The sequence below is a fragment of the Poeciliopsis prolifica genome, unplaced genomic scaffold, assembly GCF_027474105.1.
Source record: "Poeciliopsis prolifica strain line A6 unplaced genomic scaffold, Auburn_PproV2 SCAFFOLD011, whole genome shotgun sequence".
In the NCBI taxonomy this organism is placed as follows: Eukaryota; Metazoa; Chordata; class Actinopteri; order Cyprinodontiformes; family Poeciliidae; genus Poeciliopsis; species Poeciliopsis prolifica.
In genome coordinates, this window is record NW_026562386.1 from 1747575 (window position 1) to 2035932 (window position 288358).

At 39.3% G+C, this 288358-nt stretch overlaps 1 protein-coding gene and 1 long non-coding RNA gene across 4 annotated transcripts; one reads left to right on the forward strand and one right to left on the reverse strand.

Moving 5' to 3' along the window:
• Nucleotides 1-13771: 13771 nt before the first annotated feature.
• On the reverse strand, nt 13772-236175 carry zfhx3b (zinc finger homeobox 3b). 3 transcript variants are annotated; one of them, XM_055036977.1, is made up of 14 exons: nt 235771-236175; nt 218724-218758; nt 191770-191840; nt 164185-164526; nt 102541-105054; nt 101798-102377; nt 98613-99106; nt 73284-73515; nt 40846-40953; nt 30022-30158; nt 29306-29506; nt 26716-26839; nt 20802-26312; nt 13772-20404 (listed from the first exon to the last, which is right to left on the reverse strand). In XM_055036977.1, the coding sequence occupies exons 5-14, from the start codon at nt 105016-105018 to the stop codon at nt 18681-18683; spliced, it is 11589 nt and encodes a 3862-aa protein (XP_054892952.1). In that variant the 5' UTR covers nt 105019-105054; nt 164185-164526; nt 191770-191840; nt 218724-218758; nt 235771-236175; the 3' UTR covers nt 13772-18680. The 3 variants fall into 3 exon arrangements, with proteins under 3 accessions (XP_054892952.1, XP_054892951.1, XP_054892953.1); XM_055036976.1 differs by lacking the exons at nt 164185-164526; nt 191770-191840; nt 218724-218758; nt 235771-236175 and adding an exon at nt 149993-150772; XM_055036978.1 differs by lacking the exons at nt 98613-99106; nt 101798-102377; nt 102541-105054; ... (2 more) ...; nt 218724-218758; nt 235771-236175 and adding an exon at nt 84762-85179.
• LOC129364389 (uncharacterized) lies at nt 147473-161860 on the forward strand. Its single transcript, XR_008606433.1, has 3 exons — nt 147473-149738; nt 160200-160226; nt 160319-161860. It is a non-coding gene; the product is annotated as an uncharacterized LOC129364389 (long non-coding RNA).
• Nucleotides 236176-288358: the final 52183 nt, after the last annotated feature.

Sequence of the window (288358 nt, forward strand, 5' to 3'; positions counted from 1 at the left end):
TATCTCTGTTTCCCTGTGAGGACTATCTTCTGCTGCAGCACATTAATGCCACTATCAGCTACTATATCACCAGTCAAAGTGACAAATGGCAGACAAGCACCTCTCAAATATTCAGAGAGGGTGGGGAAGTGCAAGGGGGTAGTAATAGGAGACAGTGTTTTTCTCAGTTTGGCACGCTAACTGTAAAATTTGCTGAGTGTGATGCTTAGAGAAAAGTGGGGGGGAAAAAATCAAAACAAAGCATACTATTTGTCTGTATGTTGGAATATGTGCATGACTTTAGGTTCAGGATAAATTTTTGTTTTATTGTCCCTTTTCTGCACCCCAACCCCCTCCAAAGACAACCCCTTTGCCCCCCATCATTCGGACAGCTGGAAACAGAATTCATCAGAATTCATCCGATTCGTTCTGCTGCTTTTCTCTCTCCCAACTGCCCAATCCCCCTCCCGACCACACCTCCCACCACTCCCTAGTCTCCCTCACCATCGTAATAGGATCTGCAGGAATCATTCAAAGGCTAGATATAATTTACTGCTTGCCTTGCACAATACCCCCACCCTCTCTCACCCGCTTTCTCAATCGCACAAGGTGCCCTGCGGATGAACTAATCATACTTGAAATATTATTTCTGCTTCTTATTCCTCCATTTTATGAACAGCTCCTTTTTATAGGGCAACGGATTTAACCCCTTACTGGTCACACTCCCACCAGTCCATGAAAGCAAGTAGGGGGTGGGTGAGAACCCTCTTCATAACGTTCACATTATTATTATTTTCAGTGTGTGTGTGTTTCTTTATTTTGCATTTGAGCTTTGGTTTCTTACAATTTATGAAACAGGATCAGAGAGGAGCTTCACAATAAAAAAAAATGTTTGAACAAGTCACTTGTCTTCATTCACATTTTTATATGCATTACAGCGAGCATTAATGTTAACAGTTTTGACAGCACATATATATACAAAACACTGAATGAAAGCCTACAAAAATATTTCTGTTTCATAAGTCTAGGCACCCAATGAAACACTTTTTGGGGTGTCTTGAACTATTTTTCCACCAAAAAAGTGCAGATGTACATTTAAAGCAGCAAACACTTTTTTTAAGGATAAAACATTGCTTGTTTTTGGTCTTGCATTCATTTATTATTATCCTTTGTTTGAGGAGACATCTTTACAGTGATAACAGCAAAATCTTTCGAAAGAATATGGTGAAAGACAACATCTTTCATCATGTTTTAGACAGATTGTGGTCCATGTCTACAGAAATTCTCTTCTCTGTTGGTAATTCAGAAAATAAACTTTGTACTGGAGGCATACACATACTAATCCTTGCAACAGAGAGAGAGAGAGTCTGATTTTTGGATAAAGGGAGGAGAGTGAATACACAAAGCAAGAAATGCACATGCAGAGACCTACCAAGGGGAGCGATCAGCTGTTCACTTTTAGTTAGAGAGCACATTTACTTTCAATTGATTTCCAATGCTTTGGTCAATTTCCTGCCACTTTTCATTGCAGGTACTTGTGATCTCAGTTAAGCTACTTGTGGGAAAGTGGTAAAAGTTCAAAACAGTAACCCAGTGGCACAAGGTCTTGTGTTTCAAATGTACTGTATTTATTATTTTAACATTTTCTTTATTATTGCCATGAACTATCTAAAAGCACATGTGCAGTAAACTGATCAGTCAATATACAGATCTCTAAAAAAAATGTTTAAATAATGTATAGTTTCTTTTTATATTCCTTTTGCCTATTTATTTATGAGTTGGAGTTTCTTTTGTGACTTTCCTCTGTGCACACAACTCACAGGTTTGATCAGTATTCCATTTGTTTTTCCACAATCTTTTCTGTCTGCTACTGCCTGTGTTTAATGCAAATACTCATTCACCTAGTTTTTATTTTGGTATTTTTTTTATGTTGCTTTCCATCAGAGTATTGCAAGATGAATATTCGGTTTGGAATAGCACAGCTCCAAACAAAGAGTCCCCCCAGCACATCTGCTTGCAAGGAAGGTAGAGCCTTAACACCTGGAAGTAATAAAAGAGCCACAGTGAGAGAGAAAATAAGGTAGGATTATTGTTCTGTGTGAGGAAGAGATTATGTTCAGAGAAAAGACACGGGAGGCATGCGGCTACATTTTCACCTTGAACAACAGGGCTAAAAAACAGCCTCTGATTAAAACTGAAATGAGGGAAAAAGAAACATCTGAAAGTGAAGCACGCTTTCATGCCGAGACAACAAGTATCAAGCTTTATACTAAATGAAAATAAAATGAACTGGAATATTCCCAAGCATCTGTAGAACTGCTACGGAGCTACAATGTCATTATCTTAGCATGGCTTTAAAGTGAGCAAACAGAGAGACAGAAAGGGAGCTACAGAGTATTAGCCCAGTTGTGATGACGCTCATTTGTTTCTTTATTCCAGTTTCTTTTCTCTGTTTTGAAGCTGCTGTTTATTTGTCTGCCTTTTTTTCTCAATGGTGGGGAAAATGAGAATACCAAGATGTATTATTTTTCATCAGCACTACCACAGTTAAATTATTTTGAGAAAGAAATTTGTTACGAAAGATTTAAAAATGAGCACTTCCCATTCTATTTTTCGAAGCAAAGGCTGTAAATTGTACATTTCCAGTCATTTGCAAAGACATCGGACACATCGAGCAGATGGAATACCTGACAGGTAATTACTCTGTGGCATCCACATGCTTTCTCTTGCAGACCAACATCAAAGTACTTTGATTTGCAGAGCATACAAAGAGAACAATGAATGTGTCTCTCCCCAGCTGTATGACCTGACAATGATTCTGCACAAAGTCCAACCGGCCTGTAGCACGAACTGAAATCCAAATGATGCAGACACACAAAAGCAATTCCAACCGAGGGAAGAGAGAAAGCTCTCCGGCAGTCTCTCTCTTTCTCATCGCTCTCCGTCATGTTGACTGGAATGACATTAGATGCCAGCACTTGTTTGTGCTCTAATGACAAGTAAGAGGGGATGGTTGTCTCCATGGCAACGACTAAGGCTCAATATATCATACCTCATTACAGTAGTCAAGCGGGGACATTTGGTCAAAAATTAATATATCAAAGGAAGGAGAGAGGGAAAGAGTACATTGTGGGAAGATTGCCCGGCATTTGTTATATGAATCTGATAAGTGAAGTGTTTTAAATGGTGGCCTTATTACATTCACTCTGCAGCAGTCGGCGGCAGTTTGAAACGGCTGTTCTGTGACCTTGGCTCAATACGTTAAGAGTGTCATGTTCCTTCGAAGAAGATGGTAAGACTGATAAAAAGGCAAACCGGAGGATAGCCCGGGTTTGCATGAGTTTGTGTTGAAGCTTTGGATGTGCTTCAGGCAGTGTGATGCAGACTAATTGCCCGATGACTCACAACTGGAGGAATTGTGGAGTAACAAACTGCTCAGACAATGTTACGCTGACTTCTGTTACTGTGTGGGTGGTGCTACATAAAGAAACCAGTATGAAGCAGAAAATGAGGAGGAGAGATGACAAAAGCATTAAATGTGACACTTATTAGAAATCTCTCTTTTTTGTAGTCAAGATCAGTCAAGCCAAGTTTGAGTGAACAATTTTTAAAACATAAATGATAAATAAAAAGAGTTATAAAATAATTGCAACTCTAATAAAAAAGTTAGGTTTTATCCATTCAATGAATCTCATTTCACCAGTTGATATTAATTTCCCCCTCCCTCGGTCATCACCTTGTTATGGTGGAGGGTTTCAGTGTCCCAGAGATCCAGGATCTAAGTTATCAGGGGATTCATGCCCCGAATAGAGTCGCCCTTCGCAAACAGACCCTCGGTGAAGGATCAGACAAAATGCAGCCCAGTAGTGTATGATGGAGATAATGTGCTGAACACTGTAACTTGAGTCAGTGATGTCCCACTGACCTCCTCAATCCCATCAGGATGTCTTCCAGTGAGGAAGTGGAGTCTGGGGACTTTAGTTTGGGCTCTACAATCTCTTGTGCTGAAGGTTTCAGGGGTTCTGGAGAGGATGGGCCACCAGATAGTCAAACTTCAGGTTCAGGAGGAAACAGAGTTGCTTTCGTCGTAGTCATAAAAAGATTGTACCAGCTCTACACCTGCAGTAAGACCTGGAAGGTGCAAGAGAGTTCGTCCAACCAGTCTAAAGTGTTTTATGGGCCTGGAGAAGGCCATGTATCTTTGTGAGCCCTGAGGGCAAATCTTCAGGAGTGTGGAGTACCAGGCCCCTTGGTTTGGACTGTTAGGTCCCTACATGACCGGTTATTGTGCTTGGCCCACATTTCTGGCAGTAAATCTGGCTTTTTTCTGGTTAGAGTTGCACTCCACCAAGGTGTCACAGATTCCAATTGTAACCCTTCTATACAGAATTTCTAAGGGGGAGTAAAGGTGTTATGGGGATCCGTTTAGTTGACTCAGGATCAGGTTTCTACTTTTTGCAAATTATGTGGACCTGTTTGCTTCACCAGATCATGATCTCCAACATTTGCTGTAGCAGTTTGCAGTCAAGTCTGAAGCAGCTGGGATGATCAGTACCTCCAAATCCAAGATGGACTTGACCTGGAAAAGCGTAAAATGCTTTCTACTGGGAGGAGACTTAGAGAAAAACCCAGGACATGCTGGAGGGAATAAACCTTGGCATTCCACTGGAGGAGCTGACCCAAGTGAGTGGAGAGAGGGACGTTTGGGCCTCTCAAATTGCTTCCACAACCCAACACAGGATAAGTGGGTGGGTGAATAGGTGGATGGAAAGATGCATATATGAAAACTCTAAAAAGCTATGTAGCTCAGCTCAGAAAAGGAGTTTAGCCAATTTCATTAGGTGGCTGAAGATGATGTGGTCAGTTAACTTAGCAGAAAGTAAAAAAAGGCTCAAAGTTGGAGAACCCAAGATTGAAGGCCAAACAGGATATATATTTTTCGCTAACCTTCTCAGCTAAATAAAAATGACATTTCACACTTCTGAAAAATGATATATCATCACAAATAAAATATGTTACCATAGATTTGAATGATAAAAAAGCAGATGATTGTAAGAGATATGCACATTTTTATCATGGCATAAGATTTTTTGACCTTGTAAGACGGCCAAGACGCACCATAAAAACCGAACTGAGAGATGAAAATCTAAACTGAAGTAAATAAAAAGTTAGGTTTTAGCCAGATGCTTGACCTCATCTTTTTAAAAAACAGTTTTTGCCAGACGTTTCGAATTACTTTATTGGTGTGTATATTAAATGTGAAATGTAATATATTGTCTGTCTTATTATTTATAATTTTACAGTATGTAGTTTTTTGGCACTTTCATAGGTTTAATCAGAAAATAAATATAATTTTATGTTTATTTGTGTTCAAGCTGAATGATTTTTATTTTCAAGTTTACAGTTCTATCATTTGATAGTTTTTATGTGGACATATATTTGATGTTTCCTCAATAACATATTACTTTTGTTTTAGTTGTCAAATAGTTAATACTTTTAGGTGTAACATTTTTTGTCGTAGTTGTGGATTGCTGTGCCTAATTGTTTCTTGACTAGGAAAAGGAAAACCTGATTAATCAATTCTAGTTTTGACAAATTTTTACTGTTTTGATCATTTCTCTCTTTTTGAGATAAATGAGGGTAAGTAAGCAAATAAAAGAACTTCTCCTTAACTCATAAATGTTATTCATAAAGCACAAGCAAGACTTGTCAGGTCTTAGCTGCCATTCTGTAGAAAAAGGAGCTTTTGTTTAAATCTCGCAACCTTTTGTGCATGCTCTCAAACTTTTAAATGTAATACTCTTTATATGAGAGCGTGCACAAAAGGTGCACTGAATTCCAGCACAACAGAATATGACATATAATTCCTTCTGCTTCATATTGTAAGGTCCTGACTTTGGATGCTTGCTCATATAATGACTGTCTGCCTCTTCTTTCTTTGTGGGTGATTCAGTCATTTAAAAGGAAGTCTCTTTAGGGGCATTTTAGATTTAATTATGAACTAATCCAAAGAAGATAATGCATGCTGATGAGAGTATTTCCACTTATATGTAAGTAATGTTTTATAGTTATCCTTTGAAAAGCTGCTGTGTGGAAGGTGCTAATGAAGACCTATATTAACTTCTCTCTATTTCGCCATTCAACACTCAGGTAACAGGTCAACAGTTTGTTGACCTCCTGTCAAGAACAGTAGGGTGAACTATTTCTCCCGCAAGATCTGTGGCAATCTTTCCTCTGATCGGGGCTTCATGTGAAGAGTTAATTTGTGATGTTAAATTCCATGTTGGATTCAGTTAGCTGCTTGCTAATTAGATTGTAATTACAGATGAGCATAGCAAGCCTGTCTGGTCCCATTAGAAACACTTTTGTTGCTGATCCGCCTTGACCTTTTGCTAACATTTTCAATACTTTAAATTAACGGTTAACACAAGAGGTAAATGTTCAAACATATTAAAACTACCATGTTTATGGCTGACACAGGCACAAAATTAAAGAAATATGTCGTCCCAGTATCTTTTGTTATTTATGAATAAAACAGTTTTGATGCATTAATGAAATGGAGTGTTGCCTGATGACAGTGTTTACTTCCATGGACATTATTAAACATTTACAGAATATTTATGTTTCAAGTCTCAAACCAAAAAGAGGATTAGGGTCTAATTAATTTCCAGCAGGGGTAGTTTTTCCTCCCTCTCACTGAGAGGAGCTCTCATACTGACTGAGCGGTGTCTCCTGCATCCACAGCACACCTGGTCTCCATTATCTCTCCATTTCACAGGCTTGCACCCCCTAACAGGGCAGCCTGGGAATGGCTCTGGTTCTTTCATCTTCCCATCATTATAGCAGCCGGCCCAGGGTCAGGGCCCAGTCTGACAGGCATTCCAGGCTCAGTACTGCATTTGTTTGAGGTTTGAAAAAAAAAACCCAAAAAACCCAAAGGAAATATTAAGAGCGAGTTTCAAAACAATTATTGTATTAAGAATTCCTCATAGATTTGATGTTTTCCCCATAGCAGTGCAAAATCTGATGCTGCATCTTAAGGCGGTGCCTCTCACTTCCTTTACCGCATCACCTTACCCATGACTTAAGCAAAAGCCTGATTTGTGGTACAAATGTCACCACGGCTCAATGAAACATGCACGGACGCGCAAGGAATGGGGGGAAATCAAACAATACAAAAACAGTGTTTACAAGTGTTGTGGTGAAATCATGCCGGGTATCAGCTTTATTTTGCTTGTTTTATTACTCTTAAACCTTTTCCACAGAGGGACATTTGAAGCCAGATCAAGGAGGAGGCAAATTCCTTCCCCTATGCTGTTTAGCCGTTTAAAACACTTCACAGACCCCTTCAAAAAATCTGCGAAACACATTTACACCACCTGATGGTTCAGGATGGACATGGTCCACCCATTATCATTTTGCATATGAGAACAAAATGAGGTGTGATAATTGATCTCTCATGTACTTCAGCTCAGCCTCTCACGATACCATCAGCATAGCTTTGTTTCAAGGGAAAACACTTTGAGGCAGCTCTCACCAAAGCCTTTCTTAATGCATCATCACTTTGAGGTTACAGAAATGACAAGATGAGAAGCACTTTGAAGTGAAGTAAAATTATCCCTATTTTCTGCTCCCACAAATGATTTATTAAGGGGTAAGAAAGAGAAGGGGGTGAGGAAAGGCAAAAGGGCAGATGAAGGATGGAGAAGGACAAACACATTCCCAGCACATATTCTCTTCATTATGAGTAAGGGGGGAGCCGATCATTCAATTACTGACTGCCGTCACAGGCTGATATCCCTGCCTGTCAGGGCCCATTCCGGCTCAGTTTCCAGGGCCCATTCCGGCTCAGTTTCGAACAGAGTTCTTCTGATGTACTTCATTTCCTATTAAACAGAACCAGAAGGCACTGTGAAAGTGGCGACACCTGATCCTGTGTTCAGGAGATGGGAGAGCCTTGACAAGGTTCAGAATCTGCCCAGGCACCTTCCTCATCTTCCAGAGCATGGATCCCACCTGGCTGCAAAACATGGGAAGAGGACCTCTAGCCGTTGAACGCAGCCCTCAGTCTTCAGATTGTGCCATTTCTCATTGTATAAATATGATGTGAAGGTATTTGAAATCTTTTCTCATTTCTGAACTTGAGGACAGAATTAAAATAAAAACAATCTAGATTTAAACTTATTTGGTGTGTAAGAGGAATTATTTGGAATGAAATAAAGTTTCAAATTTGCAGTCGCAAATTTTAATTCTAGCCTCAAGTTTAGAAATGTGAAAAGATTTCAAATATCTCATAGATCATATACGTAGAATTAGTTTGACCTGTCTTTAAGACAACAGCTCATTTTTTTCTTTGACACTGATAGGAAATTAAAAAATGCTACAAGGCACAAAAAAGATGGGAGGGTGGAAAATAGGGATGAGGTGTAGTTGTATCAAAGATTATGTACCTTGCAGACTGCGGTGAAATTCCCATTTTTCATGGTTGACTTTGGTAAGTCTCCAGACTGCCTGTTAGGGTTTAACCTTTGACAGTGGCTTTGCACAAGTTATTCATGTGCAAAGCAGTCCTGATTAGTAAGGTATTTTATTGGCTTAGTCACCAATCCACCTTGCAGACCCACAGTATTTACTGTTTACATGATAACATTTATACTACCTACGGACAGTTTTTAGCTACGTTCACAGTGCAGGTCTTGATTCTCAATTCAGATTTTCTGCTGGGAAATTTAGTTTTTGCTAAAAAACAATTACTTTAGCTGAAAAACAGTTTTTTTTTGCATGGTCGTTAATACTGCTGAATGATACAACTGAACTTCTGTTGTGAATAGTTTAAGCTCTCATATGCTTAATCCGACATTGAACAGTCATGTCTTGTCGTTGCAGGACATTTTCTTCAGACCCTGCATATATGTGTTGCTCCCTGACATATGAACACATACTGGCAGAAAACATGGTCGAGAAAAATGTGTATAAATCTAATGGTTAAATAAAGAAAATAACATTTACAGAGCATGAAAAAGCCATTTTCCAATACTTGTAGGAATTTTGTGATGAATCACACAAATATACATAATTCCTTACAATATCTAAGCCGCTCCTCAATAGTATTCATGTTGTCTACGGATGCAAAAACAGGACAGTGAAAGCGGACTAGATTAAGAAAAATGTCAACATTGCTGACTGAAAACATTTCAGTATAATACACAATCACCAGCATGAAAGAAACTTTGCAATTCCAAAGCAACACTCGTGCACATATGAACTTAAATGCCACGCAAAGCAAAGTTAACATAAGTAATAATGAATGTTTCTGAATATGAATTGACTTTAAAGTTATTTAAAGCTGACATTATTGTTACAAGATCATGACAAAATGAAGAAAGATAATAAAAAGAAAAAAGAACATTCAACTAACAGCAATGGCCTTTTTTAGAACACTGATTGCAGCTTCTGTAGAGAAACCTGTTTGGACGCGTAGTGAGAAACAAGAATGAGGATATTGTGTCATTAAATGCAATTTAATGACAGATTACTTTAATAATTTAAAATTAAAAAAAATTCACCCATTGTTTACATGTGAACTTATGGTATCTGCTTCTTCTGGTGCATAATTATGATGCATGTTTTTATGTGTATCATAGGCTCAGTTGCATCATTATGTAAAAAGAACAAACACTTGTATAAGAAAAAGACAGCTTTTTCTACTTAATGAAAATGTATTAAGGAAAACGCCAAAGAAAATATATACATTTCTTAACAAAACAGATGGCAGAGATGTTGAAAAAAATTGGACACGCATCTGGTTTAGCACCACATATCAAAGTAGCACAAATCTGATTTTTTTGGGGGGGTGAGAGGTTAAATAACCTCTGTTCAGACTGCTGTAAAAAAGTCGGATGAGTCGCATTTGGTCAAAAAAACCCAAAACAAAATAAAAAGAGTCATATTTGGGTTGCATGTCTAAAACTTCCCCCTCCCTAATTCTTCAGCATGATGTATGATTTAAATATGACATTTGAATTAGTGCTAGTGGTTTTCTTAAAGGTCTCATTAACAGAGGAATTGCCCTTTCTTAATTATAATGAAGACTGGATGTTCTTTAGAAAATGTGTGGTGGTTTTCAGGTCTGCAAAGCCTTTGCTCCTTGTTTTCTTCCTTTATTGTGCCAAATGCAAATCCCAACAATTCCTGTTTAAGACAAGGCCCCAACAGCTTCAAAATCTTTTTGTTGAGATATTTCTACAATTTGCCCCCTGCAGTAACTGAAAGTTGATACTGAGCAAATCTGGGAAAGGCCAGAAGCTACTATTCCTGCAAAGTAAAAAGTTAAACTTCTGCATTGTAAAACCTCAAAACCAGACATATATAATACAATTAGTCTATGATATAATATGATAAGATAAAAGTTGCATTCCCAGCTTTAAAGTTTTGTTTTTATTAATTAGTTTTGAATAAAAAGGTACTGCATATGAGGGAGACAATACTTTTTATAGGCCCTGCAACATTTTGAAAGATTGTGGTCAATACTGTGTAATGATGAGGAAAAACTGAGAACTTTATTGATTATGCTGTTTAAAAACCTATAAACTGAACCGAAACAGTTTGAATAAAAACATTATACCAGGTAAAATCCTAAATTCCTTTGATTGCAAAAAAATTAATATTAAAAAGTGAGCTCCATGTGGGTAATCTGCGAGAGAATATATATGTTTAGGCCAAAAACATTTCCTACCAGCTGTTAACACGAACCGTCAATCTTGGGAAGAATTGTGTCTTTTAAATGTATAAAGTCACTCTACAGTAGATTTTTTTGTATTATCTGATCATAGACCATTTTTTCCTTAGTTCTTAAAAGAAATTCCTCTGACCTAATGTCTTAGTTTATCTGAATTACATGAGTTTTGAGATTTTGTATGGAAACAGAATTCATTAGAAATTAAGTACTATAAACTGAACTCACTACAGAAATGTTCAAGAGAAATGGGAGGCAACTAAGCTAAATAAAATAAAAATAAAAATCCATCTAATGAAAGGAGTTTGTGCTTACCATTTGTTAATTTTAATTAATAGGGGGAAAAGGCAATCAAAGGAAAACATAAGGAATAGGTGAATTACAGTAGCTTTATCGTGTACTGTCAAATATTTACTTGTGGAAGAAGGTGTATGGCAAAAGGAAGCTATAAGCAGCACCTTTGGCTGTAATGGCTAAGTTAGTGATGTGCATTGAGAATAGTAATTAAATAGGGGGGCAACAATTGGCAAGGTGGACCCTGTACCTTGAGGCTTGGGGAAAATGGGCTTCAGACCTCACATTGCCGAGGGCCTCTGTTAAACGCAGGCGTTAACCCAATTTCACACTGTGTGACTGAGCCTGGCCTGTTGCGGTGAAGCCTCCAAGTGTGAGTGCCATCTGGTCCAGGCCTGTGAAGGAAATGGCCTTGCCTTTCACACTGATCGGATTAGGGTGTTTTAATTCATTCGGGATGTGCCCTTGCGTGTTAATTGGCTCAACATGGCCAGTGAATCTTGCCTGTTGCTTGCAACAAGATGTTCATTTCTTTCTGCAATCTTAAAGTGAAATGTTTATGTTTTTTTTAATACCCTTGCAAATTGGTGGTATTTTAACAAACAATAGGAGACCATAGCAATCCAACTATATTGTAGTTTAATCAACTTATGAGTAGTTAGAAATATTAAAATAATGAAAAATAAATAAATAAAAACCCCAAAAGATTCAAAATAAAGAACTCAAGCAACTGTGCCTTTTTGTTCCTTAAGCAACTGGACATTTTTAAGTAGCTACATATTATGAAAAGCTTTAATAAAGTGATAATAGGTGTGTGGTTTCTTCAAGATCAACACTTAAAGGATGTGAAAGAATATCAAAAAGCATCTCATTTTAGGATGTTTCACCAAGCATGGCTGTTAGTGGTTCTGATTACATTAGCAACACACTGCCGCTTTTTGTTAAGAAGTTCACAGTTGTTTCTTAACATGTACGTATTAGGCTGGCCCACTAATAATTCTTACAGCTGGTGTTAATGTCACACATTTGCTGAAAGCATTTCAGGTGATGAAGGGATCTAACAAGATCGCACTACATATTAATGAAAATAACTCAAATTCATTATACTTAAAACAGTGAAACTTAATATGCACAAAAAGCCATTTCTTCAAGTTAAGAGTAACAGAAGCTAAGGCTGACCACTTACATATCAGCATCAGTCCTTTCAAACAAGCAGCAACAGACAGATCCTAATTTTGTTTCATCTAAATCCACATTTAATCAAGCACTGTTCAGCAACATGTGAACATTTTTCATTGCTTTAGTAAGTGTGAATGACAATATTTCATTTTGAGGGACGTTCTTTGAAATCCAGATTTTGTAAACCAAAGTTCTGCCACAATATCCAATTTCAACTTTACAGCTCAATGTTTACAGGCTTGGCCCTAAAATGAATGTGTCTCTCGAATTTAGACACTGTTTGTTCAAGCTTTTGACCTTGTTGTTTTTCACAACACAAATATAAATCAGCAGGGTGAAAAAACATCTGTTAAAGTTTTATACTCTTAGACAAAGAGAAGTGTGTGAAAACATATTTCTTTGTATTTTGCATCAGGTGCTGAAAATGCTCCTCCATGCATATAAAATGTTGCAAGATGTCGTAATCTTTCCATTGACTGTGCAGAGTTATGTAGGCAGAGGTTGTAATCTTTTTTTCAATAGGAGTCAAGAGTAGCAGATTTTTTTTGTTCACTTTATTTGTTTTGGTGTAAGTATCTCAAAACATTATGCTGTTAAGTTTGGAGGGAACATTAAAGGAAAGTCTGAATAAACACTAACACAGTCAGTATTTGTCACGTCTTCTGCTGCCAAAGCAGTACCACTTGTCTTCTATTTCTTTCGGTTCTGGTTCTAGCTCAAATGCCACAAAAATCCATGTTACACAGACAGACATCCAGCAAGCTGCAAGGACATCCTGCAAGTATAAACAATCTGTTAAACTCAAAACGAACATCAAATAGGAAGGGATAAAGAGCCAATTTGACATGGACTCACTAGATAGAAAACTTTCTTCTATTCTGTGCTTGGCTACAAGTTGTTATTCAGTGAATTTTCTTACAATCACTTCATTCTGTCTTAATATAATAAACGACAAGGGCCAGCAATCATTCTCAGGCCATTCAGGTAAGATTTGAAGTCATAAAGGACAGGATTAAATAATTTCAATAGTGCTGATCCTCTGGGAGACCCATAATTTTCATTTACATGAGCACATGTTGATTAAAATTAATAAATGCAAATGAGCCAAAATGATTAAGTTAGTACTCATGACCTAATGATATTTTGGTTTGATTTATTTTATAAAAAGCCTTCATTGTCCAGCAACGGGGAAATACAAATAATTTTGTGAAACCCAGAATTTTGGATAACGGGACGAGTAAATCATTATAAATCTGAATTATAATTCCTTTCTTTTGTTTGCTTATCAAAAGAAAGGCATAAAATATCCCAAGTACATTGGGTTGATATGTTTTAAAATTTCTGATAGTGATTTCACATTTGAATAAGTAAAATTTGTCAGTATGTTTTTAAAATCTGTATCTGTATTTACCAGATACAGGGTCAGACCTGAACATGTTTTTGAATTGTTCAGGTCTTTGTACAAAATTATTCTCAGGCCTTAACTGCACCTTGAACTAAACATCTGATGGTTGAAAAGTTAAAACACGCATACCTCACTGGAAGTTTTCCACTCTCGCGACACTCAAAAATGAGTCCAAACAGTGCAGTTTATGCTCATACTTTTTTAATGTATCACAATGAGCAAGAAACATACTTGATGAAATATTTTCAAAGGAGTATATTCAATTACCATCTACAATCAACTTAACTAGGACAACAAGGTTTTGTGACAAAAGTTTCTTTAAAAGTCTGAAGTTCCATGTATGTATGTTAGTTTCCATGTAATTTGGTACAGTCTGGAAATCTTCATATAATTACAGTAACAAAAAAAAAAAAGAAAAAAAAACTAACAAGACTACAGTATAGAAAAGACATCAAGAACAACATTTTTGGTTTAACTTGCTCTTTTTTGTACATTGCAAGGCTGTTTTTTTCTACCCTCAGATGGGCTTCCTGGAGCCACAGAGCCATGCTTATGAGGCTCAAAGGAGGAGTAATTAAAGGAAAGAAAAACTAAAAGCATAAAAAAACATTGTGGCACCAGAAGTCACAAAAAGAACAGAGCGCTCCAGGTTACAGTTCATCTTTGAAGCTGGAGCAAATGGTTGTTTGGTTGTTAGTTTGGTTGGTAATTTTGGTTATTATGCTTTTTTTTAGTGTCTGCCTCTAAGAAAGACAGCTCTGAGAACTCGTCCCCTCTCTATGTTAATAATTTCCCTATTTAGATTATGTAACCAACACAGAGAGGGGTGAGTCGCCGTTTGACTGGAGAGCTGTACTTGTCAGCCAGAGACAAGCACAAGAAAATTAAACGGGTGGCAACATGAAGAGGAAGAAATGAAGCAAGCATCTCTGTCCATTCTGTCCTGAAATCTGAAAAATGTCCATCAAAGAGCAGAAGCTGAGGCAGAGCTAGAGAAAGAAAGGACAGATGGAGGGTTGGGGTGGGGGAGGTTAGAGGCAGCTGGAGCCACTTAAAGTTCAGTTTCATTTAAAGACTTCCCTCTGTGTCACACAAGTCCATTGGTTCCAGAGTCCATTCCCATTATAGAGATGTCAGTAATCAAATAAAGAGGTGGGTTTTTAAAGCTGTTTTGAGCCTGCCTTTGGCTCTCGTGCCCAGTTTTGGTGTGCCCGCAGCCTCTCGTGTCCTCCTAACGAGGTCTCCAAAGCTTCCCAGAGTCCATTTTATTCATTTTCATTCTTTCTTCATCTCAAAGACTAAAAACAGAGAAAAAAAAGTCTTTAAATATATCTATATCTGTATACAGGTACATGTTTCACAGTGGGCAAAAAAAAAGACCTCTACAGCAAAATCTTGTCTTTGTCTTTCTCTTGTAAGTGTCCATTAAATGTATCCCAATGTGTAACGCGCATAAAATTTATTGTAGCCACTATAAAATATGCACTTGTATGGGGCAGAAATTGTCGCTTTTTTTTTGTCACAACTGCATAAAAGCTTTGGCCACATTAACATATTCAATCAATGTTAAAAACTGCTCAGTGCTTCGGTTTCATCGTTCTCGTTAAGAGCTATTATGTTTCAGTTTGATTTGTTAAGAATTTTATCACAATCCAGCTTTGTGGTTCTGTTTATTTGGTGTGTAACACATGAAAAAATAAAAAAGGCAAACAAGAAAAAAAGTTGAATTGATGCTGGCTCTTCTGAAATACACACAGATACACACAGGCACACAAAACACACCCATACTGGCATCAGTCTATTGTGGAGACCTCAACTTTGTGGTCCACAAGAGAGCCCACGATTACACTTTGAGTAAACAGAGAACAAACAATGACATTGAAACAGTGAATATAAAGAACATTGTCACACCATAAAGTGGCCAGGTCATTTTAGTTTGTTTATCTTAATTTCAGCAATTCAAATTAAAGCTAGTGTTAATTTATGATTAAAAGTAATATACAGAAATAAAAGCAAATTGCAAACAAAAGAAAATAATATATATTTAACAATCTTTAAAAAATAAAATATGAAAACAAAACATAGTTGAAACAGTAAAATGGATAACTTAAGGTACTCATTAACAGTATTCCAAGGAACTGGATTTGAGAATTTTCAAGCTTGAAGACTAGAGCTACTGACATAAACAGCACAGCAAGGTATTAACACCAAGTCACATTTTTCTGCCAGAAGTAGCACGTTTTTAAACATTTTAGAGATTGTGCCTTGTATTCATTAGGGTTAATATTGACCACAAGTTTTTTACTCAAAAAATTTAAAGACACCTTGGTTTCGGTTTAGAAAATCTTGTGTTTCACATCATTAAATGAGAAGATGCGGGCACCTATACCAACCATTTCCTTTCCAGCAAAATTAATTAGATGACTTCTTTGGATATGAGAGCATCCGAAGTGTTTGAAATCAAGGGACATATTCAATAAAATGAAATAAACTTCCAACTCTTCAGCAGAAATAATGCTTTGGACTGAAGATGCCCCTAAAAACCTGTGATCTAAGAGTGGAAGTGGTACCCTGCACAAACATGAAACAAGTCACTATTAGACCTCCTGGGAAAGGGTGACAAGACCTCAGCAAAAAGCCATTGATTCCCTCTGAGATTAGGGGGAGGTTGAATGGCAATAATGTAGAAAAAAAAATCAAAAGATGAGACACATCAGTACCAGATGTATTATATACATTTTTTGGTAACCACTGTTACTTGCTTAACAAGTAAGCAACAACCTTGATTGGATGGAGGGATTTTCAGCCATGTTCCATGCCAGCACAAAATGACATACAGAGGTCACTGTGTTCAGCAACCAACTATGCAAAAAATATACACAACAGTTTACAGTCATTTTAAAAAATGAGAGAAAATAGATTGTGAAAATAAAAACAATCAAATGAAATTAGATTGATCAGTCCTTGCTTAAGAAAAATCCATAGTGATATTTGGAATGCACTGTTCTTTACAAACGTTATAGATCATTGGCTTTAAACATTGGTCTGTTCAAAAAGAAACTCCGCAAAATGTCCTTTGGAACAAATATTCACAGTCTTCAAAGTTCCGTTTTTGCAACAAGAAAAAAAAAAAGTGTTGCAGAGGCAAGAAATTGGTTTATTGTTTGTTTTAGTTAAAGCTTAGCCAAAAGCAAAATGAGCATGCATCTAGGTATTAATTTTTTTCATTTTTGTTTTTTCAAAAATCTACATTAGCAGCAAAACGTATGTCCTTGAAGACCAGACCTTATACATTTTCTTTAAAAAAATGGACATTTAAATGTGACAAAAGTCAAACAAAAATCAATAACCTCTATCTTACAAACTGCAATGGCTCTGTAACGGTGCTACTCCACAATGCAAGGACAAGGGCCCTTTTTGGTTTTTGGTTATTTACGTAAAAAAGCTACCCGCTTGCTTGCGAACAAGCAGAAATGGCAACTTGGATACGTACTCCTTTAACTTTTAAAACTTTGTGTTCTTTCCTCAAAAAACAGCAACAAATTCTCAAGTATAAAGAAGCCTCTTTTCTCATCTTTATGCACCAATGGTGAAAGTGTTTAGTCTTTGGATTTTCTTTTGTCTTAAAGCGTGAGAATTATTAGTAGTAATCTTTTTTTCATTTATGAAAACAAAATTGACAAAACAAAACAAAAAAAAAAGAACAATGTAGCCACTCAACATGAAGAACAATGTACCTGCTTTGTAGTATACATGACTACAAACACAGGGCAGAAGAGAAAATAAGTGCGAAGAAAGAAACAAGAAGAATGACAATTAGGAGTCTGACAAGTGCACAAAGTTAACACAAAAATTAAATTAAAAATAAATCTCTCAGTATTTCACCCAGGATCATTTGGTTTGAACAATACCAACCACATCACAAAATTAAATAAATTTTGATCCTAAAGAGGATCCTGCCTTGTCAAGAGGGGCATTTGGGAGAATGTTTCACAAGAGTTTGATAAGACAGAAACAATGTTTAGATAAATTATCTCTCATTAACCTAGACTATTGGAATGACCAAGTCAACATCAAATGAAGTGTCTTAAAATTAGACAATACAAAAGTTAAATGTACACAAAGTTTTTTCCCCAACCTACCATACTGTTGAAATTCATTTCCAATGCAACAATCTACTTAACACCAAAAATGCTCATATCTATCATAAATACAGAAGGTTTTATTTATTTGTTTATTTTTTTTATCAAAAGTCTTTTCAAATTGCCCGTTACTATGTCTGCAATGCTTATCTGGATTTCATGGGAATTCCTCACTTCATGAGGATTTTAAAATTAGAAATATTAATCATCAATCCTTTAAAATGCCCAGAAGAAATGCCTTGTTAAATTAAATTTAACATAAAACTTTGTTAGAAATCAAGTTAAAGAAGGAAAAAAAATCATCTCATTGGAAAAAAAAAAAAAAGTAAAACGTGAGTCTCTGTAACAGAAAAAAAAACATCTTTGAGCTGTTGACCTGAGAATAAAATAGACATTACATTATTCTTTTACTTTTGCAAGCCATTGGTATCTGAATGCTTAAGTAGCAAGAAAACTGAACTGAACAGACTATTCTCCCATACAGTACATACTGGCTTTTAGTGACTGTGCTCTTACGTAGAAAGTATTGGGTTACTTACTTGCATTCCTTAAAAAAGGGCTATTGGGCCATTTGCCAACTTTGAGGCAGTCCATTGCCATACAGTACAGCATTTTTCCACTATTACATAAAATATAACTGCTATGATCTTTGATCTTTCTTGTCCTCACACCTTAGTATGCCTGGATTTCAGTTGGGTTAAACATAACAAAAATGAACAAATAAAAAAAATAAAAACCAGCATGTTGATATGGGAAAACAATCCACTAACATTTAATTTTTGGTTACAAGCTTTGGAATTGCAATTAGTCTTTACACATCTTTTTCTGAAACTGGTTTGTATACTTTTAATGTATTTTTAACATTGCTGCTTTTTATGATTTTTTGTGTTTTTTTGTCATTTTCTTTGTATTTTTTTTTAAATATTGTCCATCACTGAAAGCTCTTTTACAATCTGATGGAGTCTGTTCCTACACTAGCCAGGTTACTACTACAACTATTACTGTCTTTGACATAGGTAGGCTGTTGCGGCTCCTCTGTTGCCCTGGCCTGCCTATCTGCTGACTTCTGACTGCTGTCAGAGTCAGACTCGTCGGTAAAGACGTCTGTTGGTATCGAGGTCTGAACTCCTGAGGTGCTCAATGAACTTGAGGTAACCGTTGAGGGTGAGGACACTGGAGGAAAAGAGGAGGAGGGACTAGCACTGGGCTTTCCAGCTGAAGCTCTGGAGAAGGGGACCTGGGGCCAGGGTTTGCCGACAGCTGTGGTATTGAGTTGGGCCTTAGAGGAAGAGCACAGGGAAGTGGAGACAGCAGAGGATGGCATGGTGGCTGATGTTGTTGGCAAGGGAGATGGGCTGCTGATGGGATGAGTGGCAGACTGCGAGGTAGATGCGGTGTTAGGACTGGGGAAGCAGGCTGAAGAGTGAGGTAATAAACTAGTAGCGTGCTCTTTGGCATTTCTGACTGATCGCTTGATTGTTCTGTGTTTGTGCAATGCCGATTCCAGGTGTTGACTGAGTGCTTTCTCTCCATCCAACGTAGTGTCACAAGCCAAGCAGTCATAGAGACTTTCGCCCCCTACACCTACGCCACTGGGGACACGCAGCAACACCTCTTGCAGATTTGCCACAGATTGACCAAAGAAACAGTTAGATTTAATGTGGGTAATAGCCGCTTCTTCCTTGGTGAAAACAGCTTGACACTTGCGACAGGCAAGTTTACTCTGCACCTTGGGGACAATGTACTGGTCTAGATGAAGGTCCATAGCGTTGTCATCTATCTCGTTCTGCTCAGAAGATACTTTGTTATGGGAGGAAGAGGACATGGGGGATTCACTTTGGGGGTTGCTCTTTTGCTCCTCTGTTTTGACTGAATCTTTGGCAGCCTCTTTGCGATCCCCTAAGTTTTGAGTAGGAGCTGCAGTTTGGCTTGCCTTGGGTTGCTGGATCTGTTGAAGCTGCCGCTGCTGCTGCTGTAGTGCCTCTTGTAAGCTTTGCTGATATTGCTGGTAATGCTGCAATAGTGATCCTGGAGAAAGACCCATGAGTGCTTGGGACAATGCTGGGTTATATGGAAAAAGACTTTCCATACCATACATTGGTTGCAGATAGCCCCCCTGGAGAGCCCCAGGGATCTGTGGGGTGTAATAAGGGGAAAAGCCTGGCATAAAATAAGGTAAAAACTGGTTTGTAAGGAGAGCTGTGGGGTCTGATGCTAAAGCGGCCTGCAGAGCTTGAAGCTGGGCAGGATCTACCACATACTCCATACCAGGTGTTGGCATGGAGGTGGCAGGAACAGCTGTGTCTGGTTTCTCCTTCTTGGCACTTGCAGCAGAAGTGGAAGGGGCTGGAGTGCTTCCAGTTGAAGATGGAGTTGAGGGTTTTTCTGTCTTTTCCTTGGGTTTATCCTTCTCCTTCTCTCTTAAACTTTCAACATCACGTTCCTTGTGGGGTCTAGGTCGTAAGCCTGATGCGGTCGTGGAGGAAGTGGAGCTCGATGTGGGCGTAGGGCTTGAGTGAGAAGCAGATGTGTTGGTCTGGGCAGGGCTCGATGCTGCAAGAGATGCTGAAGAGGGAGGTTTATTAGGCAATCCAGAAGTGGGCAGGCTTGGTGAGGGAACACTGGCACCCGTCATATTCAGGAGGTTTGAGGGTTTTGGAGGAGTTAAAGCTGAAAGTTTGTCAGAAAAAACAAGAAATGTTAAACCCACAAAAAAGTAGCATTAACAGTTGCAATGAGGAAAAAAACAAGTTATTTTATCTTGTACATGTAGAAGAATAAAAAAGATTGCTGATATATGAATGGCAATGGCTCATTTAATTTTTATAAATGAAAATCAGTCAAGTTAGCTAATTTCTTGTAATGAGAGTGTAAACCTCTTCAGCATATCAAGAATATTAAAAGATCAATATATAAAAGATGACACTAAGTACAGTGTGCAAATTCATGCAACTGATAGAAGGGCAAGAGAAATTTAATATTACTTCAAGATGTCTATTATTAATTTCAAGTTTCTTTGTATAGCATGTAAAGTCTGGTATTAAGTCAGTTTGAAACAATGACGTACCTGAATTAGATGAGTTAAAGCTGGATAGAGAAGGGCTACCAACCCCTGGCAAAAGTACAGGTGGGATGCCTTGCAGATTTGGGTAGGCTGACTGGAGATTCAGAGCCTGCATAGCAGGGTTATCAAACATCCCCTGCTGCTGCATGGCCTGCTGTTGTGCCAGACCCAAAACTTCATTGGCCTTCTTAATGCGATCCATCTCTTGCTGGGCCATGAGCTGGCGAACAGTAGCTGGGTCAAAATATTCTTTTTCTTTATCAATCTGGCTCCCAATGGTATCTTTCACCTTGGATATGTGTTGTTGAGAGAATATATGATCACGAACAGAAAGGCGAGCACTGTACTTAACGGCACACAATGTGCATTCAGTCTTTGGCCCCTCGTAAGATGTCTGGTTTATTCCAAAGTGCTTAGCCATGTTCAGTTTAGCCTTTTTCTCCTTGGCACGGGCATTTTGAAACCACACTTGAACCACTCTCTTTGGAAGTCCAATTTCATTGCCAAGTACCTCACACTCCAGCATAGTGGGTGTTCTGTAGTCATTAAAGCAGGACTTCAACACTTTCAGCTGGAGGTTCGTCATTTGGGTCCGGAAACGCTTTTGGCCTGGTCTGTCTCCACTGTCAATGCTCCTGGTACCTGAGGCTCCAGGGCTTGGTGAGCAGGGGTCAGCCAGGCTGGATGTCTCACTGTGGTCAATCATATTTTCATTTTCATAGTCCTTAGCATAAAAGCTTGTTGCAGGGCTTACTAACCCTGATGACATTTGATCATCATTTTCGAGCATAGTGGATGTACCTCCAGACTTGGATAGGTAATCACCACTGTTTTGGCTGGGTTTTGCATCAGCACTGTCATTATCTGCATTGGCCTCATCCCCTGTAGTCGTGTCTGTGATTGCCGTGTTCACAGATGAACAGTCGTCATTATCCAGTTTGTTTTGATCAAAGTTAAGGTTCACAGAGGACATTGTTGCACCCTCAAAGTCTTCCATTCCTTCAACTTTGATGGATGAAGGGCTCAGCAGACCCCTGGGAGACAGATCCATGCTTTTATTTACTGGAGACATAGAGGAGCTTTGTCCATCACTGTTCACTGTGGAGGCCAGTTGGGAGTAGCCTGACGTATCCAAAACATCCATTTTAATTTGCATACTCTCCTGCTCAGGTAACAAACCAGTGAGAGTTAAATTGTATCCAGCACGTTTGGCTTCATGCCAGTGACGAGATCTGATGTGTGCCTCAAGGGCTGTTTTTGCCTTGAATAGAGCTCGGCAAAACGGGCACCTACGATGAGCTTGAGCTGGCCCTACAGCCCTGAACTGGCCTTTTCTCTCTCTTGCTCTGGTATTCTGGAACCAAACTTGCACAACTCTCTTTTTTAATCCCACCTCATGAGCAATGTGATCAAGCATTTTACGAGTGGGGTTTGAGTCTAATAAATACTTCTGATAAAGGATCTCTAGTTGCTCAGGTGTAATGGTGGTTCTGAGCCGCTTGTCTCTCTGTGGTTCCTCTCCACTATTTGCACTGTCATTCTCTCCAGGGCTAGTACTAGCCTTTTCTTCAAGCTTTCTTTTCAGGGAGTTCATAGTGGAGGTTGGAGTGGACGGAGAGGTGGCAGAACTGCTGGGTATCTGAGGCATTGCACCGGAGAGAAGTTGGGTTGCTAGTAGGGGATTGGTGGGATCAAATAGCATAAAGGGCATGTCAATTGGGCGATCAAGGAATTGAGGATGAATGAACTGATTTTGCACAGAGAGAAAATGCAATTGCTGGTGTTCTTGCCAGTGCTCAAAGGATGGAAAGCCAATCTTGCACTGCTCACACTGGTATGGAATCATCTGCTGTGCCAGCTGCTGTGTAACAGAGGATAGGTGTGGATTGAGGCCCAAGTGGGAGCTCTGTGAGGATGCCTGGGTTGTCTGAGAAGATGATGGGCCACACTGCTGCTGTTGCTGAGACAATGATGAATGCTTAACAGCCTTAGAGACATGCATCTTTTCCTCTCTCTGAGATCTAGTATGTTGGGGCTCAGACTGGTTTTGGAGTATGATTTCTTGCTTTATAGAAGTTTGAGTATCTCGTGGATCACTAGAAATTTCTGGCAGCTGTTTGGTATTTTCATCATAGGGGTTTGAAATGGTTGCTGGTGATGCTTCCTCTTTCTCAGCCGATGAGAGTTGTGAAAATGCTGACGTTGATGGAGGAAGAGGGCAAAGACTTGAAGAGGAGGGCATTGGTGTGTGACAGGACGACCCAGAGGGAGTATAGCTGTCATGGGAAAAATCCAACGAATCCTCATTTTGGCTGTCATACTGCCCGTCCTCATCTTCATCTTTATAACACAGCTTTTTTTGGTGTTTTATCAGGTCAAAGATACGCTGGAAAACCAGACTGCATTTCTTGCACTGGTAGTTTAGATTTGATGTACGAATATATCGGTCATTTGACAGTTCTCGCCTTTCTCCCTCTTTGGCTCCATCACCCTGGTTTTCATAATTCTTTCTTGCCTTTTGTCGAGCATTTTGGAACCACACAACAATAACACGAGTGGGAAGGCTCAAAAGGTTGGAGAGTTGTTCAAATTCATCATCTTTCGGATAAGCATTTGCATCAAAGAAGTCTTGTAGGACTCTTAGCTGGTAGTCAGTAAACCGGGTCCTAGATGATCTCTTACTTCCATAGAGTTCATGTTTCTGAGGTTCAGGGGAAGGAGGTTTGGAATCAATCTTTGTTTCTTCTAGTGTTGTTGTTGGAGGATTATTGAAATTGTAAGGAGAGTCCTTGTTGCGCTGACGTTCTTTAAAGAGTGTATTTCTGAACCAGTGCTTTATCACTTTTTGTGGCAGCCCAGACTTATCTGCCATTTCTTTAATTTGTTCTTCATTTGGTGAGTTGTTTATATCAAAGTACTGTCGCAGGACTCTAAGCTGGTCATCAGTGATGCGAGTCCGAGGCCTCTTGTTCTGTTGCTGTAACATTGCAGGTGTAAGCTGTTGTTGATAGAGTTGGGCCAAGTCCGATGCCAAGCTTGGCTCGACAGAAGGTAACTGAGGAGGCAACTGAGTGGGCAGGGACTGCAGAGACATGGGCTGCATCATAAGTGGAGAGAACAAGGGTAAATCCATTGGCATAGGTATCTGTGTCATTGGAACTGGGGGTTGTGGAGGAGGTACAGTGGGAGGAGTGAGTGAGGCTGCAGAGACTGGAATATTTGGTGTTGGAGCTCTTTGGGGAGGTGGTGGAGGTGGAGGTGGAGGAGGAGGCGGGGCAGGAGCAGGACTAGCTTCTGGTGTCGGAGGTCTTAGTGGATAGAGTTTATCGTAATGCTCCCTGTATTCCTTGGCAAATCTCTCCAAGGATCTGAAAGGAAAAAAAGCCTGGTGGATATGCTCCTGGTGACTCTTAAGAATCAGTATGTTTGAAAACAGCTTGCCACAGGCTTCGCATTCCAGTTTCTCTAATCCCTCAATGGGATCTACAACCTTCATTATTCCACTTGAACCTGTAGGTCCACTTGACTTTTTCTGAGCTTTCTGTTTATTTTCATTGTATTGAATAACTAATTCAAATCCAAAGTTTTCCAGCAAGGCTTTAGTTGCATTTCCTCGAGCATCTGAAGCAATCCTAGGTGGAAGCATGCCAGAATCTTGGTTAATGTTTAGTGAAATGTTCTGAATGTCCTTTTTTTCTTTTGGTTTGCTTTCAGTGGAATCTTTGCTTATACTGTCCTCACTTTTCTCAGTTACATCTTTCTCTTTTTGTATTTCTTTCTCTTTTTCATCTTTTGAGGAGGAATGTTTCTGCTTTTTTTCAGCCTGCTGGAGAAGAGACGCACTCTGCTGTAGCAAAGCCATCTGCCCTTGAACCTGTGAGTGAGCTTGCTGTTGCTGCTGCTGTTGCTGTTGATGCTGCTGCTGTTGGTGCTGCTGTTGTAGATGATGATGCATTAATTGCTGTTGCAAGCAACTCTGCTGGGCCTGCTGGGCTGAGTTTTTTAAATCTTCTTGCAGGGTAGAAGCTGCAGATCCTGCTAGGCCGAGAACAGAGTTGCTGATGTTGATATCTGGGTTAAGTTGAAATTCTGCTCCAGGGATGTAGAAAGGGAACAGTAATTGCTGCTGCTGCAGAGGCAGAAGTGCATCAGTTGTCACTGGGAAGTGCTGCAGAAGTGCTGGATTGAATAGCTGTGATTGTAAAAGTGCAGCCTGCTGCTGAAGCTCCTGCTGAAGCTGGGCTTGAGCCTGAGCTTGAGCCAATTGCTGTTGTTGCTGAAGCTGCTGTTGTTGTTGCCCTCTTGCAGAGAGAAGCTCACTAAATTTAGACTTTTTTACTTCATGGTTCTCAGATGATGAAGAATGACAGCTTGCTGAAGAATTTCCCAAACTTTCAATGCCATGAGTCTGATTCATGTGATTTCCTCCATGAATACTTTGAGCTGCCTGAGATCCAGAAGAACTGTGGTTTGCTGAGCTAGGAGTAGAGTTATTAGCTGGGCTTGGACTAGTTGTTGATGTGCTCATGCTGGACCCTCCGCTAATTAGACCAGTTGTACTTGCAGAACTAGTGATCCCTCCAGCTGCTTCAAGTTTGGCTGCCCTGGCTTTGGTCTGGTGTAGAACAGAGCGCATGTGGATTTCGAGAGTTGAACTCTGGCTATATGCCACATTGCAAGTGCTGCACTTAAATGGCTTATTATCAGGACTGCTGGTTGGCTCTGGTTGACCAGTAGTGGATTCCTGAAGAGCTCTTTTCACCTTGTGTAGGTGGGAGACAGAGTTATAATGAACTAACAGAATGTTCTTCTGTGTAAAAGACTCTTTGCATACAGTACACTTGAATGGACGAGATGGGTCCAAAAATTTCTCCATTGTAAAGTTGGGGCCCTTTCTGAACGGTAGTGCTCGTTTGGGTTCGGATCCAGAATCCTCCTGTAGTGAGCCAGAATCACTACCTGTTGGACTTTGTTTCTCGTCAGGGTCACTGTCATCTCCTTCTTTGTCGTCTTCTCCCAGGCTTCCATGCTCCTCATTAAGAGCCAGATCCCCCATTGCCATGATATCTCCATTCATCAATAATCCTCCATAAAGTTGCTGGATATCAGCTTCACTCAGTTCCAAATGGCTGGTTTCTAAGTGCTTCTTCAAGGCTTGTAGAGTTCTGAAGCTCCGCTGACAAAGGCAGCACATAGTAGCTGCTCTGATCACATGGTACTGTGAATGAAGCTGCAGTTTCTCCACAGTCTTGAAGGCCAAACTGCACTGGTTACATCTATACTTATAGACATGGCGATCAGAAACCGGTAACTGGGGCCTTTTGTTGTGAACTTCGTTGAAGTGCACTTGGAGAGAGTTGGAGGATTTAAATACTTGACTGCAGCCTTTCTTCCAGCACAGAAAACCAGTGGCATCTTCCTTTTCTGACTGCTGATCCTCAGAAGGTGACTTGCGAGATTCAGCTATGTCTGTGGTGAGGGATATCCCTTTCTCTGGATCAGCATCTGTGGCATCTGTAAATAAATCAACAAAGAATTACTTTTTACAGTTATTTTCCAATTAAGTTTAGAAATGGAGAAAAATACTTTTATTGTGCATCCACAAGCAGGAATGTGTACAAAAAGATCAACCTTTAGATTAATTACAAGGTGTTAAAATACCAATCATTCATCCAGTTATGCTGTGAGTGAGAGCCACAGAATAAAAACGTATTTAATATGCTGAGTGAGGGAAAAACTGTAGTGCCTCCTAATTTTCTGATGCTCTCTTTATGACTTGATATTTTTTGTATTTTACAATTGCCAAACACTTATCAAGGTAAATAAAGATATGACTTAAGAACCCTATGGTTAGTATTACAGAAAAGATGCATATTATGAAATTTAAAGGTAATATTTCAAATACTGAGATACTAACCAGTCTGCTTTTTTGTGTCCTCAGAGATGGAGTTGGCTGCAGCAAGAGGGGTGCTCTGGGACTCTTTGTCTGGACTAGGCACTGGTATGAACATGCTTGCTGGTAGAACCTCAGTGGCTGTCACCTGTAGACACAAAACACAAAAGAATTAAAGTGTTAACAATCATACTTAGTGACTATGTATGGTTAGAATTTGGTTTAAAAAGTCAAATGGCCAGATAAAAAACAAACCCAGCAGAATCACATTCAAAGAGAAAACATCATCAGATCTTCATTATTTTTTCAGAGCTATATAAATATTTTGAAGACACCTCTAGGAAATGAACAAATATTTGTCATCACTGCTGTGAAAACAGAAAATGAGTGACATTTTCTGCAGTCGAAAAAAGCTCCAAAAATCTATAAACAGAAATATGTTTAAAACAATGTGTGGCTGGAGCTGGTGTCTGAGAGCATAATCTGTGCCAAGTATGAAAATGCATTATTTTAAACCATTGTTTTTCTTCCTTCTATGTGTCTGAGTGAAATGAAGAGGGTGACTGCACATAGAGGGTGATGATATATCAGCGTTTTAACTTTTTGAGTATATTTTCAAAATGTCAGTATCTGCCCATTTAATAAAAATAAATTTTTGATTTAATGTTTAAATCCTAAAACTTTTAAAATGTACATGTATGAAATCAAAACACCAATAAATCTTGCAAAAAAAAAAAAAAGACAAATATTTGCTTTATAGAAAAAAACCTGCCACTTTCTAAACAATGGCTTCATTAAACAGTTAGGTGAAAGAGTTGATCACAAGGTCACTTTTAATTCAGACTGCCTAATTGGCAGACATAGTTTAAAATGGCTATCATCCAGTCAGACTCAGAATTAATGAAGCACAATTATTTTCATCGCCCCTAACTAATGCAAAAAGAAAATGAGACCTGGAATGAAGGCGAGCAGACTAAATAAGTCAATGTATTTTAAATATAAGAGAGACACACAAGAAAAATGTTTTTAAAAAGATGGAAGTGCAAAGACAACAAATGAATTAAGGGAGAGTAAATGCATCAGTATGCACACTTGGAAAGTAATAAAAGTCACCTATCTCAGAATTAATTAGGGTATTCTGAGAAGACACGCGAAAGGGATGAAGTATATTTCCATCGGCATTCACCAGCTGTAAAAAGGTTCAGGCTTTAATGTGTGTTATATTACCTCTGTTCTGTCTCCCCTTGTAGTGTTTCAGTACATTACTAGTGCTATAAAAGAAATAAATATTGCTATCTACCATACTAATGTGCATGTCATTTACTTTCTAGATGGGGGATGAAAATGGCTAGGAAGCAGACAGAGAAATGTTTTATAGTGTGATTGTTCAGCGTGTTATTTAGCCTCTGAGCATGGAAGACAACAAAGATGTGCTGTTTGATTGAGAAACAAATTGGGAATTTTTGATTGATTATTCAACCTTGATGTTTTGTCTTGAGAAAACAAGAGCAAAAATAATATAAATTGAGAGTCCCTGATTTCACATCACAAAAAATAACAAATTTGATATTTTATTTACTTTGAAAGTGATTCTGTAATTTACTACTGAATAGGTAGCAAATAATATCAAAATTTTTTGTTTAGTTGTTAATTATTTATTTGTTGATCTGTCACAAATATTACAATAATAATCAAAGCCATTCCCCAGAGACTAATGAATTAGTTGTTGAGAAAATAAACAAGGAATAGCTAACAATGTATTAATCCAAAGTTTAAAACCTAAAGAGATCTGCAGGGGCAGCTACAGTAGTCTTGTTTACCCCATTAAACTTTAATATACTTTATTAAAACAGCTCTGTGCAATGTATGGTGTTTAAATGCAATAATGAATAACTAGATGAAATCAGCTTCAGCCAAGTGCCTTCAGAAGTCACCAATTTTGGTAAATGATGTCCGCCTGCAAGTAACTAACTTTATAATCATATTAATACAAATGTTATGTGAAGGTCTCAGAGGTTTGTTAGAGAACACGACGAAAACCATGGCAGGTCAGGGATGGAAGTGTGGAAAGCTTAAAGCAGGATAATGTTATATAAATATATACAAAGTTTTGAATTCTAATTTCAAAATTTCAAAATAGTGTGGCACAACAAAACTAGCAACCTTAAACTTCAAATAGCCTAAATTGAAGTTTATGGTTTTAACATAAAAGATGTTCAAGGATCATACTTTTTGTAAGATGATATATTTTATAATATAGTATATTATTTGCTTTACTTAAACACTTGTATTGAGGTTTAAGCATCTTGGTTTTTACAAAGTTTTAGTTTAATTAGTTCCTTCCATACACTGGCTCAGAAAACTACAGCCCATCTTTATCATGAGATACTAGGATATAGTGCAATAGTGAAAAGAAATGCCTGCTTGGTGCAGATTAAAACAAATAATGTTCTCTTTGAGGCGCTCACATTAGATGTTTGAAGGCACAGAGGAGTACAACAAAACAATAATCACAGAAATGCACTCATCAAACTGGTTATCTAAACCCTCTCAATGTTCCCAGGCCTTCTACATCCAGTCACATTCAAAGTATATGTCATAACTCAGGACTTACTGTGGCTATTAGCTTGTCAACACAGTCGGGTGCAACACTGTGGAGGTGTGTGAGGTGGAACTGCAGGTGGATCTTATTGTTGAGCATGTCCTGGCACAGTGGGCAGCGTAACATTGGCTGAACAGAGTGCTGTGTCATCACGTGCATTCTGAGGCGATTCAGGTCCGAGTTGGTGAATTTGCAGTAGGGGCACTGGTACATCTGGAGGTGGTGGCAGAGACAGAAGAACCACAAGGTTAACATGGTGAAACCAGGATGCTTGTCTGAATAGAAGCTCTATGTCAGGGGAAAGAGTAGAGGCACTCCCCTCTAACAGCAGACCGCTCTGATCACACCCACACATGTGGAAAAGCTAGCAGCGCCGAGTCTTGGCAGTTGGGACCCACTTGAAAGTGGTCTCATCTGTCAAATACTATATTGATTTTCCAGCTTATGTACAATTAGCAGTGCTGGCCTAGCATATTTGCTGAATTAATTTTGAGTAGATCTAAAAGAAGTAAATGTGCATAACATAAAAAAGCTCAGCACTGAGAATTACTTGTAGAGGTTCATGTTGAACTGATTCCCAAGCTTGAGACTTTTAATGATGTCTCGGTAATTAATGACGAGATCACCTTTAGCTAGATGCCCTCAATTAAAAAAAAGTAGACTTTTTAAAAACATCATAGGCTGTCTGTATATTAAAAAATAAAAATCAGTGTTTTTTTAATCCCGACCTGCTCCGCAGTTCCCTTTTCAGCCGTCCTGGGACGCTTCACGGAAAGCGGGCTGTCAGAGATCTCCGAGCGGGAAGAGGGCCTTTTGGAGGGAAGAGGAGAATCCGACTGGTGCCGTTCCAAGTGGCCAGACGCACCTGAAAATATTCCAATAGAAACAAACATATAAACAAAAGGACTAAGAGGGAACAACAGATGTGTTAGGACAATTTGAGAACCTGGCAGCTTGGTACCAGATCAATAACAGTGAGAATAAAGAGCCTCTGGATGTCTTTCTCAGATGTGATTTAAGTGCATTTAATGGGAATTGGGCAGGAAAAATACTATCAATAACAGTTATGGAATACACTAGCAAGGCCAACTGATGGGCCATTTGAGTCTTGAGTTGTGGTATCAAAACAACACCATAGCACAAGATTTTAGTTTCACATCATTACAAAATGTCACACCATATGAGATTCTTTGATTTTTACCAATAGATGTTCTAATATTTTTGCCAGAAAGGCATAGATCTCTGTCAACATCTATGCACCAAGATGCGACTTGCCTCTGTGTACATTTGTTTGATATTTTGTCATATGGAAAATTGCTGCACAATAATTGCTGCTTTTATCTCTTACATAAAGGCAGCACTATATCCAGAGCTTGGCTTCATTCGCCTGATACATTTTACTGCAAGACGTGAAGTGGTCCAATTTGATTTCTTAGGCTAAAAACTTGTACCTCTTTTAGCATTAAATATAGATATGCTAGAAATACTAGGAACATTAATATGGCACAATCTTTTTTGTTTTGAATGTTTCTAATACATTTATTCACAATATTTATTCCATAACATCTGAATACAATTGCATCATATAGTGAGTGGCGGCTTGAAAAATCATGTTTTACTAGAACTCAAGTGTATAACTAAAGGTTATGAACTGAAAAGAAATAAATGAAAGAAACAAATGTTTTGTGCTTGTACTAGTACATCTCAAATAAACAAGATGCAGCTAAAAAGTAATATATTTCATGCCAGTCATCGCAAAAAATTAAACTCATTATCTATCTCTTGTAATGTTGACCATTATGGCTTACAGATAATAAAATCCCAAAATTTAATTTTTCAGAAAGCCAGAATACTGTGCAAAAGTTTCTTAATGGGAATTGATGGTGTCATATTTTAATCAGCTAATTAACTCAAAACACCTGTAAATGTTCCCTGAGCCATTAAACAGTCTCTCACTCTGGGTCAGTAGACCACACAATCACTGGGAAAAAAGATGACTTGACAAACATCCAGGAGAGAGTCATCGACACCCTTCACAGGGAGGTTATGTCATGAAAGGTCACTGCTGAAGAAGCTGATCTGTATCCTAGCATATTAACAGCAAATTGAGTAGAAAAAAGAAGTGTGGTGAGAAAAGGTGCACCAGCAGCAGGAAGAACTGCAGCCTCAAGAGGATTGTCAAGAGAAATCCATTCCAGAAGAACCAACACACACAGACACATACAAGACATGGGCTACAAGTGTCACATTCCATGTGTCAAGCTAAACCGGTGACGACATCAGAGGGATCTTACATCGGCAAAGGAACTGGGGTGTTATGAAATGGGTCAGTGTTCTTTTTCTAAATTAAAGCAATTTCCGCATTTCATTTGGAAATTAAATTTACAGGGTCTGGAGGAAGAGTGGCACAAAATCCATGTTGCTAGAAGGTTTTTGGCACCATATCATCTGGTGTTGGTCCATAATACTTTCTGAAGTCTACTGTCAATGTTGCCGTCTGCCAGGAAATTCTGGAGAACTCATGCTCACCTCTGATTACAAGCTGTATGAAGATGCTGATTTTATTTTCCAGCAAGACTTGGCACCTGCCCACACTTCCACAGTTACTAAAAGCTGGAGAGTTTGCTGGTCTTGATTGACCAGCAAACTCTCCTGACCTGAACTCCATAGAAGATCTATGAGCTGTTGTTAAAAGAATGATGAGAGACACCAGACCCAACAGGGCAGAAGACCTGAAGGCAGCTATAAGCCCAGCAATCTGGGCTTCTATTGCACCTACACAGTGCAATGATCGCCTCTATGCTATTGCATACTGAGGTGGAGATTCTTGTGATATCAAACAGCATCAAACAAACAACATCAAAATGTTTTGATGACAGTGTCTTATTCAGATCATAGAGGCTTGACTAACAGCTGAGGTTTGTTTCATAAAATATATGTAAAAGGTGTCATGAAGCCAATCTTTAATAATCAAAGAAAGAAAAGTTTCATACAAAGATGCTGAAACTTTTTAATGTACGTTTAAGGCTCAAACAAAACACACAACAGCTCTAGATCAGTCATATCCAAGCATATTCACCAACAACTTTTTGCAAGGAAATAGTGATACTTCAGTGAATGTCAGGTCTGTCTCAAGTGTCTCACTGGCTCACACATCAATTCAGATTGCATACACATTTAAATGGAAACAATGCTGCAATAACCAAAATAATGTTTTTCTTTTTTTATTCTTTCTCTTTCCAAATGAGACCTTGCAAGCCACTTTAAAATCCTCCACTTAAAAAAACAGAAAAGGATAACCAACAGTTCCCACTGTAGAGGTGTAACTTCAGTGGAACAGCTAAGCAAAAGCTTTTCAGTGTTAACTGAAAAGCTAAAGCCACAGAGAATCTGTGAAGGGAAACTGCAGCAGTAGCTCCAGTGGAAAGTGTTTATTGTGAAACTTAAGGAGTTGTCTCACAGACCTCTAACAGCCCTATAAAGAGTTAAATTTGGCCTGATTGGTACAGTTCTTAAGGGGCAAATTGAGAACAGAGGCCGCTTGTAAGGGAGGGGTGGTATGGCAATGGGGGGGTCAGGTTAAACAGGGCTGACCACACTCCTACTCCAGACATTAAAATGTCAGCTCCAATCAGGATGAGGGCAGTTGAGGTGATTACCCAGTGGGAGACCTGGCTTAGGACAGAGGAGTCTGTAAGATCTCCCAGAAACACTGAGATCAGCCATGGAGACCCTATTAGGGTGCAGTCACACTCAATCCTATTAAACACATCCACCAATAAACAAAGGAAATGTTAAACAAAAAGAACCTCCCATTCGTTGACATTAACCTTTCAGTCATGGCACTGTGCTCACCAATTCATCCTCCAACTCTGCCTCCACTCTTTTTCTGCCTAAAGTCCTCTTGCTTGATAAAGAATATTTGCCATCTCTAGTCCTGTTTTAGAGAACTTTTAGGTTTAGGATCTCCATTCCAGTTTAGGCAAATTGTTTTGCACAGGCAAATTTTATATGGATCTGAAGATCATGCTATGTAAAAAAAAATAAAATGTTTTTGAGTATGCAATCTGAACAGAGCCGTTTCCTCTCTCCTTCAGTGGCTCATTATTTCAACAAGCAGCTCCTTGACTATAATTAACATCAACACCCACAAAGTAAGGAAGGATGCTTTCACTCCTTGCGATATAAAAAAGATTAAAAGAGAAGCAAATATAGAAACTGATAAATTATTAATGTGTATATTTATGTTTTTAGTGAGGACTGAGCTGGTAACTTCAGGAAGGAAAAATCATAAATGTACAGCTACAAATACAGTAGGGAAAGTATCAAACCTCCTCTCAGTCTCATGATTAAGAGAATAAGCATAACAATTATGCTTCCAGAGCTGCTCAATTAGCACCAGGGGCGCAACAAGTGGCTGTTTTTATTCTGAAAGCTGCTAAAACCCGTGTTTTCTGGATGAGGTGCTTCATGCTTAAGTGTAGGTGAGAGGGAAGGCGTGTAAGGTGAGGAGCTGCACAGGCCTTTCTCTGGTGCAGGCTCTGTCATGGCTAATTAGGACTTCATAAATCTGATCCATTGCTTCTCTAAGAAACAGTGCAACACTATCATCAGCAGCCCATGACTAACATATAACTACTGTTTCCATAGTTTTTTCTTGTCATGGGAAAAAAAAAAAAAAAAAAAAACAAATTCTGAAACACTGCAAAACCTAGAACTGAAATTAAATCAAAAATAATTTTAGTATAGTTTTATTCCTTTATTTATGTCCAAAAATGATGCAAGAGTTGGCTCAAAAACTATGACTAAAACTGTGCAAAGGACAGTGATTACCACAAGCAGGATTGAAAGCAGGCCCAAGTTGGACATGCTTTAAATATCAACTGCTGATAAGAAGTCATATTTTCTGGTAATAAAGAACAAAAATAACATTTTCATTTTGTTTACTTAGATACTTTTATCTATAGTGTCTGATGAAAGGACCAATTTTACAATCAGAAAACGTGGCAAGTCGATTAAAAGATAAATTCATTTAAAAGGAAGAAAGGCTAACAAAAATGTTTAAAGAAAGAAGATGAAGGACTCTTAATTTTTTCTCTGATTTCACTAATGAATTGCTGAGTAATATTTATTAGGAGCTTATATGAATCTACAAGAAATTTACCTGAAAACTCAGCCTTGCAAATCCTGTACAGTCAACAAAAAAGTCAACGTGCATTATACCTTAATGTTTGTCACACATTGTTTTTTAATGTCTTTTTTTGCACCTTCACTAGACAGAGAGCTCAACTGCAATAAACATCTTATGTCAAATGCAAAGGATGGCTATTGTGTGAAAGCACCAGCAGGGCACACAGAGCAGGGGAAAAGAAAAAAATAAAAAGGCAAGCCAATAAGGTGATTATTAATTCATGCCCCTTTTCCGTAAACCAAAGGCTTTTCTGCTATCGAGTCCCGTAAGTGAATTGGTCTTTGGCACCTTGTCTCTCTTTCGTAGCTGGACTGTATTAGTCAAGCAGCAAAGGGGGCTGCCAGCGTTCTGCGCCGGTCTCTGGAGCAAATCCTTGCTGCCTTGTTGTGCTTTCAAGTGGAAAAAAGATGGCTGCTGGACAGAGTGACTGACACAGCAGAGGCTGGATTAACCACAATAGGTCATCTACCATTGAAATCTTCCATGAGTGCAAAATCACATCTGCTCCTAACGTACGTCTTTTTGACAGGTTATCCATATTGTAGAAATAAAAATAAACAGCATACCAAGTGGTATTAAATGGAAAAAGGTGGCTGGTGTTTTGAATAGCATCCCTAGTAGCTGAGATAAGGTGGCTGTCTTCTCTGCAGCTTCTTTTGCTTGATTACAATTTCATGCCCTGGTAGGTTCAGGCCTATGTTGCTAACATCCTAAAAGATCACACATCCTGTCCATGCCATGTTGTAGAGTGAAAGTTTAACCTGTTCATGTTGAGATTCCAGGATGCTCTGAGAGGCATTCCTACTGAAACCTTTCACCTTCAACGCACCGAGACCCTGCGACGCCCTTCGGCTTCCCGCGCCGCGTGAAATCCTCACCTCTATTCCCATGGCGAGTTGGCTATTAATAAGGAGATGATTCAACTCCCACAGTGCTACAAGTCATTTTCTGTCTTTGCTATGTTAACAATATTGCCTTTTCTCTCCACTCCCCCCACCACACACACACACTTCTAACCGGGTTTTTAATCTGCGGCCTGAGTCGGAGCCCAAAGCAATAAAGGGCAGTGCTCCATTTCGTCTTTTATTTCTGTGGTAATTACTATGCAGCAAGACCCAACAGAGCAGATTTCAACTGGGGATGTGGAAGCAAAAATGCACACATTTTTATTTTGCAAAGAGGAAAAAACTGAAATCTGTAAGTTATGAGGAGGTTAAAATGTTCAGAAATGGAGAGAATTTTTAGGAGCCTACACATTCTTATATTGTATAATAGAAGGAGAAGTGCTTTGCCTTAGCAGCTCTGAATGTTATAAACCCTGTGGAAGACTCATAAACCCGAGCTTTCAGGGAGGTGGCTAACAAACAAGGACAATTTATGGCCTATTATCTTCAAAGACAAAAGGAATTATAATTTAAGGGATGACAAACACTGGAAGGACGTGACATGATTATGATTATGTACTCTACCTGTTTTGTTATTTCTACCAATAACAAAACACCACAGTACTGAATGACCCACAAGTTAAAGTGGCCATTCTAAACATGAGTAATTGAATTATAACTGAATTGAGTTGTGCAATTTCAACTTCAACGGTGCTCAAATAAAATCTGCATATATGCAATTATAGGTGGAGAACAATTCAAATCATTTGATCTGTGTGTTTCTGGATATGCCCAGCCAAAAGGCTAGCATCACAAAACAGAGCTGAATGAAAGAAAAAAAAAATGAGCGGGCTGCAATGCCACAGTATTGCATCTAGGGGATGCTAATCATCAGCTTCATTATCCAGATTACATGCAGCCGCCACAACGTGTAAAGCACATCTGCTTCTCCTACCCACAGAACACCTGAATGTGCACATGTGCTCGCTGAAGCACATCGACCCAAACAGCAGGTGGATATGGAGCCAGAAGCGCACTCCGATATTTACACACAGACGTGCACACACACGCACTCAGGCTGTGTATTGTAACCACGTGCACTGCAGCTGCTCAGTCTTCAATCACACAGCCATTCAATGTTAGTGTTGAGATTTAGATGAAGATAATTTGGAGGTTCTTTCTGGATACATCTGTGTGATTTCAAAAAAAAGGAAGAAAAGTAAACCAAAGACTGCAGAAATACAAACAGCTTAAAGAATCTGTTTGGGGATGTACATCATTGACACTCTTGTATGATCTTTGTGAAAGAACACAAACAAAACAAAACGGTAAATTCAGTGTTTTGAATAACATTCTGATTCTGATTCCAATTTCTCTGAATGAGATGTGGTTAGAGTTTGCACGATAAATTCTGATGAATTCAGCAAAGGACATAAATATTTATGTACAGGTTGTGTAAATACTGTATACTCCAGCCAAGGGCAGACTGAATTAGAACTTGTGTGTCACATTTAATTGGTGCAAGACATAACTGTGTCAAAACACATCTACACAATATCCCTAATAGCTTAAGAGTAAAAAAAAAAAACTAAATATGCAAGATAGAAAATAAATTCTCCAGCTTTTGTGTATGAAGGTGCAAAATGACATTAATTTTAATTAGGCAGATAAAAATATTTTAAATTGTCTTAAAACTGTGCATTGTTTTACAAATTGCCCTGTACAAATAATAAACAAATCTGTTTATTTATTATTCGGCCCATGTTAACCATTTGGAACCATTTATTTTAGCCTACTTATAAGTTTGTCTGTTCCCTGAGGTGTTATAGTTCACAGAGTGTGGATGACCCACACACAAATATAATTTTTCACCCTTTGCCTCCACCACCTTGTTCTAGCTTGTGTAAATTGAATATAGGGGAAGGCACAAGGAGGAATTATTTATCAACTTCCACTAAAGCCCAGAACTGAGACGGTATACTTTTTAGAGAAGCTATATTCGTCCTTTTCTTAATGCAACTCCTCATCTCTGCCATACCGTTTAGTAAAAATCTTCGCCATACCGTTTATGCTAAATATCTTATATCACACCGTGTCCAAGCCTCTAGGTGTATTAACAATTTCCATTTTATCCCCCCCTTCTATCATTTCAAACTCTCATCACCTTCTTCTCTAACCCACACTGACTTTCAGCCTGCCTCACTTCCAGCTGCATTCTTATGGATTCATGCAAGTGCTGCAGAAATACATCATCTGGTTTAATAAAGGTAAGGATCCTGATCGCATGCCTTAATCCGAAGATTCTCCACTAGGAGAGGAACAGGCAAGGAGAAAAATGGGAGTGTTATCAATTTATACATATTTCATGCATGTCATTTAAGATGACCCTTCAGAGGCAGCTAAAGCTAGCATTCACATGCCATTTCAAATTACTTTTTAATTTACATTTTTTTCTATCTGAGTCTGAATGCAATTATGATTATTTAAAAGTTGCACAACATATAGTGTTTTTTAAGACATCATGTCCCTGCAACAAATAAAAAGATAATGAAGGCATCTTTCAAGAGATGACAGGCCAAATACATATGCATTTTACAAAGACTTCTGATGTACCTCTAAATGATTTTAATGAATACTGAGGAGCTGTGCAACAAGAAAGAGAAAATAAGATTGACAGTGGCTTTAAAAAAGGAGGAAGCTTCCCCCCCTTGTGTTCACTAATGCTGTCTATCTGACAGTGGCTGTCATTTGTAAAGGGAACAATGTTGCGCTCTGTTCCAACAGCAACATGACAACGATGAGAAGAACTTCACTCATTCTAATGATGAATTTTAGAAAGATCTCTGAGTCGGACATTAGGTTACTGATCACCTTTTCTGACTGATAACAGATCAGCAGTGTTGTAACATCCTATGCCACATTAACTGATAATCAACAGCTGAAAGAAGTGCTCCTCTGCTCACCAAATGCATTGCGAGGCGTTGCTCCAACAAGACAGGTTTTCTGCATTTCCTTCGGAATTGGTATTGTATTTCTAAATATGCAGGAAGTATAAAAGAAAAGAGCCCTTCCTATTAAACTCCAGCTGTCTATTTTTCCCAACACAGCCTTGAACCCACCACACCATCATACCCACCCACCTTCCTTTCCACTGACATCAAACAGAACCTCAGACCTGGTTCCCTAACGCAATGCTATTTTTAACTAAGCGTTTCTAATAAGCTGCGGGGAAGCTGTAAATTTTTCATATGCAAGCACATATTTCTTTTGTGAAAACACAGAAACACTCTTATTTGCTGATTAGTGACTGACAGAGGAGGAAAGGAACTGAATATGCTTGTATCAAATTGCATGCCTTTCAAAAAGGAGGAATCCTAATGCAAGGAGTCGTCTTCCTGTGCACCACAGGTATGAGTGAATTATTAATCGGCCAGCTCATTTTAATGCTTTTTAAAGTGCTTTATTTTGATGTGCTAAAACATACTTTTAGCCATATTCAGTCAGGCATGCATATCATTATTTCTTCCATCAAAGAGGAGTGTCGCCCTTTCAAAGAGCACAAACAACTCAGCCTCATTTAAAATAGAAGTTCAAATATCAAAGATGTTTTACAAAGGCAAGGCTTCAAACACTGTGATGAAGTTTTTTTTTTTTAATCTGTACTTTATAAAAACTTTGGCATGCAAAAGGTGCAGATTATTTTGCAGCTTTTAACCTGACTCGTGTAAATCAAAACACCTCACAGTAAGACAAGGGAAGATAGATGCCAGAAGTTAGACAAGTGAAGAGCATCTATCTAGGCCTGACACTGTTCAGAGTCATTAAAATCAAGCACCCTTCCTATGGTATATGAGACATCTAAATTCACAGCTTTGTTTTTGGTATTAGAGCCATTGAGATTTAGCAGAGCTCCAAAAAGAGAACTGCAACAAGGTTATATTTTCCTGTCTTAACAAAAAAGACAACAAAGAAAAGCAAGGCAATCAGTAAATAAATGAACCTTTTTGAGCTTGATGCACTTCAATGCACTTTGATGCTCTGATGCACATGCATGGTACGTAATGGGAAAGAACCTCATTTTGAACTGAAGTGAACTTGCTTCTCATTTATTGGAGTTTCATTGTTTTCATGCCTCTGTCAATTTGTAGAAAAACATTTTTTTTCTATTATTTTTAATACTTGCTTCAAACAATATTACAGCTACATTCAGTTTGCTAACATTTGTTTTAGCATATTAAGTCATGACAAAATATGTGTCTAAAGCTGCAGACACGTTTAAAAGACTGCATTGTCTCAGTGGAGAATCATAACAACTATGAGCTAAAAAACAAAAAAACTTGAAATGTTATTTTTAGTTTCTATAATAGAAGTGATAATAAAAAGCATTTAAAATGTCATCTCTCTCAGAGCGTCATAAGCACAAGTAATAAATAAATAAAATATACTCATTAACAAATAGGCTTTATTAACACACGATTCACATTAGATTGTACCATTAAATTATATATATATTAATTGCATTTAATCACAGTTTATAATATTTGATGCTCTTAGGGAATCAGCAGTGGAAAAAAATAATTCTGCAGACATACCCGTCCAAACAATAATGTCAGAATGTAGGCCTTTGGGGGTTTGCAAGGATCATCAATTTCTATATTCTAATAGCAGTGAACAACAAAACAATTGTCCATCCCTAATGGTAACATAATATTGGGACTCCATTACATGTTCTAGTTACTTAAAGACTTCTTGCAAGTATGCCAAAGCTTTCACATCCATGCACTGTTTGATTAAATTTGAAATTATGTAAATATCATCATGCAATTAAGTTCTCGGAAAGTCTGTGTGTGCATTTCAACAAACAGATTTAAAGTGGATTGTTTAAAACTAATAATAGAACTCCTTAAAACATGTCATGCGGTTTCTGAATGTGTTTAACATTCGAAGAATGAAAAGCAGCAAGCTTAATCAGAAATTCAGACCAGAAACCCCTCCCCTCAACCTGAGCTCAGGCCCCTGCTAAAGAGACCTCCACCCGCTCCCCACACACACGCATACACACAACATAATAGATAAACATAGAAATATAGGTATTAAAAAATATCCTATGCATTCAGTATTGCTAGTGTCCAACTCTGTGTGCGGCAAAGCTGAGAATGAGGATCACATGGGACTCTGCACACAGGCCCTGTTCATCTATTGAGCAAAAACAAAACAAGAGTCACATGGTACCTCAACTTATCACATAGATTGACTGCTTACCCTATCTGTATTGTTCCTAGTGAAATTTGTAGTGTGCAGTGTTGTTTATTTGAATAGCATACTATTAAAACAGCCTGTGAAGTTTTTATTTTAATTTATTAAAGTAAGTTTAATTTAGTTAGACAAAAGGTCAATCGTTTACATCTCTCAGGAGTTGCAGCCATGCAGCTGTGTATAGTGCTCCCAGAAATAAAATGTATTAATGTTGGCCTTACCTGTCCCTTTGGTGAGCTCCTTCTCCCCCCCACTTTCTCTGTCTTTGGTTTGGTCCTCCTGATCTGTGGTGGTCTCACTAGCAGCCTCCACATCCTCGCTCAGCTCTCCTGAAGGGGGAGGGAGACCGGAATATGTAAATCACCACACCATCAGAATTGGTGGAAGCACTTAAAGGGACGGCAGCAATTTTTTTTTTTTCTATAGGAGCTCACAACAATTACATTTGCTGACACATAGTTGCAAGGCTAGCAGACAAAGAGGACAGAATCTGCTTTCTATTGCTGCAGTATCTGATAACACTAATATTTAGTCAGACTTGAATTATTAAATCAGAGTTGAATCATGAGGGAAGAGGAAAACAAATATTGATTCATAGAGGAAAGAAGGTTTTTTTTTAATTCTTATTTAGAATGGATACAAAACTGCAAAAGTAAAAGAAGACATGTGTTCCAGTAGTAGATGGAAAAATAACTGCACCCTTCAAGAAATAGACATTTTATCACACACCATTCTCTCACACACATTTCACTGTCCCCTGCTGCAATCTACTAAATTACTAACCAATACCAATAACCCAGTTTCTCTTCTGTTATTCTACTATTAAAAAATCATAAATATTTAAAACTTTCAATGTATTTTTATGCCAAGTCAAAGTCAGAAATCCCCTGTAACCATCTTAAAAGCATTAGCTCAATATATCAGGGCCATTTAGGAGCGTCAAAGTCCCAACAATGGATATCCAATAACTCCATTTGTAAGTAACACACAGAGGAAAAGATAGCAAAAACAGATAATAAAAAGCGCATCAATCATGTTTATTTCCCTCCAGTGCCCTGTGAACATCCCCTCTGCCTGTTAAGTTTGTTTAAAAGTAGAGAGACTTGCATGCAACAGCATTGATTTGACAACAGTAAACTAGGCCGCAGTCGATAGGCTTTATCAGTTATTACACAAGTCAGCTAATTCTCAGCAAATGTACTTAAATGCTCTTTTGAAAATGCTTTCATGCCTCGGTCTCTACTCTATGAGCTATTGATATATTGACAAAAGTACAACAGCTACTGAAATATCCTGGTCAAGTATTCAGCCCTGCAGTCATTGCGCATCTAGTTTGAGCTCACTGCAGGAATACCATGAGCCAAAACCGCTTTTATGACATTACACTGTCCCCCATCACTCCCTGTTAATTCTCTCAATTAGTGAATGCTTCTGCTCATCAACAAACCTCATTATTAAGGTCAGGGTCATAACTGAGATACATCCTAAAACAAAAAAGAAACAAGCAAAAATCCACCGCAAATCTTCAGTTGCATAAAAATTAATAGTTACAAGAAAATTACTGAAATAAGATACATAACTTTTCACACAACTGTTTCATTGCTTAAAGAGGCTACGCTGTAACAAATGCCAATAGCAAAAAAACAATACAATAATTGAACGGGAAACACCTTTTTTATTCCCAGCCACAAACTAGCAAGCACTTCCTGCTTGTCAATGTAGTTGTTGTAGGAAACAGCTGTCTGAGAGGAGTCAAAAGTGTAAGGATTCTGGCAATTCATTGTTTAAATAAACATTTTAAAGGCGAGGCCAACACCAAGAAACAAAATAGTTAAGTAATTTTTAAAAATTCTTTAAATGTAAAAAATTTTTTAATTTTATCTAGAACATTCCGGGCTGCTCAAAGGAACACCAAATGTTCTCTAAAAGAGTCCAAATCTTCTGCAGGGTTGTTTAATCCCATCTACCTCATGTCTGCATAAATCTCCACGGCTGCTTGAGAATTAGGATGCTCTGCAGCTGCATAGGTGCTTAGATTACAAAATAATCCCCAGGTAAATTTTTTTTAACCTTTAAAAATGGGGCAATGTGTCAATTCCTGCTATGTGACACATGTAGTGAGACTAATTCTCCACCCACACATCAATACTTACTTTGTTCTCAAACATTACCATGATAGGCAGCCTACATTTTAAAGCTATTTAGCTTCCGTGTACCCGCCCCCAAAATCGAGCACAAACACGATTCCTGCACATATGTGTACACATATGTTTCTCCCCCATCATGTTTTTATTTTGCTTTATCGAGATGTTTAATCAACATGCATGACAATTTGAGCCTGCACAACACAGAGCCCCATACATAATTTATACAGAAATGCAGACGTATGACTCCAGCAGCGCTTTCACATCTCTAAGCGGCAAATGGTTTTGCCCATTTCTTGTCTCATCTACAACCGCATTACAGAATGATTAAAGCTAGGTCGACTTTAATTAATGAAAGGTCACGAGTGGCCTAAGAGTAGGATGCAAATGGAAGAGACACTAAAACTGCAGCTGCAGATTAACTCTGGAAATAGATTAGGAGAAACACTCAAAGCTATGGCAGTGGGCCATTTCTAACCCAAATCTGAAAGATGTAAAGGACAATAGCCTGAAGGTTGTCTTCTAATTAATTGTCTTCATTAACCATTCTAATACAATGATATGAAACAGTTCCATTAATCTAATCATGCAAACTGAATAAGCCTATTGCCGACACAAAGATTAAACTCATCTGTTCTGAGCATATAAATTTCAGCCCTCCTCTGCCAGTCACTCAGTGGGGACAGTTCATGGGCTCTCTGTCCCAGCGTCTCCCAGACAGACACACACACACACACGCTCGCTCACGCACCCATTCACACACACGCACACACATCATTCAGGCGCTTTGCAGCCTTTCCCCATGAGTTTTTCATCCTCGCCTGTGACTGCAAAGGCCTACTCAAACCCATAGGTGTCACTCTATACAAGCTGGGAGAGAGCAACTTGCTCGCACACATTAATGAGGTGTGGGGGGAAGGGGCCGAACAGCATCAGACAGAAACACATGGGGAAAGGAAAATGGGAAGAAATATGTGGAGATGACAAAAGCAGATGCCATGCAAAAGCTGTCCGGTGAAGATGAGACACTGAAAATGGAAAGATTACCTTCAGATGAGAGAGAGCAGTCTTCCTTTTCCCCCGAAGAGCAGTGATTACACTAATGCTAATCAGACTGACAAGCACAAACGGCCTAATAAATAATTGATGGTAACCACTGCACTTTCCAGTATTCCTTCCCAGACTGTAGAGAAGAGCAGCAGCAAGTAATAATAGTCACTCTGGATATCTTTCACTGGGTCAGGCTCCTCCTCCGTCCGCGGCCTCAGCTGAATATACCGCTATGATGGTAACTGCCTTTTAAAAGTGCGGAACTGCAGTCCCACCTGAAAACGGCTCCTGTGGTTCTCAAACTATTTTCTGCTGCATATTCAGTTCTCAGACAACAACACTAATGCCTGCTGCCGTTTGACATGCATGTGCCCTGGGTCACCCCTGTGAGGGATGAGTTGAACTTCTTCCTCTGCCGGGCGCCTGAGTTCTTGGAAGGAAGGTTGTGTTCTGCCTCCTTCTGGCTGTGGCTCTGTCCCTAAGTCCTCATTACTCTCATTATCATTATCAAAGCCGCTGTCATCAGTTTTAGCCAGGTGTCACAGGGTTGTACAGTAAATCAGATAGGTGTGCGCCCCCCCATGCTTTATCCCAGGGTGGACAGCTTCCTTTTCCATAGCGCTGTTCTGTCGGATAAAAAGCAATCTTATTTCACACTTCACAGACTCCATCTTTCTCCCCTACTTCGTCTTTTAAGCATCCCCCTCTGTCTCCCCCCACACCCAGTGCTCCCCTTCCATGTATTAAAGTTGGCCTGACTCTGGACTAGAGGGCGCAAAATGAAAGTGACAGGAGGGTACCATGGGACAATGAGACATAGGACCCATGCTGAGAGCCTTCATGCATTGTCCGCTCCTCATATCAGCACCTCTGCACTCCGTACACAGGACACTCCTCCCTCTTCTAAAGCAAAATAAACAGCAAAACCCTTCTAACTTTTAATACCCCCACCTTCACTGACACTGTTAGAAGCTCTCTCCTCAAGTCTTCATGAGGTACAACTCATTAAACCTCAACTGAGAAAAACATGTCCAAAAACAAAGACGAAATATGTGTTCCTAATGAACATCTAATAAACTGTAGGGTGATATTATCAGAAACTATAATTGCCACTTGCATTACTTATGCCGAAATCAAACTAAATTAAGAATGGACAGACTGAATATATACATGTATATTTGAAATGGCTGTCAAAACACTCAAACTTATATGTAGAAAAACTGAAATTTAAGCAATGATACTTCCATCAAATTAAAACATCCTGTGTGGTAATATCTCAGAAAATGAATGCACCGAATGTCAGGGAGTTTGGCTCATGCAAAATGAATGTCTATTTTGTCTCTGTGCTCCACTCACTTATGCCCTCGCTCCCTGCTCTCCCACACAGTACCACGGTTTTTGAAAGGAACGACGAGTAAGGCTACTTCGGTGCTGCTGGTCAGAGTTACGTGTTAGATTCCTGACCTGTCTATGGGGGGACTCACTGGTCTCTCCCTGCTGGCCCTGCTCTGACCTCAGGATCCAAATGTGAATGAATACTTTGTATCTCCAATGGGCTGAGGGCAGGAGGAACGAAAAGGCTGCAAGAGCAGCGGAGGAGAAGGTGCAGCGGGTGGAGGAGGGGTAAAGAGTTAGGGCAGCTAATAAGGAAAAAAAAAAACTTTATAGAGCAAGTTAATCACAGACAGCTTTAAGAGCTGCAATGGAAGCGTGTCAGTAACCCCTCCTTATTTGAGCCATTGCATTATCTTTGGTACATTCACATCACACCAGCCTATAGGTCCTCATTCTGATTCCCCTTACATCTCAAAGTCAATATTGTTCCGTGTTATGGGAGATAAAAAAGATTTAAAAATTACTGTCATTGCAGCTCATTTAACCATTTTCTATGCTCTTGGTACTTATTCAATTAAAAATATTTTCCCTAATGTGTTACCTCTTGGGAAACTAATTAGAAATACTTATTTCAGTAATGACATGTTTAGAAACATTACAAATAAAGTAAAGTGTGCTGCTCCAATTCTTTTGTCTTTGTGTTTTACTCGGGTGATAAAGGAGAGGAGGATCTAGGTTAATGTGGCTGTAGATGGGGACTGAGCATGCAAGGACTGCTCACTCTTCAGCTCCATCTGATACACACAACACACACATGCACACACAACCCTGACTTTGTTAAATGCCTAAGATGATGGCTGCAAACTAACACATATTACATCCACAAAGGAAGATGCAGGCTGTACTTTTCCCTTTTCCCTGATAAAATGGCAGGCTGAAAGCCGGGATAAGGGGCAAAAGCATCATTGGGCAATACTCTTTTATCTAGTCTGCCTGAGGGACATTGTCCTGCACAAAGAGTCACTCTGCCTCTTTAGTTACTCGGTACAGCAAGCCATCCCCCTCTTCCCCTTATTCTGCACCCCCCCTCTCACCATGCATTTATGCTTATCGTCTTCCACTTCTGCCTGCTTTTAAATCAACCTCTTTTTGTTAATGTGCCTTTTTTTCTCCATTTTCCTCGAGCTCAAACTACAATCCCCTTACTTTGTTTGTGACTATTCAAAGGAGTCAAGCAGTTCATGGGCAGGGGGATAGATGGAAAAAAAAAAAAAGGCATCACCGCTGTCATGAAGGGCAATCACATCAACTCTGAAATATTCACCAGTGGCTTGGAAAATGCGATGGTACAGTTATGACAGGCGAACACTCTAGCCCCCGTCGCCCCCACCCAACTCCCGACTCAGCCCCCATCACGCCGGCCCCTCTCTCCATCAGGGCGGAAGCACGGTGGACATTCTGAATATGTATAACCCGGAAAATTTATTGATTTTTCATTTGGCGAAGAAGGACACAAAAATCACATAACCTGAAACTGTCACAGCTCTTCTGTTCATAGCTCATCTCTCCTGATGTTTGGCTTTTGCCACAAAATCTCTTTAATTACCAGGTATAGTAAGCTTCAGAGCCTTTCTCCACAGAGACGCTGCCACATACAGCCTGCTGGGCTTAACAAGACAGCCCACATCTATTATATATGACATACACCCAGCAGCTTTTGTTTCATATCTAACTAATAAGTACATTGAATGCGACTATATCCAGTTTCTTTCTTTCTTTTTTTTTAACCATACAAAAATATAGTGCAAAAAGCTTTCTTGAGGAAAGCCTTGAAAATAACAAAATGCAGCGCGACACATTAAAAAGGCCTTTTCAAATGAAAAGATAATCCTGAATGGTCCGAGCACTTATTTCATGGGCTTTTCTGAAGCCCCACTGCTTAACATGAATTTCTCCCATTGATCCAAGTTTTTTCAGGTAGCAGGCAGGTCCCCCTATGTTTCACTGAGTGTGCACACTTGTGTATATCTGTGTCCATTAACAGGTACTTATCTGTTTATCTCTCCTTTTAGGCACTGCAGACCAGTACAGTGAACTGTCTGAAAAAGATCTCTGTCTGTCGATTTATCGAATGTACCATTTGCATATCTTTGTAGTGCTTCCATCTGCCTGTGGACCGTTCTGTGGTGGTATTAGCTCAGAAAATCAATGTTGCCATGGCGGGATGTATGCAGCCCCTACCTCTGCACGTGCTTAGAGTCCAGCTTGTAGCTCCCACATGAGTCCTGCTGGTACAAGACCCCACACCCCACTCCTTTCAGTTCTTCAAAATCTTTGCAAACTTAAAGTCCACAAACATATTTCTCAGCTTGCCTCCCAAGAGTAGGCGGGTTTGCCATCCTCCTCTGTGGTCATATTGCCTCCCCGTTTCCATCCAAAGCCCTGAGCTTGACCGTCTGTTTGTTTATGAAAGCGTACACAGAGATAAAACAGAATCCAACAAGGTTATGAATACCAATTTTGCTAATCAATTTTATTTCAAATCTAAAATGTAGGGTAGCATTGATGCGTGTTTGCTCTCAAAGGTCGAGCGGCTTGCTGAGTTCAGATGTTTTATGTTAGTAGAAAGGAAAGGTGGAGAAAGGTGTGATGTGTTTCATTTTATTTATTCAGTTATTACACTTATTTCTGTTTGTTACATCATGCCGCTATACATTTATGGATGGAGAAAGCACTAAGGATACCTTAGTGTTGATATAAATTTTTCTTGCAGAGACTGTAGTGGATGTGGAGGGAAACTTTTCTTCTCAGTTGCAACTGGCTGGTTACTCATAGCTAATTGCTAAAGAAATTCAATGATTACACTGCAGAGGCACTTTAAAACATCCTGAGAGAGCAACCACATATTGGGCAAAGGAAAAAAAAAAGCTAACTCCACCTCCATCTATTCAATTTCTAACACAAATCAAACATAGGGAGCTTTCTTTTACCATTTGTCTTTCTTTCTGCCCCTCTTTGCATAGACCATCCATTACTTTCACATGAAATATGAAAAGGCAATATCCTCTCTGTGTTTGTACTGAAGCGTAATGCGATTGTGTTGTCATTTATAGGAAATAATCACAAACCTCTCTTTCATTTTCCAGTTCAAATAACCATGAAAAATTAGCCTTCAATGTCAGGGAGGACAACAAAGGGATGCACACAGACTATTGCTCCACCACTGCGCTTGACATTTCGCCTTAATAGGAAAACGGCTGGTTGTTTCTATCTTTCTTTTCCACTCCAATCTTTTTCTTCAGCTAACCTATATATTTTTTTACCTAATTAAAAAGTTCTGCACTCAGATCTTTGCAAATCTTTGCTACGTCTTTATTCACCATGGCGGGTCGGTGTGCAAGAGGAACAAAAAATTGGAAGGTTAGAAAACTCTGGTCCTTTGCACAGAGTGCCCCCTGCTCATTAGCACCCCTTCCCCTGTCTGTTAATGGCCAGTGCAGAGGAGAGATGACGTTAGACAGCCACTAAGGGGCCCAGGTCGCTGTGACTACTGTCCAGCAGCCTGATAAATAAATAATTCAAGAGCTATCAGACTCTCTGGCAGCAGAGCAATCCCAAAAACACACACTCAGGACACGGCTTGTAAAGGCCTTCCTAACTGATCAGCATTTAGCCCTTACAAACGATGTACAACTAGATATATATGCAAGATCCAAAACAATTAGCCTGAGCTATCATCTGAGGATCCTTTTAATTCAGAAAATCTTCATTTTCACTCTCAGCAACAAAGTAATAGTAACTATCTTGTATGCCGCTATCAATAAGTGTGTAACAGGCAGACTGCCCTTTGATTTAAATAAACACAAAATGATGAGCCATTCATCAGTGTATTTATAAAAATGCAATTAAACTAATTGAATTGAAGAAAATATCACAATCCAAAAAGACTGATAAAAGAGAAATCAAAGCTTCAAACTGGTATACTTGTGAAGTTAAAGGAACACTGATCATGCATCAATCAGGCTTAACCTTGTGATCACTTAGTGATTAATGAGGGCCATGATCTGATGGTCACAAAAGGTAAAAAACTGTCAATCTTGTAGGAGGTTTCCAGTCGGATGGCACCAGGATGTACTTATGAGAAGAAGCCAATCCAGTGCAGGCAAAGCGATGCCTTGGAAAATGTTCTGCTAGTTAACCTTGATTCCTGTCATTCTTACAGCAGTTCATTTTAAAATAGCACCAACCTGAGCATTGCTTAAGACCTTCAACACCTTTTGATAGAGAATATTCAGTTATGACTTTGGGCTCATTAAGCAGAATAATGTCTCCAGCCACAAGAGAGGAATGCTTCAAGAATGACTTGAGAAGTACAACAGCATATAATGTCAATGTGGCCTCCAAATTCCCCAGATCTCAATCCAATCAAGCATCTATAGGCTGCATAAGCAAATCCAATCCACCTCACGATTTACAGGAGTTAAAAAAATTCTGCTGCTAACATCCTGGTGCCACATACCACAGGGCACCTTCAAGGGTCCAAGGGAATCTATGCCCCACTGGGTCAGGGCTATTTTGGACCAATTATTCGTCAACTGTTTATGATGTTACATATGATGTTACATTGGTGCATAAGTTCATCACAATTAAACGTCCACTGAGATACAATATATTATCCTTGATCCTTTGGCAAAGGTTTAGGGCAGGTGAAAAAACAACAACATGTTATTAGAAGAAGTAAGTGACCCAGGCACAATTACTTTCATGTAATTGTGCCTGGGTCACTTACTTCTTTAATTATACAAAGATCTTTAAGTTTTATTTGCAAAGCTTAGGGTACAATTAGAGGCTGGAGTGTTAGACAGTAGGATAGTAGGTTGAGCTACGTTCCTACCCTTATTAATGGTCATGAACTTTGGGTCATGACCAAAAGAACGAGATCGCAGATACAAGCGGCAGAAATGGGTTCCCTCCGTAGGGTGGCTGGGCTCTCCCTTGGAGATAGGGTGAGAAGCTCAGTCATCCAGGAGGGACTCAAAGTAGAGCCGCTGCTCCTTCATGTCGAGAGGAGCCAGTTGAAGTGGCTGGAGCATCTGGTCAGGATGTCTCCTGGACGCCCCCTGGTGAGGTATTTCGGGCACGTCCCATCGGGACGAGGCCCCGGGGAAGACCAAGGACACGCTGGAGGGACTATGTCTCTCGGCTGGCCTGGGAACGCCTTGGGATTCCCCCGGAAGAGCTGGAAGAAGTAGCTGAGTAGAGGGAAGTCTGGGCCTCCCTTCTGAAGCTGCTACTCCAATGACCCGACCCCAGATAAGCAGATGAAAATGGATGGATGGAGTGTTAGACATGAAGATGCTGGAATGCAGTGCGTAATAAAAAGAGTAATTTGAATGTAAACAATAAGCACAGATTACATGACTTTCTTTGTAACTGCTGTTGACTATTGCTGATTATTAGTGGATGAATTAACCTATATGAAAATGCTATAAAGTTTAAATAGGTGTAATTGAATGCAAGAATATTTTTGCTTTGCTGTAAGACTGAGAAAGTGAGCTGAAACCTCCTACAGGGAAGGAACTGTGCTGCCCGCTGTGCTGCTCTCCAGAGAAGGAGCCTTGGAGTGATTACAGTCAAAAATTGCTACTCAGTTAACTTTGGCTCAGCCACAAGAGAGGAAGATAAGACAAGAAAGAGAGAAGGAGAGAAAGAGAGACAGAAGGGAAGGAAGGAAAGAAAAAACTAAGTAAGGAAGAAAGCAAGGAAGGGGAAAAGGAAGGAAGGACAGGAAGAAAGGAGGAAAGAACAAAGAAAGAAAAGAAAGATGACATCACACAGACCATCTTTTAGAAATTAAAAAAAGAAACAAAGTGACTTGTTGTGTCTCATATTGCTCATGTATCTTTTACCCAGTACTAAAAGAGAAAAACCTCAACTCTCCAGTGACAATCACTGAGGTCAAATGATTTTTTTTTTCTTTTTGGATTTTAAGGCTGTCTGATGTCCAAAAGCTTTAATACACCCTTACCTTGACAAAAAAAAAGTTTTAAAAAATACAGCTGAGAACAGCTCTGCAGGGGAGGAGATATTAGAGAGACAGTTCTCATGTCCTTGGATTCTGAAGTAGAGGCCAATTAAATGGCTTTGCAGCATCCAATTTGTGCTGAGTGAACAGGTATGAATGTTGGGGTGGGGGCTTCGTGGCAGCGGGCATAAAGAGGACAGAGCAGAACACACTCTCAAAAAGGTGCCAGCTAACTCTACTGTCAGTGGATTTCTGAGCCTTGCATATTCACAGGACATTAGGATGATACAACACATTATTTAATGTAACTTCAACTTTCACACAGAGCCATTGGTGTTTTGAGCATCATAAGTACTCACAGGACACCAGCTCTTCCAGTACAGCCTCTCCTCTGTTTAATGCTGACTGAGCACAGACTTATGGAAATAAGTGGGTCTGGGTGGTGAGGTTCATACACTCTCAGAGGCATGGTCAGGGAATTAACAGTCTCTCCCCTACAGAGTCTTGGCCTCCTGCTAAATTGGTACCATGTTTTACCGCATCTTGCATTTTTATTGTATATGCATGTTGTTGTTAGTGTTGCTGTTATAGTTATTTTTAATATAATAGGAGCTCTTATTGTCTTTGCTGCGGAAGACTCTTTTCACTCATTAGCCAAAAGTTTGAGAGCCGGGATGAGAGCCCAATAAGGTGCAAATTTAATTATTTATCTCGCTGGTTGGCGTTTTGTTGCAACTATGAGGCCTAAAGGCAGGGCCTCTAACTAGCAAAGGGCTGTCTCTGGAGAACTGCTGGAGTAAACAACTGGGAAAATGTTATGCCAGGGGTGTCAGTTACCAGGAGAAAGCAAACACTAATCACTAAACTAATCATTAAAACACCCTGCCTACGATAATATAGCTCTCTGTGGATTTGTGGTTCCTCCCCTGTGTACTGATCCAACATCCTAACGCTCTATCATGCCCTCAGCCTCTGTCCTGGCTCTTGCTCATGAATAGGCACCAATACAGATCCCTCCTCTTCATTCAGCCATGGTTTCTGTTGGCTCAAGCCAGGACCAGTGGCCTCTTGAGAAGGCTGTGATGAGAATTCATTTCTACCCATTATGTGCTCTTGTCCACTGCCTGAGTTCATCAGTTCTGTGCAACCAAGTCAATGAAAGGGTCTGTAATGAAGCAATCAGATGCAGCCTGGTTTTCTGGGCCCAACACTCCATTCTTAGCTACCAGACCCCATCTCCCAGTGCAGAGCATGGGGCTGGGCTGGAGGGGGGCTGGGCTCCAGCAAAGGAAGAGTGGACTCAAACTGCACATACATTAATTCAAAACCTTATCTTTCATAGACTGGAGGATAAGCTGCTCTAAAATGTGTTTCACACCAGGTCTTCTAGTTTCTGCGGCTTCAGAGAATCAGTTTGTGAAAGATCCGTTAGTTCATTGAAGCTAACCCTGTAAGTGAGGAATGGTTGGGTCGCACTGTGTAATGTGCAGCTGGCAGGACCTGTTATTTCTTCTACTTATACTTTTTTGGATCACTTGGAAGTGCCTGCCTTCACTTCTTCAATTTTTCTAAACTCCTCTAACAAGAGGAGTTTCAATTTAATCTGTGTTAAATCCCAATTTGTGACTCAAAGTACTAGCACATTTTAAAAATTAGGATTGTGTGTGAAAGAGCAGCATTTCTTGCCAGTCGTCTCAGAAAGGGAAATAGACATTTTTTGCACAAAGTAAAATATTTCAAGCTTTTAATTTTTACCATTTTAGCTTGCAGATAATACCCCCACCCCCTGGAAAAAACTTCAATTTCTTGGAAAATTTCAATATCACATTAGACCAACTTTTCAGACTTCTGAAAAGTATCTACATTTATATTCACTTAGGACTTGACTGGGCCTCCTCTTGTATAAATCGCCGCATCAATGTGCCATGGCATGGAGGTGATCAGCCTGTAGCTTTTCCATTAGGAAAATAAAATCAGTATCTACATACAGCTTGTCAGCAGAGGCAATGGAATTTGCTTGACAATCCTTTCAAGGCTGCAGTTCTCCTTGTTGTTGTTGCTGCACTTTTTTCTACCACACTTCTTCCTTCCACTCAATGTTCTGTTTAGGGACTGCTTGGATATAGAACTCTGAACAGCCAGCTTCTTCAGCAATGACCTTTTGTGGCTTACCCTCCTTGTGAAGGGTGTCGATGACCGTTATCTTGACATCTGTCAAGTCAGCTTTCTTCCTCATGATTGTGCAGCCAACAGACTCAGAGTGAGAGATCATTCAAAGGCTCAAGAAACTTAGGAAGTGTTTTGAGTTAATTAGTTGATGAGGATGTGACACCATGAGTTTCCAATGAAGACTTTTTCACAGTATTCTAATTTTCTGAGACACTGAATTTTGGGTTTTCATTGGTCAAGCCGTAGTCCTCAAAATGACAAGAAACAAAGGCTTGGACTATATGATTCTTTAGAATATATGAGTTTCACTTTCTGAGATGACTGGCAAAAAATATTGCACTTTTGTACAATATTCAGTTTGTTTGGATAGACTAGTATGTAGGTATCTTCAAGGTTTGTTTTCATCAGGGTTCAGCAACAGGGCAGCAACCCCAAATACACAACATACACAATAAAGTTTGGCAACACCAAATATGCTCAAACATCACTGTGGTATTTCAAGAATGTGCTAGATTATCCTTCTCTACATTCTTCCATTGAAGTTTACTTCTTCATTCACTTTCCTAGCTTTAGCCAAAGGACCCCACAGCTGGATTCTACCTGACAAGAACTCCTTAACAAGCAGCAGTCATTAACCTCAGGAGCAGCCAGCTGCCATGTGATGTAGTGCTCTCGGCTTGCTGCAGAAGGGCCCTATTGATCCCAGACATACTTGGTGCCTTCCTGGATGTTTATAATCAATATGCAAATGGCCGGCTGCATTGATTCGATATTAATTTTCAATTAGGGAATTCTCGTGGGGTCCTTAGGGGTCAATACAGAACCATTCAAAGGGAAGGCTTGAGCAAGTTGCAGGCATTGACGTTCCTCCACCCAAGACAACTTACTTACTGTTTATTTAGCCTGCCCTGCTGTAAGTCCCGATTAAGTCTTCTGATAATGGCCAGAGAGACAGATGGACCTTTCTGCACTTCTGCAACACCCATTAGATAAACTGGATTTTGGTCTGAAGGGCTTGTCCAAACTAATAAGTCATCATTTCACACATTGTGTAGTTTCCTGTTCTGTTAAATCAGTGGAGGCAGGGACAGTATACAAACAAACAAACCTTTCCATAGTTTTATAAGACTTTCACCACTAAGAGATAAATTGATGAGCACATGTTTATGAGAAAGCATACAACAAATTATACATCTGAGGACTCCTCATCAAGTCATTTAGAGCGTGAAAATAGGTGCGGGAAAACAGCAAACATCAGGTCTTTTTTTTATTGACTTGTCTTTAACTAGTTTCCAAAGTCCGGTCACCAGCAGAGCAAAAATTGCCACACTTGTAGCACTGTTTGACCAAGCTGATGGATCAAGCTATGAAATCCAAATTGTATTTTATCTATGTCATGTAAATGAAATGAGCAAACACAATGAGGGTGACTAAGGTTTTTTGCTATCTGACAGCAGGGTGGCATTTGAAACTTTGCTCATCAGCTGAAAGTATCAGATAATGTCAAAGAAAACTAGAAAACTTTGTAGCCTGACATAAAGAAGAGGATCCAACCACAACTGCATAATTTCAGCTTCAAATTTTAAAGACACATTTGAGATGAATGGGATTTGGTCAGGTAATGAGTTTGACTGATTTTATTATTGCATCACTAAATCAGTAGAACAGTTAGTGTTACTTTAACACATTGTTAAGGAGGCCTCCATTCAGAAAACAATTCTCATTTGGCTGATAACCTTCAGCATTGTTTAACATTTTGCTTTAAACGCTGTGAACACTCTGGGAAACATTACAGCTTTACAGCCATGCTAACTCAGAGCAGACTAAGGAGTGAGCATGTGAAAATTGCTAAGAGTGTAACAGAGATAACCTGGTTGGACTATTTGCTGGGCTCTCCTGAAGATGCACCGCCTGAGGTAATTGGTTTAGGGATAACATTAATTACCACATTCCTCATTAATGGATGAAGCCTTTATTGGTTCCATTGATCAGCTGGACCTGTTAGCCATCATCCTTAGCAATGGTGGATGTAACAAGCTTACATATTGGCATATCAATTAATGCAATCAATTCCTGTCTAGCAGTTACAATGCATCCTACCCGCTTCTCTTTTACCATACCCACTTACCATGTCAACTAGCTTCCCTCTATCCTGGGGTCTAAAATACAGGTTTAAGTCAAGTTTTTTTGGGAAAAAAATATTTATTGGAATTGTTTCATACAACCAATGATTAAAACTTAATGTAAAGTTTATGTTCAAAAAAATTTAACTTTAATTAGTGGAAATGATCAATCCCAGATGAAGAAAAGGAAATCAGCTTGTTATGTGACTTATAACGGGTTAAAATGAAAATATATGAACATTGCCTCCATGGATTCAGTTGTCCCGACGTACAAGTCTTTGACTTCAAGACAAGTCTTAAGGTGAAAGCCGACTATTTTTCTAAGATCAGTGTGCCTTTTAAGAAGGCGCAGATTACAACTTGGAATCCTTCCTCAGTCATCCATGCTCAAAAAGGGGTGACAGACTTCAAACACTAGACTGTGGTTGCCTGGTATAACGTGGTGAAGTGGGTAGAACATCAGCAATGAATGAGGGAGTCGGGTGAGATAACTGAAAGCACACCATGACAAAGTGGAGGGATTTACCGTTGGGCCCGCAGCACTTCATTTGCCTAATAACAGATCATTCTATAAGAAAGTGGCTGCTCGGAGGGGGGATATCAACCAACGAGGATGTCTCACTCGCAGAAATCCTATTTGAAGACAACACCTTCTGAGCGCTCATCCTCCTCCACGCCTAAGACGATCCACGCGCATGACAGGGCCCATTAATATGACGCCCATGTAACCTTGCTCTTTCTGCCTCTCTTCTCCAACAGGAACAAAACCGATAGCCAGGGAGGAGGGGCATTATGTTATGACTGAGCATGTAACAGGAGGGGTGGTGTTCATTTTAAAAAGATGTCTTAAATATCCTCCTCTAAGACACCTCAAAACTAGGAGAAGAAGAAGATGAAGAAGAAGAAAAAAAGAGTTCTTCATTTATCAATGTCATTTACCAATATCCCATTAACGGAGATGTTTTAGGCAGGTTTTCAGTTCACTTTCGTCTTAGTTGCGTTTCCTTAGCTCCAAAACAACCTGCATTGCGCTCTGCATAAACACTGCACACAGGCCGCACGCATAGGCCCCTTAAACCCACTAGGGAAATGCTACAGATTCATTCTTATGTGTCTGCAAGACAAGTAAATATAGATATAGGGAAGATGATGACAAAGAGCTATTATCTGCAACTACGCCCACTGAGCTGTAACACAAACATATTCCATGATTATTTCTTTAAATACACCATGTGGAAAAAAAGAAAATCTGCCTGTGGAGTTCACTGGGAGCAGCGCAGAGAAAACAGATTCCAGTGGGGGGGGCAGATGAACAGGCAGTCAGACGGACAGCTCTTACTTACTCTGTGTGGGACCTCCTGTATGCCCCTGTCCCCCGAGCGGCACACAAGTGGGCTGAGCAATTAACAATTTCATGCTGATTGCCTGAAGCGTGTTTTGCTATGCCATAAAGATAATAGCATGAAGGGTGTAGCGGCAGGCCCCCCAATCCCTCTCCTCCGGTGTTCCTCTATTGCTTCCATCTCTCAATTCTCTCCTGTGTAATTCACATGTTGAAATGGCGCACTGCCTGCTTGCTTTACTAAAGACCGTCTCCCTGCTTAGAGGGCGCGTTTAAGAAAAAAATATATAAAGATGACTCCCTGAAGAGTAAACAGAGATGATTATTAAAGGGAAGGAGAAACTAGAGTCTTGGTCTCCCACTGGCTTCTTGATTTGAAAGTCTAATTTGGCAAGAGCACACAACAGGCGAGCAGGTATACAAAACAAACCGGTTCCATTTTGAAGCAGGCTCGCCTTGGATTCTGGTGACAGCCGTCTTCTTCTTTCTCAACCTCAACATGGCATGACAGCAATCCACTTTGACCATGGAGCTTACCACTGTGCAACAGGAATATCTGTGCACCAGCCAGTAAACCTGTGACTCGTGTTCAGAACAGACAATATCAAAGAGTCTCAGAGGAGGGAAAGAACATGAGACATAAGTAGTTGTCGGAAGCAGAAGTGATTTTGACTCTGAACAGAAATACAGGCTGCATCTTAAGTAGCCTAAGGCCTTAAGAAAATGTAGGCTTTGTAATAATGAACAATAGTGGATCTCAGTGACTTTTAGGTTCTTGTTTTTTATGTGCTCCAAAGAAATGAACACAATATTTTAAGAATAATTCCTCTGAATTAAATAGGATGGGTATTTAAAGACTAGCTTTTTAGATCATTTGGCCATTGGAAAGGACAGGAAGGTTCAGCTGTGTTTTAAAAATGCCCATCCATTCAGTGTAATATAGACACTTTGGTTTCTTTCCTTCAGAGACGTTATATACACTCATGAATCTAGAAGCATTATAGAAAATATCTAGAGGGGGAAAATAAAAATAATAATAATAAAAAATTAAACATCTTGGTAAATAACAGCATTAAGTGTACTCTTCTCTGGAAGCCACATTATTGACAAACTACCTCAGGGATTAAAGCTGTCATGATTTAGAAAAATACCCTAAAGACATGAGGGGTAGTTGCAGACAAAAGGTTGTAGCAGCAGTCCCTTCTGCCCCTCTGGCCTGTCCTCATTGACCCCCACCTCCTCACCTCCCAGGCTTCTGGTTGGCTTTCCACCCCCTGGTTGAGTGTGAAAGTCCAGCTGGCACATTGACAGTCTCTGCACCTCAAATGAACAAACTGGCGCTGCATTAAAGCCCCCATATTGTTTATAATGAGCGCCTTCCAAATGTGCATTCTGAAGGAGCAAACACACAGACTCACTCGCCTACCACACAATAAGAAGAAACATGTTTTTGTGTTCATTTATAAGACATAATGTCACCCCCAACACCCACCTCCACACAACAACACACATGCACAGACTTATAAATTGCAGTCACATCCCCCTACTAGAAGGGGATGATAATTGCGGACGGCCAATAAATTACTGCTGCCTCCACATCAATTATAAGCATCACGTCTGGCAATGAGGAAAATGAGATCTTGTGACAAATTTCATGAGGCTTGGCTGCCCAGCAGCCTTTCTTAACATGCTACAGATAGCAATCCCTTATCTAGCCCCTGTAATGGGGAGCTACGGATAGAGAGATGGAGCTGCAGCCATTTAATTAAAAAGCTTGGGGTAGGGGGTGGAGAGGTGTAATTCATCGAAAAAGCACAGGAAGGAGACAAAGCCTTTGTCTGCAATACATATTTTGCTCAGCATTGTTGTTCATCACTAACAAAGTTTGGATAACCTCTGAAAAAAACTTAATATTTTCTCAGTCCTTGTGTACATTTCTTACTATTTTTTCCCATTTTAATATTTCTCATGGGCTTTTTTTTGTTTGTTTGTTTTTGTTTTTACTTCTTTTTAGAAACGGATGACTGCAGTGCACAGACAATGGCATTGAATGAAATGGCCCCTGCACCTAATTGTATTCCCACCTGGGAAAGGCAGACAAGGGCGGAGGTTTCAGGAGCACAGCAATGAGGATTTATGGCAGAAGGGGAGACGGCAAAATAAAACACCGAAAGGGATGGCCCTTAAATCTCATTCCCAGTGCAATATTCATTGTAGTTGCAATCGGGTGTGCTGATAGAGCGCCAGGGAAAAAAAATGGCCGCATGTGTTCAAATTATGGCTGTACTCTCTACTAATATTTAACATCATTAGAAAATCATTAGAAAACCATCATAAAACCTGGGATTATGACCAGAGCATTAAACACAATGATTATTCAGTGTGTTCCTTCCCCGCTTCGCCTTGGAAATGAGATTTGTGCCGCAATGGCAATGTAGGGGAAACGTATGAATATTTTTCATAATTACGGTAACATTTGAAAAACATTGGCTTGCGTGAATTACTATACCATTATAAAGTCATGTTTGTCTGCCCAAAAGCAAAGCTTTCAATGAGGCTTTGCATGGGATATCATTAAAGCAGTTGCACAGGGGGCTTGGTAATACCAATATATTAGCAACATTTAACCTTCCAAAACTTATGCAGTTAGATGGCAGCAGATGCTTGAAAACAGTGCTCGAGGAATATTTACGGGGTTTTTATGATTTACATATTTTAGTTTTTTTTATGTTTATCACTACGATGTGATCGCAGTTTTGAAGGTGGTGGATGTTGAAAGACATGCTGCATTCACAGCAGGGAAGAAACTTCAAATAATAGATGTAATTTTTAAGATAAACATCTGAAAAGTGGAAGAAATATTACATTTAGGCTTTTAATGCAGCAAACAGGAGTTTACATATCTTTGACCGCATGCTGAGGAAAAAAGAGACCCGATACAGTTGAGTCTTTAGTTTTTGGGATTTCTCGGCAGCCCCATTATCAACAGCAGCCATCAGCACAAAGATAAAAGATCCTAATGGAGCTGGCCCTAGTAGAGATGAAAGGTGCAGAGATGGCACACTGTTATGAATCTCTAATGCAGCCTATGTTTCGAAGGTAATGACTGCCTCTCGGGCCTCTTACACAGGCATACCTGCTTAGGGCACAGACAATAAAGGTTGCCTCTTTCTTATCGGTGAGTTGTAACACAGAGGAGCCTTTCCCTCTGAGGAACTGTGCAAAAATCCACTCTGGAATATTTTTCAGTTAAACACATTTCTGGGTGTACTCTAATTTATCTAAGGAATTGGTTCAAAACAGAAACTGAATTAGTCTACAAATGCATACACCTGATTGAATGAATAACAGCCGTCAGGAGTACACCTTGAAATGGCAGATGGCAGTATTGACTGAACATGCAATCCTTTTAATCCCAGAGCCTTTTCTAAACACTAAACGCTAAACTGCGCTCATTTTACTTCAAGTGAAGCCCATAAACATATTCTTTTTGGGTCAGCATGAGCAGGAGGCTAATGTAAGAGCAATCTCTTGTCAAGCTTTTCAGACTAATTGAACTGACACTTATGAGAACCAATCTTTTTTTAAATGCATTACTTGGCAGATATTCTGGCTTTTGTCCCTTCAAAGTTTGCCAGGAGGAAAAAAAAAACATGCCCTTTGAACAACACAGAGAGGTGAAAATACATGGTGAGAGGAGTCTTTTCTCCAGTCTCTTTCACAGAACCTAATGGATTGTGAGCACTTAATGCATTAATCAATCAATATCTCTCACTGTACATCAGTAGCGTGACTAAGTTATGAATGACCTTTGCAACAAGAAAAGGACACTTAAATGCACACAAGATTGCTCCTTGGTTAGTGACTTGGGCCCGGTTTTACCATGCATGATTACACTTTCGTAAGTTACAGAGCTGTTAACACTCAATACACCAAGGTGTGTTGTTATATTTTGTTGAACAAAAATGTGCTAGTGATAGACCGTAATTTAGAGGCATCTTTAGAAATATGCTTCCTTTCCTTTTATATACGAATCTATCCAGTTCTATACTCAGCAGCTGCTTTATTATGTACGCATCATTACTACCAAGTAGGTTTTCTTTTTACAGCTACCTTAGTCCTTCGTGGCATCCACATAGAAAATCTGCACATCCAAGATATGATTCTCCAGTTCCTATTCATCCCAAAGAGGCTCTTCTGGACTGAGATATGGTTTCATGTTTAAGAAACCAGATTGAGATGATTTGAGCCTTGTGACATGGTATATTATCTAGCTGGAATTAGCCATCAGAAGATGGAAACCCTGTGGTTATAGAAGGGTGAAGTGGTCAGCAGCAATGCTCAGATAGGTTGTGCCATTTTAATTATGATCACTTGGTACTAATGGGCCAAAGAAAATATTCCCTATAGCATAACACCACCTTTTCCAGCCTGAGCTGTTTATACCAGCCTAGATGGATCCATGCTTTACATCAAATTTTAACCCTATCATATGACTGCTGCCACTGAAATCCAGACCCATAGGACCAGCAGCATCGATTATTGAGAAATATTGGGAAGCCGAATTGCAGTTTTCTGTTCTTTGCTGATACAAGTGGTAGTCAGTCTGATGTAGAGCAGTGGCTCGTCTGTTTCAAGTTTCCATGTTGGTGCTGACTTCCTCTCATGTGATGGGCTAATTGTCTTGACAGGCAGTTGAGCAGGCGTACCTAACAAAGTTGCTGGTGAGAGTATAGCTACATCTTCCATCATAGAAGACCTACAAATTCTACTTTGTGAACTATTATCTAGTACTAAGAGATGGCTTGATTACTTGTGAAGAAATTATCATGGAGGGTGAGTGCTTCTCTTTGTTGAATGGCTCATATAATTCAAATATGGCTCCTATCTTCAGATAGGAAAAAAAAGTAAAACACAATAAGAAAGGATAAATTGTTGTTAAGAAGTGACTTATACCTCAATACTTACACATGTCAAGTACGTTTTAATAATGCACCAATTTGGAGGGTTGTTAAATTATTAGTGATTTCAATTTATGGCTATTTTGCCTGAAAGGTGGAGCGACATGACAAAAAACAAAAAAAGAATGATATTCTACTTTCTACCTTCTGAAAAGCTTACCATAAAAAACAATCTAAGTAAATATCTAAATCATTAGAAATGTAAATGATTCCTCTCACTACCTAGAAAAAAAAATCGAATAGAATGAACTGTGGAGGTTAACGATGATGGCAAAGGAAGTAATGGAGGTATAGGTGGATTATGATAAAGTGGAGGAGAAGGGGGGTAAGTTTTTTGCCCTGTCCTGACTCTGAGTACCAGAGCATGGAGGTGAAGCGAGACAAAGTGGAACGGACAGGAACTGACTGCAGAGTCAGAAAAAAAAGAAGATCCCAGAACAAGAGCACAAACTGCTGCTATTGTGGCCAATGAACAAAGGCCTTAAAAAGTGACTGCATAGGGCCCTTAAACAAAGACGCTATTGCCATTCACTCTCCCTCGTCTAATTAGATTCTTTTGGCCAGTTTAACATGACAAAAACCGGCCCATTTTTCTTAATTCTGGCTGCAGTCCTGGCCCCTGTATCACCTTTAATCGAGTAAAGCCTCAGACTGCAGGCTCGTATGTTAGACTGACAGCGACTTGTGACATGGATTCAGACACATTCGCTGTGTTCTCTGTTCAACATTTCACACATAAATATGTGCCCCATCTCAGCTTTCCCAACTGCTTGAAATATTCACCATATGCATGATAAGGGCTCATTTCCCAAGAAACCCTCACTCAGCCAGGAGCTGCTTTGCAGGTTTTACTAACTTGGATTAGAAAGACAATATCTTCAAGAATACTTTTAATATTTTCAAGATTTCACATCACATTGCAAATGAAACTTTAAGCTTTTTTTTCTGATGCAAGCAAAACTCTGTTTTCAACCGTTAACAAAAAAACAAGGTCTTCTTTTTTCAAACAGTCACTAAATGTTAACAAAATTGATTCAGAGAAGAAAAATGTAGGTAAAAGCAAAAACTATTCATCCTGCAGCTCTATAGTTCTTGTACTTTAGATGGTTTTTGGTATCACAACGGTCTTCTATTAGTTACAAAAAAAACATGATGAATTATTCATCAACCAAAGACTATTTAGCATAGGAAAATAAAACTAAAAGCGAAAATATTTTCCTTGTCCTTATTTTATCAGACAATAATGATTAGTAAATCTAGAATAATTATGGGGCTCAGCATAATTTTAGTATAACAATTTTTATTATTTTTTTAAACTACTTGATTTAAGCACATTCTAATAATAAAAAAGGCCTCCTTCCATAACAGTAACTGTGCGGCCGAATTTACTTGATGCATCCTGCTGCATGCTTACTGGGCAGCAGGTATGAAGGCTGACATTTGCTTGCTTTTTAGATTATGGATCAATGCATCTTAATGCTTCAAATGAATAAATACACAGAGAACAGTTAAAAGCAATGCGTACGTCAACTGCAAATTGAAGAATGAGAACCTTTTCTATTCTAAGGTCCTTATGTTTTGTCTGTGATGTCAACAGAAAGAAATCCTTTCCAACTATAAAAAGTTGGGAAGGATTTCCAACCTTTTATAGTTGGAACTTTTTATAGTTGTTCATAGTTGATTCTTTGTTCCAACTATGAACAAAGAATCACTTTGCTGAATATCCTGTGTTGCTTCTCATAACAGAGAAATCTACAAAGCTAAATGTGAGTAAATTATGTACATGTTTTTTAATAATCATGTCTACATGGAAAGTTTATTTCTTGAAAAAAAAATCTCTTCTGACAATACATACAAAATAAAAAAATTGTTTGAGACAGACTAATATTTGTTTGGTTGAAACATTTTCATTACCCTCAAATTCTTTCTGAAGTCCAGATGTGCACTTAGAGTGCAAATGACAGGCTTCATTTACCTGCCCAGATTAAATCTCATTAATCCCAAATGCTTATCCAAGACATTCTGTGTCTCTGAGCTTAAAGCTCAGACGAACACAAACAATGATATCTGGCGGACCAACAGGAACACGGATAATGTCCCATCTGAGTCTTGGATCATCTTTTGAAAAGCAGGCAGTTACATCTTCTGTGTTGTTGAAATCATGAACAAATCTTTAGAAAACTTTGCTTTAATTGAATAATTAATGTCTGCTAAGTCTTAGATCTGAAAGTGCTGTGTGATCAGTGGCATCCTCCTGTGGCGTCACAACCGAGCTTGGTGCGAAACTGTTTGTTTGCTGCCAACATCCAGCTGAGGGGAGAGCCAGGCAGCTGGGGTGTAAGAGGAAACTAGTCAAATCCAGAATAATTTTCAGTATCCATCTGTGGAAAGTTCCCTCTAATGTCACACACACCAACACACTGCAGAGCTGTCCTCCCACTCACATTATCCTTTTTGTGTTTTTCACCAAACTCATCCATTTCTCTTCATCCATCCTCCTCTCACCCTCCTCAGGTGGTGTGTAGTGTGCTGTCAAGCACTGCATGAATCAATGACTGGTGCTCACGCCCACAGGTAAAGGTTAGAGAGGTTCACTATTGAATTATTTCTGCACTTCTCTCATTGCTGCCATCTGCCTGGCTGCTTTTAGTTGATGTGGTTGAGGCACTGGAGGGGACTCTTTGCTAATGCATCGGAAACATGGATGTGTGTGCGTGTCTGCGTGTGTGTTATTGCTGTTTAAATGTTTTTTGGACAGTAATGATGTTTTCTTCGCATGTAACTAGCATAACATAAAACTGCAAATTAAGCAGCTGTTCACAAACACCCTTCTGTAGGCTCAGTTCTCTCCTCGTGTCCATCTATCAGACAGCAGATAATGATTTGCAACATATGTGCTGTTAGCAAGTCTTTGTTTCATCTGCCTTTATTCTAATGGAGCCTTCGGAGTTGAGGCCAGATAGGGCATCCTTCACTCCGCTTTTGTTTTGCTGTCAGCAAAGCTGATCATCTCTGCTGGACCCCAAGCTGAACAGATCATGCCCTTTGATCCACCAGTTATCTCTGGGGGGCAAAAACAGCCTTATTAAAAAATGGCTAAATAAAACTTTTCTGCCTAGGCTCAATACTTCCCAAACTTTCCCCCCGTTTCCACCCTGATGTTGCCTATGGTCAAATTGAGCTGCCTAATTCTGACAGCAAGCAGCATTGTTAAACCCAATACCAAAACACTGAAACAAATGAAGCAATACAAGTGTATAACAATTTATTGGTCGTATTTCCTAGACTACCTGGCATACACTTTCGCTACAATCAATATCACAGATGAGAAAGGGCTGGACGTACAGTGATAATGTGAGCCTTAGGGGAAAGTTCAAGTAAAGATTATGTAGGAAACCTTTAAAAGATAAAATATTACAACTACTACACAGGGACAAACAAGAGAGGGAGAATCTGTAGTTTACTGCAAACATAACTGATCATTTTTGCCAGCGTAGAGAGTGCAAAAGTCTTGAGTCATTCCTCATTTCTTTTCACTTTTTTCCATATTAATAATGCTGCTTTTTATGATTTTGAATATTTTACACAAAACATTTTTCTAATTTCATGGCATGAACTGGTGTTATTTGAACACCTAACAAACAACCAAGCACAGAACTCATTTGAAATTATATCTTTAAAGATTTTGTTCACGGAAGCTTGTCCGTCTCAATCTGTTCATTTTGTTTGTTTCTTTCTTCAGTTAAATCAGAAAATCTATAAAAATAGCACATATTTGTACTTCACTATTAACTTGGTGATTCTAAAAGAACTACTGTGCCTTTGAAAAATATAAAATTTCCATGCATTAAAAACACAATGTTAATGTGTCTCAGAGGAATACTATATGATAAAAACAAAGTAGCTCATAACTGTGGAGTGAAAGATAAAGAATGCAATGTTTTTAAACTTTATTACAAACAAAATAGGAAATGTATGGCATCAGTTTGCACGCGGGCCCCTTAAATCTGATCCCTCTGAATAAAATCCATATCTTATGTTCTATTATTTTAGAAATAAGTTAGCACAACAGTATCGCTACCAAATCATGGCCTTCCACCTAAATTGACATTCAAACCTTTTAATAGAGCATAATTATTTGTATATAAAACTATTCATCTACTAAAATAGACTTCATGGAAGAGCAGCAAGAAGAATGCCACTGTTAAAAGACAACCATGACATGATCTACTAAAATGAGCCCAAAATGTATTTTTTTGGCCAAGACGTAAACAATGTGTTTGGTGGGATAATAACCCTGCATATCACTCTGAGCACAACATCCTCACTGTGACACATGGTTGTCCCATCATTATGCTATGAGGATGCTTTTTTTATGCAGCACAAAGAAGCTGCTCAGAGATAAAAATAGATAATGATATATATGCAAGAAAACCTGTTAGAGGTTCAGAAGATTTGAGAGTTGGGCTGAGGTTCCCCTTCCAACAACAGGGCAAAAACCCAGACCTTTATTGTGAAGCAAACAACAATTCAATGTAAACTCTAATATATTGCAGAAATAGGATGCAGAAAACATCGGAGAATTGGTAAATCATGGATTTGTTCTAACAGATCTAAGGTTTTAAAGCAATGTAATATTATATATATATATATTTCATATCTTTATACATATGTTTCTTCTATTTCACAAGGCTACTTTGTCTTGGTCTATTACATAAAATGGTAGCAAGAGTGTTTGTACTGTGAATTAAAGCATTTAAAAAATCAACTGTTGCAGCATATGGTATAGCATACACTTACAATATATGAGGTAACAATTATTGCCCTCCTAACAGTGCTTTGTGATGTGATTATTGCACACTCTGGTATTGTGTCCAAGGTATATGCCCAACATATTGTGCAGCCTTTCTCTAAGGTATTGTTTTTTTTCTTTTTTAATTGTGTTTTATTTTATCCATAATTTTGACCTCTTCTTTTGTCCTCCACGTGTCAACATTCCTCTTGTTTTTACGAACTCAACACAAATATGGTTGAGGTCAGGCACACGTTCAAGATAGAGAAAGAAAAATCTTCAGAAAAGTTAAACAATGATTTAGACTACAAAAATAACAAGATACTCTTGCATAAAAATTTAAAAACGTATATGTTTTTATTCAAAATAAGTCATGTTTATCAAGCCATTGTTTATATGACATTAACATACTTATATGTGAATTATAACTGCTTGGTGCATAAAAATAATTACATACGTAAATACGAAACTTTCATCTGAAGGCTGGAAATCTGTTTCTTCTTCATCTCATCTACCTGTGACAGAGACATGACCGCTGCTATAATTAAACCCATCACAACCATTATGTCTCTGGCACCTAATCTATTCCCTCCTCCGCTGTCTGTCTGTAACCACAGACTTCCCGCCTCAGCCCTGACTGACAGACCCTGTGGAGGCTGTGGTCACTCTGAGTGACTGACATGAGGGGCAGCGAGGCTACTGCATTACCCCCATCTCCTCCCTGCGAGCTCCTCCGGATCATTCAATCCAGCACCTCACACCACTGATCGCCACCTCTGCTCCAGTATCCAGCAGCAAAGCCTCTGGATCCCGAAAATAGAACTCATTAACACGTTTAGTAAGTACAAATGAGATGACAGTCTCCTGATGGACTGTCTGTCTTTTGGATCAGCTTTCAAAGAGAGCGTGCAGTAATGACAAGAGAGGGGGAAACCAATATTATAATGTGCTTTCGGCCTCCTCTAAAAATGGTCTCGATGACAGGGAGAGCCTCCTGCAGCCACACATGGCCTGAATTTCAGTGCGGACACCTAGGTGTGTGCCTCGTTTATGGGCATGCGAGTTTTCAAAGTAAAATCTGGTGCATACTTACACCCACGTGACATAACTGACAGTGAAAGAAGTTACACGCAGGCCAGAAAACATACAGAGCACAAACTCAGAGGTCCTGCCATGGGTACAGCTCTCTCTGTCAGTTTAGCAAACTGACAGAGTTTCTCTGTCACTTCACAAATATCCTGTCTTTGTATGTTTATGATATTGGTCATCTTCTGGTCATCTGGCAGGGAGTAAAGTCCAACAAAATGGCAATAAAAATCTGAACAAAATACATTCCTGTGCACAGCTGGAGTGGTGGCTTTTAGGTCAATTTGCCATAACAAGAGGGGCACAGGAAGGATTTTATATCAAGCCAGTGATAGAGGAGGCAGGAGACTTCAGTGTGGTAGTTTTAGCAGAGGGGTCACATAAATGCTAAAATCCTACACTGGAAAATCTATAAAGCCATCATTTTGGCTTTTTAATAAATGTCTAGTCTTCTGTAATATTTTCAAAATGAAAAGTAATGTATTTATGAATTTCCTGGCACGTTATGCAGACAGCAAACAATTTCCTATGCTGCCTTGATGCCCTTCGGACAGGGATTAGAAGGCAGGCGACTGACAGAGGTCTGAGTGAGCTGTGGGCCCTCTGGGGCCCTGCTCATCCAGGCCTGCACAGCCCTCATCCTCATATCCACTCTGCATCAGTTGGGCAATAACAGTCTTTATTAAAAGCGCATTGCAGCAGTGTCTGCCCATACAACTTACTTTCAGATTGCCCATAATGTGGCATTGTAGAAAAGGGTCTGGTGGTTGGGGGCTACAATATCCTGTTTCTGGAAAGGTTTGCTTTGCATTTTAACAAGCATGAATAAAGAAAGACATTCCAGAAACGGCTACCGTCTGTTTCACTCTTGCCTGTGGGGAGCAAAAGCTCAGACTCTGGATGTTGCATGCCATCCAAGCGTGGCCTGGCTCACCTCTGATTGTACCTGAATTTCAAAGTTGTAGCATGGCCAGAGGTCACAGATTGTATGAGAGGAGGACAGAAGAAAAAAAAAATCATGTTTGATCTGGTGCAAAAACAACCAGAAGCAGAAGATGAAAGAGTAGGATAATCAGTATATTAGATCTTGTAAGTCAATTAACTACCATTAAAAAAACCAAATTTATCATCTATACTTTTATGTTATTTCCCACATTCATCAGTTTTTTTGTCTTTAGGGAATATTTTAACTATTTATTGTCTGCTATAAAAATAGGATAAAGTTCATAAATTATACCAAAATACGTTAGTATCACTTTTGGCACACACAACAGTTTTCCATAAAAAAGCATTATCCATATTATACACTATCTGACACTGTATAAGGATTCATATTTAAACTAATACACTTTTAGAACATATTTTTATGAAAAAAGCCTTCTTAAAAGTAATGTGTAGCCTCTTGGACTTGGATGGTCAAATCTTAGTCTAGCATTCAATGGGCACAGTTTTTGAGCTAATTTACAGCTTATTTAAAGAAAAAAAAGATCTCAGAAATCAGCTTTCTTAGTCATAAAATGTTACGCATGAAATGAAAAAGGCAGTTATGTTTGCAGGCATGTAGACAGACTCTGAAAGTAGTAAACGAAGGGATTTTCACTTCAATTAAAGGTATTACCTAACAGTATGTGTAACAAAAGGAAGAACAACACCTCCAAAAACAATTGTTTTTTTTAAAACACTCAAGTATTTACGTTTACTCAGACAAGACACAATGACTTGTGGCTCCCCAGGTGGCCCCAGCCCTGTTTCTCTCCTTTCCAGCCTCTGTGGCTCGCAGACAGGGATTTCCTTCTGCGAAGAGAGCCAAGCCGTCACAGCCCAGCGATCAAGGGCCTGCCATCTGTGACTGAGGCAGATTTACAGCAGCAGCTAATCCTCACTGTCAGCCACGTTTGTTCTCCATCTCTGCCTCCTTCATACACTTGCATAAAAATGCACATTTATACACACACACACCAGAAAAATACTAATATTTCACCATCTTCAAATACTCTGCGCCCCTGCTTTTGTCTCCTTGTCTATTTCATAGGCAGACAAAAACCAAGCATCACTTTTCAGTTTACTTTGCCCTTTTTACAGTCATGCTCTCATTCTGCTCTATGCTAAAAAAATAATGGTATTTGATTAGGTGCTAAGAAACCCCAATGTGTCACAGAGCTATAACCCCTGGGAGTATCATTCAAATGAAATAGAGTCATTATAGGTGGGAGTGTGCCGATAGTTCTCAAATGTAAGCTACCCAAACATGTTTTTCCACCTGGACTTGCATCCATTTTTATTCTGAGTGTCCATATGACTTTCTATGTAGAGCCGGGAAAGATGACATTAGCACCGGTTGCCTCGCTCTTTTTTGTCACTGAAGATCTAAACGCACGACACATTTTGCTCTTGGGCTCCAGAAGCACCTTTCATCTCCCGTGAATGTGCACGTCGCCATCTTCTCTGAATATCTGTTCATATCGAGCCACTTTTTCGTAAAACTGAAGATTAGTGCGGGTGTCTAATCTTCAGTGTCAAACACGAGGTTTACTCAGTGACCTTTGCACACATGGCAGATGTGTGGGGCTGAGATCCCTTGGAGACATCCTTTGTTTCCCCACAGATAAAGGGTTAAAGAAGACAAATGAAGGTGGGGCCACAGAGGAACATGCCTAAGCAGCACATTTATAGTATAAGCAAGAATGAAAACAATGCGGGGACTTTTGTGCATGTATACTCTAAATAAAAATAAAACTTCTGCTGTCCTTGCCTTCTTTGGACTTTATGCTCAGTGGAGATATTAGGCTCCAAATTCCTGCTGCCCATATTTGCTGCATCCTCATGAGAAGCCGCGATATGGAAAGAAATATTCTACACGTAGTGCTCAGTGATGTGGTTCAGAATTATGCCTTAGTTGTTAAAAAAAAGTAAGAGATTTTCTACCTTCAGTCAATATTTGCAACATGTGTTTGATGTTTATTTTTATTTTATTTTGTAGGATATGGGAGGAAGTGAGATATAAACTTAACACCTAAACCAGCAGAGAAAGAGTTCCTAGATCAAGCCAGAAATTAATAAGACACAAATAGATTACTCAAAAATTCTTGATCAGCTCAGAAACCAGTCAATGTTCAATCACTGTAGCAAATATCTCAAAAATACAAAAGACAGAAGTGTAAAATAAGTGACAGAGAGGGAATAATGAAGCACTGCTCAAAAGAAGGAAATGCTCTGGCTCAGACTAGAGGATGCTGCTTTAAGGCAAACTACACAGCTGTGGCTATCCAGAAGAAAGTACGAAGTAAGCACTTTTGGATATTACAGTTGAAGACTGTTACTGTGGTAATTTAAATCAAAATAAGTATGTTTCCACCGTGTAAACAAACAGGGATATTGCTAAATAATTGACTCCAGTAAATAATACTGGGTCACAGTCATTGATATTGAATTTGATTATGGTTTTAGAAAGCAGAAGAGTAAAAAAATACCCCAACTGTACTGTTAAAAGTTTTTCCTATGTTGTAAATAATACGTATCTGCATGCACCAAACATTGACCCTTTAAAAGTTTTTATTCTGGGAAATTGTATTAATTTACTTATTTAATTTCAATAAAATCTATTTCCAAACTAACAGTTTGCAATTACAAAATTCAAGTTTGGATGAGTGGTCCAAATTTAGGTGAGAAATGCAAATTCACTAAAATCTTATTGTTATAAGAGGATATGAACAGTTAGTAAAGCTTTATAATACAAAAGCAAGACAATTGAATTTTAATCTCATTATGGTAATTTTACTAACACTGCTTATGGAAGTTCAAGTCTGAGATACTACTAAAAATATGACTACAGCAATTTGCACTGATCTTGGACATGCTTAGACGAAATATTTCTGACAAAAACTGAACATTTCACTAAAAAGTGAAATGTTTGACTGGATCAGAAATAGATATTCTGCCCCAAAATGATGGAGTGCCCATGCCCTGCCAATAGGTGGCAACAATACCAACTTAAACTCACAAATGAAAGCATATAAAAGAACAAAGGAAGTGATTTATCCAAAACAGAACACACTGCGTTTTCAGGCAGTAACACCTTCAGCACCTGATTGCTGTGTGTTAATAGGGTCAACAAAAAGTTAACCAGATAGAAAAACATGAGAAGCAACTTTTTGAGTCTATGCAGAATCTTGAAACTCAAAATCTATTAAAAAATAAATAATATTCACTTTGGGATGTTACTTTTGATACCATTCTAGTTATTGTCACTGAAAGTCCAGCTGGCATGAGAAAATTCAGTACAAAGTATGAAGGAAACATTTAGTCAATGATGCATCTAAGCAAGTGTGTACTCCGTCAAATAATTAAACACTACAGTAAAGCTGTAGGTCTTATAAAGAAAAGGACAGGTTTTACAATTAATTTTGTCCTTGAGTTTTCAAACTGCATGGTTGACCTATAAACACTGACAGGGAAAAGGTTCCAGTGGTCTGTTTTAGTAAGTGAGGCTTCTTGTAATTCGATGAGGTTCTGAAGGGCTGTAAGCATTTGTACATGTGTAATGCACACTGCCTGACTCAAGGCTTGAATTCCTAATTTGGATATAGATATGACCATCTAAGACGTAAAAGTAAAAAAAAAGAGAGAGAAAAGGACGACGTAAATCGCCTATCATTTACTAAAAACAATTTGCAAACAGCACAACTCTTCTCTCTATCCTGAAAACACAAAAAAAAATATGCCTACCCCCATCCCTTTTAACCTAAATGCCCCTTCCTCTTGCCTTTGCATGTTCGCCTGTCCACTGTACTGTAGTCATTAACATATTTGGAGTGCAGTGAGCAGAAAGCTTAATTGTCCCTAATTGCTCAGCTAAATATGTTCTCTAATGATTTGCTTCAGATCTGTGACTGCCTTTTGCGCAATTTCCCAGCCGCTGGCTTCATTATCCCTGCCTCCTTGGAACAAAGCGTCTTCACAGGCTGGCCCTTTTTTTCACCCACATAACACAGACAGTGAGTATGTGTGCGAGGGAAGTAAATGGTTCCTTCTTGGAGGGACACACAATAGAGGCCCTTTGTCAAGACACAGAACTTAAACTGATTAGAAAACCAAATCTCTACTAAGAAAGCGTGTTAATTGACCACAGCTCACTCCTCCTAATCAGTCCGTAATAAATGGACAGTGGAGTCACTTTGTTTTAGCCAAGCTACAGTTGAGGCAGTGTCTGTTTTTGGTGTTCTTGTTTAGAAAGCCACTGCTGTTGTTCAGCGTGTCCTTCTCCATACATAATGTTCTATCTTAATGTGTCTCTAATGGCTAAAAAGGACAGCTTCCATTAACAGGGAGTTGTGCCTTGGCAGGAATATTTTGTTGTAAATTATATTTGCAGCTAAAAATTGAATGAAAAAAAGTTATGCATATGTTGCTTGTTTTTGTCATTTAGTTCAATCAGGGTAAAAAGGCCGTCCAAAGGTAGGAATATTCAAATAAACAAAAAAGTAACATGAAAATCGAAAGGTGTAGGTGCACACATCAGATAGGACAAATGAAGCATCTTAACTGAGCCACTTGATGACAGTTCTTGAATAAAGCTGCAAACGAATAAAAGAAAGAAATTTATGCGTAAAAAACCAAAAGGTCATGTCCTGACCTGTGTCTGAAGATGGGCATTTGCGGATGGTGAAAATGGAGCTAAGGTCCTCGTCCTCCTCCGGCAGGCCCTTCTGCAAGCGCTGCAGCTTCCTGAGGCTCTCGCTGCGTTGGTGCTTCATGGAGCGCACATGTTGGATGAGGTTGAGTTTGGCCTTGGTCGAGTAGTTGCACAGCACACAGTGGTAGTAGCAGGCATCTCCCTCCACCGCATTTTCGTGCTGCTGCAGGTGCTGAGGGAGAAAAGAAGAACGGCGGAGCAAAAGGGAGGAAGAGAGAGACGAGAAAGAGAGAGAAGAAAGAAGTTATTGTGGATGGCAGATAGCTGGCCCGGCACCACCGACTCACTTTCACTCACACTGCTGGCAAATGAACAAATCAATTCCCAATCACGGGCCCGTTGTTTAACATCCAGACCTCTTTCACTTCAAGACAACTGTTTGGACTGCACACTTGTCTGAGTGAGTGTCTGTTTCATGGGCTAACAGGACAGGAAAAGCCGGGGAGGCACGCAAATCTCAGGGGGCCTAAGGGTGGGCAGGAGTGGCATCAGCCATCCTTCAGAAGCCGTGGGTCCGCAGCCTCACAGACGGAAGGAAGCATTGATCCCCTTCACTCAACAGAAGCTTCCAGTCTCTGGAAAAGGAAACTCCAAACATCTGCCTGTTTCACGCATGGGATACTAAATATTGATCATGGCGAGTTAAATTCTCGCTCTCATAGAGAAACAGAGGCAAAGTCGGCTTGTGGTGAGGCAGGAGGGGGGACTGAGTGCAATCTGAGGGAAAACAGAACATTCCCCAACAGGAGGACAATCTTCGCAAAACAAAAAAATCGGCATCAGTATTGACCCCGACACTTAACAGCATGCCCTGTCCGGCCTCCAGCCTGTCCCTCTGTAGAGTCACAACATGCATAACACCCCATAGTGACACCGTGCCACCACAACCACTCGTCACAACCCCAAGCCCCAATCTAATTACCTCCTGCATGACTCAATCAATGATGCAAGGCCAACACAATATGACTTGGCCTGGTGTGAGCAGTGGAGTTATTGACCATTATCCTAAAGCATCACACTGATGCATGTATGCAATAAAAGTCCCTCACTCTGTATGTGTCATGCCTGTCATTTGTCATACTCATATGAAACTGGGATGTCTTGCTGTGGATTTCTGTGGATAAAATCAATGTCAGACCATAAGTTTTCCTCTTTTCTGTTTAATTTTCTTGATTTCTCTGTATGTAGTGTGAACCATTTTGATAGGCGAAAATATCTTTAACGTCATCATGTTCTAATTAATTTTGGATGATTTGAAAAGTAAAAGTTTTTAAACTCTATAATGTTCTAAATAGATGCCTTATTACCATGAGCTTATTTGCTAAAAGAGTAAAAAAATATGTCAATCTATTTTTCTGGGACAAATTAAGACAAAGACTGGTCAACCTCAAATGCCATTAAGATGAGTTTCTCTTAATGTTCAGTGTTTTAAGGGAATGGTTAAACAAACAAATCATTAATAGAAATGAAAGAAAAATCGAACAGGACATGAAAGCATCACAACTTTAAAACCAACTAAAATGGTTTGTGGAAAAATAAGCCTGGGTAAGATTAATCTGAGAGAACAAATCGACTGCTTTAGCTGACTGCTGAGTATTTTTCCTCCACACCTCCAGAATATAATCCTTTAACTTTATTTGCCCTAAATGTTCACCTGCATGATCAGAATATGGTTCTACTTATGAAAAGGAAATTGAGCTACCCTCTCCTGAACTAGATGGCCCGTTCCGTTGGCTGTAAAATGTAAAAGCAATGGAAATATCACACATTTAACTGCATTACCTTCAAATCAGGTGTTGACAGCCTGGTACAGAAAAAAGTCATAACAGTATTATGCCTCCCTAAAATGCTCTTGTCCTTTTCTCCTAATGTTTAATTTTCTGGCAATATTGTAATGTTGCCATGGGGTTTTCTGAGCTATTGTGTTTCATTCTTTTTGGTTTCACATTTCTCACTTCTACACCTAAAATGTGCATTAAGACACCGCTTCCAGGAAAAGGAATAGGAGATTTTTTTCCTCTTTGTGAGCCCCACAGCTCAGTGTAATAGAGTTATTAGGTGATTGTAAAAAGCTCTGTGTGCTCTCCTTTCTCGCCTCGTTTTAAGCCATCCATGATGTCATGAATAGGTGTTGCTGGATACTGTGGGGGCCCTGCTCCTTCTCCTTCTTTATGCGCTCCACACAAATATTGCATCAGAAATAAGGTAGAGGGAAATATGAGACAGATTCAGTTATAGATGACAGCAAATCAGTCAAATTGCTTTTAGTCACAGCAGATGTCTTGAATTAAAAAGGGCTGCTGCCGCAAATGACTCAAGGCTCCAAACATCTACGAGAAGACAAGTTTTAAAAAATGACAGCACCTGACTGCAACTTCAAAGCCAGTCTCATGAGGAAGGGGGGAAAAAATCCTGGGAGTTTTATAGTTCCCCATAAAAAGCACAAGGTTTATATAGGAGTGAACTCGAGACCGCCTGCCCCGCAATCGACCATAATTCACTATAAACCTGACTGGTCAGGGAGATGGTCTCAGTGGGGCCAAAAGCAGCCTGCCCTGCTGCTTGTAGCTCTGTCTACTATCTCAAATGATTACACCTGTAAACCAACACTTTCACCATCTCTGCATTGGCCGTGACCTGCAGCAGTCTGGGGCATTTCAGCGTCAGTGAAACAGGAAGGGAATCATGCGTAATGAAGAGCGAGGTGGTCTCTGCTCATTTAGCATTCAGGGCCTAAGTCTTAGACATAATTGTGTATTGCATAAGAGAGTAGCACAGAGACAGCCAGCAGCCCTCTGATCATCACGCTCACAAGCTTTCTCTGATTCTCAGTGGATTCCTTGAATTATCCATGCAAGATTCCTGGGATCACATCTAAAAGCACAAATATATATTGGATATTCTCTCAGGCCAGCTCCAGGTCTCACTCAGACATCCACACTTAGAATGTGAAACATAGTAATGCATGAGACGGGGCTTGTGTCTGTTTCCTATGAACCTTCAATGAAGTCCCCGGTTGATAAATCACCTCCAACTCGAGAGGAGAAATTTGGCAGCTTAATGAAAAAGTCATGTTGGCCTAGGAGGACTTGTGCTGCCTGACTCTGGGGTCTCTTACTGCCCTATCAGGGCCCCAACTGGAGGGGTGCTGCGGTGCTTTGGGGTGGGGGGTGTGGGCACTTGATTGCCTCGGTTGCAGTGATTTCAGTAGCACTTACCGCATTTAAGTAGTGGGTGCAGCTGAGGGATTTTAATGTAAGACTGGCTGTAAAGCAACAAAAGCTAGACATACTAAAAGCATAATGATACTATATGTGTAAAACAAAACATGATCGCAACGATACGTTGATTGGTGACAATTATTATTAAGCAAAATTTTATTTATGTTAACAGAGAGGGACAGAACTCCACATATTAGTCCATCAACAAGAATCTTAAAATATTAAACTACTATTTACAAAAGTGTATTTCCATTAACTTTTGTCAAATCATAATCATGACTTGGAGTGTTGTGGTAATTTTAGGTGACAAACTAAAGGAAGAAGTGCACAGTGATAAATTGGAGGGAAAATTATTAATGTTTTTCAACATTATTTTTTTCTGAAATGAAAAGCGTGGCACGTGTTTGTATCCACCCACCTGAGACAATATTTCATAGAAACACCTTCTGCTAAAACTACAGTTTTAAATCTATTGTAGTTTGTGTATTTAGGCACATCTAAAGGTTATCCTTAATCCTTTTTTTAAACAGCATAATCTCAGTCAGACTGCATAATTTGTCTGTGAGTATCAATGTTATTCTCATTTTAGTTATTTCTAGTCCTCTAAATTTCCTGTTCCTACTGAAGAATAACATCCACACATCATGATGCTTCCACTCCCATGCTTCACAGTGCGAGTCTGTGTCAACAGTGATGTATGGTTTCAGTTTCCGATGGGAAGGGAAACTCTGCATAAGGAACAAAAAGGTAATTCTTGGTCTGACCACAACAGATTCCAGAACCAAAACAGCTGCATTTACACTGAGATAAGTTGACTACATTAGATTCTTATTACGAGGTACAAGATCAAAGCAGACTGAATACAAATGAATGCTCCAACTTTGAGGCTTCTTGTTGCATTATTTCTCCCTTTCTTTGCACATCAGAATTATGTACTACTTTTAGTAGTCTATTAAATAAACTCCCAGTAAAGTACTGGCATTTGTACAGTACTTGTAACAAAAAGTTCAAGGGGTGTCAATATTTTTCCAAGGCACTGTAGGTGTTCATAGTGTGAGAAGGTCCGGTTCTCAGCTTTATTTTATCTCCATGGTCTAAAATTGCAATCGAGGCATTTTAAACCTCTCTCCCTGATGACGGCCCTCATCTCTCATTGTGGAGGCTGAAGCAGTGCTCTGTGCTTTTTCAGGTAAAGAGGGACAGGGGCGGTGTGGGTACCACCCCATCCTCTCTCTCACAACTCCATGCTGCTCCTTGCCCTCTGAGTGGGCATACACATGCCTGTATCAGTTACGACACCCACCCAGGGCACGGCATACATCTGCATTTCCAGCCACTTAAATGCAAAGTAAAAGTGCACCTTTAACACAGAATAGTGTGGTTGCTGGGAGAGTCCAGCTAATACAAGATTAAGGGGGTATTACTGGAAGGGTGGAAGGGAGAAAGAAAGCCGGTAATTTCAAAGAATGGCTCCCAAAGGAGCCGGTAATATAGCACGTGCCTGCAACAAACACATGCAAAAGTATAGACAAAAAGAGCATCAGGACTGTTCACACACAGTCACACAAAAACACACTCACAGTCACATGCCATTATGATCATAGCCTAATTTCCACCATTAAATGTGGCAGTGCTGTTAATACAAAATTAATGCATTAAAACAGATTACTATCTGTGAGCTAAATAGCTATCAATTCCAAGAGAGCTGCCAAATTCCCAGTGAGAGCCAGCGAGTATCTGCTTGGATATTGCTTTGTAATTGTCTCCCTGATTCTCAGCACTAAAAGCTCTCCTCTGACTGTGTGTGTATGTGTGGGCACATGCATACGGGCATTTTATGAGAGGCATACATGGTTTAGAAAGCTACAATTCACACCTGACGCTGTGCAAAGTACTGTAACAGGGCAGGCATGAGAAAATTATATTATTGAAATCACAGAGGTACGAATCAGATTTTGACTTCCTGTTGGAATAAGTCATACAGCACCTTTTGTTATGTGACCACAGTGAGGTCATAGCGGTAGTTATAAAGTATGACATAACTGTTATTCTCTATGAAGGAAGACAAGGCAGAGCGTTCTGCAATGTTGAAAACAAGAAGCAGAAGAAAATATGCCTTGTCGGTATGACCAAATAGATAGAGAGCTGAGAATAGTTTAATCAAAAGAAATACCTAGAAAGTTAGTCAGCCAATTTATGTATGTGCGTGCGTGTGTGGGCGTGTGTGCGCGTGTGCATGTGTGAGTAAGTCCATTCACAGAAATCCACTGGGATCTTGATTATCATAGCTTGTGCACCGGGATTCCCCTGGAACACAAGCTGGTTATTTAGCAAAGCAGTGACTAGAAGCAGTGAGTTCTTGCAGTCTTGGCTGGTGATGTTCTGTCTGCCAGCAGCACGAACAACAGCTTAAACCACAAAGGCCCCCACTGGGTGCCAAGTACATTGGCTGCTTTGAATTAGGCACAGCGAGTTACAACACGCCTAAAAGTTAGGTTGTGGCTTAAGGAGACTGTGTATTCCAGGCATAAACTGCATACCTACCGCTTCCTGAACCTCATCCCCACCCGTGTCCTTTCGTTCCCTTTGCTCTTTAATCCCAGCCACCCCTCCACTGCATCCTGTCCCTGTGTCTCAAAGCCCATAATGTGCTATGTTGCTTCCTTTACTACAGAAATGATCCATCACTACCGGTGGATAAAAACAGCCTGTATATTTGTCTCCTGGAGTGGATACAGAAACGGAACGGACCTCTGTGGCCTTAGGAAAATTAGAAAGGTAAAGATGGATAACTCTAGATGTCCAAGGAGAGAATTACTTAACATTAAGCATAGAAACAAAGTCCTTTTTAGAGGGGTGGTCATGGACACACTTAAAGACAGCACAGCTATTGGTGCTCCACACCCTCCACTCTTACTTACTTTTACATTAAATAAAGCAATAATTATTGAATTCCATTTGAATGAGTAAGATGCTGCAAAGTAAACAATGGGAACATAATTGCAGATGGAAGGCAATCAATGTAGCCAGTCATTTGGGCCACGTTGATTGTGTAGGTTCAAGCATATGTGCTCCGCGTGTCCAAGTGTGTGCGAACATTTGTGCAGCCACTGCAAGTCTAAGGTGAGCTAAGGGGAGTGTGTGCTGTGACAAGGAGCTGAGTAATACACTCTCCTACATGCACACACAAAATAAGAGTTGGGTAATCCCTCCTTCAATTATGACCCAGGCCTCTAAACAATAGCTCTCAATCAGCTGATCAATGTGTCCACATAATTCATGTGCAGCTCGCTGTTTTTGAAAGGCTGAGGAGAGGGAGGATAAGCAAGCAGGCGGTTGAGAGATCAATGCCCTGTGTAGTGATAACGAGCCTGGGTCTATGCCCACAGGAGCCCCACACTGGCGCCTAGGGTCTCTCTCATTAAGAACATTTGGATAAGCATGGCTCTACATACATAATGTACACTTTTAATCATAGCTGGATAAACACATTTCTCCCGTCTAATGAGCAGGGACCAGCTTTTGTGACATATAGAAATGACTCCAAAACAGGCAGGAAATAATGTTGTTTTTTTTTTATTATTATTATTTATGCATTTTTTTTTTTATTTTTATTTTTTTTAATAAGAAAGAAGAGAGTGAAACAAATTAACAGCAAGCTGCTGGCCTCTTCTTTCAGTAGCTAATTAACAGTTTAACCTCCTGGAGTTTTTATGAAATCCATGCTGGGAGGAGCCTGCCATAACTGCAGTACAACCAGATTACCTGCAGGTGGAGAAAGCAGGGTGGAGTCATGGGGTACCACATCTACTGCTACAAGCACTTTCTGACATGTGTAGTGTCAAGGTGCCACCTGAAAACCAGGTGAGGCAAATTGTAATGAGCTCCATTTTTGGACAGCAGAGTCAATTACTCCCTATGCACACAAAAGAAAGATATTTTACGATACTGGAGCAGATAGTAATGTTGACATATTGAGATACCATAATATATAACTTCTTTCTTTTAGAGTTAGAGCTTTGACTTGAGGAAATTTTCTTTGACTATTATTGGATTGCCAGAAGCATCCATCCAGGCCTTGCCAGTTCATTTTGGGGGATTGCAACATGTCCCCTCGGCAAATTTGATTTACAGTCCCTCCAGCATGTTCTAGGTCTACCTCAGAGTCTCTGCCTTTTTGGGGCGTGCCTGGAAAACCCTCAAAGAAAGGAGCCCAAGAGGCATCCTGGTAAAATGCACAAGCCAGTGCAACTGACTCCTTTCTAATCAAACCTCTCCCTGGAGAGCTGCTCTCCATTTTAAAAACATAGAAATCTAATGTAATTTCTATGTTTGAAACCAAGTCTTCTTTCAGTCATGATACATATGTCATGACCACACAACATAGTCAAACCAATATTTCAGGATTTTTTTTCCTCAAGCCAACTCCATCCTAACTTCCCTCATAACTAAGACAATCAGATGGTTCAATTTGTCAAATTAAGGTTGAGATTTAAGAAACACTCAAGAGTTTATTAATGCACCAAAGTGAAATAATCACTTTATACACTTTTTAATTTTCTTAAGAAGAAAAAAAACTACTTCAAAATCCTCAAGCACAAACATGACACCTCAGAGCCCTAACTCTGAGGTTTTCTTTTTCTTTTTTTAAGTTACAAACAAGAGAGCTATCAAACAGACATTTCCATTATCTAAATATATGCTACTCTTAGACAAATATAAGGAATTGGGCCAAGACATCCAAGTTCTGGGAATACAATAACTTGACATAGCCTCAAGAGAAATGTATTATTTGCAAAACAATACATTTGTATTGCAAATGCAGTTAGTCAATACAGAATTAAAATGAACAGGAAGGCCATCAGTTTTCATCTGCATGCATAACTTCCTTGAAATCTAGAGGATTGTCAGGTTGCAACAAAAGCATAACACCAGTATTTAGAGCTGTTTGGAGAGGTTAATGACTGTGTTTATTAACAACTGTAGCTAAGCTAAACTTTTAGTAGAATATGAGTTATTAGTCACTTCCTCGGAATACAGTAGATGCAGCACCTTTCTAAGGCGCTTCATATGTGAGAAGTACAAAACTTGTTAGATGGAAATGAAGAATGACAGAGAGTTTGGTGATAGTTTTAAGAAAAAGAAACAGAGACGGGGAATCATGGGTTGGCAGGGTGTTGGATTAAGATACAAGCAAACACCACTTGTAATGACTAATGCAGTCAGCGAGAATTAAATTCAGAGCAGGAACTTTACCCAAACACAATTAGTCCTTGAGAACAAACATCACACACTGCAGTGAATGCAGATCCACATGCCAACATCCTGTGAGAGTTGCCAGTTGAAATCATGGACTGGAGGGGTGAATCTGGACATGCCTGACTTGGACATTCAGTGAGTCACTATTGCAGCTACCTGTTTCTTTCTTAAGGCCTACTGAATGTTTCCACAGCAGTAGGGGAGACTGAAAAACCCTCTAAACAGCAGCTGCACCCACATTCTTCCTCGTGATCCTTTTGTCATTAGCCAATCTCCTGTTCTACCTTTCATACAGACAAAACAGTGGAGTGGAGAGAAGACACAGAATCTAGTCTCCTCAGGCTTGTGTTATCTCGCTCTCACCCCTGGCGTTCTCAGTTTGGTATTGTAAATATTTCATTAACACATAATTGGTTGCAGCTTCAGGCTATGCAATAAGGCTGTGATAGCTGTAACACTGTATGTTTTCTGACTATCCCGTATCCTTTCTTATGTAAAATTCATAGAAATATGTTTTGAGGAGAGGAGGGTGGTGCGAGATTTCATGTGGGGGAAATGTTTCGTTTTTCATGCACTGCCCTCGCACAGCCTTACTAGAGACACCAGCTAATTAAGAACAGTGATGATGTGCTCAGCCTGTGTCAATATTTAACCCAGCCGTACGCAGCTATCTTTATTAGCAGCACTACACTGACAAAAGGAGCAATGTGCCCTTTGAGAGGTCTTCTTCTTAAAATGAAAATTAATGAGTGGGGTTGAGTGGAGGTGAGTATACAAAGCAGGTGAATATGTGGGTTCCTCATCATGGTACGAAAAGTACCTTGATGGAGGGTTCATCAAGCAGCTCAAAAAGTAAACACCCACCATTTCACCTATTAACTCCTTCCTACTTTTAACTAGGAAGATGCAAACTAAATGAGTGGTTCCTTTCATTCAGCAAAACATTTGGGAATCAGTCTTTTAATGTCCTTGTTTTGATTCCTAAAGTCTTGAAACCATTATAAATTAACTAGAAGAATCCAAACTCCAACTGGGGAAAAAAAAAAAAAAAAACTTTTCAGATTGATAATAGCATTCACAATAAATCCATATGCTGTGCTGAAAATACTCTTTGTATGAACATGCACAGGTGTGTCAGTAATGAACATTGCTTTAATAACACAGATTTCTTACAGAGTCTGTGCTTGGCCTATTCATTAGCTGAAAAAAATCACTTTACATAGAAAATAAACACAAAAGTTCTTATTGATCAGAATGATCAATTAAGCATCAATAACCTAAACCCTCATCATTCCAAGTGCTTTATACTTGCTGCTAAGATATAGTTGTCATAACTAAAAATCGAACACAAACCAGGCTAATTGGACGAGTCATATTGCTTTGGCCAGGCAGGCAAAAAGCTTTTTAAGCCCCAGAAAGTGTTGATGAACAGTCAGCTGAAGCTTCCTAAAATAACTCCAAATGCCATTAGGAAGTGTCATCACAGAGGTCATTCTGGTGGCTTCATCAAATATAGAGCATATAAAGGCAAAACAAGAGATTTCTCTGTCTCTCTCTTTCTCCTTTTTATAATTTTTATTTTTATTTTTAACACAATCTGCACTAACAAAAGAGATGTTTTTCAGAGTGGTCAAAGAGTTTATGACTACTTTGTAAAGTTGTGGTTCTCGTTGGTGACACTTGGCCACAGTGTCACCAACGTTACACTTTTTCTGTGCCCTTAGTGGTACTCAAAAGAAGTTTGGTATAGATTATTATGATGCAAATATGACCAATGTTTCTTCTTCATCAGAAATTTTAGAAAATATACACAGAGTATATTAAGAATAACCTTTTTGTGGTGGGCAACAGCAAAACAAGATGGGGTGTTGGTGGCACTGTTTGCTCTTTTTACTTTGTTCAAAGTTTAAACTTGATTCCTTGTAAGGGACTTAGTCATATTTAAAGTGATTTTTTTTTTAAATCAGTGATTTGTTGATGAGTTTTGAAAAAAGAAATGTGCTGATTTCCAGATTTTCTGTGTATTTTTCAAACAACTAACTTAAAACTAACTTCAATGTACAATCAATTCCAAGCACACTTCTTTAACTATTTAGCTCATCAAGCAGCTGCAGTAATTGTTTATTTTTTCTCTTTTATGAATTAATATTACAACCTGTCCATACCTTATGTAGTCCATACTACAGTTTTGAAACACTTCTCAATAGTATGGTACCTGCCATAAACATTAGAGATTCTGTGTTATAACACAAAGATGTACAGCTGGCAGAGAAGTTAATTCATAGACTGGCATTGCACCCAAGCTTCCCCGCAGCTGCCACACCATATACTCTGCTCAATCGTGCAAGAAATTTAAAACTATACATCAAAGACTACCACTTTTCCTCTTCCTGTTTATTGATTAGGCAGAACTCTTGTTCAGTAATTGTGCAGTAAATCAAGCATGGTGAGCACTAATCTCAACCCCGGGAGGAAAGTGTTAAAGGTAAAACCTGCTGAAAAGTGCATAATTAAGGTGCTGTGTTTAGTCAGGAGAGAGGACATACTCCTCCTTCTCACATTTCTTGCTCAGCGCCTGCCTGCACAACCAGCGGCAGCCGGGAGAGGGGTTGGCAGAGGAGCAACGGGAAGTGTATACAGTTTCCAACCACCTCTCGCTCCCTCCCTCACTCTTTCAATCCTTCTCTCTCTCAATGCATTCCCAACCAAAGTGCCGGGGGCGCCATGCTTGTAAAGAAACCACAGCCTTTTGAGTGCCTCTTGTATTTACAAACGGAGGCATGTTGGAATCAAAGGCATTACCACATGACATAACACATTAAACAGTTGGCAGATTGAGAATTTATATACTGCACAGATAGTGAGTGAGGTAAACAGGAAAAAGAGCCGTTGTTGGATAAGTTTAACTAGCTATACGTGGTGTGAGAGACAAACTTACCCAAACCAGAGTACAGAAAAGGAGTCAGCTGCAGAAGCTCCCTTCTTTCCCTTGCTTTGCCTCCCTTCCTAACACACAGCTCAGGCTGTACTCCAGGTGGAGACAGCTATCACTTTCCCATTAACTTCCTGTTCCTCATATCTCTCCGCCCCCTTTTTCTCTCCAGCATCTCCCTCCCAGCCGCTTAACTTTCTTTCTGTGCCATTTTTCAGTAATAAGCCGTGCCTCTTCCCCTCATCTTCAGAAATACTAAACCCTGCGGAGAGAAATTTCCCCGTTTCACATCAAACCTCTATCTTTCTCCCTGAACAGCTTCCTTGTGTTGCTGTTCTGCCTAATTTCGCCTAAGTTTTTAATTCTCCATCATCAGCAGGGATCTAAAAATAAATGATGAATGGAATAAAATATTTTATAGTCTTACCTCTTATCTGTTCTTACAGGGGTAATAATAAAGTAGTTAATCCTCTAGATCCGACTCAATTTGATTAATCAGCACATGCGGACAATCAAATAAATGATTAATATTCCCCGGTCATGTGGTTGGACAGTTACCCCTGAAACCATCAGTAATAATTCAGTAACCCTTCCCAGACCACAGGCTGCAGCTAGTCAGCCTCACTCAGCATCAGCCCTCTGATGTTCAGCAGGACTTTGAACTCACCGCACAGAAGCTCAGACACACCATGGGGGGAAAACTTTCTGCAGTCTAACGCCCTCCTACAATGCCTGCCTACCTGATCGGAATTACCCACTATAGAGACGGCACAGAGGACGGAGTTTAGCTAACAGCTGGTAAATATAGATGTATAAAGCTCTGGTGCAGAGAATCTTAACAGGAAACACCAATTCAGATCATCTACTGTTCCACAAATCAACAAGTTAAGAACATATAAGTGAAGAACAACAGAAAATAATAGTAGAACAAGATAAACCACCTAACAAAAAGTAATGAAGCTGAATTCTTGCCACAGCATCGTCATATACGTCTTATACATAAGACAATGTATAAGACGTGTTATACATCGTCTTATTGGCTTTTACATCTGCCTCTGAGAAAAGTTTTTAATCAGGTAAGCAAAACAGAACAACTTTTGCCATCTCATATTTGCATAAAGCTGAATAATGAAGCTGTGTACTGAGATGGAATGGGATCTGTAGAACTAGCGATTTGGGAAGAGATGAATGCGTCATTATTTTTTCTGTTCATGTTTGCATATGAAGCTATGTAAAGCCTGTTTATACCAGACATATGCAGATTGTCACAGCCAAACCAGAGCTGTCTCTTTTCTCCTCACAAAATCCCCTTTTTCACAGTTGCTCTTACAAATGTACCTTCAATAAAGGAATTCTCTAGATTGATCTATTTTGTAATAGAGGCAAAGTAATGCCAAAGCAATTTTCAGGTCAATGAGTAATGTTGGGACTTATGTGTAAGACTCTTAAAGGGTAAAAGAAACTATCAACCAACTTGACCCTTTAAGTGGATATTTCCACCAACCAGTTCCAGTCATAACTCATATGACTGGAACTGAATTACCTGAATTAACTTGTTTAACACCAGTTAATTCAGGATCTACCAATGCAAGTGTAGGCATTAATAATTTGGTTTAATTACCACTGCCAATATTGAACTGGGTCAGACAAAGGGGAGTTGGGTGGGCAGCGCCAACATCCACTCAAAATATCACCACCACCAAGCTTAAATCACATAATAGCTTTACTTTTTTGACTGCATAATTTTTTAAAAAGCGTATTTAAAACACAGAGCTTTAAGATTAATAAAACGTCAGATTACCTCATGAAAAACATAAAATCATTATTGTTATTATGATCTCACCTGTATCTTTATCCTTCATCCACAAACATCATTTTAAACTCAGTTCTCGAAAACTATCAGACTTTTAATATTGTCACATGCAAATCCTGTTGGTAATCTCCCATTTCCATCAGAGCTGACGCTGATATCAGATCAGCTACTCATGGCACTCATAAACTCTGCTTGTTTGTAACAGAGCTAATTCTGTCAGCATCTGTTTGTAGGGTTACTGAAATAAATTATGACGTTTGTTTTATATTTTGACGACTCAGTAAGGAGGCTTATGGTCCAAAAACCAGCTGTGCAGTGGCACAGCTGGCTTTCAGATCATTTCAGTTCTTGAGATCTTCTGCATATTTTATCTCTTTTGTCCCTCTGTTTTATCTCTTTTGTCTCTCGTGATATCGCAGGGTGGCATAAAATCTTTTTAAAAAGTAATACAGTGGAATGAGGTTTACGGTGTCAGTGAGATGTGGCTCCGACTTGGTTATATGGTCGTAGAAAACAAAACTAGTTCATTTTACCAGAAAAGAAGAATCTTACTCTGTTATTATCCCTGTTTCTCAGTTCTTGCAAAGACACACTGTAACCCGTTGCTTTGGCCTGTGTAGATATGAGCACATTGTGCAAATAGCTGAAAACCCCTCGTTTTAGATATAGGCGTTAGAGTTCACTTTGATCTCTTCTCTCGCTCTGCTGTTTATAAATTGGTTACACAAATATTTATGAGCAGAATGAAGAAAATGGCTGGTCTGGTTTGTGTCTCTCTGCCTCCCTCTCCACCCTCCCCCCATGTGGCCGATGATGAGGCCACCGCAGACGCAGAGCGAGCACATAGGCCCCAGGCCACATCCATCATATCTGCTCCGTCTCTGGATATTGTGCGACCCCAGAGAGGGCCGACCAAACCAAAACCAAGAAAGAGAAAAAAGACAATCCATTTGCTATGAATAAAAAAAAATAAACAATTAAAGATGGAAAACATCACTCATCAGTGGTCTCGTTTATGGGAAATTGTAAATTATTATTGACGGCGTGAGAGCATACTGCACAAGCCAAAAGGTGTGCATGTAAAAGGAATTGTGCTTGGAACTAATGTAATATTTCTCAGTAACAAAATTCAATAAATTAATACCACAGTGTTCAATACAAACAGCCTCTGCCTCTTCTTTAGCTCACCTGTCCATTTCTGCCAACGACACGTACACAATGGAGCAGGCTCCAAGCTTCTGGATCTATATTCTTTAATTGCTCCCCCTGCCCTGACCTCTGATCCAGATCACTCTGATATACAGCATCTCTATTAAACTGGGAAGTAGGAAAATATTCTTCTAATGACCCTCTGCTCTGGCAATAGTACTGAAAATGGCAAAGAGAAAAAAAAATCAATCTTCTTCTTTCCTTTTTGCCCTTCACTGGCTCTATTAGTTCCTTTTTTATCTAAAGGTTGACTTCAAAAACGTGGACAGAGATTGACCAGAGCGAAGCACACATTCCTATTCCGATGAGGCACTGGACTTTCCTGAGATAAATTTTGATAATAAAAATCGTAAAAAAAAACTATGGCTGTAAAGAAAGTTCTTTTGCACAGCATCTTGACTGTCCTTCAACCACACATTCTGTGCTGATCCGATACTTTAGAAAGCGAGGTTGACTTTATCTGAGCTGTGCACAATGTTGATCATGCAATCTAGACAAAAGATAATTCAGAGATAACATAGTTTAAGCAAAAAAGAAGATACAAACCGGCCCAAAGCCAGAGAAGGCAAGCCTGGATGCATCTGTTCGTGCACGTGTTCACTGTACAGTAAAGGCTGATGAAGTGCGCGTGTGTGTCCATGGGCAGAGGTTGGGCGCGGGTGTTGGGACGGGGTGGTAGTGCTGGACTGGCTTGTCGATCGATGCAGTGATTGGCAGTTAATGGCTTTCCCTGTTCTGCCTTGGTAACCCCGGCCTGATGGCTGTTGGGTCTGATCAGAAATGGCAGATGGTGTTTGATTTTCGTATATAAACCTCTGACTTTGGGGAGATGGCTTCATCATGTTTAATGATTTAAAAGTTAAGTTGAATACTGGGAATACTCCAACGCTGGATCTCTCATTTAAAAAAAGCCCTAACCTCCCTTCCAGATGGAAGGGCTAATCTCTTTCAACTATGTGCACTGATTGTGGCGGTTTTGATGCCATAAGCCACTCTGTTTTCCTGTGATAAATTATCAAAACAGGGCCCACAACAAATGATTTGATCCATCTTCTATTATCCAGTCACAGGTGTCATCTACAACTTAAATCTGCAGCTCAGTCACAGTTCTAACCTAACAATTTAAAAAGAAAAGTAAGAACGCTTGACATAAAAAAAAAATCAGTCCAAAAGACCAAAAGACTTATTGCAAGTTTATCCTAAAAATTTGAGATAAACAAGTCAGGTTTGACAGCAAAAACTAAAATCAGCAAATTAGGCTATAAATGGAGGAAAATTAGAAGAAAATCTATGCTGATCTGGAAGACAAGATGACAGAGGAGTATAAATATCGGATATGATTCTTCAGTAATTTACTATTCTAATTAATCTTCTTTTTAAAAATTCTTGAGTCTTTAAGATTGAAGCCTAATTATTGTCTAATAACTGGCATTTCAATAATAACATTTTGACATTTTATTATAGTTAAATATTTATTATTTCTGTGAAACTTTCCAGATTTCCCATCAAAAACATTTTCTTGTAGGTTTGATCATTAAAATGGATGCATACTAGTTTGGTGAAGTCTTTGTCAATGCGTGTGGGTGTGTGTGAGAGAGATGGAGAGATATTCAGAAAGAGATATTTTGGCCCCACTGGAATAGGGAAATTAATACATTTTCACTTCTGAAACATAAACAAATAATACAATATTTTGCTTTACACAACTTAATAAGATTCCCTCTCCCTTATGGCTTTCTGCATGCAAATTAAACACTGATCATTTGAATAATCATTTGCATTCCAGATCTCACAATTTCATGTCCAAACTTTAACAGCTCCCAGAGTTCTCATTTCATCTGCAGCTGCACAGGCTGTCCTTATGGCTCAGATTAGTTTAACATGATTTATTTCAAGGAAGGATAACTTAGGGAAATTCCTAGTTTGTGAGAGAAACTGTCCACCTAAATGTGAAATCCAAATTTAATTTATTAGGCATTCATTTTAAGGGAAAACTGTCAAGTGAATCTGGTGACATTGCTAAAAAATAATAATAAAAAAAGCAGTTTATGGGTCATGGAGAAAATGGATGTTGAAGTGTGATATAGGACAGCGTCTTAAATGTCCACTGGAGATCCTCATGAAGGAGGAGATAGAAATAGGACTTAATAAATGACAAATGTTCAAAACGGCTAGAACTTGCAGAACAAAGGACTGTGAAACAGTGTCACAGCATTATACTGAGGCTCGCCACAAAAATGAAGCAAGCTGAGGTTAAGGTGAGTATAGATGAGAGATGATATGCTTGGGAGGGGCTTACAGGCAGGGTAGTTAATCTCTCTTTTTTCTTCAAACACCACTGAGTCTATTCTGGGCATCAGGGTGTCATAAAGGAATGTTCGAACCATAAAGTATCTCTGCTCCTGAGAAGCTAAAGAACATTCTTGTCGCCAACATTTAAGGACATCTTTCAGTCTCACCTCTCACCGTCCACTATCCTTCACCTTACTTGAGAAATAAATCAGTTAAAGTCTAGATGAAATTGTTGCTAAAGTTAACATTTGCAAGTATTCATCTAATTAAAATTTACTTCATCTTTGGGGAGACCAAGCATTAGCTTTAGCACCATAACAATAAGTCTGTCTTTTGTCTTCACCACACATTAACTTTCACAATCCTGTATTGTTCTTTTCATATAATATACATTTTGTTAAATGTATTATATTCTTTGCAAAGTCTTTTGTTTCCATATTCTAGTTTATCCATCTTTTGTATTCAGGAATAAAAGGCATAATGAGAAAACAAGGTGGGAAACAATTTTTCCAGAGCTCCTAATAAAAACCGCATGACACCCTGGCCTGCACCGCTTAATTACAAAAGGATGAAATCTTTTCTTCTCCATCTGGAAAAAACATTGTCTGCATAACACCGGGAGATTTACAACTCCCTCACTGGACTCCAGCACACAGCAATTAGGCAAAACATGGATGGACAACCAGAGCCATGAAATTCAGGAAGAGATGGCTATTCAATTTTCAAAGAAGAGCCAGAGGCTCCAAGATTTCAAATAAAAATTCTTGACTGTGACACTCTTTTAAGGGTCAGACTTTGGTCATGTTGACACAAAGGAAAAAAGGAATTTGCGTTACATTCAATAGCCCTTCACATCATCATCATCCTCTCACACAAGGTCTAAAACCCATTGGTGGGAAAAAAAAGATACATAGATTTCAGCTCCATTAGCTACAGAAACTTTTGTGAATAGAAGTGGAGCGAGAAAAGTTCAGGAAAGTGAAAAAAGCAGGGGAACATATCTATCCATATCTAAGATTTATCCCTCCCATGACTCTACCCAAAATGCCAAACCCAGAGAGAATGGGTCCCCATGTACTCATTCCTGCAGCCAAGACTTCCTCCTCTATTCATCTGTCTCTTTAACTGAACTTCCCTTTATGTACAGCTCTACTGAACACAGTCCTTAGAACTGAGTAGTTTTGTGGCTCTGACCACTCTGAGGCCATTAATCTGGTGGCTAAGCCACTGATGTATTGATGGCACACAGCCGGCAGGCTTGTCTGCCTCACTTTCTCCATCCCTGCAGCTTAGGAGCTAAATACATTCAGAGGAACCTCCACCTAGCCTCATCATTGCCGCATTTACCTGCCAATTGCTTGTGTTAACTTCTGAGTCAGCACCTTCTGGCAGACGACAGGAGCTTCAGCCATCCTGTGATAACTAAGCAATAAAATAATGCATCTTTTTTTACACATGCTTTACCTTTACACAATTTCTAAGTTTAGTTTAAGGTACATAGTAGAGGTCTCCTACACATTTTATATACTCTTTCAGTCAATTTGCCAAAGTTTATTCTGAAAATTTACATTTAAGTCACCTTAAATATATTTGTACGATTGTCTTTTCTTACATGTATAATGCAAATATTGAACAAGGATGAAATTAACTTGACTTCAAAATAACTTGTTCTCAGCATTTTTATTATGAGCTGTTTTAAAAAAAAGTGCATGCAAGTTGAACTCGTCAAATCAGCTTTTGTCATTGTTCATAAAATGCAGATTCCTAAAAGGAGTATCTGTCATTTGAACTTTGTTCTATTTCTTAAAATGGAAAGAAACCAAACTGTGATTCGCGTCTCCAACTATTTTAATCTAAGAAAATCTCAATAAAAGTTGTCTGGGTGCTAAATTTGAATAACTACAAAATAAAATAGTGATGGACAAAAAGTTAATCTCAAGATAGGGAAATTAATAATAATAATAGTAATAATAATAATAATAAATAATAATCATTGTAATACATTTGATTTATAAAGCCCTCTAGATCTCCAATTGAAATCTCAAAAATACATCTGAACTCATCTAAGTATTGATCCATGAATCTTCCAGAAATTGTAATTATTTAGTATCTACAGTTTTTGGCTGAGCCCAAATGACAACAACAAGGGGAAAAAAATACAGTTTATTTCATTTTAAAGTAATTCATTAAATGACACTTTGTGTACTGCAGTTTGCCAACAAATCTATAAACTCAAGTAAGACTCGGATGTCGCATTGAACACAACATGGACACGATCTCCCAGGGAATAGAAATGGGGATTTTGTGGAAATTTTGCCTAGAGGAGACTGACTGAAACGTGTAACGTCTGTACAGCATAGACTCAGGTAAAGCTATTGTACAAGATTAGAAACAGAGAGCTTCCAGTAAGTGCAGGGAAAAGTTTCTCCAAAACAAAACTTAATTCTGTGGTTTGTCATAAGAACAACACTGCAGAGTAGATAGCACTATCCATTTTCTTGTTGGAAGACAGACTTGTTGATTTAATTAAAAAGAAGAAAAAAAAAACTTTGGTAAAAAAAAGTGTTTAAATAGCAGTTTTCTTCAACGAGCAGACAACTGTTTCTGAGAACTGATAGCAACACAGCATGGAGACATCAGTTTCTAAACGCACAAAATCCCTGTTTGATGCTTTGAAAGAAGAGACACATATTCCGCTGTATGTGGGACTGCCATCACAGCAGTCAGTCTGCTGTGAGGAGCTAAACACTGCTGTAATCAGATGCATCCGTACCGCTCAGATCAGAGCATAGTGACAATGATCGGAAGTTTTTAATCCTAGACACATCAGACTACTCATCTGTCTTCTTTCAGACATGTTTCCCATGGTAAATTGTTTTTTTCTTGCACCTTTGCACGCTGACGCTTTCATTCGCTGAAACAATTGTGAAGATACGAGCCACAGAAATATTTACTAAGGAAAAATATTAGTTTTCCAGAAGACATGAATTAGAGAAAGACGCTTTTATGTAAACCTAAGAGGAATATGGTGGGATTCACAAACTGCATTTCTACATCATGCATCACTGCTGATGTTGATAAAACTATCCACATTTAGTGGCGCTTATCTCTGTCTTGATCAGCGATGATCTCAGTCGCACCAGTTAATATAACATTGTTTCCTATTCCTTTCCTTTCCTAAACACCAATCACCCCTTTCTGCTGATCGCACTCCGATAGCAGGATCACCAGATTTCTAACACGTTAGCAGAGAGCAGAGTACTCTGGCACATTTCCCCAAAGAAAGCAAAACAAAATTACAATAAGTTTAAACTATTATAGTTTTTTAGGAGAACTGCTAAAATAATAGAAGCTTCATGGGAAAACAACAGATTTCTGTGCGCGTCTTGTTTATTTTTGTTCACTATCAATGTGTTAGTCTCAGGAATAACCTCTGTTCGGCTTTTGTGTGTACAATTAACGCAACCAGCAGCAACAGCTGTGTTACGGGTCAATCCCTGACCCCCTCCTTGGCCTTCCTGAGGAGGGGAAGCTTAAAAGGTTGTAAACTTCCTCTGCACCTCGCCAAACACAAAGCCCTACCAGTCCTCTTTTACTTTTCCCTCTTCAAAATACCTTGATTTCAAGATGTATGCCAGTCTTTTCTTGTTAAAAAGTCTGAGCCTGTTTTGAGTGAGGATGCTGGCATTCAATCCCCTGTAAGCAACTTCTGACACCCAACACAAGGAACCTCGTGTTATGAGCTGTACAAGTAAACAATAAGGCTTGTTGTAGGTGTGCTGTGTTTACAAATCTGTCTTTGCTTTGAATGATTAAAACTATACATTTTATGATTCCTGTTAAATTTTAGATCGGTTGTGAGTCTGTGCCTGTCCGTCTCTTTGTGTACGTTCACACGCTTGTGCATGTGAAAGAAGAGAATGGGCTGTCTCCCAGGATGTGCAGCTCACGCTTTATTAGAGCAGTAGTACCAGTAAATCAGAGCGCAGCTCTTCCTGGAACAGCTACAACCTTTCCCACTGAGCACTATTACTGAACAATCATAGGCTAGCCATGATAATTAGCAAAGTATCTATCCGTCGAACTCTCCTGTAAACCCCCTCCATCGCCACCACCACCCCCACTTTCTTCTCCCTGTCCATCCATCCTCCTTCTACCAATCATCTTGCATGAATTCTGAGTGATTAAGACCAGGCTCTCCTGGGAGTTCACTCAGGACAGTCGCTTATCTGCCACAATTTTTTCCTGTGATGTTTGACAGAGTAACATCTACTTCAACTCCACAGGTACATCTAAATAAATTTAAATATCACTGACCGCTGATTTATTTTATTGATTCAATCCAAAAAGTGATACTCTTATATCAGAAGGATTTATTCTGATTCCTATGATTATGTCTTGCTGCTAAGAAAAAACAAAAATCTGGTTTCTTAGAACAATATTATTACAGCAGTAAATTTGTAATAATACTTATACAAATTTAGGTAAGGCCAGTTTTCTGGCACCTTGTTTATTTTCTTTTCACCTTTATTTATACAGTTAAATTTCACCAGGTCTTATTTCAAGGGCGATGTGTTTTAGACTTAACACAAGTAACGTGACAGTGTAGCTCTTATGTTGGATAAGCCTGTGCCTCTTGAAGATTCGACTCCAGATGCAGTCTGTGGCCTATGAGTCACCCTGAATGTTTTGAATGGGCTTTGCAGCACAATCCATTCAGGCCTATGGTAATCCCCATCTTTTACACACCTTTTTCTGAAAATAGTTTTTCTTCCACTCAACTTTTAGTATGCTTTGATCATGTTCACTGTCATCATTGCAAGATCAGAGAGAAAATAGTAAGTAGAAAAGTTTTGGAGGAAACCAAAAAAAAAAAAAAAAAAAAAAAAATCACAAATAAGTCATAGCAGCTTAGACGATATCACTATGCCTAATTAAATTTTTAAATCATGAAGAGTCTCTCTTTTCAAACTATCCCTTGTTTTAGGGATTTAAACTTTGAAAACAACAAAAGAGTCTGTTTTTTATTTCTTGTGTTTTTCAAACTTACATAACTGGTATTATAAAAGGATTTGGAGTCAATCTCATCACTCATGATCATTAAAATGTGAGATAATCAAGCCTCTCGTTCCACAGTTTGTTGAGAAGGATAATCAAGGAAACACTTAATGCATGTAACAACTAATCCTTTCATTTATGTTAAACCCTTCACTCCTCAATTATCATTTATAGGGATTATTTGACTTTGCAGAAGACTGACATGTCTTTATATTTCATTTGCTCCATTTCAGTCATAACATGAGATAAAACAACTGCAGACAACTTAGAAAACTGATATGTCTGTTGATGGACAGATCATAGAATGAAAACTGACTTTTTGAGGGGATAAACACTAGTTTTTGAACGAGCGTGTATGGCAAACAGAGGAAGTAGAAAACATTTTACAGTTAGGTGTGCTCAATAGAGCAGGACCAAGATACAGGAAGGGATGTCGGGACGTTCTCAGTTTAAGATTCCATGTTTGATAGTGACGGCACTTTCTCCCCATCTTTCCGTAGCCAACTGGCATCTGGAGTGGATTTTGTGCTAGCAGACACCAAGGAACATGATTACATTCGGCTAACTGTGCTCTAAACTGATTATGCATGTGCCAAGCTAATGGACTACATTTGCAAGAGGAAAAATAACATCCAATCAATCTCAATTACTGCCGATTGCACCGGCCCCCGAGACAAGGAAGGTAGCCAGCAAACCCCACCTCCCCCCATGTTCTCCCCTTTCTTCCAACCCCTCAATGCAAGCTGAGGCCTATAGCTAGGCCTGGTGAGGCCCCATCCGCTCCCGCTTGTTAGAACAACCAGGTTGTGAAAAAGGATTAGCCTGTCATTGCCACATATTATCATAAGGGATTATCCCTACACATGTAAAATATTATGTAAATGTCCAGCTGTAAAGCAGGTTTTTTTTAAGGATCAACGTCAAAGCTAAGCTACAAATATATTTTATTTGCGTTGTGCAAACTGTAAAGGATCATCTGAGGTTATCCGCACGGCAACATAACATGGGTTTGAATTCAGGAGTGACCATTCTAGATTGATTCCCATCCCATCAAATCTCTTTGGGGAAAATAAGAAGGCAAAAGAAAGCTTCAGATCTCATGGCTCAGTAGACAGAACACGGTTCTCACAAAGAGTGTATTTAATTTGAGGGACACCGTTTAGAAGCAGACAGAATCAGCCCGTGCTGTGTGGTGGTCCGGTGGTCAGGATAAGTTGCTGGATCATTCTGTGGCCTCCTAAAACATTCCGATACATGGGGTGGTGGGGGTGATATTTTTAGAAAGCCCTAATATGGGCCACATACCACAGACTCTGAAATTATCCCATCTAACTTAGCTCTCAGTTTAAACCTTCCTTTTTAATTCCAGTAATTACAGGCTCCAATTTATATGGCACTGCACACACAAAGGCCTAGTTTAATGCAAACCAGTTTGATTTGGGTGAAGTGTCCCGAGCATGTCCCACATCTTACAGCATGTTTATGCTGAGTTGATGATTTATTTTATCCCTGTTTTGATTTTCTCTTTTTTCATCCATGAACAAACTAAGAGGCCTTTGCAGGCATTGGTGGGCAAGGCAGATTTTTGCCTGTCAGTATCTCAACCAGAACTGTAAATCTAAAGGAGTAAGAAAACTGTGCAGCTGAAAAAACCTCACAACCATGTATTTGTCACATTGGTCAGTCATAAACTACTGTAATGAATCCTGTCGACTTGTGCTCATCTTTGTTTCTGAGTTGTGTAGGGGATGAGGCAGAGCTTACAAGAACTAACATTTTCTCTGGTTTATGGATCAGGTGATTTCTGGACAAATGCACACAGTCTTAGTTGGAAAACCAATTGGTTTTAAGAAATATGGAGCCATCTTAAGAGGCTTAAGTAAAAAAAAAATCATCCCTGGATGTGTTGTACATATTTAATCCCTCACAGCCTGAACTCTTGTGTGACATGTATTTCCTCACCTAAAAACCTTGTGTGAAGAAATATAGTAAAAGACAAGACCACACAATGTCTTTAGATCATTAGGGTCATAGCAAAGATATAGCTAGAAGACAATAAGAAATGCCCTGTTCTGCAGGAACAATGTTCTCCTCTGTAAAAGTGTGAGGATGAGCGAAAACATGCTCAAATCTGTCAGCTTGGATCCACGGTCACACATGCATAATAATTTTGCCCCTAAAGTTTAAATAACTACACAGTTTTAGAGGAATGTAAATTATCCTAGAAATAGACCCAAAAAAATTACAATCTTTGAATGAAATGTGTGTTGCCTAACAAAAATGACAACCCAAAAACATCCCTGGGCTCCTGTAAAAGATGCAATTGAAGCACTCGATTTCACCTGCCTTTTTATTCATTCTTACTGTTATTTCAGTCCAAAAACCCTTTGTCAAAAACATGTTTGTCATGCCACAGAGTCTAGGAGATCATTTGTCATGCTACTAGGCTTTTAAATTGATTAGATTTTTAAGCTCAGTTTTTTTGTGTGTAATTAAAAGCCCATGCTCAAGGTAGCAAGTATGTCTTTCTTTCTCTCATCTTTAGATATTTCTTACAACAGATAAGATGCCACAAGTGCAAAGGAATGCAGGAATTGAAATAAAATCCCAGTCTGTCATTAATCCAAACTAGTTAATGACAATAAGGAACTTCCTAAACATATATTCTATAGAAAGATGGAAAAAGATGGTGCATTCCTTGAGCATGTTGCCGAAGTTGACACCACATATGTGTTCCCAGTGCTTGTGTGTCTTGTGCATATGTGCAACTACGCCAGTTTGGGTTAAGCGCAGACTAGCCAAAGCCGCAGACATACAGGATAGGCACCTAAGTGGAATCAGGCCTGTTAGATTTATGGCCATTTGTTCGGAGAGTGTTCATCCACTGGCTATTATGGAATGATTAGAGGAGAAGGTGAAGCTCCAAGTCCAGCAAAAATCAATACGGCTGTCGAGAACAATTCAGCCCTTCCCGCTCAGAGGAGTATTAGCACCAAACCTCTGTCTCCTAACACTTCTTCATTCGTCTACCAAGTGATTTAGTCCTAAGCTTCCAAGTCAGCTTGTCCTGCCATGTTCTTCTCAGGGCACTAGTGGGCCCGGCTTCTGTATGACAGCTACACAACAAAGATGCTATTCATGCCTCCAGAGAACAGCTGGCGGTAATGTCGGCAACACAAGAACATTTATTAAGTCTTGCTGAGGCAGATCAAGTTAGCATGGAGATTATTGAATAAGCGTTTTACCCTTTCTGCAAAACTCTATGATGTTCTGACTTCTCAAAAAGACAATAAAAACCGCTATGTATAACAGGACAATCATACTTTTCCCAGACATTTTTAAACTTATAACAAGTACATTTTGCAGGACACATACAGATTACAAAATTGACCAATGTATAAATTTAAAAAATCAACTGACAAACTAAGAAGAAAAGAAAAGGGTGAGTGGCATGTGTGATTAAAAACAACTTAAGAACCACTGACCTTGTACAGTTTGAGGCTGGCCTCATGGCGTGAATTGACAGTGTGCATCCTCAGCTTCTCCAGGCTGTTAGTGTAGTAGTCACAGGCATTGCACTTTAGGTGCACTGGATTGCCTATTGCCACACACTTCAGGCGCCATTCATTGCCTTTGCCCCCTTCTTTGATGTGGGCAACAAGCTGGTACTTCTGCACATGCTTATCTGTTTTGCAATGCAGCTGGAAGTTGGCTTTAAGCTGAGTTGAGTAGTGGCACAACTTGCACTGATGAGAGTCTCCCACCACGGCACGCCACTCCTCCTCTGGCAGGCTGCGTTCGGCACCCATATGCATGCCTAGCACATCCAGGTTGTCAGTGGTGAAGCGATTGCACACAGCACACTGAAAGAGCTTGAGGGAGGGATCTGTGGTCTGTGATAGACTTTCTCCAAGAGTCATCAGTTCCTCAGACACCAGCTGCCCACCGCCAAGACGCACATCCACTGGGATTTCCCCACCTATAGGAAAAAGCAAAAAGAAAATGAAGGAGAGTGCAGCTCGAGTGTTAAACTGATCCTTAACACATTGGGAACATTGCAGTAGCGTTTATCTACACTGTAAAAAACAAATCTTTTTTATTTTCACTATTTGACATTATAACATGTGATTTGTGTTTTTTTCATGTGTTGCTTCATTATATAACTTTCTTTCCCTATGATGTCATCTAGTTTGTCAAGAGCAGAAGTCTCAAAATGTTCAAGACAAAACACTTTAATTTTACGACAAGACACATCTTTGACAATAAGGTTTTAGGCCCTGACTGTTTTGACAAACTTTAATCTGTCATGGACAAAGGAGTAAGAAAAAACCTGCCCTCTTTCTGAATGATCTGATGGCCGAACATTTCAATGAAGTTTATGTTAGCATGTCACAGTTGGAATTGATGAACATGCCACTTTCTGAGATCTGGATTGACTGACAGCGTCATATCAATTGTACCCAGAGATGAAACAGAACTGGAGGTCTTCAGGTCTCATCCTGATATATCTTTGCTGATTTCTTTAGATTTTCCAAAGAGAAGACACAAAGAAAAAAAACCAAACCATGACCTCATCATCTCAGTTTTCACAAACAGTTTAAAGGCATAGTAATTTTAGTGCATGTGGATTTATGGCTTTGAAGAAAGTAGTAAAACATCCTCGATAATGTTATGTGTGTCATGTATTTAGCTAATAGGAAATTAGTGGTACTCTGACCTGACCCAAAACAGGAAATCTCAGGAAAACAAAAGGTTTATGTGTGTGTTTTTATAGCCCTCATGTAAACACCTTGTGTCAATTATATAATTAAATGTTACAATTTAAACAATATGCAAGGTTTTTTTTGTTTAGTTTTTTTCATTATCTTAACAAAATGAATGTGTTTAGTCCCAGTGTTAGGATAAGTGCCCTGCCACCAATAATATAAATCATGCCCCAACTTTAAAAACAAATGATTATAAAATCCAAATCCAGTTTATCTTGAAAGCATGTTAAATTAATTAAAAAAAACAGAAAGTTTGCCAAACACTGCTGTTCAAAACTAAAATTTGAAACACATTAAAACACTTACATAAAATAGAAAAGAGGGAATAAAAAGCATGTCAACTCACAATGTGCCAAAAATAAATTAGGTAAGAGGTGACACTTTTGCCTTTATTTGCTGTTCTTTAATCTTCAGTGCCCAGACTGAGCATGCAGGCCTGACCTATCCTGGCTTTACACTAAATTAATACCAGCAGCTCCTTTTTATTTATTGCTGCAAAAGGCAGGCTGTTACCTGGGCTTTTATAGCAAAGAGAGAGAGACCTTTGAGAAGTCCTCTGAAATCATTTGCAGACCCAGTCATTGCTGCTTATACTCACTAACAGATGCACCGACATGCTGAAACAGTATGCTAGTACTGTTCTGCATCTCATGCCTTCCTCTCCTTTGTGACTTTATGCTTCATACCTAGATGGATTTATTGAGTTACTATAGATATGGACCCTGCATCAGTGAATTTGGTTGTAGATCATTTGTTCAATGTATTGATTGAAAGTTTTGCAATTATTTCCATACAATATTTTACTATTTTTATAAAAGCAGAAAGAAATACACACTATGTCAACCAATCTGCTTTTATGTACCAATAGGTTTTTACAAATTATAGATAATCTTTTAACCAGTAGTTTTAAATAAATGTCTGCTGGAGTAGAGCTGCGCTTTTTAGCGTAGATTCTACCACAAGCTATCACTCTCCCAATCGTATTAATTCTGAAAATCATTTTCTCATACCATGATTTTAGTACAAGTGAGTATTGGGACTGAGTACAGCTTTTAGTGTTATGCTCAAAACTAAAAATCTTCAGCAATGCAAAGACAGAGCAAGAAACAATAAATACCATCCATTTCTGGTCTGATATACCATTAGATAATACATTCAAATAATATTAAAGTAGAGTAGTTTGTTCATAGATTTATCTAAAATTCCAAAATTTAGATTATTTGAACTCCTATTCAGAGGAGTTTGAGTGACCTGTCAGCTTCCTTCCCTGCTTCCCAGTACTATCGGTAAGATTCTAACAACTTGGATATACTTCACACAGCACCTTAAAAAACAGAAAGATCCATTTTAAAGGACGATGGGGGAGGGAACTAAATTAATGGAACTATTGTATCAGCTTGTGTGGAAGCAAGGGTAATGGTCAGAAATCCTGCGGGACCCAATGGTAGTAGAACACAGACACTGCAGGAACAGAAAGTAATAGTTTGAAATCCACCAGGAGGAAGCAAAACTGGGATTAAAGAAAAGTCCTGTGCAGAGGCAGTGTATGAGGCATTAACTCACCAAGAATATGAAAGGTAGAAGAATCAATTATTTTTAGAGTCTAAATATATATCAAATGTATCATATGATACATATTTTGCTTTACATTAAATGGTCATATGTACCAAAATGGTATTTATGAATGGTAGAAACACAATTTAAAGCATAATTAACCAACATTTACAATTATCAGTCCTGTATATCTAGCTGAGAAGGCGGGGACATATGGTCTGTATTTCTCCTAATTTTGCCAAGATGTTTTCCCACAACATGTGTACAACAATTAATGGAAATAAAATTTTGTTTTGAGTGTTGGAAACTAAGTCTGTTTTTAAAATCTAGAGAGGCAAGATGTGACTCACCGAGTGCAGGCGCCAAGGTAGCCATGCTGGGATCCAGATGAAAACTCCCCATCAGGAACTGGGCTTCCGGTCCAGCTGGATCTATCTTAAGGCCTGGTGGAAGGCTCATGTTCTGGGTCAGGTAATATTGGTAAAGCTCAGCCTCAGATGGTGAGGGCATGGCTCCTAAGCCAAGTCGCCCATGCTGCATCTGAGTCACATTTTGTTGAAGAAGCATCATGTTGTGCATGTGCTTTTCACTGGTCATGTGGATGCGTAGATTCCGCGCAACGTTGGTTTCATAGTCACAAACTTCACACCGCCAGGTAGGTTTGCTCTTCGGCTTTGTTGGTGAGGGGGCTCCACATGGCACAGACATGTGAGTGGACGACTGCGTTGGATGATGGTGTGGAGTATGATGGCTGCTGGCCTGGGTCACTGAAGGTACAGCCACCACTCCACCTGGGGTATGTCCAAAGACCTGCTCCTGTGCAGAGCCAATGGTGCCTCCATTCTGCAGTGTCTGCATGTTGTTTAAGTGCTTATCCGATTGCATGTGGATACTTAAGTTGCCCTTTGTCGTAGTGGAATAGTTACACACCTGAAGAAGAAATAATATTTTCTCTTTAAGTGTAATAATGCTATAGAGATATAATTCTTGGCTAAAATTGTACATTATTTTAATTTATCCATCTAAATTAACAAAACTAAAAAGCATATGCAACTCTTTAAAAGGAGCATTAGCACCTTTTCTGTGTTCTTACCTCACACCGGAAGGGCTTGTATCCACAGGTATAACTTTCACCACGAGCCAAACGAGGGTGACTCTGACCGCTGCTGCAATACACACAGGAGCCTCCAGAGTCTGGGTGTTTCTCTTTCATATGGGCCTCCAATGTCTGCTGGTACTTATAATGCCAATTGCATTTGGGACACTTTAGTGTCTTGCATGAGTTGCGTGAATGCATCATAGTCATATGACCCCCTAAAGAACGTGATGACCCCAGAACGGTATCACATTTGGGACACTCTACTCCGCTTCCTCCACTCCCACCTGGGCCATGGTTCTGTGAACACTCCCCCATCCCTGTGATGTCACAAGAACCCCCTGGGAGAGAGAGGGAGTGAACATGAGATGACGAGTGGAGGTGATGATGATGGTGGTGTATATGGTGATGATGCAGAAGGGCTCCATTTTCATCCTCTCCTTCTGCTGGGCAATCATTTGGTTCTGGAGCTGTGGCACTATCTCGATTGGCACTTTCATCAGCAGCAGCAATGGTGGACAGAGGTGAGGAAGAAGTGCCAGCAGGGTCATCCTCGCTCCTTCTGACGGCAGCTGCCGCTATTGCCATGGGAACTGTTTGTCCCTGGCAGTTAAAGCTCAGAGGGAGCTCTGATGTCCTCCCTCCACCATCTGCAGCTGAAGCCTCTTCCTTGACAGAGGAGGAAATGGAAGCAAGGGCTTTGCTGTTGAGCGTGGAACTGACTGCAGAGGTGCAGGCAGAAGGCTGGAGAGTGCTACTAGGCAATAATAAAGGAGATTTGGAATTGCTTTGGTTTGAGACAGCTGGTTCCCCCACCTCACTCCCACCGCTGCTACTGTTACCACCACAGGCCACTGCAGTGCTTTCTGCCTCCACCTCATCTTCCTCTTCCCCTAACAATAGTTCATCCTCTTCTTCTGAGCCCCCCAACTGGTTGGATAGCTGCACATTGCTTTCATGTCCCTCAGTTCTCACATCTTCTCCCTTGTATGCCAACTCTTTCTCCACAGGCTCCTCTATTCTCCCTCCCTGTTTGGGCAGGGCACTGGAGTCTTTGGCAGAGCCAGGAGAAGAGGTAAGAGTGGATGCTTTGGAAACACTTAGTCCACCTATAGAAAGGACTGAACCAAGTGGTGTTTGTTGCTGCTGCTGTTGTAGAAGGCCAGAGTCAGAGTCTTTGTTCAGGAGGGTCTCACTGCCCCCACTGCTGTTTCCAGGCTCCAAATGAACACCACTAAATGTACCATAGAAGCTCTGTCCAGAGTTAATGGGTAGCAAGGTAGGTGGCAGAGGACTGCTCCTATTTTTTGGTTCCAGGAAGCTAATAAGGGGCTCCTTGTCCTTCCCAATGCCCTGGATGATGGCAGAGGCATGCTTGTCCCCTAACAGCTGCCGTTCATCTTCACACAGTGTCATGCGGTGATCATGGACAGCATGAGTGGCAAAGGAACGAGCATAGCCAAAGGACAACTTGCAGAGAAAACACATTAGAATGGGCTTACCCTTTCCATAAAGGGCTAGTCCATCAAATTTGGAAAAATCCACATTGTTGGGAACATCTTTGGATACGCAGGACTTCTTGGCAGACCCATCGCTGTTCAGGTAATCCTTGTTGCTTTTGTGCCGTACATCGAAGACACGAAAACTGTGCAGGACAGGGCTGAGACCTGTCATTGATGAGGTATTGGGAAATCCTTGGTCCGAGTTACCAAACCACTTCCCAAAAGATGATGCTATGTGGAAAGTGTTGATGATCTGTGGGTAAACTGAGGATGAAACCCCAGCTGGTTCTCCCAGTTTTCCCCCACTTGTGACAGAGTTTGTAGGAAGCAGGCCAGGTACCATACTTCCACTACTTTGGATCAATTGACTGAGGCTCTCCACAATGTATGCTGAGCCGTCTGGCTGGTAGACTATCTCTCCAGTCAAGTTTTCCACATCACTACTCTCCTCTTCCTCTTCCTCTTCTCCTTCTTCACTCCCACTCTCAGGTGGTCCCTGCTGTTGCGTGGGCTGATGTCGCAAAAGAGTGGGCATACCTCCTACTCCTGAAGTTATTGGCACTCCAGGAAAGGGCTGAAGACTTGGAAAACAGCTGTCAATCTCCATTTCATCCAAGTCCTCCGATTCTTCCTCTTCACAACTCACTCCCTCCTGTACCACTTCTTCAAGACCCTCTCTCCTGGAATGCAGCTGGCCAATGGCAGAGCTATCACGGTGAGCCTGGGGTAAACTCTGTTTTGGCTGCGGCTGCTGTGACTGTAGGTCTCTCACCCCGTCATGAGGGGCAATGGAGTTCAGGGGCTGAGAAGGATACGACCCCGAGAGGGACAGGGTATCCAGAGAAGGGGCCTGGTTGGTGCAAGTGACCTGTGAGCTTGAGTGATCGTTCCAGGGCTGTGGTGGTTGCTGCTGTTGGGAGGAGCTGAGCCCATCCTCTGTCCCAGAAACCACGGGAGACTCACAGCTGTCCATGCTGATGCCTACATGAGGCGTTCATCGCATCTAGGCCTGCAAAGACACATATAAGAGGTTAATAAATTGTATATATGGAACACAATTACATGTCAAAGCTAGAAAATGTTCATATTTTAAGCAAAATTATTGTCTCAATTGAAAAGACAAACAAATATAGAAATATAAAATATATGCATAGAACCCGTAAAAGAAAAGAATATCAAAAGCATGGCAAATTAAACAAGAGCCAAAACTCTGAGATATAATTGGAAAGCTGACACCCTACTCATTACGCTAGATTAGGCACTTAAACACAATACCTGAGACAAGCACTAATAAGCCATCCACGATTCATCTTCCTGCCATATCACAAAAGCACCATCTTTTATCTTCACCTTCCAAACAACACCCTTAATCTTATATTCTGCAAATCCTACATCCGTTTTTAATTAACTTGCAGTCAGACTAACTTAATAGATCAAATAGATTTCTTGTGAGATAATTAGACACCGAGAAGCCACCCATCAGCACATCACGCATTTACATAACTTGTAGGAAAGGTGAAAATGTGTTGTTTAAAAAATTGTTAGCAGTATTACAGTTATTACTCCAATTGGAGTTGCAGTGAAAAAAGATAAATATAAATCATGTGTATTATTGGGATAGGAATGCCTAAACTAACAGCAGCAATAAAAGGCTGGATTTTTTTTGGAGCTCAAAATACATAAGATGGGTTGGAACTTCACTGCAGCTGTGTTTAGATCTTGCATCCAATAACCTCTGAGCTTAGCCTGGTTTCAAACACTCCAGCCATCATCCGCCTCTGAAATAATAAATGGGAGCTGAGCTTTCGGGAGCTGGCCATGCCCCGAGCATCTGAGAGGCCCAACACAGGCTGCAATTTAGAGCGCAGAAGAGATAAAATGATAACACAAGATACTGCTGAGCTAATAATTTTATTAAAGGGATGCAGCCAACATTGATTAAAGGGGGCAATCGGGCTGAAGCCAATAACTCTGGGCTGCCCTTTAACCCACCAGTGCTGAATATTACATGAGTAAAGTTTCCCGGCACCAAGCTCACTGCCATGTCTTGGTTGATTAGCAAATTCAGTGCTTGCACTTGATTTATTTACTTATTTACTTAGAGATGCAAATTTCAGCTGTGATCAGAATAAAGTCTACCCCCACAGCCTAACACATTAACCACTGAGCAAGAGGAGAGATTGATAATGTCTGTCTGCCTATTCATGAATGTCTGATGAAAAGTACCCCTTGTGCAAAGTACCTCTTCAACCTATAATCTCTCCCACTACAAAAATAATGCGCAGCTATTTTAAAGATGTTAATTTGTGCAAAGGCTTTATTATTAACTGTAAGAGACCAGAAACTAAACAATATTAAGCAACATAAAATATAATTCAAGTAAGACATAATACAGGAAGGGCAGTGGAAACTAAAATAAACAGAGAAAGTTAACTAAAAAAAATGTTGGAAATGTGCACACATTTATCAAAGGATGTGCAAGCTGTTAGATTTTTAATGCTGAATGAAGTAAGCCTTAACTTTGAGCTAGTTTGCATATAATTTGATGAGATATTGAAGATGGTAGACTTGCTGGCTTATTAACAAGATTGCTTTATACAACCAGACATGATTTAAAGATGGCTGCCATATTGAGTGAGGGGATACTAGCCCTACTGGTCTGTATTTATTATCTGCTCCATTAATAAGAGGCTATGAGCTCAACGGCCATTTCACACAAATGGACAGACGGCTGAGGAGTGGAAGAAGAAAAAAAAAAAGAAAAGCCACTTCAGGCCGAGTGATTCTTCAAGCTAAAAGCAAGAGGATAAATTGTGCAAAATTAAGTGGGAAAAGGACAGAAATGAGAGTTGTCTGAAAGAAATGTCTCACAGGAAAATATTCCCACATCAAAAAGGGGAATATTTCATGCTTTATTTTTATTACTTATTTGCCCATTCCTTCATGTTCCAGTTGTAGCTACGAAGGGGAAGTTTGCACAAATGCACGATTAGCAGTTGAGAATGCTGCTTAACAATGACCTGCTTTTGGCCTTGATGAGTGTGAACAAGCTGAGTACAGTGTGGGCTACTATACTGAGAGTATGTAGCCCTCAGTTCCCATTACATATCTAAGATACCACAAGCAATTAGCAGTAGTCAGGGTAACACAATGACTCTTGATCAGAGGTGAAGCTCTGAGCTAGCTTGGTGTGCCCACTGCTTACAGAAAACAGGATTGCCCTTTAAAATCAAGATGGTGTAATTCAATAACCTACAGTGGTTACAGATGAGCAATGGGATTGTCTGGAGTCGGAAAGTCGCAGATGGGCCCAACTGATATAAAACTGTTTGTCTCTTGGATGTCTGCCTGGCTCAGTGACACCTGTTTAAAGCAGGAAAAGCTTTAATCTCTGGGAGGCACTAAACAAGTACAGGAGACAGACACAGAGACGCAGTCGAAGGAGAGGGGAAGTGGAGGAGGCTGGAGTCTCTGAGTGCTGACTATGTTAATAACCACAAATCAAAATGAAGGAGGAGCCCGCTGAAGGTGACTACAACCAAGCATTATTATGGACAGATATGCAGTATCATGTCATATCCAGAAATAAAACAATTATTTTTGCATGCTGGCAGCACAACAAGTGATGAAACCATGGCCCCTGCAGCCTAGGTTGCATTGTAGTTCTAAATGTGGGCCCACTAAGTTCACAATAAGCAGGCTGTGTGCAGCCAAAACAAGCTTTAGTTGACAATATGAGATAATCGCAAGGAAGAAAAGGCTGGATTCCTAAGCTGATATAAAAGAGAGTGTGCCAGACAGTAGAAATCACCCTCTAGTGCCACCTTCCTTCAAAGACACTTGCCAGAATTGTTTTGCTTTCTTCTTCTCATGAAAAAAAGACATTATTCCACAACTTCTGAGTAATAACAGGAAAAGCTTTAATCTCTTTTAAATAAGCTTCTGATCTTATGAGCAACGCCACAATTTGGATGTCATTTGGTTGTTTTTATTAGTTAGATCTAAGTTACAGGTCTTTTCATTTGGCGTGATTTACCATGCAGGGTAAGAATTTAAGGCCAAGGAACCATTTGATTATAAGTACGGCTGATGACTTGCTTTGAAGCCTTGTTAGTGCCTCTAGAGTACCACTGTTTTCAAGGGGGTCCTGAGAGAATAAGCTCTCACACAAGCTGCAAAAATTATAGGTAGGACAGAGACCAAAACTTCTATCCGAATATACGTCAGCAATGAGAGACCTCCTGTTTGAAACGGAAAAGACAGAGCTACTTAATATGCCTCAAGGACCACTAACGATACAGCAGATCTGATTCTCAATTGTTCCTCAGTGATGTAGCTTGTCTGTGTCTAGTCTCTGAGCCATCACAGAGCCAGGCCAGCCACCGCAGGGTAAGGGGCGCTTATTGAAAAATCAATGGCGTGAACGCTAAGCAAGTTACAGGAAGATGTGGGAAGGAAGGATTCTTATTGATAAAGCAGGGGAAGGCTTTTGATGTTGCACCAGGGACATGCTCATTGACGAGGGAACTATTGTAGTCCTCGGGCAGGGAGAAGCCTGGGTTTATCTCCCAGGTTTGTTCCACTTAATCACCAATAAAGGCATGCATTCACTTTAACGTTAGTTTAGTGAATCCTTGCTTCCTCAACATTTCACTCTAACAATGAGGGAAATGTAAATGTGTTGCACTCGAATTTATGTGTCCTGCCAAAATTATTTCCTGAATCAACTCATTAAGAAAGAAATCTTAATAACTCGCCAGAATAATGTTAAAAAAAAAAAGAAATAAATGTATCCATGAACTGAATAATTGCAACATTCAAATAGGAAAAAATGTCAAACAGGCAAATATTTTACTAAAAAGATGCCAGTAAAAAAGAGAATACCTCCCAGTATTTTACTATCACCAAATAACTTTGAGTAACTTTAGTAGGCCCAAATTTTTTTTTTAAATTACAAAACATGACTAAAATATGTTCTTGTTCTCTTTTTTCCCAAAATTGCAATTGTGACAACTGCTCATCTAGTGTTGTTAATTGTGAATTGTAAATGTTCAGCCTTTTCTTCCACTAATGCAGACATAAGGATGCTCTAACTGCAGGAGGTAAAAAGTCACCTCAGGTCGATGGCACTCAGCCTGTAAACAGGGCTTCCCGTAAAATCAATGATGTTCAGTGGGAGCTATCAGTCTGTGAAACAGAAATAGCTAGCGCTGTGTCGAGCTAGCGCTGTGTCGAGTCTGAGGCATGGAGGAACAGTCATGTGTGTTTACAGCAGAGACTGTATGTGCAGGAGACTCTTCCCTGGCATGTCTGGGAAAATTTCTCAAGTGCGTCTGAATCAAGGCATGTAGTTCACCGTTATGCTTGTTGGTAGCTGTTGGTTGTCATACAAAATATAAAGTATGACAAAAATAGTTAACACAGTCTAACCAGACAAAATGTACTTCAACATCTCTCAATTTTTGTAGAAATTAAAACAAAAAAAACTTGTTGCATAAAATCAGTGGACCTGAAGCATAATGTGAAAAATTATTTTTATCCTTTACACAACTCTATTGCAATACTGCAAATGGAAAAGAAAACAAATGGAAAAAGTTACCAAAGAGACCAACGCAGTAAAATCAGAGTTGATCAAGGTGGTGGGATTCAGTGATAGAGACAGATTTGAAAAGACTGATACTGCATCAGAGTTCGTCCAGTTTCCCAAGGTGTGATGGAAACAGCGCACTAGTGTAATTAGAAGTAGTTAATTAGCTGAGGGTTAATTACTGGGTTCTGCAGAGTGATGGTGAAAGACCTGATGGGGTGGCAAAGCAAAGAGAGAAGCTGTGAATGCACAGCAGGAAGCTCCCAGTCTCCCACCAATTAGCAAACAGGGAGAGGGGGTTGCAGTGTTCTGGTGCACTTCAAGAACAAATATGAAAACTGCTCATACAGGAAAAAAGGATATACTCTTTCTTATGAATTCTTATGACTGTCTAGGGTAAAAATGTCAGTAAATCCCAGCAAAACTTTCCATTTTTTAACACTTATGCATTTGAAAAAGTCAGAAAAACTTGCAAGGAAATTCTACAATGGCAACTTCTTATGACTTTTCATTCATAAAGATTGCACTGTTATTTTTCTCCTGTGTCTCTTGTGGTTTGCTTAGAAACCTTTGTAATTTATAAGTGCATAAATTATCCTTGAAATTACGATATTGATGTAAAATCAGAGAAGGGCTATTGGGCACAAACTAATGTTCACCCCCAGGCAACCCCATGCGCATTGCACTGGTTGACATCCACACACAGTGGGGAGGCTGTAAAATTGCAAGATAGAGTGGGAGAGATTTTCAAATACTCATCAGATTGGTTAGATACACATCCTCCATTTCGGCTCAATTTTAGACCAACAGACATGGGTGTTGAGTGATTTGAAACGGTTTGACATGGAGCCTCACATCCTTTAGCACGGACCTCTGACTTTCTCACAGAGCGGAATCCAGTAAGGCTGAGGGGAAAGTCGTGCTCTGTGCCTTTATGCCTTTATCTTTCAGGATCCAATCTTTAATTCTTTGGGATTCTTCTGAATTTAGAAAAGTGAAAAACTTCTAAAAACGACATGTGTACGACTGGGCTTCTGTGTGTCTGCAAATAAAAAGGAAAGAAAGATGTAAGATTAGATTAAGATACGGCGCTAGACACAAAGCCGGGAAGCCAAAGATACATGTCCAATGAAAGGTCACGGACAAGGGGAAAATGTGCTGATCAAATTCTTGGAGACCCAGGTCGTTCATTTCTACTAATTATCAGATCAGCTGCTATTTATAAATGTGGGAAGCAGACGTTTTCTCTGGAGAGGATGGAAGTGAAATCTGCAAACTACAGTGCTTTCAGGGGCCCGTGTTTGCACTGAGTTAATTTCTTTCTTTTATTTTTTGGAGTTGATACCGAGGAAGGGTTGGGGATTCTGTGGATATTGTTTTAGACCATGGACAGAATACTGTGCACAGAAGCAGCTGATCAAGTTCAAATAATCCACCATCCTATTTTCAGAGGTAGGAAACTTGTTTGAGTCACTATTAGAAAACACAAAATTGAGAACAACCGATTAAGAGCAACCACATTTACAACCATACAGGAGCACATACACACTGTTCGGCAGCGCATCAGCTTAGGCAAGGCAACCACAAACACAGTTGTTAAGATGATCAATACCATTGAAATATTAAACCTTAAGAAGCCACAATATTGATTCAGAGCCTAGTGATAAAATGGTTTATTATCACAATTGTAAGGCTTTATGTAAATGTTTTAGAGGGTCTTTCATGCTGCCCATCCGCTGTGGCTACATCTGAATTCCAGCACCACACAGACATCTCACTGCTCTCCTTCACTGCCTTGCCACCCCAAAAAACTTCAGACTGTGGTGAACAGGAAAACAGCATTACCATTGCCTCTACATTTATTATGAATTGATGAAACAGTTTAGCATACAGAGTAGAAAACAACAAAAAGGGAAACAGAGGAACCCTTCAAACCCCCTACCATGAACCAAGGAACAATCTCAGCCTTCTGAAATGTTTCTAAAGAATTACAAAGAGCCCTTTACATTAACTGCGAGCGTACAGAGAGAGAACATGGACTGTTTGTGAAAATCATGCCCCGACAGATAGAATGGGGACATGGATGACATGTCTATAATGCTAAGCGTTACTGTGCAATCTGGAAAACAAATACCTTAGTAATGACCCAGTCCTGCACCTGGAAAAACACAGGCTTCACAGGCACCTGGAATTAGGCAAATATCCACTCATGGGGTTTGTTAAAGGGGCAGAAACAAAAGCGTAACAATTTGTTTTTTTGAACAAAGACATGCAAAGTGATCGGGAAAAGTAAACATGCAATTTCTGTGAGAACTCAAAATATAGATAAAATAAAACCGCATCTGCTGTGTGACATAAACGTCAGCATTTAGCAGGCTAAGCTGGCACACACTGCAAGACTATGAGGAGTGAGTTAGATCAGACAGAAAGTCAGAGAGTTAGGGGCAGTGTTCGGTTAAGTGTGTAAACCTGAGTAGAGTGATAAGATCCCTTTTAGAAGGCATGTGAAGGCCAAATGACCAGGAAACCTGAGTAATGTGGGTGAAAGCGTTTTGGAGTGAGAGCAGCGAGGAGGGAAGTCATGCAGTGTTATGTGTGGAAAATGGAAACTCACTATCTCTTTTACGCACCTCTTACTGAGGAGCAGCGCAGTCCTATCCACATAAGCTTGTGTGGGCATATACCATATCATGTGAGTGAGCACATATCCAGACACACAGACACCAATGACACACATGCACATAAAGCATGGATTAGAGTGTCCCAGTGAAACCATTCTGTGGAAATTATTTTGCTGCAGAAAAAATACATGAAAGTCTAATTCTAGAGTAGGATATCCTGGATAAATAATTAGAGGGTTGCTTTAAAGACCTTGTTCAGCTAAACCGTTCAATCTTCACTTCACATTTGCTAAAGTCATTAATGACAAAGACTTAAAAAGGAAAAGCAAAACTCTTTCTGCTACACAGATTCTTTTTTTGTAATATCAAGGCTGGTCCAAATTCCCCTCTGCCTAGAAGAGGCCCTTATCCTGGGAAAGGACTGCTCCTGTTTCAAACAATAAACCTCGGTGGGAAATGTTTGCCTCTGCCTCCTTCCTCTCCTCAACTTAAAAATGTCCATCCTATGAACGATTATTTATCTTATGTAAGAGAAATTACATATCGTGACTGCAAATGGATAAAACATACAGGAGAAATATGATACAAAATTAACTTTGACAATGCCTGGCAAAAGTATTCATACCCTTTAAGTTTATTTGCATGTTGTCACAATACAAAGTTTTAATGAATTGTTGTGGGGTTTTATGGAGACACCACCACAAAGTAGTTTGTATGTGTTGCTAGATAATTAATATGAGCTTTGCACATCTCATTTCTTTGCAAAATAGTTCAAACTCAGTTTGATGAGATGGTGAAGATCTATTAAAGATCATTTTTAAGTCTCGACAAGTTCTCAACTGGATTTAGGTCTGCCACTACTGTGTTTCATTGTCGCCCAGGAAAATATATACCCTTAGTTTTTTTTCTCGGGTAACAGGGCAATAAGGGTAATAACAATACTGTGTAAAAATAAAAAAGTTGAAAAATATTTGACACTTTACAATCTATTATGGTTAACTAAATAAAATCCTTAAATTCTGTGAGGATAACATGACACAAAGGCGAAAAATATATAAATACACATACAATAGACAAAACTAAAGTCTGCTCAAAAGTTATTGGCTGACGAGAGCTACTGACTTCTCGAAGAAAGCCATTGTTGTATTAAACAGGAATACATTTCCTGTGTGAGTGCTCTAATTAAGCCACTTCATTCATTGTCTACTCAAAACAATCACACAAAACTTAATCATACAAAACTTAGTCAGTTTAGTATGATTAATACAAAACTGTTGCAGAACTCAGGGACACAATTCTGCACAACAGCATAAACTCTGAATTGAAAATTTGTGAATATGTTTTAATGTTTAACAAGAAAAGACAAGATGCTATTGCATAAGACATGCCTGATCTTTATACCAGTGGTTTTGTAAACTGTACACATCAAATCAGCTTTTGACGCAATCGTCATCCTAAAAGGAGGACAGGGCTTGCTTTAGAGTTAGCAAGGAAGGATTCCAAGGCAAACTTTGGAAGGTAAATCAAATTCCTTCAGAGCAAAGCTGGGATGAGGAACAGTCAACAGTGGAAAGGGGAGGGAAAACAAAGGAAAAACAACTTGTTAAGTGTATAACAAGGTGGCCTGGAGGGCAATGCTGAAAGACACCTCAGCACTTGACTCTGAAGTGTGTAAGAAACATCAAACAGGATTTCTGTAGCAAAGCTGAGCACTGACAAAACAGACCATAGTGCACAGATACCCTTGTGTAAAGAGAAGCACTGCTGCTGTCAGGAACACACAGGAAAATGTGATTAAAAGACTGCACTTTTCACTTTATCACGCCTATGTGTTCATAAACACTAAATCTGAGGCACTGGGAGAGCTGAAGCTGTTGTCAAATTTCACAACAGAAAAAGGTTACTTGTAATGAAAATGAAGGTGAGGACAGTTAATGCATTCCAGGCAAACTGCATCTCTCGCTATGGTTACAAGGTGCCTGAGTCTGTGCTGCAAGCAGACATTAAGTTCTGGTGAGGATGGGCCTTGCATTAATCTTTGGCACAAAGGCATTTTACACTCACACATACACACACAAAAGAAAAATAAAAACAAAAAATAAAATATGACATTTTTTAAAGGGAATACAACACAGCGCCAAACAAGAGCAAGGGAGAAGCAAAATCCAAAGGGGATATTTTAAGAGTTGTGGAGTGTGTTGATAAGTTCCTTTTCTTCCTCTCCTCTCCCAGCTGGGTCTGAGTGTTGTGACAGTGGCGTGGAGCTATATTTGAGGAAGACCAGCCTGCTGTCCCACCATCTCTGCTGCGCACACACTGTAGCCCTTGTTCGTCTGCTTTAATGAAAAGGCCACATGCCTCCTCTCATCCTCGAGTTGCTTACACGCCGTAACACCTGGTAGATATAAATCAGCCCTAGTGAGCTGTATTTGGGAAGTGAGGCATTAAGCATGACATAGGCTGTCAAAGTTCACATCGCGCCGACCGCAACATTGGGTTGAACCGCTCCGAAACAGACCCGAGACCAGGGAGCAGGCCTACCATCAGCCTCTTATCTTGTGCCTCGCAGCTCTGCATGACATGGCTGACACATCTGGGCCCCAGCTGGGAAGCCTGCTGAACAAACTATAGTCAAACCAAGGCTAAGCTGCAGAGCACAGAAGCCCCAGTCTTCCATAGTTTTCATGGTAAAACTCTTATGTTGAAGGATCAAACATAGCCTCCTTTTAAATTTGTATTGTTTACTGACATTTGACTGCATGCTTTCTTGTTAGTGAACTGTGAGGGGGCTGTGGGTGTTATTGCACTATTTTCAAGAGGTGTACCTTCTATTTCTGAGCAGGGAGATAAAAGCATCTGAGAATCTGAGTGTTGTGTCTATGCAGTCTGTGTGTGTATGTGAATGGAATTTCAGTCACGTGAGCCAAGGGTCTGAGGGTCAATTGCTGCAAGAGAACCCACACATTCCTCAGAGGACAGGCACACATCTTTTTGTGCCTGGGCACTATGAAGTTTCCGTCAACTTGAATGCATGTATGTGTGAGCAAATCCAGCACAAACCTTCCATAACGTCTTCAGCGTACTCTCCAGAATTAGATATTTGGCACAAGAAAAGTTATTTAGTCATTTTGTTTCGGGGCAAAAGGCGTGGTTTGAAAAAATAAAACCAGAGACAAGACTGAACTGAGGGACAGTACAAATGACTACATTCAAACAAACCTACAGTATTATTACACCGACTACAACCTGCAATATTATTGTTTACACTGCTGAGTAATTAGCCCAAGGATCATAGTGCTCCAGCCAGCAATAGCGGGTTTCTCATAGAGGCACAAGCAAGTGTGTTACCGCACAACTACTCCATATCGTTTCAGCCTACACTTCAGGGTATTGCACCAAATAGCAGCAAAAAAAGAAAAGTGGCACGATGAAATGGGTCCTAGCATGGAAATGTTCTGACTAGATAGACAGAATGAAGAGGCTAAAGATTTCCCAGAGTGTCTGCACATTCACAGAGATTACAAAATGGTTTAGAGACCAAGAAGCAAAAATAAGTCATCATTGGAACACACAAAGCAGAAAACACATTAATATCAGTGTACATATCAGTAAGATAAAGTAATAAATGACGTGTTTTCCTATCTGAGAATTAAAGAAGCCAGTCTTACTGGGCATCCTGCAGACTTTGGGAGACATTTGTTTAAAGAATTAATTATATAACTGCTGTGACTTTAAAGACCATCGTGACCACTAAGACAAACAAAATCTAACACCATGAGGAGATACAATACTGGAAGGCAGAGAAAGTTGTAAGATCACAAATCACAAGTGCATGAAAAATGTATTTATACTCCTGAAACTTTTTCACATCTTGTCTCATTACAGTCACAAACTTTAATATACTGTAATAGGATTTTATGACATATACCAACCCAAAGTAGGTTATGAGTGAAGTGGAAAAAAATTAAATAGTATTTTCACATTTTTACACGGTAAAAACTAGAAATGTATGGTGTGTATTTGCATTCAGCTCCTGGAATTCTGATAAGGAAAAAAAATCCAACAGCATTACCTAATCACTGAAAATAGTCCAGTGAAATTTAACAGGTAATGTAATTTCTGTAAAAATGAGCAAATAGAATCATGAAGACAAGTCTAAAAGATTTAACAAGACATTATTTTAAAATCCCGTTGCTTTCTGATCACATAAACCATACACCATCACTACGTCACTCCCTCAAACTGCGAAGCTATCTTTCCCTGTATAAAAGTCGTCTTTAGGCCTATAACTAAAGTCAAGCCAAAAACATAATAGAGTTGGACTGACTTCTCCACTCTCGCCATATTGGTCCTTTGAAAAATTACATGGCAAAAAGATGCCTTAATCCCACCGTAAGTGTTTTTGTGAAAGGGGTTTTAAAGGGCCTACTCAAAGTTCAGACCTTGATCCAATTGAGAATTTGTGCCAAGAGTTGAAAATGAACATCAATAGATGTTCTGTAACCAAACTGACTGAGATTAAGTTATTTTGTCAAGAAAAAAGACATACATATTATGCTTTAGACATACAAAGCTGGCAATGTATTGACTAAGAGGGGCTGAATACCAACTTTACATACTTTTAATGTTAATAAATAATAAACGTGTTTGTCACGTCACATAAAATGCGCTACTTTGTGTTGATCCATCAAGTCTGTGGGTTATCAAATAACAAAATGCAGAACACATTGAGGCGATATGAGTTTTTATAAGGCTCTGTTTGCTAGAGTGCTGTTTATAAGTTGTTGTTCTTCGCATCAGCCAACTAAGACATGGGAAATGAGGAACAAGAGTGAGGATTCAGAGTTTTGTACATGAGACACATGACACAAAGTACCAGAATAGAAACTGGGTATAAAAATGAAAGAACAATATGGGGGGGAAAAAAACCAACAAAAAAACATTCATTCATGTGAGCATGAGCAAACTTGCTTGTCCACATTTTGTGCTCACCTCCTTTAACATACACACGAAAAAAAAACATGTCAGCAAGGAGGTGAGAATTACACCAGGGCTAACTGGCTCACCCTGAAAGTTCAAGTTGAGTGCTACTACAAATTACAAGCTGACAGCTATAACTGTCCCTGGAATGTGTTCCTTACAATGCATGTGCATGTTGGAGTTTGCAAAGGCAAATGCCGCCAGACAGCTGTTGGGGATGAGGTATTTACATGTCACAATTATATCTTCAACACACACACAAACACACGCATGCAGACATAGCCCAGTAACATAAGAACAGTGTAATTTTACTCAAACTGTGCTGAACACCAAGTTGCTTAGATTAGTCATGTCCTGCATAATAAGATTCTCTGCCCCGTGTCAAAGACATGCCCCTATTTTTGATCTGTGAGAATTATAGGGACAGTGTAAGACAATAGGAAGACAAAATGGTTCATAACCTGTAATTGGGGAGAAGTAATTGGAATGGACAGGCAGATGCCAGGTGCGTCTGCTTGAGGTGGGGCAGTGCTGTGCCCTTTTGCCCGGTTACAGGGGTGTGTGTTTTGGGTTTCAGGGGACTGCACAGAGATTATTTGCAGAGGGGAAGCAATGTTTTAACAGCAAAGCATCCTCAAAAAATACATTTTAGGCGTGACATGGGCCTATTAGTTTCGCAAAAACCACATAAAAGCCAATGACCTGAAATCTGAAAACAGGACAACCACACCCAGCGTGAAAAGAAAAATACATATAGAGAGGAAAGCATGTATTAAACTTGTCAATTATAGTCCTGTTGATATAAATTCACACCAGCAGTGGGTAATAAGAAAAGCCATTCACACATACAAATAAATTATGAAAAGATAAAAAAAAAAAACATACAAGTTTTTATAATAATAACAAATACGGTGGAAGAAAACGTTCTTCTATTTCATTTTCTTACACTATTTCCTTATTTTGTCTCAATAATCTGCACCAAACCTTAAACAGACACTTCAACGTACATTTTCATCACCAGTGGAGTCTTTCTCATGGAGCATGCACACAGTCTATGGCAGTTAAATGCATTGCTTATTGTCTTTATGGAAGAACAGTACTTGCTGTCCTTTGAAATCTCCTTGTGAATGGTCCAGCTCTCTTTAAATTGTTCCAATTACTTTTTGACTCCTTTTGGCGAAACCTTGCAAGAAGCAGCTAGTTGAAGCAGATTTATGATGTCATGATATGCTATCCATTTCCAGAATAAGACCTCCATTACTTTAAGAAGTTTAGAAATTTGTAAACCAATCCTATAAGCAGATTTAACAGCAAGAAATTTGAGGTTTTGAAAGAGGTTTTTGTTTTTACTGATCATGGCATTCTCCTTGTATGATACTCTGGCAATGAGAAAACTTTATTATAAACCATAACTTAGGACCAAACGGACAAATAAAACTTGGCACTGATAAGGAGTAGAGTTGTTTTCTAAATACTACCAGGTTTCAGCTGGTTTAGTGCCTTTTTTGGCCTTTTCTTCATCTGCTCAATACTGATTCCATGTCTCATTCAACTTTATTACATATCACCTGATTGATTGAGTTTTGTGTGGATTACTTGTTACCATATGAATTTCATGTAAATATCCATTAATAAAATATATTTATAAAAGGGCAAAAATGGACAATCACATTAGGTTTTCCACTGTACATCTAATCTACACAAAGTCTCAAGCAAATACACACATGGTGCTACAACTTCATGTTCAATGGTAATTCTGTACTATAAGAAATCTGCAGCTCAACATTTTCTCATGGTTCATGTGGTGGGTCAATATGATCAATGTGTTCATGGTCCACCAAACCAATAACACACCTCTCCCAATCAATGTAATGGGGGCTGAGTGTTAATTGGGACAGAGTTAAAGAAAGGTGGGTGATGGAGCTCAAGTGCTTTTTGCCGAAGCATCAGAAATGCTGCGATGAAGGCTGCGTAATATCAACATGACCGCTTGCTGAATTGATTGGTTAAAATCTTTTTAAGCAACAACCAGGACCAGAGAAACATGTGTGCAAATACACCCTTTGACAAAGAATGTTTTTAGCAGAACATTTGTTTGTCCAGGCAATCTCCCTGTTATTATCAGTTATTATTGAGCAGTTGTGTAAGTGCAGTCATGTGTTCCCCTTTTTGAGGAGGTAATCAAGGCATTCTCATAAGCGACACTCCCTACATTTTCTGCAATATCTAATCTTTTGGTTTAAGGTTGTATGTTCTACATTAATTATGAGCAACAGAAAATCATCCTAAAAAAAAAAAGAGCCAAAAGCAAATATTTACTCCTTGAAAAGTACTGCAAGTAATGTGGTAAGAAAGTTCCCTTGACAATGATCTCAGTCATGCACAGAGATTTTCACAATAGAGAAGCAAGCTTCACATCCTACTTGAAACAGGGCGTTAAGATCCACTTCAAAGACTGAGCAGATCAACTCAGCAGCAAAGCCTCCAATTTATATGGCGGGAAGGGGGAAAATGCTAAAAATTGCAATGAGAATTAAAGTGGGAAGTTGTTCTTGTAGTTGTTCAGTGATGCATCATGCATTGTTAAAAATAAGTCTGCCACAGTCAAACATTCGCACATCCTTTCCACACCATGCACCTTTTGATGGTAATCTGGGGGAACTTCAACTGAAGAAACGAACAAATTAAACAAGAGCAACACAAGAACAGAGACAGCAAGGAAGGAGGTGGAAGGCGAGGCATTTCAGAGTCAACTGTTTACCCAGCTTACTAAGTGTATGCTTGTTTATTTCTGGTGAAAAGCTGCAGCTGACAACTAGAAAAAGCATGTAAAGCACAGGAAAAACCTGCCTGACAGATATTCTGTCTGTCAGCTAAATGGAAGTAGGAAATGATGGTAGAGGAAACAGCCTCCACTAGAGTAAAGGCTGCTTCCCCTGTGTTGCCTGTTGTCTCACCCTGTTCATGCAGGGCATGAGGTTCATCTGAATGGCATCCAGCCCAGAAAGCAGCTGCACCACAAAAGGCACAACTAAATTCCAATATCGCTCTGAAGGTTTGGAAAGCAGACAATCAATAAAAACAATTTAATTTGGACTTTTTATTATGAATATTACAATACATCTTTTACAATTCTGTGCTATAATTCAGTTTACTGTGACTTTTACCAATTTACCAAGAGATGAAAAAACAAATATTAGGTAGCAACAGATGGTTTTCCAAGGGTTATGGTACGATGTGGTTAAGATTCACACTGTTTTGCTTTGCTCTCTCCTGCTTGCTCACACAACTAGCCAAGTTGTGTCAGAAGAAGGTTTAATATGAGAATACAAAAAAAAAAAAAAACAAGATATCCCCAATGAGACCCTACCTTTGGTCCAACCTTCAAGCCTCTAAATTACCTGTGATGACACAAAGGTGGCAGGAGAGCAGTGGGCCCATTTCAACTGTGTACTGAGGCCAGTTCATGAACGGGTCAAGACCTCCCCATTAGGAAGCGGGTCAAAGCCACATAACTCTTTAGCTAAGGTGAGGGTCGGTGTTATGGTCTGTCCAGTCAGGGTCAATCTGAGGTTTCTGGCCGGTGAGGTTCATGGCAATACAATAAAGTAATCAATCTGGCTCCTGGACCCTGGTCAATAATATACTCCCAGATTCTGCAGGGTCACCACCTGTTCCCTGTCCTCTCCTTGGACTGTCCTGGCCTATTGAACTTGCAAAGGCTCAAATTGCACTGTTCCAAGGGAAACTGAAAGTCCATGACAGAAAAACCATAAATGTCAAATCCCAGTTTGTTACATGATATTTATACCAATTGGAAAAACTAAGGAATAATAATGAAGTGGTCAAATATGCTTTTCTCTGCTAATGACTGCTAACTCTACATCTGACTCTGAATAGCAAATGACATCACATGGTGCAACTTTTCATACAGCATCCGTTGTCAGCGTTTTAAAAAGCATATGAAGTTTCCCCTGTATGGATGGCATAAATTTTTGAAGTGATGCAGATATATGTTCTATACATCTACTCACAAATTAAAATGTTTATTGGTGCCTAAGAGGATAGTACTTTCTCCATAATTGTGTTGAGCTTTTTTGTGACAAACATCATATGAATTGTTTTCCCCTCCCCTCTCTGTGTTTCTCTCTTGCCTTCTCGTGCTTGCTATGAATGGAGGTAGACAGTCTGCTTGGTGACAAGTAGGATGAGGTAGTGATTAATTCTTGGCTGGCCTCCCTCTCAGCTTAAAGGCAGGTATAAGGTTTCCAGCAACTCCAGCTAGCCTTTCAGATTCAGCTAAGGGTCAGAGTTTCAAGCAGGTTAACTAACATCGTCTTCTTTCCCTTGTCACCTTTATCAGTTTATCAGCTTCCTAGGAGCTTCAACAAATTCCAGTAAAACTAATTCTTAGGTCTCACTCTGCTTCCTGGCTGGCAGGTACTGCACTCTGTCTCAAAGACGAACATAAAACTTAAATGATGAGATCAAAAATTACATCTAACAAGCTAATGAAACAACACAGACTTGTTGCCAAACCTCTTCTCCATCGCTGACTGCTTCCTTTTCTATTCTCCGCTCTATTTTCCCTTCATCTCAACAGCATGTCATGTCATTAGGCAGTATAATCAGCATCTTATTTGCATGCATCTCCTTTATTTTATTGATTGCTACTCATTCGTTAAGATTCAGGGTATATAATTAATGACCAACCCCCTGGTGCCACACCCTGGGGACTGCTAATTCCAGTGCATGCAAAAGGATTTCAGCATAGGGTACACAAGTGGGCTTGTCACACATTGGGCACTGGGCCAGTGTCAGTCGTAGTCCCCTCCCTGCCTCCGGCTGTCCTTGGTCCCAGCCAGCTTCTTTAACAAGGAGAGCTTTCCTGGGCCACGTTAACTAAAAGGACAATTATCCAGAGAACAATGATGCTTTTCACAGGGCTGTTGTCATTAATGCAGTGGATCTGGTTACAGCAGCCAGCTCTGGCTAATTAATGAATGCTGTCTGTTGACTCTCATTGCTTCTTAATTAAGTAAGATTCATTTCAAAATGGGGTGGAAATATCATTTTTGAAAGGAGGGTATAGCTTTGACTTTGTTTCCTGTTCAGTTTTGGTTGTAAAACAAGAAAAGGGGATGAAAGATGAGAACCACCAGGGTGTATGCCACAAATTAAATCTGCAAGACAATGTCTTTTCAGAGATGACTGACTGACAGATACATTGAATACTGTAGGAAAAGTTGCTTTCCACAAAGACAGCTGACTCTTTCTTTCCAAGGAGCGTGATGACCTTTTATAAGAATGAGGGCTGTTAGTCACAAGTAGCTCTGCGCTTACTGACAGCAAGACGAGTATTGAATGAGGGATGTTTATGTATGCATATATTTGTGTGATAGCAAGAAAGAAAAAGATGGATTAAGTCACTGAACAGAAATTTTTGAGATCATTGATGGTAAATATGTTCAGAGGTTAAGGTGAAATTTTTACCAATTAAATTGCGTTATGTGTCACCAAGCTAGCTTCTTTCTGCTGGCTGCAGTCCTTTAAACACTTTATGAAATGCATGATTGGTATGGGATTCCACAATATTAATACTTTGCAACCTCAATATTCAAGCAGTCTTTCTCTAAAAGCTGACATCGTTTGACTTCACCTGATGATGCAAATATAAACAAATGTTATTAGTCCCAGATAAGAAAGGGAGTGTTTTAAAGTGGACAGAGTGAGTTATAAAAAAAATCACCTAAAGACTTGTCACTTTAGTCAACAACAGACAAGCATGAATGAAGTCCCCTACATGTTTAAATAGTTAATAAAGTTGAACTTTACAAACTATCAACTGGAAAGTTGCTACAAAGTTCATTTCACAGTCTTTAATAAATATGGACCAAATTTGGCCATTTCTTCTTTAAAATCTAAATAGCCGTCAAATTTAAATGAATACATATATTTATTAAAGCACAGTTTGATAATTATTGCATTATTATTATATTTGTAAAAACACACAAACTTACTGCTTTTTTGCCATTTGGACCACCTTAAAATTAGGCAAACATAAAAAAACAGCATATGGAATAGTCAAAACTTTACTGAAACAATATGCACTAAGTATGTAATTTATGAAACACTATGCTTGTGAAGACAATAAAAGAAAAGTGATTCCTTCTGTTTTTAACAGTATTGCTAAAAAGTCATCACATCTCATTTTGATAAAACTAGCACTATGCACAAAGTAGCTCCATAAGCTGGATGTGTCGTCACATGGATGGTGATCACAAATCGCAAGCTTCCAAGTTTGTACTTTCCTGTATTCAAAGGGTGTGTGGCAGCTTAGAGAGAACCAAATATGTAAACAGAGTCACACATAAGTGCGTGAATCTGGTTTGGCAACTATATATGCCCTTACTTGTTGGTACTATGAAGAAGGTTACAGCTGTCGATTGTGATTAAAATGTAAACAAAGGAAGAGTTCGGAGAAAGGGCGAATGTGTGCGCTCGACGGCTGATCAACTCCACACCCTCCCAAACAAAAGCTGCTGTTCATCACATAACGCTTATAACAACAAAAAAAAATACACACAGATATATATATATATATATATATATATATATATATATATATATATATATATATATATATATATATATATATATATATATATATGAATTCCTCCTGTATGGCCTCAGCCAGAACGCTCTTCCCATCAACAGCAGTGCTGCTTCTTCTTCCAATTAACCTGCTTTTGGTCTCTTAGCATGAAAAATGTACTGTTTTAAGTAATCCTTGTTTGTCTTCACCATAATTGATTGGGTAATCCTGGTTTAACATGCACTAAAGCCAGTGCTTAAGAAACTATTAGAAGCTTAAAGAGGCAGGATCCGTCTAAAGTTGCCTGCTAGATCTGCATTTGTGTGCCAAAAGGTTGGAGTTATTTGCTTGCCCCTTGTTTTGTGACCCACTTTACATCCATTGTTGTCCTCCGTTTGTTTTAATGTTCAACATGCTTCTTTATTTGCTCTTAAGGTCATGTGCCAAGGCTGCACCAAGGTTTATCCGCTGATCTTCATTGGTAAATCTCCTGGCCTTCTTCCATTAACCTGGTGACACAGTTCTGGAGGTGTTCAGACCAGCTTCACCCACAGCACAGCCCAACTTCACAGATGGAGTGCCAAAAAGTCACCTTGACATAACACATGCCAACTAAAATCCCCATCAACGTCACACTTCTGTCACAAATCAACACAAAACTATCTGCATCAAGAAAGGATATGCTAAGGTACTGGAGCAAGAGAGAGGCAGACTTACTAAGCATGGGGTCATAATACAATCTAAGTGGCCTTAGGATCAAGCAGCAAGTGTGAACGTTGGTGCGCACACATGGCAATCTGACAAGGGGAAGGCTAATTCCTGCTCCTCCTCCTGCTCTGGCTGCTGTGGTTTGTACATGACGCATAAGAAGGTAGGGAGGTCTTTCTTTTTCTCTGTGTCTCACACACACACGCATCGTGGAAAGAAGAGAAGGAGAATAATCCCCACCAAGACCTCTGCCCTAATGGGGCCCACTACTGTAATTACAAGGCACAGATTTCAGATCAGGCACTTAAGTAGCCAGTGAAGAGTGCCCAGAAAACAAAAAGCTCTGTAATTATCGTCTGCCTCGTCTCTCCACAGCGCAACTGCAGTTACCTGTCACGCAGCTGTTTTGTCAAGAGTTCGTTGTTTCTTGGATTCTCCCTAATCCATAGCTGGAAGCAGCCCTGGCTGTGCGCCTGTCTGTGCAAGATGCACATTTCGACTCACAAGGGCGAGTGACGACATGGCACAAAAAGATAGCAGAAACCTGAGTCCTCAAAGCCCCACAAGTCATGAATGCATTTTTTTACAAGAGGAGAGAGGGAAAAAAGGAGGGGGAGTGTTCAGTTTGCTTGAGACAAAAGAGCCATTGTGCAATGAAACTTTATATACATATTAGAAACTGGAAACCCTTAGACTCTGCAAGTAGGATTCTTGTAACTGTGAACGAGATAACATTACCCACCATTCTATCGTTATGTCCACAGAAAAAGAAAGAAAGAGCCTACCCTGTTTTCTGCGAGGATCCTATTTTGTGCAATGGGTTCCTGTTTTTTTTTTTTTCTCTGTTTTTTGCAGGGTCATCTAATATCAGTGATAAGAGAGCTGCGGTCTCCAGGCAGTTTTGTGGCCCATTAAGTAACACATTCCCCAGGAGGAGCAGGGCATGAGGCACAACTTGTCGACAGAGATTTGGACTCTGCATTCTCTTACTTTGCAGTCACCATCTGCCCAGCCTCTCAGGTGTAACACAAGGAATTTTATGCCCATTCCTATATTTGCTTAACCTGCTTCAAGCTGGAATGCATTCTGTGCATACTTTCAACACAACTTAACCTGATAAGAATATATATATTTTTTTATCCATTTCAACTTAAGACACTGTTCCTTTTTTACCCAGAAAAGTTTAGAAAAAGACTAACATGTCGACATGTATTTATTTTTTCACTAAAAGCCAGAGCCTGTAATGGAAAAACAAACAAAAACAAAACTGATCCCTATCTCTGCAAACATACACACAACTGAGATCAGGTAAGTAGTACATAATATGCAAACCTAAATGAAATTCAAAAGTTATAACAACTGACAAATAATATGCAATTTAGGCTACAAAGCCTAAATTGTGTGATTCACAATACAAAAACATTGCACTGAATAATGTTTAGCCCACAAGAGTAATTTCATTACTGAAATTAGGCATGGGCTTTTCCACAAGTACAAGAGTAGATGAGGCAGATTAACAGAACAACCCAGTATTGTTTAATTTTTCGTTTTATAGTATCTTGTCTTATATGTTGTTTTTCCATTATGTGAATCAAAGCCTTAGACATTAGCCTCTAGAAAATATTTCCCAGTTTAACAAGTTAAACTAAAACGCTGGGAATCAAAGACATTTTAAAATTACTTAGAGTAGAACATGCAAGGTGTCAGTAGACACTTCCAAGTACCACTTGGTATATCACAAGGACTTTGTAGGTTTGCTGTAGTTAGTATGTTTATTTGAAGGATTGAATGTAATTGTGCATTTAGTTTTTGAAGGATAAATTTCCCAGTTACAAGTTGGAAAAATAGAAAGAAACTCCCCCGAATTCTAAACTTCAAGTGGAAGAGTGAAAGGTTTCTCAGCCACCGCAAACTTCTAAATCCAATACTGCTTCAGCTTTTTTAAAAACAAGGTCAAAGCTGCAGTATTAACCAGCTTATTTTAACACTGTATGGTTTGTATCTCACACAGTATCATAAAACATCTCTTGGTGAATACATACAGAAAATGGAAAGAAATACACTCTCTTTAGCTATTGCCAAGAGTAGCTACTGCAGTCGTTACCATATCCTGTAGGTTTGCTGACCTAAAAGTTGGGTTTGGTGCTGTGCTCAGATTCCTGCTCTGACTTTAGTAGTAAATAAACTACATTATGATTGTGTTCTCAATTCACGTTTCTTCCACAATTTATACTGGGAGTTCTCAAAATGTTTTCACTGGACTAATAACGTTCTAATGAAGTAAATATCAGTCCATTAGGACAAGTCCTTTGTTGTCTTATATTAAGCTTTGTATTTACCTTGTACATAGACGATTGATACAAAAACAATTCCGACTATAATTAAAAGCAACCCATGTACTTTCAGTGGTGCTTGTAGCATGGATTTTGAACCATGTTTTGATGGTATTGTTTGGATCTTTGTCAACAACAAATCACACAAACCTTTAGTCAGAGACAGACAGAGTGACTTAAACTGTGATACTTTAGATTTCAACTCTGGCTCACTTTTTACATCATAAAAACATATTGTAGAGTGTTTGGACAGGCGACAACTTCCATTTTTACAAGTTCTATTAATACAGTCTTGATGTGGATGATTCATTGTGAACTGGAACATTTTTCCACAGATACATACCACAAAAAAAAATATGAAGCAACACACACTTATCTGTTTCAAAACTTTAGTGTACCCAGCTGAACTTGTCGTTTCTTTAAACCTTCAGTGTGTTTTTGTTGTGGGTGCCAGGAAAAAGTACCGTAAAAAGAACATTGTTGAATAGAGAACTAAGCACCACTTTATCCTTTAGGGGCCTCAGTGGTTTTGCATGAAATTAGATTAGGTGACGTCCAGTCAAATGATGCAACTGGCGCCAAATCCAGTGACCCTTTGTTGCAGCCCTTTGCCATGAAAAGACCGTATCAAAGTGTGGAAGTCACAAAGGTACAGGGGACTCGATACCAACAGTGCCTCTGTCTTATCTCTTACTTTATGCTAAGGCAGGACTTGCTTCACAGAGACTGTTCTGGTTGAACTCAAGTAAGTATCAAGCCTGGTTTGTTGTGGTTATCTCAGGCCCAGCAAGACTAAAGAGAAAACAGGGTCCTAAGTTAGTTTTAATAGGCACATTATTTCTACCCCTGACACCCGCACAGCCTCCAATCTCAGCCACTGGCTGTTTGAAGTTGGTAACAGCTGTAGTGGTTCCAGCCTTTATTTAGAGGTCAGCAAGCTGACTTCAGTTAAAAGGAGAAAGGGACTAAAGGGTTGAGAGAGAAAGAAAGAAGGCAGTAGGAGGAGAAAGAAAGAACAGAGCGCGAGTGAGAGGTGAAAGGAGGAGTTAAAAAAAGAAAGAGTTACTAGTGTGGCGAGGGATTAGCTGAGGGAGAGGTTAAAAGTTTGTGGAGCTGCATCTGGCCTCCTGCCTGCTCTGTTGTTTATTGCCGCCGGCGTGAAGATCTGGTGCCAACATTAACCGCACCTGAACCACACTACGGCACACACAAACACATAAACACACACACAGGGACAAAACAGGAAGAGGCTTGCATGTGCACTGCTTGCACTTTACACAAGTGCTTTGGCAATATTTAACAGTGTACCAGCTTTTTTGAAAATATACTTTCTACATCAGACTGTGTGCAATTGTTTGTGTGTGAGTGCATGTAAGTGTACACGTGCTCCACTAGCTGATGCCTCGTCATGTCTTCTCACATGTCGATCCTCTGTTAGTTTTATTCACTTCCCATCCTTGTGCTGTGTCAATATGGATGGCTGCCAACCTCATCTCAGCTAATTCTTCCTGAGTCACTTAAAACCTTGCTTGACAATGTTCCACCTCTGCTAAAAACTTCCACATGCTCAACAAACACAAGAAAGAAAATCCTCATTTTAGGAGTGCTGTGTGCCATCATCTTGTAATCCAACACAGACTGGAACAGAAACGTGCATGGGGGTCATTGTGAGCTGAAATTATGCACAATGATGCCACCCACAACAAACCCATAAGACAGACCCTTCTCTGTTCGACTTCTCTCTTTCACTGGAATTTCCCATAATATAGTGCCAGTTTACATATTACAGCACGTGTAATAAAGACGTGCACGTGCATGTGCACACACACACACACACAAAAAAGTGCAGTACAGAAAGAGCTCTGAGGTGTAAAGATTTTTCAGAGTTGATTACACGTTAGTCCTTATTCCCCTGGCACTATTGACAAGGCTGGCAGCCAGTAAGACCGGAAAACCAGGACTGATATTGTTCTACTCTCCACTTTATCTTCTCTCTGCTGAACTCAGTCCTTGTCTTCTAAACTTCAGGCCTGGAATGTTGCAGCAGGTCATGTTCACAAGCACATCAAAAGCGATTAGGTGCAAGCCCCAAGGATTAAGATGAGTGTGTAGACCTTCACATCTTAGGCTAACCTCTCCAAAGCACTCGGCTTCCTCCTGCCACAACAGTATCCAAGTTCATTTTGGCCTGACACAGGCCCCTCCTTTGCTTGTGGAAGTAATACCAGATTACAGAGCAACTGTTGTTAAATGTTGATATAATGTGTTTTTCTTGTTCTTTCCCCCTCTCTCACTGTTTGCACAGCTGTTCTCTAACAGCGGGTCATCTCACGGTTCTTCTCTTGTATGGCTTACTTTGGGCAAAACTGACATATCACTTCAGTTTAATACGCTTGGACAACATAGATGACTGTGAGAGGAAACAGTTTTGATAAAAGAAAGTGTGGAATTTACGTTATACATGCGTGTCTGGCAGACATTAACTTATGAGGTTAACTTATTTTCTTCCAAAATAGTGCTTTGAGAGTTAACTTATCGCTCTGACTCAGGTATACAGGACAAGTCTAGACTGGCAACTTAGAACACAGCAAAGAGATTTCCACACCACAAAAATGGTGATATTTCACTGAAGCAAGAAGGTCTAACCAAACAAAGTGAGAATAGAAAAAAATGCCTTCTTGACAGCATTTTTTGTCTTTGTTGAATCAAAGGAGGAGATGATAAAAGAAACACCCAACAAAACAACCATTCATAAAAATAAAAAATAAAAAAATACCACACTTGGGTGCATATGGCGAACAAGGGAGGGGAACAGACTGAGGAATGGGTTTATGGGTCAGTTAGTGAACAAAGCAAAAGGTAGATTTACACAGCATTTTAACAGAAGCCTGTGCTCTATCTGTCTTACTCCCCGCCCCACCTTCCCTCTCTCTTTATGTGTACATGTGAGGAACCAGCAGGCTGGAAGCTCTCCCAGGACCCAGATGCGCTCTGTCAACACCGAGATTCCAGAGAGGAAGCAGGGCTTTACAGCAGCAAGCAGCGCACACACACAGCCAGAACCTGCAAAGACCGGGAGCCAGGAGAGAACAACCTGCTCCATGTAAACACAGACCTCCCTGTCCTCTGCCTGAGCCACTGGTTCTGCTTCCTCACCCTGAATGGAGCAAGCTGCAGCAGCAGCAGCGTAATCCTGGTGGTGGTGTAGTGAGCCACAAAGTTCCTCCTGCCTTGCTGGGCCCCTTCTCTGCCTGCCACCGTCAAGAGGTAAATAGCTATTGGCTGCTCAATAAGTGGCTTCAGTGTGTTGGAGTAAGGGGCCTTTTTTCCTCCACACTCTCCCAGACTTGACAAGCATGTATTGACAGAGCAGTTACACACTAACCCATTGGGGGAAATCCTCCACATTGTGCCCCAGGCAGCTGATAAATGGAACTCATACAGTACCTGTAAGCATGATCTCCAAGGCGTGGGCCTGGAAAGGTGCATTTTCGCATACAAGCAGCTCAATATTACAATACTAATGCAGACACGTAAGGAAAATGGGGGTTTTAAGACACATAATGTGATAACCAATAGGATGGAGGGAAATGGGAAAGAAGTAAAAGCATCACGCCAAAGAATATTAATGATTCAAACTAATATTCTGGTACAATGTTTCAGCAAAAATAATTAATGAAAACTATAAATAGAATCCATTATGTGCAATGTGTTACGGTTGCCTAAATACTGGCAGTATAAGTTTGGAGATTTCTGTTTCAAATGAATATGAGGATCACGTGGACAACAAGAGTCACTACTGTCTATTAGAGAAGCCTGGTCAGACAGGTGGCGTCTGCACTGAAGCCACCAACATCGAGGTGGTGCCAAGTCCCCTCCTTCCCTTCAACTCCCTTTCATGTTCGACCCGCTGCTGATAAATAGCTATGGGTGCAGCACTTGCTTTCACTTTGTGATATGATGTCAGTAACCTTCATTGATCTGTTGGAGGGTAGGCACGCCTTATCGCTGCCTCTCCCCTTGTGATATACTGTGATCCAGGACCCTGACTGCTTTTTAATACACTGCACTTTAGGTAACCATGTCGCAGGCTAACCACCTCAGCGACTAACACCTGAGGCCATATTTTACAGCAGCACTGAGATGGCCATACAGATTATGAAGAAACTAACTCTGGAGGAGCTTGCCAGCCAAACGAGAACATTGGCTAAAGTAGAAAAGCAGAGTTGTGAGGAATTTTCTGGTTTTATTATATATAATGGTAGCCCTTTATGGGCCAGGAAGAGTATATAGAAGAGAGTACGACTGAGAAGTCGTACTCTAAAAAAGATATCTTGTAAAATAGAGTATGATATTTCTCATCAACGAGATCAACCCATTGCATTTGCCCCTAAATCTTTACAATCCTCTCTTACTTCCAGTTGGATCCTTTCAATCCTGTGGCTTTGTTCAAGGAACTACCTGTGCTGTGTTTTTAAGTCTAATCAAGCACCTCTGTCAGAACATAGAGCATGTGTGTTGACAGAGCACAAGAATCTATGCAGGATTGAATTAGTGCTGACAGATACGTCCTCCCACCAGATTTATATATGTACCTACTCAGAGACAACGACTGAGCTGATTGGCAGGAGTTTTATCCACATTAATTGAACTTTTTAGCAAACAAAATAACAAAAAAGTTGCCATGTATCATACTGGGCAATGACCAGTTTGGTATAGGGTGGACTACAATTACAAAATCCAGGCAGTGATTATCGAAATTAAGAAAAAAAATGTGTGCAAGTGCAAAGTCATTCATATCTAAGTAATTTATCCTATATAATTAATACACACAGAAGCACAGTCCAGCCGACAAAAACACCCATGTATACAGATTGGAGAAGGCTGCAGATAAAGAAGACTGGGCGACTAGCAAGAGAATTATCCCAACTATTGATTTTAGCTGTTGGGTATTACAGAAGGAAACAGCGGGTTTATCAGGCCAAGATCCCTCTGCACTTTTACTAACTAAACGAGTATTTTCCGGGCTTATCAGGCAAAAAGCCTATTACTGATGTTCTCAGCCTCCCCCACAAGCAGACAAAGGGAGATGTTGGCCACTATTATGTAGCCATTGCATGGGTTGGATTATGTCACACTTTTTTAGACCTGCTATACTTATTCAGCCAATCACAAAACCAGAAAGATGTTAACATAGTCTCCTTTAACATGACACCCCTCAGGGGTATTGCACACTTTATTATATTTATGTATATTTACAGTTATCTGCTAATGGACTTGTGACCTCCTCAACAATCTGCTCTCCATCTTGCTCTTCCACTATCTCTCTGTATCTTTCTCTGGGTCAATGTCATTTTTATGGCTTCTGTATATGAGAAATATAGGCAGATATAATGGAAAGTGCTATAATCCCTGAGTGGAGCCTAATTCTGGCTTTAACCACAAAGCATAAAAAGTATATGTTTTAATTAGGGACTGCAAAGATACCTCTAATGATGTCTAATCTTTGTTCTAGAAATACAGGCTGCTCTGTATCTGCTTGTGTGAATTGAAACTTCACTTGTTGTTTTAATCTGAAATTATCCTCAGACATTTTGAATGAATACAGATTTCCAGATATTAATAATGAACAAGAACTGAGACAGAAAATCTCACCTCAGCAATTACTGTGGAAATCCATAAACTGATCAATGCACAATCCCAAGGATTGTCTTAATACATATAAAATATGGACAATGCTATATGCTTGTACGAATGTCCGTGAATGTGTTGTGCTGTAAAACGATCTCAAGGAGATGAGATTATAATTGAAAAAAAATAAAACACAAGGTTTCATGATTTGCATTTCCTATCACAGATAAAGAGTGGGCAGAAAAAAGGTTATTGACAAACTGCAAAACAGAACAAAGTCATAAAGAAATGAAACAACATCCTACTGGATCAACCTAATTAAAAATAAATTGAAACTACTATGTTGCTTAAACTACCAGGAAAAACATTTATCTAGTGAGTGTGAACAAAGTTGTTATGGTCCATTCTAAAGGGGATTTCATGAGGTAAACCACCGGCTTTACTGGTGAGGAGTGGCACTCATTGTATCATTTGAGGAGGATGGAGATCCAAGTTCAAACTTGGCATCATCAAAGGGGAGGTGCTTAACTTCCAACTGGCCTGCCTTTATGTCTCCAAGTCAGCCCTGTAATTTGCTTGGAGCTGAGATAAATCTTATCTCAGAGACCTGATTAAGTTTTTAATTTACACACCAATCAATAGCCCAGGTCTATTGGCAATGTGTCTAAAACTCTATTTACCAAAGGATTCCCTGCTATCAATTGATCAAGGACCCGGCAGTCATAAATTATGGGAACATGTGTGTATGTGTGAGCAAGAGAGAGCGGGAGACACATAAGAAAACGAGAAAGTACGGGAAGAGGGAGAAATTGAAGGAGGCTGAACATATTTACTGATTTTTAGAGAATAATGCAGAGATAAGCTGCTAACACCTGGCAGCACGTGACCTGGGAGCAAGACACGCTAAGAAAAGTCACTTTAAGCTGCTTTTAAAGGTCTCCCCAAACATCATCCAATGACAAGAAGCTGAGTGACTTTCCAAAGATTCCCATCCAGTGTGGCCACGCTAAATATCTGGACAAGTGAGACAGATACCCCAGCATTTCCGGCCCTTCCTGCATGAGTGCCATTAGCTGTTCACAGAGTCTCCTTTCCCAACAGAATAGTAAAAGAAGAATTTGCAGGATCTGGGATCCACAAACAGAGCGACGGCATAACAGCTCTCATGCCGTGGTCCATAGAATCCTTCCTGGAAAAAGATCTGTCTTTATTTCATCCAGGACCAGAGGTTTCATGTTGATTCATGCAGTCTGAAGTTTAAGATTTAACTTGTCAGAGCTGCAAAGGTGTGATTCTGTTAGGACAAGACGGCACTTCATTTTTACAAACAGTTAGAGGGGACAGACAGAGTACAGCCCCTCTCTTCTATTCCCATATAAAGGAAGTGAAGGGGAGGAAAAGAAGGGCAAGCGTTATCACCGTGGAGAAAGTGTCGTCATGGCGGTTCTGCTCTGACCCTGCTGACTCGCCAATTCCTTTACATGAGATCATTTCGGACAGCTGACCTCAATATCACTGAGCTCTGAGGATGAAACAGATACAGTGGAACTTCTTAGTCCCTGTGCCCTGCTGCCAAAATATTAGCAGGATGCACATTTACAGTTTTTTTCCCCCCGCACAAACATTAACAGGAATTAAAGGAATTCCCAGAATAAAGTGAGCCCTTCAACTTCCTCCCCCATGGTAATACTCAATATAAATTAAAAAAAAAAAAAAAAAACTATTTTTATAGTCGCGAACAGGACAGGCAAACTGCCATAGTACATTTCCGGCTTGTACTTAAAATTACAACATACAATCATAATGCAAAAAAACAATTTTGTAACAAATGTTTAGGCGGAAGTTCTGCACTACTTTATCATTAGTGGAAAAGCTGTCTGGTAAAATCAGGCATAAACATGTGTCAGAATTACATGTAATTATAGTTGGAAAAACTTCCGCATGAGAGTATGAATCACCTCTGCAGCTGGCTGGCGTGGCAGGAGAAAAAACAGTACCCTGCTATCCTCACCTTCAAAACTGCAGAGGGGGAGGGGTGCAAGCCACGGGAGACGTGCTGTCTAAAGACAGACAGTCTCATACGAAGTCAGAGCGGCCGGCTTGCTGGTCCTCTGTTGGATTATCTAAAGAGCCACCGACGGATATGTGTAATCAGCCCCATCCCCATGTTTCTCTCTCACTCTCTGCCTCTCTGGCTAATGTCTCCGCCTGATTCGATTGAGGCAATTAGGCAGTAATCTATAGAGCTAGGGAGTGATGGAAACATTTCCCACTGTCCTCCTCATGTTTCTCAGAGCTGCTATAATTAGCTAACTTTGTTTCTCATTAAACATCAAAGGAGTATTTACATACCCAGATCCAATTTGGCTCTATGGAGCCCAGCCCATTTAAACCATTGTGAAATCCTGAAACATGTCTTTAGACATAGCAATGAGGGAGCTGCAATTTACCATTAATTCAATCAAAGACATGTTTAAACAAGAAAGGCACAACGGATCTTGAGGGTACAAGATTCGTTGTGCGAAGTAAAGTCAAAAAGGCAAATTTGTGTTCAGAAAACAGCTTGGATAAGTTTAAAAGAGTGGGTTGTTGGAGAAATATCAACTTTATAAACGGCCTGTTAAATTTAATTTGTATTCACCCAGCTGCTTTATAGAAATGTATACATTCATTGTTCTAACCTCAACTGAGAGGGTCTGTTTGAAGGAGTATACAAGATACAATGAAATATGACACAATGTAACTTCTCAACATCCATCCCTGCAACTCAAACCTAATGACTTCTGACAATAGATGAGACACATTGTGGTGTGCTGGACATACGTACAATGTGCATGCGGTGAATGGACATTGAATATCCAGACTTTTTCCTGCTTTGCAATGCTAGATTTTCAAACTTCCTAAGACAAGATCCCTCAGAATGACTTAACTCATAATATCCACGTATAAATATGCAAATTAGCCCCACCTCTGACTTCATGGTTGTCAAGGCACCAGCCACTTAAACATACTCCATCTTTGACGTGACAAATATAAGAAAGATTTGCACCATATGAGCTACTGATATATTGCTAATATTAAACAAACAGCTTTCCCCAGCCACATTAGATCCTACTCCGCAAGACTATGAGACTGGTTCCCTAACTGTGTTTTATGATCAAAATTTAGACCGTCTTAATTTATGCCTTCTAATATTGTTCCCACGGTTCCTGTTTCAAGAGCATAAACCAAGGGATAGACAGCACATTTTGTTCATAAGTAAAAAGGTGAAACCCCTAAAAGTTTGATGTCTTTGTATCTTAGCCAGTTATTAGCATGGTTGCCTCCTAGCAAGGACGTCCCAATGAAACAGACTTGAGTTTGCGTGTTCTCCCCATGCATGCTTGGGTTTTCTCCAGCTATTCTGGCTCCAACTCAAAGTTCAAAAGCATGAATGTAATTTTGACTGCTCATTTTAAATTGCTGGTAGCTATGAGTGGTTGTTTGTCCTGTGTGTCACTCACTGGTCACTGGAGATAGGCTCCAACACACCCATGACCCTGCAAAAAGTGAGCAGATACTGGTAACCTCATACAAACAGATGCCCACATTGAGCACACATAAACAGAAAGGCAGACAAGGTAATGGGGAACCCAGGTAATTCAAAGGATTCTGTAAGTGGAAATACAGATGCCATATTTCTCTCAGACATAAAAGGCAACGTGAGGTGTGGATTATGCCCCCAGAACAATGTTGTTACTTATTAAGGAACTTAAATCTCACAGAGCAACTCAACATCACATTTGAACATAAATTTCATAGTTTAATAAGAGGGTGATCCAAATGCTTTTACATATTTAAACATGTTTGCTGGTCTTCTCGATGCTTTCTCATTTAGTTTTTTATTGTAACTTAGTTACTAAATCAGATCCTTTTTCAAAGAAATAACTTAATTTTATAGCTAATTACTTTTTAAAGTAATTTATCCAATGCTGCCAAATCAGTCTTTAAGTGAAATATAGACCTGTCCCAGATGTTGACAAGATACTGTATTGTTATGGCAGAATGAGTACATAGGCAACACTATGAAAAAACTAGCCAGTTTTGAAAAAAACAAAACAACAAAAAATAAATTAGCTGGATTCCAGCTCGACACAATTTTACTTTGTCAGTTGTACTTTAGCAGTAATTCATGCTTCCAAACACAGACACCATCTCAGTAAAAAATCTATTTTTAGCCATTACCTGGTAAAGATCTGGTAATGTTCTTTGCCAGGTAACTTTTAAAAGTTATTTTAACTTTTTTAAATAAGTTAAAAAGTTAACTTATTTTAACTTTTTAACTTATTTACCTGATCAGATCTACCTGATCTGATCAGGTAGATCAGATCCGATCTACTTGTGGTTCCCTCTCATGATGTCTGACAAAATCAAAATGTTCAAACCCATGCATTGTGTAATAAAATCAAATTTCCTGCAGCTATGATTTAACCCTCAAAGGAAGCAATGAAAAAAGTGTAGATGAGCACAGTGATTATTAGAGGAATGCACAAGTAAACAGCAGTATGAGGGGCAGGGCTGCATGTAGAAGACCAGATGGACTAGCAGGGGGGCTTTTCCTGGGAAAAAGCTGTGCAAGCCCCCTCCTCTTCTGTTCCCCTCTGCTCCTGAGTGCAGGACTGCAGCTAGCCTGGCCTGAGCAGCAGAGGGTTAACTGCAATGCCTGGTAGCAGGCATGAAAAAAAGTGAAACAATAAAATAATGGCAGTGAGTGAATGCTCAAAGGCAGGGGGCACAGTGGGTGTGGGAGTGAGGGGGTCTCAGCATAGGCTGCTGCAGATGTTGCTGGGCTTCTGGGGGTCACACAATCATGCGTATAAGCATTTCTGATAGAGGGAGCTTGGATTAGGGAGCTGAATGCCTTTCTCAAGTCTGTCAGAGTTTGAACATCCCGGCGAAGCCAAGAAGAGGCAAAGAAATCCCAGAAATGTGGAAAAGGGGAAATGTGCTGAGGAAAGGTGAGAACATAAGTGTAGAAGAAGAAAGACAAACTAAAAGAGCAACCACAATGCAGAAGTTAAAAGAGGGGATGAAAAGGCAAACAATGAGTAAAACTGACAAACAAACAGCAAGGAGAAAGGAAGCAAATAATAATGTAGTAGATATGCAAGAGGAGTATGTTTGAAATGAACATTTCTATTTGTAGCGGAATGAGTGAATGAGTAAAGACAAAACAGCGTGCATTCTTCTTTGTATGTCTGCGTGAGAGAGAGAGAGAAAGAAAGACATAGAGAGTGAGAGACACAGAGAGAGATGAAACAAAAGCTTTTCAGAGTGGATGTATGCTGTTCTGTCCCTTTTTTCCCAGGACAGAGGTCTGGAGAGGCCTCATATTTCTAGCTGCTGTCAGGCTAGGGTGAGAGGCAGAGGCAGAAAGGGGCAGCTGTTTTCTAGAAGGTAGCCCTTCCCCACACATGGCCTTTGATCCACTTTGGTTTCTTTGGTCAAACAATCTCCCATCCCCCTATCTCATATTTATAAGTATATATAGGAATGTATTTATGTGGAAGCCCAAGTCAAACGAAAGTATACTTAGCACGGAAAGGCACACGAGTGGTGGCAAAACGTGGAACCAACTCTGAAACTTAGGTGGTAAACCAAACTGAGAAGAAACACGAAACCAGAGCTTTGTTCTCTTCCCCTCTCTTTGTTTTAGACAAGACAAATAATTTCTCAGGAATGCAGCTGGGCTGGTATCTGCTGCTATGTTTTCAACAGTTTTTAGAGCATAATGGGGAATAAAGAAACCATTGTAAAACAGGAGCTCTTATTATGCTTAGCTCTTCTCCAACAACTACTTTCCTAAAGTAATGAAGGCGTTAAAATAAATATCTGCAGTTAATCTATTTTATTTTGATGGGAAAAGACTGAAAAGCAAAAATGCGGGGGCAAATAAGAAAATGCACAAGTGGTTCAAAAACAGCCCAAATTTGGTAGTTTTATACCCAAACAGATTGATTATAAAACCAGACTTTTGCTGTCCTTTTCAAATAGCAGCCTAAATCAGAAAGTTCTGCTTGCCTGAATACTGACAAACTTAATCACCGATTCAACAAACAAAAGTCTTACAGAAATGTCAAAATGTTTTGTTCCAAAATGTGATCTACTTTCATCTTCGACCTCTTGATTCAGTACAAGCATAAAACAAATCCACACTTTTAATTCCCCTTTATTTCAAACTCTTATTGCATGCAGTCATATCATCACACTGGTTCCAGCAGAAAGGATTAATAGCTAAAAAGGTCCCAGCTCATCAGTTTTCTGACTCGACAAACAAAAAAATTAGTGGAAAATAAACAAACACACCAGTCACAATAATAGCAAACACAAATTTTCATATGTGACAGTTGAAGCAGGTGAACCTTTGTCCCCCATCCAGCGACTATCCGTCACTCTACAAGTTAATATTTGCTTCTGCCTGCTCATAAATTTGCATCGCATTAGAACCTGACCTAAATGCATTTTTTATCACCCAAAGTAATTAGCCGAGCATTAGTTGTAAGCGAGAGTGAGAGGACTGTGAGGTTGAAGCCTGCCTAAATGGGTGGTGGCCAGCCCAAAGCTGTCGGCAGGATGGCTACGGAGTGAAGCGGAGCTCGGCCACCAGATAAAAGAGGAAGTAAACATGGCCAGAGTGCTGCCTCTTTAATCTGCTACATTAACTCCAGCACTACAAGGGGAGGAGCCAGCAAGCAGGCAAACAGCACAGCCACATAAAAGGGGAGTGTCAATGAGGGGGTAATAAGGAAAGACAATGAGTAAACAAGCAGGGGAAGTCCAGGCCTGGTGTGTTAGAAACTCCCTGCTTCTCAGTGCCTGGCACGCACAAAGACCCCGCTGTAATTAGCCATCCCAATAGGTTGTTTAGCATTTGCATATAAATACCCTCACAGGCAAACGCTAAACACGCTGACACAAGCCATGCCAAAAACAGACGTTCGCCACACCTCTACCCCTCCAGGAGGTCTCAGGGGTCCACTTATGCAGGGGATGCCCCCTCCCTCCGCCCTGTGCTTGTACCCACTACAGGCAAGCTGGCATCTATTTAAAAAAGAAGAAGAAAAAAAAGGCACACCATAGTGCAGCAGCTCAGTTCTTGTTTCTAGAGGGATTGTGAAACACTGCAGCCAGGCTTCCTGTTGAATGCCCACATACCCATCTGTCATGTGAAAGTGCATTTTCCCCAGACCACACGGTGCAACGAGACAGTGCAGCTGGCAGTTTGTTGTTTTATATGTTTGTGTTAAAAAGTAAGCGGAATATGATAAAGGACTCCTGATGATTTGAAAATCTTCAGCTAAACATCTGTGCATGTGTGCATAATGAGCAAAGCTAGGGGTCTGTGAGAAATAAAAGTTGGGTCTTGATCAGGATCAAAACATAAGGGCTTGTTTAATTGCACCCTGCCAGGTGGAAAACAGGAGAAGATCAAGATGATGGCTGCAACCAGTAACCAATTAACTCCTGTTTTCAGATGTGTGCATTTCAGGATTCATCAACCTCCTCCTGCCTGTTGTTTTCATGAGTGAAACGTGAGAAAACTTAAAGAAAGGAAGGAAGTGATGAGACTGGTGCCTGCCCTCCCCCTGCCCTGACCACCCCCTCCTTCTTTTCTCTCCCTCCCTACAAAACCCAGATTCTCTCCAGTGTAAACAAAGACTGTGTAATCCACACACTCGTCCTGCTCCTGGCACCGCTAGGAGTGAGAAAGCGTAGGTCTACTGCAGCATACGAGGGCTGCTTCCTGTGTTAATCCTCAGCACAGAGAGCAACTTTACCAGACCTGTTTGCATGCAGTAAGGTCTCTCTGAGCTCTGGTTTTGGCACAGGAAGACCACAGAACGAAGAGCTATCGTTTTTATGCCATCGACCACAAAGCTAAACACTCAATTCTCACCTGCCCTGTTGCCTGTTGTTCCCTATCAGGGCATGATCCAACATGAGGAAACACCTGGATGAATCAAAAAAGCAAACTGTAATAGGAGCCTTTATTTTTTACCCCTCCTCCTATAAAAAGCTTGTCTGACAAACAAGGACAACTAAATTGAGAAAACAGAATATGGTTCAAATAAAACTTTTTGCATTTACTCTGCTGGTTCTGAGCCACCTACAATGGTTCAGGGGGGGAGGGGGAGAAAAAAAGTGCTTCATGAGCAGATGTGCAATGATAGCAGAGAGGAAGGAAAAAGCAGGGCATATCTGGTCAAAAGATTGGCACTTAGCACGCGAAGAGAGGAGAGAAACTGTTGAAACAGCCAGTATCCGCTTTGAGCCTCGCTCTTACTTCAGGTTGACTTCCTATGTGTGGTCAGCGTGCGTATTGTTTTATCGCTTCACTTGACAATACATATACAGCACTTGTTACCACCTGTGTAAAACTGAAATGTCAAACGTTGAGCTTTGCTGGAAAATGTCGTCTTTAATTAAACCGAAACTGAGCCACAGCAGACTTGTGGCCATGCAGCAGGTGATGAGGTGATACAGGGGATGCTTTACACCCAAGCCACCATAATAAATGTGGATAACGCTTTCTTAGGCATCTATTAGACTCCCCGTTCAGCAGAAGGATGAGAAAAAAAAATAATAACAGTGTGGGCTAGCCGAGGGATTCCATCCTCATTCATTAAACAGTAGGGGGAAAATGAACGCCATGGTGACCAGACAAGGCAGATGACGTCACAAAGCCGAGGTCACCAGTCTGTTGCGACCGTCTAGCCCCCAGTCGGCCCCTTGGGATCTCCCTCACCCCCCACTTCAGCCTATTGGTCCAAGCTAAGCTCTGTGGTCCTGGATATCAGAATGAAAACAGTCAAAGAGTGCGGGGTGTCAGAAATTTATTCATTCATTTTAATGAAACATCAGCTATGGAATGAATTACAGCCACTGGATAAATATATACATCTAATTTTTAAATCGATGTATTTTTGTGAGGAGAAGATGAGAGGATGCCTCATCCTCCTCCTTGGGCTACATACACAAATAGCTGTGTTTTTGTGTTGCTGCATGGGAACCTTCTGCTCTCTAATCAATTTATTATGAGGAACTGAAGTCCTCATGTTTGTTCATTTAACACAGAGAAAATGAAAAACAACATTTGTTTCTGGTACGGTGGGATCCAGCTTGAGAACCAGGCATGTTCTGTGAGGGAAAGGAAACGCAAGAGAGAATAGGGGGAGAGACTGAAGCACAAACGGAGGAAAAAAGACCCCCACCCACTCCCTCTCGGTATAAACATAAAGGTGTAATATAATGTGGCTTTGAGGAAATATGGCTTTAATTGCAGCAGGGCGTAACATTTAATACGGCCTGTATGACACCTGGCAAAAATGGTTTACGCTCCGGACGGTGCCAATTATAATTCAGCCAATGAGAAATCTTTCATAAATCCACCAACATGCTCACTGCAAGCACTAGATGCTTATTTGACAAGATGAGATGGGGCGGGATGGCGACAGGCGCACATGCAGTATATCTTCTTTTTAATTACAATGTCTGCAGAGGTGGAACTCTGCTATAAACAATCATCTGTGCAATCAGACGCAAAAGCACTAACATTTAGCCTTATAGCAGTTTGTTCTAAAACTGAAAAACTGGATTATTTGGAGAACGTTGGTCTCACTGGTCCAATGGTAATCTTAATTATTCTTTTTTAAATACTCACATAGACCAATAGCTTAAAGCTGGGGTGTATAAATCTGCAAATCATCTATCTTTTATTTGCCGGACATAGCAGTGGGACATCCTCATTCAGTTTTATAATGCCGATCTGGTGGTGGTGTCGGTCAGATCAGTGCAGATATTTACAGGCATTCATGAGAGCCAGAAACACTCCACTGAATATATATACAAGATTATCAGCACTCTGCTGAATTTAATCATAGAAATATTAAATATGTGCATTTTTCACAGGTGTTATTTAAAAATGTAGCCTTTTTTTTTTTCTCCCCCAAGACTGCAGGTGCTAACAGAACCATCGCATCTATCTTCTAATACAACCTGGTATAATCTTCTCTTATTATGTGCATTCTGTGTTTGCTACAAAAGCAAATAAAATGAACTAAAACGCTGTTCAGATGTGTGCACGTCTCAAAAAGGATGAGCCTATTCTCACGCGGACTAGCCTTGCATGAGTAATAACTACGTATAATAGCGAACACAAGGATGTACAGTATATATAGGCATGCAGCGCATACACATTGCACAGTGATGCAGGAAAAGAGAAGAAATAAAGAAGCAGAAGCTGAAAGAGAGCACACTTCAGAGGACTATGGAGGCTGCAGCACTTAGAGGCCATTTTATTGCTTTGCTGTGGTCAAGTGAGGTGCACCGAGCTCAATTCCACCACAACAATGGCAAAGAGGGCCGCAGAGACAAAAGAGGGCTATCCTTGCTTCTTAACCCCTTCACTACTGGCAGATCAGTGGCCTACGACACTGAGCCAACAGCATCAGATGCCTCAGGGGAAGATAGAGGAGCGACAGCCAGATCCTGCACAATCTGCCTTGTTACAGCAGCTCCAAAGTGCACATAACTACGACTAGTTAGATTTATTTATTTATTTACTTTACAAAATTAAAATATATATTTAACAAAACTCCTAAGATAATCTATAAATATTTGGTAGAGGTCAGTTTGTTTTTGTGGCCACCCAGAGACAGTGACTGAACCTCAGCTTCATACCAAAGCACATCACAGCCTTCTTCTCCTCATCTCTCCATACATGCCCCTCCCAGTCTCCTTTTCTCTCCTCAAACAGGGAACTACACATTTGCAAGTGAATTAATTTTTTTGTTAAGATTTTTGTGCGTGTGTTTAAGAAAAAAAAATGGGAAAGAGGGTGTGTGAGAGGGAGAAGGAGTGCTCCTGCCATCGCCCTTTTCTTTTCTTCTTTCTATAATCCTGGGGAGGATAAGCTGTGAGGTACACAGAGAGGAAGTGCCACAGACCTGCTGGGGTCCAGCACATCCCAGCAGTGCATTCCTGCAGCCGTGGCTTATCAGACACACGGGGACTGGAAAAACTGAAGCAATTCCAACCAAAATTGCTTAGGCAAGTTTAGATTCGTAAATGTGAAGTCAAAAACTGAACTCTGGCCTGGATTTTGCAAAACACACAAAACAAAATGATAACCCACCCAACATGAAATAATACAATCTATTTGTCTATCTGCCTCATTGAAAATAATAAGCACCCACAGGTTGTGACAGAACAGTTATATAAATACTGCAAGTAAGATATTGTTATTACTACTTTTAATAATTTTTGGAACAGTCAAAATCTAATTGTAAATGCACACACATGCACACAAACCATGACGTTGCAACACTGAGTGACCCGCCAAAATATAATAGAGGTTATCTAAAAAACATGAGGAATCTGACTGCAATGGCCCATCTTCTTCAAAACATATCTTATTTCTTACAGGTTTACAAAGGTTTATAAAGTAAGTCAAATTTTTGTCTCACGTATGAAAAATACTGTTTTTCTCAAAATATAAAAATCCAAATTATTATTATTATTTTAATTCATAAAGCAACAGATAATACGAAGCATGAAAGCAAGAGCAATGCAGCTGTGGCAGTGTCAATTTGTTAAAGCTGTCACTCTCTCAAACAGCCGTGCGCGCGCTCGCACACACTTACATTTGGGTTACACAATGGAGATTTCACAGACACAGATAAACAATGCAAGGGCAGTTATCACTCCACAGAGCACAGTAACACAGAGGAAGAGGAAGAGCATGACAAAGAAACAGGGGGAGGACAAAAAAGATGGCGTGTGTGTCGTCAGAGTCACAGGCCAGAGGGGCCCGCACATTGTTCCGCGGCTCGGCGTAGGGAGAAAGAGGCGACCTGGGCAGCCTCTGTCTAAGCGTCCTCCATGTTTTATGCATTCTGTCCTTTGTGATGATAAGCACCAGCGCAGAGGGTGGAATGTTGGCCTCCAGGGTCCAAAAAGAAGGGTGGGCTTATGAGGAGCAGCATGGGGGCAGAGGGTGGGAGGTGGCCGGGATGCAGCTCCGTTTTAATTTTGCAGCCCTCAGAGCTTTTGCTGTCATCTCTGCCTGACCGGCAAACTGGCATATGCAGCTTCCGCAGACACATCTCTGAGCACGAGAGCTAACCGCTGCTCCTGCTGCTTCAAACAGGATAGAGTCAGCACACTGCTCTACCACAACACACACACACTCACACACACCTTGAGAACGCTGCCAGTCATGGATGGACTTGCATCACACAGGAATTTGACTCACAGTCAATAAAGCAAAACAGAAAAAAAACAAACAAAACAAAAAACAGAGTTCGTAACACTTCTAACAGAACTGTCTAAGAAGCTTGATTTGCAACCATACTAATAAATCTACTCCAGAAGTAACATTCAACTCAAGGACACAAGAGCATATTATAATGCGTTTTCTCTCAATGCAACAGCTTTAATTTATTGTTAGAAAAGAAATAGAATTTTATTTTTTAAATAAATATTTCACACATTGTTCAACCCCATTCTGTCACCTCGACAGTATCCACGAGTGAAGGGTGGAAAAAAAAGAAAGCATTTTTTTGCTTTTAAGCTTCACCTATTTTTCACATTACGACTAGTAGACAATCAGAATGTGGTTGCTGCATGACACCTAAATTCAGCTTTTTCCTGTAAGCTTGCCAAAATACTGATTAAAACCACAACAATGCCATGAGAAGACCTTGACATAGCACACTTAAAAGAAAACTGATTTATTTACAATGTCGGCATACAAATAAATCCGGACGTTGCTGCTGCACAGATACACACGCGTGTGCGCTTGCGCACGCAAGCTGTGACACATGTGGATGTTCTCAGTCATAAATCTTGTCTACCACAATGATTTAACCAAGATTGTTAACACGATAACATGTTGTGAAAGAGCAAACCACAAGAAACCCCGCCAACTTCACTTCAGAAAGATAAAAGACAGTCGACAGTGAGGAGGAATTAAAAAAAAAAGAGGCAAACTCTAAAGGAAACATGGAGGAGGGAATTTTAGAGACAAGCAGAGGACAGGGGGCTCTCTGCCGATGAAGAGGACACTCTGGATTGCTGGGATTAAGGATGAGGTGGAGGATTCATTCACACTGTAAGCATGCCTACATAAACACACCTGACCATCGCATCCATCCCACTCACAGTGTTGAGCCGGGCCCACCGGCACAACCCCGCCCCCGAGCAGCTTGAACCCCGTTCTGACAGCCGTGACGAGTATTTGCCGGACTCAGATGCAGCATGACTGGAAGAGTCGGTCGTATTGAAAAGCATACATCAGATGAAAAGCCCATCATCTGTGTCTGTCAGTCGCACTCATCTAAACATCCATACGGCTAATGGTGGAGAAAAGACGCCTGCTCTGGCTTTTGGGTTTCAGAGAATACGCACTCGACACAATTAGAGGCATTTTATGATGCTGTGTCTCGGAAGAGGGGAACTAATTGGAAACGACCTGCAATTTATTTGGATATTGGAAATAAATAAGAAAACAAAATGGGAAATTAAAACAATTGTGTTAATGAATAAGAAAACACACACACTCTTTACTTCTCCTCTTTGTGCATACATATCTACATGCAGTTCTCACTGCTTCTTTGCTGAATATTCCACGTATGCTCCCAGCCAGCTCCTCACCCAAAGAGGGCTCCCTCCGACCGAAGACGTGGTACCGATTTCCCACCTCCTCGAACACGAAGAGGTGGGAGTCGAGGAAGGAGAAATATGCAGAGATGCCGAGAATGAGATAGGAAGAACGAGGCGCACTGATGTGTGTGTGTAGGTGTGTGTGTGTGTGTGTGTCTGTGTGTGTGTGTGTGTGTGTGGGTGTGTGTGTGGACGCGAAGGGGTTATGACAGCCAGAGGCGCTGTCTCTCCTTTCTCTGTGTTACCCCCCCTCCAGCTCTCCTCTGTCTCACGCCAAACCAAAAAGCAAGCCAATCCGTGACGACTGCGGCTCCCCCCTTTATCTCATTTACCCAACTGCTGGACGCTCTGTTCCCACTCAGACAGTTAAATGGCATCTGAATTTTCTAAATATGCCTCGCATCAAATGTTGCTACAGACGTGGGTCAAATGCAAACGGTGGACAATGCCGAATCAATAGGCACTGACGTTTCAACACAACAACCACGTTCCTCTCCCCACGAAAAGCAGCTACAACACCTCACATCTGCACTTTAACGCAAGTACTAAATGCAGAAGAGCTGCAAACAAAGCTCCTCTCGTCTTTTAAGTAAAAATGACTAATGTCACATGCACTTTTTTCTGCTTCTTCAAAAAATGTGAGCTACATGGACGTATGTAAAAAAAAAAAAGAATAAATAATTAAAACATGCAACGACAAAATTAACCAAAATGGAGGGAAGCATGAACGAGAAGTAATTTCATTCCCCCCTCAGATTAAAATGCACCAGAACGTTGCTAAATTGCATTTAAATAAAATTTGACTATAACAAATAAAAGACTGACAAGTGAACTTTAAAAAACAAACTTATTTTGGACATTTTTTTTTCAAATGCCTCTTTGAGAACCATCACTGTCTAATTGGAATTCAGTGAAAATAATTCAGAGCTAAGGATTCTGGAACTGCTGCCACCAACACCAAACAGAACACATGGATGCATTTTGTGAAAAGAGAGTACATGGAAAAAAATAAAGCCCATGACATTTCCACACCTTTTCCTGGAACTGTTATAATTAAACATAAATATGAGAATGTGGCAAGACAGGAAAAAAAAAAAAAAAAACAGGCAGGTGCAATGACAGTAAACATTTTCTGCTGTCTTTGTTTTGTAACAGAGGAGGGAGAGAAGAAGGAGGAAGATGGGGAGGAGGAGGAGGAGAGGAGTGCTATCCTGTCAAACAGTGCAGGAAGGGAGATTATTGGTGGTTTGTCTTTTTTTGTTTTTTGTTTTTTTTTTTTGGGGGGGGGGGGGTGAAGCAGCATTCCTGTCCTACGGAGCATCTATAAGTTTCTGATCGTGGCAATCTGAAGTTCCCACTGCAGGCAAATGAAGATGTAATGAAAAAGCCAGTGTCAGAAAATCCAAAGAAGGCAGAACCAAATTCTGAAAAGTCATTTTCTCTTATTTCTTAAGAGAGCCAGAATTTTGCTTCCCTCTTACTCCTTTTTCCTGTATGAAAAGCAGGGATCTATTTACCTGACCTCTTCCTCCATGGCCCATGGCTATCTGACCTCTCTGCTCTCCCACCCTAACAGCCCTCCCCACCTCTTCATTTGTAGATGGAGTTTCTCTCCCAGCTTGGTGATTAATTTTTATCAAAGCCGGCACCATTTCTGATTCTTTCGTCAATAAATAAATCCGTAATCCCACAGATGCTGACAATAGTGAACCCCCTTTGTCATTTGATTTCTACTTGCTCTGAAAAATAAAAATAATAATAATAATAAAAAATACAAACGCCCCACCAACAACTCAGATCAGCCTTTTTCTCCCAGCCAGACCCAACTCTCTCCCCATTATCCTCTTGGCTGTTTGCGAGGGGGTTTCCTCTCTTTCTTTTTTATCTCTGTACTCACTCTATGACCCCTGTCCCCCTGTTTCTTGCTGTCTGACCTAACCCCCCACCCCCACATCCACACCCCTTGCACTCCCCGCAAACACACTCACAACTGCCACCCCACCACCACCACCTCACTCCCCTCAGCCTTCAGCTTTTACCCCAACAGTACAGATATCCTACCACTGTCTCTGTTCATGCAAGAAAAGAAAAAAAAAAAGGTTTCCTTTTTTACTTGTTTTTCTCTGGAATGGAAAAAAAAGAATAATCATCGTTCTACTTTTTTTTTTCATCTGACTGTACTTTGAACCCTCCTTTCCGAAAGCAATGTTTTTATATTACGTTTATGCCAATTTTTGCATTTTAATTACTTATTTTTTTTTTTATTATTGTGTGAGGTTATTGTCAAAAAAAGGCCTCTTTCCCACTGCAGCCAGTTTTTTTCCCCTATTGCATTTGTTCTGATTTTGCGTATTTTGGTGTTTTATTCTATTTTGATTTTCATTGTTATTATTTTTTTTTTTTTACATAAACTGATGCTGTAACTAAAAGCGACCCGCGGATGCAGCTTGGACCGCCATCTAAAGTTCCCGATGGTTACTTTGCATTAATCCTGACATCCTAAGATCAGATGTATAGGGCAGTATTGCGTTTTCTCTTCACGAGAAAGAAATATTCCCTTGAAAGTCAGAGTCGGTAGCCGAGTGTAGTTCGAGGCAGCAGAGCCAGCCTCCCTGTCTCTTCCCTGAACCCACATGTCTGATCCCCTCGTCACGCAGCTCCCACTCGCAGCCTGTCCGTGTGCGGGGTCCTGCTGATCCGCTCTTGTCACGCAGGAGACCCGGTGCTCCGTTTTTTTTTTTTTTTTCCTCTCAACCCCATCAACAGCACCGACACCACATTCAACTCAACGCCGAGCCCCCCAGATGCACGCACGCACACGCGCGCGCGTACGCACGCACACACACGCTTGTCAATCGATCTGCATGTGACTTCGTCAGTGAATGAGCGAGAATCCAGTGAAAAACATCACCGAAAGGAGGCAAACAGCTGTTGTAAAATAATAAAAAAAAAAGGGGGCTAAAACACGGAGAAAGTGTTTGAGGGGGAAAAAGTGTGCCGCTGACGGAGCTGAGGCTGGGCGGAGGGATTGCACATTTCACACAAGAGACGTTGTCGGAGAAGAACAAAACTGTCCTCAACCAGAAGAGGATTTTATTAGAAATCGACGGTGGCGAAACTCTCTGGATGTGGAAGGTGTCAAATCTGGTCAGAAAAACAGAGCAGAAAGCGAGAGAAGCTTCCCCCCCCACCCCCTGCTTTCCCGGACGCCCACGGACCCACAGGCTGGACTTGGAGCTCCTTCCCTGGGCTGCGCTCATGTGGAGCTGCCGCTGCCCCTCGTCCGCTCTGCACAGCTCTCTCCCACCCCACCACCACCACCTCCTTGTTGCATTTGTGCTCTAAAACACGTCTCTTAACAACCATTAGCCTTCCATGCCCATTTCCCCGATCCCAGCGCAGAAAACAAAAACACGAATCTGTTTTTAAAACCGTGTTTTTCTACGATCAACTGCTCTGGAGTGGATCGCTGTCTTGCCCGTTTCTTATCTTCCATTCATGAGAGGAGGAGAGGACGGACCGCTCGTGTAAACACAGGTAACGATACGAATGATTGAGAGAGAAAAAAAAAGAAAAAAAAGAGGAGATCGAGAATAAAAGCAAAGTATCTTGCATGAAAATGAACTTGTGATCGCCGGTCATCGCTCGAAAAGCGAGAATATAGCCGGGTCCGCCAGACGGTAAACCCCACGAACAGACAGAGTGGCTCAGATAAGTCACACAGCGAAGAGAATAGGATCGTGGAAACAAGAGAGGGGGAAAAAAGAGATAAACGCAAAGTTGAAACTTACAATTTCTCGCTGCCGCTTTGTGATCCTCGCTTTTTAATCCAGTATTGAGACGATTTAGCTAAAGATCCCATCAAGGCAGTCTCCTTTTGGTCAGTTTGCGCTTAGGGTGGCAAAAGAAAGATCATTGTTGTTGCGGAGTGTAAAAAAAACCGAAGTAGGTAGGCTACTATTAGTTGTTAAAGGCGATATAAAAATAATTTGGATGCAAAGCAGGCGATGAGTCTTGTGTTAGAGGGAGCGAGGAAGAGGTGAAAGTGAGATCTGATGATTGAAAAGAAAAAACTCTTTGGATCTTTATTCCTGCTAATTAGTTTCCTGCAAAAAATGGCTGTGATTAATTCAGTGCGCATGTGCTTCATTACACAGGCACGAAGGGAAGGGCTAATTAGCCGCCTTCTGGATCAATAAGATTCAGCAAAGGAGAGAGGCTCCGGAGAGAGAGCGAGGGAGGGAGGGAGATAGAGGAGGGAGGGAGGGATGGATAGATACAAGTAGGAAAAAAAAGAGGAAAGTAATGATCAGGAATTGAAAATATGGAATTACGAACAGCGGAAAGTAAGAGTTTGATTAGACGGAAGACAGTGAAAGTTAATGCGGGAGCGGGCAGCCTCAGCGGGCGAACACCGACGGCACTGGCGCACGTTTTTCCACCGCTTTCACCCCCCCAACTTCACTTAAAAAAAAGCGTTTTTGTTTTTGCTTTTTTCTTTTTTAAACTAAATATAATATATGCAGTTTCAGCACAAAAGCGACTCCGCTTTATTTTACTCCAACCATTTAGACGAACCGGCGTGCATTTTAGCCGCTTCAAAAGTGGAGCCAGGGCTGCGTTTCTGACGAGTTCTGCGATCGCTTTGACAACTTATTAAAAATCATAACTTTGACTTTCTGACGGGAGCGAAACGGAAGCGACGAAACGCCCGGCAATCTGTGCCACACGCAGCCACATTAAATGACCGATTATAAGCAAATAAAGTAAAAACTTTTTTTTTCTTTTTTTTTTGCGACAATAGAAGCTTGTTTAAAGCGCTTCCTTTACGCAGAACTGTACAGTAGCAGCAACACATGAGCTGGCACGGCGCAAGGGCTGCTGTTGTAATCTGCAAAGACCAGAGCTTATCGTAAATACAGTGGCACCTGCATATTATCACAGCTAACTGTGTATTTGGACCGGTGAATATATATTTTACGCATTAAGAGTAAATACCGCAGTTCGGGAGCAGAAAATTAATATGAAGTTGTCCTGATGGCGCAGCTTCGGTGTTTTGACTTTGATAAAGTTCACGTAGTTCAACTTGGGTGATTCAGTGGGAAAATGTCTAAATATATATATATATATATAGGCCTACATATATTTTTTTTCTTCTTATGCTCAGAACAAGAGGTTATAATAAAGAACAAGAAACACAACTCAGACCAAAGAGTGCCTTTAATTATTAGACGTTAAGTTATAGGTTTTATTGATTTTGAACTATAAAATGCTAAGATCCGAGCTCCTATCGTATTTGTTAAAATAATAAAATTCTGCCTTTAAAATGAAGAATTAGATACATTTTTAAAGGGATGATGAAAGCGTCTATGATTTACCTTTTACTACCAGCTCACGATACACGCGGGTTTTTGTTGCTTCCCAACACACTTCAATAAAGAAAATATCTCACAGATCTGACGGAATAGAGCACAACTTGGAATATTTGCGTTCATTCAAAAAGTGGAAAAAATAAAATGAAACAAAAAATCACCAGAGCTGCTTGCTTTTGTACAGTATGTCTGCAACTTCAGCTCGTCTCAGAAATACCTGCTTAGGCTTCAGTGCATTTTTTTTTTTCATACACGTGTTCATGTTTCAAATCAAAATTAAGAAGATGCGCATAGAAATATTTGCAAAATATGAATAGATTTGTTCTTACCAAGCACACCAGTGAAAGAAAGACTTGTGAGTGTAGGTGTGATGAACCAGCATGCCATTGTGACATCTCTTACCAAACTTGTGGGAACACGTTGTCAATACGTGTGGGTTCACGTAAATAACAATAATAAATGTGAAACAAAAAAAAAATAAAAATATGCGTGACTCAGACTGATCAGGACGTCTCTTGAGGTTCTGGCTGTATGGTTTTGATATTTCTATAGAAGAGTGTTAGTGTCCACATTATCACTCTGATATCTCATTATAAGGAGATCAGAACTTTAGCAAACTGAACTTGTTTTTTCTCGCAAAATAAGGTTCCCCCCCCCCATACCCAGATGGATATTGTAGTGGGAAAAAACAAACAAAGAAAAAAAAAAAAAAACACTTGACTTTCTCATTGCACTTTTTATCAGGATTTTTTTGTTGGTTGTTTGAGAAGGTGGACAACCCCTGTCTGTCTCATTTCTGCAGACAGACTTTCTGTGCAAACAGCTCTCTGTGCTGAGCCCAAGTTACTGCGAACACAGGCAGCAGCTTTCACAGAACGCCTTCTGCTGATTGAAACAATACGGATTTGTTGGTCCACGACGTCAACGTGCTAAATTCCGATGCAGAGTTAATAGATAAAAGAAATACATTGTCGTATCGAGACCATTGCCTGAGAACGAACCTGAAAACTCGCACTGTTTAAGAAATCCTAACTGGATTAAGAAAAATACCTGATGTGTGTGAGTGTGTATAGGTGTGTGTGTGTGTGTGTGTGTGTGTGTGTGTGTGTGTGTGTGTGTGTGTGTGTGTGTGTGTGTGTGTGTGTGTGTGTGTGTGTGTGTGTGTGTGTGTGTGTGTGTGTGTGTGTGTGTGTGGTGTGTGTGTGCGTGTGCGTGTGTGTGTGTGTGTGTGCTTGTGCTTCATATTTGTGCTGGATAGATATTCTTTCCGGTGTGTTTTTATTTTAAGGCTGCACCGGTTGAAGACCTCCGTGATGTTCTGCTTGAGAAGGACGGCTGATGAAATAAATAGACTATATTTTATGTTCTCCAAGGCCCTTTGACTTAAAGGTTAGAGAGGTTATGAAACCCCCTACCCTCCCGGGATGCGGCGTTTCTACAGATCCAATAGCATATATTCCTTTGAAGAGACTCAAACTTCTTACATTGTAGCCTATATGGTAAGGACCCTACACCCCCCTCCCCCATCCACCCTCTACTCCACCTTTTTCCATCACACTCTCCCTTTTTCCCTCACCCTTCCTCCCTCACTGTCCTCTCCTCTCTCTCTCTCCCTGCTGCTAAAATACATGGTTGTGCTGTAACGCGGCATTTCCTCGGCAGTCCACAAGCAGCGACAGCCACTGATACCTGTTTTTAACCAATGCAGAATCTGCAGTATAGAATACCCCCCCCCCCGACCCCCTCACACACACACCTCCTCAGAAATAAAACTAAATAAATAAATCGCTCAAACTGTTTGCATTTTTTTTTATTCTCCTCCCAATCGCTGCATGTGTGAGAGGCAGACTGCAGGAATCTCGAGGATTGGCGACGCATCTGCTCTCTCGGGAAGAAGGAGATTGTAAAAATGAATAGGTCGAAAATAGCGAGCTAGAGGAGTTAAAGGGGGCTACCAGATAATAAAAGAGTCTGGTGTAATTTGAGGCTTGCATGGAGGCAGCTTTCAGCCAGTCGCTCGCTCAAAGCCCTGCAACAATGCCAACTTCAGTTTACAAATTAATGCAAAGGCCTGATTGACATTACTCCATCAGTGGCCATATTGAGCACGGTGCGGGCTAAATCAAAAAAGGGAGCTGCCAGACGGAGGCCTTCATGCTTTTAGGGCCTATGCTTGAGTGAAAAGAGAAGAGGGAGTGTGTGTGTGTGTGTGTGTGGAGGGGGGAGGCTGACAGGGTCTGGGGCTTTTGTGTTGCCAGCATTCAATTGCGCCTCTCAGTGGGAAGGATAACTGTCCACGTGCCAGCCTCAATAGGCATGCATCGATGAGTGGCATTGCAAATTCAACGCAACCTGTGGCTATGACAGCCCGTGGATGTGACAAAGAAAGCCAGAGTGGCTTGAAATGCAAAGTGCTACGTGGATGCGAGGGCGCGTGGAAGTGGTTGACCATCACCAGAGCTGCCAGAAACAAAAACAGCGCATTCAGACGGAGGGCCAAGCCCCATATAATCGCTCCTTGAAGAGATGGTGGGGGGAGACGGAGGGGACTGTCGCAAGCAAGACGCACGTGCACGAGTTGTCAGAAACATTTATTTTAATGTTTTCAAATTGAATTACAAGTTATTCCCTGCAGCGCGCGCACGCGCAGGCGGGCGCGCGTGAGAATGCACGAGCGCACGCAATGCCAGACAAAGCACAAAAGGAAACAGAGGAAATGAGCAGGGTTGAAAGTATTTAAAGATAAAAGCTGTGTTCGAGAAAAAGTCATATAACTTTATAAAGAGATAACGACTAATATATTTCGAAGGATTTGGGGGGATTTAAGATGTTCATAGGCTGTAATATTAACGACTGCACGGTGTGAGTTGTATGTTGAGGCTGTGGTAAACAGAGATGAAAAGGGCATCACAGTTTCTTTAGAATACACTGTGAGCGAGATTATGCTCTGAAAATATTTAAATTGGGAGAGAATGAGTACTCTGTGCCTGATTTTAAAAACAATATATAGGCCTATATATTTTATTATTATTTTTGGTGGGTTGAAGAAAACATTGATAAGCATGTTACATTCAGTAGAGCTAATAACAGACACTCGCTTTTGCGTCTCTTGGAGATGCAGGAAAAAGGCGTCGCGCATTATTCTATTTCAATAAAGTTAGTGCGCACTTTCACTACAGCATCTTCAAGCACACGCAGCTCTTATTTCCATGCTGATTTGATTCATCCTACGTTTATATATATATAGTTTTCTATCGTATAAAGCAGTTAAGACAGCACCGTTTACCCCCACATCACACATGGGAGCATGGCGTCCGGCTCTGCCTGTGTCTGGGGTGGATAGGGCAGCACAGCCAGGTGCAATGGGAGCGCCCTCTTATGTTCAGCCTGACCACTGGGATCAAGCAGAGCATCAACTGTTTCACAGCAAGTCAGGCGCCTGCGGACCAACTGGTCTCTGCCAGAGCGCAGCTTTTACCTTTACCTACCAACACTGTGCTGCGGCTCAAGCCGCATCCAAAAGGGTCTCACGTTATCTGAAACGCCAATCAGGTTATCTGATAACAGAAGTCAAAGAGGCGATCGTTTTTGCGACGTTCAATGCTGTTTAAATTCAAATTTATTCAAAGAGGTGTGTAGAAGTTTCTGAAACTATTCTAAAGAGCATGTTTTAGAGGAGGAATGAGGTGTGGCAAGGGTCCAGCTTCGATTCAACATGAACTTAAACGAGATAAGTGGGACTGAACTGCAAACAAGACAGCAGCCAATCCAGAAACTAAAAAAATAATAATATGATTAGTATTAATAATAAAAATAAAACAATTAGGTTTGTCATTATTTTATTTTTTTATGAACAAACTTTTGAGGTATAAATAAAATGTAGGCCCTACGTCAGGTGATGCAACGTCCAGCATCATGTTTCTAAGCCGGTTCCTTGTGAACAGGGGAGATGTCGCTTTAACAAACCTGAGTTTTTATTATTTAAAGGTATTTATTCAGTGTTATTCTCTCATATGTCCCTTTATATCCATAGATATATATTTTATTCTTTTTTGATCTTCACGTTGTGCTCAGGTGGGTGGTTTGCTGAAAACCTTTCTGAGAGGACACAGTGTTGTGAATTTTTACATTTGGCTAAATGCTGCTTTTTCTGTTATAATACTTGTTGTCCGTACTATTCTGAATGTTCTTATCAGACCCTTTCAATCATTTGTTAATTTTTGATTTTGTTACAAATGCACAAATGTTTTTTTTTTCTTTTGTGTGTGTGTGTTTTTTTTTTTTTTGTCTTCTACTGTTTATATTTTCCTTAGCTGTTTGAATTATAATTTGTTTACCTGTTTCGTATCTGTGAATAATGTACTTTGGTTTCCTATAATGACTTCATCTGTTCCCAGTTTATTCAGATGCACTTTGATGCTGATGCTGCCTTTGCTAAATATTGTTGAAATAAAATCTTCATATTAAATTTTTTTTTTTTTAATTGACACATCGTCTGACCGATTGCTTCATTTCTGGACAATTTTGATATAGAAATGTTAAGTTCGTAGAGTGCAAGCAAAACAGCACATCAGAGGCAAACCCAACACCAGCTCAGCGAAGTAAAAAAAATCCCAGTGCGGCTGGTGTTTCTGATTTTTGAGTTTGGAGCAGAATAAATGTGGACCGGCCGTCTGGTCAGTCTGCTTCATTTACATGAGAAACAAGAAGCCATATCAATTCTCCTCTCTCATGCATTTACTCGCCCTGTCAGGACTACCTTATTAAAGATCCTATGCATTATTCAAAAAACACATTTAACATTTTTTTCCCTTCGGAAATAGATCTGTTAAACCTTAATTCTCCTGTCAATATTTAGAAAACATCGCAGATGTTTTTGCTGTCTTTAGCTGATTATGCAGATCGTTCCATCCTGATCACAGCGATTTACACCATTGAACATTAAAAACACGTAAAGATTGCGACAAAGCAGCGGACACAACTGTCTGTCTGTCTCCCCCTGTCTGTCTGAATCCATCCTCTCTCTCCCCCAATGTGTGTGAGAGTGTGTGCGTGTGTGTGGGTGTGCATGAGCATGGTAAGCTCAGTGCGTGTGTGTGACTGCATGGTGAAAGTATTTTAAAGGTCTATAATAATAATAATAATAATAATAATAATAATAATAATAATAATAATAATAATAATAATAATTGAATAATTAAACATTGACAAATCCAAATATAAAAGCAAAAATACGACAAACTTAAATTTTGAAAAAACCTCGGCACCCATGCTTTCTCGATTTTTTACCACATTTTTTAATGATATTGTATTTGTTTAAAAAAAAAAAAACTGAAAAATCGACAGACATGACGAAAATGAGAAATGTTACAAATATGTACTTTTAAAAGGTCGATGTCATTTTTACGTGCATGTTCATTAAGTAACGTCAGACATTTTTGGGTGATAATTGTGCACATTTTTCTACCTATTTTAAATGCATTAGATTGCAGGTAACAGACTGATTTTAGCATCTTGAAAGTGTTGAAGATCAAATTCCAAAAACTCAAATATAAAATAAATATGTGTAAATAAAAAGACACAAGCAAAGCTCGTCTTGAAGATGTCTTTTTTTCCCTTCATTTTTTTTGACAGTTTATCAGCGTCCAATGTTAAGCTTCTTCTCAATAAAAGTTATGTTGAAATTATTTTTAAGCAGAAGTAACTGAGATAAAAAAAAGAAGTGGAAAATGAAGGAGAGAGCTTCAAATAATGCTCGTTTCAGGTCGGTGATACGGTGAATAATGGAGAAATCCTCGAAGCTGCTGTCACAGTCTCCGGGTGAGACCCATGGGGTTTTACGCGCTTTAGAGCGGCTCACTGAAACAGAGGGATCCCAAATCAGAGCCAGATGAACACTTCAGGCAGCAGCCATGCACCCGCTGATGGTAAACCCATCCAAACAGGACGAGGGGGAGAATCGCAGACCTCTGCGAGGCCAAGCCTCTCGAAATGCCACTTCGTGCTCGCTGAATATGCACGGAAACGTAATAAACTTGCAGACCTGATATTCCCGATGTCAAGAAGAGCACACACGCAGAAAAAGAAAAGAAAACAAAGGAGAAAGAATGAAAAGGGGGGGAAAGGCGACGAGATGAAAGATGACAGGTAGAAGCGACACAGAAGGCAAGTACAGATCTAAGATTTTCCCCTGAGGTCAAATCCAAATCCCAGCCATGATGTATGGATGATGTCATCTGTCTTGTTTGGACCAAACAACAATGAATGCTGTTTATTTTATTATTATTATTATTTTTTTGCTTGTTTGTTTTGTTTTTTGTTGTTTTTAAATAACTATTAATAATTTATTAAACAAAATAACAAATGACATATGCAGAGGAAGGAAATCATTTTGAATGGAATTTGGAAAAAGAAAAAGAAAACAACGCCCAAATCCGATTGTCAGAAAATAGATAATTATAATAAAATAATAATTTCAAATAATGAGGAATACTAAACCAATCAAGACAGTGAGATGATCCAGAATAAGGATGAGCTCAGTAGCTTCAAATACTATCTAATTTCGGGATTCTGTTTGCCTGCACATCAGATTTCACTCACTGGGTTTCTTTGCTAAAAAAGGAAACAAAGGAAATACAGACATTACAATTCCTTGTTGTAAAACAGTCCACAGCAGCTCATTTGAAGCTTTGTGGGATCAAACCTTCAGACAGCGTGGGAGCCCACCTCCCCACTTATGTGACTGTAACCGAGGTACGTTTAACCTCTGTAAGCTCTCAAACTCTAAACTTTGTTCAGGTTGCCGGTAAGCTCCACTGATATTTGCTGTGTGTGGCAAGCTGTGGAAGGGTGGAGGTCACAGAGCTTTGCTTGTCCATCAACTGTTTTGGCCTTTGAACTTGAAATACCTCAGTAGAGGTGAGACCCCCCCACACACACACATACCCCCTCAGTGTTCCTGCAACCAATAAAACCAAGTGCCTGGTAGAGCTGTTTCCTTTTTAAGGTGTTAGCTTGTAAAGAAGGTTAACAGTACAGGTGTTTACTTTTGCATGACAGGTACACCACCGAAGGTTGAGCGAAGATCATAAAATCAAGAGGTCTGCAGCACTCCATAAAATGCTAACTTTCATGCTAGAGTTGGTTATAAACACTGAGACATAAACAGAGAGTGAATTCAAACCTCATAAGATCAGTTCTTAAATAGAAACATATCCTAAGAGGCCTCACATATTAGAAATAGCTGTAAGGAAGCCTGCTATCACATCTAACATGTCATAGAAGTTTGCAATGCAGATGACCTTGAAGTAATAGAAAAAAAAATTCTTAATTTGATTTTTTATTTTATTTTGCATCTGTTGTGTTTAAAATGTGATTATTATTCTTATTATTGTCTTTTTTTCTGACCATAAAAGAGTCCATAGCAACAGCTATTTGGTTACTTCAACACATGCAGACAAATTATGACATTGGTGTGGATTACACCATGTTAGATAGACAAAAAGCTAAATATGGCCACATCAACACTTTGATAATAAATAAACCAAAACTCAACCATCTAAACAAGCCATTTTTTTCTGTTTATAACAGAAAAAACATGTCAACATAAAAAACTGCTTTTCTGATCCAAAAGGTCACACCTGTCCCCGGGTCAGATGACCAGTAGTGACTTCATATTCTCTTTCACATCTGACAGGAGTACATGTGTGCACAGAATCACACATTTCTTCACTTCCTGAAAGCTCAGTTTACATACACATCTTGAACCTGTTTTATAACTCCAATAATTTCATGCAGGACTATTGGAAGCCTGTACATCATGTATTTGAGGAGATTCTTTTAGGCAGGTACTTATGGAGACTTTTTGACATTTTAGCAAAATGGTACCTTTTAAAAGTGTTGAAAAGCTTTTAATTTTATACTTATTATAGGTTTCAACCATAGACTTAAATATATTTCACTAGGATTTTATTTGATAAACCAACATAAGCTGGCGCATAATTGTGAAATGAAAGAAACATTTTACACGGAAGTCTAAGAAAAAATATGAAAAAATAAGAATCTTATAAGTACAGAATGTGATTAGTGTTCTACACTTTGTAGAACCTTGTTTCTGATTCATTCCAGACTCAGATCTTTTAGATGATAGTTTCTGCCCAACTGTTTTTATTGCCAGTCAGCTCAGTCTCAGTCAGATTTGATGGAGAGTCTATGAAGATCAATTTTCAAGCTTTGTTATTAATTCTTAACTGGATTTCAGTATGGAGTTTGACTTAATGTATTAATGAAAAATGTATGCATCGGATCATAACTCTGTTGTAAGGTGACATCCCAGTTTCAAGTCTTTTACAGTGCCTGACATGGTTTCTTATAGGATTACTCTTCTTTAAGCTTCATCCATTATCCCATCTCCTTTGACCACCTTCCTAGTCTATGCTAAAGATCATCCCCACTGCCAAAGCCACGTTTCACTGTGGTCTGAGCTTGGGTGATGCACAGGGCTAGCTTTATGCCAATCATAACCTTTTTGCATGTAAGACAAAGTTTGATTTGCGTCTGCTCTGACCAAACAACCTTCATTTACATTTGTTTTTTTTTCTCCAACATGACTTGTGGACATTTTCAGCAATGGGATTTGTCTCGCCACTCAAAGGTCAGTTTTATGCTGTAGACTAGTAACAATCCTTTTTACAGCCTCAAACTTTCTTCCTGAGACACCACTGACTATTGTCTCCTTTTACATAGGTTCAGGTGGATTGCCATGTCTTGGTAGGTTGTACATGCTCTTATCATTTTGAGATGATGAGTTGACCAATGTTTGATCAATGTTTATAGTCTAGGTTATTGTTTTATAAGCTAACCCTATTTTCTTAGATATGTCATGTGTTTGCTGGTCTGTTTTCTCTTACTAATACTCCTGAAAAACTTCTAAGACTTTCACAGTACAACTGCAACTATACTGACTTTAAATGGTTTATTACATGAAGTCCTAATAAAATACACTGAGGTTTATTATTGTAATGCAAAAAATTATAAACAGTTTAAGGAATAAAAATGCTTTTGACAGGCATGACTTTTTCCTGATGTTGGTTTTGTTTAGTGTCTAAAATGTCTAGTTTTTGTCAGGAACAAAATACTCAGAAATATCCAACCTGAAATCTTCAGGTTGGCGTATTTTAGGGGTGTTTTTGTTTAGCTGAAAGAAGTGATTAACAGAAAATAATAATTATGCCAGTGTTTTTCTTTGATGAATAAAACAATCCTGACTGAAATTTGACGGTACTATTCATGAAAAATATTGTATGAAAAGTGATATTGTATTGTCAGAGAGGCTTCATTAACAATCCTAAATGTATTACTTTTAGTGTTTCAGCCCACATCAATTCACAAAGACAGATTGGAGAACAAATCCAAATAATCTTGTATATATATATTTTTTTGAGCTACCACAAAGTGCCTGAGCTATACTGATGATGTGGAGTTATGAGCCACATTCTGGCAGGTTTTGAGCATTTTGAACATTCATGTGAGTTACAACAACTGTATCAACCTGCATTTATTCCACCTTTTGATGTCAAGCTTCTTACTATCTGCAAATACAAGTCTCCAAGAGGGAAGGCCAAGGGAAACAGGAAACAGCTTTTTACAGGTCCTGTTTAGAAATGCAAATGTATAGTAAGGGCACCACTGTCCAATTACATATATCTTTCATGTATAAAATCATGCATGCCTTTTTTTTTCTGCTCGGAGAAGGCTCGCACAAGGGGAGAAACCCTGGCTGCAGAAGAACAGTGAAAATAAGGTCGAGTGTCGGAGCCCTGGAGCCCTCCTTCAGCACGCAGGAGAGGCGGGAGGGATGATGCTTCCCCCCAGATGGAAATCCTTTTTTCTCCTGAATTCGGCTTTATTATCATTCCCCTCCTTGGAAGGCAGCTGATCTGTTTGAGCTTAATTCAGATTTTATTAAAATTATTTCCAGATTGTGACAGTGACAATTTCTGCATTAACAAATATATTTTTTATTTTTGTATGTTTTCATATAAGCAACCTTCACATGCTTTCATAATAAAATAAAACACAGACTTTTCTTTATTTGCGTGTCCTTATTCTCATTGTCAAAACAAGTGTGTTTAGATCCTTAAATCCAAGTGACTCATCTCCTGCTGGTTTTGCCATATTTTCTTCCTTTGTTAAAATATTCTTCCTTGATTTCATGAACCAATTTTTCTTATTATCAGACATAATTTCAAGTGAAGAACAATCTCCTCTTTGTGTCATTGATAAACAGTTTTACCTTTTGAATGAAAGATATCTGATATCGTTTGAGTCAAAGTCACTGCAGAGAAATGAAAAAATGTTTTCAAAAACAAAATTATTTGGTACAGTGCCAATAACTTGGATCCAGGACTTGAATGTCAACAGAGAGACATATTGGCAAACTAAAATGAGAAGTTAGGGGTCTATGCATTAGAAAATTTAAATTTTTTATATCTAACTCACAAACGTACCAAAAACTCTTTCAATAAACATGCAATGCGAGCTTGTGGTCACAATTTAACTGCAAAAAATCCACTTTGGATTTTCTAAGATTTTAAACATTTAAATTTGACAGCATATGCACTTCTTTCAGGATGAGAACATGAAAGTGCATAGTTTGTTTTGTTTATTTTGAGGTCATTTTGAAGCTGATTTGGATAAGTTCAGATTATTTTTCAAGAGGTCCATAGTGCGCAACACATAAGGCTTTGCAGACAGCTTTTCATTTCACATGAACTACATGTAACTGCATATATTAGTTACATGTCGGCATGTGGATGTTAACTGTCTCCTCTCAATCAAGTAATATTTATGGAAAATGTGCAAAAAAAGGCATGTATTTTAAGAAATAAATCTGAACAGCAGGATGCTACACTGGTAAAGAGATAAGCAAAGTAGTGGTTGGTTAATGTGGCTTAATGTCTGGTTTGCAGAGAAACTGCTAAAATGATCTCACAGATTCTGTCATAACATGAACAAACAAAGATGCTTCAAGAAGGTTGTTGTTGAATTTTGCCTCATTTCATGGCTTTCTTTCTTTTCTTTCTTCTCCCTTTTTCCCCAAACAATTCTATATTTTAAGTATTGCTAACAGACAGAAAATATCACGCATCTGACTCAGAACAGTTTGGTCCACACAGCACTATGACAAATTTAGAGAAATGGATGAACAAACTCAGCCTTCCCGTCTCACACACACGCAAACATATTATATCGTCTGTATGTCTATTGTAATGGATGTATAGATTTACACACACAGAAGCATCCCAATAAATTCAAATGTCATTGAAAGATTGACTTGAGACTTGCTGAAAATATTATTACATAAGATCAATAAGAAATAAGTGTTTTTCCATTGAAATGTCAACTGAAAAGTATGTCTATGCATTGTACAATACAGACTCTAAGATACATGGTCAGGGTTGCTTTTTGAAGAATTACTACATAAATGCAGCTTTACATGGAGACTCTCAATCTGTGACTCAGCTGAGGTGTTAAGGAAGCCCAGGTAGCTTTAAGAAACAATGGCTTAATAAAACACAACGGGCCGACTAGGCAGAAGACATGGGTCACCAAATCATCACTGACTAGTGAAATTCACACTGGACCTCAAGCAGTGCATCAGTCCAAATCTCACTCTTTCTCCAGACCCTAACACCTTGTTTATAAATGAAAATATAAATTTGAATCAATCTGAAATGCTAATTTGAGATTAGTGAGAAACAGCCCTGTCCTTTTTCCTCCTTACTTATATTTCCAGGCACTAACACAGTCTCTAGTTAACATGTGATCAAACACAAGGCATGTGACAAGTTAGACATTGAGCTTGAGTACCTTTCCCTTTCACATTTTTCCTTCCATCCAACTTTCTATTTGCTTGCTTGGATAAAGTCATCTCCAGTCGCAGTGACCTTTCATGGCTTGTGGTTCTTGTGGAGACTGTGAGTGGTTTTCATTAGCTGTAGCCAATTATCAAGCTCAACAGAAACAAAATTATTCCTCTGCAGACTTCAAACTCTTCATAATATTTTTGCTCAAACTTCACTGTAAAAGAGTTTTGTTTCAAATCAGCTGTTTGGGAGATGTAGAGAGCTATTAGTGAGATTTTCAACATTCCTATGAACTGCCTCAATGTTTACACATCCACAGCATGATTGTGAGGTTAATTTGATGGCGATAAAATATGTGATAGAAAACCTGTGAAAACCGTGGCTCTGTTCTGTCGTCATAGATATGTGTGACTGAAGCTGAGAAGATGATTAATGCAAAAGTGACTGCATAAAGCAATGCTTCCCTTAACATATTGCTGAAGCTAATAAAGTTGCCATTATGAGTCCTAAGCTACCAACCTGAAGTGTGCATGCATGGAAGGAAATTTCTACATATTCAAAACCTCTAATCCAAGAGCAACAAACAGAAAACAGGGCATGTAAATGGGATATTTCTCAGCCAGATATTGCTTCACACCAAATGCAAAAACAAACTAACCATCTGGGGAGCAAGTTCAAAGAGCATACAATGTTAGAGACCTCAGTTACAGGTCTGTATAAGCAGTGGGGTCTTTACAGCCTTACCTGATAGAGGTTTTTGGTCTGAGTGTCCCCTCTTTGACTGGGTCTCCAACTCGGGTGATTGTTTGAAGTCAGCATGCAGAAAGGTCACGCCCTCCTGGTCTCAGCACGCTTCTTGTGGACATGGACAGGCAACCACTATTACTAATATTGTGATGGTTCTTCTTTGTATGCAGAAAATTAATGAAAAGTGTAAAGCTATTGATTCGGTGCCTGGGCACCTGAAGTTGTTTTGGTGAGATACTCCTAGAATTCCAGGTATTTCCAGGGTTTTCCAAAGCTATGTGGTTTGGGATTTAGGGACTCCCAGGTCACACGAACAGCATATCAAGATGACACCATCGCCTAGAGTAAGAAGAGAAGAGAAAGAAAAACTGGACTTAGGAAGATTTTTCAAAACACTTGGAAAACATTACAACAAAGGAAAACAAAAGTTCCACGGCAGTCTGCTGTAAGCCCTGCAGTTTCTGTGCCTCATCCCGGAAATATGAGCACATAATAAATGTCTTTCAGAGGAGGCAAACCAGAGCAGTATGATTTCCATCAAGACTTCAAAATTAATCATCTGTTTTCAGAGTCAACAAAATTAATCTATAATTATTTGTATGCTACCACTGCTGGACAGCCTCGCATGATTTCAAGATTATATTTAATAGCAAATGAACTGCTGTGAGTAATTTCTTTTCTCATACCACTGAAGACTTTTCAGATGAAAAATGAAAAGAAGATTTGCAGAGAAACTTAATTTCCCTGTAACTGGAACAAGTCGTATTCCTGTAATAGCATATATAATTGCCTGTTCTGCAGAGGATCTCCAGCACATGACAACAAAGTCTCATAAACAATACTTATTTATTCAACTGTCAATTCCAGCAATAATAGTAAAAAAAAAGCGTCTTAAAAAAAAGGCTTTGAATTCCACGAGGGCCTGGTTTGTGAAGCTGGGTAAATATGCTTGTCATCTGTTCCAATAGTTCCACAGTGACAGAGTTAGTTTGGGAATACGGCTGGGATCGGCAGACAGCTTGTGATAACTGAATTGCTCTTTTGAAGCTACATCCATTTGGAAGCACTGTGCAATGGTTTTTACCTCTGTGGTTAAGCTGGAGTTGAAGCCTGTGTTTAATTGTTCCCATGAGTTCTTAGTGTGGCGCTGATAAGGAGCTCTGGGAGCAACATTTAAAACTGCAGCTGAAAAATAACTTGAGTGTCTCTGGCTGCAGGTCTGAGTGACGACAGAGTATCCACAAAGCGAAGACAAAGTTAGATCGGTGAAAAGGGGAGAAAAACAACAGGCCGACAGCAGCAGAGGTCGAGTGTGACTGTAAGCTACACTGAGCTGAAATGTTTCATTTGTTTTTTGTTCGTTTTTTTTTTTTTTTTCCTGACTTCAGCTTCTTAGAATCCGCTTGAAATATCAATTCCAATAATGTTTCTTTCAAGCTATTTTAAATAAGAGGGGGGCATAGTGTCTCTCTTGCTAATCAATAACTAAATTATTTTTATGACACTGTTTTGTCAGCAGTTACAGCAGAAGAAGAACAGCACAGTTAATTTGTCATCCCTGCCTTCGTGTCTCTCGTGCTCCATCCAAGGCCACGACTTCCAGGGTTTGTCGGGTTAGACCTGTGGGAGTGTGTGTGTCGGATCAATAGCCCACCCACAGCAGAGCCGCGGGCGATCCCTGACCTGGGGTATTGATTAGGCTTGGCTCAGCTGCCAATAGCAATGTGCTGGATGTGACACTGGGCTAAAACAGGAGCTGAGGAAGGGGGATTCTGAATTGCCAGTGGCAGCCCCACAGCACACCGCAGATAAAAGTCAATTCCACTTAACCAAATCACTGACAACTAAATAGTTAGATACAAGAATGCACAGAGTGTGTGATGGCAGCAGCTGGGTGGCTTTGGGGATTTCCCTTTTCCATGACCTGTATCGAAAGAGCACAAATGGCCAGAAGAGGCGCATGTTTGTTTGTCTTTCAATGTGGTGACAGCTCCGTCTCTTGGTTACACCTGACTCAACTATACATTGATTCCTGTAGACTGAGCATTCATCAGGTGTTTAGCATTGACTGATGTTCACTGATATTTAAGGAATCTGTAGCACTTCATCAGAAAGGCAAAAAAAAAAAAAAAAACTCATTGTGGCAGCTCAGCTTTTCTAAATGAACAAAACATGAAACTTTTAAAAGCAGCTATTAGTTATGATTTTTGCTGCGGAGTTTTTCTGTGTAAAGCAGCTCCGTTGCAATTGTCAGACTCCTTTCGATCCATTTTGCTCCCAGTCATTACGAGCCAATATTAGAGTAGTTTACATGTCACTTTACCGGTACTTTGCCTCATGAATGTAATTCTGTGGCTAGTGATTCTGCGTGCATTCAGCACGTATCTATGACTCCATATCTCTCCTGGTAATTGCTGAGTGACAGAAAGGCAATACTGACCACTTCATTATAAGACAGCTAGACTAACTGGACAGTGGCCTATTGGCTCTGGGTCACTCAGGCCAGACTGACCTTATCTGCCCAGGTCGTCAGGGGTCAGTCACCCAGGAAGTGTTAGGACTTTACTAAGGTTACCGTAAGTGGCATACGAGGTCAACTGACCCGGGCGAATTGTTCCTATCAGGTATTGATTGCAGTTTGTCTGCTTCAGCCGAGGTTAGACTAATCTCCCAACACCAGGGTCTCAGGGGCAAAGACTTCAGGGTAAAGTTAAGCATTGGAACTAACAGCAGTGATAGTGCAGCTTGTGGATACAAGTGAACATAAGAGGGTCCACCAGAGGAGCTGTGGGGATTTGGGATTTGGGAAGAGAGAGATATAGCAGCAAGACAGAGACAGTGATTGTTCATTCTTAAAAAAAATGTTGTACATGGGCCGTCAAACTTTGAGGAGGGCAGTTTTTTTCCACAGCAAACTGAACAGATTTGTACCACTCACTACTCTGTAAAGTCTTATCTTCATTTTTTTAATTTTTATTTTATTTTGACATAATAGCTACTCCTTGCAGCAGCTTACAGGACATAAACCACACATTTTATTCTGGCAAATCTATACTAATGCAAAACTGCCAGAAAATCAAACCCTCAACTTAAAAACCAGAGCAGACCGGGACCACTTACTCCATCTAAAAATCACAATGAACACGACAAAAAGGAAGATGACACAATAGAACAGCATTGCACTGAGGCATGACTCATCCTATTTTCTGAGGAATATTTAAATAGGGATCAAAATCAATGTTCTTCATTATTACTCCACAATTTCTGTTTCGTTAATAAAAGAAAGAAACAGATAGAGATTGTTTAATTAAATAGATAATACACATTTTATACTGAAAAGCCATTTTGCTAAAATATCTGTTCCTTTTAAGAACAGTGCAAAGCAACACTGTAAAGCAATGGTTGGAGTCCTGATCACATAGATTTTAATGTGATATCAGCCTGGGATTCAGGTCTGGAAATTATTCAAAACAATGGTACAATTTTTTGTTCTCTGTATATGGCAAATAAAATTCTTCAGCTTGTTTTAGGATGCATTATTTTTTTCTTTCAGCTTTTGTTGATGTTTGCATCCAAGATTTTTAAGTTAAATGCAGAAGGCACTAATCAGTCATTGTTCAAACAGCACAATACAACTCCAAAAGTTGGCATCTCTTCTTTGAGCCTGCGATCTCCTTTACTACAACATAGGGAGACAAATATATGAGATTGTTAGTCAGTAACTATGTGTGCGTTTGTGTGTGTTTGTGCCCGTTAGTGTCTGTGCAAGCGCCTTTATGTACATACTAAAGCATCTCTGTTGCTCGTTAACTCTCGTCTCTCTGCAACTGCTTGCCACCGTACATATTAAATCACATTAATGGCAGATGAGCTCTTGCTCTGGAGAGACAGGCGTCTATTTGAAACTGCGTTTTATTGCACTTTGTTCCGTTTAATCAAAAAAATGCTATGTGAAGAGATAACCCGGTTTTAAAAAATCTCAGATAAACAGCAACGATTGCATCTTTAAATAATAAATGACCCTCTGCCTCTTACAGACGGGAATATGACTGAAAATAATTGAAGACAACAATGTCCTATAAGAGTACCGCTCCTGCAGTGCTGATTCAGAATCCCTCATAACTTCAAACGCTCTGTCATAAAGTATGGATAATCTGCAAAAGAAAAGGCAGGCGTGGTTGTTTACAATTTCTTTCTAATTAAGGCTACAGGATGGGGTATACTCCGTTAAAGTTGATGTCTGTTTGTAAGACTTTGCTAAAAACCCTGTAACTGTTGGCAAATTAGGGGTGGAATGGAAAAACGAAACAAACAACGACACTCTAATATGATTTTCAGTCATGGAATAAATATTTCACAATCTGTCTACATTTGACACACTTTTAGTCAAGAACAAAGGATTCCTGAGGAACAAATTGCACAAACTGAAACTTGAGATAATAACCTCTTTGACCTGCATTAATTCAGCATGTAACTGTATATGATTTCTCCTCAATTTCTATGGAGCTTTTGTTTTAAGCTGCTAAAAATTTCTGTTGGTAAGTATGGAAGGTGCATGCTGAAACAGATCAAGAAGGGCTAGTCAAAACAAGATGGTTGGTTTTTGAATTGTTCACTAAAAAGGATAAACCAGCTAAAAAAAAAAAAGAAAAAAGCAGCGATGCCTTATTACTGTTGCTTTTTGACTCTCATTAGAGTGCACGCAAAGTTGCCGAGTAACATAGCTCCTAAAACAACAGCTATGGTCTTCATATAATATATAGACCATGTACCTTAACAGACGCAGTTGTGAGAGCAGAGAAAATGAAGCAAATAGCATGCAGATGAAAGTTTTTATGTCTTCTATTTATTTATTTTTTTGTCTGTGAACAGGCAAGCAGTCTGCTGTGTGTCTGAGAGGGATAAGGTAGTGCTTGATGATTAATCACTGGACATAATAACACTTCTCACCACGAGCTCACAGTCCAGCTGATTCTATGATATGATTGAGGCAGATTAGAAAAGAGAAATAATCATTCCTGACAGTGCATTCATGGCACACTTTAATGACATCTTCTGATTGGACCTAGTGGAGAAGATAATGCAGGCTTTCTTTGGAGAGCCTTCTAAGATTATTTCTTTAACTTCATGAAAAATGGGGAGGGGGGCATGGGCCTGGATGCTGCTGATTTGAGGATTAAGATAAGATGACCTTTCACATTATGTTACTATGTATAAAAGATGAAGTTTACAGTTTTTTTTTTATAACATTAGAGCTTATCAATGGCCTGAGCCTCCATGAAGCCCCTTTGAACATCACAATGGTTTTTGTAGGTTGGTGTACAACGGGCTTCTACCCCCCATTGTGGGATTACTGTGCCTATGTGTATGTGTGTGTGTGTGCAGAAAGGGGTGTGTTGTGGACACACATGGTTGCTTTTTCAGACTGTATCGAAAAACTAATCTTGTGTAAAAAAACTTTATTCTCCCTCTTTTATGATCACTCTGGACAAATAATTATAGGGTTATTAGTAACTCACACTTTTCCATCCAATCCATACTTTGATTTCAGTACTTTTCCAGACTAAAAATAATCTGGAAAAGGTACATTTTTGGACCATTTTTAAAGCATAAATACAAATGATTTAGACATAAATTGTCTAAATCCACTTATCATTTCTTGGTTGCAGAGGCCTGGTGCCTGTCTCCAGTTGTCAGTGGGCAACTGGACAGGCAAAAAACACCCTGACAGCTCTTGTGTCCATCACCAAGGGCAATTTAGAGAAACCCATCTTCCCAATATGCAAGTTTTTGAATAGTAGGAGGAACACTTGCACAGGGAAAAGATGTAAAGCCCCCTGGACTAATCACAGGCCGAAATTCAAACCTGGGATCTTCTTACTGCAAGGAAACTGTGGAAATGAGTGCGCAACCATGCAAGCCAAAATTAAATTTAAATGGGAAAAATGTTTAATAAACAGATTCTATATTTTTGCCAGATGTTTCAAAAAGCTTGTAAGTTAAAAGAAAATAAATAAATATCAGATTGAGATGGATTGTCGGAACATTAGTGTTTTATTATTTCTACACATAAAATGAATGAACTCATACTAATAAATAGGTGTCCTTCAGAATTTTTGTCTTTTACTCTCCTGGTGATACACAAACAGAGAAAGTAGATATTACTCTCACACTTCTGTTGAATATCGGCATCTGAGGATGCAAAAAAAACAAAACAAAACAAAACAAAAAAACTGGCACTGGGAGGCAAAGTGTCATTTGTTTTATATTCAAACTAGCATGTTTAAAACATTTTCTTGAATCCTGTAAGTCACTCAACTGTCAGTTACAAACACTATCACTTGTTTCAATCTCAAAACAAGTCCAACTGTGTTTGAAGCAAGTCAAATGATCTCACCCAGAGGGCTGGTTTGTTTTTGCTTGTCTTGTGTTAAAGTAAACTGCACTAAATAACTTAATTCTAATAAATTCTGCACTGTTGCAAGCGCTGAGAGAGAATGACACTATTGGGATCATAAATCTTCAGCAGGATCAAACTCTCAACTGGGCCAGAATGAAGAACCATAGGCTTTCACTGGCATCAGACTATAGTGGCCAACTTCTTCAGGCTCCTTTCATGTGGGAGGCATTGCGTCTACCCCCTATAACTTACAGCCCGGCTCTGCAGGGACTTATTTTTATAACCCCCATTATTTTCAATCATAAATATTCAAATCCAGATCTTAAATCCAGAGCTTAGTGAGGAGAATAGCCAAAAACAACATGCGGCTCTTCAGCTTCCTCCAGCTCTCACTCTTCTATAGAAACTCATTATAAAGATTAATACTGAAATCAAACAGAATGCTGAGGCAAGTCGGCAGGCCCCCGGTCAAAATAATGCACATGTATGAAAAGACTTTGAAAGGGTATTTTTTGGTCAAACATCGCTGACTGTTTTGTTCTTTATTTGTTTGAGAGTTTTTGACAAATTCTGCATTTCCTTTATTTGCAGTGTGAATTAATATTTGTGGTTTGAATATTAATCCTGATTCATGAGTGGATTAGTCCTCTATTGTCCCCTGAGTGCTGAGCCCCAAATAAAGGCACTGACATGGAGAAGAAATCTACACCTCTGTGCCCCACAAACAAAGGCCTCTGCACCCAGAGATAACACATGTCCCTGAAACTGAGACTCCCCTTCAGTTCCCCCTTCGACTGTACCCACATGCAAGATCCTCTATCTCCCTTTTCCACCATTCTTTCCCGTCATCACTCCCTTCCTCTTTTCCTCCCTCTCTGCCTTCAGAAAAAAAAAAAACTTTGCCATGGTAGATTTGCAAGGCAACTGTGCCCTTAAACCGTGCCTCTCTCCCAGCTTATACCATGCATTTTCCAGAGTTTATCAAAGAATACAATAGGGTTATGCTTTCACCATTATTCTCCAGGCAAGAACAGTAATTTAAATGCACCAGTACTACTGAGGCAGGGTGCAGCCCTGCTGTCTCACTATGGAAAAGAGAGAGATGAAAATGTGTTACAAAAAAAGCGCGCTGCATTACTTTGTTGACCTTTCCTGTTCTCATAGTTTACAAACAGCTGTGAAGCTCCTTCCTCTGGGCTCTTTGTACATCAGAGACTGGGACTGATGGAGGCATGCCATGCTTAAATCAACTGCTTTTTCGAACTTACTTCCATTGTGGTTTGGAACAACATAACCGAACAAACGCACACTATATTCTGCCACCAGAGCCGTTGGAAGAGAAAGGGAGGGAATACATACTAAAACAGACACAGCATTCTGCAAGCGGGCATGTCTTTAGCAGACTGTGAGGCAGAAGAAATCTAAAAACACTCATCCCCCAGTAGAGATGAGTTTATTTTGAATTTTGTATGCATCCTCACTATTTTCTTGCACCAAAACACAAATATTACAGGAGTTAACTGCTGACGAACGCACCGATTAACACGCAAGAGGCAGCTTTACAGCCACACATGTAGAATGCCTCCAAATGCGTTTCTTCATTTGGAGAGAAACTAAACAGGAAGATGCATGCTCAACAGTGGCTCTTGTATGAATTGTGTTCCAGCGGCATGAGTCTCTTATTTTGGTCATGAAAAATAAGAATCTTTTAAATTTTTCAGTTTTCAATAGCCCATTAATTAGGCATCGACAGCAACTCAAATAGCAAGTTCAGTGTTACCAGCCATTTGATTTACACTGCACACAGTGTAGGAGAAGGCCAACTCAAAATTGGCAGAAGTAAAAAGCAATAGAAAACTCACTGACAGCTAACTTTTTCTCTCTGTAGCATGAGTGTAGCACCTCTACTGGCCGTGCCACTCAGATTGTTGAGCTTTGTCACCCATATCAAAAGTCACCACTGGCTTTGAGGTTGCCATTTAAAATATATATATATATATATGTTGGCAAACCAAAAGGAAGAAAATGCAGAGGATGAGGAGGAAACTGTAGGGGGAAGTGAAGAAAGTGTTTCTGAGTATCGAGGAAAATGGCAAAAAAAAAAAAGGACGGAAGCCTGGAAACATAAAAGAGGAGTGCAGAACAGGGACAGGATCTCTCCGCAGACCTGGTCAAACTGATGAGAACAGGCAGCCATAGTGATGTCATTATGTTGTTAATCAATCTCCTGATGCCTGCGTCTCTGGATGGGGAGATGCTCACAGTCTAGAAGGGGTTAATGAGAAATCGATAAGAAGGATGTGCTTATGAGCAGGACATGGGGAGGAAGGGGGCAAGGAGGAGGAGATAGGAACAATGTTTCCTGTGATAGCAGAAGACTTCACAGATGTTATCTGTCATTCACAGCGTTCTGGTGACCAGGTGTTTGGGCTCAATGTGGTGGAGTGCATATCCATGCAAGTGGGAGATCAATACAGGGCATGTGGGACGGTAATACTCACAACTACTCTGCCAACATGGTGATGTCTTCACAACACAAAATAATAGAATACTTGCATGCAGCTAACCATTTAACCCATTTACTGATATCCTTATCGGCTTCAAAAACTTTTACAGCTGAGAATATTTTTTATTTATATAGATTATATGCTTGACCTGCATCGGCAAGACATGGATTTGTCTATTACAGGGAACAAAAGGAGGAGTGGATTTGAAAGCAAAGGTAAAATGAATGCAGCAGACATTAGCTAGGGTATTTCTGAAGGCCTGGGGGCATTTAAAGGGGTGGGTGTTGGGTTGGAAGGGGGGAACCCAGACCAGGTCCCAGGGCAGCAAAGCTCTTTGTAGTTGGAGCATTCTGAACAATCCAGAGGCTTACTGCTCTAACCCCAACCACTCAGACAGCCTGTTTGGGAAAATTACACCACAGCGTAATAATTAATCAAGTAAACATCAAACTGCTTTGATTTGGATTACATTAACATATTATCAATAATGCATAAATCAAATACAAATAAACACCTCCGCATAATGGCATGTTTAAATAGCTAAAATTTAAAACTAAACTGGAAAAGCTCATCTTCCTCAAACAACACAGAAACCCACAGCAGAGTACAGAGGAAGCAGCAGCCGCTTTTTTGTGGTTTCAGAAGCCCCATTTTTTTGGCACTTAAACTGCCTGGGCTCATCAGCTTCCTTTTTCATCACAGCATCATCCATTTTAAGCTTTTACCAGGAGGCAAAAAAAATTATGAAGTCATTTATTTACTCTTAACAATGGCAGAATGCGTCTGGCAGAATAAATAAACACTGATGAGGCACCGAAAACACAATGCACAATAATTTGTGCAAAGCTACTCCAGGTTTGATTCCAAAAGTAGCAAAGCAGATTGAGGAAAAGGAGTTAGTCACTTTTATCATTGGCAGAGGAGGGGAATCAGCTCTGCTTTTGTGTTTTCACTTAAATGCATGTTCTGTTTTTCACAGATAAGTTGTGTTGTTTAAAAAAGCATCCGTTCTCGTCTTACGCTTTGTTCACTGGGGGAACTTTATGCCCAGGGATTTTCGAAACACAATTCATCAAAGTGGAACGTCGGTCTCTCTCCTTTTTTTTTCTGATTTCCTAATCCTTTTTGCTGCAGATGAGAGATTTGCTGTTCAGACTCATTAAGATTAAAGCATTTTGCTAGAGTTATTTAAGAATGCAAAGTTCCATGTGAGACCTCTCAGAGTTCAAAACAGAAGAAAATCCTATTGACACGCTCGGTGCACTTGGGGCTGATCTGACCCTATATTTCTATATTTGGTGTCAGTGATTGAGTGATAGCATGTGAAATGCATTTTTCCTGATGCAGAATGGTTTAGAGTTGTGATCACTTTTTCTTCACATGGTTAAAAGACTGGTGTTACAGCATATCAAGAGTTGAAAACTATATATGTTTTGAAAATGCCAAAATGTTCTATCATATAGTGAGGTGTGTGCACATGTGTGTGTGCGTGCGTGTGTGTGTGTTTTTAAAGAAACAATGTCAGTATCACAGCACTGCCCCTCCATGACCTGTTGCTGCCTATGTGGATCAGCTGGCTAAAAAAAGGCGACTGTTTTTGCCTCACTTCAAAGGAGAACAAATAAATGTTTTTGAAACATTCTAAGTAAAAAAAAAATCAAAAAAATCTATGCTTACATGGATCAGAAGCCATATTGATATCTTTTGGCTCACTGTGATCTTGTCACAATAAAAAACAGGATGATAAAAACATAATTATTCAGTTCAATAAAAACATGAACACTACCCCAGGTGTTAATTCTTTGCTCAATATTTTGCTTCAGAAACCATTCCTATAATAATGATTTAATACTATAGATAACATTATAAAATAATGAGTAATAACCCACATATATTTTAATTTAGGATCCATCGTTGTTTTCTGTTTTCACTCTCTGGCTTCATTGACATGTTTTTTTTTTTTGTTTGTTTGTTTGTTTGTTTTTTTGTATTTTGTGAATTTGTATTTCAGCATAAGCATGTCTCTGCTTAATGAAAATTCAGTTAGGCCAGGTGAACAATTTTCTTTTGTACTTTTACGCTTTAAATTAAATACAGAAATTACTACCATTTCTGTTCTGTTTTTAATGACTTCATTCATTCCTCCAAATTTTATGCTATACAGCAAGTAAAATAGTTATTGAAGATGTCAAAGTTTTTGGACATTTGTTTCTGATATTTCGATTGACATGAGCTTCATACTGGATTTTAGTGACAACCCAAGAAATTCACACATACAAAAATGACACAAAAGAAAAACTAATCAATAATTTACCTCAATTTCAAAGAAGGAGAATGAGACATGGGATGAGTATTGAGCACATTAGGGAAAGAATGTACAAAAAGACAACCAGTCAAGATTTAGAATCTGAAAGTATTCCAGCTACTTTGTCAAAGTTTGCTGGTTTAATATCATAATGGTCTGTAAAAACGTCTCTCATTTCCAAAGTATTGCTCAGAGTGGTACAGCTGGTAAAAGCAAAGAGGCCTTCACAAAAATGTCTTACTGTTGCAAATCACACTAATGGCAATGGTTACCAAAGCATTTCTTAACTTCCGAATGTTCTCGTGTGCGCCACTGAATCCATAATTCAGATTTGGAAAGAACATAATTTCACCATAAACCAGTCATGGCCAGGTGCCCCTCACAAGATTTCTTGGAGAGGGGTAGAAAATAAAATCAAAAGAGCTATCTAACAGCCAAGGAGCTTTCACAGACAGCTCAAGAAAGACTGGGAAATAGCAGGAACAGCTTTTCCCCGTGAAAATGATAAGTAATTCCTTTAACAGTAATGGCCTTCATGCAAACTCACTGCAGAAGATCTTGCTGAAGTAAAAACGTGATTAAAGCTTGACACTTGTTTGAAACTTGTTGCAGACAACTTGAACGAGCCAGCAAAATACTGGGAGAATATACACTGATGACATTACGCCAAAGCTGAACTATACGGGTGTTATTGCACTCGTCATGTTTGAGAATGGAACAGTTCTGCACATCATCCCTATATTTCACTGCAAAAGTCAAATTTGCAGGTGGGAACATCATGATGTGGGCTGCATAAAGAGCCCAACACAGGTGCACTGAAGTGGAACTGCAGCCATGTGGTATCAGGATGTTTGTATTGGCACACACTGAGCCAAGCTCCAGTGAAACTCCTCCAACTGCTGTATTTGTCAAAGGGTTTGGTCATATATGTCACTGTATTGTGCACAGCTGAAGATGCCATAAAGTGCAAAGAAAGAACATAATCCTGCCTAAATAATGCATAATCTTTGGATTCCATGTCAGAGATGTCTTAATCAAATAAGACATTGTTCATCAAAAAGGGTTTTCCAAAAAATATTTGATTTAGTCTTATTATATTTCTTAATATGCTCTATGTATAGTAAAGATTGCAATGATAATGGAATCTGGATATTTTTGGGGGGGAAGAAAAAAAATTAAATTATACATTTATGGTAATCTTATGAACAGCATTTTTTGTTGGAGCACAAAACCAAAGGACCTCAGAGGTTTTGTGCAATTAAATTATTTTGTTAGTTTTTTTGTGTAAATACTATGAGAATGTGTTATTTTGACATTAGGTTCTTATCAATGACAATCTCACACAGGCCCATACATCGAAGTTAAAGGCTGAAGGTTTTGTCCTCGTTTGTGAAATTAATTAACTTGCTTGCTTAATAACAAAAGCTGTGACTTTAAATGAAGACATCTGGTTTCATTCAAACGATTTTGTTTACAGGTTGTGATAACTATGTACAAACTAGCAGACAAATTAGCTGTTGTTTCCCAGAGGAAATAATACATTAAACCCATGGACCATAAATGTGCAGCTAACTATGCTTTCTAGAAAGCTTTTGGCAGCAGAGTTTTGCCATGTAGGTTTATCACTCATCTGGCCGGACAGACAACTTTTAACACATTGCTCGAGGCGATGGTAGTATTTTAGAAAGAAAAGAAATAATCATTGGATCGGACTTAGTGTTAGTTCTCTGCCTAAGGAGCTTTAATATTAATGTTTTTGGCTGGACACTCAGTAGTCTCTTGGCTGTGCTCGAAACCTCCTTCTACAAACTTTCCAGCTCCAAGTGTTGCAATCTGGTTCCATTTTACAGCTGGCCTTGAAATTGTAACAGAGCGCCTTTCTCTCCCGGCTCAACCGCATATTTAATCCCTGTGCTTATGTCAAACTTAATTAAAGGACCTTGTTCAAAAAAATAACAAGTAAGACTTGTAGGAGAGAGAGAGAGAGAAACATGGAGCATTAGGCAAAGGAGAGAGAAAAAGAGACAGAAGTAGGATGGTGGGAGGCATTTGGGGAGGAATAGCTGAGATATTCAATGTGTGGATTTAGTTTGGTAAATAACCAGATAAAAAGCACACTATGTGTGCAAAAGTAAAGAACATATCTATGATTTTAAAAAGTACAAGGCATGGACATCATGTGTCTTGCATATTATATGCTGAACAACAATTAGAAGATTTTGTGTTAAAATAAATTAAAAAAAGTACCCATAGGATGTAAACTTTCAGCTTCCAAAATCTCTTGAAGTCCCAAAATGAAAAAGAGAAAAAAAAATGATCAAGAGATGAAATCATTCACACAACCTTTGTGTGAAGGGCTGTGCACATAAAACTATTCATTCCATAGAGGTGGAACAGCCGGGGAGTCTGTTTAGTCTGTCAGTTTAAAACTATCACCTCAAACTTTGAGAATATGAGTTGAGCCTGTCGTTCATCGACACGATGGAGACAGCGTTGAGAAGAACAAACCTTTGAAAAGTCTAAATCAATTTTTGGGGGAGTAACATAACAAACGCCTCACTGCTGCATTGAAAGGGGGGGGATCTCTCTTTTTTTTTTTTTTAAACGCTTTGAAAAGCACATATTCATACAATCTTCATAAAGCAAAACAGAATAAATGCAGTATACAAGAAGTCTTTTGAAAAGAGAGATGACAGGACGGGAGAAAGCAGAAAGACACGGGGATGCTCCTATACGGAGCAGACAAAACAACCAGGAAGACCATCAATGGTATAAAGGCCTGCGTTTTCTGTTGATTTTTTTAAACTTTTTTTTCCTGCACTGCACATTTTGCATACACCTTCTCACCCACCCACCCTTTAGGCTAGGCTGTTTGGTTAAAGTCTTCCAAGCTTCCCAGACAAGACATGAGTGGCCAAGCAATGGACCAGAAGAGGGGGGAGAGGTTCCCATGCCACTGGTGCTGGAACCAGCACGCCACCCGGAGGTATTTATAGCAGGCCAGCTCTAAAGGGCCAGGACAGAGGGCAAGCTTGTTTTTCTTTCCATTCCCAAGGCACTTCTACCAGGCCTCACATGTGGGTGTTAAATATATATCTAAATATTGGGAGCAACATTGTGGGGGCACAGAACAGGAGTCAGCGGTTCTTTTGGAGCACGAATGAAATGGGAAGAAGGGATTTAGAGGAAGGGAAGACAGGAAGACAGAGTTTTTTGTTGAGGTAGCAATATTAAAGGGACGGAGACATACAGTTCAATTCAAATATACATGGTATGCATTTTATTTTTTCATTTTGATATGAATTTAGTCTAGTTTAATTTCATTTTTTTAGTACAATTACAATAAATAACTATTAAAGCTTACAAAAATAATGAGATAGATTTTTTTTTCTTCATAACTTTACCTAAGAATTTTCCATTTGACCTTTTATGACTTTGGTGAACCAATTATTTTCCCACAAGCTTCTCGCAATGGTTTGCTTGAATTTTGGCTCATTTATCCATCGAAAGCACTTTCTGGACATACCTATAAAATAGCGAATGAAATTGTCCCATCCTGCACTGCTCAGTAGAAACGAGGCATTGGTATACTGTCACTGTTTTTTTTTTTGTTGTTGTTGCTTTAGGTGAAATAAGCTACTACCTTGCAGAGGGGCCTTTCCACCAATTAAAGCAAATTACTTCCTTGACAGTTTTTTACCCCCTCAGCAAAGATATTTATGATGTATGTTGCTCTTACGTTGATAGATTCATCTCAGTTCAATCATGAACAAAAAACAGGATGATCTCCCAACATTTTTTTTTCTTCCAAGTGTTTCAACAGATAAACATGACACCTTCCAGGCATCTGAAAACTGCACAAAATGATCAGTTAGATTTTTTTTAAGTTTGTTATTCTCTGTCTAATATCTAATGTCTGATTTCTTTAGATGTTTTTCTATGATGCCACAGAAGCAGCAGCAGTTTTGAGGTATGACTTACATTGGCATTTAGAAAATTGACATAGACGAAGCGAAAATTAAAACCAAGCTGAATGCATGTTATATGCAGAAGACAGAAATCCATAAAAAAATAAAGGAGGCAGTCATACCCTAATGACATCCTAAACATAAAAATATATAATGGCATTCCCATCCATATCCTCGACTCCATGCTTTGACTTCCTGCTTGGGAATTTCAGAGTGAGATTAGAGCATGATGAAAACAGACCCTATAAATACGCACCACTGTGATGAATATAACAGTGATTATGGGCGCAGGCATAATTAGATCAGGAAAGTAACGGACTCATTGAAGTTTGCTCCCTTTCTGTGTTTGAGATTTTCTTCTTCTGTCTATTGCATGAAGAATGGCAGAGCCAACAGGAGAGTGGTAATCATTTGGGTCTGTAGGAAGAGCTCTTGGGGCCTCCGCAGTTATGCTTCCTCCTGTTTTAGTTCTTTGTTCCCAGCTCTGCAAAACAGCTCTGCAAAAGCCACTCTGTTCTCTATGTTTTTAATGACTCTTTGACCAACAAACAATGAATTTGGTGCTCATTAGATGCCTGTTAAAAAAAATTAAATAAGCAGGAACAATAGAGTGTTCCCAATTGGTGAGCTGGGGCCAACCATCAGTTCATGAATGTTTTCATCCGGTTTTCTTCATTTAATTTTTACCTCTGTCAGCAGCTCTCTCACTTTCCCAGTTTAGATCTTTAAGTCCTAAGACTTTAACAGCATCCTGGCCAAAGCCCTTGTCCAAATCCCAAACGTACCAAGGCCATCCCACTAACTGATTGCGTCAGAAAGATTCCACAGCCGTAACCTCTATTTTTTCATACTTGTGGGAAAATAGCAGTTCATGTTTCCTTGGATGCTTCACACATTCCTCACTCTGTCTTCAGATTACAGGGCCCCTGCAGCCTGGACACTGCCAAAGCCACTCCAGAGGAGGTGTTTGGTGTATAAGAGGTGTGGCTAAATGAAAATGGAAGAGGTTTTTATGTGTCTGTTTATTTAGGAGGGAGTTGCTAAGCGACATGAACTCAAAAAGGCAGTAATTACATTTCTCAAAGCCTGATGAGTGTAACAGAACTTGGACAGGAACTTTCCAGCTCATTTAAGCTCTTCGAACACAGCTGGGAATTATAGATAACAGAACATCTGGAAGTCACAAAAATACCTCTCTGACGACTAATTCAAAAGTTGCCACATCTTGCTATGAGAGACATCCCAAAACCAGAGATTTGACAGGCCCAGCATGTCTGCTTTTGTTAAAAAAATAAATAAATAAGCTGACAGATATAGCAGTATAGTAATTATGCCAAAACTTCATGCATTCTATATTTAGAAGCACTGTTTCATCAGATTTGGGACAAAGACTAAGGGAAGGTAGAAATTGCATCAAATTTCTGACAAAACTGTTCCAAAATCTTTATATCATGCAACCACCAGCCTCGTTTTCAAAAAGCACAAGTGGGACATACGTCAACATGTAATTAACTCAACCAACAAATTCAAAGCATCACTGCTTCATTCTCACAAGCTCCAAACAGATACACGAGCAGAACTTCACAGATATATAAAAGTTTGGTTTCATCCCAAACTCCTGACCTCAAAATTTCAAGACAAAGGTAGTTAGGTTTGATTTATGTATGCCTCCACTTAGGATGAAGAGAACAGGACAGAGTTGCAGAGCAATTAATTCTGATGCTCAAAACATTATTAATGGTAATGTTTAAAACATCAAAGCCCCGGCTGACGGAGAGACGCAGCATCTTCAGTCAGGCGAGATGGAACAGATGAGCACACTGGAGTCAGTCAAGGTGAGGCACAGGGGGTGCAAGTAATTTACCTCCTTGCAGATTTTCAATGAGATATCGTGGAATTTGTTGACCAAAATTGGCTAATGTTTTTGTATAAAGGATTTCATTTAGGAATGTACGTTCTGTTTCACATTTTCAATATTACACATCATTTTTTAATATGATGTTATGTTATTAACCAACAAATAATAGTGCAGTTTGACAGCTAGAAAGAAGTCTATGTGGAGGCACGTGGAGGACCCGTGGCGGTGCGCATTGAGCGTCTAGCGTGGCGCGATTTGAACCATTTGAAGAGTTTGACGCGTCAAAGTTTTTCACCAGCATTCTCCAGCAAACCTTTCGAATAGTTTATGTTTTTAATTTATTGGCATTGTTATATAGGATCGCAATTAAATTTTGAAGACAGTACAAAATTTTTTTCACTCCTTACAAAGGTTTTTCTGCTTTGGAACCAGTTTCCACTCTGGGTGCAGGACACTGACCTTTTGCTAACATTTCAAACCTTAAAGCTTTGAAATGTTTAAGCTTTAAAACTAAAAAAATTTGACTTTCACTTCTCCTTCAATAGAAAGTTTGAACCTCATCCCTAACCTCTTTAGGTTTGGTCTTTATGTTGCTGCTAGTTCACTAAACTCCTCTATAAGCATTCCTCTTAGTTCTCCACAGAGCAGATTGAGATTACATTACACAGAGTCAGACTACATCTACAGATCAGGCAGTTTTTTAAGGCATGTTTTAGATTTTATGTAGGGGTATTAAAGTAAAAAATATTGCCTTTTGGGATTTGTAAAGTGAATGAAACTAGTTGATCTTGCTAGTCAATGGGCTCGTCTGCATTCGTACAACATAATGAGACATCAGGCTATTTTTGTAGCATATTACAATGGATATCATAATTTAGTAAGTAGCAAATAGTGCCTTTTAGAAAAAAGGAGAATAAAACTGATAGTGTGCTCGACAAATTAACAGTAAAAACCTTAAGTTTTCAAGTTTGGAGTGAGACTGCCAAGGACCCCGCCTGCATCTACTGTTGCTCTGGGCAGAGGGATAAAGCTTCTCTCACTTCCACATATTCATTTACCCCCTACCATCACACCAATTGAACCAGGGAGTCTGGGGGTAGGCAAATTGATATTCACCACACATCTTCATCCCCCAGCCAAAACCATCCCCACTGGAAACATTATTTCATTACATATATTATGCATTCAGCAAAAGGGAGGTAGTGAATGTGCGCTATGCAGATGCCTGCGTGTGGGTGTTGGCAAACTCAGATGTTTCCCTCTATGCATACATGACTGTGACATGCCTGTTTTTTATTTATTTTTTTGTTTTGTTTTAAAGAGAGTGTAAAACAGATAAAATGCCCTAGGGGTCCAGAGTTAATGGTACTTGATTTACTTTGTGGAAACAAAGAGAAAATATTTATTTCATACAGTTTTGTGTCAACACGAGAGAAGTGATATTTCAAGTTTTACCATGCGTGGGGGGAGAAAAAGTTTCCTACAGAGTTATGATGAATTTTCTCTGTACATCTGAGTCTTCGCATCCACATGTGGATGTACAGACTGTGCCTCAAGCAGAGCAGGAGATAAAGAGGCACAAGAGAAAGGAAATAGACCAGAAAGAGATGAAGATAGAGACGGGCAGATCGTACATGTGACAAGCTGCTCTTTGGGCGCAGGTCCAGATGTCACCAGAGCAGTTTTTGTTTGTTAATGTCTTGTTTTAAAAGCCCCCTTAATAGTGACTGCTGCCTTTCCATTAAGTCTTTAAGTGGCTCAACACAACATAGTCTTGTCTGATTTGAACTAGAATCAATTTGGAAAAGAAACCATTTTGCTTCTGTTTAAGCACAGCTCTGTCTCTGCTGTGGCATGCTGACCTTTCCAGAGGTCTGTCTTGTGCTTCTAGGCGGAGCTAAACAGAGGATATGTGGGGCTAATTAGACTGATTGACGTCAGAAGGCATGGTGGCTTGTATTTGAACCATTTGTCAGGACTCACAACTGCATCTCTGTTAAGGACTTTCAGTCTCCCCAGTCACTCTGATTTCATTTTTGTGTGCTGAGCATAAATTCTTTTTTTTTGCAATTTTTTCTAGCATATGGTTTGCTTTTATTTTTCTAATCAATGCTCTCTGTTTTTTCCCTTGTGCATAAATTGAAAAACGAAACACCTGCTTGTTGGTAAATAATACAGCTTTCTTTACTTAGGGAAAGGTTTCCTTCGCTCAAACTTGGAAAAGTCTGAAAAGCAGATGCACTGGGAACATCAACCACACATTGTGTAATATTAGGAATCGGGCGATTAGGAATCTTACTTGCTCTTGAGTAAGATTCCTAAGTTAGAGTCTTAAAAGTGACTGTCTGCAGGAACAACTGTCTGTCTCCTTCCCTTCAGGTAGATGCTTATTGAAGATCAACCATTCTCTCAATTGTCAATTGTCAGGCTTGTGACATTTTTTTCATCTATGCCATGCAGCCAAACATTTTGTGACTGCACATTGACCATAGTGACACTTATCTAGAGGAGAAAAGCAAGCATTCACACGTTCACACTAGGCATGTTACATAATATTTGGAGCATAAAAATTTGGATCCCTCTTAAGAGGACTGTACTAACCCTGATATTTTAACCTCTCTCCACTGTCTTTTACATTTGCAAAAATAATGACCGTCTATGGATTCACCACATTTAACAGTCATAAATGCCTTCACTACTTCAAAGTTGGTAACACTAAAAATGTACCATTGCTTTAAATGGTTGGTGATAATTAATAAATTGGAAAGCTTTGGGCATTTAGATTTCTAACGTATTATCAGTCATATTTTTGCAGGTACTTTCACTTTTGGTGAGCTCGCTACTGCTTCAGTGTTTTGGGTGTTGGGCATTGAAAAGATCTGTCTTGTTGACCTCACTGTATGATGAGAATCTGCTTTTCTGGCAATTTGGTTCTAGAAGGGTTTGTAGGTTTGTATATATAGGTTTGTCTGACTAAAATACATTTAACGTAAGCGGTATCTGACAACTGGCATTACATCTCTGTGGTGGGATTTTGCCCTGCTCTTCTTTGTAGAATTGTTTTAATTCAGCCACATTGGTGAATTTTCAACCATGATCAGGAGGTTTAATATATCCCAGCTTCTCACACAGATTTAAGTTTGTAATTTGACTATATCACTCCAAAATCTTTATTTATCTGTCAGTACTTTTAGGCATTCATAGATGGACCAGTGTGCTTTTGATGTCCTGCACATCTCGTAAATATTTGTGCTTGACCTGTGACATTAGTGCAGTGAAAGTGGACTTGTTATACATAAACTTTGTAAAAGCTTTAACTGCAAAAAAGAGGTCTTAAAACATAAAATGTAAAGACAGATGATGAATGCTTGTCTAGTTTAAACCTGTCTATACAGAGCAACATAAAAGTGCATGCTACATGTGAACATACCAAATCTATGCATTGTCTGACTCCTGGTACAATGGCATTACAGAATGTTAGTAAAATAAATAGGTGCATTCTGTCATACCTAACTAATGTGTATTTGAGGGAATGGAAAAAGGTCCACTTCAAGTTGCATTAGCTTCTTCATCTCCTACCCATTTTCAGGTGGTCTTACTATGAATTTGTGGTAGAGCTTCAACATTTATGTGAAAGCGTAAAATGCTCTGAGAGCCGTTCAGTGGGAGGAAGTTCACCAGAGATCAGGACTCGGTCCACATTCGCAAACACTCATGCATCCAGAAAAATGTGGCATAAAGAGGGGCCTGGTGGAGAGAAATCTCACCTGCAATTCAAGCGGATTACTTTGCCCTTTTATTTGCTCTCGTTTGGTTGCGGGGGGGGAATGTGCTCCACTCTGACCTGGGGGCACTCATCCAATCAGCTCGCTATCTGCTGCAAGGGCCTCCATAATAGTGACATTTTTCCACCTCGTCAATAAAGTGGTGAAAGCCACCCTCCACCCGCTACTTGACCATTTAACTTCTTCCTGAAAAGGCCCTTTCTTTCTGTCTGTCTCTGTGTCTGAATGAAATCAATAAAGGCAGAGCAAGGAAAGAGGACGATCCAACAGCTGCATTAACCGGTGGTCTTGACTGTGGTATAAAGTGGGCTGCTGGCAGTGGAGAGTGGGACGCTCCAGCCTCTCATTCATCCAATGGTGCAAGAAATCTGCTTGTGATCTACACTGTATGTTATCATTTTGTAATGTAGTGGAGACTCTGAAAAAAAACATTTTTTAAAGTCTCAACAGACTTAAGGGTCTCACACACACACACACAAAAGCATGCAAGTGAGTGACAATGAATAAAAAATGACAATTTTAAAATATTCATGCAGAGAAAAAGGTGACAATTGTATGCAAAAACACATTAGCACATATATAAACTCTGCAGTCTCTAATGATCATTGCTTGCCATGACTCATTTAGCAGCTGCATCCACACATCACGACATGTCTGCAGTGATTGACATAATGGCATCAGAGTGAGAACAAAATGTCTTCCAATAAAGGAGCAGGAGGGAGAAAATGAGAGAGATGGGTTACAACTCTGCCCGTGCTGAAATGAGTGTACTGCTTTGTTTGGTTATGCTGTCTGAGCTGAAATTGATTTCTGTGAGAAGCATGCACCAAAGAGCCTCTGCTTTCAGATGAAATAAATAACATACTCTTGTGAAGATGGGGGGGTATGTGGAAGAAGGAACAGAAGGTGGAAAATGGGATCAGGGAGGAAGGCAAGAAACAAAGATGGATGGGGTCAAAATGATTTTATGAGGGGAAAGAAAAGCTGGGATGGAAAAATGGAAGGAAATGTCTAAATGTGCCATACTGAATTTCATGTGTTCAGTCTTGTGAAGCACTGAGGAGACACAGACTGGGAGACATCTGGAGTTGAGGAGGATAACAGCCACATGCCGCTCTCCAACCACAGACAACATGATGAGGGATTAAACTTCATTGCAACATGTTATGGTAATGAATGGTCTGTGGCCAGTTCTGAACATGTTAGAGTAATCACCACTTTGCAGCATGTGTGAGTGACACTTTTTGGATGTGCTCACAAACGCTTGTGTCTGCCTAAGCAAGTGTGGACATAATATGGTTCCCTACAAGTTGGCCAAAGCAGAAACATGCAAATTAAAACATGCAACGTTTAAACAGTTGGTGTAGTATGCGATATCTCTCATAATTTGTTGAACAATGTCTATTAATAGAAGACGGGCAGGACCAGACCTTGTGGTCTGAGCCAGCGTCTGGGCATCTGGGTCTTGGATTGGTGCCAGAGAAGGAGGAGAGCAGACGCAGTCAGACGTCCCAGAGTGGTGAGGTTGACTCTGGGTCACACTGGCTGCCTGGCCTTATGGCTCACAGATGTTCATCTGCTTCAACAAGAGTTGTGTTTCTGGAAAAATTTACACCATGTTGTGCTGCATGCTGGAATCATCTCCTCTGTTTAATGAAGATCTCATAGATCATCGATCAACAAGACACAAACAAAAGCACGTTTGTGGATTACAAAGTCTCCCGAAAGCAATGAATCTGCCACGCAGTTGCGCAGAGCTGAAGTGTTGTGGTGTTCGAGTCGCCTGCCCCGTCAGTCTTTCCCAAGCAAAGCGACAGATTGTTATTGCTGTACAACAGAGCACAGGAGGAGGTTGTAAGGAGTGGGGGATCAAGGCAGGTACAAAATTTTCTGGGGTGGTCATGGAAGACAGAATGGGCGGTAATCAGAGTACTGCAGAACATATTTGGGTTTTTTATATATTTTGTTTTTCTCAGAGAAAAGCAGAGGTACAACGACGTGAATCAATAAATTAAAGTCCCTTGCTGCTTACTAAATTAATCTACTGTACAAAAAGTGGGAGCAGTTGAAATTACTTTGCAGGCAGAGTGAAATGTCTCACATATTAAACTGCTGATTAAAACATTTGCGATCTAGAAAGTGTTGTTGAATCTAAGAGGAGTTGTTGTGCACTAAGCAAAGATATAAAAGACTGGCAAAATGTGCAAGTCCTATCCTTCGCATGGCACAAGGTAGGCAGCCAATCAGATGTATGCAAGCTCCCTTGCAGGCGAATGACATGGAATGTTGGCTGTCTCGTGGCCCCGCCTCCCGTCCCCACTGAACTGCTGTTGCCCATAATGATTTTATAAACATTTTGCCAGCAGATCAATACCTGTATTGATCAGGCATTGTGAGAGTGATCCATCTAAAACCCAGAACAGCCTAGAGCTCAGAGGTGGGAGGAGCAAAAGAGAGAGGCTGCATAGAGGATGGCGAAGGAGAGCGAGTCTGCAACCACAGTGAAAAGGAAAAGAGGTGGAAGGTTGGAAGAGACTGAGGGAGAGGCGGACGCAGAGATGGAAGCAGGTGAGGATGCAGATTTCGGAAAACGCTGCCAGGCTGTTGGGACTGAGGAAAATAAATGGTAATTGCTTTCTCATTAACAAAGGGGAGGGGGCGACGGCAAACTGATGACAGTTTCGAGACAGTGAATGATGACAGAAAAAGTGGGAATAACTTTGTAAAATTCCTGCTCTAGTTCAGGCCTGTTATAGCATGTAACACAAACAGGTACGCTACTGCATGTGCATGACTGCATGAGGTCAAATGAGACTGTTTTCCATAAATTTGTGTGGGATGATAAGATGATAAGTGATGATGATATAAATAAATTCATAGAGGTTTATTTCTAACTACAGTTTTTTTTCCCTGTTATTCCTAGAAAGAAACTCTTAAAAAAGAGATGGAGGAGTCTGAGAGCACACTGCTGCTCTAAATCTAATTGCTGCAAAATGATCAAAACTTACATTTCCTGAAACATCCTTAACATTCAAGGGAGGAATAATCATTATGGAAGAAGAACTGCAAAAGCATGTAAAGGCAATGTTAATAACCAAAAGACAAACATGGCGGTATGAAGACCATCTTCAACATTCAGGATTGCTGCCGGTTTGTAAACACGTGGATGGCTGGCTTTTTGGAATACTTTTTACTGTCTGGGAATTTATTAAATTGGATGATTGCTTTACATTTAAAACACAAGTAGGAAATTTACTGAAGCGATGACTCACTGGATGACTCAACACAAGTTCAAGGCCACAATCTGCCCTGCGCTGGAGGACAAGTCAAAAGCTTTTGCTGTGATTCCCTCGTGCTGTGGGGAAATCAAGTTTCATTGATTGTTTTTTTAAATAAGATGTGTTGTGCATAAATGAGGATCTGAAGGAAGATGAATTCCTCAAACGAACTTTGGGGAAAGACCTTGATGCACATGAACTAGTCTGCTCTGGAGACTAGTGTGGAAGCACTCAATGAAAAGGCCTGTTGGCTCATGCATGCCTCTTTGACCAACCTAAAAAAAAAAGGTTGGTCAAGGCTTATTAAGGGGAAGAGACACTTGTAAACAATTTTCCTAATGAATTAACAAAAAACACACATAGCACATTTCAGAGGATAAAGGATTTATGGTGATTTTTAATTTTGTCACCTTTCAAACAAAGCATTTTACAGGGATTTTGTGTAATAGACCAATACAAATGATGCATTATTGTGAGCCAAAAGGAAAAGGATAAAAAGACTACATAAATAAAAATCTGAGAGCTATGGTATGTATTTGAATTCAGCTTTGCTTTTCAGTAATTGTAAAACAACCCTGCGCAGCCGGAAGATTACACATAAATGATTAAGCTCATTTATGTGGAAGAATGCCCAAGTCAAAATCCAAGTGAGATGCCAAGCATAAAAATTGCTATACATTGCAACTTGGATTAGACTTAATTTGCTAAGAGATTGCAAACACACCAGAAATAACTTGAAACTGTCTTTGCAGTAAATTTAGGTTATTGTTCTGCCATAAAGAGAATATACACAAGGTTTCAGTCACTAAAAAGATTTCCTTCCAGGACTACTTAGCTCTTTCAATCAACCCTTTGAATCTCATTAGCTTGTGAATTAAAGCATACCCACAGAATTATGCTGCTATGACAATGTTTTACAACACCCCACCCCAAGCAATTTGCAATGCCTTATTCGAGGCTTGTGGCAGTCAGTAATGGAGACTTCCTTCCATTAACAATTGCTTACTTTCTGCCTCCCTTTCATAAAGACCAGACTTGTAGAGTGCACAAAGAACAATAGTCCTGGCTGTTATTCCCAGCAGTAGATGTCTGCAACTTCTCCAAAGTTTCTATGAGTCTCTTGAATGCTTCTCTGAATAATGCTCTCTGTCATTGGTGGATGGGTTTTGATGATACATGCAGCATAACATTTCCAATTGAAAAGAGTATACTTGGTGATTTCTGAAGGAATAAGGAACAGATTTTTATTAATTGCATCAAAGTAAAAAGACCTGAATAGAATATTAGTCATATTTTTATTCATGAAAACACTTCCCTTCTACTTCAGCACTACTTCGTTTTGGGTTATCACAAAGTAAACTGAGGACTGTTGCTATAATGAGACAAAACGTAAAAATGTAAGAGCATTAATAATTTTGGAACACTTATCACACATACAATGAGACAACTTTTAAAAAAAAATATTGTCTTTATGCTTGTTAAATAATAATAACCAATATTTATGAATGAATGGGAGGAATTGGTGAAATTACATATTAAGCTTAAATAGATTATTCCTTCTCGGCAACAGCAAGATAACTAAGAACTTCATGCAATGTTCTGAGTGTCAAGCATTTTCCAGACAATCAAAACAAATTTCATTAAAAACTAAATGTAAATGAATAATAATGCAAAAGTATTGTTTCCTGGTGAGAGGTAGGATGCAATAGTTTATTTAAATTCAGATCTTGAGCTGAATTTTAAGTCAGGTACATAGAAAATGAGGCACACGGTGTAAAGCAGAAGACGTAAAGCTGAATCTGAAGTTAGGACAAGTAATTAATACCTTAGCTTTGTTTGATCAATGCAAATATTATGAATCATGAAAGGATATAACTAAAAATTATTCATTATGGTCAAATGATAAATTGCACAAAACTTTTGGATACTATATAAACATTAACAGAACAAGTGAAAGAAAAGGTTGAAGAAAAAGGAGAATGGTGTAACTTTCTGTGCAAAGTATTGTGTTTCATTTGGTCAAGTGTTATTTATTCCCTGCAGTATTGTATACATTGAAATTAGAGAATTTTATCACTGCATAATATAACAGTAATATTGATGCAATGCAAAATCTCAACTGTCTACCTGTCAAAGAAAAAGTTAAACTAAATGGGTACATTTTATTTTTTCTGCAATGTAGTATAACAATGAAGTGCTATTCTTGTTTTAAGAGCTTTGTTAAAGTGAACAAACATAAGCTCATCTTTTCATTTTTCATTATATTGCCAACATTAACAAACGTCTTAACAGGTGTATGAGCATATGCACCTCCTGCAATTAATGTTTTCTCTGGTTAAGGTCACCAGACGATTCCTAAGAAACCCTAGAAACATTACTCTAAAAATTGGGTTAAAGAATTCTTGATTTTTTCAAAAAGTCAATAAATAGTTTGACTAATTAAAATTGCAGTGTACAAAACAAATCTGAAATACTTAATTCCCCCCTCGTTGAAGATTCTTAAGCAAAGAAAACGCTATGATAAATATCTTCCTTTGCATCTTGTTTTATCATGATTGACATTGCCTCTCATTGTGGTCAGTGCATGAATTATTATATAAAAATGATTCGATAATAGTTTTGACCCCTGAAACAAAACATTGTGTTACTGATCATGATTTGCCCTTTATTCTCACTGGTAATCCTATTGTCTACAACAGCTTAATAACACAAAGATAAACCCATGAGTATTATTACCTCACTCAAAGACTTAATTCATGTGCTATCAAGGCAAAATTTGCGCACTAAGTCGTTTTCATCTTTTCATTCATTCTTTTGATTAATTCCTTCTGTCAAAAACAAACCTTTGGATGAGTGCCAAACATCAAATTAGGGTATTCATTAGACACATCAAACATAAATTACTATTCAATTAACAAGCCAGTCGAGCTGAACTAATCAACTAATTAGGCCATGTGTGTACACAGAAAAGCTAACAAAAGCACATGAGTCCCCTGGGAAAGCAGTAAAACCCAGAAGAAGAATGACAGCAGGGATGAAAAGCTACTGGTTTGAGAGGGAAACAGAGAAAGCCACTAGACACTTGGCACACGGTTAAGCTGTTTAGCTCCTCTAATCATAAACTTTATTGTGCTGATGCATTACTTTGATCAATATCAAACTGATAAGTCAAATTGACTTGCAAAGCATATTTAAAATAAAAAAACACACATGCAGAAAAGCTGTGCTTAACCCAAGTTAACATTAAGATTTCAAAGAAAATTTTCAGATAATAGGAACAGATTACTTCTTCTTGTTATTCTTAAGTTCAGAGCAAAAAATACTCCATAATTCCACACAGTAAAAACAAGGTAATGTCTTATTGTTATGACAGCAGTTCAAATATTATCTGATAGAGAATGTTCAAAGAACTGGGAGATTATTCTATTCACTCTTTGTCAGAGCCTCTATGTCAGAGATGGTCAGTCTGTTCCGAACATACCTTTGGTCCAAAGCAGCTCAAGCTGGTCAGGCTGTTCAAATATTGTCTTCACACACTGACCAGGCTGCAACCTAAAAGGGAAACAGACACACAGTGTACATGCATTTATACAAGGAAAACTGCCAGACTAATACTGTTAATCACTATTGTACAATTTTTTTGAAGAATATAAAAACACAGTCTGGAGTCACACCCTTTGGACCAAAAATGTGATTAAGATACAAACTGACTGAGACAGTTCTCCCCATTCCACCCATCATATCTAAATGTCTAAGGTCTGCTGGCGCTCCACTAAAGGCCAAAGGCGGCTGTCGAAAGGAGCACACCATTATTGTACCAGTAAATGTCAGAACAGCCCCATCTAATTGTGCCATTACTAATTCATGTTTATTAATGCTGTGATGTATGATGGCTCCACAGACAGACTGAGTTTGTCTGTGCTTGTCATGTAGAGCTTATTCTTTGCTGGTGACGGCTGCAGGGAGAGTAACTGTTGGGCTGGGTGGTGGGTGTGGGGTAGAGGGAGCATGAGAGCAGCGGTGCCAAGTGGTGTGTGACTCAAGCATGAAGGCAGTTGACTGATGTTGCCGGTGCCTTTTGCTGGCCTAGTGCCAGGGTCCCCGGGTCCCTTGTGTCCCAGTCGCTCAGTACCCCAGAGCCTCCAGGCAGGAACAACAGTTATTGTTTTCATTGCCGACCAATTAGCAACACTTACGCCTTATTTAGTCATGCTCTAATGTGGGCTAATTAGCTCACATTAGTGCTTGACTACATTAGAGCACCACCTTGTCCCTCACACCAACACCAGGCGTCATCTGGGGAAGAGTGGGGGAATGTGAGGGAAGAGGAGGAGGTGGGAACGGTGGGAACATGAGGGGAGGAGGGGCTGAGCTGGAAGGATTACAAAAGCACCAACCCAGCTCTGTGGATCAGCACTTTTTAAGAGATCTTCAGGGGCCTGTTGGCTGAACACATAGCAGGAGAAAAGGGCAAATACAGCCCAGTTACACTTTTATAGAATGCTTTGTGGAAAAACACCCCAGACACACACCTTGGTCTGGCAGCTCAGTTTGTCATATGGCTCAGGGGGCTCCACTGGCCTATCACATGACCGTTGTAATGACCTTAAAGGGCAGCTTCCTCAACAAGCTCAGGCCACTCCCACTGGCTGAACTGTTCAGTGCAAACTACAGCTCGGGTCACTGCATAATGTGATGCATCTAGCCTTCAGGGTTGATATTAAAGCAAAAAAAAAAAAAAAAACATAGAGCAGAAACCAGGCCAGAAAGATGCAAGCTGACAAGCAGGATGTCAAACTGTACTGTGATTTGAGGAATATGAAACTAAATAAACAAGGTTCTATATCAAAAATACCTTCATTATGAGCTTCTAGTGAAGTGAAGAGAAATGACTAAAGCTACTCTTATTCTAATGATCAAAGAATATTTTTTTAAAAGCTAGACCAATCCATAGAGTTACAGTTGTAGCTCAGTGAGAACATGTAGAAGATAAAGGTCAAAGATAGGTTCAACTTCATTTCAGCATCCTATACATATGTATAAACAAAACCCATCAATCTTTTCTGGTTGGAAGGGTATAAAGAAAATTTGAATCCTTAAATATTAAAAATAGAATGAGAAAATATATACACCATATGCCTGATCTGGAAACACAAACACACACACACACATGCACACACACACACACACACACACAAACCCACTGAAGCAAGGGATCCCAGGCATAATTTTTTGTGCTTAGCATTTGACTGGTGGCTACACTCCAATCACTGGAGCGGTAGGTCTCCTCATCATCTACAACTGCAAAGCAAAGGCGGGGTTATAAATGAAATATCACTTTCCATTTTATCTCCGGGGGGCAAAGGGATGCTGTGAGCCAATCAGAACCTTACAAGTCAACCCCTGACCTTTTTCATCTCAATATGACTACCATTATCTTGCTGAAAATTAGACACATCTCACTATTGTTCACTACCAATAGGGGGGACAGTAGTGGAGGTTATTTAAAGATAAATGCTTAAGTGCTCATGATCCATGCAGTAATCACACACCAGCGTTCATGGTAGAATGTAGCATGCAGTCTGATTGGATGACATAGATGTGCACCAACGAGGCTTTGTTGTGATACTTTAATGGTGAATGTTTAGCATGTAAGTAGCTCCTTATTTGGCTGGTAAACCTGTCTAGCAGGAAGGTTTCTGAGAACACTTTTGCATCATGATGAGCAATTAAAAAAACAGCTTAAATGCTCAATTTAAACTCACTTTAAAAAGGAAACTCAGGTAGTTATAGAACCTAGATTTCACTGGTCTCCATAGGCAACTGGTTCACTGCTGGTTCTCTGATAAACATGAGCAATGAGAAAGATAATGTCCTCTGAGTAACAAACCATTAGGTGACAAATATGAATACAACTCTGAAAAGCTAAAATTGAGATTTGTGGGTGAAAAAAAAGTTGAGTATTAAGCTTTTTATGATCTCCATTGGTAGAAAAAACTTTTTAACATAGTTTATGTTGATGCGTAGAGGGGCCCATAGCATGTGTTTTTATGGAGGCTTGTGGATCTGTGAATTCTGAAGTATGCATCCATCCGTATAGTCAAAGTTACATGAAATAACATCCCATTTAAATTCTATGACTTCAAATCATTGTAAAAAATATAGTTTATGAATTGAAATGCTAGAAACGATGCCCAATGCACCTTTTCTTTACAATGATTGTATAAATTTAAAAGCATGTTTCTGGATTCTTATACAGTATGCTTTACATATGGGAATTTACCATGGAATATTATCCTTAAGAAAGATATAAAGCTGTGGGAGAAATATGTATGAAATAATCTCATAAAATTATTCTCTGCAGACAAGCTTCTAGTCTATTGTAAATGTTTTGGGGAAAAACCTAGTTTCCAAAAAAAAATTTTAAAAATAGCCTCCATAAGAATGATTTTCTGATTACAAATTTGCTATAACCATTAATCATTTTTCTGTCATTTTTGATATTTTAATCAGATGCATCAACACATATGTATGTAGTAAGAAAGAGTAAGTTTAGCCTCAGAAGCATAGTGCTTGTATCTAATACTCTCTTTATGAAAAGTCAAGACTGATTTCAGAGGTAAATTTATTATTTTTTTATTATTTTACCAAATATTTATGGATTTTCTATTGAGCTCAAAATTATTTATACTCATGGTAGATTTAGATCATAAGTAATATTTTTCTTTCAAATGAAAGTTGTTTGAAGTGGCCCGGCAAGAGCCCTGACTGAATTTGACAGAAGACGTGTAGGGAGTTTTAGCGTAACGGCAAAAAGGTTTTCCGATCTAAAATACTGAGAAATCATAGTGTGAATGTACCACTGAAGACATGCAAAAAGCTCGTTAACAATTATAAGAACAGTAAAATTGCTGTGGTGCCAAATACCAACTGATTATTGAGAAGATTGTGAATATTTAAAAAAAAAAAAAATTTTTTTCAAAACTCACTTTTGCATTGTGTCACCAGAAATGACAAATTCATTTCCATGAAACCTGCCCGTCTCATTTCCAATGACAAAGTTCTTGGCTGAATGAAAATAATTTTACATAGAAATTTGTCAGAGGATGAATATTTTTAGCTTACATTATAAATGTAGGCTGACTTTTTTCTACGATTTTTTTTTTTTTTTTTTTTTTTTTGTCGTAAATTGGAGATTTCTGCTCTCAGGATAACGATGCCTTTCACCTTCCATCTGCTGTCATGTTCCTTCTACTGAAAATATCACTCCTGTCTGTACCACATAAGTCCTTAGGGAGCCTTATTATTTCAAAGAGCTTGGTTTAAAGCTACATGTTGTCAGTTAAACTACAGACTCACCAAGTTTATTTGGTAAGGTCCTGCGCAACGCCCAAACTTGTCGAACTTGTTTAATCTATCTCTGTGTGCATGAACGTAATGCATCTTCATATACACATTTAGAGTCAGCTGCAGGTTTACAACTAATTGTTAAGGTTCTCAAGACCTAATTTGCATCAATGCATGCATAAGGGTCACAGGATAGTTCTGTTCAAATGTTATATTTCCATGATTGGTTCATTCTCTCCATTTCCTGTTCATTGTGTGAAAGCAGCCTCTATTGTCTGTGGGTAGATTATGCTTGGCCCTGAGAGGGGCCATCCCCAGGGAATGCCGCATCTTTTATTAATCAGGGCCGCTGCACCACAGCCCTGCTTATCTAATTTAGCAGCCTGCCTTGATACAACTATGTTGGACTTGGCGTAGGAAGAACGGGACAGAGGTGTGGGGGTGCAGCAGGGTGTGGATAGAAATGGGGGTTGGGGTCCTACCTTTGGATTTTCCATATTGTGGCAGGGATGATGGGGGTGAGGGGGTGTACCGAAGGGAGGTAGTGACTTATCAGACACCTCGTCACCAAGTTTTAGGACTGAATCACAATACAGCAAATTACCTTCTGCTGACAAGAAAAAATGAGCACGGCCCCCATACAACAAAAATAGGATTGTCAGGAAGAGGTGACACATTGATTGCTTAGTATGCGCATCTAGAAAGCTGGGGTTCAGAGGCGTCCTTCCTATATATATGTAGAAGAGGCTCAGCAGTGCACAGCACAGCCATAACGGGGAATGAGAAATTGAAATGCCATGTTAGATTGGAGTCTCTTCCTCGAGCCAATCTTTCTAGTCTAGCCAAGGCTGGCCCATATTAGTCCACTATATCATAGTACAAACCTTTGACTTTTAGTAAATAAACCTAAACCTACAAAACATAAAACAATTTGATGCTACGCGATAGTATAATCTACCTGAACATGATTCGGTGTGCTGTATGAATTATATTATTTTAAGCCCTGAATTTTTCTTTTCTGACTGATCCTCCTCCCCTTTTTCCTCTCATGTGTGTCATGGCTCAGATGAATCAGTGTCACCGGTGTTGAGAGCACTTACTGTCAACCTTTGCGCCCCAGGCTACAGCACTGATGGACACAAACTATAAAATATCAGCCCCCTGAGGACACATCGCTCAAGCACTGCCCCACAGCCCTGAGGGGGTGGGATCTGGTCAGTCTGTATGTATTTTGGTGAGGGTGTTGAGGAAGCAATATGCCAATGTGTTTGTCTGTTTTTCTGATGCGATCGCGTAATTATGACCTAAATGGGTGTAATCGTTTGGATGCTTTCTGTGACAGAGTTAAAAGCACAGCGAATGAAGAGGACATTATTTACAGTGTGCAGAGTAAAGCTACCATGTATTTTGTTTTTTTTAATCGTTGTTCCGTTTATCTGACTGGATCAATCAATTTAAAATTCAAGAAATAGCATAGTAACTTGTTTTGTGTATCACAGAAAAAGAGAAACCCTCATTTCCACTAAAGTCTCACAAACACTCAAAAAATGTGAGGCAACTGTATGGAAAAGTCACCAAAGAGTCAATAAAATTGGCTGTATCAGCTGATAAGTGGTAAAAAATATCCTCCAAGAAAAAAAACAATCTAAGTTTAAACTAAATGACATAGAAGGAAAATCAGAAATAGTAAAATAAAAATGTTTGTCTTCCTTAGGTCACTTGGGCGACAGAACTCAGCCGCATTTATATGAAACACTGTGCCTTGCAGAAGTATTCACAACACTAATTTTTTATATTTTTTTTGGCATTTCTAGAAACTAGAAAGTTGAGGAGAAATTCTACATAGTTGTCTACATTTTTTTGTAAATAAAATCTGAAAAATACGATGCGAATTTGTATTCATAACTCCTGAGTCAACACTTTGTAGAATCACCTTGTACTGCATTTATAGAAAAGTGTTTTGGGGTATGTCTGCTGGTTTGTGTCAAAGATGAACTTTAAAATAACTGATGTTTATTCAGGTCAAAGTAAGAGCATATGTAAAAATCTAATCCAAGTGTTGCTACAAACTCCCCGTTTCTTTAGGTCTGGACTTTGACTGGGCCACTCAAGCAACAATAATATTCTTTAATCTAAGCAATTTATTGTACAACTTGCTTTGCGTTTATAGTCAACGTCTTGCTGGACCTGGGCAAACCTTTACCCAGATCCGAAGTGTTTCACAACCTCTAGCAGGATTGCCATGCATTTAACGCACATTCCTTTCCCTGATAAACTCAAGTGGAGATCTTTGCAGCTCCAACATGAGCTTCAAGGCTGCATCTGTAATTATGTTATTTTATCTTTTTTATTTTAACCTTTATTTTGCGTGGTAAATGATTGAGAACAGATCATAACTTTCAAAAACATAGCCTGAAAGCATTAAAACATTGCACAGCATAACATCATAAAGCAGAAAACATAATAAGTTAAATAATAAAAAAGACACATAAGCCTATTCATATTAACTAAGCATACAAAATATATAAGAAAAAACAGGCACAATGATCACATACTATGGATTAATTACAGCTAAACTTTTGAGACCTTCACCAGATGGCTGTATTCATTAAAACACTAAATAACACGGAAGTTTGGTGATTTCTGAAAGCATTTGGCTGCACTGGATATTATTTAAGGGAAATCAGAAAATAAAAGCCTCCCCCACTTTACATAAATCAATTTGTAACAGTTACAGGAAATCCGTATCCATTTTCTTCCACTTCAAAATCATGATTTACTTTTCAAAAATGTGTAAGTGGTATGATTATTTTAGAAAAAACTAAACTGCTGATGAAACTAACAGTTTTAACACAATTTTCCATTTCATGAAATTGAACATTGAACGTAAAAGGAAACCAAAATTCATCTCTTAACATGCCTTTGACCAATCTTTTAATACTGACTATTCATTTATACCACCTCAACTGTGGCTGCTTTATTCAACAAATAACATTAATGAGGTTCCTATAAGATTCAAGGACAAGATTATAATAGATAAAATGAAACAAGGAACTAAATAGTTGACTGGTGTGTGCTCTCGTGGTCTTAAGCACCTTAAAAGCTTTTCAGATGCCTAAAGAAGAAAATTCAAAGGGAAACCAAAAATATTAATTGAGAAATTACAGCAAAAACACGTGGCTATGTTTCACAAAATAATTTCCCAGGCAGAGTCATAATGGTTGAATCCTGTGGTCAAACATAAAAATGTTATGATCAAACATAGATATCAATTCCTGGAAAGTAAATTACCTAAGAGAATATGAAATATCTTCATAATTAAAGGTTAATGGGTAAGAATAATCCATCTCCCTTTCAAATGTGATTAAGTGATGTATACCAGCTAGACTACGAGCAACCTTGCATTTTCAATATCAGTTTCTTGATATGTTTCAATGTGAAATGCATCAACGGTTCACTGGATTTGGATAAAATTGACCTTTAGCTTCAAAGAGTAAACCAGAAACTTCTCTTATTTGATCTTAAAGTAAATCCTAATGCACAGAGGAAAAAGAAGAAAACATAATGAGAGATGTAATACACAGATTCCAGATGTTAACCCAGGCAGGCTTATTAAATTTTAGCTTCAGGAACGAGAGATGGGGGGCTGCTTTAAACAAGAAAACGAGAAAGGAGCCGCAGACCCCTGTGACAGTCACTTAAACCGAGATGTAGTCTGGTGGGCTGCCACGTAGTAAAACTCATTCATAATTTGTGATGAGCGTAATGCCTTATCCACTTCATGATTATGTGATATTTTTCACCTCTGCCGCAGTCAATGAGGCCAAGAGTTGGCAGCACAAATAGGTGGCCTTCAAGTTCAGCTTAAGGAAGAGGAGGAGTGAAGACACAGGGACATGAGTTAAATAAGCCAATATTCACAGTATGAAAAGGTAGAATATTATATTGCAATTAAATACCTAAGACTTAAGCTTGTCTTTCAAGTTATTCATTTGTTTCCCTTATTGTGTCTGATGTAAACATGTTTGCCTCACTTTACCAAATTCCTCCCCTTGGACTAATGAGGCTCAGTCACCACAGAGAACAGTTTGCCCTGTGATACTGATCACAACACTTGTTAAGGAAAGCATGTCATCCTGGTTTCATTGAGGATTATGTCCACTGGGGAGATCATGAGAGAACCCCCTTTAGACTCATTTCCAGCAAAGTGCTTTGCTCTGCTCTTGTGACTGTTCTCAGTGTTATGAATAAGTAAATAACAACATTTTTCCAGTCGTTTAATCTCTGAGTACTGCAATTAGTAAGTCTGTAGTTTGCGCTGCCTTTTTTCTGCCCTTATTATTGTTATTGAAATGTCATGCTCTGATTTAGCTCAAGGATGAATAATAAATAAGCTATAATTAATGTCTTGAATGAGCTGATGGCTTGGCTTGGTCAATGGTAAAGAACGACCCCGTCATCTTCTAGCCCTCCCAACCCCCCATTTTTCTCTCTATCCCCTTCTTCTCTTTCTCTCTCTCTTTAATTGGATCTTGTAATTAGTTTCTCTGATGGATCTGGGAGGTCTCAGGCATCCTCACAGTGTTCATTAGTGTTCTTGGAGGCAGGTTTAGCGCTTAAAAAGCTTTCCCTGCTCCCTCGCTCACATGTCATAACACTGGATATGAACCTGCCCAAATACAACCTGCAGCGTTTAGAATGCCTAGAGATCACAAAATAAACCAGATGAGCTCCATTTCAATGCTGGAAATAAAATCATTCTTGTGGAATGATTATGTAATTTTTAATGATTTTTTTTAATTGTCATTTAAATATGAATTAAAACCGTATTAGATTTCAAGCAATAATACATTAAATTGAGTCAAATGTATTCACAGAAAGCAAAAAGGCCTTTGAAAAGTAAATAAATGCAGGTCGCCATGATATAAAATCTAAGGGAAAATGTCCTTTAGCTAGTTACTTGAAATCCAACCAGCCTCTGTAAATTTCTATTTTGAGACATACACACGTTCAACACACACTCTCCAATAAACACACACACTCACACACACACACACACCCACACACGCTCACACCCCCCCCCCCCCCACACACACACACACACACAATGATCAGGTCTATAATAAACCCCCACCGCCACCTTCTCTGACACCCCCCAACAGTTTCCCTCCTTTTCTCCCCCACCCTCCACCGGCCAGGCAACACTAGACATCTCTCCCTAATCAGCAGCCTCGTCTCGCTCCGAGTGGTTGCCATAGTAATATGCCGGCTGGTCGACATGGCAACCGCTCTGAGGTCCACTATTAAATGAAGAAGAGCAGAGGGAGGGACAGGGAGGATGGAGCCGGGATGAGACAGACGGACGGACGGGCGGACGGACAGACGGAGAGAGAGGAAGAACAGGATAGACAGCAAGGATTGTCCAAGACAGGACGAAGGGGTATGAGGGTGGCGTAGAGTTGGTTGGGTGTTAAAGAAAAATGAAAAAAAGTGGGGGTGGGAGTGTGGAGAAGGGCATAGAGAATGACTACAAGAGAAAAAGAAAGGAAACAGTGGGTTCTGCTTTATGTACCTATTACATTATCTGATATGAAAAGTCTCTGATCTGAATTACAACTGTGTCTTTAACTCGGCGCATAACCACATATTGTACTTTTAATGCTGTGTAAAAATTACACTCATGGAAAATGCATGGTAAAACTCATCAAGATCTAGGTAAAGCATCATAAACTGATGATTACAGGAATATTTCCTACATAATTTCTAGCTGGCTCAATGTTAGATGAAGTCAATGTATTTATGTTTACAGTTATAGAATACTTTAGTAATTTAACTCTTTGTAAATGATTGATAATCATGTACTTTTCAATTTACTAAGTTTTCCACAAACTTTTGCATATTAATTTCACCTTTTTTAGATCCTGTAGCTTCTTTACTGTTGTCAGAGATGTTACATAAATTTAATCTCTTAATTTTAGAGATCTGATGAGAATCACTTCAAGGTTTGATTAATCACAGTTAATTATTTGAAAACAGGAATGGTTACTTTTTCTCCCTTCCTTCAATAACCAAAAACATTATTTCAAAAACTCCCTGCTTTATTTACTTGTATTATCTTTTCTGATAATATTTGCTTGATTACATGAAACATGTACATGAGTGGCAGAACAAACTAACTCTTTGAAAGTTTTAAAGCTTTCACATGCTCAGTAAGAGTTAAAAGAAATAGGGTTACAAGTATTTTTGCATTTATGAACAGGAAGGATGTGCTATTGGGACCCAGCCATGAAGAACTGAATTAAAATACGGGGAACAAAGAGACTGGTATAAAAAAAACTCTGAATCTCAGAATGCACTGTGATAACTAACTTTCAGCTTTGAAAAAGAGGAGGGGTTTCACTGTGACATCAAGTTTTACCAAAATCTACCCTTGAAGGAAGTCTGTCACTTTTCTGTAGGAGGGGACTGCAACGACGCGACAGTCATGTGAGACCCCATCTTTTCTGGTGGAGAAGAAAGGTACTGCAAATTTCAGTAACCCTGGATCCAAAGTCAATATTCAGTTTAGCATTTGGGCTGCTGCATGCTGGTCAAAGAATAAATGCTGACCCTGGCTTATCAGAAAACATGCAGAAGGAATCTAAATCATAGAGACCCCAAAAGAAATGCTGCTCTGATTCTGCCAACACACCAGCGCTATTTCCACCATCCTGAGAGAAAAGACAGCTCCGCACACAATGCCCTGCCGCTGCAGCTGTTTATTCCTCCAACTGGTCTTGCCAACACTGTCTTGCTCCAAGCCAAGGACTTTCCCAGCCACTAGCCACACAACATAACCTCAACTGGTTTCCACCACTGTGCAGCAAAGGCTCCCATCTGATCACAGCTGCCTTTGCTCATTGGTACTTCCACTGTTCTTAAGAATGACTAAAGTAAGACGTGTGTCTGGGCAGAGATAAATTAGTTTAAGATAAAATGACATAAATATTCTTTTTATTGCTGATGCTTAAAACTGTTCCAAGCTGGAGCTTATAGGCCTTACAGGAAGCCAAAGCTGAGATTTAAGTCATTCAAATTTCCTTCTAATAAGCAATTTCAGCACAGATGTCTCATTAATTTGTTCCATTTTAGGGCTATTTTTCCTTTTCTCCCGATTCACTAACAACATAATATATGTCCACATATTCCTTAAAATTGTTATCTCAGCTAGAAGCTAAATGCTAACGTATGGTAGCTATCATTGATTTTTTCAGTTCATGTAAAGATCAGCCATAGCAAACTGTTAAATTATAAGCATAAGTAATATTGTTATTAAAAATATGGATAGGACTATAGAACAACTGGCTACAAATCATAAAAACACAACTTGAATTACATAAAATGTTCATGTGAATTTAAACCTCAGGGTAATCTGGACTGTTTTAGTGGTGATTATTTCACTATGGCAAAATTTGCCATGTTTTTTTTTTATGTATTTTATCCTATCACACCTGCCTATCCATCTTTTTTCTCGCCTCTTTTCTAAATGCACCTATTCTTTTATATAAACTGGTGTTTTTCTGCCTATTTTTTCTCCTATTTCTTGGTGAACAGATTTTTTCTCTATTTGGTTCTTCTATAAGTCTAATTTTTTTAAAGAATAAAATGCCATTCCATCAAGATGCCACCACATCAATGACACAAAATAGCATTCGCTGCCTTGTGTGTGAAATTCCTCCATGAACTGCAACCCTCTCTTTTTCCCCGGAGCGTCTTATGAAAGCTAGCTAATTGCATGTCCACATTGTACCGTCAGTCCCTGCTTCCCCAGAGCACCATTCAGAGGCAATTAAAGTGAGCTTAAACAGAGTAAGAAAGTGCGTCATCCTCTTAATGCAATTAAGGAAGTGTGCACACAAACATGCAGTGAAAGAGCATAACACAAAAACAGAAATACATAGAGAGAACAAAGCACAGAAAAGCAAGCGGAAAAAGTCAATTTATTAAGCAAACCAAGCCTTTTACTTAGTTGCATTACGTCATATTCAGAGCATCTTAGATATGATGTTCAAAGTTTATGATACAGTGTTTTCTCTCTAATGTAGCCATCAACTTCATTTTTCTTTAAAGCCTTAGTACCTGTTTAAAGATAAACAAACTGTAATTGCCTAATTGCTTTCCTGGCAATTCTACCTCCCAAGAAAAATGTTGGTGTTGTCCATTTGTTTCAATTGAACAGACAACAGTACACAAGACAAATGTGTCCAGTGTTCAAAAACAAAAATTGAGAATGTGGTTTCTGTATTATCACCTAAGAAAAGCAGAAAGAAAACAGTTTGAAATAAAACTGAACATCTTTTATGGTAAGCAATCAGAGCCTTGCAGTTCGGGGAAGACTGTCATTGATAACATTCTGTAAAAACCCATAAAAAAATATTGTTTTCCTTGCACTTCCCTAACCTCACTATGTAACCTTTACTCTGAGGACATTTATTCAATACGGAAAATCCCATATTTGTATGGGGCATATATATGTCGGGACACAGAGGCCATTTTTTTTAGCCATTACCTTGCATGAAAAAGGATCCACCTTTATTTTGCTGCAACAGATAGTTGGTGGGATGGCCAGTTGGGTCTGGCATGAAACAAAGGATGAATATATGGAAAAGTATCTCATGATTACTGTAAAATATGGCAAAGGATCTATAAAGTTATGAGCCAGTGTCGCTTTGAAAGACCCTGGGATAATTGTTGGACTGTGCAGCATCAATAACTCTGTGAAATAGTGAGACACTCTGAAGAAAAATCTGTGGTCTACATCAGAAAACAAAAAATTCTTTGGTACTGAGTATCTAAACTGGGTAATGAATCTTCTTTCATGATCATCTTAGTCACAGGAAATAAATCCAAGAGAAAATCTCTGGGTTGAGCTGAAGGGAATAATAAATGGCAAAAAATGAATGGTCAAAATGTTCTTTTTCTGTGTGCTAATTATTTCTGAACACCACTAAATAAATTTGCTCAACTTAAAGGTTAGTGTCATTTATTTAAAGGGGGTTTAACACATCTTCACCAGGATTGCCAATAAAAGTGGCCAGCACTGCATTTTGCACAAATAAAGGAGGTTAAAAACACTTTCAAGAGTTCATTCAGTTCTACATAACCTTTTGAAAAGATAAAGGGAGTCCAAAGATGAAGAGCCTCAACTATTGTATGGATAAAAACCAAAACAAAGTGGAGATGAGCCTGTTTTAGAAAACTTTTTTCCAAGTAATATACATTTAACCAGTGCATCCACGAATATAAGTAACAAATAAATCATTAAGGAAAAAAAGCAATTATAAATTGCACAGTTTTTGTGCTCAAACTCTTGTGAGATAGACAGGAATATTGGACAGTGGTTCTAGAGTTAAATATTTTTGATCATTATTTTAAGAAAAATTGTCAGCAGTTTCTATTGTTTTATGCAAAGCTTCTAAAGCAAGCTTGTAGCACGTGATCATAAACTTGGCTATCACTATTGCACTAGATTGTGAAAAAGAGATATAGTTTCCCTTATATGTGTGTCTGTCTGTTCTGTTAAAGATGGGAGTAAACCACCAGATTTCAGTGTGTTTCTTTTTTCAGTGTTTTTCTTTTTTTATTGTTGCCATTTAGAAAACACTCCAGGATTTCTCTTTTTTTAAAACACATTTTTATTTATGTGTAACTGAGACAAGTAAGAAAGGCGACTAAAGGTAAATAATAACTATGGTTTTCTTTAGCTTAAGAAATTTGTCCTGAATTTATAATTGCAGCAAATTTGAAGTAATAAAACCAAATCTTAGAATCACAAGTTTTCTATTAAATAAGCCTATTTTCAAATTCTTTTGCAGGAGACTTCAGTGTGATAAACAATAAACTTGTTGAGCTGATTAAATCCACTGAATGATGAAATTAATAAACAAAAATGTTTTATTACAACAAAGTGAACTTAAACCAGCTTTGAATGTGGAAAAATATAACTTATATCACCTGTATACACAATGGTGGTAGAAAAACTCCTGAAAATGCCATATTATAGTGCCTCCTGTGAAGAGGTAGGATTTTTCTTCAAAAACATCAACACATATTTTTCTCACCTAAATACTTTAAGAAGCCTCTCTTCAATACAATTTTTTTTTTTTTTTTTTGCAAGAAAGACTTTGTTAAAAGAACCAGTTTTATGAATAAATAAAGAAAGCTGCATAAATTGACACCACTGCAGTGTTCGGTTTCATGTGTCTGAAAAATAAACCCCTACATTACACAATTCTAATTCTAATTAACCCACACTGACAAGAGCCTATGCTCACATTCATAACTGTGCTCATACAGGTCACAAGCAGTAGTTTATACACACAGAGCTGTCCTTTGTCAGGCATGAAGGCTCCATAATTACTATTGATCTGTCATTACAATGTTCAACTCACAAATTGAATTTCTCTAAGTTTCTTGTCAAGTTTAGTGCTTTCAGTGAAAAAATATCCAGCAACAAATCAAGCTCATCTGACCACAGTTTGTAGTCCACAGATGACAAAGCAGCCATTGACATCTGTATTTTAAATTTAAGTTCGCAGCACTTCTTAAATTGTGCTGTGATTTCCAAACACTATCCTGTTTAGACATGATCTTTTGATCTCAACAAGATAAAGAGAGAAAATTAGCCTTCTTACACAGAAAGGATATGCCAAAATTGTGCCAAACATTGTGGAAACCATGAACAATTGTTCTTTTACAGATGCTAAATATTGTTTTATTGTATTTAAGAAAAGCTGGACTGTGGCTTCTTTGCCCAAACATCTATAGGTAGCTTTTTTATGAGCCTGTATAAATACAAAAGCTTTGAAAGTACAGATGATTGCAATTCTATCAAAATATGATTCAGAAGCAACTTTCTGAAAAACCTGGTGAAATAATTAAAACCAAAGCAGTTGTTACAACCCAAACATTAGTTCTGCTCAAAGATTTAACTTTCCTTTGTCCACCAAATCATGACGAACTCACTGAACTGCACTCTGGTGCAAAACACTCTCATATGAATGGTATTTGATTTTGGTATAGTGAAGTAAACTCCTCAATATTTTTGAGCAAACTGTTCATTGTACCTACAGCCACCACACAGAGGGAGATTTGGATATCAAATTATTTGAAGATTAAACATGTGATAATAGAGAGAAAAGATATAACAAATATCTTTTATAATATGATTTGTTATCATATTATAATCAATAAATGTTGAATATGCTATCAGCCCCATTTGGATTTAAAAACCCTTTTTAGTTTATGACTATTTATGTTCCATAAATGGTTCTTCTATTTTTACTAGTTTGCGGGTTCCTCCACTATCCTGTTTGGAAATGATCAAGCTTATGCTGGGAGCTTCTGTTTCCAGGTGGAAAATGGGACATGCCTGTAAAATTATGTAGATGTGTACAATGAGATATACCTGTGTGAGAGTCATATTCTATATTTTCTGCTGAAAAATATTGCAACAGTAAAAGCAATGCCACTTGATCTGGTCACAAAGTCAGTTACATGTACCGACAGACGCCTAAAAGCCTATTTCCGTCTCAGGTCACTTAAACAAATGCAAAACAAGCTGAAAACACTGCCAAAAAACGAAAAATACATAACCAACATTTGACACTTTGAATATTTGAAATAACAACCTTTCTATAAAACATTACCATAAATGAATGGTGGAGTATCATTCAAGCATTGGTGAAAATGTGTGCAAAATGTGGAGATGGATGGTTTTAGCCTATTACCAAATATGCCAGTCTCAGTGGCAAATGGACAGTTCCAGAACAAGAATACGGCATGTACAAACTATTCATAGCCGCCTGACAATGACTGGACTGCAGAGGGGGCTTTGGCATGCCTGTTATTCGGCATGTGCGGTCACCATCACAACCAATTCTGTCACCAAATGTAAAGTCGTACTGTCCCCCAAATCCCTCCCAATTATTAAAGGTCCTTGAGTTGCTGTTTTGCCCCCTCTCTAGCTCCTGTCTGATTACTGAGTGTGGGGTGAGCTGTACAGGCAATCAGCCACAAAGCTCAGAGCACCAAGAGGACAGGGTAAAAAAAAAAAAAATCAAATCCAAAACAGTGTAAAAAATAAACTAAAGGGAAACTACAGGGCCGCAATTACAGGCCATCCAGCCAGGCCTCTGCTCCAGCACTCAAGAGCTGCCATGATTTCCGACAGAAAAGGTTATTAGTTTTTATTGGAGGAAATAGATGCTGGGTGGCTTTAAATGGCACAGTAATGTGGGGGTGGGAGGGAGTTGGAGGCGGGGGCTCCTGACCTGGGTCTCCCAAGAGTCCCATTGCACTGCCACAGAGACACACTGAAGCCATCACACAGCCTCTCTCTCCTTCCCCCAGTCCCCATGCCCTACAGGTTCTGTTTGAACTCCAGGGCAAAACGTTGCTCTCTAACCTTGATCTCAATCTGGACAGCTAATTCTTTTTTTTTTCTTCCTTTGGACATGTGGATCTAAATGAGAAAATAGCTTAAGGTCATTGCTTAAAATACATTTTTGCACACAGTTTAAAACCAAAACCATTCGTTTTGAAATTTTAAGACACTGTCTTATGGATCATAAACACCTGCTTCTGGCAGGAGCAGAGCACGTGAAAACACGATCTGTCAGCGTGGCAGCCCTGAGTTTCCTCGGCCCGACGTAATGACCGCCAGCAGATTTCTTGTCACGAGCGTGTGAGCCTGCGACTCCAGAAGAAGACGATAGCCGTGCAGCCATGTTTGCCTTTGTGCATGGCTGCCGGTGTGTGTACTCTGCTGTGTGTGACGTTATTTCAGAACGTGTAAGCTATGATGTGCTGGCGTCAGATAAAGTGGTCTCCAGAAGCTCTGGTGTTTGTTCAGTGACAGATGTTTTGTGTCAGCCAGAGGAAACATACAGAAGCAGCTGAATGGTCTCGCGGTTAATTTAAGCCCATGATGCAACAGTTCTGTCTCGGCTTTAATTGCGAGCCTGTGTTTCAAAATATGTCACGGCATGTCAAAGCAGATAATATGGTAATGTCGTCTTTTGTGAGAGCTCACATGCGCGTTTGTCTTCATTGCGCTTGCAGTCCATGCTTCTACCCTAATCTGTATTCAGTGCAGGTGGGCTGCAACGCAGACCCGCAGCTCAGTAACTAATGGAGGGGCTGATGGGGGCCTGATGACGACCACAGGGCCATTTGTACACATACACGCAGAGTGCACATATACAAACACAAACACTATATCCAGCCGCAGCTGCTCCCATCACGCAGCTAGTGGCCAAGCAAGTTAATTACATTGACCATTTAATACTGGTATTTTTTTTTTTCCTTTGGAGCATGGGGGATGCAATTTGATCAATTTTATCATCTTTCTGAGTAAGTGAGTAACAATTGCAGTCCAAGGCATCACCCTTTTCCTATGTTGATTACCCTGCTCCTATTTCTAAGCTTTTTGGTTTTTCTTTAATTGCCTCTACTGCAAACTTTTGAAGCGAACCTATAACTTGATTGCCAGGATGTGTGAGGGAATTAGAAAATGAATGTTACTCTGGGGTCACTGCATTAGAGAGGCACACATACATTCGCACTATGTTTTCTCAACATGTTAGAGGGCTAACACAAAAACGTTCTTTACATTTTTACCCCTGAAGAAGGGGCATAAATGTATCACTCCTGAAAAAGGTGTATAAAATGGCTTTAAAAAATGTAGATTTTATGGGACAAGCGCAGTTTTGCTGAACATTTCATGTAAAGTAATTGCAGTTTTTTAGACAATTACCGGTGGCAGAACTGCTGGCACCCTTGCTGTCAATAAGTTATTCTTCTCCAATAACACTTCCCACTGCTGTAGAACACAGAGTGATTTTTAACTATTTATTCCACAATATCCCTAGATCCCCCAGAGTCTTGGGTCTTCTCTTAGATGTTCTTCTATTAAACTCACCTGGTGGATTGTAACTAGTTTTAATCAAAACTGTAGGTTCACTGTTCTAATTTTATTTTCCATGTGTTGAGCCTTTTTGGAGATAAAATAAAGAGTCTAAATTGTAAATGGGAGTATTTTTCTTCCACTGTTTTAATAGCAAATGCTTGCTTTACATATTGGTTCCAAAGGGTTTGTGTTGTGGAAAAGTGAGATTTGAAAATGTTTTTTTTCTTCTGGTCAAATGTGTCATTTTATGATACTGTTTCTTTTTGCTGTAATATTGTGCTTTTTTTAAAAAAAAAATTGCTGTGATATTGTAATTTTTTTTTTTTTTTGGATGACTTATTTTTATCTCTGCTTGAGTAGAAATACATTGAAGTGTGTCAGCCAGAGGAAAACATACAGAGTAGCCTCTTCCTTTAGTACAATTTCTCTCCTCTCTAGGAGGTTATCTATAGGATTTAGGTCTGGGTTCAGAGAGCTACTTGATTTCTTTGTCTAATTTTGCTGAGATATCCATGTTTACTGTAATTGGAAAGCCAAGATTTTATTATTTAAAATCTGGTATAGCCTATAGGAGAAAGTGATTTAAAATACCTAAAGAGGAGAAATGGGCCCGAGGCATCACCGATCTCTCACCATACTTTACAGAAGACATTAATTTTGAAAAGTTCAGCCTTAGTTTCATCTGTTGGAAAAACAAAGCCACAGTTCTAGTTATAGCTCTGGGATTAAAGTATAAATTAAAAGTTCCTTAGGAATTTAGATGCATCAATGAGATAAAATGAGAAGCTAGTGTACTTTCATCTACTCCATACTGGGTTTTTTTTTTTTTGTTTTGTTCTGTTTTTTCTGGACCTTGATCCATAGGAGACAAAGGCATCCATCATTTTAGTGGCAGATGTGAACATAGGCAACAACTCTGACCAGCTCTATATCCAGTTCGACTCTGCAGAAAATACATAAAGCCTTTTGGTGGGGAATTCATGTGAACCATTATGTTCAGGGCAACAACAAAACAATGACCTCCTGCAGTGGAACAAAGCAACCTCAAAATGTACAAAAGCTGCTCATGGACGGCTTGATAGGCCCGAAAGTTTTACCTGATCTCTAAACTCTGCAGATTCCAGTCTTCAATCATCAATCATCAGTCAAACACACTGAAGTCGGACAAATGAACAGAGAGCTCATGTTAAACCCCTAGGACAAAAACAAATCCTACCTGGTAGACATCATCAGTGAGCACTTATTTAAAAACACACTTGAACAAAATGTCCACACAACATTACAGAAAATTCAAGTTTGCTGAAGAAATCTTATTGTATTTCTTAATTTGCTATCCTTCTGTTAAGCACACAGATAATACAACATCTGTGCATCTCCTCTAGGCAAGTTTTGTAAAAAAAAAAAAAAAATCTGTTTTCTTTTTTTCTCTCACTCCTCTACTCTTTCTTCTCTCTGCTGAGTTTGGGCCAAAGAGCTGACAGCCAGTGACCTAGGAGTCTCCAGGGTTCCCAGGGAGAAAGGTAATGGGCCCAACCCCGGAACGCACTCTCACTCTTTTCACCCACGGCTGCCGGCAGCTTTGATCCAGTAGCCCCCACTTCGGTCTCCTGACGCCTGGTAAGGAAATTCATAGGAACAACTGGAAGAGGCCTGTGTTTATTCAGCCCCTTTAATGAGGAGGGAGACGGATTATCGGGGGCCTAAATCTCCCCCCAAAAAAACACAGGGAAAGAAAACTGCTGCTCATTCCAGATGTTGCTCCAACAGCAGTCACTCCAAAAGAATCCAGGAGAGCATGAGAGAGAGAGAGAGAGAGAGAGAAAAGAGAGCGAGGGATGGTTTTATTACGCAAGATGGGGAGACTAGTGGTCAGCAGGAGAATCTCTCCATGTTTTCTCTGTCTGGCCAGATGTAGGAGCTGCCAAAACGTCTCTTTGTGAACACAGAGGAGCCACCCAGGAGCTGCAGCGAGAGCTCTGAGAAAGAGTATGCAGCTATTCTTTTTTTTTTCGTAATTTTAAAAGCAGCATGTTTAATAGGATAGGTAACCAGAGCTTGTAGGCATACGTTTTACTTTAAGCAATTTGTGCTGTGTTAAAGAGAAAAAGAAGCCCTTTCCTGAGCCTGCCACATGACTCCTAATGTGTTATTTTTTCAATTTTAGCACAGAGCTTCTTTGTAATCATTACTAATGCAGCAAAGCAAGTGACGTAGGATCTGACGTATGAAGCCTCTCTGCCCCAAGAATGGAAACAGAAGCCTGATCCACTTATTAAGCAGCACAAACACTGCAGGTTGTGGAAAGACAAAGGTGCCTCATTCAGTATTGGTGACACCATTTTACCTAAACACACTGAGAAGAGCTGCACTGCACATCAGGCTCTTGACCCTTTGCAAACGGGGTCTGACAAGATCAATAGGTCTCTCTATTGTCAAATCATTTAGGAGCGGATTATAGGTCAGACACTGGTCAAAGATCCTCACACAGACAGACCAAAAGGTCAGGCTGACTGAATATTTACATGTGATTTCCAAAAATCAGGTTTGCATTGTAGGAACACCTATAGTGAATTTTTTTAAAAAGTAGCTGTTCTGTAGGCTGGTTTGTGTCAATTTTCTCTTCCAGGTCAGTTTTCATACAAAAACATTTACTCCAACAAGGAGACCGCCGTCATCACTGTCTGGTGACTGCGAAGACCTCCAGCAAGGTCAAGGCCATGGACAGCGACACACACACTCAGTATAGAGCTGAATGCGTGTGTGTGGGTGTGTGTGTGCGTAAAAAAGGTGGGTGTGAGGGGAAAGGCTTGTCATAGGTCAAGTTCACTGATCATTTAGATCTTTATAAATGTAAAATTCAGAGAGTATTTCTTGATTTATCATTTATTTCAAATGAAAATTTTGATGTGGTCTTACAAAAAAAATCAAGTAGTACATATATTCTGATCACACAGTATCACCATCAGTCTAACTGGTACGAGTTTAGAAAAAGGAGCTTTGTGTCAGATTTCAAAGGGAATGCCCAGTTGAACTTACATAATAATTTTATCTATTTTTAAATTTTAAAATCAAAACTTCTAATCATATATTCAATTTTGATTTATTTTTATTTTATTTATTTATTGCTAATAGTTTAACTTCAAATTTGTTATTGCAAAATCTTATGAATTTAAAATCCTGTCTGGTATATATCAGTGCAATAGAGTAAAGTTTAAATAAATAATTAACTTGGTTCCTGTTTAGATTTTTCTGACCCAAGAATAAAAAGGATGTTATTGCAATTTTCACTTTTCAAGCTACTCAAATAAATATGTTATTCAGATTGAGACAAGTGTCAACAGACACTGTCTAAATTAGAACAAAAAAAGACAATAATATTTTCCTACATAATACTCAAAATAATGACAAAATATTTTTTCACATTACAATAAGTTTCTGTTTCCAGAATTTAGAGTAAAACAAATCTATTTTATTTTGATTAACTTGTGTTTTGTAGTATTGCAACGTTTTCAGCTGTTTGGAAGGGGTTAATCTCATAAACTGTGTTTTTATTTCCACTGACTGGCAGATCAGACAAATATTGAGCATATTTTGTCAGATACAAACATAATATTTAAGATCATACATTTTGTAAACAGTTGTCTCCAATAACGACAACATCTGTTACATTCTTTCATGATTTTTCTTTGGCATCAACTAATTTTTCTTTTATAGAAATTCTGTTTAGTTCTCCTAACTGACCTTATGACGTCTGCAACTTTTTAAATTATATTTAGGACACCTGCTCGAAGGCTGGTAATTACTGCAAGACAATATGAGAATCTCCAACATTGCCAGGACGTCCTGTAAAGTACTGCCACCACAGGGTACAAAAGGTATGGCACATTAAATAAATATGTGCTGCTTATCTGTTCACCTAATCATGTGAATGTTTTCTTATGCACAACTTTTAACCGTAGATCACTTTGCATAACTGACATGTGACTCATATTTCTTTTCTTTTTTTTCTTTCATTGAATTTTAAAACAATTGCTTATATATATATATATATATATATATATATATATATATATAATTTTTTTTTATTTAATAAAGCATATTGTCAGCAGATAAAAATAAAATTTCATCAGTACTATAAAACTCATTTTGATTTTGTAGATGTAATTAATGTACTGTTTTGCTGGAGAACTGTAACAGAAAAGGTCTGGTTACCAGTACAGGGCTGACTGGATAGCTCAATACATAAGGCATCAGTATATCACCCAAGAGGGCAGGGTTCGAATCCAGTCTGGGTCCTTAGGCAAGACCCTTCAAGCTACTGCCTACCTCATACCATGAGAGATACTAAGTTGCATAACATGCCGGCTCAGACGTCGCCCGGCCAAACAAGGTCTGCGTCAGGTGTTGGGGAACCAGAGCACCTTGATGACAAATGGGCTACTGGAACAAGACGGAAATGGGCGAGAGATGAAAATGTGGATCTGTTGGAATACTACTACTCAAGTAACCCTAGTCAGAGGGGTTACATGCAAAGACTGGGGAAGGAATGGTTACTTCGACATCCCCAGTCAACACTAAGTGCTAAACAACTAGTAGCTCAGTGTTCCAACATCCGCAAACGGCAACTGCTATCACAACTTGAGATTGACGAGATACAACACAAATGCTACGGCAAAAGGGAGGAACCCGGATGTCAGAACTGTGGGGACTTAACTACAAGTCCCCACCCAGTGAGGGATACACGGCCCCAATGAGCGACCTGAGAGAGAGAATCATGACCCGAATGACAACCAGGCCTCCTCGGCGCCAATTACAACGCTGAGTGAAGTACCATCAGAAAGTCTCATTGAGAATGTGAATGCAGCATTGAGAACGATCCCTACCAACACCATAACAGAAACCAATGAGCTGATCTACAACTCAGCATTAGTGATCCTTGAGATACTTGGCTATAAGAGCAACCATGAGACCCAATACCCACCATGGAAAAGACGGTTAGAGGCTAAAATCAAGGTAACAAGGAAAAGACCAGTACCCAGAAAGTACAGCCAGATGCCCATACCTGAAGCACTCGAGACTGCCAAACAGAGGCTCCAAGCCTTGGCCAGCCACCTAAAGAGATACACAAGGGAGAATGAATCCAGAAGGATTAACCGGCTCTTCTCCACTCAACCAGCTAAGGTGTACTCTCAATGGCAGGGTAATAACAACAGAGCAGACCCACCAAGGCTGGAGACTGAACAATACTGGAAAGGCATATGGGAAAGGGAGGCGTCCCACAACAGCAATGCACAGTGGCTGATCTCTCTACGAGAGGACCACAGCAACCTCCCTGAGCAAGCCCCAGTAACCATCACTGTGACAGATGTTCAAGAAAGACTCTCAGGCATGAAAATTGGACAGCACCAGGGCCTGACATGATCCATGCCTACTGGCTAAAGAAACTCACTGCTCTCCATGAGCAACTGGCAGCCCAAATGAACCAGCTGCTACAAAGTGGGACTCACCCTGAATGGTTAACTGAAGGGCGGACAATCCTAATCCAGAAGGATCCATCAAAGGGTCCAGTCCCACCCAACTACCGACCAATAACCTGCCTCTCCACAACCTGGAAGCTCATGTCAGGCATCATAGCGGCCAAGATAAGCAAACACATGGAAAAACACATGAGCACGGCACGGAAGGGTATCGGTGTAAATACCAGAGGAGCCAAACACCAACTCCTCATAGACCGCACAGTTGCCCGAGACTGCAAAACCCGACACACCAACCTGTGCATGGCTTGGATCGATTACAAGAAAGCCTATGACTCAATGCCGCATACTTGGATCATTGAATGCCTACAGATGTATAACATCAACAGGATTCTGAGAGCCTTCATTGCAAACTCGATGAAGCTGTGGAAAACCACCCTTGAAGCTAACTGCAAACCACTTGCACAAGTGTCCATCAAATGTGGCATATACCAAGGAGATGCTCTGTCCCCGCTACTGTTCTGCATAGGCCTGAACCCCCTCAGCCAAATTATCAACAAGACTGGCTACGGATACCGACTCAAAATGGGGCCAACATCAGTCACCTCCTCTACATGGATGACATCAAGCTGTATGCCAAGAATGAGCGAGACATCGACTCACTGATCCACACCACCAGGATCTACAGCACTGACATTGGGATGTCATTCGGACTAGAGAAGTGTGGTCGGCTGATCACAAAGAGGGGGAAGGTGATCCGCACAGAAGGAGTCTCACTCCACAAGGAACAATAGCAGACATAGAGGACAGTTACAAGTACCTAGGTATACCACAAGCAAATGGCAACCTCGATGAGGCCACAAGGAAAGGAGCCACAGCTAAATACCTCCAACGAATACGGCAAGTCCTGAGAAGCCAGCTCAATGGCAAGAACAAAATCCGTGAGATAAACAGCTATGCCTTGCCAGTAATCAGATACCCTGCTGGAATAATTAGCTGGCCAAAGGAGGAGATAAAAGCCACAGATATTAAGACTAGAAAGCTACTAACCATGCATGGAGGGTTCCATCCCAAATCCAGCACCCTGAGACTGTACACGAGCCGCAAGGGGACTAGTGAGTGTGAGAACCACTGTCCAGGACGAAACAACTAAGATCCATAAATACATCAGGGACAAAGCCTCAACAGACAATGTACTCAGTGAATGTCTCAGACAACAGGGAACGGAGGTTGAGGTGCCAGAGATACCATCATGGGAGGACAAGCCCTACATGGGATGTACCACCAGCAAATAACCCAAGTGGCTGATATCAGTAAATCCTACCAATGGCTGGAAAAAGCTGGACTCAAGGACAGCACAGAGGCCCTCATCCTGGCCGCCCAGGAACAGGCCCTAAACACCAGAGCAATAGAGGCCCAGATCTACCACACCAGACAAGAACCAAGGTGTAGGTTGTGCAAGGAGGCCCCTGAGACAGGCCAGCACATCACAGCAGGGTGCAGATACTTGGAGGGAACGCGTACATGGAGCGACATAACCAAGTGGCAGGTATAGTGTACAGAAACATCTGTGCAGAATATGGACTGGAAACCCCGAGATCAAAGTGGGAAACACCCCCAAAGGTGGTAGAGAACACCAGAGCTAAGATCCTGTGGGACTTCCAGATCCAGACAGACAAAATGGTAATGGCGAACCAACCAGACATTGTCGTAGTGGATAAAAATCAGAGGAAAGCTGTTGTGGTAGATGTAGCAATACCAAGTGATTGCAACATCAGGAAAAAGGAGCACGAGAAAACTAGAGAAATACCAGGGCCTCAGGGAGGAACTGGAGAGGGCCTGGAAGGTGAGGACCACAGTGGTGCCTGTGGTCATCGGGGCCCTCGGGGCAGTAACCCCCAAACTAGAGCTGTGGCTACAACAGATCCCAGGAACAACATCAGACATCTCAGTCCAGAAATGTGCAGTCCTTGGCACAGCCAAGATACTGCGCAGAACCCTCAAGCTCCCAGGCCTCTGGTAGAGGACCCGAGCTCAGAGGATAAGAACCACCCGCGGTGGGTGAGAAGGGAATTTTTTTTAAATTTTTTTTTATTTAATAAAGCATCACATTATTTTATAATGTGTTGCCACTCATATTGTCAGCAGATAAAAATAAAATTTCATCAGTACTATAAAACTCATTTTGATTTTGTAGATGTAATTAATGTACTGTTTTGCTGGAGAACTGTAACAGAAAAGGTCTGGTTACCAGTACAGGGCAGAGCCAGTTCATGTCTTTATGAGGTTCAGAGCAGATTTGTGGCGCCCATTTCCAAACAAATTCTTTTGTAGTTATTTCACACTTGGTCATGTAAGAGATGATGAGAAAATTATTGTACTGCTCCCAAGCAACTATGGCAAAAAAATTAAAAAAAAGAAAAACTCAGCTACTTGTTGATATACAAAGAGTAATGTGCCTGAAATATGATCCTGGATGCACATACAAGCAGCAGAAAGTAAGACAGTAAAAGTGATTGATGTTAAAATTTAAGTCTTGAGGTTGTTATTTTACATTGTACATTTTCTATTGTTTCACTTTTAGATGTATTTTAAAGGTATTCGGTGTTTTCAAAGAGGAGGAGTTTCTGGCATATTCCGTTTTGTAAGTAAGCAAGGTACACAGCATTGGCAATGCTGCGTCCGCTGTGACTCATTTTGAATCAGTATATGAAACTGTGTCAAGCAGATGGTAAATAATTATATTCATTATTTACAAAATGAATATAATTATTCAGATGTTAAGTTCTGAATCTTGTGAACCAGTCCCAGGTAGGTTTTTTTGTTTTGTTTTGTTTTTTTACATTATTTTTATTTCTGCTCTTCCACGTTGAAGCTATTTATGCATCGGTGTTACACAGAGACTACATATCAGATGTTTTCCAGCAGGTCCCTACAGGTCTTGCACTCTTTTTCTGTCTACCATATAAACCTACATGAGAAAGTTTTCTTGGAATTTTTCTCTTGACTTTCACATCTCCTCTAATTTTAATGACATTTCAGAGAGTGGAAATTGCATGGTGGAAGAGCTTCAATGTCTTTATGTAGCCTTTCTCTATTTTGTAGGCATTAAATCATATATTAATTTTCAGATGTGGAATGAATTGCTTAAAGGAGTTGGTGCTTACCGACAGCTACCACAAGGTGGAAAGACTTGACGAAACTGAATGAATGAATAATCAGCTGGTCTAATGACTTATTAAATAGCATAGCATGGCACGGTTAGCATGCCCAAGGTCAACCCTATGGTACCAGTAAGACACCAGAAGATTGACCTATGGTCCATTTGTTTCTTTAAAACCCCAAATAATTTATAAATTAAATGGTCCAAGTTTGAGGAGAAAAAGAAGATATTACTGGTTCAGTGTAATTGATGTTCACATTGTATTGATACTTAAATAATATTTCTTGATTTAGAAGAAAAACATATATAGATTATGTGTTCATACATTTTGAATGGATTAGTTAAAATATTCTGAAGCATCGCTCATACTTCACATTCCAAATCATTATTGCTTCATTCAAATCAAGGAATCTTGCTTCTCAAGATCCTGTTAGAACATTCTGATTTTCCACAGAAAAAAAGATTTCCAGTGATAAAAAGAAATGTGTAAAAGAATCACTTACCCCCTCTGAAACAGGGCAAAGATGTCTTCATGATCCTGTAAAATACAAAACATGTTTTTTTTTACTGTCCACAGTCTTCAGCAGTTCACAAAATAACCTACTGAAAAAAAAAGATCTCTGATAATACTAAAGTAAACCATTGTTCTTGTTTTTCCTTTTATTTTATTACAATTACAATTCGCAACCTTTTGCCAACATCCTTCTGCCTCAGGGCTGTGCTAAGCTTCAACAAGATCTTATAAATAAATGGATAAAACCTGAATAATTTGGAAAATCACAGGCAGCCATTATATTGGTATTTTGCACTTATTTTTGCCTTCAGGTTCTGTATTCTTTTTTTATAAAGTTATTACAACCTGAGGTTGATAAAAGGACAATCTACAAACACATTATGCAAAAAAAATACATAAAAGCTATGTTAAAAATACAATCTTTGTCAGAGAAAATCTAAATGTAAATCAAAAACTACTCGTCTTTCATACACCGACGGCATTTTCATTATTTAGACCACTTTATTACAGCACTTTAGACAGTCCAATGCACTGTCCCTTACTTGTTTAAAATGTACTTCTCCCACTCGAATGATCACCCGCAAACATCTCACGAGAATACAAAGCGATCTGCACACTAACAGCCTATACATGGTGAAATTGCAACATGCAGTGGCATTCTTTTCCGTTTCCATTGAATGTTATTGCAAAAATGATACTTATGCAGTCATACACCAATAGCATTTTTTTCTAAATTAAACACACAAATTGTTTAATTCAATTTGTATATTTAATTTGGAGCCAGGTGTCAACATACAGTACATTTCATTTAAAAAAAAGACACATCCCTTTTTTTTTGTTATTAAATGAGACTAAAATATTTGTGCCTTAGCCAAACTTAATTTTATTTGCTCATTAATAATGAGAGAACAAACAACTTCTGTCCTATCCAAGGACAGAAGTTGACATAACCTCAGATTACTGTATTGTAAACAATTTGAAAAAGCCTACATGATGGTGATGTCATGGCTTTGTAAGCCTGTGACATGTTAATTCCACATTCCAGCTGCATTCAGAACAGGAAAATTCAGACTTTCCCATCAGAAAAATCAACTGGAATGCCCTTCCAAGTCAGATTTCCCACTGGGAAACAGGGAACAACTTTGACTACCCACAACTTCACATTTCAAGATGGCCGCTCCTTGCATCAACAGCAGTAAGATGAGGTGAAAATGTGTATTTGACAAGAAGTGCTCCTAAAATCAATGTTACCAAGCGCCTGCAACTCTAACCTCAACAAATTAATAGTGATATTTGCTTATAGAAAGTAAATCCTAAAATTATGTTTGAGAACAATGTTTTTGAGCATCACTGTGTTGAAATTCCAGCTTCTTCATCAGAATGCTATTATTACCTCAGGTCTGATATCACATCCATTCCTGAGCTCTAACTTGTGAGGTAACTGGAAGGCAGCTTAAGTCCCATGAAGAAACACACTTCAAACTCTCCTTATTTATGGGAAAATCAAAAGAAATCTGCCAAGGAAGAGAACATTGGATTTTCTTTTCCAGATGGTTGAAGGTGTGCAGTTTGTCTGTATATACAAATATGTGCAAGTATAAACATCATAGAAATGTCCAGCCCTCATACGAGCCAAAAAGAGGAAGAGTTCTGTGTCCTGAAAATGAATACGCTTTGACAAAATATGCAAACCAACCCCCAGAAAGAGTAAAAAGCATAATTTACCACAGAGAAGTATACCCAAAATATCTGATCAAAGTCATACGGCTTAAACAATAAAGTGGTCTATTAAAAATTCTGAAAGTGGATAAATTAATAGAAATATTTCTCAAATATTGTGACCTAGCATTTGACACAGGGGAAATGTTAAGAATCATAACTGTCTCCAAGAGTAAAAGTTTAGTTTGAATTTACATTTCGGCAGTGTGAAACAATGTGTTTGTGTCTATTTACATTGTTTAAATAAACATTTTGTTTCAACGTAATCTTGTCACAAAACGCCGTGCAAACTCATCAGCCCAGCATGTCAAAAGCAAACCAGACCGCTTGTTGGTGCTTGACCACAAAAATCTGATTAAACGTTAAAATTTGAAATGTCATGTTTAATTAATTCAGCCAGAGGGAATCACAGTTGACTCATTGAAAGAGACTTCCACTTGGACATGCCTAACATTTTATTAAATATGTGGTTTGCTGAATGTACGAGCTTACATGCAAAACTTTTAGAAAGGAGTAATGAGGCCACCACTCAAGCAACTGTGTCTTGGTGATGCTACAGGCATCACCTGCTTTTAAGAAAATCATGTTTTCAGGCAAGTTCTGCTCATATTCTTGAAATCAGTCCTAGATTTGCCTCACATTTTTTGGATCTCAAAAAATTTTATTCATGATTTAATGGGGAATGAATTTAAGATTTACAAGTTATTTTTATTCAACTTAGAAGAACAAAGACATGAGTCTCTTAAAAGATAAAACAAGTATTAATTTAGGAAAAATATTTAACTGTTAAGTTGTTTTAACAGTTAAAACATATTTTCAATGTTCAGTAGTAAATTATTTCGATGTTATAAATAATATAACTTTCCCTTACCTCCTTGTGCAGGATAATGAGACAATGCCAATCAATCTGTAACCCCGCTCCTTAACAAGGTAAAGGCATCCATTCCCTTGACTTCAGGTCAGTAAGTAAGCTTGCTATTTTGGATGGCTGCTGTCGATTGTGTATGTACTTTAATAAGCAGTCTGCAGGTCGGGCAGATTTATAGGCCCATAGTGGGGTGGAGGGATCAGACTCCCCTGGCCCCCAGTTTCCTTCTGTGCCATTACGCCAGAGTGAGATATAGTAGGATATTGATCCCAATGCCACTTCATTTCGCTATAACTATTACACAATACTCTCCCAGGCTGCACGTGTCCTCTGATTTATGCTGCTTTGCTATTTACATTACCAGTAAGTGTTTTTCTATACCAAGTGAGGAGGGTCGTTCGGCCACAAGAATGGACATGAGAACATTCACATTCTATGCCATGCCTGTCTTCCTTTTGCTCTCTGTGATGCATTTTCACTGTAGTGAGGGTCTCTTAACACAGCGCTGCCTCCTGAGTGAGTAATGGATGATGAAGAAATAAATATTTGAAGAATGTTTCCCAAGCCAAGCCCTCATTACTGCACCACAATTGACCTTGAGGCAATGTTATTTTCTGCATTATGTCTTATTTAAAATACCTGCCTCATCACCTCCACTCAATAGAATGCTGTTATAGTTGAAAATGTATTCTAAATAATTTTATATTATTCATTTCCTCTTAGTGGTTGGTAGTATATATGGACAAATAAAAATAAAAAAACATTAATACACATGTGTCGAGATAAAAAATAATAATCTGCGATATCATGCAGTTGTATCACATTTACAGTGCATTTCCCATTACACGGAGTGAAGCCCTTAAAGCTAAATCAACAAAAAATTCCAGTGGAAACACATTCTAGCACTTGCCTTGCCCTGATACAAATTTAATTAAGTGCTTCAATTCTGCAGATTATATCAAATGAAAGAAACTGTTGTCATAATTAGAACAATTAGGATAAGCAGCCCGTGGCCCCTGCACGCCATCACCAGCTGCACACTCCAGATCTGGGTCTTTGCCAAAGTACCTTCCCTTGCAGTGCCAAGCTGGTGCTGTGTTTGTTTACACACAGAGCACAGCTGTGTCAGTAGGCATGAATGGGAACGAAGGCTGAGAGAAAGACCCTGTGTGGAGCTGACATTCCCACATGGAGCCCTCACAGGTGGCACTGTGCCTCAGATACTGCTGCTGCAGCATCATGCCTCTGGGAGAAAAAAAAAAAAAAAAAACAAACAAACAAAAGGATTAATGACCCTTAATTGCTTTGGAGCTGTTTAAAATCAGATGAGTGCCACATAAGCTGGAGTATGTAAATCAAATCCGTCCCCCTCCTCGTTCCTCCTCCCGGTCGGGCCCCCTCGGCTCTCTCCCTCTGGCACAATCAAGCCTTTTTCTCACAAGAGGGCAGGGCAGCTGAGCGGGCTCACTGCCAAGTGAGGGGAGCTGGCAAGCGTGGTAATGTAGAGACACTTGTTGCCACAATGCTCGCCTGTTACACCGACGCATGGCAGAAATTAGGTGGCTGAGGAGTGTGTGTGTCGGGGGAACAGATGGGCACACTATAGCCTCCACATGCTTCCATGACAAACAGCAGAAAGGACACATGCTCCGCTCTCAGCCCTCAAAGCTGGCAGAGACCTTATGCATGTCCCATTCATTAAGAGGCCCATTCATATGCAACATTAAGTGTGATTGTACACAAATGCCCCATCAGTAAGGAAAGGGGGTGGTTGTTTGCATAGTTTGAATGTGTGCTTATGTATCTTTGAATGAGGCTGTTTGCATGGTGAGTGATCAAAAGGCCTCGTGGATTAAATAGTCCAGTAAAATGAATATTTTAACATCTTTCCAATATACATGCATTTTATTCTATATTGCAATCGTTTGGGCTAACACAGATGCACATCTTTTAGTCTACTGAATAATTGTAAGATAATGAGAAATAGGCTGAATGGGGAAAATATTTTGGAAATATTTTTGCTAATTGTTAAAAAAGAAAATTTAATGATGAGTTTGTGCCTTGTTACGAAGCCAGACGTTAGAAGTCTGTGACCAAGTGAGGAGTGAATGATGTTCTCCCCTGCTTCTCTTGTGTCCCACTGCTTCCACCATGGCCATTACCATCAAGCCTTAATGCATTTCCAGTACCTGCATACTCCTCTGCTGCATGGAGTTTCGGGTGATTTAAAGACAACAACAAACCTGTCCCATTTTCCAAGTGACATTATTGATATACTGTCACTTCAAATCGCAGGTAACAGCTAATGGTTATTTTATGATGCATGTGTCAGATCTGATTTGTATTTTTTTCTCTCTCCTCAGACAAACTGGACTAGTTGATTTAATTTGAACTTAATGATTGACCCAAGATCACTGTCACAGCTTTATTACAGTAAGTCCTTAATTCTGGAGAGATGTTAGCAAGTATTGACCTTCCACAAACATGGTCTGCAAGGAATAACAGCAAAGTATAAATTTAATTACATTATCAGTCTTTATCTGTATTATCAAAGCGGCAAAAGGTACCTTACAGAAAAAAACCCATTTATACTCAAAATGTTCAAATTTTGCTAATTTTACAAACATTTTGTTTTACGTCATGAACCAGTTTTTTTTTGTTGTTGTTTTTTTAACCAGGCAGTGATAATACATTCATTGAAGTTATGGTTGCAAATGTTTTAGGTGCGTATTTATCAACTTTGCATAGAAACAAACTGTTTTTTCTTTTTCTTATTCTCTGTAGAATCGCTGATGCTCATTCAGATTGGACAAACAGGGTTTAAGAACATATTTAAAATATGCTTGGTACATATTTTAAATAGACTTTAAATCTAGACTTTTTAACAATAGTAATGCGTTCATCTAAGTCATGCCATTGCAGATATGACTGTGTGTTTGGGATGCTTTTCTGTTGGAAAATAAACTTGTGCCCATTGAGCTGGATCCATCTTCCCATGCACTCTGACCAGTTTACCTGACTCACCCAACACCATGAGAATGGCACCGCCAGTGTGATGAGGTGTTCTTTAATGTTCCCTAAAAAACCTCTGAGGTCCTGATTTTACATGCATAACATTATTTCAAATGATATTGCTCCAACTTAAGTGCAATATTTGGTTACCCTATCCAACTCTAGTTACTTCACTGAGAGAAAAAACTAAAATTGATAATTTCAAAAACAGCTCACGACAAAGGAGAACTTTTTACATACAAAATAGAAGGACATTAAAATATGCAATATATCTTATAAGGCAAGCCTAAATGGTATTATGTCAGTATTTTTATTCCAGTATCCCCTTAAAACAGTCCCTTCCTTCCCTTTGCTTTTTTATCGTTTGTAACCCTGCATGCCCTCTTGTCCTGGATTACCCCCCACACTAGTATGAACAAAGACTCCATCAGGGTGTGTTTATGTGTTGGCCCTTGCATTGTGTGAAGAGGAAACATGTCTCCCACTTACGACCAGATCTTAGAGAACCCCAATTTGTTAGGCATTAATCAGAGCACCTGCTCAGAGAGCAACCTGTCAGAGGCTTACTTTGTGTACCCAGCGGTTTCCTGGTTGCCGGCCTCTTTGTTTCCCCACTTCAGTCATCAGTGTCATTTGAAATCAATTTAGCAATTGTGCCCGAGACTGATTTGAGTATGCAAATGCTTACATGGGGAGAAAAAGAGTAAGCATTAAGAAGACCAGAGTAGGGCAAAAAAAGGCCAAGCTGAGAGGACCTGCTGTGCATTACGCTGACATTAAAAAGCAATAAGCCATCAAGTGTTGTTCTGCAAACAACAGAACACACACACACACACACACACACACACACACACAAAAATATTGAACTCAACAGATTAACAAGCGACTAACCTGTGCAAAAACAGTGTTTAAAGAGGAAAAAGAAAAAAAAAACACTACACCGAGACAAGGAAGACTAGGTCAGAGAGAGGTCAGGAATGAAAGAGGGAAGGCAGGGTGGGGGCACAAGAAAGAGGAAACAAATGAATAAATTCATGGGCCAAACATGAAGAGAAAGATGGAAGGGAGCAGAAAAGGGGCTCGGAGTCATCAGCGGAAGATTTTTATTGCCCGGACAGTGGAGGCGCACACAAAAGCACAGGGAAGATTCAATTAAGTATCATATGCAGTGACCTTATTGCCATGGTTACAGGACAGTGAAAAATATTAATCAGGCCTGCGCTTACGACAAGGAGAAATGGGATGGTGGAAGGAGACGAACGACAGCAGTGAGGCAGACAGAGGGAGAGGGGGTTATGGCACAGCCTCTGCGTGTTTGATTTGATGCGTTTTAATGAGTGAAGTTGCAAAAGTTCATAACTGTCCCTTGCAAGCTTTGAACATCTGCATGCTGACACTGAAGATGCCACTTTTGACAACAGATTCTCTCTCTTTTGTTATAAATACATTTCAAAACGCTGCTGCTTCCATCAGCTCTCGCCCTGCTCACATTTACACAAAGACGAGTCAAACATGTGAAATGAACTCAATTCCGAACTCATTTCATACCAGGGGGGTTAACTCACTTTTCAGCTCACAAAGATTTATTTTAGCTCCCTCCCTGTTTTTCAAGTTGAATTTCATGTGCCACAATTTCTGTTGACGCTTCCTTGGCAAGGAAATAAAACAATTCCTGCACATCGACAATCCATCACACGCGCATGAATCCATTAATAACCCAACTTGCAAATGTTTGCCACATGAAAATGAAATGTTTTCATCCATCACTGTGCTTTTTTTCTGTGTAAGGGTACACTTACACATGATTCTAAATAAATCCTCTAAAAAAACAAAAAAAAGCAACAACACTGGCATACTGTTACAGACGCATGCAAAAATTACGCCGATCATTTTCAATCATATTCCATTATGATGTTCCTCTCAGTCACATTTCCCTGCACGCTGCAGAAGGGGAAAGTTGAAGATTGTTCTGTTTGATGAAGCTGTAGTGTGTTTGCTCGCTGTCTGCAGGGACTGTCTTGAAAACAATCTATCTGAAACTCCCCCCACTGAGCAAAATGTTAAATAAACAAAGACGGGGATAAACAAAATCCTTCCATTTCAATGTCACTGAGAAGAAAGCCAACATTTTCACGCTGCCGCTGTGAACAGAAGGTGGCAGCCATAACGAGATCTGCGTTTAAACTTTGGATGTAAAGAATTTGGGATTTTTTTCCCTAAAATGTTAATAAAATGTTAATTGAAAGGCGGTACCTATCAAGCGACTAAGAATGTGGTAGCGTCTAGCATGATGTAGTAAATGTATGCTATTTATAGCCTATGAAATGACCCCTGTAAAAGATATACCAAAAAAATACAAACATGCTACAAATACTGACCTCACTAACAATTTTTATGATGCTTATTTTTGGGGGGCTTTTTTGTTATTTTACAAGTTTACATTTTTAAGTCAAACTCTCTGGTTACTTTAATAATCCATTCCTTCCTGCTGCTCGGTAGTATAAATATCTAACAAAGGGCCAATTCCCGTTAGAGATATCAAAAAGGGAAAGACAACAGAACATGGCTTTCAAGTGAGTCACACGTGTGTTGAAAATGACTACAATATACAGCCGCTGGACTAAACTGACTCACATAGGGAAAATACGTTTAAAACAACTAAAAATCAGACAACCAAGACTAAAAAAAGATCTCATATGTCATGCAGTGATCAGGAAAGTGAAAAAATGGGTAAAAAAAATTTAAAAATGGGAATTTCCAAAGCTCACTGTAAGAGATTTCCTGCATTAAGTGGAAAGTTTGCAGGACAACAATATGTTTCAGTACTTTTTACACAGTGGAATGGGGAATTGTGGGAGACGTTGCTATTTCTTTTATGTTTTACATTTTTTGTTAATTACTTTTTTTTTTCTTTTCCCACATTTAAAAATGCAACATAACATGAATACCATTTTGGTGCTGCACAGACATTAATTGCAGACCTGCTATAAAACAACAACATGGGAATTTATTATGTGGAAAATCCTCCAGCTTTACTCTTTTGAGGAGAAAACTGGTACTGTGTAAGTCGACTTTAGCCCCGACATTTTCTTTTGTTTTGTTTTAATGACTCCACCGAAGAAATCTTATACAACATCAGTATTCACATTTCTGTAAAAATAAATAAATAAAAAATAATAATAATAATAATAATAATAATAATTTGAATATTGCTTCCCCCCCAATACCATTATGCAGTAAGGAGGCTCAAATCAGTGCTATAGTTAGATCACAGAATTATTGCTTTAATAAACTGGTCAATCTTCCACTACAGCAACCCTGAGATACCCTTCACAGCAAACTGTAGCTGTTTAAAAATGAACAGAATATATAATTTCTTAACCTAAAACACAATTTAATGTGATTTTATTTTTGTATTTTGATGCTTTTTCATTTCAGTTCAAATTTATGCACTCCAAAATAATAATTTAGATTTAACACAGAAATAAAATGGTAGGATTGCTAAGCAGAAAACATACCATTCCTGAAAAACTTGTGGAAGGGTCGACTGTTTTTTTGTTGTTATTTGTTTGTCTGTTTAATGGGTACTTTCCTGTCAGAGGAAATTAAGCCAGCTTCCAGAGCTGCATCCTTCAAGTCTCAATTAAAAGTGTGTCTCAGACGGAGGATGGGATTACGTATTTTAGGCCAGTTTCCAGGTTTACGAACAATATTTCATTTCAGTTGTCAATAACATTTTTAATAAATAAAACCAAAAACACAGGGATTCATTCTGACCCTCTGCGAACTGCATGATCATCCCAATTTATTACATCTTCAGTAAACATGAATTTGAGGAGTGATAATACAGAAGTAAGGATACATAACCTTTAAATTGGGGTTCAAATCAAAATATACAAACATTAGGCTACACTTCAGCTTTTCTATTTACTTGAAAATGTTTTATAAACAAATGTGTAATTCCTAAGCTTGCAACAGAAAATTCTCATGTCTGAAACTTAGTAGAAAAAAAAGAAAAATTGAAAATCACGACATTTTCATTAAGTTATGGAGAGTGCATGTTTACAAGAAATGTCTGCATCTTTTTTATTGTTTGTTCTATTAGAATAAATATATATATATATATATTTTTTTTTACTTCGACATTGCTTCTTTCCCTGATCTAGACCAGAGCCCTAGAGTTTTCTTTCCCATCTTGGTTGCAGAGCCTGCAAAGATCCTTCAGATGAGACACAGGAGAGGGCCCAAGCAGAGAGGCTGTTAAAGCACCTGATGTGGCCATGGCCACTTCCAGAAACAATTTAATTCCACAGCTTCGGCCATCTCCAGCTGATCTACTCCTCCAAGGTCATTAAATGTGCCACGGAAGGTCACATGATTAATGAGTGACAGACCCTCTGGTGCAATAACGTGTATGAATGTGCCCCATTAATTAGACAGAGGGGCCGGAGAGAATGAATGGCCAGGGACAGCTTGGCCCCCTTCACAACCCTGTATTTCCCAGACCCCATTTTTCATTTTCATCTGAACAAACAGACACATGCAACCGCTTAAAATATTCCCCAAATACCTTGTATTCCCCAAACTTCAGATACGGAAAAATCTATTAAGTGAATAACTTTGTCACTGTTTTTTTTTTTTTTTTTTAACGACAGAGTTCGGAGCACAACATGAAATTTAAAGTCATCTTCTTCGAAAGTGTCAGGAATTTTTGCAGTGTAAAATGTTGACATGGTGCTCAGACGTGCTTCTTCATCTGCCCTCGGTTTGATCTGGGCATCAAGCATCTGACTATTGTGTCGTTACAGCCTTTTTCCTGGACTATGATAAGTGCCTGGCATTACTGAGGGCAATCTCTAGGAGGAAATGAAACATTCTGCCGCCACAGGCTTGGCTTTATTAGAAGACAACAGAACCAGGCTCTCAGGATATACAGATCAGGAGCTTTAATTGATGCTGACTGACTGTCGATGCACTACTATAGCTGGGAGAAACAAGAGTGTTTAACACTGCTCCATTGTAAACAGTATTCATTTCTCAGTCTAATCAACTTAATGCAATTCCAATAAGTCCATTTCTTAGAGTGGCCCTGTTGATTTGAAACCCCATAGCCTTCTGTTTTATTTTCACCAGGGCCAACAAATGTAATGGCTGCTAAGTATATTGAGCAATAATATACAAATGCTCTACATCCAGTGCATGCATTTCAATTTTACCTTGAGGTCATAGCGTTATGGATAAACCCCAGTGGGGTCATTAATCATAAATACATTTATTATACGTAATAACAACCAGTGGAATAGACTACACAGACGCTTTAAGAAGAGGACTTATATGTGGTCAAGAAACACTGACTTTATAAACAAACCAGTCTCACCATTGTTGCCCTCCTTACTAAAGCTGCAGTCATATAGCTGCATTAAGTCACATTTACATTTGTCACTGCCCGAGAAAGATGATAATAAACAGTGACAAGATGAAATTAAATCAGTCTGAGCAAAAACAGAAAAACAACATCATATGGAGGAAAAATATGCTGAAATATGAGTGTCTGTGAAGATATTTTGTTGTCAGAAGATTTCTAGGTCATAATAAATTCAGCTACGTTCATGTTGGTAAAATAATTAGCAACTGGGCTCATGATAAAGATCATGTTTAAAAGGCACCAGTGATACTTTGATGCTAACCAAATGACAAAAATATAATAAAAATAAAACTACTTGCATCTCATCAAGCACTTAGAAAACCCCTTGACCCTGTCGAATAAAGATTCTCCCTCGAGATTTGACACACATCTCTCAGCACAGATCAGATGCCAGCAATGAATGTTGTTTGCCCTCTGATATATTTTTAATATTCTGCTCATATAAAATATGTTCTTTTTCAATAATAGATCTATCCATCTACTGGCATCATAACATGATGCGCTTTGGAGTGGGATTTCATGCTCCAATCAGTGCATCTTCCTTACATTTTTTGGAATAAGAAGGGGGATCCGTCGGATTCCTAAACGTGATGCACTATGACAAGGGTTTTGGCACTTCCTTAAAAACTGCAAACTGTAGGTTCGTAATATTTTAAGAGCTTCCTTACATTTTTGCTGGACAGAAATCAGAGTTTAAAATGTTTTGCCTTCATATTTCATTCAAATAAAAATGTCCTTTTGTTTTCAAAACACTAGTGGGTTAAAGAACTGTGGTTGAGTGGTTCATGGATGAATATCATATGTGAATGGCAACATTTTGTAAAAGAAAATAGTCTGTTGTTTACAATGTATTCTAAAGCGGTTTTTCTTTGTTCATTTGGTGCACGACAAACTTTTCAGTGAACAACAAATGGAATATTTCGCATTTCCATCTTTTGACCAGCAGCATCTCCTGTGGTGGCACAGCTTAAAATGCAAGAGATTCCCACGTTCCACAGTTGTGAAGATCCCGGGGGATTGATGGAAACAGAAGAAGACATGGAAAAATGGAGTGAGGAACAAGGAAGAAAGACATGCCGGGAGAAGCGAAATCTTCCATGAGCAGAAGCAGAGTATTTAGAGGGCGTTTCACGTTAATGGTGGACAGGCCAATTGAAATGGCTCTAGTGTTGCATGATTTGAAGGTCAGGAGACAGCAGATTATATTCCAGTGGTAGCAGAGGAGGATTGCAGGAGTAAAATGGTGGCTGCCCACCACCCCGCCCTCTCCTCCACTCCTGAGTTATTGCACAGTAGTCAAGATGGAATCAACAAAGCTCCAAACTCCTTTACCGTTACTCTTACCACCAGCACAAGATGAAAAACGAACTGTGCCTGTAGATTATCAGGAGCAATTCCTTTCAAAACTTCTGTTGGTGAAACGTTAAAAAACACCACCTGCCTCATTTAACACATTTTTAAATACATTACCTATCTACCTATCTTATTATCTTGTCAAAATGGATAATAAAAAATGCAGCAGAAAGTGTCAAGAGTAAAGTGAGAAAATCTGTCACACTTGAAGAAAACAACTTTTGTTACTACTGCTTCAACTACTAGTGCGAATGATAATGATGACCATCATCATGATCAGGAATACACTTAGCCAGTTTTACAAATATACTATCTTGATTTTCATGGAAAATAAAGGTGCAAAAATGCAAGACAATGTAAGATAGGAATCGAGAATATTTTTACTCAGTCTAAAACGTCACAAAGTCCTTATCAGACTTTTCACACTGTATTTCCGACATTCTGTCCTCAGGCCAAATCCAACATGGCGTTTAGGGACATTTTAGTTAGACTCGAAAATCTGCCTCACAATCACTTGCTTGAAGTTTGCATTTAATCACTGCACCGCCTTCCCTGAATATATTTCATAAAGAGAGCAGATGCCAATAATTGAGAAAAAAACTTACTTACTGAACGAGAGTACTTGTAATATTGCAAATTGTGTTAAAAAAAAAAACTTATGAAAATGTTTGTTTTTTAGCTGTGTTGCACACTTTGTCTCACAAAGTACAGGTAAAATCATAAGCATTTTTAAAGAAATTATTTTTTGATTAAAATATGAAGGAAGAAAGAAAAACAAATATTAATTCTGCCTTTCCAAGTAGGACTGATATAACAGCCAAATATTAGCATGATGTTCTTTTAATATTGAGGCTCAGAGAAGTGAGAGGACATGAAAGAGTGCATTGAACTGTACAAACAAAAAGCCAAACATTAAAACATTGTAGCCTTTCAAACAAGTATGGCTTGAAGTCACATACGACCGGGTGGTGTTTTAATTTGTGGGATTCTTTATGCAGATAACTAATATGAAATTTTACAATTAAAAAATAATGTCATAGCTTCACCTCAAACATAACGCCGGACACCTAGTATGTCAGAATAAATTACAGCAGGCTTTACGTCCAGGCTACACATCTTTATTTTTTTATGCATTTCAAAATCAGCACCGAAAATTGACTTTCATAAGATTGTGGTTCATCTTTTTGTTTTGATGACTTCTTAAAAAAAACAGCTGATTTTGCAGAAAGCTTATTAGAAACATACATAAATTATTTTATTAAAACAAACTATTTTAAAGTGAATAAAACTTAAAATCCTTAAAGTTAATAGGTAAACAATTGTGTGGGAAAGGGACTGAAACTAACTCTTTCCCACAGACCCACATCGTCCACTGCTAATGGAAATCAAATAAATGCAAACTGATATTATATTATTTAGCTGTTGACACATGTTAAAGTAACTCTATAAAACACCATCCTGTCATAAAATTGAAAACTACATTTTATAAAAATTGTGCACTGCTTTGTTTGATAACAGAAAAAAATAATAATTGTTTTGGGGGTCGGAATATAATTAAAAAGCTTCTATAGGGGAAAAAGTCTTAGTAGGGGACATGTCCACAGCAAGTGGTGGTGCTTCATAGTGTACTGTGCTTGTAAAACTTCAAAGAAGATAACAGGCAACCAGGGTAGGCCAGTCAATCCAATGCATGTCTGAATGGATGACCATGCTAAGCTCTTAAAGCAGGCATTAATCCAGGATTTCAGAAGTAAAGCTAAGTTTGGCACCTTATCATGACAAGGCCCAGACCTTAGGCTGAGCTCAATCACTATGCAGAAGCACAGGCAGCCTGAATCACAAAGGCATCATCCACTGCATCTGGACTGTAATGATTGGTTGGTTAATAATGTACATCATACTCTGTCTTTGTGGAACTTTTTAGTGTTTTAAGTTCCTCTGAGTTCATGTACATTTCCAGTGAAGATTAATTTAAATTTCAATTAGCTATTTATTTTCTGCCAGCTCCTCACTCCCTCAGATGTACTTTGCTCAACAAGACAACCAGATGTTTCATTTTTAATGTGTGCTGGATTCTGTTAACACGAGGCACGCTCAGAGTTTTGTCTCTGACTGAGCCCGAGTGACCTCCTTGGCCGATTTCGATGCCAGCACAAACATAATTTCTCCAGATATATAAAAGGCCAGGGCAGAACTGACACACAACCAAGCGATCTCTGCTCTGCTCAACTCCATAACCACACAGGCCACCTCGGATCAGCAACGAAGACGAAAATATCAAGAGCTGATGGCTCCTGACCATGCATGTGCAAAACTGCCATGTTTAAGCAAATCAAACAAAACACCCATCCACCAAAAACAACAGCAGTGAGCGCAATGCCACGTGACTCCATGTGCATGTACACACTTGAAGAAAAACATGCACATGCCAATCTTAAGATGCAGCCATAGGGCTTGGACTAAGGCTTAGAGGTAGAGCACAAGCTTAGAGAAGTGTGTGCGCTTGCTGGAAGAGTGGGGTTATTAGGGGCATTGGACTGACTTATAAATGCTCCCGCACAAAAGACCTGATTTATCATCCAACATCAGAAAAGAATACCAGAGAGGCTGTGCAGAAAAGAAAGGAAATGAAATGACAGTGGTATTAAAAATAAAGGAAGGGGGGGTCAAACTAGCACTGCTGTGGGCAGCTGCTTTGCTCATAATTTCCACAAACAAACAAGCACAGTATGTGAAAGAATACTCACTGCATATCAGTTTTAATTAATGTATCTGCATTTATTCTGCTGGATGCATGGCTAACACACATGTCAAAAATAGTTTTAAAGAAACGCCTGCCACTTCCTGTGTGTAATTTATAAGGGAGTTTAGAATTTGGGTCACCACTGTGTGACAGATTTTATTTTTATTTACAGCATTATAGTGCTGCAAAAAAGAGAAACGCTGACATCTATTAAACATGACTGATTTTTAATACAATCTGCTGTAATTGAAGTGAAAGTAAGTGAAGTGAAGTGGTGGGTAAGTCTAGTCTTTTGAATAGGGATTTGTAGGAAATATATACGTAGTTTAATTTCAATATTTCAAACAAGAAATTTAAGATCTACATTTATTTTAATCTGAATGAAAAATAAGTAAAATCTAATAAATCTTGCAATGTGACATTTGAAATGTTAGTTCTTAAAATATAAAAGTACAAAAAATTGAAAATAAATTAAACTTAAATTTATTCTGCAGGGTGTTGGTGATTAGAGATTTGACTAAACCATATTGTAAAGAAACATCGTCTTTGTTGCCACATACTGCTGAGATGAAATAAACATAGATGAAATAAACATTGTTAGCACCCAGCACACAACATACCCAAGAAGATATGAGTGAGGTCAGATTTTTAAGAGGACATATATAATTCCACATACATCACATCTCTACTTCAGAAATTTACAACAGAAAAAATCCAACACCTATTAAGACTGGAGGAGTGGCTGTGCATGGTATGTATGCGCGTGTGTGTGTGTGTGTGCGTGCGGGTGCGTGTGTGTGTGTATGTGTCAGTGAATGTAAGCGAGAGAGCCAGTGAGTTAGGGAGCAAGAGACTCCAAATAATTTCAGCCCTGGAATAAATCACTGTCGCCACAGAAAAAGGCCGACAGTTGTGATGGATGGCTGAAATTTTTGTGTTGATGTCTTTAGTATTGCTGACAATTTGGTAGTCCGGGTTTTTTCACTTTTCCTGTGGCTGTGTGTGTGGTTGAACACATCTGTACGTTGACATTTTTTTTTTTCCTTCCTGCTTAAAAATATGCTTTTTGGAAAAAAAAAAGTCAATGCATTGCTATCAATACAATGTTAATTAGAATTGTATCTCCATGACAAAATGTTTAATATGTCAGGAGTGTGATGATAAAACATTTAAAATTAACTGTTAAAGAAAAAAACTTTCTGAATTATATTGTGAACAAAATTTTCCGTACAGTAGCTGTGGACACCATCTTGTGTGTGCGCCACGGTCACGTGGTCTTTCTGTATATGTGCACGCAGGCTGTGATTGGCTCACGCGTCACCGCATGACATACTGACTGTTCGCTGTGTTTCGAGCTTTACTCCGTCTGTCTGTCACTGGCATCTTTTCTTTACGTCATACACACAAACTGGAGATGAAAAGTCCTCTTTTTCCGCCCCATCATGACCCATTTGTTTCTGTGGAGTATTGTCTCATTCACCCCTCGACTTTACAATTTCTGCACTTCCACATGTATATGCACACCTACCTTAGCTGTTAGCATAAATTCAGAACATTTCAAAAAAGAAAGCACAGTACACAGAATGCAGGTGCACACTCTGTACAGTAAAACTAAATCTAGACACATGCAGAGTTATGCAAACAAAAAATATACTCTTACATATACACATACTAAATAAAAGGTTAGGCCACTCTATACTCGTCCCCCCACCTCCTCTCTATCTGTTCTCACCTGGCAGGATCAAATAACCACACTTCCCACAAACTTACAATCAATACTTTCTCCAGCAAATCAGAACAGTCACAGGCTCAGTCCCAGCTCCACACTAACTCCACTGAAAGTAGGAAAGACTTAAAGGAAGCGTCCACAGAGCAGAAATAACTAAATAAAATCAATTAAAATAAAAAATACTGACCTTTCTGTTTTTTCCCTTTTATCTCTGATGTCCAATCCCCTCTTTATCTTCTGCTGGTTCTTGTCCTCTCTCTCTCTCTCTCTCTATCCCTCTCTCTCTACCCCTCTAGTCTGAGTAAGTCATGCGGGAGCTTCTTCCTGCTCCTGCTCAGTCCTACGCCACTGTATTAGTCTGATTTCACACTCTGCAGCCTTGCCTCCCGTCCTGAAGGGGACGGTGAATGTGCTGCTTATTTAGAAGCCGGCACACACTACCTGGGCTTGTAGGCAACTGTTTAAAGCACGAGGCAACATCCAGGGTGCATAATACCCACCACCTCCTCCACCACACACACACTCAGATGCATCTTCTCTCTCCCTCTTGCTCAAACACACACACACACACTCACATACTTGCTGGCTGCCTGACAAGATAGGCAACACACACTGGAGCAAGGTGAAACACACATACACACACATACACACGCACACACATGCAGGCAGTCTGTCAAAGGTCTCTCTACCTTGGCTGGGATAGCAGGCAGTGTGAGAGCACACACACAGGCACACTGAGATGGGCTGGCCGCTCCGTTCTGTCTCCTTCTCTCTAAGTGTTTAGAAGACAATTTCAACAAGGGATTGCTCCCAATCTACTAGGGTGATCCACATGGATGAGTTATAATATGCTTGCCACTCTCTCCCTCTCTCTTACCCCCCCTTCACCTCTTCTTTCCCGGTTCCCTCTCTCTCATCATTCTCTCCCTCTCTGACTCTTTCACTCTCGTGCTCGTTGTTTTAGCCTATTATCGAGCCGTCAACGATTTCAGTTCAGGAGGAAAGCTTTCCCTTCTTGGATTCTATATTTTTCCTCTTTGCGGATGTGCGCGAGATGGGCCGAAGACCGACTCCACCTGAATGCATATTAGTAGAATGCATTATTTATTAAAAACCTGCATTCATTTTTTCCCCCCTCCCTGATATGCCTGTGGACACGCAGGGGGAAGGGAGCAGCAGTGACGACTACACAAGGGTTGTATTTGTGATATGTGTACTTAGGGGAGATGGGCAGCAGAGGGTAGGGATGAGGGGGTCAGGATTCGGCAGAGGAGGGTCGTGCAGGGAGGTGAAAAGAATACAGAAGAAATTATTTTAATTTATTTATTTATTCAGTGCTTGGAATTGCCTTATCATCCAAGGTGCTGCCTAATGACATCACTGCTGGCTCCAAGCAATCCCAAATCACGCTGCCATATTTTGTGCAAAATGAATCCACACACAAAAAAAACAACAAAAAAACAGAACAGAATCCACAAAATTGTACATTTAGGCCTCCTGCAATTGAATAAAAACACGAGTTTATGATGCATCTGTGTGTATGGAAGAGAACAACTAAAAACACTAAAAAGATAAAATGCCAATCTGTGTTTTTAACATCTACTTCCTTTTGTTATTGATTTATATTTAGTGATTTAGAAAACAAAAATGACTAAAAATATTCCTAAAATAATGGTGTTTATTTAACCTACTGTTTACAACAAAATATGAATGTATTATTAGCATAATCTCTAGAAGTAGACAGTGAAAAAGGGAGCTCACACAGGTTTAAAGTGCCTGCGTAAGCTCAACTTGCCCCGCTGGTCAACAGACTGCTGCAGTGTGGCCCCGTGGGATTAAACGTCCAGGCAGAAGTCATGACTGCAGAGTGGACCCTCAAGACTCTGTCAGCACCATCAGCACTGCCCCTTTTCTGCAGCGGGAGCAACAGACTAACACAACGGCAACACAACTATCCGGAAAAATAACTGATATTAAGTGAGTCGTGACACCAATGCAAGAGTTAAAATCCCTAACGCTGAAACAAAAGCAGATTTACTGAGTGAACGTAACTTATTTGCAAATATTACACACTAATGGCCATACAGGTGACACAACCTGGGCTGCATTTAGCCGCGCTGATGTCTGGGCTGAACCAGTCACCAAATTCTCAACCACAGGATGCATATCTACTTCACATGCAAAGAGAAATAATATGACCCCATGACAGGCTGAACCATTATATCACTGACATTAGAGCTTAAGTAGAGCTGGAAAATTACTCCAGTGGTATCACCAGCACATCTCAATCATTTTAACACCATCATAATCATAAAAACTTCCTTCTGTTATTTTTTTAAAGCCCCAGTAAGAAATAAGAAATTTCATTTTCACCAGTTAACAATCTTAAATTAAGAGAGACAAAGTTAGGGGAGTGAAAAGAGCACAACCCAAGTTATAAGTCAACGTGAGAAAGAGTGAGCTTTAATGCTTCACCTCCTGCGTCCATTCTGCTGCACACCTCTGTCTGTCTGCATCATGTACCAAGTCAGAAAATGAGTGTTATATACACAGCATCCATGTTAATGAATGGCTTGGTGAAAGTAAGTAACACTATCATGTGTTCTCCTTGACCTCATGGTCTCCATCGGGCCACCGAGACAACAACCTGCACTCCGGTGACCCGCTCTCCCCCTCTGCGCACATCATATTCCAGACACGCAACCGTGAAACATCACTAAACACTCAAAGAGTTAATGTTTCCTTCCTTTTCTCTCCTGTTTTTCTACTTTCAATTTTCCCGAATAACATTATTATGTTTTATTAATATCTTTGAATTATTACTCGTTTTCCTCTTAAAATGGAGTGCCTTAATTCACATTTGAAGTACTCATCAAGGCTGAGCACCGCGATGAATGTGGAAAGATACATTATGATTGCAAAAATGCAGAGTGAATTAAAAATATATAACAATACTGAAATATTAAGTATTAATTTCAAAAAGATAATTTGGCAGGGCAGGGAAAAGAGCCTTTTCATTACTTCTATAACTTTCTTTTTTTTAGTGTACTTCTCTATGAATGAGTAATGTGTAATTACCTTGTACCTGTGAATCAAATAGAATATGAAAAAATTAGCTTGGAGTGTCAAAAAGCCCTGTGTGTGTTTACTTTCATTAAAAAGGAGCATAAAATGGACACAGATGCTGGATAAAGAGCTGAATCAAGGCAGAATCCCTGTTGATTGAACAGCACATTATCAGGTGAGGTTCACTCACACAAAAAACAGACTGAATCTGTCCTTACAAAACAGTTTCTACAACCGTTCGTCCCTCATGTTCAACTCCTCATGATTTCTTTTTTTATTTTTTATTTTTTTACAATGTTGAACTCTAATTCCCATGATCATCCTTGAAAGCATGACCTTGTGCTGTGTGACAGGAGATAGCCGCAGCATGAAGACAGGACGCCACTTATCATCAAGGGACGAGGTGGCTGTTTAATTTCACACCACCAGTGGCTAAAACCCCTGTTAGTGTGGAGTGCCACAATGGCAGCCACGCTTGGGGAGCAGATGTCCTCATGAAGGGGTGCAAAGAGGGAGGAGGTTGTGTTGGGAGGTGGGGGGGTTAGGGGGGTGAGGGTCTTGGTGTTTTGTGTGTCTGTGGGTGTGTGCACAGTCTGACACCGTGCACATGCCGAGTAAAACAGCGCCCCCGTCTTTCACAGACGCAAAAACAGCACCAGAAACCGTACACGTGTTAGCATGCCGTTCGGTCACGCTTACAGGCTCTGACGAAGGTTACAGAAATTTGGTCCACACAGCAGGCCGGAAAGAAGATGGGTATGAGTGACGGCACAGATGGGATGATGTTGGAGGCGAGCACGCTCAGCAACACACACGCCAAAACGAAACGATTTCCGTCGTCGACTGTCGCTACAGTTATGAACTTCAGCTGCGGTCAGACAGAAGTCTGTCTGTTTAATCTGAGCGCCCCCAACCTCATTCCCCCCACACAGCCCCCCCCCCCCCACTCAAATCTGACACAGACAGACACACTTCACATGATTAACAGACGTCTGATATGACTGTGGGCCTGAACAGTGACCAGCGAAACCCAAGACTGCTGAATGTAAAATGCAGTACGCAAGAAAATGGCGTCCCTCTCAAACATGGCTGCTCACTGATGGCCACACTGAAGCTGGGGGAGAAAAAAAGGTCACCTCTCTCATCTTTTAATACACGCCCCTCCCTCTCCCAAAGCATATCTCTATTGCAGCCTTGTTTTCTCCTATCCAACACTCCCCACCACCCCCAAACACCTTGTGTTCCCCCATTTCCCCCCCAACCCCCCATCAGTCTCCTTGCCCCACTCTGCTTGTGGTTGTCGACTTATTATTTTAGGCACAGAGAAAGACACAGTTACAGATGCATCAGAATAATAAAAAAAAATTTCAAAAGTACAATCAAGCTCCTAAAAACAACTGTACTTCATGAAAAGAATTGGAAAAAGGGACATACAACATTCCACCGTTTTCTCTTTTTATGCAACTCAGCGGGGAAAGCCGTAACTCCTGCTTCCATTCCTCCCCAGCATGATTTCAAATGTCCTACAAGCTCTGCCGTCCAATCAGATACATTTATTTTTTCACTGTTTCCACATTTTTCTGCTTCTCCCCTTGTGTCATCTTACTCCATTTTCTCCATCAGTTGATTAAGCACAGAATGCTCGAAAATGAACTTTGACAGCTTGATTTCTATTTTCCTCATATCAGAACATAAAGTTAAAGATTATAAATGTTTATTCAGCAGAAGGAGAAATTTTCTTGTGGCTCTCGAGGGTGAGAGCCCACTCTAAATCGGTAAATCACCCCGATCTGGAAGATGAACGGCCTGTTTTGGAGTTCATTGCGTTTCGTTTCGGGCGAGTGGTTGGTGTAGCGGTGGCCCCAGCAGGCCGGGGTGGAGGTGGCTGCTGATGTGAATAGTTACAGGGGGATAATGAAGTGGCAAGCAACCTGAGGTTTGGCTATGTTTCGTTCACCACCTCCACCAGCTGTGAAAGGGCCACTGGCGAATATGGTTGCTAGCCTGTCATAATCCTGAGCCATTACATGCTGCTTGAAAAGTGTGGAAATGCATGAAAATTATCGCTACTTAATGTTCTGTGTAACTTATGTCTTCTCATTTGTCTGTTAGCAGCCAATAGCCTGTTTCAACTCCATACTATGCTTTCAAAAAAAAAAAGAAAAAAACCTTTCAAGAGTACCTTAACCATGCATTACCTATCTTTAATCTTGCTTCTCTTTCTGACTGACATCTTGCCAATCTAAGCCTATCTGGTGCACAACAGGTATAAATTACTCTAACAACCTGGCCACCACATTCAGCAACATACAAACAATTTTGTTCAAAGCACACTGCACCATTTAGACCAAAGAAGGACACCAGCGCCTGTTTCAGTCCAAATATGGGCATATCTTATGACCATGAGGTTCAAACAGTCCCTGATGTAAAATATCAAAATGTTTTTTTCATGAGCAGATATTTTTTTTATTTTATTTTTTGCATGTTTCTCGAAATAGATCACACTACCTCAGAACCTAACAAGGCATAATAGTTGACTGCAGTACTACAGTAAAACGTTGTGGTTTTCTTCACCATAAGGCAGAACTTGCCCATGTTTACACTTTAAGACTAATTTGTTAACATTTTTCAAATTCACTGTGACAAAGGGGCCAGGCATTGAACAGTGTGATATTCTACTGGCATGATGAATTTGAGTAAAAATTCCCTCATTTCAATCAAATAATTTACATATGTCAAAGTTAAAATGCTCAATGTGATGGAACTGTTTAAATTTCAAACAGAGAAGGAAGAACTGTTTTAATTGTTGTAAAAGTGCAAAGTAGATTTTTGTAGGTGCAGTCATTTGAGCTACAATATTACATTATTCTTTAGATTTTAGTCAGCTGGCAATGTCATAAAAATATCCTACATTTCATGAGTTCTTAAATGTGTATCATAAAATTGCATGCTTTTTTTTTTTCAAACTATTCTGCTTTTAAAATGGTCACCTGGACAGTTTAGCCTAAAATGATTCACACCCCTGACTGATTTAGATTTAAATACATTTTTATTAAACCAGGTTTTTTTTATGTAGAATGTGTTCTGTCTCGGTCCAAACTCCTGCTGGTGTCCATAAACCATGTTAATAAATACATCTATGTTCACTTGCTTCAAATGTTTCTCTTCCATGCTTACCATGATAAGTAGTTCTAGAAGAGACTAATTTTTTATTATTATTATTATTATTATTACAATGTATCTGGGTCAGATAAGCCAAATGAATCAGGGAACATTTGACTGCAGAAAGTGTCCGAATAATTTAACTTTCCCAGGATTAGTGTAAAGTGGCATTTTGGGGCCCAAATGATGTGCAGTAGACTCTAGCTGGAGAAGGACCCAGAGTTTGAATGGTGAGACAGACAATGTCCTTCTGGTAAATGTTTTGGCAGCTACATTACTGTAGTGCAGTTAAACCCTAACAAGTAAATAACCAACTGATTATGATGAGGAAAGTGACTCGCTAATACAACCTATTCTGGTGAGTCAGTGCTGGCCGCTGTTCTATGCACCGATTCCTGAGTTAAGCATTTCAAATGTAACGTAATTCGTCTTTTACACGCTTTTGGATTTTAGACATGAAATGAATGCAACCGTCTTGATCCACAAGGCTGAAAACAAATGAAAGGGAAAACTTGTGAAAATGATAATGCATGCCATTTAAAGAGTTAAGTGTGCTCTTTTAGTTTCCACGATATGATTGACTTTGTATTTTAAGCCAGAAATAAAATTTTAAAATACATATTTACTTTTCCTTCCGCCTCCCTCACCTGTTGCTGCCAAAGAGCAATTTATTCTACGCACAGACTGAGAAAATCTGCTCACTTTTGCACTTTCTTTGGTATCTCATGTGAAAGGCTTTAAACCGTAGTAACATTTTGTTTTTAAAACATTAGTATATATTGATTCTGTCATGCAGCTCATGCCCATTTAGGATAATGGATTTTTCTTGTTCTGTAAGAGAACTTATAACCGAGCTGAACGGTTATGTCAATGAATGGTGTTAATGTTACTAATAACACATGAAAACTGATAACTTAAAAACAAAACTACCAAATTAAACCTATTCCATGGAGGAAGTCCGTCTCTTCTCACCTGGAGCTAAAAACTGGGATATGAGGCACAACATTTAAATAAGTAGATGGAGTTTATCAAAATGACAGGCAATTAGATTGTCCATACATGTTACACAAAAGAGAGAAGAGTTCCCAAGCTCCATTTCTGCTCCTGGACAGCCCTAAATTAAACATCCCTGAAGTCCATTAGGCCAAACAGCCTGAGGAAAGACTTTGTCTCACCACAGAAAAATGACAGTAAACTCAGGCAATCATGCCGCCGATCAATTATGCATGAGTTATATTTTACTAAGACTGTGCAAAATGTCTTATGTTAATTCACCTAAATATACAACTCTTGTTATTTGTGAAGCATGTATGCATGCTCCCTAAATGAGTGTTTTCCCAAAGATTTATCAGCCCCATGTTGGTCGCTGAAGTGAAAATACTAAGGATGAGTTGTGCTTCCACTGTTCAATGCAAATGCCACAGGCAAAGATCAAGCTGCTGCTCAATGTTAATAACCTATTCAACTATAAATCAAGTCACTGAAAACATAATCAAAAACTAAAATTGCATCAAGGTGTAAAGGGTTTTCTTTTTTAGAGTAAATGAAAAATTTTAAAAAAGTAAAAGAGAGAGAAACAGCAAACTGGAATAAGGTTGAGGTGGGAGATGGAGGGGGTTGCCCTGACCTGACCTGTCTGTGCTTGTGGCCTGTTGAGCTGGTGGTCCCTGAGGTCCCAATGACGACCCAGATCTCTAATGATGACCTCTGTCTGACCGGGATAGTAACAGACAGGTATTGGCAGACCTGCTGACCAGTGTCACAAAGGTGCCAATAATTGGTCAGTGTGTTAATAGCAAGTGATCTAATGACCTCTGAAACCCAACCTCCTTTTGTGCGAATCCAGGAACACTATCACTCCTATACTTAAAAGTTTGTGTAACAAACTGTAATTTTAGATAAATATATCCACATTAACTTGAAAAACATTTTTGTCCAATGTGCTTACGCCCCTCTTCCACATACAAACTGGTAATCTTGATAGCCAAAAGACTTTGTAAGTCGAGATTTTTAAACTATAAGTTGAGTATAATTTGACTCACAAAAAAGAAAGGAATTGAGATGTGGTGACAAATTTGTTTGCATTGCTCCTGGTTTTACAACACCGTATTTATTTAGAACATGTTTTAATTCCTGAAAACCATAAATTAGAGCGAATATATTGTAGTGCACATAAACACCTCAAATTTTATATTTCTCCTAAGTATTTTTCTTCTAGTAACTTCTACAACGTATTTTACCAATACTGATTTGTCTGCCACCTACAGGCATGGCATTTTTATTTCCTAATTGTCAAATTAGGAAATAAGTTATATGGTATTCCTGAATTTGTGCTTCTATAGGCTTTGGCTGCTGGAGAGAATGTTTTATTACTTTGCTTTTTTCTCTAGATACTTTATGTGCATAGATAATTTGTGACTATTGCTGCTATTAACTTTGTGTAAGTTTGTTATTCTTTTTACTTTTCATAGGAAGCTCTAAATTTGTAACTCTGTTTTCTTCCTGATGGAAAATACTTAGACAGTTATTTTGTGTGAAATGCTTTGATGTAACATTTCTTTTAATCTGGGTTGTGCAAACAAGCTTAATTAATTTCTTTCTCAGGGCAAAAAATAAAAATTCTAACAAAAATAAAGGAAAAACCCATCAGTTTAAAAAATGTTCAGAGTAAAAACAAACGACTCCAACTACAGTTTATGCTGAGGTTATTTAGATATTTACGCACACAAACAGCCTCTTGCACAAGCCATTCAAACTTTATGACAGGTCTTGATCTTCTGCATCAGCTCCCTCTTATATTACATGCAACACAATCCACCTTTACACACTAATTTGTTTTGTTTGTCTCTTTTTCTGTTTCAGTGTAACTGAGCCCCTGAATATATACAGATTTAATAGAGCTAATAGAATCATTATCAAATTCAGATCAATATAAATTTAGCCCCAGCACGCTTGAAAGGCAGCAATATTGAAATACAACACTGTCTGCGCTCTTTCATTCTTCCGCCTACAACTGACGCGTGCTGCCACCAGACATGAATTACCAGACAGGCACATTACAGCTAATAAGAGCCTCACAAAACACCCTTTATTAATGCATGAGAGAGTCTTTGATCCTGGGGAAAGTTTCATAGGGAAAGCAGCAATCACTAAGCCTCAGATGGCACAATAAGATGCTTCCCATTATCTTTGAAAAGTCAACAAAGTGGCTGAGGTCAAATCAACCTGAGCCTGCGCCGCGTGTCTTTGAGGGGAGGGACCGTACAGAGCTACTAAAGCTCATCCGTGAGCTGCTGTCAGTCAAAAACTTTTAGGCTGGGATCAGGAAACATGTGGGCTTTCAACAACTTTAACAAGGCCACATGTACGTTGGGAAACAGAGATTGTAAAAATGTCACATTTACTTTTGAAATGCAACCACTGCAAATATTTTCACCTCATGACTCAAGCAAAATTAGAAACAACAATTTGGCCATTTTTTGCTTTTTTGGTTTCTTTTAACTTTTTTTTAATTTATGCTGATTATGTAAGTAATTTGTGCACATATTTGTATTGACATAATAAAAGCAAAGCAAAAAAAATAGAAAACAAAAAAGCCCTTCTTAAGTGATAAGTTTTACTTTTTTGCTTTGTTTTATTTCCACAATTAATTTATCAGTTTCATCCCAAAATCAATCAAACTGTATTTGAACACAAGAGAAAATTACTGTTTTTTTGCATCAGGTCAGTGTCGTGCCATTTGCCGGCAGGATTCTAAATAATTCAGGATCAACCAGCACCAAATTCCGATTAGCATATTTGAATTACTATAATTTACTTAAATAATTATTAATCTAATTACAACACACACATTCCCATACAACATTTTAAACTACGGAATCATCCCAGGTGCTGTGGCCAACACAAAAATAGAGACCCATGAGTTACACAAAAAACATCTCAAAATGAATAATTCATTTGAATCAAATACCAGCATCATCCTGTCAGACTCACTCTCACAAAGTCACAAATTTATTAACGGTTGGTTCCACATATAATTTAACAAAACTCAAAGAAAGTTAACTTTCTTAATTAACAGAACCTAATTTCTGAACAGCCTTCCAGGCTTTTAGATCAGGGCATGTGTTGGACAGCTAAAGAAATTATTGAATGAGGAAAGATTTTTGGATGAACTTCTGTTGCAATGATATAGGATTTGACATAGGCTGTCACATTATAAAGTCAGAACATGGTTACTGGAATTTCGAATGGTACCTATGATGGAAATTTATTGAAGTGGTCAGCAAGCAGCTCATTCCCTACAGAAAGCCCTGGGGCCTGAAACTGGTCAGTGGGGAGCAGACTGAGCCCCTCACATTGATACGATGCACGGTGAATGGAAGGAGAAGACCCTTGTTTGAACGACTGATGCGCCATCTCCAAATCATCACCTACTTATGACAAGTGTGAGATACTCTGTTAAGATGATGCACTTTACTGCCTTCCTACATGAGTGGTAAAAACATTTTAAATACTAAAATTTAATAAAAATGGAAAATCGAAATCCAAAAATATTATTAATGAGGAAAGCAGCACCAAAACTACTGACAATTTAAATATCATGCTCACTATCTGCTGCATTTACAAAAGAAATGTAGCAGATTTTTGTTCAAACTCAAAAAAAAATTATAATAATAATTTGCATTATTATTTTTCTCCAACTTCACCGCAGTTGGAGACTTTTCTTTAAAACCCTGCTGGGGCAGATTGTTAAACCAAAAAGGTCACAGGGTCAGGTCTGGACAGAGACGACATCCCAAACTGACCACAACAAAATTCACAGGAACATCTGCTGTCTGTGTGTCACACATAGCTGCCCCTTCGGAGCCCCTCATGGCCCCGGCAGAGCCTGGGAATGGCTCAAGGTCAAGGCCGGCCCTCGCGGCTCCAAGCGGATGTGGCAAATATATATTTTAAAAACATGTAAGAAAGGCAACCAAAAATTCAGATTTAAATGTTAACATTTACAGATTACTGTGACTTAGACAGGTATACAGGCATAACAGATTTACTATAAATTCTCCAAATTTTAAATTTAATTCAATTTATTTAAACTTCAATCTCATCTGATTCGATGACTTGGAAAAAAAAAAAAGATAACTGCACCCTCAGTTATGTGTTTTTTGAATATTCACACCGAAATACAGATTTCACTTTGATTACAGGGAGATTACCTCTAAACACTTCCCCTCTATTTCCTTGGCAGCTTAACAATATGCTTAAAGGACACCATTAAATGATGTCAATAACTAGATCAATATCCTGGGATGTCTCAGTCTTTCCCTGCAGCAACTGAAAAGCTATAAATGGATCCTCCTGGGCGGATCGTCTACCACAGGTACTGCGTTACAGTACGCAAGCTAACATCACTGCCAAGGGACGAATAACGCATGTCTTTTCAAGGAAAAAAAAAAAAAACACCTCGACTGCGAGACATTTCCCCTGTCTGTCTAATGTGCTGCTGATCTACACCTGCTGGGCTCAGGGTTGCTTAGGTATACGCTATCTGCTGACAACATCAATCACTCAGCGGGTCTTATTACTGCCATTTAAAATACATTCAAAACGATTCACTGGCGCTAGTGTCCAACTCGACATGGACACTGATAGTGATGGGTTACTGTGAAGAATGCCTCACAGTGAAAGTTTAGCTGGAAACAGGTGGGGTGTTTTGAAATATACTATATGTTTTTACTTATTAAAAAAACCCAGAATCATTCAAATTATTTGCAGAAACATCAAATTAAGTATGAGGACAGATTCTCATTCTAATAGTCTCCGGGCTTCAGAGAACCGATGCAATCCCGCTGGACTCTCAGGTGAACTTAGTAATAGACGCAATCACTCTAATTCCCCTTCAATTCTCGCCCAAAATTGAAAGCTGCCAAATGCAGTCTTAATTACATACCACCAAATCAGTGTGGGTGACCTAGTGTTTGTTCAGCCGCATCCATCCCTCTATCCATCCCCTCGGGAACAAATGCAATGCATCCCCCCTGAGGTCTACACATACATAAGAGGGGGCTGTACACAGGTCTGGATGATATGAGATGGATATATTATGTATATGTAAGGACAAAGATCTAAGGAGCAATCTGCTTGGTCAGCACTGAAAATGCAAACAAATCAAACAGCATCCACAATTATAGATCTTCCCTTGTATTTAACTGGCCAAGGTCTATTGGTCAAAATGGAATTATTTCGGCTTCCACCTACAATATTTTCCTTCGGGTCTCCCTTACAGTGACATAAAATTATTTTTGTCTATGTTATAGTATTCTGCTTTTCCAGTGGTTTCACATTTAGCCTTTGAGATTTATTAGCATTATTATATCATAGTAGGCTCAAATACATCTGAAATATTCATCCAAATATTATTTTTTTATTGTATTTTACATTTTTGGGGGTAAATTGTGACTTAAATGTTTCAACATCTGAAACAATGCATGTCGACTGCGTCGCCAAGGCATCGCTTCTGCACAGCAGAGCAAACCGGGGAAATCTGACAGCAACCACAGCAGACTTGCTAATTTCCGATTCTCTCCAATCATGTGATCAGGGTGTCGGCACAGCTTTCACAGTGCAGGGAGGGGCTAAGCATCCCTACGCTCACCACCATTTTGTGTGAGTACCTGGCTTCCTTTTTGTGAGTATCAGGCTCATTTATTTACATCCTTAAAATTAGCAGTAAGACACGTGCCATTTCTATCGTGTGACCCATAGACAGACAGTGTTTTGAAGGGCTTTTTTTGCAAATAGTGACTTTGTGACGGAAATGTAGGTGAAGGAGAATGAGGGCATGCTGCAGACAGAATCTTGTGCGATATCAGTGCACCGAAATTGCTGTCCATTCTAGATTTCATGTCGTGCATTTTCTTCCTCCCCTCTGTCTCCTGGCTATGCTCCCGACAGACCCCTCTCCTCCCTGCCATTCTATGTGTGAGGCGCATATGGTGAAGTGAAATTGCTGTCTGCAAGAGCATGCCTCTGCCTGTCCAGACTTCATCAGAAGGATTAAAGAAAGGGATGAAAAAAAAAAATCAAAATAAAATGATGATAGCGGGGCTGTGGCTCCCCCCTACCCTGTACCCCTCATATCTACCCCCACCCCCTACCTCCACCCCTGATAGCTCTGGTATAAGCAGAGTGGAACATCAGATGACAGAGAAGGATCTCTTGCTGAGGTGCAGCGGGTTTTCGAGGAAGGGTTTCCCGGTCGGTGAGCTTCGGTAAGTTTATTTGGCTCTGACAAGGTCTCACTACAAAGAAAAGCCAAATTACAGGCAGTGGTATTCCTCCCTGCATCCAAGAGGAAAGTTTAGGGAAAAACCTGCATCCAATTAAAAGAAAAGTGACTCAGCAGTGGGGCAGCAGCCTTCTTTTTACGACTACTTAGCTATCTCACTCTCTCTGATGTGCTCACACAAACAAACAAAAGACCAAATGTGAAGCATTATAGGAGCAGAGAGGTGGGAACATGCGTGCTGAGGTGGTCTGTTAGATTCGCAGCAATGGGGATTTTAGGAAAAATGAAAGAAGAGAGTGGAAAGATTGCAGGATATTAAGGAGTAATGGATGTCACACCAGGCCTCTGTAACAAATTTCCACATGCTTTCATCATTGCTCGATGAGACTGATCAAGGGAACAGGACATTACTTGGTTTCCAAGTGCTGTTATTACCCAGAAAGAGTAAATAGTTATTGCTGTGTTTATCATTCTGAAAGATTGCAGAGCAAGCAGGCAAGCACATCTCCTTTTTAATATATTCAATCATCAAATAAATCCAAGTTTATGTGGAAACTTTTAGAAATAAAGTTATTGTAATGATATGCAGCATTACTCTGAACCTGAGTGATGCAGCTTATAAACCAGTTTTAACCGGCTTTGAAAAGCAGAAGGAAAAATCTCAGCTGTATGTCAAAATGAATTTGGACTGACCAATTGCTAAGAAACAAAGAAATCCTGAAAGGACTGAAATTCAACGTGGAGAAAAGATCTGATTCAGACACGAACATGGGGAAGGTTTCAAGGCGATTTGACTAAATTCAAGTAAATAGTGATGATGTATATTGTGAGATTTTTTTTTTTACGAGAATTTGCCAGGTACCAGATCCATCCCTGTATTTGAGACAACAAAAAGGCAGTCCTGACATTTTGCCCAGCCAGCAGATAATATTTGCTGTTCGGAGACTCTCTTTCTTTTGTTCCAGCTTTTTATAAACCCAAGACACTTGAAATCTAAACCAAGTTCAGGAAATATTATTTGCCACGGGGCAAGGTAAATCTCTTGGCGGGGCTTTTCAAAGGGCTGCCCTGGGTTTGTTTAAAATTGATCTTATTTAAAAGTGTATTTTTTTCTGCTCCTTGCTTTAGCTTTCAAAGACATACGTTTTGCCTTGATTGTAGAGGTCAAGCTAATGATGAATGGTATCTTCTTTTTGTTTCAACTAGCAAAAAGAAGTTAAATAATTAGAAGGTAATAAAGCAGAAAACTCAGGTAAACATATTTATATGTAAAAAAGAAATACAATTTTAACTGCAAGAGATATTTGCCTTCATGTCATTTTCTGAAATATGAGTTGCATTATGGTAAAAAGGTGAAAAAAAGGTTCCAATCACAGCCCAAGTGTGTGCAGGCAAGCATGCAAGTCTGTGCTGCAGTAAAAAGAAACAGGCTTATGAGCTGCATAAAACGGCTGCTTCTCTCATTGTTTAGGGAAGCAGCACACAATTTTTATTCAGCCTTCTTCCTCTGAGAGCGCGACTGACCCACCAGCTGACCAATCCACACGAAGCTCAGGGGTGGGTGACAAGAGGAGGAAAACGGAGGCAGAGAACACCCCCATTTCAGACCGAGAGGCAAACTCCATCTTTCCGACAGTTATTCTCTTTTAACAAAATCAATGGCGTAAGTGCAGCCAATAAATCATTATTCTGCTTTATTCGGTACATGAACCTGAACTTGTTTCAATCCTGATGGAAAAAAATAAAAAAACTTAAACTGGGACTGAAAAAGCGAAAAGACAGGTGGAGAAAGATGAGGACCCAGGTTGTAGCCAGAAACTATCCTCCAGGGCTGGGAAGGTCTGTTTAGAGCCCGGGGAGAGGGACGGGGGTGGGGGGGTCACAGGCCGAGCCGGTTTAAAGCTCGCTGCTTCAGGGGAGCAAGACAGACTAGCAGAGGGCGCCACAGCAGGGCAAAGACCCCTTCATCTGGACTACACCTGAGGGAGGCCAGGGGCCACCCAGCTCCATGGCACAGTAGCAACTTGGTAACACACAACAAATGGAAGAAGAATTTCAGCCTGGGAGAGAACACTAAACACATCGACACATTAACAGGATTATTTCAGCGACAACTTTTTTTTTTGACACATTGGAAAAAAATAATTGACATAAATCAAACAATGTGAACATATGTGATCAGGAAACAAATCAAACTGAAATTTGTATTATAATTGAAATATTATGTTGAATAAGTTGCCTTAAAAAAAGCTGTGCATTTGTTTTTGTGTAGGGGCTTGGTTCTGGTTTATTTGGAAACATTTCCCTTTAATTGTATTCCAAATTCTCCTTCACAGACCAACAATTTGACCTTCATACAACTTTTCAGTTATTTGTGTTATATGTTTTTAGCAGAGCTTAGTTTTACAATATAATTAACTAACAAAAACAGCTTAAAAGACATATACTAGGACTTAAACCGAAAGAGTTGGCAAATTAATGCTCACGCCACACAGTACATTTTAGATGAGCCTTCTGTCTACTGTGACGTGCTTTAGAGCTTATGAGCTGCTCCCTAGGGCATCTTGATTTTCCCAGAAACTCCCTCCAAGGCGCGTCAGGTTAACATGTCCGGTTCGACTGTTAGATCAATAGTTTTAAGTGACTTCATCAAACCATGTGAACACAACTGAGTGCACAATTGCAAACTGAAAGCATTGCGATAACTCAAAGCTGTCCTGAAAATTTGTTGAAGTGGTGACTAAAGCAATTTTTAAATCAAAAACATATGTCCTAGTTAATAACTTTCACAAAGGTAATCCTAATCCAGGTCTAGAGCTACAGTAGCTGTGGTAAGAGTTAGAAAATCCCCACTGATATCTTTTTGTACCTCTTTTGTTCTTCTGGGATAAGGGGTGATGTCAGTTCACACTCAAGCCTCCCTAAAATGCCCCCAAAGCCTGCCCAGCTCCTGAGTGGGAGTGTGTAATCGGTCCTGGCAGAGTGCTGGTTAATGGGGGGACACAGGGCGAGAGGCTGGAGATGTATTCATGTGCGTGGCGTGGCGCCTGGACCCAGGGTGACACTTCTTCATTCCTGCTGCCCGAGGCCAGGATTAGGATTGCACCCAGCCTCACAAAGCCGCCCGTAATGCAAAATCATTTTCATATTAACCTCGTCTCTCCTTTCTGGGCCTGACAGTGGACAGGCCTGCTCTCTTTGGTACTCAAATTATCCTCAATTACTGGGGAAAGGCCAGGCGAGGGGACGTCACCTAACCTTCACCATCTGTTAGGTTCAAAGCTTTAGCGGTCGGCCAGCCCGCCTGTCTCCTGCCTCTGCTGACCTTTCTGCCTCGGCCAGTTCTCGCTCTTTTTACCCATCCCCACCCCCCATGATAGCCCTGCCCTCTCTGGACACAGATGGGAAGTGCATGGGTGCACATCTCATTAAGGGGGAAAAGGTTATGTCATGCTTTTCACCAAAGATTTAAATATTCAAACACCAACAGAGCCCAGCAAAAAAAAAAAAAAAATCTGTGTTGGGTGATGTCTTTCTCTTAAGTAGGATCCAACATCACTATGATAAGGCAAGCTTTTATTGGTGCTTTAAGGTCCAATCTGAACATTTCAAGAAATGTTCAGATTGGACCTTAAACTCCCTTCAAAATCACTTTCCCACAGAATGTAAATGATTAAAATATGTAATATATTGGACGTCGCAAGTTATTACATATTTAATCAAATTCAGACTCTTATTTCAAATTGTGATTTAAAATACTTCAATGCTTGAAAGGTATTTATTTTTTTATAAATTGACTTTGCTCGAGTCTCTAATTTAGTTTTGGTCAAATTTAGTGTTTCTATTACTTTTTTTCTAAAACCAACAATCTCAGTTATGTTTAAATAAAGTTATTGTATTTTCTGTTTATTTTAGCACGCCTGTAGTGTTATGCTTTCATTATTTGTAAAAGTTGGCTTTTATTAAACCGTTTCCTATATTTGAGACTATGCATGTGAAATATTAAAAAGCTCTTATTCCTCCTCCAGTGAATTCACCTCTTAATAATGCAGGCTGTGTTTTCTGTTTATTTGAAGTGTATGTGTTTTAGCAGTTTCACTGCATCCATTTGGATTTCCTGTCTGGCCACTCAGGAGCCCCCCATGTCCCCTGGACCTGATGGTTCTGAAAAAAACTTTTAATAAACCTGCTAAATAATAGATGGAGCTTTGGCTAAAATTCAAGTCCAGAGAGGCTTGCGGAGGCCGAGGAGCTGTGGAGAGACAACAAACAGGTACGGGACATTCCCTCGCCATCATCATCATCGTCGTTGTCATCTGCAGCAGCAGCGGCCGCATGAGTGGCTACGTTCAGCCTCCTGTGACACCTCCGCTCCAGACCCAGACTCCCCGAGGTCAGAGGTCCTGGACTTGACCTTGTGGCCCCCAGGAGAATGTTCATCGGGTTTGGAGAATATTTCAGGATTCATTCAGTAGGAGGCCCTGGTCTCAGGCAGCATTATGCCTCATTATCCCTGGATATTCTCTCCTCACAGCGCAGACACATCAGTCTGCATTTTATTTTCACTCTTGCAGTTCTGCAACAAATATACACAAGAACTGTCAGCGTTATTGATTTAAGTCTATCTCAATCTATCTGAGGAGCAGAAAAGTTCATTTTGGCCTTATGCAAGAATAATTTAAGATTTTTCATTGTAACGTATTCACATACGTCATAAGAATAGATAAGTGATGAAAGGAATTTAAACCTGATTTATAATCATTTTACCTTTTTTAACATGCAAATGAAAAAAACTCATTCTAATTTAAATAATATTTTCAAATAAACTTTTTAATTTTGTGAATTGATTGGTTAAATTCAGATTCTCCTTTAACTATTTTTATTGAAGAACTACGACCTTCCATATATGTATACAAACACAAACATTAAAAAAAAAATTACAATTTTTAGAGAAACAAATGAATCCCTCCCTAAAACACTTCCCATTCAAGCTCAATGCTTTCTAAATGGTCAAACATAAAAAGACAAAATAGAACTACATAAATCCACTTTACCAAAATACATAAAAAAAAACATCTAATTATTATTTTTCAGGTAACAAACAAAGGGTGTCTGAATACAATTCCATTCTCATTCATATTTTTACTAATCAGAACTGACTATGCTCACTTAAAACAGTCTGCCTGATTCTCATGGCAAAATCAGACATTTTATGGAGTAAATCCAATTTGACTGGAATCAAAAATTCTTCACTATCTGTCACAGGACCAAAAACGTAGCTCATAAATTTAACAGAGCTCAAAAAGATGTGCTGCTGTTAATCAAAGCTTTTTTTTTTTTAAATTCATGCCACATAATGCATAAAAAAGGAGAAAAAAAACGGGAAGGAAATTTCAAGCAACGTGCTAAAATAGTCTGATCTTTCCTATTATGTGAGCTTCAGTCTAAGTGGGTCCCTGTGGAGGACACTTTTGGAGAGATCTTTCCCGATAAGAAACAAGCCCTGCATGCATTAATATTACATTAGAGGTAGTATATCACAGGGCCCTCTACTCGTCAGGTAGATATCTTTTCATTGACATCTCCTTATCATGTTAATATTATACTCATCAAAGACCATACCGTGTAAAAAAAAAAAAAAAAAAAAAAAAAAAGGAGGGCGATGTCGGGACGCAACAAAACGTGCAGAGTTACAGATTATTCTTATGAGAAGTCTAAAAGGGAGAACAGACGACAACATGGTTATTTAGGTCACATGCTCACTGTAATGCGCAAGAAAGAGACAAATGCCGCAGGAAAGGCGTTGTTTGCGTGTGTGCCGGTCAGAAATATGACATGCATGACTAGTCTGACATACACACACACGCACACACACACGCAGACAGAAAGCGACTCTTCAATGCAAGTGGCAGAAGGAGGGGTGAGAATCCGCAAGCGAGAGGGGAGACAGGTGCAAGGCTCTGCTCTTCACACTGTAGCTTAAACGCATTTAAAGTCCTTTCTTAACACGCGCACGCACACAAGCACGCACACACACACACGCACGCACGCTTTCCCCCTCGTTTTATTTCAATGAGATTATTATTCTGCTCCGCTTTTGTTGGCTTTATGTGAGCGCCTGGCTGTGCGTCATTCAGAGCGTCACATTGTAAGGTCAAATAAAACTAAACAACAACAACAACAACAAAGAATCAGACACTTGGGTGATGTGATGCAATTTAATTTTGATTACGCGTTAGTTGTAATTAGGATGTCCCCCTCCACCCGTTTCCTATAGGCTGTTGGCCACAGAGCCACCTTCCAGCAGAATCAACAATAAAAAGCTCTCCAGAACACGTGTCGTGGTAACAAAAGGCAGAGTGTGTGCGTGTGTGTGTGTGTGTTTTGAAGGGCCGGGAGGCGGACGTGTGCCTGTTCCTGTGCCAAACTTTTCGGCTCTCATTTGAATGTGAATGCGCATTTAACACCGAGAGCTGCTTAGAAACAGCCCGCGTCTGCGATATACAAGCAGGATTTTTCAATTAGCAGCCCAGCCCATCTACCCCGACTCCACGGCCCCTCCCTTTCTGGGCTAATCGGTGCTAATTAAGCTTTACCAAGCGATAATAGCTTGTATTAATTGCCTCGCGGGCCAACTGTTAAGGAATTTGGCGCGTGATCCGATTGAAGCTGACAAGTTCATTCCATCTATTTAATATTCATTATATTCTAATAGGACACTTGTTAGCGTGAATACACCAATTAGGGGCCAGCAACACGGTGGGACCCGCATGTTGTTTTGTAATCTACCTCTCAGGGTTTATGTTTTAAGGGATATAGTTTTTAAAAAATGAGAAATAAAATGTTTTTGTTTTTCTTTTCTCCAGATATATACACAGTGAGAACTATAAGTGCCATTTTTAACAAGAAACTGTTCCTGAAAAAAATGTCCAAACTAGTTTTGTCCTCCTATGCTAAAACATATTTAAAGGAAATAGAGAAACTAAATGGTTGCTATTAAATGAATCTATTTTGATTTCATATTTCTGATAAACAGGTACTGAGATGTTCTTTATAAAGTCCCTCCATACGTCATTTATTAACCCCTGCACCCTTCATCCCTCCACATAAAGAGAGAATATTGTTTGTTTAGTTTGCTTTATTTATAGCTCTATAAACCTTCAGTCCCTCAAAGAGCAAAGGCGTTTAAAAGAAACGTGACATCACACAGCCAGACCGGACATATCAGACAGGGAAGAATGCAAGGCCTTGCTGTCTTACATCGCCAAAAAAAAGAATTGATGTGCAACAAAAATAGTAGTCTCGACGCATCAATGCAGGATGTAAAATGATCTACTGCCGAGAATCTTTGATCATTAATCAATTAACAGTCGTGTAACAAAATAGTATGAGGCGGGAAAAAAGGACAGCGGAAAACAGATTTGCTATCATGATGTAGAAATAAAAAAATATATATGTATAAAAAAAATAAGTTCGGGTTAATGTCACCATGAAAGTCAATCTTTTGCCCAGGAAGTAGTTTTCAAATTGATGTGGAAACAGTAATAGTCTTGGAATTGTCGTAACGACATGCAGAATCGAGGCCTGTTTATTCAATTATACAGATATGTTTTCTGATCATTTTGAAGTAATAACTTAAAGTTCATAATAACATTTAGCGGTGCATATTGCAGGTGCATGACGACGGCCAAATAAATTGGTGCCAGATAAATGTTTACAAAACGTCCAGATAATAATCATTAATAATAGTAGTTATTTTTTTTTTTTTAAAAAGTGTTTTAAAAAAAATAGATGCGGTGACTGTTACTCCCTCTGAGCAGAGAAACAGCAGTCATTTGGGGGCATATGGCTGTACGTTACCCCCCACCATGTCTGAAGCCCCAGTCAACTCTGGTGAAGTTCAAGGTCTCTGCAGCCAGTGACCATAACGACGCGGGGAGGACGCAGCGTGGGCGAGACTCTGATCCGCCAACATGTTCCACATTAAAATAAAATAAAAAGTCGATCATCGTTATTATCATCATAATTATTATTCTTAGTGAACTAATTATTTTTATTCTTTCCAAATTTATATGAGCATAATAATTGAGCCATTGAAGATGCTGACGATGTAGGAATTTATTAGCAGTCACATCGAATTTAAATAAATTTCACATCGTTAAACATGATCTAATTTTCATTTTTAAATGTATTTTCTCCAGCTATTTTTGAAGATGTTGTTGATAACAATTAGTCCTTTTCAAGTTTTTATATAATAACTTCCACCAGCATCTTGTTCTGGGCCGAATGGATCGTCTTTTCTTAGATTTCTTTTTTTTTTTTTTTTGGACCGCGTTTTTTAACTTTTTAATTATTATTATTTCGGATGCAAAAACTGAACACGTACTTTTATTACTGTGATGATGCAATGACAATTACAAAATCTATACTTAAATAAAAAAGATTTTAAGTTATGAAAAACATGCACATTTACTAAAAAAAAAACTGCATAAGATCATTAGAATTATGCGCTCGTAATTTATACGAAATAATTATTTAGCCCTTGTTTTTTTTTTTTTTTAATTTATATTTTAAATATTCCAATTAAAACTTCATAATGTGCAACCCCCCAAGTCCCCTCCAGCGCAAGATTTGGTAGGCTTAAATGTTTCTCGTTTTATTTTATAAAGCTTTTTTTTTTTTTTTTTTTTCCACACTGGAAAACGCAGAAAAATTGCCTGACAACAAAAGCAAAACTTTCCTGTTCAAAATGGAGAAGAATCTAACTCATTACCCATTGGTATTTATGACTTCATTATTTCACAAAAGTACAATGGCCTTTATTAAATTCTGAACTTTGAGAGATGCAGAGAGCCACATCTGAAGTTGTATCAAGGCTGTTAAGATGAGCTCTGAATAGATGGACCCTATAATCACCTGGACTTAATTATTTAGATTTTCTTCTAATAACAGAAACTGCCAGCTGATGAGTGACATAATTTCCCTTCAAATCGAAACGTTTTCACCAAACAATTTCAAATTGATCTAGCATTAAACTACAAAATTGTCTGTTCAACAAATGCAAATATTCTAACTAAATCAACTAAAACACAGCAAGGACTGGAAGTCCTTATTTGAACAGAACTGACATACATTTTGACCTGCAGGTATGGATGTTCAAAACCTGCATAAGGAAGAAAAAAAAGACACAATAAAAATGCAAAAAGAAAACTTGTGAAACAAAAAAAAACAAGCCCAGACAAAATTAGAAGAGAGAAAGCAGAAGAAGCAAAGGGAAAAGGCCACAGATCCCACAACGATAAAGACAAAGATGCAGAATGGATGTCCGCAGTGAAGCAACACAATCAGACGGGAAGATGCAGTCAGAGGATGTTAGGTGGTCCCAGGTGTCTCTAATGACATCAGCATGGACAGTATCCCTGATCTGCATAGTGGAGGAGATCCTGTTTCCTCGTAAAGTCTCTTCATGAGAGACAGGTCATGGCCAACAGCCTCTGTCAGACACATAATTGGCAATATTGATTATAGGTTATCATATGCTGTAGGCCATTTGTAAGATAATGCTGCAGGGGTTAATTTGTCACCCATTAACCTTTTGGACTGGTGGATGCACGTGTAAATTCAGTTTAAAACAACTTCTAAATGAGTTACCTAGCTTCATCTAATAAATGGAATGCATTTAAGATATATCAGAGCACAAAACCCCATAGTGTGTCAGTTATTTTTTTTATTTATTTTTTGGTAAAGGGGCAGAGTGGGAGGGGGATTTTTGAGAGGCGTGTCATGTGGATCCAAATTAGACACCTAATAGAGCACCCAGAGCTGAAGTAAATATGAATTCTTCGGGTGACCCTTAAGAAAAAAATATCTCTTCATCTAAAATTCAGAGTGACATCTAGAGGAAACACCTCCTCCTCTTTTCTCAAGTCTGTGAAGTTGTTGCTTTCCTATATGCCTAAAGGATTCTGAAAGTTGATCCTCCATGTCCATCAAAACTAATGTGGTGAGATGACTTGGAAGAAGGAGGCTTTGTAGTAACTTGTTAACTTACGCTAAAGTTTCAGTGTCATCAAAAACACGTGGAAGGTCTTTTTAGAAACTTGCAAAGATTAAGAAAGAATTGCAGAAAAGTTCATTTAACTCTAAGAAATACAGAAAACATTTCCTACTTCTAAGAAAACAAAAAAACATTGACTTCTTTTGCTGTGGCTTTTTTTATATTTATTATTATTTAAAGAAAGTGCAACACTCCAGTAACCACTTCGGGCTACAAAGTAACAATGTTGCAAAGCAGTCAAACAGATTTAACTGCGTCAAAATCATCACAGTTTGCCACATACTTTGGTCTTCATCTCAGCAAGGAATAACACATCAAATGCACAAAAATCACAGTAAAGAGAGGAGCTGTAACCTTTGTGGAAGTCGATCAGAGGCGATCAGAGGTGCAGAAGCGCCTGGTACAGCCCAGAGCAGTAAAGACAACCTACTTCAACTTCAAACACATGACATTTGCCACCTCAGAGCATAAAATGTGCCTCCCTGACTCTACACCTGTAAACCTGTAAACCCACATGGTGTAGAGGGAAGCCGAGTTGTGTATTCTCACTCCAGCAAATACTATTAAAAGTTACTCAGTGATGGGACTGTACACACTAGAGCATTACCTTGTGTACAGTACAAGTGTGTGCATGTGTCTTGGGTGTGTGTGTGCATGTGTGTGTGTGTGAGGGGGAGAGAGAGGGAAAAGGAAAGAGCACTGAGGTAGAGAGGGCGGGAGAGCCAGGATGTGAAAGCAGGAGTGAGTGGCAGTCAGCAAATCAGTCAGTCAGCTTAGTTTGACGAAGTGAAGCAGAGCAGGCTGGCTCCACAGAAAGTACCTGTTTGGAGAAGTCTGGTGGTGGCATCGGCCCTCCAGCTCGGCATGCATAAATTATCCTCCGCAAAGAGGAATGCTCTGGTGTGGCATTCCCACTGTCCCACAGTCAAAGGGAAGGAGAAGAAAGGGAAGGATGATGGGAGCGGGAGAGAAATGGGAGTGAGACGAGGAGAGGAGAGAGGCAGAGAGGGAGGGAGAGTCAGATCCACTGCTGCCCTGACACCATGACTGGTCCACGTGAGATTGATCACACACACACTCATGCTCACGCAGACTGAGGCCTCTGCGGTGACAGGGTGGAACTACCAAGGTTTGTCTAGCCTGGATGGATGGCCACATTCGCATTCACGCTGCTGATTTTTGAGTTTGAATCACAGCTTTCTTTTTTCTTTTTTTGTTACGAAAATTGCCCCTCACATGAAGCCGTCTCGAGTTCTGCCATTTTTTTGAAAAGATTTGTTGTTTCAGAAGCTTTCATTAGCATTTTTAGCTTTCCTCTCCCTCCCCTTCACATCTGTTCTGCAGTCTAACGCCTGTTATGTGGCGCAGCAGCTGAAAATGGACAGCTAAATAAAAGGGGTCAAAAGTCTGGCACTGAGAGGCAAGAGGACTGTGATTACACACAATAGACTATAAAAGAGATGCATATGAGCATCAGCAGCGTGCCTGGCCTTTGCACCTTCAGGGAGGACAGGGTTCACGCTAATCTCATGAATGCTTTATATATACACACAAGCACACCCACAGATGCATATTGTCCACTCATAAACAATACATTTGCAAAGATCTGTGGTTCAAGAAGTAATATTGACACTGACATTTAAAATTAAATCCATCTTTAAAAACAACAGTTGCTTTCTGTAAATGTTTATCTCACTTTAAGTAACTTTTTTTTTAGCAAATTTAAAAATGAAATCATTGCTGATCACATCTTTCCATTATATCAATAATCTAGGTCAAATAAACATAGTTCATAGTAAATCTTTAAAACCCTAACATCCTCTCTTTCTGTACCCAACTAGAATCTGCAGCTCCACTCGGCTGGCCTGCATATGCAGATTGAGCCAGATGGACATGGTGTCCAGACCTCTGTCCCTCATAGACTCTGGCTGAACTTGACTCTCAAGACTGCAGATGGAAAGGAGGGGCTCATATTGGTGAACCCTGGACCTAACCGCCTAACCTCCCCTTCCATCCTCCAACATGGCCAGCCACGTGCTGAGCCACCCATCCAGTGTCTAGTATTAACATTCATTAACTTATTAAATTCAGGTCTGTTTCCCAGCAGTTACCACCACAGCAAGCTGATCAATACTGGGACATTATCACAGAACACTTCCTCAAACTCAGTGTCAACATGCAAGTCCATCAGGGGGGAGCACAGATATGATCATTGAGATGGAAAAGAAGCTGTGCCTTCGCTGTTATGCAGAGGAGTCTGACAGAGGTGAACTCCTTGAGCACATCGTGAACCCTGGGGGACCTGCAGGTTTGTCTCGCTGTGCTGCGAAGCATGCTGAGCCTCAACTTAATAGGGGATCAGAGGAACTGCCCTCCCTTCCTTACTTACTTCCTAAAGAGAGGAGTAATTCATTTTTTCCATTTCCCTCAAAAGACGGTTTCACCATCAACAGCCGTGTTTCTGCCAGTGCTTTCTGTATGCGCATTTCGAGGTATCCCACTGGAAAAGGATGACAGAAATGGCCAAATTCTAAATAACGTCTTCAGTTTCGCAAAATGTTTTACGCTTGTGTGAGGTGGGTAAACTAGAAGCTCAAAACTCAAACATTTCTTAAATAACTTTGATTGCACTTTATTTTAATAAGGCTCAAATTCAACTGTATGTAATTGGATCTCAATGCGACTTTGAGTGTCATGTAAAGTGCTCGGGTGTCATGAGGACTTGTTTAAGAGCCGTACAAGTACAAATCACTTATTTAAGCAAAACCTGTTTTACAGTAAACAAGTGAACCAAAAAGTAACGTTTTAATTTGACTGCATTACACAGTCACATATGTTACTTTGTAGGTTTTAATTAGTTAGAATCACTTAGTATAAAACAGTTTTATGGTAAGTTTAGTTGACTAGTTGAAATCTTTGACTTCAACTATCCTTTTTTTTTTTCAAATTGAGGTAAAATTGCAGTATTGAGATGAAAGACTTTTAAACTTAAATGAGCCACAAGCACAAATTATTTTTACAGTGAATAGTACAAGTAAAAAAGTTATAAAACTACTCTAGAAAATCTTATCTTTGACAACATCCTTTTAGCTGAAACACTTGTGATTGGCAGGATTGTGGCCTTCATTGTATGATTGAAGTATTTGCCGTTGTACTCGTGAAAAAAAAAAAAACTGATGTGCTTTATCTTTTCTATTTTTTCCTAATGAATTATTGTAATTTAAGCAAGCCAGTCAGGCATTTAGAGGTAAAATGAGAACCAGAAAAAGATCACATTACAGGTAAAAGGGCAATCTCTTTGATATAGGTGGGCTATCATTAAAGAAATGCTTAGGCTCTTAGCAATGAATCCTCCATTCAGAAACACCTGACCCAGGATAATGGCAAGTACATTGTTAATGCTTCATTTTATTAATAAGTTGGAAAATTGCCTCGACCAATGAACAAAAGCAGAATGAGCAAGAGCTCGCTGGCAGGAATAATAACAGGTAAGAAAGTTTCTTTCTTTTACATTCCTTTCAAGTTTTCAAAATCCAAGACTGAAGAAAACCAGTAAAAAAATAATAATTACTAGGTTGTTTCATCTGACTCCTTCCCTTGCAGAACACATGGACTGGACTGATTAAAGATGGCTAAAACCGACCATTCTACATACCATCTCTCTTTCCTCTTCCATGCAACTTTTATTTTTAATAGAAAATGGGCCCTGAGCTCGTTTACTCAGGAACAGAAGGATATAAATGTTTTAAAATTTCAAGTAAAAGTAGCAAAAAGAAAAGGAAGAAAAGGGGTGGAAGCAGGAAAGGACGGGTAATATAAGAAAGACTTCAACCTTAATAATGCATAGAGCAGGCACACAATTTTTATCTCTCCTGTCTGCTGTTTGATGAAGATACAAGCTTTTCCTCTGCTAAACTCCAGCAAAGTAAATATGGTGCAGTGAAGATATGTTTCTGATAAGGGCACCATACGAGATACTCACTGGGCAGAGTGAGAAAATGGCATTTTGTCAGAATACAGCAGTATTGGATCAGAAACGAGAACAGAATGGCAGAAAACACCCAAAGGAAATTCAGCCAAGGCAGCAAGTGGGACCAAAGGCCAAAGGGTCACTGAGGTCAAACCGCAATTCTCAAAGCCTCTACTTTGATGCTTCTTTTCTCATTAAGTTGAATTTGATTCATTTATCCAACTTGTATGAAACATTGGCACACTTTATATGCAGGTGGAGAGAAACCAAGTCAGTGCAAATGCAAGGACTGGTGGTGGTCAGACACAACAACACAGGCAGAGAGCGGGAATCAAACAGGTAACCAGTCGATTGCAGGACAAACTCCTACCAACATCTCCACCATCGCCTCTATGCACAGATAATCACGGATGGACAACATTAAACAGGCATCAGTGATGCTGTGTGGGTAGGTGTGATGGACTTTAATGGCAGTGAATCAAATCTGAATTACATTCTGCTTAGCGCTCAATACAACCTTGGGGTTGACTCTGGTAAATATTTATACGTCTACCTACTGGACCGAGTGAAGAACTTTGCTCTTAAAGATAACTGAAGCATGATATACAAGTCCATTTCTGACTCATTGGGGCATCACAAAAAGATTGTAGGAGCAAAGGTCATAAGACCACCTTCTAGTAATTGGGATCCAAAAACATTTCAATCGAGCAGCCAAATGTTATCCACTTGACAAGTCAGGTTCAGTGAAAATCAGCTATAATGGCCATATCTACATACACTCTGGAGTCTTAGGGCAAGTTATTTATGATGCTGATACTATACTGTGAGCTCACAAGTGTGGTTACACGTCCTCAGTGGTGTCTGTTTAAATGTGCTCCTAATAAAATATTTCTTGGGTTGTGCAGAGTCGGGGTCTCTGTGCTCATTAGAGGTCTCTGACCAGCTTGATAAGTGCAGCCCTGCGCCATAATGATTTATTAAGAATGGAGGAGGAGAAGGCTGGTGGGTCCAAACCGCCTCAGGACACTTCAACCACAGAGACATTTAAGGGTAAAGGCTTGAAACAGAAGGTGCCTCTGAACAGATTTACATCATCCAAGATGCATATCATATTGAATTATGTAAGATGAAATGAAATGCATAGGAGTCTTGCATTTTCTTTACCGACTTTTTATTTCACCTTTTTGCCCAGAGCTCCTTCTTTTCCCCACCATTCAGAGCTCCAGTGTGCATCGCCTTGAGGTAAATGTACGGCCATTTGCTTCATACAGCAAAGCACTAATGGATAGACAGAGGGACATAAGTAACAGTGTTTAAAAATAGATGGAATCGGGATGGTCTGATGTGAGCAAACAAACAAGTTGGATTAATTCTCAACCCTACAATAGACTGGTTTAGCTACAAGGCAGATTCCAATCAATGTGACACTAACCTCTTTCAGGTTCATTTAAAGTAGTAGCAGTATAAAAGAAATTATAAGGTTTGTTCTAGTAAAGCTGAATTTATATGAATACAAAACAACATTAATTTGCATTTTGCATTAAAAAGGTTGTATTTGCAAGCTTTAGTAATCATAGATGGCATTTAATCATATTGGTCAATAGAGAATTTATCGTACTGTTGCATACAAAAGCATACATTTTCCACATTTGGTGACAAAGACTTCATTTGACATCTCACAGAAACTAAATATTTCTGTGAGATGTTTAAAATTTGGCATATTTATTACCTCTACACATTTTAGATTAGCTGCTATATGAGTTTAAGTAGAAAATCTGAATACAAAAGTGGCTGTTATTTATTGCTGTAATCATCTGATTTACTACATAGGAAAAAAACAAACATAAGGAAGGTGTGAAGTGAGCAAGACCCACAGAGCAGGATGTGAAGAGGTGCGAGTGTGAGCTAGTCAGCAGACATTAAGAGAGCAGAGAGACAGGAGAGCTTGGTGAACTCGTGAGTCATGGAGGCATCTCTACAGAGAAAACCTTGGTATCCTCCAACAGAGGAAACAGGCTTAGTGGTTGGAGGATAGATCTTTTTTTTTTCCTTTGCCACAGTTAATTTTCAAATCTCCAACATCCTATGGCTGTCTGTTTTCCTTTTTTTTCCTTTCATTCGTTTTTTTTTTTTTTTTTTAAATGAAACTGGAGCTTGGGCGGTGATAGTGATAGATGGCTCAGCGCTCTAACACTTTATCCAATCCGGTGCAGATTTCATCCAATAAAGAATCACTTGTGCACTCTCAAACTAAATGGAAGTCAGACAGCGGAGAGAAAGGGGCTGCCGTGTGTTTCTGAGCTGCGAAAATCAAATTTTCTTAAAGCCGCCGCAGCGGTAGCTGGCGGAAAAGGCAGCAACAGCCATGACTGGCCAGGGCCTCTACGTCTGCACACACAATTTAATCCATCACAGAGCGCCCGACACCATATCAATCAACCTTTCATCAGTATGCCCCCCACCCCACAAAAAAATGAAAAAAAAAAAAACAATATTTCTATTCAATCACTTCTGACTGAACCAGGCCTGCAACCTGGTGACCAGTGGGGAGGACCAGACTCCTGCTGGTTTTGAAATCTTTTTTTATTAGCATGGACCTTTAGGTAGAACATGTGGCTTTCGTTATGCGTCAAGTGCCTATGACCAAAAATATAGAAATAATTTCCTTTCTTCGTGTAGACAAACATTATGCTATCAAATTGTTCCCTAGCTTACTGGACAAGCCGCCACCTCTCCACCTTACCCCCACCCGTTGTTGTCCTTTGTTCCGGGAATATGGTACGTCTTACCCTCTCCGTATCCCACAGGCTGTGGCTCCAGTGGCCTATGATTTATAATTCATAGAGGCCGCTTTTATATGGGACCTCCGTCTACCTGATACTGCGCCACTGGGCCTGTCCTGGGACAGTGGGAGGGGGGCTCTTCATTACGCCTGGCACCGGAGCACTAACATGACACCCGCTCTTTGAAGCACCATCACTGCATGTAAATTGGACATAATAATCTATTTTTCCCAGTAGAGGCACAGACTCATGTTCCCGAAACCAATGCCATTTATTTATTTACCCCTTCATTGGCCACTTTGTTTTTCTCAAGCTTCTCTTGGTAATTCTTTCTTTTATTAATGCTATTCAAGAGAAACTTCAACTAGCAAAGTATGTCTCTTACTTTTGACCTAACTTTCATTTTACAAGTCTTTTCATGGACCTAAATGATCAGGCTCTTTCTTCCTCCAGGACCTGTAAAGCTCAGGTCTCTGGATATCCACATTATTTCCTTTCTGTTTTGCTCTGTGCTCTGACCTGGCTGATTCCCAGAAAGGTCTCCAACCCAGGCTCTGCTCCATACTCCATGCTCTTGGCCTAGGGCTCTGCTTGGCCTCCATGCTCCACTGGCTCCCTAAACCCTGTTGAGGCTCCAAAAGGCCAACCACTGTAGTTGATGTGGATGCCCCGTCACCCACAAGCGTTTTTGGCAACTGAGAGGCGTGTGGGGTGAAGGAAAGATTGTCAGATTGCCAAAAGCTGCTAAAATGACAAAGAGAGAGCAGCTCAGTCTGGATCAGACTTGTGTTATATTGTTGTTGTTACTAAGTGCTCCTGACTAATTATTCCTCCCTGATTTGCAAATAAGGTCCTCTGCGCATTTCCATATCAATGCGCATGAGAAGGGTATGTCAAGGAGTGCAGGGTTAAGCGTGTGCCTAACCTTGAGGACTTTTGAGGGCTTCAACCCCATAACAAACAGAACATCACCAGCCCCCACCAACATTCCCCGCACTGCCAGAACCCGCAACACAAGCATGACACCCCCTGGTGCTTTAGTCCAATAAAAAGACAAAAAAGAATGGAAGACAGGCGGGTTGTTTGGGCGAAGGGGGTGGGAGTGCAGGGTGGGCACAGAGGAGCTCTCTGTCAAATCAGCGGGTTGCCCCTGGATTAGTTCAGTTGTAACACAAGCCCACGCTCCACGGAGATCATTTAGGCAATTATCAAGAACAAGGCCGGCTGCAGTGTTGAACAGCTCACTTCAAAGGCCTACACCAGATGAACAGTTACAGCACACTGGTCAATTTCCATACAAGCCATCCCTCCCTCTCTGCTCCCCTTCACTCACTCCTCTTCTGCGTATGCCCCCAGGCTTTTTGACTGTGCTAATGAACATAACACCCTTCTACCCACCCCAAACACAGACTCTGAGATGCTGCATGATGAGATGTCCATGATGAGTTCTCGCCGTTGTCCCTTTGAACCACAAAGAAAACCGGGCCGCATGAAGGACACAAATGCCTGCCAGACACTTGCTTATGTTTACTTTTATCAGTTGGATGAAAATGAAAGTTTTTTTGTTGTTTTTTTTCATATTCTGAACATGCAGAATATTTCTCTGTATTATGTAAAAACTGATGTGAGCAGTGGAATGGAACAAGTGCATCACTTTTAAAGTCAGATATTGAAGGTAAAGACTGGGGCTTTAAAATTTGTGTCAGCATGTAATTCACTATTGTAATAAAAGATTTCAATTGACATTGTAATTTCTTTTAGTTTTCACAACAATAAAGAGTTGTGCATAATTTTTGTTTAATAAGGATGTGACAAGGACTTTGTTTTAGACTTAATTTGTAAAACAAATTGAGAGAAAAGTTTCTATTTAGTTATGTTTACTTTGTTATACCTTCGTAATATTCAAACCAACCAGCTGCATTACGAAGCAACTTACTGTGCTTGTCTGTGAAGGTCCCAGAGGTCTGCCATCATGTAGACCAAACAACAAACCAGACAATTCAGGGATTACGTTTTTCAGAAGATCATAAGAGGGTAAGGTTATAGAACAATATCCAAAGTTATCTCACGGCATCCATCATGAAATGATGGACATCGAATCCATCATGCCAAAATTTAAAAAACAAAACCAAATTCATATCTCCTCATCTTCTCTACTGCATCTCAACTGCAAAGTGTGCTTGTCATTAATTTTGCCATATGTACTTACTCACCAGCTGACTGCCAATGTCCATGTGCAGCCCAGATTTCTGTTACTGCTTTGGCTGACGCACTGACGAAACCGATAAGTCCCACAGTCAGAGGCTGGTGCCCAACACCCAGCAGGTAAAGAAAACAACCAGTCAGACTATGAGTGAAAGAAGAAAAAAAAAACTTTTGAGAAAAAATTTCATTTTTTAGAAACAGTCAGGAGATATTTACTGTTTTTCTTTTCATCTGGATAATTCATCTCTCAGAGACAATGATAACTAACTGCACTGCTACTCTTTTGAGAAATTATTTAATTCTTTGTTACAGTTATTTTCTCCTTCTCCTCTGAGAAGACAATGTTTAAACCAACACATTGTCATCGCTTAAGAGGCCACCGTGTAAACCGTTCATCTCTAAGTAGAATGTGGTTGTTCAGCAGAATTAAAATTAGTACGAATAGTGGCACAAGGCCTGAGCATCTAAGATACACGGACATAGAGAGGTATGTTGAGGGCTTATTCCAGAACTGCAGACCTACTAAAACATTGTCATTTTCCTAAAGTGACAGGCCTTCAGACCTTTAAGTAACATAGAGGACCACGTGACTCAAGACGCTGCAGAGACTCACAGCTCAGGTGGGATAATTAGTTTGACAGAACAACTGTCGGTCATGCTCTTCACAAATGTGGCCTTTTTGAATTAGTCGTAAGAAGTAAACCACCGATGAAAGAAAATCTGCAAATTGCCTCAGTGTTAACATGTACCACATTTTAAACAGAAGATTATTCAAATCATGTTAAAATATGATCCCATTGCTGTCAAGTAATTACTATTATCTACAATTAAAGGTAAGCTGGCAAACCCAAATGCGTCCAGCGCAGGTTGTCCTTGTCAAAAGGACAAAGTCAACTGAAAAATTAAAGTCTTAACAAGAGTTTCTTTATGCTGTATTGGCTTCTCCAGTCATCCTTTAAAACCCCAGTTTTTCTGTCTCTCATGGGTATTTTTGCTCAGAGACACAGCAATACACCGATCTCTAGGCCGCAGAGTTTCTAATCAGACTGGGTCATGTTTTATTGTAAAGATCCAAGACAAACATACAAGCAACCAGACCCCTCAGTCAGGATAGAGTTTCTAATCATGCACTATAAATTATTCAGCCCTGAAAAATCTGCCCACCCTAAATGTTTATTGATGTAGTACAGACAGTGTTAGACTGGTGACATGGATATGGACTCTACCATCAAAGTTCGGAAGGGTGAGGCAAGGGGTCGCACCAGGGTCAAAACGCAAACTATGGATACCCAACGCATCCACTAAGGGGAAGAACCTCAACCACGGACTTCATCGATTGACGACAAGCTTGTGGAGGAGCAGAAATATAAGAGCAGGCAACATAATGAGACAAAGAAAATAGAAAAAGGAAATGAAGATAAACCGTAGGAAAAACAACCGATTTTATGTTAGATGTGTAATTAGTTTTATGAATTTCAAAACAAATTCTGATTTATTAGAAAAAAATATTGTCCAGATTTGTACTCAACAAGTGAGGGTGTGCTATAAACTTAAGTGGTTAAATTTCTAAAAAGATTAGAAATTATTTTCAGCCAGAAAACAATTTCTTTTGAGGCCCTCTGGAATATTTTTAGAGACTGTTGAGACAAAGTCAAATGAAAGCATAGAGAGAGACAAAAAACAAAAAACAAAGAAAAAAACAATGGCTGCTGACCTGGAAAGAGCCTTCAAATTTGCTTGTAATTTTAGAAAGTCAAGCTGAAACCAGGCCCTTATTCACACCAAATAGAGGAGGCACGTACACCTTCTTTTTTTCTTTTTTTCAAAGTGCCTGAAGTAAATCAGGTCAAGCCTAACTTGTTTTAAGTCAGTTAGACTTAACAAAATGTATTTGTTTCTTACATGCCACAAAAATAAGAAAATGTGTCAGAGATTTATTTATTAATGTCTGCAAAATCAAAAATGTATATTGTCTATACATACTGGTTATTGTCTCTTTAAGAAAAAAAAGGGGGGGGATGCCCATATTGTGATGTCATGGCTTAGAGAACTTCTGATAGGTTAACTGACTCATCTGCAGTTAATTCGAGACACATCTGAAAATGTATTTTTCACTGCTTTTTTACTTCACATCACAGAAAAGAAAAAAAAAAAAACAGCCAAGATACCTCAAGAATTGCCAAGCTGCATAACTCTGGTTGATCCTTCAAATTATTTCCTAAATTCTTAAAGGTGCCACATTTACATCTTCAAACAGTTATACGCAAGTAATGATGGAAACTCATCATGCTGAGTTTTCAGAGATGAACATGTTACAATACAAAATATGAACACTGACACTTTAACAACAGCCAAAGATCTTGTGAAAATGTTGTTTTAAGACGGGGCCATTAGTCATATTTGACATGTCCTGTACAGACGTGGGCTAAAAGATGATTGTAATTCAGACTTTCTGTCGAAGAAGGAGCTCAAGTCCTTTCACTCAAGAACGTTGCTAAACATAAAACCATTCTGAGTCACTAGATCTAAATATAACTGCACTTTTCACCAAAATTCCTACTTTCATTTATCTTTATTGTTTCTCTCGTAGTTTGGGAGGCATTGCGGTGCAGTTGTTTGTACTATTGCTTTGTAACTAGAAAGTCCTTTGTTCCAATTCTGGCTTGAGGTTTTTCTGTATTGAGTTTGCATGTTGTCCAAGGTTTCGCCAGGTACTTATGGCTTCTTCAAATGAGAGATGATCCTCACCATAAAAGAACTAAACATCTGCTTAGTGCCCCCAAACTATCAGGGCTTGGCAAAAATGCTTGAATTTAAATACAAGAGATAGATCTATTTTTTTTTTGTTTGTTTGTTTGTTTAATGTGAATGAGAATAGTATTAAATTTGAATTGACAGTTATCCCAGATGAATTAAGATGGAGCATATTTTAAAAGTGCAAAGAGCAATCTCCATTGTTTGATATTTTTATGAACATAAATACAAAACATGTTACTTAATCTGTAAATTTAGGTTCTACAACAATAGGTAGCTCTAGACAGACAATGCATGGATGGACAGTCATCATACCATTTATTTATTTATTTTCTTTGCTTTAAATACATAAAGAAGTCAATATGAGGCATGTCTACTTTATGGTCATTTGACTGTGACATTAACCTTTTAAGAGATCAACTACAAATGTAGCAAGAGAATGATTGACGCTCTTGTGCAATACAAGGGAAGCTCAAAGCCAAGTTTGAGATCCAATAATGATCATCTACTAAGTATTGTGGAAACAGAAGCAGCATGCATATATCAACCCAGTCGATGATGAAAATGCATTAGATTTATTACCCCAAAGGAAACGCTGTATTATGAAGTTTAATCCCCCAGATCTATATCAGTAATTGTGGTGCATTACCTTTCATTATGACTGAGGCATTGATAATCCTGCTAATACCAATCAGACAGGCAGGGGAATCTGTGTCGGGAAGGGCAATTGAAAGGATAAGAAAGAAAATACTTTGAATAGTAAAAAGCAACTTCATCAAATGAAGCTGATGAAAAAACAACGACGCCACATTAGTCCAATGCCATAGACTTTGCAAGTGTCTTAGATAATGAATTGTGGTGGATATTTATTGCATATGGAATATTTTTCATTCATGGATTAGAAATCATAGCACTTTACTGCCAGTCATCTTGAGGGGATTGTTTTATATAGACAGTTTTGAATGGCTGAGGGGAGATTTTTTTATTCATTTGTTTTGGGGGGGGTTGGTCTCACACTAAATGTTTCAGATTGTCAAATAAGATTTTAGATAGGGATGTACAACTTCAGCATACACAAACTACAGTTTTTTCTCTTTTTTAAGTCTTTTCAAGGCAAAAAAAAAAACTATCTAACCCAACCCGGGGATACATGTAAAGTAAGGATGTTAAACCTAATAATAGCTAAAGATCAGTTTTGAATTGTTATGATTCTTTGCAGAATTGTTTAATTCAGCCACATTGGAGGCTCTTCCAGCATGAGAAGTCTGTTTAAGGTGATGCCACAGCATATCAATCAGATTTAAGTCCAGACTTTGAATAGATCACATAGAATATTAATTTTATTCTATGTCCAGTTTAGTCAACAACATTGGATCATTGGATCATTTTCCTGCGAAAGAGGACTTGAGTGTAAGGTCATGACTTAGTGACATTCTCTTTCACAATTTTCTGCAGGACAGCAGAATTCACGGTTCCATTAATTACAGCAAGGGTGATTTTTTTCTGTGATCACTCGTGAGTCGTTGATTTGCTCTTGGAGAAATCCCCCATTACTGGGAAGATACACTCTTGTTCCGTTTTTCTCAGTTTTTTTTTTTTTGTTTTTGTTTGTTTGTTTGTTTGTTTCTTACATGTTTGAGAAGTCATTTAGACTGAGATATGATATGGTCATTTTCACATCTTTTCTTCATGTCAGAAAGATTAGCTGATAAAATAGAAACAAAAATAAGTATTAATTACAGCTTTTCATTCATGGTATTTGACTTAATAAGTTGAGGAATAATATTTTCACACGAATTGAGGTTGGTTTGGATCGCGTTTTTCAATGAAGGCACAAAATCTTCATAAACCGTACTTTGCATTTACAAAATGTTTTATATTTGAACTGTTAGCAGGAAGATAAACATTTTAATAAATTACAGTAATTTATATTTGGTTTATATTAATTCTGTATTTTCCAGCAAAGACAGAAATAAACAAAAACGGAGCCAAACAAGAGACGAGCTCAATGCACCAATTTCCACATTCTGTGATCTGTGCTTAGAAAATCTTCACATTATCAACCTTTAATGATTTCTATCAAACTTATTTTAATGAACAAGTTCATTAAAATATGTTTTTCATGGACTGGAACTCACTGAGATACATAAATGTCATTCAGTGATGGTCTAACACCATGCCTTTCAGCTCACTTTCTAAGTTAATTTTATTCTTTTCCAGTCAACTGCTCAGCCACCCTGCAGCCCAACGGCGAGATGCAACAAAACATATTTTTGAAATTGGGGTGGACTGAACTTGATGGAAAAATCCTGCATTATGTCAATCACGCTTCATTAGCGTCCTTCCTTTAAGACAGGACTAACATAAGAGACATAACTGAATGAAGAGAAGAAGTCTCAAAAGGAAAAAAAAGTTAACTTTCTCTTATTTTCCCTGTGTTTGCCTGAGGAAAGATGTTAGTAGATGAGAGAGGAAAACTCAGGCAATGCTTGAGCTCCTTCATCCTGCTTATTACAGCACTGCCCTGGTTCTCTGTCCTCAAGCCTTTCTGCGCCTCACTATTTTAACTACACCTGTCATTTGCGGTCCAGTCATTTTACCTCAATGCTTGGCTTTCTTTCCCTGCTTACAGGGACTGTTAACTGGGCCTGTCTGTCATGCTGGCTGGGGCTGGATCTCGGGCTGAAGCTGCGGGCAGATTTAGGCTCGGGTGAGTGGTGGGAGCGGGGACGAACGAGGGTGGGAGTGATTATGAAGGGGGGGGATGTAATGAGCTCGTGGCATTGAGGAACTTTAGCAACGTTGCCTGCCTCTTGCCTCCGCTGAGATGCATCCATCTTAACTATGGCAGAGATGGACGAAGAGGAGAGAAGGGAAGACGAGAAGATGGAGCAGCCCTAAACAGAAGCAGTCAAATTTCCTACTTCTTTTGTCCTCACGGTTCTTTAAATGTTTTTGTATCTCTCCAATTCACACTCTACTCCACTTCTTTCTCCTCTTTAATTCACCCACTGTCTTCCTGATGCATTTTCTAAAAAAAAACTCTGAATTGAGAAAGTACTTTATAAAATGTAATCCAGCTCACTGTGTGAAGGTGAAGGTGGTGCATCCTGTTCGTTTATTTCAGAATTGACTACAGAGGAATCATCATAATGAGATACATGACACAGGTATATATTGACGGTAATCTGCAAATAGATTTGCAGTCTCAAGCTATGGATCACGTGCGAATGTTGAGATAAATATTTTTTAGGTAAACTTTTGCTTTAATTACTCCTGCATCAATCCCAGTGCAAACTATGCTAGCAGAAATCTAATTAGTAAAATACACCTGTCAATATCCAACTGTTCTTTGAAGGCCTCAGAACATTGTTGAACAAACACCATCATGAAGACCAATAAATAAAACATCGTCCAGGGATAAAGTTATGGAAAAGTTTAAATTTAGAGTTGCTAAATTCACAAAATAATATCCCAAGTGCTGTAAAAACTCACCGACCACTGATTAATCCATCATCAAAGAAATAAGCCATCACTGCAAATGTATTTAAAGCAGTTTTCAAATGAAACTTTCATTAAGGGATGAAAGATTTCCAAACCACCTTGGCCAAAAGACAGTCGTCCCCTTTGTTAAAGCTACAATCAGTTGTCTAACTACATTTTTCTGTAATGTGATGCCAAATCTCTTGAGCCACACCTCCATGTCTTTCCACCTAAACCGAATGGCACGAAAGACAAACAATCAGACGCAGCCAAGAGGGTCAATTGTAACTCTGGAGGAGCTGCAGACATTAGCAGTTTAGTTTTGTTCTCCACAAATCTGGTCTTTGTGAATGTATTTCAGGAAGACAACCTTTGTGTTCTCGCCTACACGCATGCAGCTATGAGGTATTGGAAAACTGTTACACATCACCTAAACACACACTGAAAAGCTGGCAGTGGAGGTGTTTGCTTTGAGCACTTCTTGAGCTTAATACAAAGCAACTTTGGGAGAAAACCTAGTAGAAGTTGCAAAAAACGTCGAACTCAAGTGGATGTTTATCTGTCGTCAGGATGACCTTTAACGTGCAGTCAGATCCTAGATGAAATGGTTTGGATCAAAGCACATGTATGTGCTCAAAATGCCCTGTCAAAATCTGAGTGTAAATGATTCTAATTGAGCATCTGTGGCAAGCTTTGAAAGTAGAGTTTAAGAGATAATTTCTTACAAAATAAAACTGAGCTTGCACTATTATACGAAGGAAAATGGACAAACCTCTGGATGTACAACATGCATGCCACGTGGTCACCAAAAAGAGGCTGCAAATGACTGACAACGGCCTATTAAGCAGAGAAAGAAAGAAAGTCTATTTTCAAAACAACACAGTGTAAAACTAAAATAAAACACGTCGATGTTGCCTGTGTACATTATTTACATTGTCTCTCTGACAAAATCCTATAAACCTGTGTAAAAAAGTAATGTAAAAAAAAAGTAAGGCCATAAAACTGTTTATATTGACTAAAGCATAACATCATCCACTTGACAAAAACATGCAAAAGAAAAGGTAGGAGAGCAAGCAGAAAATGGAAAGGAGTGAGCGAACCACTCATTACGTTTGAACCTTCTCTCAATGCTTAAGAGTGGATAAAGAGAAAGCCAAGTGGCAATACATCTGTTATTTCACTGCCAGCTTTCTTGCTAGTGTTACTTTATTATTTCATTAAGTGTAAATCCTGTCAGTGCCATTCTACCCCCAAATTCAGTCCAGTCCTGCCACTCCACCCTCAGCAGGTTAAATTATAATTTAATTACCCAGCCTTAGCTGCATAAGCTGCTTGGGAGCACTGGCCTCCCAGAATAATTTGAAAAGATGGCGTCTACACTCATCTTTGTGTGCCTGATCCACTAGACCTGAGCCCCCTGGAGGCCCAGTTCAATATCCCATCTAATTATCTACCTCAAATCAGGCACCTATTAAAGAGAAATATCAGTAATTAAGTTGGAAGGGAGGAAAAAAAAAATCTTATTGTTCAGGAGTTTTTAATAGGACATTTTTCTCCCAAAGAGATTGGTTAGCCTGAGTGCCCTGAGGAGATGTTTCTTTAAGTTATTTCTTTTGCAGACTTTACTTTATCTGCAATGATGGCACACAACCACTCTTTAACATGTTTCAACATCGGGGCTTATTCCCAATGAGCTGTGCCCCTCAGCTGCGACTGAACAGCAAATTATAATCAGTAAAATTTGCTTTGAAATAATTTGCTAAGAAAGATCAATTTGGTTCTTATCCAGGGGTTGTTTTTTATGAGTTCCAATATTTAAACATGAAATATTTAGAAAACTCTAATGCTGTAGCTACAGTCATAGCCCATGTTTTGTACAAAAGCTACAACACCTTTGTGCTATTTTTAAAAATGCAGATTATTTTTTTATGAATGTTATTAAGGATCTACTCTTCTTACAATCAATTCTTTTGCAGTTTTGAGTTCTGTAATTTGGGTTAAAGCTGAGATTACGCCACATATCGACCAAATGTAAGACTTTCTCAAGTTCTAGTGTTAAAGAAAAAGCCTGATTTCTACATGAGCCTTAAGATGTATAAAAAAAAATAAAAATAAATTTAAAAAAACGTTGACGGAATCTAAAATAATGACATTATATCAAACTGGGATACAGACACAACAATACTGTAAATCCTTTCTGACAGTCATTGAGAGGGACAACGACAACTGTGTTTTACAGGGAAACAAAAACAGAAAAAAATATCTTTCATATGAACTTCCTTTGCCTGCATTTATTTGAATGTAAATATGACACCCAATACTTGTTTATTATTCTCTGTCATATGATCTCCCACCAATGAATCATTTATGAGGGGATTACATTTCAAAGAAAACTAAAATCACAAACTACCATAGATTGTACAGGATATAAAAACAGCAGTGATTTGTTTTAATATACAAATATATCTTCCTGTCCCAAAATAATAGCATAATTCTCACTGTTCTAATTGGAGCCAACAAAATTGCCAATTCCATTTGAAAAGAAAACATTATGTGAGACAGCAGGAAATGCAATTTGAAGAAATCAGGAATCTAACAGTGTCTATTTCTACAAGAAACCTCAAAACTACTCATTTGCTATTCATGCCACTCTCATAAGATAGCTACAGTTTAGGTTAACTCAACCACGTCAGAGGATAAAGCTCTGTTAAAAACCCTCTACCGAATAAAAGCAACCCTTTTAACACAGATTCTTTTTTTCTCGGGAAACAAAGATAAGTAAATACAGAGGAGGTAATGAATAGACTAGAAAATGAGTGCTACCGCTCTGCACTGTACAATCTTGGGGACAATTGCAGCATTTTGGATAAAATTGCTTGCAACCCCATCACCACCACACCTCATCTCACACACACATACACATCCATACTCTCTCATCTCATCTCACCCCCTTTCCTCCTATAATCCTCTGGTAAAACCCTTTCTTTCCATGTGGACCCCCCAGCCAGAGGGACCCTGCCAAGGCAAATTAGGGAGGGGCGGAGGCTTTTGTTTTGCAGCACTCTCTGAAAAAGAAAAAAAAAATCCAAATTATTTCTTGAGCAGGAGCAATTTGACATGCTGTGATAACTGCTCTGTCAGAAACTTCTTTGACATCTCTGAAAGAGAAGATTTTCTACATCCAAACCAGGCTTCCAGTTAGAAAATAGTTGCAAGGGTGACAAAAAAAAAAGAATGCTGGAACTCATTAAGCCGTTTGATTATGCCTTATTTGTACCTGACTCCATTTAGCTCTCATACCACTCATCGAGGCGGTAGAACCAAACTAGTTAAAGGGAGTCTAAGCCTCCCAGTTTACCATGAGTTTTCATTCATCCTCGATTTGGAACAGTCTGCCTTTTCACTTCTTGCCTTCCTTTTATACCTGTCCTGTTGTGTTTCAAACAACAGTCCTTTCTTTTCGCTCAGTCCATCATTCTTGCCATTGTGTTGTCCTCCTAGCAAATAAGTTGCGTCTTGCTGTTATTCCCAGGCCTTTGTACAGACAACCCACTTGTGTTCTTTGACCATAGCTGAAGCACCATTTTTTACCTTCTCACCTGTTCCACATGAAGCCAGAGTTGGTACTCATTGCACATGCAATCACCAAGTATAAGCACACTCCCATTTCAATTTAGATAAGGAAAGCAAAACCCAAGTAGATTTTGGTGCTAATGAAATATATAATATAATAATGTGACCGATGGATCGATAGCCACTGATCCATCTGTTCATCTATCTGGAAAGGAGAGCAGAGATTCCAGTTCCCACATCTCAGTCTCTCTAGGAATCTTAAGGATGTGAAAAGGTAGTCATTGAAGGTTGTTCTATATTATTTAGATGCCAATTATGTGTTAAAGCAGGGAGACATCTAAAACTTCAAATTCAGAAGGAGCAGTGTGCCCCCTATTCTTGTTGAAATCTTTAGTAGGAATTGTTTAAGGTGTTGTGGGTTTTTCATTGTCAGATCCACTTGGTTGTTGTGGATATGGGGTATTTGGGGATTATATCTACCAGGAGTGTTGGGGTATGGATCTTATTGCACTGGGAGAAGACCACAGGCATGGACCCAAAACCCTGTTGGATGACATTTTTCTCGTTTGACCTGAAGATGCCTTGTGATGAGACACACGGACAGATGGATCTTCATTACTTCAGATTTAAGATGTTAAAGGAAGTTCTAGTCCACTGAAGAATTGAAACCTGTGAAGGCTGTACTCAGGGTTTTTCATTTAAAATTTTGGGGTGAATAAAAACACCAACACTTCACAATGTTATGCAACAGAGCAAAGTCACAAAAAGGAGCTTAACAAGTTACATTGTCTAATTTTAAAAGTATCTTCCAGTGTTCTGTTTAAAGTGTATTTTTATTGGCATTTGAATGTAGATACATTATCAGCTTTAAATATCTACTCTATTCTATCACTTTTTCTTAAACTGTGGAAATCATAAGCATAAGCACAATTACATTTTTTTGTGTTATTTTTGTTGTTAAGTGATATAAAACTCAGACCAGGGAGCACAAACAACAGACAAGGAGTTCAGGCCCAATTGAAATATATTAACTCCTTCAAAACAAAATAAAATCTTCCCGTAATGTATTATACATTTTTTCAATAAATACAACAGGATCACTTGTCTGTCTGAAAACACTCAATGTTCAAATTGAATTGTGCCACTCAATGCATTTTTTTCCACACTTTAAGATCAATGCATCTCTACATTCCTCGCTGCTGGCTGCCAATAACAGTGATGGAGGAATATCAATAAAGGCATCTATATTTGTATCTATCGTTTCAGCAGCAGGACCTATTCCTCTTCAGCTTTCTTCACTTTTTTTTCCTGTCGGAGCAGCTGTGCAGCTCATGTTCAGCCAGGCGCGCGCACAGGATATTAGCTTCTCTAGCAACAAATTTGCTTTTCACATCTATTTCTTTCTTCTTCTAACCAGTTCTTAGATGGCTTGTTATTGAGCCTAGTGTCCACAAATGCCATTGATCCAAGCCACAACTGAGATCCATACTCGAGCACTTTAACACTCTCTTAGCGTGTTAGTAATTCTAATCCTGCTCCTCCTGCAGGTCCATTGATTTTATAGATTTTCCCAAAAGTTGTGATAATGATACATCATTGTTAAATTTAGTTGAACAAACTGCTTTGCCAATCTATCAATGTCGACATGGGCTTTCATTCCAAGACAACCAACAAGTCAGTGTCAGATTTCACCTCTCAGAAGGACATGGTAATATCAAAGACACCAGTTTCTTATAATAGAAACAAAATCCTGTAAAAGTTTGTTACAGGCCTCCCCAGATGTTCAGAGCTCAAGGAGGTCACATATTTTCTTTATGCAGGGTTTCCAGTAAGTTTTATGGATTATTTAATCACTGTGACCATGAATGGAACTATAGTGTGTAATCAGATGCAGCAAAATAAACATAATAAACAGAGGTTGAATTATGTGTGGTTCTCTGAAAACACTGAAACATCAACGGTGAAAGTAAAACTGAACAACCGAGCAAACTATGAAATGGGAAAACCACCATAAATTAGCAACAATAAAGCAAACTGAAACAGTCTGTCAAGGACGTACCAAATATACTTTGGTATATTTCCAAAGTCTTGAAAAGTCTTGAAAATATCCATTAGTCGAAACAAGCTAATGGGGTAGTGCTTTATTTATGAAAAAAGTACAACCAAGACAAAAATAAACAAACACCTTCTTCAAAGAGGTAGGAGCTTAAAAGCTACATGGATCTGAAATCCAAGTTGACACAGAAAGTGACGTAACCCATTAACACAACCTCTGGTGTACTCTTCTGGGAACTAATGGATGTCTTAGTTCCTTCTTTTGAATAATTATTTTTCTTTCCCCCTCCAAACTTTCCTTTTTAACCGAGTCTGTCATTAACTCTAAAATATCCAACCAAACCATCCAGTTTTAGAGACAGCCAAGAAAAAGTAAACTTTTATTGATGTTAAAATATTGCTGGAAAATATAGCTGGAAAATATTCATTCTCAGGGTTCACCAGAATTAAGTCTTTAAATCATTATTAGTTTTATGTTGGATTTGTTTTGCTTTGCTTCTTTATTGATTCCTCATAGCTATATAAGGTTGTAATTAGTGACGGCTTGGTTGCTGATTCAGTAAGTGATTAGTTCCAGTATTAAAATTTAACTTGAAGAGGCAAAGTTGCAATTTTCAAATTTAGTTTACTTTTATAAGGTAAATGTATTACATTTATTTCTCTTAAAAACATGCAATAAAAAGGCTCCAAGGAAAATAAATGTACTTATTTAATTGATTTTAGATTATTTGGTTTAATGAGGCTGATGATACAAAATAAATATAATTGAATAGGGACATTTACTGCAAAGTAATGGGTTTCTCTACTGAGTCTTCTGCATTCCCTAAATATAAACTAGTGTCGCTTATTGTTTAAAATATTTTCAAAACTAGAATTTTTCCAAATTAAAGGATTAATTTCATTATTTATTTTTTAACTTCCACAACCTGTTCCCTAATGTGGGCAAATAAATATTTTTAGTGCTTTATTACACTTTTGAACACATCATATCAGATTCCTATCGCTGTCAATTGACTGTATACCCGCTAACCAAATATTCAAAAAAACTATTAATTTTTGTATCTAACCCTGTGGACCAGAGCGAAAGTAAGAGGGAAAATGGTTATTGTGAAAGCTCATATTATAGTTGATGAAACACTGCGGGGTAGAATGGAGATGCCAGAGCAGGCAGAGGTAAAAGATGAGGATGGGAAAGCTGTGGGGTAGGGGCGAGGTGGCAGAGGGATGAGCGCAGGGAATAGAAAGGTCTGGAGAGAGAACTAATGGGCAGCGCAGCAACAGCTCAAACTGGAGGTGCGGTGAGGCAGCAGTGGCCTGACACAGCTGAAGGCCTCAGAGGAGTGCCAGGCCTATTAGAGAAAGATAAGGGCCTGCTAGGAGAAAGCATCCTCTCAATGGTGCAATAGGCAACAACACGGGCATGGCATCAATTAAAGAGAGAAAATATGACATAGAAGTAGCAGCACATTAAATAAAAACAACAAACTGCCAGTGCATCTGCACACCCCCTTTAAAGGACTGAGAGTGGGCAGGGAGCATCAGCGGTGAAATATTGTCGATTTATTCTCCACAGTATTGTCCGTACGGGGGGGGAGTTTATGATGAGGTGCAATGTAAAGGGTAGAAAAGAAATGAGTCTAGATGCCTTCTGGACACAGAGCTGCACACACAGATGAAAGATGAGAGACATGGAGACTCACCTAAAAAAAAAAAAAAAAACAAGCACAATCTTAACAAGAAAAAAAAATATTGCTGCTGTGATAACTAATTTAGCTTTAATTCACCTTCAATTTCTTGCCTTTAAGCCTACAGGCATGATGTGATGTGCTGGACTGCAGTGGCCTAGATTCTTCCAGTCATGAAAACATCTATCAGAGTGTTTGAATGAAAACAAGCGAATTAGAGATTTTAAATCAACTGGTAACAAGCTTGGCTAATTAAACAAAATTAACGTGTGCTGACTAGAGAGGTCAACCCCCTGAATCACCCTCTCTGTGTTATAGATCTTCGACCCCAGTTGTGTTCTCACAAGGTGCTTGTCGAGTGCCCTCGGAAAGGAGGTGTGGGTGGCAGACGGCCTCCGTGAAGCACCAGTAAACAACAATGAGTCGAACTGACACATGCTGCTGATGAAAGGGGAAAACAGAGACACTCTCCTGTTTTTGTTTAGAATATAGCGCAAGAGAATGTAGGATTTTATTTTGGCTTGAGTCGGGTTAATGTGATTTCTGTTCCGCCTGTCGGTTCCAGAGACCCAGCTTTGTGAGCAGTGGTCAGGTGAAGCCTGGACACAGCCCCCTATGGCCATTAGTGTGGAAAGAAGACAACCCAATAAGCAGAGAAAAGCTTGATGTGTACAGGTCACTGCACAACCAGCAGTCAAAAAGCATCTTACCCTGGAGACTATTAAGGCAATAACATGCAGTGGGAAACCAAACCTTTTAATTACTGGTCTGTCTGACTGACTGAGCTGCACAGACTGCGCCTGAAACGGTATTGTCGTCACAGCTTTCAGCAAGCTCAGAGTGATGGCAGCAGATAGAAATATATTTTGGTTCATACTAAAAATAAAATTTAAAGGGGACACAATATGGTCCAACTCCTTCAATTTTCATATTACCCAGAGATTCTTATTTAGTGCATCCTTTTTCTGTTTACCTGCCCCCTCTACACTTCCTCCCCATTTTAGATGCATGCGCTTTCGCTCTTTAAAAAGCACTGAGAGCACAGCTAGGAGTAAATCTTTAAGGATTTGACTTGCAAAAAGCCCCTCATATATTGTTTATGAAAAAAGCAAAGGTTCACATCACCTGCCTTCAAGCATCTTCGTTTATTTACTGATTTTTAGACTTGCACTAGTTAGGCATAGGCATACTTGTCTGACTACATCTTTACAAATAAAGACAGGCTGCGTCCTCATCTGTCACATCTCATAAGGAGAGTCAAAACTATTCTATTCAGGTTAAAGATTCTTGGGTGACATTTTCAATTGAATCAGATGAGCTGTATTTTGTGCTTTACCCCTGAGGAAGAGAAGAAAATGGGGGGAAGCATTTATAAAAATTCAGTAAGTGCCATCATAACACTGAAATATTATTAGGAAAAAAAAGATTTAAAAAAGAATCTGTCACCATGTGTCAACTTGATCCACCCTGCAGAAACCTTCTTTTGTTGGAAACATATAGAAGAAAATGGGCGAGTAAGAAAATTGCCCTCCATAATTGGTGTCCTGATCAAGAACGACCATGGCAGCTGAACAATACAACCGTTAATTTATCAGAACTCTTCTCCTGTAATGCCAGACAACATTAGAATAAATACTGACAGAGAGCAGGGGAACCAAACAGTTGATTTCCTTTGTTGACTGCGTGACGAACTAAGGAAAGTGATGGAGGGAGAGTTAGTCCGTGAACATTGGAGGTGCTTTGCATAAAAGACAGGAAGACAGGAGTGAGTGTTACACGGCCATGACTCTGCGTGTGGATACCAGATCATAGTTCATGCTAATCACAACCTTGACAGATAAACGTGACATTGTGCACGAGGGGTTTTAACACGCTTCCTCCCTTTGCTTTGCTGTGATTGTAAAGGGCACAGGTAGAAGTGAGCTGTCAGAGGTAACAGGGGACACCGTTCCATGCTTTTACACATGCGGACCCTGTGGGATGAGTCTGTTCCTCCTGTGTCCACGGTGGATAATGCACATCTTTCACATCTTTTTTTGTATGTCTCTGTACTAGACCTGTGATGGGCTGTCAACCTGTCCAGGGTGTACTTTGATTGCTGGAGATTATCTGTTCCTCCGTATCCTAAGCATCTATGGGGGGAAAAAAGGAAAATATAGATGGACGGATGAGTTTAACATTGCTCTGTAAAATGTTCATAGCTTTTAGTGCAAGAAAGTATGCTGAATTCAAGTACACACCAAAATCTTTGAATTTTTATATAAAAAACTTCAAGAGGTGCAAAAATTTTCTCAAGACACTGTACAGACGGTACTAATCAGTTAAATGATCATCCAAAGAAGTGCAATCCGATTCAAACCCAGTTTCAGTATTTCAGTTCAGTCCAGTTTATTTCAGGTCAACAGATCTTAATAAGGTTCAGTTATCATTGAATTCACAAAGCATATCAATCTCAAAAGCATGCAGACCTGTAAAAGATCCCACAAGTACATTAAATATTTAATTAAAAGCTCAACTGATACATATACATTTGATTATATATTGTAATACAATTTCCAGCCATAGAGTTTAGCAGCAGTCATCTCAAACACATTTAAGCTCCTTTCAGATTCAAAGTAAATGCTAATAAAGAAAGCATTTACTTTGGATGACTAACTTGTCCAACTAAAGCAAGGGCAGAAGAATTTGGAGGGTTTTGGCAGTCTTTCTTAAACAATAATGTGACAGAAATATTCTCATGAATTAGTATTTGTGTGCATATTTTGTTATATAAAATATTTTTAAGTAAAAAATAAAAACATGACTCATGCATCTGGTTTTGGCACAATACAAAGTAAAACATGGATCCCATCATCATGGTGTGTTTGTGGCCTCCAGTAGGAATCTCACCCATGACCCATGACCTTTGGCAATAGGAAGTATGTGGGTTCAACTCCAGCACTCCTTCCACACCGCATGTCAAAAAAATTATTGAGAAAGACCCTGAACTCAAAATCGCTTTCCAATGTGAGTGTATGGATGAGCAAATGTGACAAGTTTTATGAAAAGCTCCCCGTTTTCAATACGTCTACAACCATTTTATGAGTTCACTCCATATAGCAAATTTACACAATGTCTTTGAGGTTGTTGTCTTTGAAGATTTTGGTTTCTTTTGAGTAAAAGAATTAATGAGCGACTTTGATGTACCTACAGATAAATACAACATTTGCCTTTGATAAAAAAAAAAACATTTGTATTGATGTGGCTAGTGGCCAGAAAAATATTCAATAGGATAAAAATACAATGAAAACCATCACAAAAATTCCACATTATTAAATCATGCGTCTTGTGCAATCTGCTGCATTTGATATCTACATTATGAGTTTGTAGTGTTCTCAATAATATTTTTAGGAGTTTATTTTAGATATGTCTCATGCAAATTTATGAATACAGTGACGACAATAAATTCCAAGGAGATTAGAAACATTGGGAAATCAAGTTTATTGTTTGAAAATGCACAGATTATAAATATGAACACTTTAACTAACCTGTGTAAATAACACTGAGAATGACCCTTTGGTCATTTAACCAAAGGGTGAGTTAAGAGAAACTCTTTCACAGTGAGATAAAGTCTCTTCTCTCTTAATCTCCTGAAGCGGCGGCACAACACAGAAATGTTCATCTGAACTTCTGTGAAATATGTGTGAAATTAGCGAGAAGTACTTGAATCCCTGCACGGCACCTTTTCTCTGCTTCAACATGTGCCGGTGCATTAACTGGCCCATCTACCCTGCGACAGCTAAAATGGACGCCACATGGACACGGCAGCTGAAGAGGTAATACACTTCTTGTAAGAGATCAAATTGTCCTCAACACCCTTCCTCTCTTTATTACCCAGGTTCCTCCACCGGTGTTGGTGAGTGGCTTTATTGTGCAGCAGACTGTCCATCTCTCATTAGCTGTCAGTATGTGAAGCAGTAAGAGCAAGACTTTTTTTTTTTAATGACTAATCTAATACACGGTGCTGAAGACACAAAACCTCAGACTTGTGTGTTCATAAAGGTAACAAACATAGCACATAATTGATCAGTGGCTAACTGAGGATAGTAATAATTGTAAAACTGTTTGAATTTGCTGCATGTTTTTAAGTATCTGCTGCAATAATACAGTAGATTTGGCATAATTAAGCTGGACAGAATAACATCCTCCAACTCACAACATATGAGCACAGACGTCACCGGATCACCTACCAGAGAGCAATGCTGTCATTTGCACCTCCACACTTGGCTTCTCCAATTACGACAGCAAAACTATCACTGCACACCTATATACCCTCACACATCACAAAGAGAGAACATACCGGTGACTGACACTCAGCACAGAGGCTCATTATCACCTTCGGCTGCCTGTGAGTGCCCTCCTGTCCTGAGCACCATGTGCGACCCTGGCTGTAAGCCACTGCAACTACTCCAATCTCATAGCCAAGAAGAGTCAGTGATTGTTGTTTTCTCTGGTTTATATGTGGCTGCTGGAGATGGGCCTCTTTTACTGTGTAGGAGCCGCTCTGTCATGAAGATAGGATCCAAGCAGAGGGAAGATCTACCAGTCAAAGCTGGCAGGAATGTTTTCTTGGAAAATCAATCTTAATGCACTCCTACAGGATCCCAGAAAATGGTGGTTTTGATATGGGCAGTTTCTCGGGGCAGCATAAAGACTGACTTATTTATCTGTCCTTCAGGGTCTAAACAAGTCTTATTTAATTTTTTGTGCAAGTGCTGTCAATAGAGAGTTGGCACCCCCATCTGTTAGGTAGACACCTGAGAAAAGGTAGATCAGGCTGTGTTTACTATCAGTTACACAAAACCTACATGTATAACAAGACATAAGTTACTTTGTGACCTTTTCTATTCTTATGGCTGGATGTCTGAGCTCTAGCTTTAGAAATTCCCAACCAGTTTTAAGGAATTAAGAAAAATTTACAGATTTCTTTTTTTTTTTTTTTACAAACTTAAAGTAAAAGGAAGAGCTCACACACAACACAATTCATACAGGAGCCACCACTGACCCAGGCCATATCTCAACCACCATCCCAAGCAGGCAAATGGTTTATGTTTATTGTGGCTCCTTTGGTCTGGAATGAATACAGACTACTAAAACTCTTTCTACATATATCTAATTATTCTCTCACATTTTACATTGTGCTTTATGATATATGCACTTTTAACAAAGAAGGGAAAATGTGTACAAACTGAGTTTTTACACTTTAAGACCACTCAACTGCAAATATATTTCCTAATACTCAGGGCTATTCATGACAAATAAAGGCGTGTATGAAACATTTTGCTAACATGAGACAGCAGATATGGCATTTACTGAAATAGGATGATGGCTATCAAAGACTAAATATTTGTAAATGTAAAAACTTTGACAGCTAAACCAAACAAATTACAGCAAAAAAAATCTTTAAACAATTACTTTTTAAGTTTTCAGAGGTCATGCAACTCTTGTCCTCCATCTTTGACCCATGACATAATGTGTGGCTAACCCTAACCTGAAGGGCGGCACTTGCCAGGCTAAGCTAGGCTCAGTCAGAGGCGAATCCAGGGCCAAAGCCAAGTGAGGTGCTACATGTTTTAGCCTACACCCCAGACCACCAGAGAGCAAGAGAGATGAGGAGATATGTAGGACATAAATCACTAAGTGCCTCACCTTGGGTCACCGATCACACCAAAGGCCGCCAGCAATCTCTATTTGAACCACAGCATTTGCTGCTTCAGGGCTTTGCTCTCTGGCCTTGCTATAAATCAGCATGCATCATCTTACCCCTTCTCTCCCTTTTCTCTGTTACCCCCACAACCATACAAACACTCAAGTTGCAGGATTACATTAAAACTGTAAAACTGAAAATGGAAACTCTGCAAAAAGCAGCGGTAGAATACAAAAACTGCATGTTTGTGTATTTTTGTTAAGGTAGAAAATAAATTTAATTTTTTAACTAATTATTTAACCTGCACAGAAAACATACCATTACTTTGATGCGTTGCATTTATAAATTCTGTATAGTTTGAAGCAATAACATACACAAGTAAACCGAAATCATGTGGCCTTCGCGCAACAAAATATCTAATAATTTTGAGTTATAACTTAAATATGTTTTAAAATTGCTCTATGCTAAAATGCATTATTGGAAAGTGAAATGGAAAAAAAAATTTTACAACACGAATTTAACTTTCAATAGTTGCACTGATGAGTGGGATAGAAATCTCATTAGTTTTGCAAATATTTAGACATCTTTATAAACTGAAAAACACAAAGTAATTCAGCTTTTATGTCCTTGTGTTTGAAACAAATCTAAATCATCTGCATCATCACATTCATTACTGCTATCACGTGTGACGTGTGATTCATGAAACTTTTCTCAAATCCATAGAAGATTTTCAGTTGTTCAGTGTCTTTGAAAATGAAAAATAAAAGACCACTCAAATTAGATATTATGTTAGTTATATTTTATATTTAAAAATAAAACTACAAACACTTACATGCCTCATCACATTTTTTGGATACAACCAAACAGAAGTGCAAGCAGAAAAGAAATTATAAAGACAATCAAAATATTTTGACTGAAAATGAATGATTTATGAATTTCAGCAATATTTCTTCCTAACTGAAGAATATTCCAGATGTTTGTAAACCTTTGTATTATTTTTTATTAGTTTTG

What these genes read in the sequence shown, in the direction of transcription:
- zfhx3b (XM_055036977.1), bottom strand. Translation starts at nt 105,018, where the DNA reads ATGGACAGCTGTGAGTCTCCCGTGGTTTCTGGGACAGAGGATGGGCTC. An exon ending in ATGCCCATCTTCAGACACAG is followed by an intron (nt 40,954 to 73,283) that starts GTCAGGACATGA and finishes CTCCCCCTTCAG; the next exon opens with GAGAGCTGAGCGAGGATGTG. An exon ending in TTGACAAGCTAATAGCCACA is followed by an intron (nt 26,840 to 29,305) that starts GTAAGTCCTGAG and finishes TTGTGTCTACAG; the next exon opens with GTGACAGCCACTGAGGTTCT.